At 37.5% G+C, this 288,358-nt stretch overlaps 6 protein-coding genes and 1 long non-coding RNA gene across 13 annotated transcripts; 3 read left to right on the forward strand and 4 right to left on the reverse strand.

Annotated features, from left to right (window-relative positions):
• The first annotated feature begins 19,484 nt into the window (after positions 1 to 19,484).
• On the forward strand, positions 19,485 to 59,219 carry GLDC (glycine decarboxylase). The gene is made up of 25 exons (XM_066338848.1): positions 19,485 to 19,691; positions 19,792 to 19,870; positions 29,706 to 29,841; positions 33,671 to 33,835; positions 36,726 to 36,803; positions 37,348 to 37,495; positions 37,738 to 37,934; positions 39,137 to 39,233; positions 40,244 to 40,349; positions 41,406 to 41,545; positions 42,289 to 42,369; positions 42,929 to 43,026; positions 43,497 to 43,581; positions 43,672 to 43,713; positions 46,452 to 46,594; positions 47,434 to 47,509; positions 50,520 to 50,645; positions 51,356 to 51,505; positions 51,969 to 52,081; positions 52,712 to 52,853; positions 54,183 to 54,294; positions 55,521 to 55,616; positions 56,690 to 56,862; positions 57,520 to 57,600; positions 58,582 to 59,219. Exons 1-25 carry the CDS (start codon positions 19,485 to 19,487, stop codon positions 58,723 to 58,725), a joined length of 3,015 nt encoding a protein of 1,004 aa, XP_066194945.1. The 3' UTR covers positions 58,726 to 59,219.
• Positions 59,220 to 61,847: 2,628 nt separating this feature from the next.
• Positions 61,848 to 141,784, reverse strand: UHRF2 (ubiquitin like with PHD and ring finger domains 2). 2 transcript variants are annotated; one of them, XM_066338850.1, is made up of 16 exons: positions 141,216 to 141,784; positions 128,031 to 128,273; positions 122,002 to 122,264; positions 109,841 to 110,059; positions 92,823 to 92,932; positions 84,063 to 84,249; positions 81,036 to 81,159; positions 80,531 to 80,638; positions 76,910 to 77,014; positions 68,810 to 68,916; positions 67,009 to 67,171; positions 66,349 to 66,486; positions 65,408 to 65,531; positions 64,848 to 65,008; positions 63,978 to 64,076; positions 61,848 to 62,475 (listed from the first exon to the last, which is right to left on the reverse strand). In XM_066338850.1, the coding sequence occupies exons 1-16, from the start codon at positions 141,366 to 141,368 to the stop codon at positions 62,329 to 62,331; spliced, it is 2,451 nt and encodes an 816-aa protein (XP_066194947.1). In that variant the 5' UTR covers positions 141,369 to 141,784; the 3' UTR covers positions 61,848 to 62,328. The 2 variants fall into 2 exon arrangements, with proteins under 2 accessions (XP_066194947.1, XP_066194946.1); XM_066338849.1 differs by having other exon boundaries at positions 64,848 to 65,011.
• Positions 141,785 to 163,339: 21,555 nt separating this feature from the next.
• Positions 163,340 to 180,905, reverse strand: LOC136374571 (uncharacterized). Of its 4 annotated transcripts, XM_066339970.1 has the most exons (8): positions 180,768 to 180,905; positions 177,581 to 177,754; positions 175,639 to 175,761; positions 173,594 to 173,665; positions 172,551 to 172,571; positions 171,164 to 171,252; positions 169,546 to 169,638; positions 163,340 to 165,305 (listed from the first exon to the last, which is right to left on the reverse strand). In XM_066339970.1, the coding sequence occupies exons 2-8, from the start codon at positions 177,693 to 177,695 to the stop codon at positions 165,117 to 165,119; spliced, it is 702 nt and encodes a 233-aa protein (XP_066196067.1). In that variant the 5' UTR covers positions 177,696 to 177,754; positions 180,768 to 180,905; the 3' UTR covers positions 163,340 to 165,116. The 4 variants fall into 4 exon arrangements, with proteins under 4 accessions (XP_066196067.1, XP_066196070.1, XP_066196068.1 ...); XM_066339973.1 differs by lacking the exon at positions 175,639 to 175,761; XM_066339971.1 differs by lacking the exon at positions 172,551 to 172,571.
• On the forward strand, positions 175,342 to 188,309 carry LOC136374573 (uncharacterized). The gene is made up of 6 exons (XR_010745924.1): positions 175,342 to 175,610; positions 177,475 to 177,569; positions 179,098 to 179,181; positions 180,796 to 181,376; positions 182,684 to 182,797; positions 183,476 to 188,309. It is a non-coding gene; the product is annotated as an uncharacterized lncRNA (long non-coding RNA).
• A 5,511-nt stretch (positions 188,310 to 193,820) lies between these two features.
• Positions 193,821 to 245,046, forward strand: BRD10 (bromodomain containing 10). Of its 3 annotated transcripts, XM_066339966.1 has the most exons (8): positions 193,821 to 194,572; positions 196,739 to 196,939; positions 203,582 to 205,011; positions 211,096 to 211,172; positions 216,498 to 216,587; positions 228,412 to 228,527; positions 234,859 to 235,046; positions 237,183 to 245,046. In XM_066339966.1, exons 1-8 carry the CDS (start codon positions 193,836 to 193,838, stop codon positions 240,782 to 240,784), a joined length of 6,441 nt encoding a protein of 2,146 aa, XP_066196063.1. In that variant the 5' UTR covers positions 193,821 to 193,835; the 3' UTR covers positions 240,785 to 245,046. The 3 variants fall into 3 exon arrangements, with proteins under 3 accessions (XP_066196063.1, XP_066196064.1, XP_066196065.1); XM_066339967.1 differs by lacking the exon at positions 216,498 to 216,587; XM_066339968.1 differs by lacking the exons at positions 193,821 to 194,572; positions 196,739 to 196,939 and adding an exon at positions 202,803 to 202,932.
• A 7,238-nt stretch (positions 245,047 to 252,284) lies between these two features.
• Positions 252,285 to 258,801, reverse strand: MLANA (melan-A). Its single transcript, XM_066339974.1, has 4 exons — positions 258,728 to 258,801; positions 256,130 to 256,226; positions 253,956 to 254,057; positions 252,285 to 252,997 (listed from the first exon to the last, which is right to left on the reverse strand). Exons 1-4 carry the CDS (start codon positions 258,799 to 258,801, stop codon positions 252,929 to 252,931), a joined length of 342 nt encoding a protein of 113 aa, XP_066196071.1. The 3' UTR covers positions 252,285 to 252,928.
• Positions 258,802 to 266,400: 7,599 nt separating this feature from the next.
• LOC136374271 (monocarboxylate transporter 13-like) lies at positions 266,401 to 275,826 on the reverse strand. Its single transcript, XM_066339571.1, is given in 6 exon segments — positions 266,401 to 266,434; positions 267,178 to 267,262; positions 267,265 to 267,375; positions 269,178 to 269,984; positions 271,072 to 271,215; positions 274,914 to 275,826. Coding segments are annotated over 6 exon segments (1,383 nt in total). The 5' UTR covers positions 275,116 to 275,826.
• Positions 275,827 to 288,358: the final 12,532 nt, after the last annotated feature.

Below are 288,358 nucleotides of genomic sequence, written 5' to 3' on the forward strand. Positions count from 1 at the left end.
CAGATCAGCTGAGCAGTCAAAGATTCATTATTTGGTGACACTAGATTTTTCTTTGGTCATGTTCTTGCTGCCAGATTTATGCAAATGTAGTTCTGATTTCCAGTAGTACTGGACAGATGGTCAAGAGTCTTAATTGTACTGTAGTGTGAAAGGGATAAAAAATTAACAATACATAATTGGGTCACATTGTCTCCTCTGTGCCAATGAACATGTCTTCTTTTAAATACACTGTTTTCTGACCTATATTTAATAGTGTTATAGATAAAAATTTTCACATTATCTGTCCACTTAGTCTGCACTACCTATGTGACTTTAATGGGCTTCTGTAGTTTTACATTAATAAAAGACAATTCCATGATAATATGAGCCTGCAAACAAGTGGCATTTAACCATTACTTTCCTTTTTCTGCATTTGTGAAATTTGAGGGCTGAACTGAAAAATATAGATTATGTCCCTTTCTAAAGGCCTCATCCGGAAATGTATTCTGTACTTTCTTGCTGAGCAGGTAAGTATTAGAGGGGTTTTTTCCTGTTGTCTTGAAGAGTATGTGTCTCTGCCCAAGAAAGGCAGTGAAGGATCAGAGAGGAAACAGTAGACAGAAACTGAGTAAGTAGTGGCTCAAAGATACCACAGAAAGGGCTGAAAGTCCGATTTAGTCTGCAAGACTCCTCAAAGTAATTTGAAACCATGAAAATAAATTGCTAGTATGAACTACTTTGGCAACTTTTTCCAATCGAAAGAAGATTAATGTGGGCTCTGCCACAAGTTGACTAACAAGAAAAGTCAACCACAAGGGAAGTCTGCTGCGCCCACGTTCATAGGTGGAAATTAGGAAAGCCTCTTTAAAAAAAAACTTTAAATGCATTACATCCATCACCTGCAGTGTTTGTTCTTTGTCTTTTTTGTCTTTAATACCCCTTTATGTGATAATACAGAAAGTATTTGGAATAGCTCTACCTGCATAAAAAAAGTATAAAGGAAAAAAGTAACCAAGTGTATAAAATCCAAAATATTGCATCAGAAGACTATTCTCTAGAACTTCAAACTTCTTCAGAAAGAGGAAATCTAATGCAAATTTTACTAACTGAAAGTTTCCACACTTTTAATTTTCACTTAAATTCTACATTGTAGGGAGATATGCAAAAGCTTAGCATTTGTAGAGGAAAAGAGTACAAAGCTAGTATAAATGTTAAGTAAAAAATTTAGCCAGCTACAGGTTACATAGTTAGACTCTTCTAGTAAATAAGTTGTCATTTGTCAGTAGTCATAATGAACATGAAATGTATGAATCCTACATTTGAAGTTTTAACAATTCATCATTTTGAGTGTTAATGTAACTAAATACTGAAATAATTTTTGACTTGATTTTCATTTGATAGTCCACAATTTGCTTGTTATATTTTTAGTATGAAAGTATATACACTTCTTTAAAAGGTGGGTTTTTTTAAATTTTTTATTAAATTCAAAGCACTAATGCTGTCAAGGTTCTGAGAAACAACATGAATTCAGAACCTTTAAAGGTCTTGGAATGTATCAGCCAAGAAACAAGATTAGTACATTCTTGGTCTCACACATTATTTGATTTGATGTAGCCATTGTTGTCATTAGATACAGCTATTGATCCCATTAATAGTATTGTGATAAAACCTACAACATCAGAGCACCAGAGGAAGTCCAAAAATATTCTTAAGTCACCTGACACTTAACTGATTTTTTAATGTTTTTTTTTTCTAGCTGTAAAACAGTGAAGAGTAGCATTTGATGTACTGGAATCAGACAAAGATTAAAGCAGCAAAATTTCTGATGTGTGCAAACTAGTATCCTCATCTTGGATGATGATGATCTTGACTCTTAAAAATGCCCAAAGTGACTCTGGTAAATGGAAAATACTAAAATCAGTGATCTTAACTGCAGGATGATAAATATGACTTAAATTTCTGAAGAGAAATGCATCCAGTAGAAAAGTATATTGTAAATAATTTTCTTTTAAAGGTGTATGAACACTCCAGAAAAACTTTTTTCTAGTATTTCTGTTCTCTCGTGTTGGTTGCTTTTGCTTATTCTATTTCAGTATATGCATATATCTATTCCATATATTACTTTCAATCACATTACTCTTCATTGCTGTGTTGACTCCCAATTCTCATAAGAGATAAAGAACTCTCATATGCAAGGTTAGTAGGATTTTAGTGAAAACTGTAAACTGAAATGTGGGACATAGTTTTGGGGTGTTTCTTGGTTTTCTTCCTACTATGCAATGGCAGAATTAATCTGCTGAACATTGACCTGATATATATCAATATATAACATTTTCAAAGAGCAAATTCTTGGGGTTTTTCCCCTACTCTGTTGTTTAAGGCATAAAGGAACTTTTCAACATCTGTCTACTGCAATAACAACAATTTAAGAGACAATAGTCCATGGTTTTCAACTTAAATTATATCAGTGATGGCACCAATCCAGAGGTCATCCAAGAAAAGATAAACAGCCAGGAAGTTCTGCAAAAATTAAAGTCTTTCATCAGCTCAACTCTCTTACATTTCTATTTTAGAGCTTAGATCTGAATTCCTATTTGCAACTCAGTGAGATAAACTCAAAACAGAAGAGTAGTCCCTCTGTCACAGATATAAATAAAGATGCTGGTAAAATGTTGGATTTCTTTTGGAATCACACGCTGAGAAGGTGAACTTTTTGAGAAGATGAACTTAAAAGCAAAATATCTGACCATTTTCTGTGCAATACTCATGTGACTTCACTCAGCTTGGGAATATTTGTGTTCATAAAAGACAGTCCAAGGATAATGACAGAAAGAAGATGAATACTGAAACACAACACAGCATTGGGGAGGTGGGGAAGGGTATTTTATTAGGGCTTGCATAGCTGGCATTGCTTCTAATTTCTTTTAACCAGATCAAAATCTTAGGATATTATAGAAATACTTAGAAAATCAAAATCTCAAATTAGAGCTTCAGTTAAAAAAAGACAGCTGACTATGCAGGTTTTTGAAAGCGGATACTGCCAAATTAGTGTTACTGTGTTCATGCTTTTTATTTGATTTTTTAAATAAGTAAATTGTTGTGTTATATATATAATAGTATATATTATGTATTATGTTACTAATTGAATGTAAATATATAATAAATAATACAATATTTGTTATATATATATGTATTTAAAAACCACTCACATATATATGTTATTTCTCAAAGCCTTTTGCTATGATCAATATTCTTAACCAGCTGAAACACAGCTACCAGGCATTTTATTCTTTTTGTGTGTCCGTTATCCATTTCAGGGTGTTCTTCCAAGTATTGCAAAGTACAGATTTGAAATTCAATGTTGTCACTTAATTCTTTTGTGAGTTGTGGCACCAGCTAATAGTTATTTTTCAATTTTTGGTGTGATCTGTGCACAGATCACTTTGTTCAATCATTATGCCTGAAATAAAGAATGGCTGTTAACAGAAAAGTCAAAGGGATTGAGTCAAATTGTTTTTCCACAGACATCCATGCACTTGATTGGCATCACTGATATTAAAATGATTAGCAAAAAGGAAAAAATTACCCATTGTTTTACTCAGTGATAAAGTCTTTACAAATATGAGAACTAAAGCTACATCAGACAGGCACAGAATGAACGGAAGAGTACATGACCCAGACAGATGCTTGAATGCACTTGGTGGGATATTACAGTATAAAAAAAATAGGGAAGGAAACAGTGAGCTACAGAGAAGCAAACAATATTACTAGGGGTGACAGACGTAGGAAACATAAGTACTTGGTATTGCAGTACATGTTCTAACATACCCTTTCAGCCCCAGACTGAGCAGTATTAATCTGGGGGAAGAAGATGAGGAAGAAACTGTACATGTCACTTAACTGTAGCAATGGTGAAGTAAAACAGTCAGAATAAATCAACAAGATTACTAACACAGACACGCATGTCCCAATCTTGGGCTGCACCTAGATACAGGGCTTTCCAAGACATATGTTGATAATGAAACACAGCGCATTTCGAAGGCACTGCGATATAAAAGTTGAGGTTTTTCACAGTGTACAGTGTCATTGTGTCATTTTTTGCTGTCTGCTACTAAATGTGGTGGACAGTGGGTGGTATTTATGTTGAATTAGTGTATTTCTCCGCTAGGTCAATCCAACAACTTCCTCCTACTGAGAAGAGATTGTGTTTTTTCCACTCACATCCACACAGACACACAACCACACACACTTGCTTCTATCTTTTATTCTGCATCAGCTCTGAAAGTTGCTAGACCCCATATCTGAGCAGTCTTACCTTATTAATCAAATGATTAAATATATGTCTATAACTTTCTGATAAACTGAGATACTGTATCAATACACAGAAGGGACCTTTCACATCTGTCAAAGGGACCTTTAACATATTTGATGCACAGATGTGTTAAAAAAAGCACTTGGCAACTGGTGTTAGTTGAAGAGTATATGACATCTCACATTTTCAGTTCAAGCTCTCAGCAGTTACACAGTTCTAATTGTTCACTGGTTGTCATCTGCATCCTCTTATTAATACAGCTTCTTGTTTGTCTCATAAACTCTTTTTATGGAGTTTAAAAATCAATTTTAAAGGGCACCTTTTTGAGTAATTTCTATTCCAGGTAGAGTAGTTAAACTGCCTGGGCAATATGGGAGTGTAGTGGTTTGAAAGTAAAATGAGTGAGAGGCTCCAAGTCAGAAATACAATTTAATGAGAAGAAAACGGAAAAAAGGTAAAATAAAATAAATGCAATAATACAAAAAAGACCACTGACAAAATCAGAATACAACCTGAGCAGGGTGATGGAAGCAGTCCAGGTGAGGTGGTCTTCCTGAAGCAGTGATCTCGTAGAAAGGTCTGGTAGCTTTGGTTCTCTGGGAATCCAGTGGGTGAGGGCTGCCTGTTCTGTCCCAAATCTCAGCTTATATCCAGTGAGAATGCTTGGCTCCTGCCCCTGGGCAGAGCATCTCACAATGGGATGATGAGTCATGCAGGAGGTCCTTGATGGCCCATTAAAGAGAGATAGCTCCTGGAGGGAGTTTTCTATGAGTCATGGGCAAGGCATCGATGGGCCATTAACAGAAGGCACCTCAGAGGGAAGGGGGCCTGGGAAGAGCACTGCTCCAACAATTGGATTCATCAGTTCTGAAGACAGAATACTTTGTGCACATCCTATACTACAGCCCAGGACAGGGAGAAATATGGTTGTCTCATCCTACCACAACTGGGTAAAAGGAGGGTAAGTGGGCTATGCCTCTCTGCTTTCCAGTTTAAAAGGCATTCTGGGAATTCACACATTTACAAGGAGTACTGCTAACAGTATCCAGCTGTAGATGGAAATGGTTTTTATGAGTGGCTGTGAATATCACATCTACCCTGACATCCTACAACCACAGAATTTTTAGTCTCCGAATCAAATTGCTGTAAACACTCTGATGCAATTAGTGGCATCTATGCAAATATCTTGGTAAGTCAAAGGGAAAAAGAGGAAAAAAAAAAAAGACAGGCAAACAGATAGCATTCTGACAGGGCATGAATAATATTGAGTATACTGTGTAAGACTTTGTAAGATTTAAACAAATGGTTCCAGGACCTTGCCCTAGCATTTCCCCTCCTCCAAGGTGAAATGAGATACAGGTTAGGTCTGACAGCTACAGCAACCAGCTCTTATGAATATCACTATTGGACGCTCATCAGATTTACAGTAGTCATCACACTACAGTAATTGGCAGTGGAAGAGCAAATGGAAAGATGTGTAATTTACAGTTTATGAACTTGTGAAAGAGTCTGCTTGAGTCTGTTAGCATGAACCTACCTGATATATTTCTCTTACTTTTTGGTAGAAGTAATCTTTCAAAAATTTTTCTTTGAATGACCCCTGCTTATTTTCATACACTTATATGAAAAATTTCCAGGTTGATTTACAGATGGTTTTACAAGAAAAGGTATCCAAGTGATTGAGGTCCTTAGGATCTGGCAAAATAAAAACTCCCATATGAGGAAGTTCATATTTCCATTCCAGGCAAAACTACACTAAAAGACACTTCAGGAAGTTCAGGTTACTACTTTTTATAAGCTTTTCAACAAATGGAAGTCCAAACACTAAGACTGCAATTTCCATAAGTATTATGTAGGGTTTTAACAGCTTGTTGGTGCTGCTTCTCTCTTTCTCTCACTTTGAGACACTCCAACCACATACAACACCTTTTGTTAGCTTATTTAACACACAAACAAAGTAGAAATCTAATCGAGAAAAAGAATAGTTTCTTGCATGACTAGCAAGATGGAATGATACATCATCCAAGGAATGCAGAGGACACTCAAAAATGGGAGCAGGAGAAGAGAGAGAAAAAAAGAGCAGGAAGGGTAAAATTTCTTATTTCTTGACAAGTGAGTGAAATACTGCAGTGCTAGGGATAAGACTATTCATATCCTATCAACAATTTACAGTTAAATTCAAAAAATTTAATGGTAAATAATATATCAATTTAATATTATCGTACAGTAGGATACTGTTAAAAAAAAGCTAGCTTTCCAGAACAATAGGATACTAGTGAAATTTAATACTACAAGTAGCAGAAAGGAAAATAGTAACCATAACTACTCTTGCTTATTATATGAAGGACATTTTTAAAAATCAAATATAGTTATTTCTATAGAGACCTGTGTCCATTAGAATCCATGCCTATGATTTTGAAAAAAAGAAGATGAAATGTAAATTAAGAGTGCATGGTTGTGCTTGGTGACATCTCAGACCAGTGTTTCTACCTTCGAGGGGGAAGCAAATAGATAATAGTTATTAATCATAGGAAATACCAGAGCAAGAGGAAGGCTGTTTATCCTGATTCCAGCCAGGATGAGGTTAATTTCTACAGCAGCCAGGACGGAGCATGGCTAGCACCAGATGCTTATTCTATACCACCTCACCAATGGCTGGGGTGAGAGAAAGGGAGTGTCTTTGGGTAGAAGGAGCTCCTTCTGGGTCATGTAAGTGTGGCGGAGCTGTTTCTGTGTGAATTGTTGCCTCTTTTTTTGTGCCCTCTGCCTTTAGTACTGCTGCTGTCAGTGTTTGTTTTCTTGCATCATAGCTGCTTCCAGTAAATTGTTCTTATCTCAGCCTTTTGTACCTCCAGTTCTTCTCTCCAACACACTGCAAGGAAGGGGAAAGGGAAAGCAGGGGAGTGAGTGAGTGATACACGGTTTCAGAAGCACTAAATTGGAGAATACCATTTGTAAACCAAGATGCTACTCTGGAAAAAAGACATTGAAGGAAAAAAAAAGCAAACAGGAACAGTAGAGCAGAACAAAACAAAAACAACAACAACAAAAAAATTTAAAAAGGCAGGAAAAGAATAGGTGTTAAAACCAAAAAATGACATAACTGAGATAAGGATTATTATAACTGGTGAAAGTGAGACTCCCTGAAATTCACTGATATATTAATTTTCCCAGATTAAATATGGACAGCAAGTTTTGGAAGAATTTGATTTCTAGGGTCCTGCCTTCTTACACACAGTCTGGCTGCTTATTGCAAGCCTGAATTGAATTTGGAAGATGGAACACCAATCTGCTATTCCTTCATGAAAACACTAAGTGTAGGAAGATGCTGCCATTGCAGCAAGTATCTCTATTGCCTTTTGGGCAGAGTAGATGCCAAAAATGAAAAAGTATTCCAATTTTCTTTTCTTTGCAGTGTCCTTCCTGTTGTCCTGAGTAGAAATGCAGATAAATTCCATTCTTGCCTGGTTTAATTTTTTATCTCTTTCATTTGTAACTCATAGAAATTTTTAATTTTTGTCTTGCCCTATTTTTTTTCTTTTTCTTTTTTTGTCATCTGAAGCTTGACAAAGTATAGTCAAAGCCATTTTTATCTGATGCATGTTCTGACAAAAAGTATGATTACTGATAGAAAAAAATCCCCACTTAGGAAAAAATTATAAAGGTTTGACCTTGCATGGTTAGACAACTGTATACCTTCTTAGCAGCCTCTACTGAGCTGTGAGAAGTTGGAATCAATTTCTTTTCCTTTTTTTTTTTTTTTTTTTCTCTAGCAGCAATCCTTGGACTGCTTAACTGATTTTTCAAGCTAAAGCAATGTGAAACAATATAACCATGAATATCACAGAAGAATATAAAGATAGAAAAACATTAGAAACAAGTTGCACTTAGCACATTAGACCATTATGGGAATGGAGAGACTCAACTTCTTATTTTTTATCTATAGAAAAAATGGTGGTAGCTATCTACAAAGAGAAAAATATTATATTCCATATAATATAAAAAAGCAGCCCTAGTGCAAGCTCTAGTTAATATGGGAGTGAAATGACTATTAGAATATGAATTACTGGAAAAGCATCTGAACTATGGAAGAAAGGATGGTAATGATTTCAGTTTCAGAAATTTTGTGAAGTAGAGAGATAAAATAAAGGCACTTCTCTAATAAATAGAAATATTTCTACTCTCTGCCTATTGCATATTTATTTAACTAAAAATGGAGTCATTTGATAGTCCAAGATAATCCAAAAGCACAAAATATTGGCCACATTTCAGAACAGAATTGACCAAGTTTGGAAGATGGTCAGCATTAAAATAGTGCCTTTCATTGTGGTTATTTCTAAGAACAGATATGAAACAAATGTTTGTTGCACTATTCATTGTTCTTTTTAAAACTGACATGTTATCCATTATAGCTTTGTGGATTATTTATTTCTTCCTCTAAGTCAATACAAAGTGACAGATTTAACATTTTGTACTTTCAGAAGCCCAAGCACACACTGATAATATTTACTTAGGAGGGAAGCTGGCCGATCCCCTCTCATCTAAAGCCTCACTTTCTCCATCCAAATGTCTTTTCCATGGTCCTTTATCTCGCCAAGCTCTCTAAAACTGGCAAAGGGGAACACTGTGATTTATTGGAAGGCAAGGATTTTGAAGAGAGTGAGGATTTACTCAAGTAAAGTTTACCAGAAGTAGTTCACAACCCAACATGTCCTGCTTCTGAATCCTCTGTCAGAGCAAGTTCACCAGCTTCTGCGGGGCAGAAGAGCATGCAGTGAAATATGAGTGGGTGGTTGAGGGGTGGGAGTAGGAACAGACATAGACACTGGGGGACAGGCATGGGAGGACACAATGGAGATTAGATTTTACATTAACTTTTTACTTGATAAGGGTTTGTGATAAATTCCCTTTTAAGTACAATCGCATGACTGTTGGCCTCTAGAGGGTCCTCCTTAAGAAATGGAATATGAAGAATCTTATTAATGAGAACAGGAAAAAATACCCTTTTTATATTACTTGATACCAAGTAATTTACTTCATATTTTATTGAGAAGCCAAGAAAATAATTTGGCAAATGGCTCAAGGTACCCAGAAGGAAAGTTGTGACTCTTTTTTGTCTGCATAGTCTTCTGAACAAGGCTGAAACTTCGGACAAGCAAAATTATTTTACCAGGAAATAGAACCCTTAAAGCTGTGATTTTTAGACTGTTTTAGGTAAACAGGCTGCTGGAAATTATCCAGTTTTTCAACAGACTGTGATTGACCATTTAATTGTTTTGTTCACAAATATTGCTATTCACATACATTTTCATATACATCAAAATTGCAAGAGCCTTATACTTCTTTACATTCTCTTACTTCTTTACATTCTCTTACTGCATTTATTTTGCATGTCTTTGTCCAGTGTCCATTTCTTCTGTTATTTCCTGCTAAGTAATTGCTGAAATGTTCAGGCTAATTTATAAACACATGTTCTTAGAGAAACATGACACATATTCCTTAGTACTGGTCATTAATTGAAAATGTAAGGTAGTAAATTTTCAGGTTTTATAATCTGCTTCTGAGTAATGGGTGACCTGAGTTGAATTATTCACTTATTTCATTTATGACTGAATGGGTTAATGAGACATGAACAGGAGAGCAAAATGATTCTATTATTTCGATTTCAATGCCACTACTGCTTTTTATTACTTTAGGTGTTTCTGAGTACTAAGTCCCATTTAAGAGTGCACATTGCTTACTTTGATTAAGAATTGCTTAGAGAAGGAGGTAAAGACTGTATTAGCTAGTACTCGTTGCTCAGTGTTTTCCATTTCTGGACCAATGAGTCTAGACTGTTTCTTTGGAAAGACATATTTCTTTCTTTTAACTTTGTTCCAGCTTTGATGTTGATCCACAGAATAAAAAACTTCTGTTGAAACAGTAAAGAGAGTTATGTGATTTTATTTCTGGAAGCTCATTATAATTATGTAGCAGAGGTTATGTTTTAAAAAGCAGCTGTTATTCAGACAAGGAAGTATGATTGTGATCTTACCTTCTGCAAAATTTTCAGAGGCTGTATTTGTAATTCATGGAAACCTTAATCATGTAAAAAACAAATGTGATTTGATTCTATTACTTATTTCAACTTTTTTAAAAGATTACCAAAGAAAGAGTTGCATAATGCTATTTTGCAATTGGTAAACATAAGCACAGAGATGATGCATTTTAAATATTTGCACTCAGGCAGGCTAATATATTAGCACTGTTAGAAGACAGTAATCTCTAATGTTCTCATATGACAGTAGTAAATTAACAGGCTATCCTTAATAAATTTGGTGTACATAGGAAAATTAAGATAGATGAATCCATGAATAACAGGTATAGAGTGTTATAAAAGCAAATGTAATATGCAACTATACCATTTTCAGAAGCTAGAGCTATGGAAACTCCAAATTCCTGTTACTTTTGTTCTTCTATTACTCAACATTTTGCCATGCCATCCTTTGGGAGAATGGCTATAATGAGAACATTATATGAGACAGTGTGTTCTTTCTTTATCATAATTACGTTTGAAAAGCAGCAAACAAATTGTTAGTAGCATCTGAGAATTCTCTGCTTCCCTCATAATTGTATATGGCCACACTAGTTTAATTACAGATAATGACCTGTCGGATATCTTTATGTCCAAATCAACTGAAACAATGAAAATAATGAAATTAAGATTTAGGATTTCCTCCTAGGATTTCCTAGGTTTCATCCAGTCTCTGGACACATGCATTAGAATATATTTTTAGAATATTTAAGATTGCTGTTTTCTCCCTACAACACATACCTTATTTAGTAAATAGGTAGATATTTGACTATTTTTTCAGCATTACACTTCCTGTTACTCCTGACTCACTCTCAGTTTTTTCTCTTATTCTTCAACACTGGTCAGTCCAGTTGCAGTTTCTATTCTGACCGACTGCTTATTCCATCACCCTTCTTCCACATAAACCCTATTGACAATGACTAGCATTTCCTCTCAGTCTGTCAAGTAGATATCCCAAGCTGTATTTTTCATTTTCTTGTTGCAGTCTGCCTTCCCAATTGCTCCCCAAAGTCTGAGCATTTTTCCTTCTCCACCTTAGTCAGGATATTGCCATACAATGCTGCACTAAAACCCAAAACTCTGGATTAGTTGAAGCTCATTATCATGCTTAAATCCTGTATGAAATTTAAACATTATCATGTTTAAATCCAAAGAATGCTAATGCAGCACTGCACTGAATCAACATTAATGCCTGCTCTGTGGCTGGGGCTGCAGAATCACGGCTGTACAAATCATATGCAATCCCTGGGGGACCAATAAGTGAATGGCAGGTCATGGTCAGGTAAACCATGCTTACTGTACTTGGGATGTTTACAGGAAGTATGGCTGCATCCTAAAATGTCCTTAGTAAGTGTGTGTGAACCAGTCCTTTTAATAAGCTTATATTGTAGCCATGTTTGATAGTTTTTATTTTCTTTTTTTTTCTTAACAGGAACACCAAAAAGATGTCTAATACCACAACCAGGACATTGCAACATCTTACTCTTTTTCTAAGTTACATGTTAACTAAGATATTATGTAATATTAAAGCATTTATTCAGTTTCCATTTCAGAGACAGATTCTTCAGTGCTTGTTCCATCTTGATCTACGTTTAAGGGTTCATGTAGATATGTTCATTAGCAGTTTGAAAAATATCAGATACTCTACCCAACTGCAAATGATCAAGAAGATAGCTGAACCAATCTTTGCAGCTTCTAGTTTGCTATCAGAAGAATCAGTCCCATTTCTTTCACTCCCCTATCCTCACCATGCAGTGCCACTTCCTACCTTGTACTGTCTGTGATATTCATCTCCTGTGATCCTTTGGTAGGCTAGCAAAATTTATTCACACAAGAAAATCACCACAGTTTTTAGGATGGACACAATATAATGAAATCTTATGTTGATTCATTCAGAAACTTCATCTGCATTTATATGGACAAATCTATGTATATGTAGGTATAGTCAGACTCTGATCAAACACAGGGGTAGGCCACCTAGAGCCTGATTTTTCTGTATGTTTTGATGGAATCAACTTGTGGCATTTGCAGAACAGAATAATCCCTTAAAATGATAGATCATTACAGCTTAGAAAGCAACAGCTTTCTTTAAACAGATTAGGACTCAGAAACTCCCCAAAAACGGAAGTTCCCCTAAGGAACTGCAGGATTTCTTCTTGAATCTTTTGCTTTGAGATACAAAGATGAAAGAGATTTGCCCTATTGGAGCTTCTGTGATTTATAGAGAGGAATTAATAAACTTTTACCTCAAACAGAGACAAGGAAAATGACTTTGTAATTGATTTCTTCCTACTAGGGGATCTTGTTCAAACCCTGAAGGATGAGCAGCTGTGACCCAGACTTGCATCAGGAGGAGGATTTAAAATCAGTGATTTTCAAGATGAGTGATGGCTTCATTAGTATCTGTTGGACTGATAATCTAGATAGACATCTAGGATTTGAGACTTTTTGAAAGAAAAGTTTTTGTTGAAGCTGTCATCTCAGCAGCTTGTATAGGTGTGCCAGCTGAAGAAAAAAACAAAGATAATATTTCCATTTCTATTCTAAAAATTGCAAAATCAAATTATATGTGTATACAAAATCTAGTCTTCTGAAAAAACAAGTCTCAAACTTTTATACTTCCTGAATTTGCAAAATCTGCATATTTTGTTCCATTATACCTTTAGCTCCTAGATAAGAAAAAGAGAGGTCAGATGTTTCTTTCCCAAAGAGTATCTCAGTACCTTGTCATCATGATACACTATTAGGGTCAGCAGTATACAGGTCTCTCTGGGCCAGGGAGAACTTTTTTATTGCCTAATAAAACTAGATTAGGCAAGAGAACTTCTTGCAATGCAACTTCTATTACATAGGTGTTCGTAATAGATAACCCCTCCTGGTATATTTACATAGACATTTCTCTTATCATATAGCCATATTCAGTGTATAAAAGCCAATGGAGACAAGTAATGTGATAAAAGGGTTAACTTATCCAGTATTAAGTAACTGAATTTGCATTCAAGGTCTATCAAGCCTACCTTTGAACCAACTTTAAAAAGAGCAAATGACAAAAAGAAATACTACTAAATCATGTACACAGCAGCAAATAATTCTGCCTTTGTAAGAAATGCAGCGCAGATCCTCCTGGCCTTCTTTGGAAGGTTTACAGAGGACATTAGTGGGCATTTGTAAGGATTGACAGTGATAACAAGGGGAAAAAAACATATATTTGATTGTAATCCGTGCTTTTAGGAATGAGAGGTGTTTGCCATAGACTTGCCATAGACTAAGCAGCAGCTGCCCTGCTTGGCTGTGTGTCATGGAGGTTCAGTTAGTCACAGCATGAGACAGCAAGGTGGCAGATGGAGATCAAACAGTGATGACTGGAGTTAAAGTTCTTTATCTCTTCTGTGGATATCTCCAACTCCAAATATAAAAGAAGGTGAAGTATGAAAAAGGTTTAAAAGAAGCTTAAAAGATTGAAGGATTAAGTGATTTTTTTTATTATTATTTTTTTTCCAGAGGACTGGATTATTAAGGGCCTTTAAAATAATTTAAAAGCCTGTGGGAAAAGCCAGCCTACAGAGAGTCCCTACCTGACCTTGTGATTGTTACAGAAGAAAGTCCAGACACCAAGTGCACCTCTAGAATCTACTGGCCTTGACCAGGCTCAGCCAGGGCATGCACAAACTGCTTGTGAGCCCAACCATTTCACCACAGTCCTAGACCCTCAGCTCTCTGCTATATACCAGTCTTCAGCCTAGTCTGGCCCTGCTATCTGGGCAGACCTCAAGCCTACATGGCAGCTAGTTTTCCTCCTGCATGTAGCCCTCAGATGTCCATTGCCCACTGTCTTTAGTCCTCTCTGCTGCACGGATTTCAGATTCAAGATGAAACTTGGTCTATTGTCCTACCTGTAGTCTCATCTCCTTTTGCTCTTGCCTGGACCTGGTTCTATCTGGGCCTGGTTGCCTGAGACTATCTATGCATCCTACTACCAACACCTGGCTCACCCTGCTATGACTATATCTGTGGCACCATGCCCTGGAGTCACTCTTTACTCCTGGGACACCTAGTTGGAGGGAAAAGCAGGACTGTCGTGCTCTCTGAGAGAGGAAATGCAGAAAACAAATTAATACCTAGTACCTTAAAAACCTTCTGACACTTGCTTTCTTCAGCATTTGTCCACACATTAAATGGAGTTGGAAGGGCTTTACTCCAAATTTAATATTCATGGATAGGAATATACTTACATGTGTATTCAGTGAATATCCCCAGTCTGGTGGAGTCCCTACTGACTGGAAAAGAGGAAGGATAATCATTTGTGAAAAAATGAAAATAAGGAACACCCAGGGAGCTACACACTAGTCAGTGTCATCTCAGTGCCCAGCAAGATCGTGGAGCAGATCTTCATGGAAGCCATGCTAAGGCACACAGAGCACAGGGAGTTGATTGATGACAGCCAGTGTGGCTTCACTAAGGGCAAATTGTGCCTGAGAAGTTTGGAGGCTTCTATGACAGGATTATAGCATTGGTGGATGATGGAGGAACAAGTAACACCATTTACCTGGACTTGTGCAAAGCATTTGACACTGTCCCACACAACATCCTTGTCTCTGAACTGGAGAGACATGGATTTGATGGATGAATCACTCAGTGGGTAAGGAATTGGCTGGATGGTTGCACTCAAAAGAATTGTGGCCAGTTCCTCAATGTCCAAGCAGAGACCAGTGATGATAACACCAATCTGTGTGTCAACACGCTGGAGGGCAGGGATGCCATCCACAGCAACCTGAACAGGCTTCAGAGGTGTGCCTGTGTAAACCTCTGGAAGTTCAACAAGGCCAAGTGTGAGATCCTGCACCTGAATCAGGGAAATCTCAAGCATAAATACTGTCTGGGCAGAGATGGATTGGGAGTTGCCCTGAAGAGAATGATTTGAGGGTGTTGGTGGACAAGAAGCTGCATTGTTATTCATGTAAGACTATTCAAATCTTATTTTAAACAAAGAATCATATTACAGATTAAATAATTTCCAGAAGAGAAAAACATCTGTTTTAGAAATGTCTCAAATTAAAAGGCAGCAGTACAGTACAAACCCATTTACAATTTATAGTACAAACCCAGAGCAGGAACAAGCATGGAGATTGTAATGTAAACTGCTAAAAACTTTCTTTCTGTTGAGGAATTTCTACAGAACAAATCTTGCATCAGGATAGAAGACAGCATATATTGGACTAAGTCTGTACTGATACATTTTTTTCTTTTGCTTTATTTATTGAAACATTATGAGTGCTTTTCACTACTTTAAGGAATTGTAGATAAAGGAAGAAAGGATTATAATATGACTGCTTTGGAAGAATTATCTGTTACGCTTATTCCATTAAGAGTTTGCATGGGTTCAGTGATCAGCTGAACAAATTTGGGAAAAAAGTACATCGAGGACTACTAAATGCAGAAATCCCAGGATGGTAACTGAAATACTGCAGATTGGTATCAGTACGTCTTTTTTTCTAGTCTTGTGCATCTCCTTAGGTAGCTGTTACTGGCCAGTATCAGAAATTGGTTATTATCACAGATAACACTGTAATCTGACCTGATCTCTATGTTCTGTGGTACAGTGGTGCAGAGGGCCATCGGCAGGCATAGATTTTCCTCTGTGAGTTATAGGAGGGAACTGGAGTGAATCTTAGAAGGATAAATCACCATTTTCTTATTTTGATAATTCATTGTTTTAAAGAGCACAGAAGGATAGTTCCACCACCCATGAACCTTGCAGTATTAGAACTGCAATAGATCTTTTGGCTAAATCACAACTGGAGTCAAGACATTCAAAGAAATTAAAAATATCAGTGTTAAAAAGAGTACATACAACATGTCTGTTTAATTTAAATTATAAAGGACATTCCTTTTTAAGTCTTGTGCTTTATCTAGCAAAAGTGATGTCCCAAAAAGCTACATAGTAGATCACATGGTCAGCTCATCAGGAAAAGACATATGCAGCTCTGAGCTTTGTGCAAATAGCTGAAATAACAGCAAGATGCAGTTTCCCAAACCTTTCCTCTCTTCCAAGAAACCTCCTTCCTTCTGCTGATATACATCACAGAATCACAGAATCACAGAACATGTAGGTTGGAAGACACCTTCAAGATCATCGAGTCCTACCCAGCCCTAACACCTCAACTAGACCATGGCACTGAGTGCCACATCCAGTCTTTTTTTAAAGACACCCAGGGATGGTGACTCCACCACCTCCCCCAGCAGACTATTCCAGTATTTAATCACTCTTTCCATGAAAAACTTCTTCCTACTATCTAACCTATATTTCTCTTGATGCAGCCTGAGACTGTGTCCTCTCATTCTGCCAGCTCCTGTCTGCAGAAAGAGACCAACCCCCACCTGACTACAGCCACCCTTCAGGCAGTTGTACAGAGTGATAAGGTCACCTCTGAGTCTCCTTTTCTCCAGGCTAAACAACTTCCTCAGCCGTTCTTCATATCACTTGTTTTCCAAGCCCCTCACCAGCCTTGTTGCCTCCTCTGGATGGGCTCAAGCATCTCAACCTCCTTCCTAAACTGAGGGCCCAGAACTGGACACAGCACTGGAGGTGTGGCCTCACCAGTGCCCAGTACAGGGGAAGAATGACCTCCCTGCTGCTGCTGGCCACACCATTCCTGATCCAGGCCAGGAGCCATTGGCCTTCCTGGCCACCAGGGCACACTGCTGGCTCCTGTTCAGCTGCTGTCCCCAGTACCCCCAGGTCCCTTTCTGCCTGAGCACTGTCCAGCCACACTGTCCCCAGCCTATAACACTGCAGGGGGTTATTGTGGCCAAAGTGCAGGACTTGGCACTTGGACTGATGTAACTTCATCTTACTGGACTCTGCCATCCATCCAACTGTTCAGGTCTCTCTGCAGAGCCCTCCTACCTTCCAACATATGGACACACACTCCCAGCTTAGTGTCATCTGCAAATTTACTAATGAAAGATTCAATATCCTCATCCATGTCATCAAATAAATATTGAACAGGACTGGCCCCAGCACAGACCTCTGAGGGACACCACTGGTGACTGGATGCCAGCTGGAAACAGCACCCTTCACCTCCACTCTCTGGGCCCAGCCATCCAACCAGAAGCCATGAAGAAAACAGCGCTTTTTTTGGCTATGTGTTTTGAAGTGATACATTTATTCAAAGCTACAAGACTAGCTGACTCTTCTTGAATTGATATCAAAGCACTAGTCACCTTTGATATCCAAGCGCCACCTTCTATTGCATCTCTTGTTCAAGATTCCTATTTTGCCAGTTAAGGCAATAAATAATAGTTTTCAAGAGGCTGCTAAAGAACTGTCTAGCTGATTAAGCACATAAACCAGGCTTGTATCTCTACCACAGTGATTACACATAGCCCATGCTAAACCAAAGTCTTTGCTGAAGTTCTGAATAGAAAAGCATTATCCATAGGATGACTTAACAAACCACTTCAGAGGTGGTGCTTTCCAAGGTAAAGTGGGCATGCCTTGACATTAGTGTGTGGTTCACTGGCACATCTCTCCATCTTCCTGCTCCAATCCATAGTTTTCAAGCTGAACTAAAACTGGGGTTAGCTGTGGAAAATGAAGAAATATGGACAGAAAATGTATTGTTTAGGATGCTTCTCTATTTCCTTAGACTTCGCTTCCTAAAGCACTACTGACAGCTATAAAACTCCAACCTCACACTGAAGAAAAAATTCTGTCAAAGTTAGCATTTTGAGTGAGCTGACTGTAATGTCATAGTTTGTGTGAAATATCATCCTGATGCTGCCTGCTGGAGAAAAGGGATAAATTTTTAAAAACACTTATTACTTGAACAAAGTTGGAAAGAATATTTGAACACAATCTGCTTTTAAAAGGAATTATGTAGGTACAAAATCATAACAGGAATTATTTTGTTACTATCATGGTTTTAATATATTTTTCTAGTATTTCTATCTCACTCGTGATTTCAAGATAAAACCCACAGCAAAGTTTTAATTTCCTTCATGCTACTATCATATTTGTAAAGAAGCAAAATATACATCTAGAGGAGAAAAGCAACACATATTTACATTTTAATAGCAATCAGTTAAGGTCAGTATTGGATTTATATTACAAGCCCTTGCAGCAAACAGCTTTGTTGTTTAAAGCAAGCTTCATCTCACTTATTGGGAGTCTCTGATTCTGAAACCAGGGAATCAAATCATTACTCCGAATACTGGCGTAAATTTATGAGGGCCTTTCCCTTTATAATAGAGTATTTATTATAACTCAGATTACATCAGAGAAGTAATTTCATGTTTACTACAGGAATTGAGAGCTTGCATTAATTTGTGATCTTTGGTGCAAAGTAAATTTACTTTTAGGTTCTGAAGTAGTGATCAGTTGTCTTACTAAATTCAGAAGGCAGTAGATCTGTGATGCAATTAAGAAAAAATTAATGAACATCTTGGAAATTTTTTCTTTCATTGTTATTTTATTTAAATGTTGATTCAAATACATATCAGTGTGACAACTCTGGGGTTAGTTCTAGAAGATGAAGAAATGTGGGTTCATCTGTTTATAAATAAAGATACAAGTCTGCAACTATACTAGTATCATCCTAAGAGAGACACAGAACTGATGGATGGGGGAAAGTAACTTCCTCTCTGCTCCCCAAGGCTAACATCACCTAAAGTTAAAGTAGTAATGATGTTCACACGCACAGACACACAGACACATACAGACATGCCCCGGTAACAGCTGTGTTGCTCATCCTAAAGCTCGCCACTCGAGTGCAAGAACGGAATCAAGTCCACGCTCTGCTAAAGAAACACAGAAACTTTTTTGTCCTATCAGAGAAAGGCTTTTGTGAAAGAAAACCCTCTCTCCTGGGAAAATGTCCTCCGGGCTGTGCCCGTGAGCCGGGGGCAGAGCCGGGTCAGCCCGGCGGGGGATGCTCGGCGCGGCCCGGCGGGGGTCAGGGCCGGGGGCGGGCGGGCAGGTGGCGGCGGGCGGGGCGAGCGCGGCGCCGCCCCCGGGCCCCATTGGCGCGGGCTGTGGGGGCCGCGCCGCGCCGCCCCCCACACAAGTGCGAGCGCCCGACGGCGGGGTTGAGCCGTGCCGTGCCGTGCCGTGCCGTGGGCATGCAGAGCTGCGGGCGCTGGTGGGGGCGGCTGGCGGCCCGCGGGGCGCCGCACCTGCGGGCGGCGGCGGGGCAGCTGCGCTGGGGCGGCGGGGAGGCGGCGCGGTGCATCGAGCAGCTCCTGCCGCGGCATGATGACTTCTCCCGCCGGCACATCGGGCCCCGGGAGCAGGAGAAGCGGGAGATGCTGCGAACCGTGGGGGTGCAGGTAGGCGCCGTGCGGGACCGGGGCGGCGCGGCCGGAGCGTCCCGGTACGGGCTGTGCCGCCCCGGGGGAGCTAACCACGGCGTGCGGGCGCTTCTTGCAGAGCGTCGAGGAGCTGATGGACAAAACCATCCCGGCTAGCATCCGCCTCCGGAGGCCGCTGAGGATGGAGGACCACGTCTGTAAGTGACCACATGGCCCGGGGTGCTCTCGGGCTCCCCGCGGCCCCTTCCGGCCGCCGGGGTGCCCGGGGAAGTGGGGGGGACTTGGGGTGCGCACCCCGTACCCCTGATGTCCCCGCCCATACGTCTGTTCTTACCGCCCAAGTAGAAGCGAAGGTTAGGGCTTACCACGGGCGCTTCATTCTTCTCGGACCAACTCCGTAGAGTAATTTGGTTGCTGCGTTTATTTATTCCTCTTGGAAATCGGTAGGAAAATACGTGTAGCACACGGGGGCTGCTCGAAAACCCGAGTTGGAGCTCAAATGCACCATTGATTTCACTTTGTCCCAAGAGCCTGATGTGAAGGGAAAAGTGTGACTAAAAATCGTCCCCTTGGTGTGGATTGACTGTAGCTACAAATAGGCCGCTGTCTTTTGATAGTTCTTACGTATCTCCAGGATTTCTTTGTTTTTCCTCCCCCTAACCCACCTTTCCCCCCTCACTTCCCCCCCACCCCACCCCCCCCTTCCGCCAAATAGTAACCTGCATGTTTTAATAACGTGAAAAATATCCGTCTCCGTATTATGGATACACAGTAGACTAATGGCCAGAATTTTAAATCTGTCTAATTGGGTGTTATGGGTAAAGCTGCAGGAATACTAAACATCCGAGTCAGCTATTGTAGCACTACAGTAACTCAGCAAATTGCTGTAGAAAACTTGATGTGATTTCATGAGGTTTTAGATAGTAACATTTTTAAGAGTTAGCAAGCACAGTACAAAATTTCTACCTGCATAACTGCATTTTTGAGCGATATCTGTGGACATGATGCTAGAAGTCCTGTAAGTGAAAGAAACACTTAAAAAACCTCAATGCTAAACAATTACACTAAAACTAACAAAGCTCAACGGCCATTCAGATATTAGATCCAGTTACAGCAGTATTAACTTCATTTTTGTGTCATAATCCTTTGCGTGATTTTTAGAAAACTTGATTTCTCTTGCTGGTATTTTCTCATTGCTCATCCATGTGCTGTAATTTGAGTGTAAACTTCAGGCCTGCAGCTCTGGTGAGGTTCCTGGCCAGTTCAATCTGGTTACTCTGGGATGACATCACGCGTGAGAGGCAGCACCACAGTGAACAGCCAGGAAAACTAGACCCTGAAAAGAGAGATTCTAGCCAGGAAGGGTACAACGGGGACTGATTTTTAGAGTTTCTACCTCTAAAATGTTTTATTAGTACAATAGTATTTCAGTCTTTGGTAACTTTCCATCTTATTAAAATGGGGAGAGGCAAAATTTAACAACCTTCTTGTGTCTGTACAACTGCTGAAAGTACTGCTTGGCATATTTCCCTATGGTTAATGTGTTTTTATCAAGGTACTCCCTGACTAAGAAGTGATTTTCATGGACCTCAAAGAAAAGAACTTTTTAGATTATTATGTATTTATGTCAGTAGAAGGAGTGAAATGCAGTTTGTCACTAATAATTATGTCTTAGAAGGCTCTCTAATTTTTTTTAATCATTCGTTTTCATTATTAGTTATTGTGATACTCTTACAAAATTTTACTTCACCAAAACACACATAAAAGTGATACAGCATAGTGGCCATTAAAATACATATGCATTATTGAAAACTAACCTGGTGATGTCAGCTTAAGTCACAATCTTGATGCAGTGCTCAAATGCTGATTTTCGTGGTAATTTTGAGTGAATGTCTCCTATACAGTGGTGCATTAGTTGATGTTCTGTTGTAGGCAAGTTCTCACTGTGCAACAGGACCTCATTAGCTAACAGTGTATTTAGTTCACTGGCATTTTGCTCCACTTGCTATGCTGTTCTTGTTCCCTTAGAGTAAACTTTGAAAGAATGTGACTGTGATGCAGAGACTCACATTGCACAGCATGCAACAGTGAGTTTTCAAAAGAGATGCTTGCATGAGGTACAGGAAACTGGTTTTTTTCTGTACAGGACTGCATTTTTCTTCTGAAGCCAGTGTGCTGGACTGACTTTTACAATTTAATGTGTAGTTGTTTGTCACTAGTTTTCCCCTGCACTAGTAACAGAAAATTCCACAGCTTTTAAAAGAAAAGTTAAAAGCCTCAGCTTAAAATTGTGCAATGTCATATTGAACATCTTGTACCCAGGACATTGTAATCTGAGTGAAGCTTGCTTCCTTTTTAATGTACCATTAGAAAGAACACTTTCCAGTCACCAGGATGGTATTTCTTATGTGAGGATGGGGCATATACCTTTTACTAAAGGGAAATAGCAAAATTGAGAAGTGTCATGAAAACTGTATTTGATTTTAATTTAAACATTTGTTTTTATTTGCATGAATGCTCTCACTATCTAACTCACACATGGAAAGAGAGAACAGAACAAGGCAACAAAAAGCATATCATTCAATGAACTTCAGCCTTTGTAAAATTAATAATGCAAATACAGCAATTTCCACTTGTCTTTATAACTCAAAATGTAATCATAGTGACTTCACAAATTAGAGTGCAGCTGAACAAATGAGCTGTGCTAGAGTTCCTCCTTTATACTAACAAACACAGCTGAATTTACATTGAAGTCTCACTCAAGTCAATCCTTACAGATAGACATTCAATTCAAAAAAAACACATACCCACCATAAAAAGCATGTCTGTGTATCATAGGTCTCTGCAGTTACATTTGGGTGTTTTGGAAAACTTTGATAGCTGTAGGCCTCATCTCAGGTGTGCATATTTGATGTGTACCTTTGATACATAGTCTTCAAGTTTTGATTTGGTGTGTGTCACTAGAAAAGATTATATTACAAGTCCTTCCATTGATAATCTCACAAGTTGTCTAAAAGAAGGAAAATTAATCAAATTTATGTGTATGCAATAGCAGCAAAAAAAAAGAGAAAAAGGAGGCTCCTGTGAAAGTGGAGCTTGTATTAAAGAGCTTATTTATATGGCCTTGCATATTCCACTGATGATAGGTAAAACCTCTGATTACAGTAGAAGCACACTTCTTTTGTACCTGTGTTGTCTTAACTGGACATTTTAGCACAGACTGCTCTTCAGTGAAACAATGAAGCTTCATTAGTACTCTGAAGGACATAACATACATAGAGGGATAAAGTCTTTAACCTTACTTAACTGGACATCTTCTGAGTTTAGGCAGGCTCTGCAGAGGGATCTGGACAGGCTGGATCATGGGCTGAGCCCAGTGGTGTGAGGTTCAAGAAGGCCCAGTGCTGGGTCCTGCCCTTGGGTCACAACAACCCCAGGCAATGCCAGAGGCTGGGGCAGAGTGGCTGAAAAGCCGCCCACAGGAAAAGGACCTGGGGTGCTGTGACAGTGACTGAACATGAGCCAGGGTGTGCCCAGGTGGCCAAGAAGGGCAATGACATCCTGGTCTGTACCAGCAATAGTGTGGCCAGCAGGACCAGGGCAGGGATTGTCCCCCTGTACTCGGCAATCAGGCTGTGAGGCCACAGCTTGAATCATGTGTTGTTTCAGTACCCTCACTGCAGGAATGACACAGAGGTGCTGGAGGGTGTGCAGAGAAGGTCTGCAAAGCTGGTGAAGGTTCTGGAGCACCAGTCCTGTGAGGAGCAGCTGAGGGAGCTGGGGGCGTTTAGTCTGGAGAAAAGAGACTCAGGGGGTACCTTATTGTTCTCTACAACTGCCTGAAAGGAGGGTGTAGACAGGTGGGGTTTGGCCTCTTCTCCCAGCTAAGAAGTGACAGGACAAGAAGAAATGGCCTCAAGCTGTGCCAGGGAAGGTCCAGCTTGAACATCAGTAACAATTTCTTCACTAGGATGGTCAGGCATTGGAATAGGCTGTGCAGGGAGAACTACCATTCCTGGAGGTGTTCAAGGAACAACTGGACATGACACTTAGTGCCATGGTTTACATGACAAGGTGGTAATCAGTCAGAGGTTGGAGTTGATTAACTGGGAGGTGTTTTTCAACCTAAATGATCCCATGATCTGTTGTCCTTAAGTCTGAATCACTAGCCATTCTTGTAAATGCCAAGTTTTGCTGGTACAAGTACATTTATACTCTAAATGCTTTTTCAATGATTGTTATCTGTATTAGCAGATCAATGAATGTTATCTGTATTAGCAGATTTCTTTTTGTACTGCCATTGTCAGTGATGGAGGAGAAATGGACTGTAGCTTGGGCTAAGAGGTTTTGGAAATAAATCCTTTCTTTGATATGAAAGATGATAGGACTATCTATGTCCATTTTGTGACAAAAGAAAAAAAAAGCCGTTTTACAAGTGACTGTTGCCATGAGCCCGCTGACTGTGTTGTAAAACCTCCTGAATATGCCACTGAATTCCACTAGGGGTGAAAGAGCAAAATTTCTGATTTCAGCCAACAGTAAATTTTAGTCCTGTACATCAACTAATTGTGGAAGAGGGGCTTTTTTTACAGTCAGATTTTTTTGCAGATACAGTTAAGGAAAAACATAATTTTGCCATGTAACTTCTACTCAGTCAATATTTACAAGAAGGCTGGACATCTGTTTGATACATAATTGGGATCAGCTGGTATTACAAAGCTTTATTCCTAGGATTACAGTAAAAAAACCTTGAACAATCAGCTTTTCTTTAGGTATTGAAGGAACTTGAGCATATATGTCATGATTGACCCATTTTAAGTACATATTGTCTTATAAAAGAGCAATCCTCTTTATTTTATCTCTACAAACCTACTGTCTATGTCAGTCCCTGCAATGCTGCCATGCTATGTCCGTTTTTATATGGAATGGGCACATCTTGTGCATATGTTTGTATTTCTGCTTTTTAGTTCAGGATTTGAATTTTTTCAAAGGTAGAATTAAAATATACTTCTGGGACCACCACCACATTTTTTTTTCTAACATTACCAGGTACATTCTCAAATTTTAGGATTTACCAACATTAGTTTCTAAAATCTTAAGAATGCAGTTGGATCTCCAGTCTAAATTTTATTAGAAGCAGTACCGTTCAGAAGCAGTTACATTGTAATAAACATTATTTGTGTCTCCAAATTAACATCTCTTTTTGCATTGAGTCTTCTTTAATAGGATTTTATATTTTAAATGCCAGTTAAAAATTAATTCTGGGTGACTTTATGATCATCTCCTAATGTCAGTCAGATTTTTAGAGTAGTTTCAGGTTAAATTTCTCACAAATCAGTCATTTCAGGTTCCCTGCTGCTGGCATCCACACAGTATGATTCAGATGCCTGTGGCAGGGGTAATTGTTACGCTCCAGAAGTGTTGCCACACTTAGTGCAGAATCTGCATTGCCACCCACAGCACTTCGTTCCTCATGCACTTTCAGGCTGCTGCTCTTTTTTTCACAGGCAGCATCCCTTGTGGGTAGAACAGGGAAAGGCATCTTGTTTTAGTCAGCTTGCCCCTGCTTTTGGCTCCTGGCCTGATCAGGTTGTGTGTGCTGCCCAGGCTGGCTGGGTGAGTGCAGGTAGCCTGAGTGAAAGGGGGGGGAAGGAGCAGGGCACCATGGCTTTCTGCCCATATCTTGAAGTTATGGACATAACAGCTGGAACATGCACTTGTGCTGTCCTACAGCATTATTACTATGTGTCTGACAGTACTTTGGAACTAGTTGTTTTCAATTTAATCTGGTTTTGAGGTTTTATTTAAGAGATTGAATTAATTACTTAAGTAAGAGAAATAAATTAATTCCCCTGTTAGCAGCTGTTCTAAGGATGTTGCTTCCTTGATCCTAGGGGCTAGATTTGTTTTTAGGATCTGATATAAGGTAAATAAAATATATCAGACAAATAGTAACTTTCTTTTTGTATTGCATGGTTCGAGTGGTATAACTTGAACTTCTCCTTTTGTGTTTTCTCCACTCTCCTTCTCTAGTACCATGTTTTGCAGATACTAAGTTCAAGGCAACTCTATTGTGCAAACTGCAAAAACAATAGCAAAAATAACAGTGTATTATTTTGTGATCTGGAAATTCAGTCCCTCTTACTGTTTTTGTGATACATTCTGCTTTTGCTACGTGTAGATGCAGCAATCTGGAAGTGTCTTTGCAGAACCTCTCAGACCCTCAGTATGTTTTCTCCTGTTATAACACAGGAGTGCAGCAAGAGCAGTGAACCTTATTCTGAGTATTATCTTTGATCTAATATTTTGATTCTAATGAGTTGATGAGGGGAATAAAGATCAACTGCAGTGACTTAGCTGGCAAATTTTTTTTGCTGAACAAGGTTCTTAAAGGACTTTTATTGTACACCCAATAAAATGACTTCATGATAAAGGCATTTCAATCACTTTTTCTTAGAACACTGGAAACAAACAGCTGAATGTGAGGGTGGCTGGAGTCCAACCATTACTTAACTATAGTAAATTTTTCTTTCTGATTTTATTTCCCCATTTTGCATATTGCTTCTTACTCTCATTGCTGAGAGAAGTAAAAAATGTCTCAAGCTGTGTTTTTCGAACCATGTAATTAAAATTTTTAGGAATCCTATGTGTTTTATAGTTTTAAAGAAATTAATAAATATTTAGAATAATCCAACATTTCCATTACATATGCTTCAAGTTATATACTTTATATAGCAGAAAAGGTCTGTTATTTTCAGAGTATGGTGACAGTCCTGGGGACCAAAATGGAAATGTAGCAACTTCATTATGTATTTGAAATTTTTTTTTAAGCATACATAAGATAACTCTTGTGTTTCACATTCATCTGCCTTTGTATTAGCACAAAATGATAGATAAAGGGCTAGACCACTTTCACAAATAACATTATGGGAATACACTGTTGAAACCTAGGCTTAACAGAGTGGGAAATAAGGCTACTGACAGAGACAGAGGAGTGGTGGAGACCCAGGTCAGTCTCCAGCCCCTGCCCAAAGCTCTGCTGTGGACTCAGAGCAGATTGCTCAGGGCTTCACCCAGTCAGAGCATGAAACTCCAAGAGGTGGAGACCCTGCTCCACTGCTGGACTGTCCTCATGGGCCCAACTCTCCTCATCTCCAGCCTGAGCCTGCAGCTCTCCTGCTATGCATGCACTGCTGTTAAGAGCCTGGCTACATCTCCTCCATCCCCTCCTATTGGTGATGGGGTACTGCTAAGAATAGTTTGTTTCATTGCCTTACTCTCTGGTGTCTTTGGACTCAAACATATGTATTAGTTTCTCTCACCATTACCTTTATCAGTCTTATTTGAATTCAGAATCCTGTCAGTGTAAAGTAAACACTGCATTAATGAAATCTTCATGGATTTATGTTTGGTCATAAGTAAGCCAGTCTAATAGGTAAATCAGGAGCTATTGACTTCCCTTATTCAGGACTGCAGTTATATTTATGAACTGTCTTCCTAAAGATGTACTGTGTTGAAGTACTTCAAGGCAGTTGAAGGCAAAGGGTAAGAAGTCTTTATCCCTGGTCTCTTCAAAGAGGCAGGCCAAATGTGAGAGATATATATTTGAGCTGTACTGCTGCCATTGCCCTTACAGTGACCAAAGGAACAGGCTAAGTAAGGTGAAGCAGGAGTGGAAGGAAGGCTCTCCAGTATTTTGCCACCCTGGTTAAAATTAGCTGTGTAACTGTCTTCACAGGTAGCTGATTAAAATGTGATAATTAAAATTATATTCAGTCTTGGAACCTCTCAGTGTAGTTATTCTAGATGGAGTGTGGTTCTGCTGTTAAGCACAATCTCTACCTAAGGTGCTTAGAGCCTCTCAAGGCTTTTGGCTTTGTCCTTCAATCAGTTTGGAAGCAGGTTTATTTTAGAGATCTCCAGCACAAGCTAAGTGGCTTCATGTAGTTGTTGTTAGCTGCAATTGCAGAAAAATAACTCCAGAAGAAAAGCCCAGTTGGGCAAACAAAGGATATGTTATCTGTCACGTTGTGCAGTATTTGTGGTATGTGTTTATTACAGAAACCGCACTCAGTGCATTTTTGTGTGTGACACTGAGCTAGCAAGCAAGTTAAATAATAGCCAACTTCTACCTTCAACTGCAATATGGAACTAAACAAGGAAATTTATCACCACTTCCAAGAAATCATTGATGTTTGAATTATGCAAGAGTGCAAGCCTCTGTCTGAAATCAAAACCAAACTGTCTTTCATCAGACTTTGCAAGTGGTAGAGGAAGACCTCTATAATAGGCCTCTTTTTAGTGTTAGAGTTCACTTAAACAAACAACTGCATCTGTCTTGGTATGAACTGTGTAGAAAGAATTCTGGGGAGTGGAGTTTTTCACTACACTTTATAAACTTTGGCCTGGACATTGCTGAGTTCAAGCCTAATAAGCATGTAACAAGTTTCCAGGAAAAAAAATACTGTTTAATGAAATTAAGAAATCAGTCCTCATACATTAGATCTAATGGTAACACTGAGTAAAAGGCAGAGAAGTAGTGAACTTTGAAAAGATAATTGAACATCAGTAAAAAAATCCCTGTGAAAGGTGTGATGTGACTGTGGAAGAAATTAATTGAAAACCTGGAGATTTTGGAAAAAAAAAATCTTCATTAAATGCAATAGTAGCAACTTGAGTAAAAGGAAAAAAAAACCCAAGTTTTGAGATCAAAGCTGAAGTTCTAATATCCTTCTTTGTGATTGCACTAGAAATTAATTCAAAACTTAGATAATTATTTGCCCCCACATTCTAGAAAATTAACTACTCTAACTTGATCTCTCTTGCTAGAGTAACTTATAGAGAGAAAATCGATTTTTGAGGCATCCAGAGCCCAAGGTATTCTAATTCTGTGATTTGTAGCATTATATTACAAAGTGTCATTTTCAAGTTGCGGTGCAGAGGGAACAGAACTTGGTATATCTGTCCCATTACAGCAATCTCTGAGGTCAGATTTGGAGGAAGAATTAAAAACCATCTGTTCCTCTCACCCAGGAGGATTGGTGTCCAGTTCTGCCCAAGTCTGTTAGGTTGGGCTGACCTACCTATCCGTGTGGTCTTAAGGCAATCTACTGACCATCTTTCTGCACCCTCAGCTACTAGTGTCCTTTTAAAATACTACTCTTTGGCAGATGTTTGTAGTGTTATTCATTGACCTCTAGGAACAGGTTGTCTCACTGTGATTTTTGCACAGCTTTCAGAAAACTGAGAAGCAAGACCAAAGATTAAACTGTGGCTGGGGGAGAGTGGGAGTGCAAATGCTTTCATTCTGTATACTTCAAAATAATTCTTTCATAATATATTCAAATTAGATTGGCAGGCTCATTTGAAAGTAAAACTCTCATTCGGAATGTCTTAAACTAGAAATTCTCTTATTAACTTTCTTTTAAAATAAACTGGTGAAGCATGCTAAAATTAAGTTAAAAGAGCTGTTGTAGTTTATCAGCAGTTTAGGGAAAATGTGAGAAAATAAATTTCTGTGATACTAAGAAATTATTCCTGGGTGCTTGGTGTAAGCCCTGTTTGTGCAAGTATGACTCCAACACGAACACTAAATGACAGCTATGGATGGCACTGGCTTCTTTCTACCAATGTAGATTCTGCAAGATTCAGCTACTAAAAAAGGTGTCCTGAGGTACTTTTTAATGCATATGCAAGATGAGTCTCTTCTGGGTTGAACATACATTGTATTAGCACAAAAAATCTCCTTCTGCCTACAGCTGTTTCTCTCAGTATTCTTTCCGTGGGCTTTGGAATCTTGTCGTTATTCAGGTGTTGCAGTTTCCAGCGTTCTGGCAGAATTTAAACTTTCCTAGAATATTTTACAGGTTATTACTTCATCTTTGCAGTTCTTGACTTGCACTTTATTACGCTACTGTTTATACTTGCACCACCAATATTTTTTTTTTTCACACTGAGGTAGAAGACATTCAGTTAAAACCTGTTGCTGTTATATGTAGCTGGAGCATTCTGACGTAATTTCCTTCCAATCAGGTGAAAATGAAATCCTTGAAACTCTATACAATATTGCAAGCAAGAACAAGATATGGCGATCCTATATAGGCATGGGTTATTACAACTGCTCAGTGCCTCAGCCCATCGCACGCAACTTGTTGGAGAATGCAGGATGGTAATGTACCACATTTTATTGTTAAATTAATAGGTGTAAGTATACATTTGTTCCTCAAATTTTTTATTTTTTTTTTAAATGAGGCCTTCATATATTTGGTAATGATGTGTATCCTAATGTGTAGAAACTACGTTATCCATGCTAAATTTTAGAAGTTGCTTTTTCCGTAAAATATGCTACTGGTTTTTGTCTTCTGTTTACAGCTCCCGTATATTATGAACTTATACAAGATTACATGTTTGCTTTAAGGAAATATGCGTTCTTACCTTCTTAATAAAAGTAATTCTTTCCTAACTTTTGTCTAAATTGAAAACAGCTCCCTCCTCCACTGGTGTACGCAATTTGGGTGGAGGTAGTTAAATACTATGCAATACTATGATGATGATTTTCTGATGAGGAAGTAAGAAATTTCTAAGGAAGCAGAAAATTCTAAAGTCTGTTCTCCTAGTATTTTTTTTTTTTTTTTTTTTTTAACCAGAGACTTCAAGGATTTGAGTATTTACCCGTAAAGTGAGTTCTTGTTTTCTCTGATCAAATAATTCTCTGGTGAACAGAATGACCTTGAACTATCATAATAAGATAATTTATATGTGAAAAGGCTGAGGATGTTGTACTTGGTTCTGAACATCCAGTTGACTTTTTGGTTTCTAAAGAAAAAAACAAAGTCAGAAATGATGCAACAGGAAAAGCTAAATTTCATGTGGAATCTCACTTTCCAAGAGATAGAATGTCACCCTGCATTTTCTCATTTAGTTTACAAGTTCCTCAATCACTAGGATCCTTCTTTTATACTGTATTAAAATGATAACTGTTGTCTTTTAAATACTGATTTTACTAAAATAAAAATTACTCAGTAGTAAAGTTTTATCTTTTTTTTTTTTATATAGAACCCAAACAACAAAAAACCCACAACCAACCAAAGGATCATATTACTGAGTGCAAAAAGTCATTGTTACTTAGTTGTTATGTATTTTTTATACTTTGGGTTGCCACAAATGGGTCTACATATCTGTAGACCTCTAAGTCTTAGCTATTTTTAGATTTTTTGGCTCTATTTACATCACTGGTGGAAAAGGTACAGTGTTTGAAGTCAAGGAATCGATGAAGTACATCTATGCAAAGTTTTATTTGGCCTTATCCTTCTTCATTTCTTGCGACATATGCAATCTAAATATTTCAGTACAGAACCAGGAAACAAATTATCAGTTAATAGAAGCAAAAACTAGAACAGTTAGAAAGTAGGTGGAACAAAAGGAAATGTGTACTTTTCAATCCTAAAGTTATGTAGTGTTAATGAAACCACTGAGAGAGTCTGTCCAGAAATCTCATCTTGCACTGTGCAGTGAAGTCAAACTGATGGCTGAAAGCTAAACTTTTAGGTGGCTAAAGTGAAGGCTAAAATGTTTGTTGAAGAGAAAGTATATATGTGTGCTGCATGTATGCTAAAACAACTATACAGGCTTTATGGAAGCTGTTTAAGAAATCAGACTTCTTACTTCTGCTGAGTGTGTAACACTTTCCATGCTGACACACTTCACGTTGCAACTCCAAGGGAAATACTGCAAGTTCAGGCTTACTGCTTCTGATCTATTCTGTCTCCCTTACATAACTTGTGTTTGCTTTGCTTGGCATTAGTTAGAGCAACTAAAAGTCTCCCAACGTTCAACTTACTTGATTCCTTTACCCCCAGACATTAAAGGACAAACCTGTGCCAAAGATGCCTGCAGTCTTCACATCTCTAGTGTAAATTATCAAACTTGTTAGTTAGTAACACTCCGAATGTAATGAAAGCATTGCATTCTGAAAATAACTGCATACTGTGCTATAATTTCTTTTAGAGAATTTGCTTTTAAATTACTTTAAAAAGTTACTTACCATGTCCTATAGATTCAGGCAGAACACAGAATGCAGACTAAAGCCAGATACTTTATTTGAAGGAATTGTGGAGAAGTAGAATCAATTAAAATATGTAGATGCTTAAAAGATGCCAAATAACCCTTTTAAAAGAAGTGTTTAATTAAGTGTGCTTATGTTATAAGAGGTGTCTTTATTTGTAGCACTGTTAAGGCTTCCTAGTAGTTTGTGGCAGCACTGGAATTCAAGATTTCTTGGTTGATTTTTTTCCATCTTTCTGAAATTGTTTTATTTTAGTTCAGCTGTGCTGACCATTCAAAACCATAACATCAAAATCATAAGGAATAATAAGGCTTCATTAATTTTGTGTTGTAATATAGTGTATTTTCCCAGCTGTGTGAAGCAGGAGTTCTCTAATGCATTTCAATTAATCACAATGTTCTAATTCTTGTTAGTGTAATTCTAGTTCCTTCTGCAAGTTAAAATATAAAAAACAGCCCTTAAGTGAAATAAAAGGAGGAAACACAATTGTAAAACTTTGGGTACAGAGGAATTTCTTCTACTAATTAATAAAAGTCATTGCTCATGCAAAGGTGTTTGTAATAATTCTTTATATTGGTGGGAACTGAGTGGGCAGAGCAGAACAGAAATCTTAATTCTCCCAGACTGGAAGTTTATCTGGCAGGCTGAACACTGGGTTTAGCTGCTGTGGAGAACAAAATATCCCTGCTATTGTGATATAGCAAGGTTGCATGAAGCCTGGGGCATGGTCTCGTTTGTGACCTGTATGGCTATATGATGATAATTAGTTTAGTGCTAGAACTGGCAAAAAAAATGAGAAAAAAAGTCCAGGTTTTGGAAAGTCATCAATATTTATGTACTCTATACCTAGCTCTTGCTTTCTGTTACTGTACTAAATAGTGTGTGTGTGAATAATTCAAGCAGATCCTTCATTTAATTAGACTGTAAATACATTAGCATTATATATTGCATTTTGAGTTCACATACTTGTTATGTCCTTCTAGCTTTTGCATTCTCTTCAGGACTATTTTCTTACTTTCTCTCTCACCTTACTATTTTGTTGCTTCTCTCATCTTTCTCATTACCAAGTTCTCCAATTTGGTTTTATTTTAAATCTTTGGGTTTTACCTTCTGTTGACTTTACATGACTTGAGCTTCCAAATACTGGAGACTTCTGGAAAGCTTATACCTTCACTTCATTTTTCAAAATTCTAACACTTACTGCTGCCCTTTTAGGGAAACAAAATGCTGTTTTCTTCCATCACTAGGAAACAGAGGCCACAAGTGTTTGCACTTACCACTTGTCCCTGGCTGCTACTCTAAATTCAGTCTGGCGTAAAGTCTGTCCTGGTCTGCTGTGTAATCCAGTGCCCAAATTTCCAGCAGTGAGGGGAGAATGTGACCTCTGTTTTTTGCTTTTCATTCCTGGACCCATGCTGCTTTGTTTTCCAGACTGTTATAATAGAGCATTTCCCTTAGATTCTTGTGTTTTTTGAAAGAGTTGCTTATATTGCCCCTACTCTTTGGTTCACCAAATGAAAAGAGATAAAACCCGTATCAGTCTGCCTTCTCTCCACTACCATATATGGAAACTGTCATTTCACAAGAAGTTGTGTACTTCCTCTTGAAAGTGTGAAGAAGACTTGACAAGTAAAGGTCTTCAGAAACAGTATTGAAAAATCATAGCAATATCTAGATATGATTGAACAAAACATTCAATAGGAACTTGATGGGACTTGATTTAATTCTTCCATGCTCAGCATCTACTTACTCTGTCACTTCTCCATAATGCCCTCATACCTCAATGTCTAATAATTGTATTCTAACAAGTTTCCATATTAATGAATTACACTTTACTATTTTTTTCTGTGATACTGTTCAGTTTTATATTGCCATAACTTTGTTAAACATTTATTTTCCTAGACCCAAACTCAGAACTTTTTTTTTGTTACAGGGTTACCCAGTATACTCCTTACCAGCCTGAGGTGTCCCAGGGCAGGCTGGAGAGTCTCCTAAATTACCAGACTATGGTGTGTGATATCACAGGAATGGATGTGGCTAATGCATCTTTGCTGGATGAAGGGACAGCTGCTGCAGAAGCCATGCAATTATGTCACAGGTACTGTGTTTAAATGTATGGTTAAATCACACAGGAAGTAATTTTGGAATTTGGAGGCATATATCCCCCTGCAGTCAATGGGTTGAAGTTGAGTGTGGCCTTCTCACTGGGTGCAGTTCACTGAACAACTAGAATCCATGTTTCCATGCCCCTAGAGAAGTTCGTAGCACTGATGTAAATGTTTAACTCAGACATTTAAGGCCTTCAGAAAACTAAGGATGTAGCAGAAATCCTGGAGAAAGGAAGACTCACCCCTGTTGGAGGAAGGTTGGGCTAGAGAACTCTTAAGCAAACTGGACTTACACAGGTCCTGATGTGCTACAGAGGGAGCTGAGGGAGCCTCCTGATACCAATATAAGGCCACCCTTGATTGTCTCTGAACAGCAACAGTGACTGGGAGACGTGCCTCAGCAGTGGAGCAAAGCAAATTACACTCCTTTCTCCAGGAGGGGAGGAATCAAGACTCGGGGAACTACCAACCAGTCAGCTTCAGCTCCATCCCTCAGTGATAATGGAACAACTGCTAGTCCTGGGAACAATTTCCAGACATGTGAAGGACAAGAAAGGGATAAGGAGTCACGAACATGAATTAACACAGGGGGTGGTCATGTTTGACCAATGTGATGACTTTCTACAGCTGAGTGACTGGCGTGGGAGGGGAAGGCAGTGGGTCTCCTTTAAATCTCCAGAGAGAAACCAAAACTTATGGGCTGGATGAAGTGGGAGAGAGACAGATGAAAAACTGTCTGAATATCGGCCCAGGGTGTGCTTGTCAGTGACATGAACTCTAGGTGGAGGACAGTAATTATAAGCCAGGGGCAACACTAATCCAATTAGTGATCTGCATGATGGGGCGGACTGTACCCTCAGCAAACTTGCTGGTGATGCAAAACTTGGAGGATCAGCAGATAGACCGATGAGTCATGGTGCCTTCCAGAGGGATTTGGGCAGGCTGGAGAAAAAGGGGGTGACAGGAACCTTGTGATGGTCAGCAAAGGGAAATGCAAAGTCTTGCAGCTGGGGGAGAAGCAGCCCTAGGCATATGGGCTGCATAGTGGTGTCTGGCAGGCTAGAAAGCAGCTTTGCTGAAAAGGCCTTTGTGGGGTTTGGGTGACATCAGGTTGAACACAATTGAACACAGTCCAGCAGTGTGTACTTACTTGTGGCCAGGAGGCCAACAATCTCCCCAGCTGCACTGGAAGGACGAGTTCTGCCAGAAGGCCAGGGAGGGATCCCTCTCTCTCAACGTGATGAGTCCACATCCCACCAGGCTGTGCCCACCTCCCCAGTATGACAGAGACATGGACATACTGGAAAGGGTCTAGTTGCCCCACCTAGGGTACCAGCCCAGCTACAGGCACCCAGACACACACCTTCCACTGATACCACCAGAGACATAAGGGCCCCTACTGGTTGGTGGGCTGCTCCAGTTGCTGGTACTCCATTCTGCTCATTCCAGTCATTTCAGTTGCCATACTATGGAAATGTGGATCCATTGTGATCTGGCTCCAATGGCACTCAGACACACAAACGTACACACACACAGAATGCAGAATCCCCTTACCATGAAAGAAATCAGAAAGGCATTTAACAAGAAAGAACAGACTTCACTAATTAGGTGCAAGAGCTTCAGTAATCAACTATTTATATGTGAGTGTCCCAGTTTACCCCCTTACTCCCCTATTTTGCTACGCTTGTTGCTCACAGAATCACTGTATTATTTTCCCCCTAAACATCTGTAGTAAGATATGTTTGCAATCCCCATATAGTCTTCTCAGGCATCCCATAATGTCTGCTTGCCAAATGGGGGGTTGGCCCCCAGATAGTGTGCCTGTTTGGATGGATTAATTAATTAATTAGAGTTCCCACCTGCTTGGTGGCCTCTTTGCCTGTGGAAATGGGTCTCTGTTGGGCTGATTTTCCCTGAGAAGCACATGGGAGCAGCAGGGACAAATTGTTATTTGGACTCCCTCACCTGCCATTGCTTCTCTGTGGGGGATGCACAGGACCTTTAATCACATAATCTAACAGACTGTGGCCTGAGTCTTGCATCCACGAAAGTTGAAGATGTGTGTTATCTTTTTCCATCAGTGATTAAAAGAAGCTTTAAAAAATGATGGAGTACATAATTCTAAGTTGCTAAAAATGAAGCTGTTACTGGTATATCCAAATCTACTTTCAGGAATGCCTGTGGTAGGACTATGTGAAAGGGATTTGCAAATCAAATGAAATAGGAGAAATGATTGAAGGTCACTGCAGAACAGTGTATCAGGAAGGTGATTACACAGCAGAGACTGTGTAAGACTGTGTAATCATTGTTTTGTATGGGTAAAATAGTTTTCTAGCTATTTACTAGTTCAAGGTCTCAGTGTGATATAAAATTCTGCTTACCAGAGAAAACTAGGGAACTAAATTTCCAGAAGTATAGAATGGTTTAGGTTGGAAGGGACCTTAAAGATCACCTAGTTCTATCACCACTGCTATCGGCAGGGACCCATCTTCTTCATCTCTCTTTACCTACTTGAATGGCTCATGATTTTTTTCAGGACAACACTGAAATATCTGTACTAAAAACTGCAGCTGTATTCCTTTAAAAGACTGTGTGTGGAGCTATTCCCATGGCTTTTGAAATTAGCTCCCTGTTCTGTTTCATAATCTGTTTCAAATTTTGTCTTGTATAATTCTCATTTGAGTGTCTGAAATGAAGTTTCTTCATGTCAATGTGCCAGAAACATCATTCAATTTTACACTTAATCTGGTTATAATAACCAATGTTTTCAACTGCCTTTTTACAGAGGGAAACTCACTTCTAGAAAATCAGCTAATTTATTTCCATGGAAAACAATATATTATTGATGTGTAAACCCTCTTTTTCTTTTTTTTTTTACAGACACAACAAAAGGAGAAAATTCTATGTGGATGCCCGATGCCACCCTCAAACTATAGCAGTGGTCCAAACTAGAGCAAAGTAATGTTTTCCTCCATTTTCCACCATATATTTTCCCTTACACATTTTCCATCTCTGCCTTTTTGCCATATACCTAACATTTCTGGCCTGTGCTTTCTTTGCAAACTAAAAGCAGGAGTCTGTTATCATTTGGCATTACTTCTAGTTCAAATACAACTACGAAGAGATTAAAGCTGTTTGAAAAGAGACTAAACATGTGATAAAAAGAAAATATTTAATTTTTCCTTTAAATTGTTGCACAGCTCTATACATGTGACTGTTCAATTCAGTCTGGTCTTTTTTTCTTTTACTAGGAAGCAAGTATCTGAAGCATTCTCCATTTGCTTTGCTCTGTATATATCATGGTGGTATCGAATGTAATTCTTCTTCAGTGCTATATACCATGATGCAAAACTTTCTCGATGTTTAGTGCTGCAAAGATGTTCAACTCTCTGAATGTTAAAGAAAAGAGTCATATATGAGTCCATGAAAACATCTTATTAAGTATCAGTCCAATATTGGAAGTGATTTGAATATTTTGCCTTCTGCATGTTTTTGTTTCCAGTTATACGGGTGTTATTACTGAGCTGAAATTACCCCATGAGATGGATTTCAGTGGAAAGGATATCAGTGGAGTGTTATTTCAGTATCCAGACACTGAGGGGAAGATTGAAGACTTCTCTGAACTTGTTGAAAGAGCTCATCAGAATGGGGTAAAGTAAATTCCATTGGTCACACACATATCAAGCTAACACTTCAAACAACCATATTCATGGAAACTTAGTGTTAATGAGATACCATCTCAGCTACATGGAATTGATAACCTTTACAACCATTTCACTTGAGCTCCATGCAAGTAATGTGGAACTGTTTGAAATTAAATTTAAAAATCTAGCTCTGTAAACACCATTCCTTCAGAAGAGAGGCTGACTTCTTTGTGCATTTCTGTTCTCAGACTCTCGCCTGCTGTGCTACTGACCTTCTGGCCCTCTGTATTCTGAAGCCTCCTGGAGAGTTTGGGGTAGATGTTGTCCTGGGTAACTCCCAGAGGTTTGGTGTCCCGCTGTGCTATGGGGGACCCCACGCAGCATTCTTTGCTGTCAAGGAAAATCTAGTAAGAATGATGCCGGGCAGAATGGTGGGTGTCACAAGGTAAGGGGTCCCTCTGCCTTTTAAGTGAAGATTGAAGTCATAGTCTTAGAATCTTTAACGTTGGAAAGACCTCCAAGATCATCAAGTCCAACTATCAACCTACCACAATACTCACCACTCAACCATGTCCTCTAGTGCCATATCCACACATTTTTTGAACACTTCCAGGGATGGCGATGCTGTCACTTCCCTGGGCAACCTGTTCCAATGCTTTAGAACCCTTTCTTTGAAAATCTTTTACCTGAAATCCAATCTAAAGTCTCCCCCTCAGAAATCCTAGTAATACATAAGAAACCATAAAAAAACCCACTATGACCATCTTGTCTAGTCCTTTTGAACAACAGGTGACCATGGTTTTATATCAAGCACCCTTTTTATTGAAAATGATGTGACTAAAAGTTGCCTTCAGTTTTGAGGAAGCACACTTCAAGAATTCCATTTGTATGGGACTGTCTATATATCTTGTGGCATTGTGAGATGAAGAGATAACCAAAAACAGAGTGCTTTCATTGTGATGGCAGGAGGCTTTGCAAGCTAACTTACTCCACATGTTCTGTATTGTTAGACCTTTTTCTCTTAAAAATCTTAAAAAACATAAATGGAAAGAAGTATAAAATTCAGTGAACCTCCAAAATAATACAGAAGGAACTTAATCTAGTTCGAATTTTAGTTATGCTTAAACAAAGCAGAGAAATAATATGCTTCTAATAGTTGCTGATGGTGATGTATTACGCATTTTGACAAGACATCTAACTAGTAATAATTGAAAGGCAAAGTAATTTTCACTAGGGAGATTGCATATCTTTGGCACAGAGGCTATCCAGAAGTACTTCAGTAACCAAAATAACTAAAACATTCACAGTAATCAGTGAGTTTAGTAATATTCAATTTATATTATTTTTCAGTTAAAATAGCTGCAGTAATCTATGTCATTTTACGGCAAATACCAAATTCTCCTGTAGTTCCCTTAGCATTTCACTGTGTGCTCTACTTGACCAGCCATGATATAAACAAAAATCTAGAGGTGCTTTAGTCTTGCTGTGTTTGGTATTGCAACTGTCGTGATTTATGCTTTATTCTCTCCTGCACCCTTCTCTCTGTGAGGATAGATGAGCAGTTTCAGGTTAGCATGCATAAAGCCCTGTGTCGTAAATAACTGTAATTTTAAAGTAACAGAAGCAACATTTTCACTTGTGACTTAGAGATGCAAGTGGGAAGGAAGTGTACCGGCTTGCTTTGCAAACACGAGAGCAGCATATCAGGAGGGATAAAGCTACCAGCAACATCTGCACAGCACAGGTAACTTATACTTTATTTTCAGTGCTAGAGAGGAACAACTGAGCAGTGAGTCACCTTTACTTTAGAGAGATTTTAGTAGAAAAATGAAGGACATAGAAATATTCTGGTGTTTGTTAATTTCTTTTGAGTCCTTTGAATAATGGGGTCCGCTTGAAAAGAAAGTTTTACTATCTGTTTCCTTTCTGTAGTCCTGAATTCTTTCAGTGTCATGAATCTGTCTATCTTGTAGCTTGAACACTGCTGAGTAGTGCTGTGTTTGTTATAAGCAAGACAGAACTCATCATAAAGTAGAAGGAAATTCCAATTTCTGAAATTTCCAACTCAAGGCAGAAGAAGTAAAGCATTAAATTATAAAATTAATTATTCATACTGTCACAACTTATATTTTTGTGTATGTGATTTGATGCGAGAATGTTACATCTCTAAAGCAGTATCTTTACAGGAAAAATACCATGATTAAGTAAGTTTCCAAAATAGTTATCTTTAGCATACTTCCACAGACCTCCAGCCAGACAGGGTCATAACTTTCTTTTTGCTCCAATCGTTTCCTTCCTCCTGGTCTTAATGTTATGACACAGATTTTGAGGCGAGATTATTACTATTGACACAAGTTTAATTACTTACTATACCGGTATTCAGGGGATACTCTTCTTTTGTTTTTTTGTTTTGTTTTTTTTTTTTTTTTTTACTGATCCTAAACAATGTGTTCCTGCGAGACTAGCTTGACTTTAAAGTCTTCAAATGTCTTTGTTGCAGTAGTTGAATTTAAGTACATGTTAATTGCTAAGACAGTTACATTTCAAACAGCATTGAATTCATAATCATTCCTTACAGCTTCATCAAAATGTTTTACCTTTCCCTCCTTTTATTTTGTAGACAATACATAAGCAGCTATAACATCAGCTGAGGAGTTGGGGTTGTCTCTAGGTGCTAAAGAAACATTCCACTAAACTTACATGAAGTAGTCTTTGCTAACAATAGCAATGTCCTAAACTGTATTTGGATTCTAGGCTCTTCTGGCTAATATGTCAGCCATGTTTGGTGTATACCATGGGTCTGATGGACTAAGGCACATTGCAAGACGGGTACACAATGCTGCTCTAATATTGGCTGAAGGTGCGTACGTAATGTTTACAGAAACTGTGAAAAAATCCTTACCCCTTAAATAATATATTCAAAGTAATTTTACAGGGCAGGGGCAGAGGTGTCCATCTGATGTGTATTCTCTCAACTTGACAGAGGCCATTTTAAAACAAAATTCACAGCTGAATTTTTTGTGCAGTTCTGGTGATGACATCCAAGAATTAGATGTCTGTGTGATAAGAACTTGCAGGCATTGCTTTTATTTTCTCGGGAAACTAATAGAAGTCTACAGTGTGAGTCTCTAGATGATACTGTTGAACAGCTGTTTGCCAGCATCTGCTTCTTTTGATGGACCATCCTAGTTTACACAGGGAAATCTGCACAGAGTATTAATAACATAGCAAAGGAAGGTAATAAATTATATTAAAACAATAGAAACATTTTAGTTAAATTGGGTGGAGTATCATACTTTCTACAAACATTGAAATTCCAAAGCTTAACAGCTGAAGAAAAGCACAGAATCTGTAGCAGAAAATAATGATTGCATCTAGACTATGTGGTCTGGTACTTTTCACTGATAAGACTACCACTGCTGTCAGAAGGAGCTATATAAAACTGGAATGTTTGGAACCAAGGGATTTCTGTAAGAAACATCCATACTTTATTTTCCCAGTTTAGCCAGAAGGCCTCTTGCTACTGCAAAAACCCCTAAGACTCTAAACTTTGTTATGGCAAGCTCTGTGATAGTTCATATCCATTAATATCTTTCCGATCTTGCTTTGTTCTTATTGCATTTATAAACCAACTCTGCTGCTGTATATATGTCAGATTTGATGTATCCCTATATTTGATGTATTCCCTAGACTCAATCTGCGTTATTAATTAGGTTGGAATCTGATTTAGTTGCATATCATACACAGTGACATTTCACTGAAAAGATGGTGATTTTGCTGCTTTTTAAACAAGGAATGTATTTTGCTTTATTATGTAAGAGCATTTACTTATGAGATACATAATATTGTTCTGCAACTACCACCTGAGCAAACAATACAGTGTGCATATAATAGCATTAATTACTGTTTTTTGTAGGTCTCAGGCGAGCTGGTCACAAACTACATCATGATCTGTTTTTTGATACCTTGACGATCACGTGTGGATGCTCAGTCAAAGAGGTTTTGAGCAGGGCAGCTCTTAGAAAGATAAATTTTCGGATTTATAATGATGGCAGAGTAAGCAACTTTCTAAACCCTTGATAAATTCAGAAATTTTGTGGTATGACATTTTCTTCATTAAGTTTCTAATCATTACATGTGCTAAACAGAACAGAATTATTTAAGATCTTGTAATTTGTTCAGATATATCAATCAATTATAAAGATTATATAAAGAATGAACTTGTTAAGTGACACACTGAACTTCCAGAAATAATGATTGTGTTTTCATTTTATGCCAATTAAAAGGATTATCTATTTTCTTCATGTAAATAGGCCACTAAGGGGTAGAGTGGAGAGACTCTAAAATTTAATGATGAAATACAAGGTGACATCCAGAATTCAGGTCCTATGGCAGTGTTTGAAGGCAGACTATTTTGGTTGGCACTAAGGAGTCTTCGCAAAGTGTAGTATGTTCTGTAAATTGGAATAGCGGTAAGGGGTGTCAGAGGAAAAATGGGCTATTTTCACATTAAGTAGAAAACACTTAGAAATGCTAGAAAAGAGGTCATGAGTCTCAGAGTTTCTGGGACATCTGTCTTGGATGGCTTAGGAGAGTAAAGGAGGGACCTGGAAAATATTAGGTAAATAAAATAAATTTATATATCATAAATACCTATAAATATGTATACATACATATGGTTGGGTAAATTGATTTTTTTTTCCCTCTTGTGTTTCTGGAAAGTTTTTCTTGACCAAAATGAATGTACTGTGCTTCTAGAATAAACAGCTTTGAGTAATTACTGGTGCTTTTATCTATAGCTTGGAGTCTCACTTGATGAAACTGTAAATGAGAAAGATCTAGATGACATATTATGGATTTTTGGTTGCGAGTCTTCTTCTGTAAGTACATAATAGGTCATGGGGATTAAATTATCTGAATATTTCCAGAGTTTAATGGAAATCAAAACTAGTCTCGTATAGTGGGTTTCTATATGATGACCATTTGTTAAATATTAAGAAATTCAGATGCTCTCTTAAATAAAGAAGTAGTGTTAAATAAAACATTCACATAATGCTGTTTTCTGGTTGCAACACTTAGTTTTTTTCATCATCTTGGACACCTTGTATTTAGAGTATTAATTCTACTGTGATGTTTAGGACATAGAGTCAGTTACTTCTTTCTCACTGGTATTTTTTGTTGTATGTCATTAGCATTTAGCAGCAATACCTACAAGATAAGGACTACGGAGACATTAAAACTACCCAGTTTTAATTAATTAATATAATGCTGTTGTCATGCTAGGTATATACAGATACATATGATATTAAGGGGGGGGTTTACCTTAAAAGCTGACTAAATCCTGAGGTAAATGGGTAGCAAAAGCTAGTTCTAATGGAAGTTGACCACAAACAAAGAAGTTACCATGAAAATATTTGACTCTGTTTCTTTTCGTTGAAGGAGCTAATTGCTGAGGGTATGGGTGAGGAAACCAAAGGCATCCTTAGCACCCCATTTAAAAGAACTTCCAAATTCTTGACGCACCAGGTTTTCAACAGGTTTGTGAATGTATGTTTGATATTTTTAGGGAATCTGAAATAATCTCCTTTCAAAACCAGCACTGGAATCAGTTGAGGACAGTTTTGTGCCTAGATTCATACAGTGACTTGTTACTTTTAAATAAGGTATTTAGTAGCATTTTTAGTTATCTGTCTCATTTTAAATGAGCAGAGCAATACTCATGACCACTGAGGGAATGAGTTTTTCCATTAATCTGTTGCATTGTACAAGCTACTATTTGGTGACATGGTATCAATATATTCCATATTTACTGATAGTGTTACTAAGATAATAATAAGCACTTTTAATCTCTTGCTGTTAGCAAGCCTAAAGTGCCAGTTTGGAATTAACTACTTAGTGTATATTAATAACTATCCTCAGTGTTACTTCTTTTTTTTGTGTTGTTTTCCTGTGTGGCAGCTGGTATAGCTAATTTGCTTGCCCTAACACTGTGTTTTGTGTTCTCCAGCTATCACTCTGAGACAAATATTGTGCGGTACATGAAAAGATTAGAAAACAAAGACATTTCCCTTGTTCACAGTATGATTCCCTTGGTAGGTATTTACCCAAAAGACAAAAACATTATGTACTTACCTACATGTTTATGAATTTCAATAAATACTGATGTATGTTTGTATTTCTAGGGGTCCTGCACAATGAAGCTCAATAGTTCAGCTGAACTCACAGTAAGTTGCAATAATACTGTCTCACTTGATATCCACATGAATGAACTATCTAGCTAGTGTTATTCTAGAGAAATAAAGGCTGTTTTTGGACTAATACTCCAGCTGAGAAGGCAGTCTCAGGGGTTGCTAAAGTCACCCTCTCCCTTTTCCACTAAGAAAATGTACTGAAAAAACACAAGTAGGATTGCAACAACAGTAGGAGAGTGTGTGGTCTTGAAGACTCCATTTTGAAAAAAATTATGAAAATGATTTTTGGGATTAGGTATCACAGTCCTGTTCCCTCAAGCAATATTACATTATCTAATTTTTGTCTGCTTTACAGATCTTAAAATCAAATCCTCAGAAACATGGTAAGAATCAGGTGGGGCTGACAATTCATGCTTCTTTTTCAGTTTGCAATTTCTTAGGATAATTCCCTTTTCTACAGCCAAACAGTCCCCAGATATCTTCATTTTTCTAGCTGATAGCAAATGAAGCAGAGCTTTAGCTAGGCTGTTTGATTACCAAATAAATTTTTGACTTGGAATGAGCTTCCTTTGCTCTCTTCCTGTTGTCTTCTCACTTTCGTCTTTCACTGGTTTCCTTTGTCCCCTTTCTCTCACTGCTTTCTCTCTCTCCCTTTGCTGTTTTATGTCTCGTATATTTCCTTTAAGTAAAACCGATAATGTTCCAGACAACTCCTCTTTGTTTATCTTGTGATCCCACAGCTCTGTGTAAGGGTAGGTGAACTTAAGTTGTAGGAGAATTTAAGGATTTTTAAGCATATTCTTAATGTTAAAAAATGGTTACTGAAAATCATAGAATCATTTATGTTGGAAAACACCTTTTAGATTAGGTCCAGCTATTAACCTGGCACTGCTGAATCCATCACTAAACCACGTTCCTGATCACCATATCTACATATCTTATAAACACTTCCAGGGGTGCTGACTTCGGAAATTATTTAGGCAACCCGTTCAGATGCTTGTTAACCCCTTCTGTAAATACATTCTTCTTTATATCCAGTCTTAACCTCTTGTCTCACCAGTTACTACCTGGGAAGCGACCAACCTCCACGTGGCTACACCCTCCTTTCAGTTGTAGAGAAGTGGACAGGGTGGTCCCCGAGACTCCTTTTTCCAGCCTAAACACCCCCAGCTCCCTCAGCTGCTCCTCACAGGATTTGTAATCCTATGAGAACTCCTTGAGGCCACCTTGGTGAGCCTTCTCCAGCTTTGTAGCCTTTCCCTGAACATGCTCCAGAACCTCAGTTTCTCTCATGTGGTGAGGGGCCCAGAACTGAACACAGGATTTGAGGTGTGGCCTCATCAGTGATGAGTACAGGGGGACAATCCCTGCCATGGTCCTGCTGGCCACACTATTGCTGTGCCAGGATGCCATTGCCTTTTTTGGCCACCTGGGCACACCCTGGCTCATATTCAGCTGCTGTCACCAGCATGCCCAGATCTTTCCAGGCATTCTGCCTCCAGTCTGCAGCTCTGCCTGGGGTTGTTGTGTCCCAAGGGTACAGAAATGCCAGTAAAAATGTGATATCCCACTCCTAAGAAGAAGGCAGCACCCAAGATTTGCGGGTGCTTATGGTCAAAAAGGCATGACCAAAATCAGAGAGTCCACAAAAGAAACTTACAGAGTTGTATTAGTAAATACACACTTGGCATGGAACTTGGTGTAAATTAGTCCCTTATCGTTTAGCATAAACCCATGGGGGTGTGTTTTGAATAAGGGGCAGATGGAAGGGAGGAGAGAGGGGGAGAGAAAGAGTGGAAGAAATTTAGAAAAATAGAAAGATCACCAATCTTGACTCCAGTTTTGATCCAGCTGATGGTGTGTCCAGAATCCTAGGCGCACATGCACTAAAGCTTCTACCTTTTTATAGACAAGTTTTCTTGACCCTGGAGATAATTAATTTGCATAGAAAGCAAGAAACTTATCATGCATAGTCCATGCACAGTTCTTCTATGCCTTTCTGGAAATTGGTCAGAGGGCTTTGGGGGTCTTTGGTGATCTTGATTCCTCCCACTGGATCAACCTTTGGTGAAGAGTCCATGCTCTCTTCTCAACCTCATTGCTGCACTTGTGCTGTACTATATTGTGCTTATATCCAAAAGCCAGTACAGGGACTGTTGTCCCAGGAAAGGGCTGTTCTACCTCCATGTGGTCCCCTTCTCCCCTTGCATCCTGTTCTTTCTTGCCCTTTGACACAGCATGCTCTTATCAACAATCAACAATCCTGCAGCTGGCTCCACAGCTGTCTGTCCATCAGTGTTGGAGACATACACATTAGCCCCTTATCTTGTAGGCTTTTCACCATCTCATGGCTTAAACATCAACATGGACTTGGTGATCTGTTGAGAAGGGAAAAAAGAGCAAGGGAGAAAAGGGCAGATGCATTCTATAAGCTACTTCTAAGCTTTGGGTGTCACCTCTTTATAATACCCCAAACCCTTTTGTGTAATCTGATTACCAAAATAAAGAACTAAAGTGTTAACATTAAATCAGCTAGCATTAGACCTTACTGAACCTCACATGACTGGTCTTGGCCTCATCAATCCAGCCTATCCGGATGCCTCTGCAGAGCCTTCCAAGCCTTTAGCAGATCAACATACATGATGTTTGATACTTAACTGACCACAAGAAAACTTTCCTTCACAGAGCTGAACAACAGAACAGAGTTGTCTGTGGAGTATTTTTTACAGCACTCTATATTTGCTTGTTTACAGTTTGTTTTGTTTTCACAGCCTATTACATGGAGAGAATTTGCCAACATCCACCCTTTCGTTCCTCTGGATCAAGCTCAAGGATATCAGCAGCTTTTCAAGGATTTAGAGAAGGACCTATGTGAGATTACAGGCTATGACAAAATTTCTTTCCAGCCGAATAGGTAGGAACTTCTTTTCTGAGCATTTGACCTTGAGACATGATTCCAAAAACTTACCTCCAAAGAAAATGTACAAGCCAAAAATGGAAGAGTTTTCTAAAATCAAATTTGTCTTGAATGCAAGATTATGAAATGACTAAGTTGTTGAGTTTTTTAAAAACAGTGGTATCTTATTTTGTCTCATGTCTTCTGAAAGTTTAATGATTTGGTAATTTTAATTTTTTTAGTATTTCTTCCTATGAACTGAAAATAAAGATTTGGAATAGGAATATAAGATGTATGAGCTGCCAGGTGTTTAATTGTTGAAACTGGTAGTTAGTGCACTAGGTTTGGTTGAAGAATGCCTAAGATCTGTGTGCTTGCTGAAATTAATAAAGCAGCATTTAATGAGTCCTGCTGCAGCCTGTTTATGTCCACTAGCAGTTTTGATACAAAATGAACAGTCAGAACTTACTCTACACTTAGGCTGTCGCTGAAAGACCTTTTATGTTTCATTATATACACTTTGCTGTGCATTTCAATGTTAGTTTGCCCCTCTGTAATCAAGTACAGAGGCCTCTGCTAGGTGCAGAAATGTGGATCAACTTAGTCACCAGAAGGATTTAACACTGTAGTATAAACACATAAAATGGCATAACCTTTGTCATCAACTCTTCTCATTTACATCTAGCTCTTAATTTAAGCACGTCCATTTGTAATTTTATCTATGGAATGTGCTCCTTTTAATTTGCTGACACTTGCCTGAAGTCATTGATAAGGGTTAGGGCTGTACAGTTTTGAAGTTCTGTCAGGGATGTGGCACTTCCTGGTTTGTGTAACAGTGTTTGTGTTCTTCTTTGCAGTGGAGCCCAAGGAGAGTATGCAGGCCTGGCTGCGATCAAAGCTTATTTAAATGCCAAAGGAGAACGTCATAGAACCGTAGGTGTCAATACTCCTGTGGGGAAGAGTGTTGGGTGGGAAGTGGAGGTTTGAGTCAGCAGCTGAGAGTCACCTAGAGAGAAACTGGATAGTGTATTGTCACTTCTGATAGGCTTTCTGTATTCCTTTCTTCCCGCATGAATCCTTGGTAAAATCTTAGCAGTTTTTACAGACAGTGGAAATGAGACAGGGCCACACCCTGGAAGGGTGATTGTATTCAGTTTGGCTACCATGGACTTAACTTTCTCCACGTGAATTGCAGAGGAAGCAGTGTTCATCACAAGGTTCTCTTGGCAAATGGTGAACAGTGCTTTCACAGTGCCAAGGCTTTCTCTCTATGCCACTGCCATGTCCTGACCCTGTCCTTTCCCAGCAGGGAGGCTGGGTGTTGGCAGGGGGCTGGGAGAGACACAGCTGGGACAGCTGACCCTGCCTGACCAAGGGGATGTTGGTGCCTTATAATAGAATGCTCAACAACAAAAGCACACGGAAAAGAGGGCAAAGCAGGGAAGGTCATCCTTATGCATTTTAATTCCCAAGCAACAATTGTACATGCCATGTGGCCAGCCATGGGAAGCTGGGAAACCAGGAAGGAAGGAACAAAACTGAGATAGATATGTTTACAATTTCATGTAACACCCTTTCACTCTTGTAAGATGATGAACAGTGCTTCTGTGTTCACAGTTGACGTATCGTGTTAATTTGAGGTTTATTTATTATATCCTTATCCATCCTCATTACTAGCTGGATTCCAGTTGTTTATCCATCCTTCTCAAAAAAGCCATTTTATAACTTTGGTTGTCTTTAGAGCTTCTATGTTCCTTTTACTTTTTTCTCTTATTACCTTTCTGTTTTTTGATGCAGTGGCTTTCTTTCCCACCAAACTGCAAGATCTTTCAGCTGCAATAGGTTCAAAGCTAAAGATCACAGTTTTGGATTGTTAAGATCTGTTTTCTTCTTTCGTTTTTGATCTGTCTGCCCCCAGTATACATATACTGCTTTGAATGCTGCCCCTCCGTACTTCGGTCCTTTTCTGAACTCTGCCATCAGTTCTTTTAGTGATCTGAAGTTATATTAGTAGGATATTTGGCATTTCACTATGTGTCTCCATTATAAACTCAATTATGAGTAATTTCAAATGTTGGAGAACCAGCACAGATATTTATAAGATTCTATTAGGATAACATTTCCATACAGCAAAAACTGACTTTTCTTTTCTTAAACATGTATTCATAAAATATTTATCCATATGTACCTTCCCACTTAATCCACTGGAAGCTAGTTCAGGAACATTTTTTTGGACCACATCAAAAACTTGGAAATCTGAGATTACTTAGGTCTTCTACTTTCACACACCCATAGAGTTGGCTTTAAACAGTAGGAAAAATGTCCTTAGTGCAATAGCATACATATTCTTTGAACTTGATTTTATCCTCAGCTTTGGGACTCATTTGCCTTCTCAAAATGGAAGCATCGCTGTCCTGTCCTCCTGGGAACTATAGCCTCTGTATGAGGAAACCACCGTAAATTGAATGTATTGACTTCTTCTCTCTTTGTTTCTTTTTTGCATCCAGATCACATTAAACTTATGAAAAGGCAATCACTTTTTACAGTTACAAACTTTGTACTGTGGGTAGTTCTACTCAGTGGGAAGTGAAATTAGGTTAAAATTTTATTCCTTGGAGAATTTCTTTTGATTGTCTATTTATCATCTGCCGTTTCTCTTATTCTGTGCAAGATCCTCGGACTTCTCTCTGTATCTGTGTGTCCTACTGTCTGAAAATACCCAGAGGTGAACTGAACAGGAGTGCCTTGGGGCTACTTGCACTTTACTCACACTTCACAGATTTCAAGTATTACAGGAAAATCATGGTACTTTTGGCAAAGAGTAAAAAGGGAAAAAAAAAAAAAAAAAAGCCCACAAAATGTTGGTCTTTCAACTGAAGTGCTTTTTTCTCCTGGGCTGGAGAAAGTAGTTAAGCCAGCAACTCGAGGTTCTTGTAGCTGTCTGTGTTTGGATTTGGTGCCCTCTTTGGGGAAAAAAGGATGGACATGAACTGACAGCGATCCCTGCTTTTTTTGTGTGATTGGTTATGTTTGCACCCAGCAAGCCTTGGTGGCCATCTGGAGCCACTTCACATTTCATCTGTGAGGGTAAGATGGCTACAGATGTGGCAGTTCTTCCTGGCACAGGCCCTTGGGATGCTGGTGTTTCTGGTCTTTTGAAGTATTCACATTTGTCTCAGCATCCCTGTGGATCATAGAGTTCCATGAGCCACTATGCAGTTTCTCAGGAAAATAAAGTAGAAAATTATGTGGATTTGGTGGTGGTGGTTGTTGTTTTGGTTTATTTGTGAGAAATATTTATTGTCTTTAAAAAGGATGGAATTCCTAAAAAAGTCTGGAAATATTCTGACACATGCACCATTTTCCTACGACCAACATGAGACTACATTTATTTAAGTAGAAGTGCTTCTCTTTTTTTTCTTTTAAAGTTAACTGTACAGAGCATAAAAGCAGCTCTGAATTTCTCATCTATAGACAAAATATTTTGGTGTAAATTTTTGTTATGAATAAAATACAGAAGAAAAGGCTTTGGAAGCCAGAAAAGATTGTAGTGGAAATTTGGAATTAGGTAGTTTTTCCTTTCAAGTCATTGTACATATGGAGACTAATAACTGTAAAAAAAAGTTAGTGTTTTAAAAAAAGGTGGGGTAAGGCAAACAGGTTTTGAATGTGAGTATCTGAAATAATACTCTAGAATTGCATCCCTAAATATGATTATGCAGCAAATGAAACTTCGGTAATGAGTATTTAAATGCTGATACCTGAATGGATTTTCTTAAAAAATTTACTTGCATTGTTCAGCAGACGAGGCAATTTGCTGGTACCATCAAGATTTCTTTTCAAAGCTTTGATAATGAATTGTAGCTGAGTGTAGATAATAAAGCATTAAGATTTTTTTTTTAACTAGTTATGCTTTAGGCTCTATTTTTCTTTCTCATCCAAGGTTTGCCTTATTCCTAAATCTGCTCATGGTACTAATCCAGCAAGTGCACAAATGGCAGGGATGAAGATTCAGCCAATTGAAGTGGATAAAAATGGGAGCATTGATATTTCTCATTTAAAAGCAATGGTGAGTATTTAATTATCTTTGATTTTCAAGGAACACTTCTTTTCTGAAGATAATAGTGTTGGCAGCTGAATCATATTTTTCTACAAGAGAAAATAGAGCAATAATAGTGAATATGTGCTTTGAAAGGATACATAATTTTTTTTTTCTCTTTTGTTTTTTTGCTCACTCAGACACTAATCATGTGACACTTGTGAGATTTCTTTTAATTTGAGATCTCTGGTGCGGGATTTGCTCAAAGAGTCTTTCTACACAGTAGACTCTTCTATAGGCGCTTTTGGTCCACAGCTAGTACTGGAAATGAACAAGTCATGTTCATGAATGTGAAGCATTTGAAACTGCATTTCTGCCTTCTTTTAGCAAAGTTCAGTCCATCTCTGCTGGGGAAGGTGTTGCTAGGCAACTACTTTTTTTCTCATTTTTTAAGTATATTGGCTGCAGGTGAATCTTGCAATGCAAGGGACACAGGACATATTTCTACATTTGAACAAAGTTTTATGGTAGTCGTAGAACTCTACTGCTGAAAGTAGGGGGAATGGTCATTATTTCAAATTAACTTGAAGGCCAGATGTTTCATTTGGTTGTCTGAAGGTCCCAGAAGTGAGTATTATATATACATATGTTTATGACTTTAATTGTATTTTTTTAATAAAACCTTGAGAAGCTTTAGGAGCCTCAGTGACCTTTTTTTTCTCTCCCCTCCCTTACACCAGGTGGACAAGCACAAGGAGAACTTGGCAGCCATCATGATCACATACCCTTCCACCAACGGTGTGTTTGAAGAGGAGATTGGAGATGTTTGTGACCTCATTCACAAACATGGAGGCCAAGTTTACTTAGATGGAGCAAATATGAATGCTCAGGTACCAAATCTAGGCAGATTTATTACTACTGGGAGTCCTTGGAATAAAAATAGCACAGTAGCACTCAGTTCAGACTGTAACACAGCTTCCATGCAGGATGGTACAGTGTTTGGGGGAGGATGTGAGACTTCCAGAAACAGTAATAAAAATTAGGTGGTGAAAATAATTCTCTTGTATTTGATTTTCCCCTGAAATGTGTCACAAGATTTATGAGTTTTTCACTGAAATTGCTTTAGTCTGCCTACCCTTTATCAAAGACGTTCTTTACAGATGTAATTAAGAATTCCTAAAACAAAATATTATTTGCATCAAGTGTTTGCTCATGATGCATCATGATAAAGAAAAACATAAAAACGTACACCATGTTTTTCAACTGGTGCTGAAAAACTGTTCTCTTTGCATTCAGTAATAGGTATTAAATGGCATATGAAGAATGTTTTGAAGCAGAGTATTCCCTTTACAGGTTGGTCTGTGTCGTCCTGGAGATTATGGCTCTGATGTCTCTCACTTAAATCTTCACAAAACCTTTTGCATTCCCCATGGAGGAGGAGGACCTGGAATGGGACCAATTGGAGTGTGGGTATCTCTGTATTAGCCTTTCTCTTAAAAAAATAAATTATATATATATATATAATATATATATTATATATATATATATTCACATTCAAGTGAATCTTGGTTGGGTGTTCACTTCAGTATAGAGTTGTGGATGGGAGAGGTGTTATGTTGGTTGCAAGCATCTGTCCTTTGCCAGCACAGTCATGTACTGATCTCATGAATGGTGGTGTTCACTTGTATGCCCAAACCCTGGTTCCCATGCTGGCCTTCCAGTGTGTGTGGTAAACCTCATTCAGCAATCTGTTTCCTGTGGACTTTGAGGGCTGGTAATACTACATATAGCCCAGAACATAAAGTGCTACACAAGCTGTGTCAATCTATCCTATTTCCTTAAAGGAAGATAATCTTACTTGTTTAAAAAAGTGATTTTCATTTGGATGCCTCTATTAATATCTTGTAATAGGTTGAAAACTGAGTGCCATCCTCCACTGGCACCAGTTGTGTTAATGATCTTTTGTAGAAGGCATAGATTAGACTTCCTAGAGGACTGTTTGGAAGCCAAGTGAAGAGAAACTACTGCTGAAACTGTCCAGATATGGTAACACGGGATGACATATTTAAGCTCTAAAATCAATGTTTTTGTTTTAGGAAGAAACACTTGGCTCCCTACTTGCCTACCCACCCTGTGATCAAAATACAGCTGGATAAGGATGCATGTCCTTTGGGTACTGTCAGTGCTGCACCTTGGGGTTCAAGTGCTATATTGCCAATTTCCTGGGTGTATATCAAGGTGTGTAGACTTTCATAAGGAGTATCAGCTGAGATTCTGTTTCTCTTTCAAGTCCAGTGTCCACTGGAATCACATGAACAGGTTTAAGAGCAAGTCATTGTAAGATGTTTGCACAGACTGAAATGCGGTGAAATTAAGTGACTACAGTACAGTCATAGGTTATTTACACCCATCAAGCCTACTTGTTTTATACTAGGACAATGTTGCCACAAGAAAGGACGTCAGGACAACTGCTGTATCTAAATCTACCTCTTGTCTGTAATAGATCTTGAGATAAGTGGACACCAATCAGAAAACTGCAGTCAGGCTTCCATGTTCTGACATTGAAGTTTTCGTGTTTAAAAGCTGCTTGGTAATTAATTACTTTTCCCGCAAGAGTATTTTTAATTGCATGATTCAGTATTGTTATACTTGACATCTACGTAACATTCAACTTTATGATATTCTGAATTCTAGAGGATTTTACAGGGTTCAAAAACTGAACTTAGTTTTGGTTTTACAAGTGAGACAGCTTGATCCTGATATATGTAATTTGTTAATCCCTTGCAATTTAATAATAATCCAGCAAATATTTGGGTACATGTATGGAAATATTTAGCCAACAGAGATGACTGTAGATTCATATTCTGTTTGATAGAAGGGCGTGCTGGGACTCTGGAACTACGTTTAATGCTTCCAGCGTGAGCTGAGAAGAGTGAACCTAGGGGCAGTGTCATTCAGAGTACGTTGTTGCCAGTTTGATCTCTAACCATGGAAACTTCCTCTGCTGGGGAAACCAGCTCTCCTGGAATTCAAGATGAGCAAATATGAACGGGTGCAGTTTCCATTTTCAGCTTTGGGTAAAAATCACTTGTGATTCTGAGCTGGTTCCCATTACAGAATATTTAATGCATCAGAAACTTTTAAGGGGAGCTCTTTCCTCAAAGTGCAAAGTGCCACCTATTTACATTGTCCCACTTAAAGTTGTCTGGGCAGTCTTGCTGTGAGATGGAGACAGGCAGCCTGTGCCTTTTGACATTTTTTGAGTTCTCACTCTTTTTCTATTTAGTTCAAAGCTTCTCAGTTTGAGGAAAGTTTGGGTCATGCACTTGTGGACTTCAAGTTAAACCTTTTAGGTAGCAGACATTGTCATAAACACATACACCAAAGTTGCCCTCAGTAAATATCCAGTGCTTTTCCCATGAGTGTTATGTGGAAAAGTGTAACGGCAGAGTGACTGCCTTAGAAATAGCCAAGTGTATTGAGGTGCTGCTCTTCGTCATGCAGAAGCACACTTTGCTTGTTTTGGACCTGCTTTAGATCTGTTTCTTCATGTTATTTTTCTTTCAGACAATGGGAGCAAAGGGTCTGAAGCACGCCTCTGAGATTGCTATACTAAATGCAAATTATATGGCAAAGAGGCTAGAGAAGCACTACAAAATCCTTTTCAGAGGAGCAAGAGGCAAGTACTGGACAAATTTTTTTTTTCTACTAGGCTTTTTTTTTGCCTCATGTAGAAGTTGGCTTGCAACATGGTTGTTTTGTTGTTTTTTTTCATGCTATGTGACCACTGATTTCAAACTTCTCTTGATGTTGTTCACAAGGAGAGAAATAACGTGCCACACTTCTGTGGAGGTATTGCAATGATACTTGGAAGTAGAAGAAAAGTAGTATCTGTTTGTAATTAGAAAAAATTATGCCAAAAGATAGAGTGAACCATTACATTGTTCTCCTTGAAATTTGATGGCAGATTATTGAACATTAGAAAAAACAACCAAGCTGAGATGTCCAAATCTCCATAACCAATAATGCGACCATTTATGAACTGGAAGTAATTTTTGGGCCTGTACTTCCCCTTGCACATTTCCTCTGAAAAAAAAATCCCACCAAGTTTCCCTTATTTCTGCTCATTTTTCACTTTTGTGAGATGAGATAGAATTCCCTTGGCAATGCATGATATTTTAGCTACATTCTCGTTCCCTCTTTTGGCTCTCCAGTCTTGCAACAGGAAAGAAGTAATGAAGAAGATATGAAAAAATTATTTTAGTAGTAAAGTAACTATCAGAGAATTTATTTTGCTTGTTTAAGCTGAACACCATTGAAGAGCATTTGAGTACAATAAATATAGTCTTTAAAATATGTATCTTAAATTTAATGATGGACACCTTGGTTAAACCTGCAAGTTCTACTTTCATAGAAGTAAATAAAAATTGCAAATTTTGAAGGTTTTAACAATGTAATGGAAGGTTCTCCAGAATCATGGATATAAATACAGACAATTTTTGTCTTTAGCCTCTCTACAATACTAGATGTGAGCTTTGCTCTGGCATAAGATAAAACTGATTATCTTAATTAATTAAAGATAGGCTAAGACCCAAATGGTGTTGGGCCATTGACAAATTATTTTTTTCAGAGAACTTGTAAACTGTAGGAGCTGCTTTGATCGTTCATTCCTAGTTCTGATCTTGTAAGTGAGGCCCCTTCTTAATGTGGTGTCGTACTCAAAGAGCCATTCTTCAGAAACTGAGTTGTATGTCTCTTACCTAAAAAGTTTTCAGATTTGAGGTTTTGCCCAAGTGGATATTTTTGAGTTTGTCTTTTTGCCATGTTCTCCACAAAACCAATCAGAACAGTCAGCTTGGTAAATTCCATTGTTCTCCTACTAAGTAAAGAGGTTTTCATTTACAGGTTTTGTGGCCCATGAATTCATTTTGGATACAAGACCTTTCAAAAAAACAGCAAATATTGAAGCTGTAGATCTTGCTAAAAGGCTTCAGGATTATGGTAAGTCAAATGTATAGTCTTAAAAATAGCAGTGCAAGTGAAAATTTTCTAAATCTCTTCTAAAGGGAGACACAAACATTCTAGTTCTGTGCTTATGGATAGTGAATCTGTCACAATTATTTCAGGCTTTCTCATGTTCTTTAACAGCTTGGAGGGATATTTGCATATACTGAGTTTTAGTAGGTACTTCTGACTCTGCTGCTACTTCACAGTTTTGTAAACTGCCCCATCAAATTATTGATTGCATGGCTCTCAACTGTCAGGAGCAAGCAGGTTGGAGCCAAAAGCCTAATAAGATTCCAACAAAGCAAAACAAAACAGGAAATTAAAAAAAAAAAAAAAAAAAAAACAAAAAAAAAAAAAAAAAAAAACAACACCCAACAAAACAAAAAAAAAAAAAACAAAAAAAAAAACAAAAACAAAAAAAAAAAAAACAAAAAAAAAAAAAAGAGAGAGGAAAAAAACCCCCACTTTTGAAGTAGGATTATGGAATTTGGACAGTTCCATCCTGATATAGTTCCATCCTGATATGCAGTTTATGTTCTTAAGGATCTGATTGTGGATGCCTTTTGGCTGCCAGACAAAAGGACCCATTGAACTACTTGATCCTATGGAACTGAGCTTCTAATGAATATGCATGAAAGTTGTTAAAACCTAAACCAGTAGTTGAATACTTCTTCGGTGAAATACTAAAACCCCACCCTTCCTGCTCTTTGTAAGTCAGCCTTAAATATTGTTTAGATAGAATTTTCACTTTAAATCACTTTAAATAGAATTTTCAGTACGTATAGAGGTGAGTGAAATTATTCAAGTTCCTTTTTAATAAACTGTTTCATTAAATCAGTGTGTAGCTCTATTGTAAATAATACAATGGTGTTACCCTTCAGTGCTAAAAACAAAGATACTTGAAAAGTCTATCTTACCTGTTAAAGTACAGTGCCAACACTACCAGTGAGTTCAATCCTGTATAGATTTTTGTACAGAAAGGACTGAATTTGTGAATCCACTGATAGTTAATGCATGTGTTATCTCTTACCCTATTGTCAGTGACTGATTTCTGCTATTGTCACCAGGTTTTCATGCTCCAACCATGTCTTGGCCAGTGGCAGGGACACTTATGATTGAACCTACAGAGTCTGAAGACAAAGCAGAGCTGGATAGATTTTGTGATGCAATGATCAGTATTCGGCAGGAAATTGCTGAAATAGAGGAGGGCAGGATGGATCCCCAAATTAACCCACTAAAGGTGAGATGGCATGTAGAGCAAAATACTGGTATCAGCCTAACCCCTGAGACTGCAGAAGCCCACTTGCTGGTCTTTCAGTACTCTCCAAAGTAACAGGGCACAACAGTGAATATAAGACTTTCTTGAGAAACCTTCAACTTTTTCAAAACTTGAATTTTGACTTTTTCAAGTGAGAAGTCAGGCCTCTGCTGAGAGGAGAGCAGAGAAAGTTATTTCTTCAAGCATTTGATTTATATTTCAAGGCCATCTCAAAGCAACAAGGGAGAGATGCTTATTTCACTGGCTTAAGTTGGAAAGTGGAATGATCTTAATATTAATAATAAAGTAAAGATTGAATTAATTATTTTAGCAATGCAGCACAGGACTGCTATCAGCTCAAGTTCTGTTCAACTCTTTTAATGCTGTACTGACTTTTAAGTTTAGTGAAAAGCCAAAAGCATATTCAAGCCTTGGGAAGCATCTTTAGGCAAGCTGAAAAAAAAATCCAAATACTGACTTGCCTCCTGGTTTAAATTTGCCTTTTTTCCTGCAGATAAACAGTGTTCTCTAGACAGTAATTATTTACATGTGGTAATGTGAACTTGAAGGAGGCTTCACACTGATAGGTTCAACTGAATTCAGTCATTTCTTGTTCTCAATATGTCGTGTTTCTTGTAGATGTCACCACATACTCTGAACTGTGTCACTTCTTCCAAGTGGGATCGTCCTTACTCCAGAGAAGTGGCAGCATTCCCACTGGTGAGTACATAATGGAAACTTCATTGGGTGCCAATACATAAATATGCTTTGTGCTCTGTAGTTTCTTAGTCATTTAGAGATGAAATAATGTTGTAAGAATGAAAACTTCAGAGCCATTTTATTGTTGCTCAGTTTTTATGTGTGTGAGCTCTACCACAGTTTCATTAGTTTAGTTTTTAAATAGAAGGAAAGAAGATGTCAAAAAAAAAAAAGTCTCTATATATAGGTGCAGACTTGGATTTCTGAATCCTAGCACTTCAACACTGAATATTCATTCCTATTGGAAACAGCCTGTTCAGTTCTGACATACTGCACCAAAGGCACCCAAAACAGAGTCCTACATGCTGACATCCAAAGCTTTGCTCAAAAGAACTTGCATAAGGTGTGACCAGATGCCCCAAGGTCAGCATGCAGAAAGCAACACCTGCTACAAATAAAGGTCAGATTGGAGCTGGACTCTGATATCAGACTTCTTAATTGCTTTCATAGTCACAGCAGCTAAATGTATGTGTAACCAACCTTTCTGCTCTGAAACTTAATTGCAAGTATTTTAGTGAAATGTACTGTTTCAAATAGTAAGAATTCAACTACACCACCATTCCACTTTCCTTCAAGTATTATATTGTAACTATATTGAACAGCACAGCAGTGTCCTCTGCTTTTCCTTTATTCCTATCTGAAAGCGAGCTCTTCAAAGGATAATAAAGTTTTCTTTCATATCATGAAAACTGTTTCTTTGCAAGCATGTGTTAAGAGGATATGACTATACTTTTTTGAAAATCTAACCATTCATTTAACTGTCACTTCTATTATAATGCTTGTTAACTAACAGGGACTGCAAATAGATTTGAAGGATTACTTCACCTAAAAAAATCCACTTTTACAGCACTTGTAATTCTTTGAGTTCTTAATGTCTATTATAATTTTGTAGCTTTATTTGGTGGAAAAATGAAGACGGTTGGGTTCTTTTATCTCTCTTAGCCATTTGTGAAGCCTGAAAGCAAGTTTTGGCCTACGATTGCTCGCATTGATGATATATATGGAGATCAACATCTGGTTTGTACCTGCCCTCCAATGGAAGCCTATGAATCTCCGTTTTCTGAACAGAAGAGAGCATCTTCCTAAGGCTGTTTCCAGCTACCTGCATTTTTGACTCCATCAGAATGGCCCTTTCCTGATTTCCTGGGGATATTTATACTGTGTATATTTTGAATAATCACCATGTTTGTTTATTGAACCACTGCTCAGTTAAAATGTAAATACAATCACTATGTTAAGTGTAAACAAAATGTGATTGTTCCACAGTAGTTGATGTTGGAAGTTGCCTTGATTCAACATTTCCCCTGTTTTGTGCTAAAGTTTTAGCAATTAACACCCAATTTGCAAAGTGGCATGGAATATACAGTTAAAAAAGTAGAAAAGATACAGATACATAAGGCAATACTAACAAATATTAACTGCAGAAGTAATTGTTTATATTTTGTAAAAAAAATTATGAAGTAGATTTTTTAATTTACTTCACATATTACCACTAACTAGCATTGCTAGTGCTAATATTTCATACTGATTTTTTTACCTATCAGTGTTAGTAGCCTAATAAAATTGGTCAGAATTTTAAATGTTGTCATGTTTTTGATTTAAACTTTTCAGCTGAATTTGTCCAACAGAGCAGTATGAAATTATGGAGCTCAAGTGTTGATTTGTGACAATTGCCACAGCAGCAATAAACTCACACAAAGGGAAATACTGACAGACATTAATAGTTAAATAAATCTCTGATTTTTTTTAATGAGCCAGAATGATCCATTTTACCAAGCAGTAACAAACTTAATCTTGTTCTATATCTCATCATTTTTTTTCTTAGTAGTTCAATCTAATCCTCTCTTATTCTGGAGAAGGCATAAAAGACCACTGTGAACTGCTTATTAGTATGACTTAAATTTTGGGTAAAAAATGTTCTCTTTCCATAGTTTCTCAACTCTCTCTCTGGCACTTTTTTTATACAGCACTCAGTTTGCCCTACTTTATCTACAGCTTGTGGAAAAACTGATTCACAGCTTAAGCTGTGGACACCAACAGCACTGACAGCAGAGCCCTCCTGCAACCACAGTGCCACGTTAAGCCACTCAGTAGCCAGAGCTCAGACCTTAAACAGGAGCCTTTTCCAGCATTTTCCAAACCAGGTTTACATGAAACCAGTCCTCCCACTAGTTACACAGTCAGACCTCTGTGCTATAAGCACATTTGAAAGGAACCTGCCCAGGTCTGTTCAGAGCTGTTTGATGTTCATGGGCACCCCTGAAGGGACCAACTCATTCAGCCACACAAAGCAGTTTTGGTGATTAGGAAACTCAGCAACACCAAGACTACAGAAAGGGACCACATAGTTTTACACCTTACAACCACCCACTACTCAAACTCTTCTTGAAGATCTAGATGCACACTTAGTCTGGGAACTCTGAAGTGACAAAAAAGAGGCTGGTGTTCACAGCAATATTTTAAGTACTGTAAATTTTCTGTCTTTTACAGTGAAAGTTTTGGGACTGCAACATTTTCATTATACACCTTATGATTTCAGTGGGGGGCTTTACACAAGGAGACTGCAGATGATAAGAGACAGGAATGTCTTTCATTAAAGAAAAGTCAGGCCAGAGACCAGTTTTTATCTGAACAGCTGTACCTACATCCTAAATCACCTTAATACAGAGTGATGAAAATCAGAATTTTCTTACTCTAGAATTCATTACTGAAAAGATTGTCTTTCATGTAATAGCTAGCTATTGATAAAGTACTAAGGATGCAAAAAAAAATGAAAAGTGACTGCAGACTTAAAATGTGAAGAAAGGACAGTCTTTCTCTGTTGCCAATCTAATTCCCCAGTCTTGAAAAGCTACTTTAATGTTTGTTAAAAGCAGTTTCACATTGCTTGATTATGTCACTGAAAGAATATATTAAAAACTGGTTTACATATTTTTGTATAAAGCAGATAACTTCCCACTGTTGACCTCAAACTGACAAAATTTATCTTGTGAATTACTTGCTAGAATCTGTCCAATGGGAAAAAAGCATTAGAACACTATGCAGTACTCAGCTAAAAGGTTGAAGGCCACAAGTCTTCTCTTGAGCTTACTGCACAGATGCAATGGCTGTTACGAAGGTGAAATCACATTGTTCTCTCCAGAAAATACTGAGCTACCTGTAGCACTGTAGGCCACAGGCTGTCATTTCAACCTCAGTGCCTAGAGAGGGTATCTGAGTCACCCACCTGACAAACCACCATGCAGAAATGACACAGCTCCCATCCCAGCTGTGCCAACAACCCTGCGTGACAGGCAGGGCTCCCTCCCACTCTGGCACATGGACAGAGCACTGCTACAGGCTGTGGCTAAGTCCATGGGCATCAATATCGCCACTGGATCTTGGTTTGGAGTTTTTCAGCCTTTTTCAACATTCTTTTAATTGAGAAGTGAGTTAAGAAATATAAAGCCTCACACCTGAAAAATAAGGCCACCTAAAGAAAGCATTTAGTAATCTGAAAAATACATTCTGTAAAAATCTTATTTATCCACTTAATTAAGTGGATATTATAAAAACAAAACTAGCAAATTTTCTGAATCATAAAATATTTAATAAGGTATATTTGGGGGAGGGGGGGAGGGAATATATTGTATATAAAATTTCAGATCACAATATGAAGCGATTTGAACCCTCTCCAAGCTGGCACTGCCTTTAATGCTGTGTAGATGTATTGCCACTGATACAAGACCTACTAAAAGCATACAGTTTAACTAATACAGAAGTGGCTTTTTTAATATGAACTAGTTTTCACACAACTAGAGTGTCTTGAATACCCTCTTTAAGTGCAAAAAACACAGATCACTTTACACTAATGCAGCAACAATGCATTCATATTGTTCTCATTAGTCATTAGTAGTCAACTTGCATAAGATACAAGAAAAGCACAATGAAGCTCACAAAAATAGACTAAAAATCAGCCCGTTCTTGCAAAAAAATACAGCATAAGAGAAGAAAAAGACAAAAAAGGGATTATGCACACCACAGAATTTGCTGTTTAATCCAAATGGCTTAAGTGCTGAATCTGTTTCTTTTTCCTGGTTTTTCGTGGGTTTTTCTTTTGGTTTGGGTGGGGTTTTTTTGTGGGTTTTTTGTGGGTTTTTTTTTTGTTTTTTTGTTTTTGTTTTGCTTTGTTTTGGTTTTTTTGGTTGGTTGGTTGGTTGGTTGGTTGGGTTTGGTTTTGTTTTGTTTCTTTTTGTAAATCAAACCACATGGACCAGGCACAACTAATATTCAGGAGGCAGTGTGTAGCTAAAAAAATCACTAAATTTTTTTCATCCCCAACATTGTTTCATTGTTTGACACAATTTGCTTTCCTCTGTCCTGAGGTAGTTACAAAAAAAACAAATCATAAATTAAGCATCAGCTAGGCCAGTAAGAGCTGAGGCTTTTCTTTTTATTTTTCCTTTTTTTTTTCTTCTTTAAAAGCTATCTATTAACTGGCCAAAACTACCCTTGATGTTAAAAGACAGCTGAGAATTATTTCTCACAACACCAAGAAATGGCTATGAGGGGAAAAGGGCTAGCTGCTTCAAAACATGACAGTATATTGAGTCCCCATCAAGCTGGCTGGTCCACTGCTGAATTTTCTATGTTTATCCCCCTTTACTGTCTATAAAGTCACTGTGAGAAGTATGGAAGGGTCTGAGCACATCATCGTCCTTTACTGTAACCCGGAAAGAACTGGTCCAGCAGTGTCTGCAGGATCTTGTTGGGAGCCATGGAGTAGCCCTTCCCCAGGTCATGACGGCAGGCAGGGCAGGTGAACACTTCGGCCCTGAAGGAGCGCTGTAAACAGCTCTAGGACATACAAAGACAGAGAAGTAAATTGCAACAACTTTCTTTTAGAGTGACAGCTTAACCAGCAAAAAAGTAAGGAATCACTGTAAATCAAAGGCACAATCTGCTTACTACCAGAAAAAAGGAAGTCTTTTCCAAGCCCTCTGGTGCCTGACTCCATCCATGACTAAGATGTCCTAGCAAATGAACTCTTCTCTGTGCTGGGATGCAAAACACTGTGCTTGGGAGGAATTAAATCACTACTAAGGTTTTCCTTTCATTTCCACTAGTGCCGTCCTGTAAGTCACAGTCAATCTTCAGCTTCCTTATAGCTTCACAGATTGCTACATTTCTCCAAACCTTTATTATCAAGAGGAAGGTGAACATACCAGGTGTACTGTTTATGTAGCAATCTCCATCTACCTCACCTGGATTGATTCAGTTTAGCCATACGGATACATGTAGGATAATACAATCTAATACATTAATATCCGTGCTGTCATCCTTACTACACTACTGCAGACCAATGAGCATCTTCAAGTTTTTTAGGGCAGATCTGTGTCCAAACAGCAGCAGCAGCTTACTATCAAACTATTCCTTACAACTTTAACTGGATGTTATATTGATATTGCTCTTTCTGGGTTTGTTGCCATTCAGCTTTCTCTTCTTTCTTTTCTCATGGTTTTCCAGTCTCCACAATCCTAAACATTAATTCCACAATTATGTCTTATGTTTTTCAAAGAGACATAATTATTCCATGTGTGCAGGCCACACATAACAACACCCAGTGATTTTCACTGGAGTGATATCTTCTAGAACAGCAACCTTGTATTACCAAATACTGTACTAGGATGGTAATACCTTGAGTCCTTTCAAGGCCTCAGGAAGAAATACTAGGTATGGCAGGCACTGTTCAAATATGTACAATTCAGTGCATGATTCTGTACACACCAGTGCTATAAAAATCTCTCTAGTCCAGATTTGATTCAAGGCTCCTTACATTATCTCCAGCTGACCAAGATTTTGACACACATGAGTAATGTGCTGACACCTATGGCATCTCCTACCAAATATGAACAATGCCAAGACTAACATAATTTTCTCTAAATGAGCCCAAATAATTTTCCAGGGTATTTACCCTCCACCTTTCACAACTCTTAATAGAGAGTTATAAAATTTAAAAATCTGGTTTTATTTCTTAACCATGTAAAATTAGATCACTGATATGCCAAAATCTAACCTGTGGACCTAACCAATTCCTAGCACACCTCCCCTGATCACAGAGGCATGACACTCATGGTAAACTTCATTTATTATGTCTATCAGGAACTATAAGAAATATACTTCCACTTTTTATTACACAAAATTAAGGTGTTTACAAAGCAAACACTGAATGGAAACTTGCTGCCTGTTTTTGCTCAGAATGTTATGGAATTACTATTTTTTCTGAAATGCTTTATGCCTTTGGTGACTGGTGTCTCAAAGCCAAGAAAACAGCCCAGAGCAAGGCAGTTAATTCTTACTTTACAGACGTTGTGGAGGCACTCTGTTGTCACCGGCTGGTAAACCAGCTCCTGGCAGCAGACACACATAAAGGATTGTTCCAGTTTCTTCAGAAAATTCTGATGTCGGAAAAGGAATAAAAGAGACAAACTCTATTACAGTTCTCAAAAATGCCACTTACTACATAAAGACGATGTACCTCCAGAAGTTCTTAAGTCCTTCATATATGTGAGCACAGCTTTCTAGAAGTAATCAGGAAGCAGGTTAAATTAATTAGTTAATTAGAAGAGCAGGGAAATTAATGGGTTCATTTCCCTGCTCTTCTACAAATTCAAGAATCGTATAATCAGAGAGTGGTTTGGGTTGGAAGGGACATTAAACAAGATCTATTTCAATCCCAGTCCCATGGGCAGGGATCTTCCACTAGACCAGGCTGCTCAGTGCCCCATCCAGCCTGGCCTTGAATGCTGGGGATGGGACATACGTCTCTGGGGAACCTGTCACAAAATTATTTTCTGTCTAAACAAAACGTATTGATTAAACCATCTTTCTTCATGTCTGATTCCTGACATTAGCAGAACATAAAAATACATTTATTATAGCAGAGAAAACACGCTCTCTTCAAAAATGAAAATAGATAAAAATCCACTTTTAACTTCAGGATGGCTTTTGAGCAAGAAAGGTCTCTAGAGGCATTACCTGTCCCTCAAGAATAAATTGCACAACCAAGACTTATATTCTTGAAATACAAGTCCTACAAATAAAAGTAATGCTAGACAGTCTATATTTAGCAAAAATTCTAAAGTGAGGTTTTAAGAGGGATTCAAGATTTCTCCTAATAATATAAAGAAAATGCAAATAAAAACTATGCATGTGATAAACAAACATACTGGTCCTTCCTTAAGAGAAGCAAGTACTTCATCCCACAGCTTCTGGTTCATGCAGTCTTCTCTAATCAGCCATTGCTGCTCTTGGGTCAGCTGGAAAGCTTCTCCTTTCCCTCCATCTCCCATCCTCATGGCTTTGGGTGTATTTGTAGGTTCCTCTGTACCTGCTTAAGGTGACCATCAGACACAGTAACAACAGTGTTAGTCAGAAATAATAGAAGGGAAAGACTCTAGAAGGAAACATGGATTAATATGGATTACATGCATGAAATGCAGCAAGAAAATCCCTACTCCAACTCATACTTTCCAGCATTGTTTTGGATTGTAGCACACAGCTGCATAGCAGAATGTTCATTTTTTTTGCAGAGCTTAAGAGCAAAAAACACAGTAGGAGCAATAAAAGGGATTAAGACCTCTACACTACTACTTAACTAAAGAGTATGTGCTTATCAATTTACATTAGTATTCCAAACAGCTTCCCACTTCCACAAAGATTTCATGGCTTAGAAATAGTAACACGACAGACTTTGCTGACGAATGCTTAAAAAGTAGAAAAAAAATACCATTATCAATTGTCCTTTTCTGGTTTCCATTACTTTGGCTGGTCGGCTCCTGTTTCACAGTTTGCTTTTTAACCTTATCTTTCTTCTCCTTACTAGCCATGGCCTCCAAATAACCTTCTGGATACTAAAATTAAAAAATACAGATTTAAAACAAAAATCACTGGCATACAGGCATAACCAAATACCAAAAGGAGTAACTTCTAAAAGACTTTAGATCTCTGTATGACTACATAGTAAAATTATTACAAAAAAAAGTTTAAGTCCTATATGATAGAGAAAACATTCAAATGAGTACCTATCATTAAGAAAGCACAGTCAAATTGAAGAACCTAATCCACACTCAGTTGTATTAAACACTGTATCTGTACCTGTGTATTTATAAACTATATAAATCAGGGAGACGATGGTATGCTGTAAAATACACCATTGCATTGTCAAGAATTAGTATTAATTCTTTCTATCTTTTCATTTTTCATGGATTCTGCAATGCCATGGGTCATTTTCATGGGTCAGCCTATATCTGTGCCTAAAATATACTATGTATACAAACTACTCAGTCTCATAAGGATAAAAATATATTAAAAAGCACTTTTTTTTTTTTTTTTTTTTTGGTTTCTCAGACAGATTCTAGTCACTTGTAGAAAAACTTGTTCCAACCTAAGAATCACAAAACTGGACACAAATTCTGATTTTCCAATCCATATAGACAAACCAATTTACTGCTAGGGCAGAAAGCTTCATTCACAGTTCCTTCTGCTATGTCACTATTACATGATTCTTTCAATAATCTGCAGTGGTTTTTAGTATCAAAAGCTACACAGTGAAGTACAAGAAAAAAGGGACCTTTAATTTAACTGATTTCTTCCTCTGTAATTTGTTTACTGGAACAAGTAAAAAAACAAGAAAAAGAATAAAAACAACTGTTGAGTCTTGATGCCAACCTGTACACTTAGACCCAGCTTCTTTGACCGCTCCATTCCTTCTGAAGTCCAAGGTGCAGGCTCAACATCATCTCTCCTCAGAAGATAGCGCCAAACTAAAAACCCACATTTTCCAATTTCTGGCCAGTATTTTACGACCTAAAGAACAAAATAAAATTACTGCCATTATTCTATCACAAGTCAAACACCATACTTTAATTGCTCAAAAAGAAATTACAAGACTGATTTTTTACATTATTACTATTATATACAGAAGTTCTTCCCTCAGCTGTGCAGTTTTTGTATTTCTTATAAATACAGTGGTCTTAAAAGTGGTCTGACACTTCTTTGTTTCAGAAACTAAGGTCTTTAAACAAACAAAAGGCTAGGTTGCAGCTGGAAAGACTGAAGAAATAATTAAATAATCTGATTTCAGGGATGAATTTACTCAAAAAGCAACTTACATATTCAATCATATATCCTATTACTTATTATGTTCTATTATCACTGCTCTGCAAAATTTCGTTTTGGTTCATTTTGCAGAACAAACTAAAGCTAAAAAGTATAGTAAAGTAAAAAGAACTATCTCTTGCAAGTAACAATGAAGAATTTGCAGACTAACACATATGAGACTTTTTAAAACAGATTAAGAGAAATTTTATGTTGTAGATATTGGAATACCTTGTAAATGCCATCATATCTGTTGCCTTCCTCTGGGGCATATTTGCTGATCCGCCGTCCTTTTGAACTGCGCACTACTCTAACTGGTTTACCAGCTCTCCAGTTCTTTGACTCTGCTCCATTTTTGTCATCCAGTGGGGCATCACAGTTAAGGGCCAATGCCCTAGAAAGACATTTAAATTCTTCATAAGCTAGACTGCTTCACCCGAAGTTTTTATTTAAAACGTCACAGAGTTTTGAGAATTAATTATTAACATAATTATTAACATAATTACTAACATAATTAAGTCATATGTGTTTCTCCTTTCTAATTTTGTTTTATCAAGCAGCATAGACTTTTCAGTATGTTTTTTAGCAGAATTAATGGAAAGAATGAGATTCACACTAAAATGCATGCTAAGAAAAAAGTTGGGAACACTAAATATGTTGTATAGATGCCAGATGAAAACTTATACGAAACAGTATTTCTACTACCACACCCTGACTTGAAAGAATTGAAAACCCTTCAGAATCAACCACAACACAAATGATGGATCTCAAAACAGAAGAAATAATACGGGTTATAAACAGACATGGTACAAGAATTGAACCCATATTGTAGAAAACAGTTAAGAGACAGGTGAACTATGCCAACATTGAAAATGCTTCCCATACAAAAACAAAACTTGTAAAACTATCTGGAGAAGCAAAACCAATACAGATTCAACCATGTAGAATCATCATAATCTTCTGAATCAAAGTGCTTGAGAATTTGTACCAGGAACTTGTACCTTAGTAAATGTGAGCAGCACATTGTTACTCTAGGCACACTAATGCCTTCACAGCTAAGTAGTTTTGCCTGTGGATCTCTCATTTGCTAAGAGCAGAGAAATGCTGACACTAAGGGGTCCAGCTTTTAATTCTGTGTCCCAAAACAACTTAGAACAACTTGTTCACTAAATATGCTTATAAAGCTATTGTTTAAACCTACTTCCATCTTCCCTCCTTGTTCTTGTTCATTTTCACATCACATGCCCCCTTCCCACCCCCTTTCTCAGCAGCCAAGTTAGGCTTGTCCTCTTTCTCCTCTAGACAGCTTGAAAGAATCCCTCTCCAGCCTGTCTGAGAGGAGCAGAACATCTAAACGCAGACCTGGCAAATGAAAATTCTCAGTGACTCTCAGCATCCCACAGGTGCTCAGAGGTCAGTTGCATAACAGATTATGCTCTTAGAACAAGAAAAGGATGGAGTACTCTTTGTTCAGGCCAGCTTTTGGAGGATGGAAAAACTCTGCAGGCAGATGTCTAATTCCTCCCCTGGCTCTATTTTCCCTTTCAACCCTAATTCCTTGTTTTTCATAGAAAAATATGATGGAAGAAAGGGCTAGCAAAATAGAAAATATTTCTTTTATCATGGGAAAATGAACATGCTTGCTTCCTTTTACATATATAACTGATTTACCTATAAGAGCAGAAACTTCATAAAAAAAGAAACACCCAGAATTCTGCTCAAGAGTTTTGACAAATTTCTCATTTAATAAAACAGATTCCTCTGAGAGTGACTGTAGAACAATTTCAACCAGAGGCATAACTGCAAGCTGCAGCAATAATACAGAAATGTATTTCACTGAGGTGTGTGTTCCTTTAAAGCTACAAAACATAAGGCTTGATAAAATGCCTCTTAGAAGGAACAGGCATTGCTATTTATGAACACAGCATGTACAGAAAAGAAAAAATACAGCAAAACATTAGTTTTAAATTAAAGCACTACAACTACAAGTCCTTGTTTTGGAATACTTTTTAATTTTACCTTCAAAACTTACCTATTCATGTGTGTTAATGTCTGATCAAATGAATGTTCTCCAATTCTTTTATTGCCAGAAAGATCTCTACCTCCACTCCCAGTGTAAGTGAACTCATCTCCTCGATCCTGTGCAAGAAGATTATCCTTTGGTTTAACGCTCTAAAGTAAAGTAACTCAATTAAAAAAAAAAAAAAAAAAAAAAAAAAAAAGGAAAAAAAAAAAAAAAGAAAGAAAAAAAAGCAACTTCATTTGTTCTATTTACTCAGAGAAAAACTGTAATCCAGGGCATGAAAGACATGTTTTCAATTTCATTATTTCCATCCTATAGCAGCTGCACCAGTACAAAACTACTGGTCTAGAAGAAACCAAAAATTCTGACTGAAAAAATGCCGGCCTTAAATATTACTATTAATGCACTATTAATATACTACTAATACTATTTTTGCATTTTTTATAAATGTATTTTGAGAAAAAATCAGAGGAAAGGAACATATTTTAGCAAATAGCTACTTGCTCTTGAGCTTTCATTGAGTTTACAAGAGTATCATGTTTGTAAAATACAGAATAATTACCTTGGATGGATCATGTCAGTCACTTCAGCTTGTGCAAGGATCTCAGTGCTACTAAGTACATACAGTGCTGTTTTATGTACAAAGCAGGTGCTTTAATGAAATAGTAATCTCAGCTCTTCTGAATCAGTAAGATTTTAAAATAATTTAGATTCATAATTTGTAAGATAAAATACATATGTACCTATGTAGAATTTTCATGAAATTGAAGGCAGGTTGACAAAATCTTTTACCAGGAACTGTGAAAACTATAAAAATCTAAATACACTCAAGTAAAGCCTGTATTTCTACTTCCTGTAAAGTTCGTAACAGAATTTCTTATTACTCCTGAGAAATTAATGTATTTCCAGAAATGCATAAATATACAGACTACATATATAGCTAACATGTTATTTCTTTGGAGTTGTATATTTTGAAGAAATCATATAGCAATTTAATAGGAAAATAATGTTTAAATGAATTTTTATAGCAAAATTCTGAACATCTATGCAGTAATAAAATTCAGTCAATTTCTTACCACTAATAAAAGTCTGACATTATTTAGGATCCAGTGCAAGACTGTTACATATATTTCATGACTGACAACAGCAGAAAAAGAGAAAGTTAGAAAGAGAAACACTGGTTGAACAAGGCCATAGATAAATTACAAAAATTAGGTTAATTTTATTTTGTGTAGGGAAAACCTAGCAGAAATTCAGCTGCAGTTATCTGCACATAATAAAATACAAGTGTTATGAAGTTTAAAAGTATACTCAAAACCTGACAAAGACATGTAACATATAAACTCTGGTGTATACTTTCTTAAAACAGTCTACTTACTCGACTAAATAAATCTCTAAAACCCAACAGAAACAGAATGTAGTTCTATTAAAGACAGTATATGAAACAACTTTAAAAGACCAACGTGACAAGAACCATTTACTAAGAAAGGATGTAAAATAAATAGTAAAAAATAAGAGATCACAGGCTTAGAATTATTCACAGAGTATGTTTCATTTTTCTGTGATTGTCAAGGCAAACATAATGCACAGATCACGCAAGGATGACCCTGATAATAATATGAACAACGATGCATTTGCTTCATGCATCACAATCAAACAAATTGCATTTTGGCAATGAATAAGAAGACTGTGACAAGTCAGAAAAATGGGAAAACATATCTTGAAAGGTCGTGAATCCAGAATGGCCTGGGTTTTCTAATAAAGAAAGAAACAGGCACGTGTTCATGATGTGGCAGGGTGAGGAGGACTGTTAAGACAGTTTTTAATATAAAAGCAGAACTAAACCAAAACCAGAAGGTGATTTTTTTCCCTCTTCTTAGAACATAGTTTTGAGATAAATACTGATATAACATATCTGTAAGAATGTGAAAAAATATATGAAAGACATTACTTCATATGAAAGCAAGATCGGGAAAATTATTTATAAGACAGGACAAGTTCGTGACAAACTTTCATTTATCAGCTACCAGGTTGTTCATAAATCTTCACAAGAAGAAAATATGGAATAGACTTTTTTTTTTTTTTTTTTTTTTTTTTTTTTTTTTTTTTTTTTTTTGGCATAACAGAAAAACATAAATCAAGGACAAATTGCTATAGACTTAAGCCAAAAAAACTTCAAGAGACAATGCAGAAATGCAATAGTATTCCTACTTGCACCCACTTCTATGGAAAATGGGTTAAATGTAAATGGTCTAAAACCAAAAAACTTCCAGCATCTTCAGAGAAAGACTGAGTGGTTCTCTGGTGGTAGTCTAACCACAGGAAAACTGAAAACACTGTGCTTGAAGAGATACTATAGATAGAAGGCCTATGCATCCATCCTCACCTCCTAAGCATATCCCACACTTAATGGGTTACATTTGCTTCTCCTAAATTATATAACTGCTCTATGCATAAATAAACAACTGGAAATCCAGGGGAAGGAAAATGGAGGATAAAAGGAAAAATTATGGTGAAGTTACAAGGATCTTTCAACATTCTCCAACATAAGGAAGACTCACTGCTGCTTTATTTTCTAGATGAACTATACTTCCTTTTTTCATATCATTCATAGTTAAAAACAAAACAAAAAACAAACAAACAAACAAAAAAGGATTTCAGGGAACAAAGACACAGTTTTTAGAATCAAAGGAAAATGTCAGAGATAGAGATCTTGCCACTGATCTGAGATGGATGAAGAGAAATTTGAGGACATTTGAACCTCTGATATAACAGCAACTCTCAAACAGGAGAGAAATAAAAATCTAAAAAAATCCTAAGTGCTTGTAGAGAATGAAAATAAAAAATAGCAAGAATAAGTGATACACAGACTCAGTGTCTAAAGAGAGGAATAAATGTGGATATGAATGTGCCTATGACAAGCAGGAGTGACATAGGGACACTGTTACTCCAAAGGTACTGGGAGACCTACCTACTTTCATAGGGCTTATGGTGTTTTACTTTTAAAGTGAAGTACAACAGGAATATTTACAACTTATTATTTGGGATTATTGGAGAACAATGACTCATCAAAAACAACTTCTCAACAACTTTGAGTTCTATCTGTAGATAATACAGGAACTTTTAACCACCTCCAACAACTTTTAACTGAGAGCTAGTAAGAGACTGGTAAAGCTATTTTTGTCTGAAGAGGATCAGAAAGCAGAATTGAAGACAATGGTTCAATGCTTAAAGAAAACATATGGCAAAAGGAATTACTGATGTCTGTATGTTCTTCGTGAACAAACAAAACAACTGTCAAAAAGCCTATCCAAAGGGTCTTATTTTTTCCCTTCTCTTCTTCCTACATTCTCCCCATTTTCTTACCTTAAAATACATAATTCTGCCATTTCTCTTCTGCTTTCCACAGCTTAATTCCACTTCCTTGAACCACAACTGTCTTTCAACAGCTAGTAAGTACTTTGTTATTCTGTCTTCTCTTAATGCCTTCTGTATGGCCCTTTTTCTTACGCTGTATCCATAAAGTTATTTCTTAACCATCCTGTTTGTAAAGTTTGATCACATTATTGAGCAAATGAACTTCAGCCAGAGTAGCACTGACCCAGTATCTCATACTGAGGCACATGAGTGGAAGACAAGCCTGAAGTTCTAGTACTACAAGCCAGTCAGTCTCAGACAGCCAGTACAAGCAGTCAGTCAGTTGGATTAAATCATACTCCCCTATCCAACGTTGTTACATAATCAGTTGTAAGTCTAATAGAGAAATAATGTAGAATGAAGAAAGTAAGATTTTGAATTCTACTGAATCATTTGACCACATTATTTCTATGGGTTACTTTTATACACCAGCTGACAGGGACATTAGCTACTTCAAGTTACTAGAATATCAGCTATCTCAAGAGAGCTCACAATTATTTTCTTTCTCCATTAACACCTCTGCTATTATGCTTAGATTTCAAAGTTTGGCTCCAACAGATAATGTAAAAATTGTATTTATCAGTAATAGGCTATTACAAACACAATCAGATTTTCTAGATGAGTTCCAACCTTCAGTTTGAACACCCAAAAAATGTCTTATTTGCTTTCTTGATACAAGAAATTCCCAAATATCATCACTTCATCAATCCCTCATCAGTTTGACCTCAGTAAAATGTAATTAATAAAAGGTGAGTTTGATTATATGATAAAGTAAAATTAAAAAAAAGCCTTTTAAAATGAAGTTATTAAATCCAAGTAAATTATTAACTATCAAGCAATTACATTTGAGAGCATTGTCTTTCCCCAGTAGTAGGGATATCTGAAACTGAATCATGTAATCATTCATCTCTATTAAACTCTGTATCCCTAAAGAGCTGACTGAATTGGCCTATCTGCCCATTGTGTGATTTTGATAATTTCATAGTTTAACACTGCAGTGAGACATGCCAATTGAAAAGGAAGGGCTAAAGTACAAATTTCATTTGTAAATCAGTAAGAATCCCTTGCATTAAGTGCAGAGCCTGAATATATCACAGTTATTCTTGGTGAGTCTTCTCCACAGCTGCCCCTGAAAGCAAGAACCTGGCAGTTCCATAGCACATTCCACCACAATGAAAACATTTCACCATTTTAGTGTTCACTAATCTACATGTCTGAACAGTAAGAAAGACAGCTTCAAAGCAGGAAACAGCAGAAGGTGGCTAACTGGTGGAAGCAGGGCAACATTTTAAAAGATTGAAGTCCTAGTTAACTACTGTAAGTAAATTCCTTTCTGAGGTTTTTCTTACTCCTTTCCATGTAATATCCAAAAATGGTAGATTTCCAAGCCTTTAACTGAACATTATTATGTAAATAATGCAGGCTACCCAGTATGGACTAACTGTCTTTTGTTCCATTAAAAATCTGTCCCGACTTCAAACCAGGTTCACTAAAGACAGAGTCTTTATGGGTCAATGACACTTTCCTGTAGTAGGAGTTTACTTAGGAGATACTACAGCTTTTAGAGGCAGTATTTTAAAATTAAGTTATCTTTGGCTGTCAGCTGGAGATCCAAAATTTATTGGTTTTTTGAGGGAAAAAAATCCTGTAATCTGCGTAGCTAATTTAATTAGCCTACTATAATTCTAGTTAAGGCAATGCATTTTAAATCTAAAAGACATTAATTTCATATTAGACATTCATTTCATTAAGTGGATTGTGAATGCTGCATTCCAGGCACTGAATGGGTTTGGTATAAAATATCAACAAATTTAAACAATGAGTATATTGCGTGGGGTCCTTTTTGAGTCATTACAGTCACTATCTTTTGTAGTCTCAGAATGTTTTACAAGAGTACGTCACTGCTCACACCAGGTATTATTCTCCAAGAGACTGGAGAATTTCCTATATGATCCTATGTGCAATAATGTTTACAGAAGAAACAATTTTTGTTTGGATTAAACTAGAGCACACCACACAATTAATTTACCATCTTTCCAATGCTACCTCAACCCAGCAGAAACATAATTCTCGAAACTTTTGAATAAACAGCAGTTTCAACTTGATACATAAAAACAATGACAAAAAATAAGAGAGCACATTTTCAACACAAAAGTTAGACTTCTTCAGCTGCTTGATTTGATGAACAGACAAATCAGAATACATTCATCATGAACACTGTGCTTGCACAATGAGTTCTTATGTCCAGTATCTAGTGTGTAAATGTTAATCTGTTCTAAAATAATTCTTAGATTAAAAACTACTGAAAGACTTCTCAATTTCTTCTGCTAGTGCTCCTATTATGGTTATCATCAAAACAATACCAGGAGATCAGCAACATTAACATATTCAAAATAGAAGTTAACTATAGGTAAGAAATGTAACTTGCTACTAGAATTCAAAGTAACCTGTTTTCAGGCGAGAGATTAATATGCAAATATTTTATGTGCATGTAATTAGAAATGAGGATAAAACATCATGTGCAAAACAATTTTGCCCAATGCTCATTTTGTAAGCTATGATTGTACCTGTTCTCAATCTTGAGGGTAGATCTGACAGAATTGATAAAACTTGTTATTAATGAATACTCCAATATATCCAGAACATCTGAACTTCAACAGAGCTGGAGACAATTCTGGGTCTTTAGGATTATAAATTTCTAAAGGTATGGCATAAAAATGTCATCTGAAAGCTAGACAATGAACTCTGTTTCTTGCAGTGTGTTTTCATGATTACTTTACCCCAATGTGGTTTTGTTGATTTAAAGCAATGAAAAGTGCATTAATGCCACATATCATCACGGTACATAAATAGTAAATAAAGTTTATGAGCAGTATAATACTTCTCCAAAATGAATTTATTTCTCAATTTTATAAAAGCTTACACACAAGCATCATTGTTGCACCACTGAAATTCAAGTAAAAGTTATTTCTTGGTTTTGGTACTCATACAATAAAATGAACAGATGTGAGCAGAGGTTTTTATGTGTATATTTTATATAAAATAAATAAATTTCACATCTCAAATTAATTAGATACTCTACTTAGGATGTTTATAAGTACAGAACTCAATTTTTCTGTGCGTATTCTTACAGGAGCTTCATCTTTTACAAAAAAGATTTTCAAAAAACCAGGGAAAATGGAAGTATATTGGAAGATAAAATCTGGCGCATGAAAGAAGAAGAGAAAAAAAACTAACTTCAATAATGTAACTGGTAAAAAAATCCTTGGTATTATTAGTTTACAAAACAGAAAAAATCTGACATTCATATAAGTTTTAGGTATTTTCTACAACTTTTCTCTCCTAATATGCCTTTTCAAAAGTATTGATGTCTTTTAGACTATGGTGGTACTCAGATGCCTACAAAACCTCATAGTCACAACATCACTTATGTGAATAGAAAAAGCATGCAAAGGTTCCAATTAGGTTTATTAAATATTTTGAATTGAATAATTACCATCTCAGAAATAAGGGGACATCTGTATCCTCAAAAAAAAAAAAAAAAAAAAAAAAAAAAAAAAAAAAAAAAAAAAAAAGATGAGTCTGCAACATCCCAGCATAGCAGATACACTACTGTGAAACAGTGTTCTTAGGGCCTGAGAGTCCGGGCTGAGATTGACACTAAGGACACTATTTCCAAACATCAAGTATCTCCTCATCCACTTGTTCAAATAGAAACACACACTTCTTCAGAGGCAATACACTGCAGCTGCAGCTGCAGCAGCAGCTGGTAGATGCTGTTGGCAAAGAATATAGTATATTCTGATGTTGTTTCATTCATATGCTTTTTTTTTCTTCTTCTTCTTCAATGCCCTTTTCCTTGTGATTGACAGCTTTGCTCATTTTTAAAAAACAGGTTGCTTACTGTGTTATCCTTCACCTGATCCATGATTCAAAATTCCACCTGATGGACTGGAACTGCAGGAAGGGATGTACCTTGTGTAAACATTATCTAATTGAAGAAAACAGTAATCTCTTCATAAATAAATGTTGGTCAACACCATGAGATGAAAATTTAAAGCTTTTGTTTAGCAGCATAACTGCTTTTGTTGCTCTACTTAGATGTTAACACTAAAATAGGATTTTTTCCCAGCACCTTTAGGGATCACAGTACAAGATTCTGAGACTTTGCTAAGAAGTTCTGAAAGTGGTCATTAGGAGGAGCCAAGAAACTTCAGAACTTCATAGTATCAAATAACGCACATCTTTTATTCTTGCTTCATTATAATAAACGTATCATATATTTAGAAATACTGTTTGGAATGTAATTGAACTGTGACAAAAGCAGAACATAAAACATAATATTTGCACATAATTATACTATCAGATTTTGGTATTTTTACACTCAATTTTTACACTCAATTTAGACTTCAAAATATACTGAACTGTAACGACCCTAAGCAATGTAAAATCGAGTGGTAACCGACATTTTGCTTTAATGTAAATCTGTGCTTAAGCTTTCTTTAAGACTTGGTAAGGTTTTTTGCTTTGAAATACTAAGAACTACTTAATTTATCAGTAGTAGCTCTTTTTTTTCCACAGTCATATCTCTCTAAACATTAGTTTTAGATTAAACTATAACTCTATATTTACAAACATTGATCCATTTGTTGCATTAGAACAGCAAGACCATTGCTTGCATGAATGACATACCACTTCATCTTCAAAGCCCCCAGCTAGTACGAGTGAATAAGCTCCATCATTACTGCGTCCATGGATTCCACCAACATGGGGCCTGTGAACACCTGCTTCGCTCACCTGCAAACAGAAAAAATCCAGTTTACAGCAATTTTTTTAAAGATCCAGTCACCTACAACCACTTTTAACAATCAATTTTCTTATATATTAAAAGTACAGAGGTTTAAATTAAAATACTAAAAGTACAGAGGTTTCTGTGTCAACAGTTAATGCAAGACTGCTATTAAAGGTGTGAATTTCATTGTTTGTTCAGGAAGAAAAGTTAAAAGTAAGAACACCTAGAAAACCAGCAGGATAGTAGGACAGTGGTGACAGTGGTGGTAAGTATATACTTTCTTCTTCAGGGAAAATCTCCAAGATTTTTCCCATAAGCAGTACCTAAGACTGTACTCACTGCTATAGTCCACTTGCACAGTCATTTAGAACAATTCAAAGGAGAAAGAGATCTACCAGTTTGGTAAAACTTTGCAATTTTTAACCAAGGAAGGTCCCAGGGTAAAGATCATTTTGTCAGAGACTTTTAAGGTAACACACTGTAAATGTAACCAGTGGAGAGGAATATTATCAGACTGCCCAAGGAAACAGAAGAAGCCATTGCAATGCCATATGGATCACAGACTAGTTCTCCGACCAGGATAACTCTCTGGTAATAAATGTTCAAGTAATCTGCAACCTGAACTGAAAGCTGCAGCTGTAGCATAATCTGGCAACATCATTGAAGTCTGCTGGAGCACCTTTCCCATAAAAATTTATTTAATAAGGGTTTCAAAGTACTTAGCAGTGTGATTACTAGAAAAGCCCACAAAAAACATTTATAAATAAAAAGAAACTATATATTAAATTATGCATTTTCTCAGTATGTTATGCAAAAAAGTATGTTGGTAGAATGAAGGCTTCCAACATAAAATCCATTATACTACTTCTTTCTACATTCATGTCTTCTTCCAGACTTTGATTTTGTCTGTTTTTCTCATTCTGCTTCTTGCAATCTTGAATTCCTGTTCCCAACCTAGGGTTCTAAGCAACTTTCCTGGAAGTCCATATTTTTCTGCTATAGACTTGAAATTACATCACACAATGTATCAAAGATCCAGCTAGTCAAAAATGCACTTTTTAACAAAAGACTGGAGCTTTGCACAGTATGAAAACTATGCAATGACACAATAATACTTCCTTGAACAATTTCTTGGGATCCAGCTGTCTCTGGCTGACTTCCTATTCTGTTGTAAACTTTTGGATTCATATTATTGAAGAGACAGAAGAGTTCACAATAGTACCACTTGTCATACAAACTACTTTCACTTTGGAGTGGAAAGTTGACTTCTTTCATGACCATTTTACAAAATTTGACATTACAGAAGTATGTATATTGGTCCCACTTTTTTATATTGTACATCATTTTGTAGTCATCTACACCCAACAAAACTTCCAGCATTTTCCAGATGAATGAAAACCATTCTATTCCTTTAATTGTCCTGGTTGCTGTTCATAATAATGTATTTTATTTTCCTGAGCCTTCATTTCATGATAATTTGGTATTTGATTTATTTATCTGTTCACTATTAAATGATATATTTTTCAAAATTAGCTAATAGACTATCTTTGCTAAATAACAAGAAGAATAAGTAGCTGAAAGCCAATTACAAATTACAACTTAGAATTCTTCCCAGCCCCATGTTTCCTATCTGCAACAACTTAGCACTCTCACTTAATTTCATCACTACTTGCCGATTTTACTAGACCATTTAAGAGTATGCTGAGCAAAAAGTCCCCACTATTGCGTTCCTCTTTCCTGTTGTATCAAAGTTCCTTTAATTCATTCCTCCCTCCCTTCTTTTCATTTTCAGGTTTTGTCAATTAAATTTAGGTTTCTGGTGAGCGATTCACCCCAAAGATGAACACTGATAAATAATTCATGCCAAAGATACTCTTCAGATACTCTCTCCAGAAGTAATGTTTAGTCAGTTTCCTTCTAGGAAAAAGAGAGTTTGTGTCATAAAAAACCTATGCAAATCAAAAATAAAACAGTATTTTAAATTCTCATATAATATTGAAATTCTCATAGATTTGCTGAGACAATGTCATTTTGTCGTAAAAAAGATGAGTTCATATGAGAAACAAAAGTGTAATTTAACTTTCTATGTATAAAGCATTACAAATATTTTTTTAAAATCACAAAGTGTTACATTTGTACCCAAAATAAATTAATTATACATGAATGGTAAATGTCTTTTGATATTTAGTTCATATATGTATATACACACACACACACATATATATATACACACACTATATATACACTATATATATAAGAAATTTTTGATGGATTTTCTGATGAAAGCAGCACGCTAATTCTGTTTCTTATTCCTACTTGAAATACTTGAAAAGCATTAACTTTTGTCTTACCAATAGCATTCCTAACAAAAGGTAAACTAGGAATTCCAATTATTATTGAAGCAGTGAAAATGAAAATTGATTTTGATACTTCGAGTTTGCCTAAGTGATTTCAGAAAGTTTTCTTACTTATTAGACTTTACATAATCTGGCAACCCAACAAAAAGAAGGCAAGTGATGAAAAGTTCATAAAATAAATCAGAAGAGGCTTTTGATTTTTGGCTTGTCTCTCCTCAAGCAGTTTAAAAATCCTGATTTTATTCTTCTAAATATGACAGAAAACATTCTGTTCCAATCATTTACACATGCATGAGAATTTTGACAGACAGAAAGACAACCAATTTAGAAAACAAAGAAATATGTATTTTTGTGACCAAAAAAAAAAAAAAAAAAATCAGGCTGGAGCAAAAGGGACGAAGTTTGTAGCTTGCTGGACACTATAAAACCAGAAAAAAAAATCAGTACTGGCACAAAATGCAGCTGTCCCATCCTCCCTGCTTTTTTTTTCCTGTCCTGTTGAGTATTGGCTAGGTGCTTACATAACCGAAATGTAAAACAGACTGGGAAAATTAGCCCCCAATCGATATAAATCAAATAATCACATGGGATTATTTTTCTGCCTGTTTTTTACCAACCGAGTTTACCAAAGAGCCTAAGGAATACTTGAAACAGAAAATGAGATGGTTCAAAAAAACACCAAAAGCTGAATATACAGCGAATTTCAGTTGCAGTACAGGCTTACACTGGTTTAAGCTGTTCATCAGCCTAGAAGCAGATTTGGACATCCATTACACATGGACCAAAGACACCTACAGTCAATTCACAGTGATAACACATAACATTTTCAAAATCTCCAGTCTACACCCCATGCATGGGATGATCAGTTCATGTGAAGAAAACTCTTAAAAAAATACTTAACTCTATTCACTAAGTATCCCACTTAAAATTTTAATGTGTGAAATATGTTTAAATTAATTACAACACTCTTTACTAAGTTGTATGCAAAAAAGTTGTATTAAAAAGTTGTATGGTACTATCAGCATCACTTCCAATATGGAATCATAATATATTTGCGTTAGTCCTGGTGAAATGGCAATTGTCAACTGAAATTTATTTTAGTGCCCAACCCATTCATTATTATTCCTACTTCCTTCAACTACAGCTAATACTGAAACAACATACCTGAACTCTGAATTTCCAGGTTGTCCCAACAGGAACACCAGGTATAGGCCCATAATGATTTGAAGGAACAATAGTGCATTCCTTAGTGCGACCAACACAGGCCATGCCCTAAAAATACATCAGACAAAAGTAATCAGATAAATGAATTACAATATTAAGACTATTTGTAAATTCAATGCAGAGATCATTAAATCTGTCTATTATAACAAACACATACTTCAAAATGTGTTAACAATTGTTAAAAAGAATGTTAAATTAAGCAATATGTCGTTATGGGTTCGGGAGGGGAGTTGGGGGTTGGTTTTTTTGTTTGTTTTTACCTCTAGCCACCTTAATAATCTTTCCACTGCTTTAACTGCCAGTAGACAGCAGGCAGGATTAAACATTGTCTTGTTGTCTGTGCAACCCAGTACTGAATTTTGTGTAGTGCATATGTAAGCAACATTATAGATGTAGCACATACATGAACAATCAGTGTAACAGCTATTTCTAAAACACACTCTACCTTTCCCCAGTCTCTCTGGCTTTCAGTACTGGCAGATGGCATCTTTGCTTTCTTTTTACTCTGTTTGAGTTTTTCTCCAGCCTTTACAACTTCATTAGAATCATTTTTGCAGGAAGGACAATACCTAAAAAAAGTTTTAGTAAATTCTCAATTAACTTCATAATACTGGCAACACATTTCTTGCAGCCAAAATAGTGTCCATTTGTTTATTTTGACTGAATGTTTCAAGCTAGCAAGTATATACCAGTCTTAAACAGCTGAAGCCTATGGCTTAAAAAATGAACTCAATAAGAACAAATACTGTCAACTTTTGTAAAAAAAAAGCTTTTCAGTATCTTTAAAGGTAGAGTGCTAGTTGCAAAACATGTAACTATTTTTTCTCACATGATATATGAGAGGTCCCCATATCTCCTATATTCTCTCTTCAATTAGTCCTCCTTCAATTACATCATATAAATAAGATAGCTGAGATTAGAGTATGCTGCTAACCAGTACTCATGGTCTGTTTCTGTGTACTGTGCAGTCTACCCTTATTTTTTGCTGATAGTGCAACAAATTTCACTGCAGATTGCTGAATGTCAAACAGAGCCAAGGTATGATATAATGTGTATGGAGAAACACACAAACACACACTCATTCACTCATTCCCTTCTGCAACACTGAAGCCACTTGGAATATAATGCTGAGGCTCACTCCAACTAACACAAATCCATTGTGGTAGGAAAGCAGAGATACTAATATACACTGACTACAGCAGAGAGAAAAGGAGTACAGTGATCATTCTGCTATTCCTGAAAACTTTCTTATCCCAGTCCAGGAACAACAATACAAATGCATATCCATGTTTCTGACTGCCATAGCTGGATTTGGCCCATACACCATTAGAAGAGGAAACCTGATCTACACTAACATCGATAACCTCATTCTGGTAACAACTATTGCTACTACTAGTACTGCTACTATTTTGGATTTATCAAGTTTTTTACGTGGATATGAATAGAAGAATTAATGATTAAGGTCCACAGGAATAGATTTCGCTGTCTCAAAAAAGGTGTTGAACCATTAAAACAACAAAGCCATGTAAATTAAAAAGTAATAATGTAAGACACTGAAATTGTGTGACACTATGACTTTGATGGGTATTACAGCTGCTTACAGAAAAAGCATGTAAGACCAATTAAAAGAACAAATGTGACATAATGCAAATTCACTAGGTGAAGTCAAATGGTGAATTCCATGTTTTACCCTAATATTGTTTACTGAATCTTGTAGGGAATACAGAGTGACTTAATCTCCACAAGATAAACTTATCCTTTCCCAAACCCTTAAGGCTTAACCCCTGAAGACAGTTTGCCAGATTTCACACTCCAAAACCACAAAATAGAAATATTTCCAATTCTAAAGCAAACTGTCCCTAAATTAAGAATCAGACAACCACAACTCTTTGTTAGTATGTAAGAAGGGAGGACATAAACTTCTTTGGTAGGAGATGCTGCTTTGCCTGGTGCAAATGTACTTCTACATAATGACAAGCATTAAGACAGTACAGAGCTGGTGACACATCCCAAAACTAGCTCACATAAGCCAGGTCCATAACTGTACCTCTACCACCTCTACTGTGACTTCATCCACAGATGCAGCTATCTACTTACATATATAGACCTTAAGACTCCTAGTCTTAGTTACACTGTGAACAAAAACAAGCTAAACACCTTGACAGTCATTTTCCAATGAATTTTAACTATATGAATTAAACTTCTAGAAATTCATAATTTGGAGAATGGACCAAAACTGGCTCTGGGAAGGAGCAGGTGTTTGTGATCAAAAAGGTCACCGTGACCTAGCCATGGGCACTCACAGCCCAGAAAGCCAACCGTCATCCTGGGCTGCATCCAAAGCAGCGTTGGCAGCAGATCAAGGGAGGTGATTCCACCCCTCTACTCTGGTCTTGTGAAACCCCACTTGCAGTGCTGCATCCAGCTCTGGGGCACCCAACACAAGAAAGATGTGGACCTGTTGGCAAGAGCCCAGAGGAGGGCCACCAAGCTGATCAGAGGGCTGGAGCACTTCTGCTATGAAGAAGACAGGTGGAGAGTTGGGGCTGTTCAGTCTGGAGAAAAGGCTTCAGGAAGACCTTACAGCACCTTCTAGCTGGTTTAGATATTAGTAAGGAATTCTTTCCTGTGAGGATAGTTGCCCCAGAAAACAGGCAGACCATCAGGCACTAACCAATTAACATTAAGGAATCCAGTAAGGTGTAGGAGATCGAGTCATTAATTTACAGAGAATGTTAAAACTTCCAAAAGATTTACACAGATTGCATAAAAAATAGAATCACAAGGTTCATACAGATTCCATGTAATGTATTCATAGACATCTTAGATCTTTAATGAAGTCTATGGAAAACTTTATTAAAATAAAGGGATTTTTTTACTTGTTTATAAAGGATTAGCATCTCAAGTAAGTCATAGACAGGTGACAAATATGAACAGTGTAAACTGTAGACAGCTAATAATGAAATAAGAGTAATTATATAAGAAATGAAGAGTAGCAATGTGTTGGTCCTCCCACAGCATGAAAAATGAATGTAGTAGAGGCAATGAAGAGCACAGGGGCAGCAGCAGGGACAGAGGATGAAGGGGCAGAGAAGCGTGAGCATAAGAAAATTGCTCAAGCAGAGAAGCTTTTAAAAAATGAAAAAGCTGAGGAACAATAAATATCAACAAATACAATCAGATCAGGTAATGTCACAGAAGATCATATTAATCATAATGAATAAAATGAACATATTCATAAATTCATATTCATTGAAATTTCATAAACGCTGTTAAAGCTTACTACTAATTCGTTGTGAATGATTTAAAATAATTATCTTGACAGAAAACATAAGCCTTTTGTAGATGGATGAAAACACCCCAGAATTTAAAAACATCTTCAGTATTTTCTCTCATGAGGTGCAAATATCAAAAAGGTACCATGTACAACACAATGTCAATATAGGTAAGTAAATCATCCTTGTATATTTACCAGTCTTCATCTTCTGGTATCTTGCTTAAGGGAGGGTTCAGGCAGTATATATGATAAGCCATATTACATTCATCACACAGGAGTTGCATGTGAGCATCCTGTTTGCCACCACACAAGTAACACGAACAAAACCGGCACTCCTTATCTGGATCAGCCCTACAGTGCTTGCATTCAGGGCCACTTTTTCCTGTCAAAAACAAAAAAGGTCAATTGCCATGTATCTCAGGAAAGTGCATTAGTGTATCTAAAGGAATTATTTCTGAACATGAATACTGCTCTCTTGAAAGCGCTTTTTTTCTTACAATGAAGTATTTATCTAGGCTTAACAAGATTTCTTCTGCTGTATAAATAAGCCATAAAAAACATGACTAATCATCAACATCTCTTTATTTTCTCCTACTCCCAAGATGTACCTATACATTCTCCCTAAAGATGGAGCTTTGCTATCTTTTGAAGCTGTAAAGCTTACAAGCTAACCTTGTACGTTAGCTTGGCTAACATAAGCAATTAAAGTAAATATTTCTTTAAGAATTTATTATTGAACAGAAATATGAGGTAGATCCTTGATGTATCCAGAGGAGTTCTGGATACATTTTTCCTAAGTATACCGACAAGGAAATTAATGACTAAGAATTTGCAGAAATCCAAGGCCCTTTCTACTGAAGTATGCCCTCCCAACTGAATAGACTTTACAGAGAAATTGATTCATGCACTTTTAAGTTTTACACAGTGTAAATCTCTGTGGAAAGAAATTCCAGACTTAAAGTTTTATAAGAAAGGGGCACTGGAATGCCAAGTATTGTGCTGTATATGCAGTCTTTCTGGAGGACCTTTTATCTTCAAAGGCAGAAACAACTAGATTTAGAGTGGGAAGAGGATGGAGTTTTGATTCATGAAGAGTCAGCTGCTGATGAATTAAAAATTGACTGGGGAATACCTGAGAAATGCCTCAGAAGAACTAGAGCTTTTTCATCGAAAATGCCGACACATTTGATAGCTCTGCTGAAATGTTTATACACTAGCATACACTAGTGGGTGAAATCAGAAGAATTGGAAGTGACTGCAAATGGAAAGCTATAATCTAATCACAAACACTAAAACTTGGTGGGACAAATCACAAGACTAGAGTACTCCAACTGACAGCTACAAACTGTTCAGAAGGGACAGGCAAGAAAGGAGGGCCAGGCAATTAGTTCTCTCTATGGACTTGATTGCATAAACCCATCTTTGAAAAACAGCAATGAACCTAGAATGTCAAGACCTAGAAAATCAGAGGACAAGCCAACAAAAGAAATCTCATGGTTAGTGTTTATTACCCACCACTCAATTGAGGGGACCCTGTTGACAAAACCTTCTTACTTCACCTGCAGGAAGCTTCACTCTGGCAGGTTCTAACCCAGCTGCAGGGACTTGTCAGGACAGTCCTTGACATCTGCTGGAAGATATAAACAATCCAGGAGACTCCTGGAGCGCATTAAGGATAATTTCTTACCCCAGGTGACAAAGAAGTACTTCACCTGTTGCTTACTGACACAGATTAACTAACTAGAGAGGTCAGGATCAGTGGCAGCCTGGGCTGAAGTGTTCATGCCCTGGTGGAATTTGTGATCTCAAGGGTTATGGGCCAAAGAAAGGTTAAAGACAGCACTCTGAATTTTAGGAGCCTGAACTTTCAGTTCTTCGAGGAATTAGGATGGGGCCCTCCAGAAATCTACACTCAGGTAAAAAGGAGCAGAATAGAACTGTCAGATCTTTGAGGACAGTTTTCTTAGAGCCCAAGATCTCTCAATTTCCACAGTGAGGATTCAGGCAAGGAAGGCAGGAGACCAGCACCGCTCAGTAAAGACCTCCTGGACAAAGTGAAATACAAGGAGGAAAAGCACTGGATGTGGAATCCGGGACAGGTATCCTGGGAAGAAAAGAGAAATGCTGTCTGGTTGTGGAGGGACAGGATTAGGAAATTAGGAAAGGTAAGGTGTAGTTGGAGCTGAATTTGCCAAGATACACAAAGAATAGTAAAAATGGCTTCTATAGGCATGTTGGTCAGAAATGGAAGATTAAAGAAAATGTACACACACAGCCCCATCCTCTCCTCTGTCCCCCCAAATGGATCAGAACTAATGAGAGCCAAGATGGAGAAGGTTGAGGTATGCAGCAATTTTGTTTGCCTCAGTGTACATTAGCAATCACTCTTCCCACATCTCTCAAGTCCCTGAACCCCAAGAGAGAAAACGGGGAATTAAAGTAACTCCTGGTGTAAGAGCAGATCAGGTTCAAGATCATCTGAACATAGGCAAGACCATGGGACCCAAGGATATGCATCCCAGCGTCCTGAGAGAATTTAGTGTAGTTGTTAAGCCAGTCTCCATCATTTGTAAAACGTCACAGCAGTCACATCATGTCTGAAAATCCACGACAGTCAGGGTAAGTTCTCAGCGACTAGAGAAAAAGGAGTATTTCAACCTTTTTTAAAAAGGGTAAAAAGCAGGAACCCAGGAAGTATTGACTAGCCAGCCTCATCTCAGTGCCCAGTAAGATTATAGAGCAGAGACTTCTGGAAGACATGTCAAAATGTGGAAGACAGAGGGATAGTTAAAGACATGCAAAATGGCTTCACCAAGGACAAACAGTGCCTGATTGGCACAATGTTCCTCCACCGTGGACAGAATGCATCAACTGTCAAAGGAGAACTGGAGATGTCATTTATCTGTCTGTAAGGCTTTTGATTTGGACCTTCACAAAATTCTTAACATAAAATCATAGAATTACAGAATATCATGAGGGGGTAGGGATCCACAAGAATCACTCACGTCCTGGCCCTGCAGAGGACATCCCAAGAATCCCTCCATGTGAGAGACATTGTCCAAAAGCTCCTTGAATCCCCGCCAGGCTTGGTGTTGTGACCACTTCCTTGGGAAGCCTGTTCAAGTGTCCAAGCATCCTCTGGGTGAAGAACCTTTACTGATATCCAAACTAAACCTCTCCTGACAAAGCTGCAGGTCATTCCTTCAGGTCCTGTCACTGGTCACCACAGAGAAGACATTGGTGTCTGCCCTTCCTCTTCCCCTCAGGAGCAAGTTGTAGACTGTGATGACTACCCTCAGTCTCATCTTCTCCAGGCTAAACAACCAGGCAATCTCAGCTGTTCCTTGTAAGGCTTCCCTTCAAGACCTTTCACCATCTTTGTGGCCCTCCTCTGTGACACTCTCTAGCTTTATAGCTGTCTTACATTCTTGCTGCTAAAATGAAGAGAGATGGGTTTGATGAATGAAATGTTAAATAGTTAAGGACTTAATCGGATGACCACATTCAAAGAGACAACAGTCTATATATCCAACGGTTCAATATAAAAGTGAAAAACATTAAGGAATGGTGTTCTTCAAGGGTCATATTGGGAACATTATAATTTTCTATCTACATCAACGACATACCCATTGGAATTGAGTGCACCCTCAATAAGACTGTAGATGATACGAAACTGAGCAGTGCAGTTCATCACAAAATCATAGAATCAATAAAGTTTGAAAATACCTTTAAGATCATCAAGTCTAACTAGCAACTGAGCACCACCATCATGATCAGCATTAAACCACATCCTCAAGCGCTATATCCACTCACCTTTAGAATGCTACCAGGGGGATGGTGATGTTACCACTTCACTGGGGAACTTGGTCTAATGCTGGACAACCCCTTCCATGAAGAAGTTTTTCCTAATATCTAATCAATACTCTCAGGCACAGGGTATGAAGGTCCTTCTTGGAGTGAGGAGCTCAGAACTGAACAAACGATTAAGGTGTGGCCTCACCAGTGCCCAGTACAGGGGGACAATCCCTGCCCTGGTCCTGCTGGCCACACTATTGCTGGTACAGACCAGGATGTCATTGCCCTTCTTGGCCACCTGGGCACACCCTGGCTCATGTTCAGTCACTGTCACAGCACCCCAGGTCCTTTTCCTGTGGGCAGCTTTCCAGCCACTCTGCCCCAGCCTGTGGCACTGCCTGGGGTTGTTGTGACCCAAGGGCAGGACCCAGCACTGGGCCTTGTTGAACCTCACACCACTGGGCTCAGCCCATGATCCAGCCTGTCCAGATCCCTCTGCAGAGCCTTCCTGCCCTCCAGCAGACCAGCACTCCCATCCAGCTTGGTGTCATCAGCAAAATGACTGAGCACTCAATCCCCTCATCCAGATGATCCATGAAGAACATAAAACAGAACAGGCTCCAGTAGTGAGCCCTGGGGAACACCACTGGTGACTGGCCACCAGCTGGATGTAACTCCATCCACCACCAACCTCAGGGCCCCACCACAAAGCCAGGTATTTTTACCCTATGAACAGCGTGCCTGTCTGAGCCACAGGCAGAGAGGTTTTCCAGAAGAATGCTGTGGGAAACAGTATCAAAGGCTTTACTAAAGTCCATCTAGACAATATCCACAACCTTTCACTCAATCACTAGGTGGGTTCACCCTGTCACAGAAGGAGAACAAGCTTAACCTGCCTTTCACAAAGCCCTGCTGGCTGGGCCTGATCCCCTGGCTGTCCTGCACAGAATGCATGAAGACACTTGGGTTGATCTGCTCTGTGACCTTCCCCAGCACTGAGGTCAGGCTGACAGGCCTGTAGTTCCCTGAATACTCCTTCCAACCACTGTTAGGACAGGTCCAGAGGAGGGCCATGAAAATGATCAGAGGGCTGGAACAACTCTCCTATGAAGAAAGGCTGAGACAGATGGATTTGTTCAGCCTGGGCAAGATTAGGCTTTAGGGTTACCTTTTTTATTGGCCTTTCAATACTCAAAGGAGGTTTATAAAAAAGATGGAAAGATTTTTTTAACCAAGACCAGTAATGACAAGCAGCAACAATAATGGCAACAAGCAACAGTTTTAAATTTAAAGAAACATGATTTAGACTGGGTATAAAGAAGAAATTTTTTACTGTGAGGGTGATGAGACACTGGCACAGATTACCCTGAAAAGGTGTGGATGCCCCATCCCTGGAACCTTTCAAAGTCAGGTTGAATGGGGCTTTGAGCAACCTGTTTTTATGCAAAGTATCCCTGCCCATGGCAGGCAGGTTGGACGAGAAGATCTTTAAAGGTTCCTTCCATCTAAAATTGTTCTATGATAAGAAAACAACGCTGTTTGAATCATTGTTTTTAAGCTAAAAAAACTAAAACTGAAGAATATAAAAGAATTAGCAAAGAGGGAAGATCACCAGCTGCAGATAGAAGGTTTTGTGAGATGTACTAATTGGAAAATCTGAGAAACAAACATGTAAAGCTACCAGCAGTGACTATTTTGCAAAGTCTTAAAGGCAAAGGTACACTTAAATATATACTTGTAAAAAAACTCCAAAATCTATGAGAATATTGCTTCTAGTAAACTGTAGCCTAGAAGACTTATCATGATGTTATCCAAATGGAGGTATGATTGAGACTTCTTTCACAAGGTTCATTTGAAAAGAAAGGAAAAATTGTTTGAGTGCTGTTGAACAAACCTGAGGGTTTTCCAGCACAACTACATTAAACTCACAATCTGTGCAAAGTGTCAATACCAATTCAAGTCAGATAAGAAATCCCAGATAACTGTTAACTCCTTTGAAAAATTTCAGAAGTGATGACTGGGCACTCCCTATGGAAATCCAATAGTCTACCTCATCCAATAAAAAATACACAATTTGAAATGACATATTTTTCTTTATCTCTGAGCACCTCACATTGTTTAGGCCTATGTAATTTAGTGGTTTCAGTTACAAAACCAGTTTCTTGGGTAAAAGAAAGACTTTCATTTTTCACATTTCTGTTTTAATCATGTTGTAATTCATATGCACTAACTATAGCTGCACTATAGCTGGTCATGATGACTGTTCACCTCAACCAAAGATGCAGAGTTTAGTTGCATAAATAATTTCATATTATATATATTTTTTTTTTTTTCAGAAGGAGTTAGCACAAGTTTAGGTTCTGATGGAAGTAATATATGTTGATACCTAGGTCTTCTCTGCATGTTACCTATAAATATTTGTAACATATTTATAAATATGTTGCTTCTTAGATTTTTTTTTATTTCTAATAGAATTTTCTAATAGCCTTACCCTTACTCCTTTCCTCAGTTGTAGAATTTTATTTTCATTAATTAATTAGAAAATTGCTATTTTTAATTGTAATTGCTAAATAAATATTGACATCAATTTACACATACAAAACCTAATTATTATGTGACCATGCTCAAGAAATAATATTTTCATTCTGCAGAGAAAACCTACACTGTTTATCTGATGAAGATTATTTCCACAGAAGGCATTCTATCTTTTGACAAAGTCATGGACAGTAGTTTAATATGGACAAAAATACAGTCAGTGCATTTGCTGACTGTGCTTACAACAATCTCATAAAATATTTAAGGCCAAATAATGATTGTATTAATATTGTAATAAAATTCTGCATCTCTCCATAGTACATAAGCTAAGGGAGCTGCGTGTTTATAGATAGGTGTGTATGTATTTAACTTTTTTTAATACACAGTACAAATGGGGTTGTGAGTACAGTCCAAATGGTGGTAACACTGGTGGCTACACTGGTGGTTATAGCATACAGCTCAACTGATGTACACCTGAACAAAGGCAAAACAACTGACCTGGCTGGAAAACCACAATCACATGAACAGGGTTGTATGGTGAATGTTTGCTTCAGGAAAAAGAGCAATTCAAGAAATAAGGCTGAATTCCCAGATCAATTCATTTTTCATGATTAGGCTTTAAAATATTATATTTATGAATTATATTTATTTATGAGGGTTATAAACAATATGCTGAAATTAATAAGAGTGGGACCAGGAACAAAATTAAATAAAACATACAGAGAGATGCAAATCTTTACACAGGTATCAATATTTGGGTAGTTTAAGCAAAGAGGTTACAAATAAAGAAACAACTATTGACATTGGAGGGAAGGAGCACTAACAAAGGCCTTGACTCTGGAACAATTAGAGTGGCAATCAGTGCACAAAGTACAGATTGGTAAGGCCACCCCTCAAATCCTGTGTTCAGCTTCAGATCTCTCATTCCAAGAAGGACATTGAGGTGCTGGAAAGTGTCCAGAGTAGGACAGTGAAGCTCGTTAAGGCTCTGGAGCACAATTCCTATAAGGAGCAGCTCAAGCAGCTGGGGTTGTTTACCCTGGAGAAAGAAGGCTCAGGTGGCCTGAGACCTTAATTGCTCTCTGCAGCTACCTGAGTTTGTAGCCAGGTGAGGGTCAGTCAAAAGGACAAGAGGAAATGCCCTGAAGTTGGGCTAGGGGAGATTTAGATTGGTCATTAGGAAAATCTCTTCACAGAAAGAATAGTCAAGCACTGGAAGAGGTTGCCCAGTGAAGTTATAGAATTACCATCCCTGGAAGTGTTCCAAAAACATGCAGATGTGGCACTTAGGGACATGGTTTAGTGGAGGACTTGATGGTCTTAAGGGTCTTTTGCTATCTAAATGATTTTATGATGAGTAAATATTCATGTCAGATCAAATAGCACCATTGTAGACAATTTTATATAGTCAGCAATACAGTAGTCACTCATTTCCTTGACACATAATTTTAAAAATTAATTCACAACACAGTAGCTGCTGGGAAGATCTAAATGAATTGCAATAATTTTTTATGACATTTAAAACATTGCATACTTGCAAAATAAATAGTATATAAACACAAACCAGTATTTGTAGATATTCAATTTTCTCACACTGCTATCTTTATAAATCAAAACACGCTTTAAGATATTGCAAAGATCTTTTAATGTGACCAACAAAAAATGAAACAGAGAGGATCATTTTCTTTTAGTAATCTAAGGGAAGTAATTCTCAAATAATGAAAATTAATAATGAGTTGAGAAATCAACACTTTTAAGAATACCACAGGGAATGTTATTTTCTCCTCTGAAAAACAGTGATTTTTTTCTTTTTAGACAACAAATAAACATTAATCAGACTCATTGTTGAGCACTGAGAGCCACCTACAAAGGTTCTGAAAAATTGCATAGAGTCAGGAATCTAATACATAATTATATCTAATACCTACTTGTAGACCTGTAGTTCAGTTTTCAGTGGTGTTATCACAGACACTCAGCACTCCTAACTTTAATATATTTTCAAACTTAAGATAAAATGTCACTACTTTTTAGATAAACTGCTACTAACTTCTTATTGTGATTGTGGGGAGGTTAAGGAGGTCTGACAGCAACTTTTTTTAGAATGTCATGCAGGGTCAACTAATCCAAATATAAATTATCTCTTCTTTTTTCATGGTACAAGTAGCTTTAGTGCAAAGTTCCCTGTCTTTTTTTTTCCCCTGACATAATGACAGAGTTAAAGTATATTACTACCAACTAATTCTATTTTTGGCATTTATTAATTTATTAAAAGCTTAAATTACATGTCAGTTACAACAGCAGTTTTGGTGGCCTGAACAACCTCCCTAGAAACTTAAATGAGATTGCAAATTTATTCTGCATTGTTCCTTTAGAGCATTATCAGCTATTTCCCTTTTTCACCATTTGTGACTGATAGCACTAAAGCTGTTACTAGCTTCTGAATATGTCAAGCAATACAGCCATCTTATAGTAACTATGCTTTTAGAACAGAAATCTAAAAATTATTCAATGCAATTACTTTCCTGAACACAAACCAGTTATTACTACCACCTCTGCATGCTGATATTTTCTAAAGAAACATCACTCAATTTGTACTTATATTCAAATAATTTTAAAAGTGCATACTTTTGAAATCTCCATCCCCAAATGTCAATGGATAGGCTCCCGGCTTTTCAATCTTGTACATTTCCTCTATAAAAAGGATTTTACAATCATTTATTGTGTCTTCTGGACCTCTGAAAAACAAAAAGAATAAAAAGTACGTTCAACTTATTTCCTTAGACCTAAGTTCTGTACTTTTTGAATCTGAAGCAACAAGATAAAGATAAGTAGCCTTTTTTTAATCACTGATAGCATCCTTTATTTCAATTCCCACACAAAAATCAGTCTAACACTGTAACTTCTAAGAAAAAAATAAAACACATATTTAGGGCTTGCTTAAAGAAAAGACTACTCCATTATCCTCAGACTGTCTGGCACTTCAGTATGTCTTTATTGATAAATATCCAATACAGCTTAATTCCACTTCTAAAACCTCTAAATGTTTTTATTGGCCAAACACAGCAGACCAGACAAAACCATATCCTCTGGAACACATAATCTCAAACATTATCATGAAAGTATAATATCACAAACAAACCAGAAATGTGACCAATAAGACGGAATAATAGTTGGAACCCACAGAGCAAGAAAAGCAGCAGAAAATTTCAAAAGCCCTTCTATGACTTTTAATTGTTTATCAACTCCGGAAAGCCACACACAATACTGTACTGGATTATATACTATAAATAGTCCTGCTAATGTCAATTTTCAGTGCAAAATCTCAGTGATTAATAGTAACAAATACTTCAAGACTCCAAAACAATAGTGCCACAAGACAGACAAGAAAATAATTAGAAAATATTAAATGTAAAGGTTTTCACCTACTCTAATAAAAATACATTTGTATCTACACAGACTATAATTCAGATAGAAATGTATCTAGGAAAAAATGGCCATAATGACACCAACCGTTGTTTTTCCTTCCTCTTTAGGATGATAGTGTGCTCTCTTCAACTGCCTGTTCTCTTACCACTTTCAATTAGCTACATGATCTAGAGTAAACAGGAATTTTCACTATAATAAAACACTGATGGATATATGTAAGAACCTATCACAGAGGTGACTTGAACACACTTTTGAAGTCAGGTGGCAAATCCCTATAAAAAGGTATAATCTGCAAAACAAAAATAGACTATAGACAGATATGGAAACAAGATATTAGATTCATATTCAATAAGGATAACTGCAACAACAAACATCTCCAGAAACATCAGGCTTCAGTCTAGAATCTGTGGTTATCTGCTCTCACCTGCTCTCTCTGCTCTTCACCTGCTTTCACCACTTTCTTTGTGCTGACTACCAGTTCTTGGACTCTGACAAATGATGAGCTAACTAAGGCTGAAAAAAACTAAGCCAGGGAAAAAAACACAGTCAACAAATCACTTTTTCATGGTCCTGAACACTGCAGTATTTAGGTCTCCATGGAACTGCGGTTGAGAGGACTCTGTCAGTGTCTTGATTGACTCTAAATGCCCTTTAATCGTACCAACAGCTGCTTACTCAGGCATCTGTATTTATTTTCACCTTTTTCTTTCCCAGCAGTTTTGGGAGGAAAAGCATTCACCATTGTTGGTCACATGCATAAACAGCAAATGCTAGCAAATTTCAAATATTTAGGCTATTTGAACAGAATATACAAATGCTGTATCAATGCAAATACATCCACCAGATAAAGAACTGTTTGCTTTCCTGATCAGGAAGATAATGTGTTTAGAATTAACTTCATTTGCACCCTAAGAGGATAGTACTTTAAAGCAGTTCTGGCCACTGTGAGTAATACCTCTTAGGTTTAGCATGCAAAGACACTTTTAATTATCCATAATACTGAGCAATTCACAATCACAAAGGCACATTACATTAAAATACAGAAAGGACAAAATGTAAACATAATCTTTGGCAGGAAAACTGAATCAATAAATTCTTCAAAGCACAGATATTTCCCAGGTTATTTCATGGACTTTGGAGAGTCTTTTATTAACTGTCCCATATTTCTTGTTATCCCTAAATTATTTAAAGTTAATAACAACCCACACCTCTTCGACATTCTTTAATGCCATAAATCAGTGTTAGAACTTTTCTTACTTGCAACACTGCTTGACTGCCTATCCAGTGTTATTCCTCTGACTTATTTCTAACAGAACTCAAAGTAGTGAATCTAATTTAAAACAAAAATACAGAATCATGAGTTCTTTCACACAGTCAATATGAAATTTTATACTTAATGTAGCAGCTACAAATGACCGATATTCTCAAATTCTAGTAAATTTCAGACAAATTTAAGCATATTTTTTCACTGATTTTTGCATCCTGCAAGCCTTAAATGTGTGGGTAGTCTATAACCACTATCCCTAGTATGAGCAAAACTGCATCTAGGAAAAACACACATTTCCTCTCCTCTCTCTACAGTGTGTTATTGCTTAGAGCTACTTAACTTACCTTTCCTCTCACCCTTGCCTTTTCCCCAGAAAACTAAAACACAGCTGTTAAAAAAATACTTTCCATTATCTGTATTCTTTACATACAGTCTGTGGTCAAGAAGGAAGGTGGCAAAACACCATACAGCTTTACTCAGAAATCTAGACACTTGCTATTCATACCTTTGGAAAACAAGCCAAACTTGACTTCAGTAGAACATTAATTATGAGTAAATTCTTAACGGTGCCAATTTGAACTATAAAATTCCTTTTAACTACAATGATTATCACATTGTTTCCTTAAAAGATACTATAAAAAGACTTACAAGCTGGTTCAATGATACAAGTGTTCCAAATGGTAACAGCAAAGTTTTTGTTAAGTATGCAGAAGCAGACTTTTATCAACTTTATTACAAAGTATCACCTAAAAAAAAGTTATTTCCACCTCAAAACATTGAAGCGCAATATACTTTTTTAGTTTAGCTATCTAAACAGAAAACTCCTCTAATTAATACTGTAAACTGCAGAACTTTTGACATAATCAAAAAATAATTAGTACAACTGTATGGCATGTTTTTCCTCTCATAGTGCTGCAATAGTACTGACTAGCAATACTATTCCTTATATCTAGGCAGTACTTATTAAATGGATGGAATTAATAATTTCTCTATTACATACATTAGATCATGGTAGACATTCCTTCTCTTTTTGCCCTGTATTTTTCCTTTGGGATAAGGACACTTAGAAAGCAACTTTCAGGCTAATTCTTTCCTTTGAACAAGAGGAAACATTTTATTTTCTGCTGAGTTACATAAGTAAGCAAATACTATCAAACAATAATACAAAGCTGGTAGGTTCCAACAAATGTCACAGCTGCATATCTGGAACTACAGAGGAAGATCAACTAACATTGTGAAAATGATGGTTAATAATAAATGGTTAAGCCTTACCAAAGCTTAAAAAATCTGCTCAGCTAGTTGCTCATAAAAGAATTATTCTTCTGCCACAGTACACATTCTGTGCTTTAATAATTTTCACATAATTTTAAAATTATGGTCACCTAACAAAGCCGTGGCTATATTATGTTGTCAAAAGTATAACCTTTCTTCATTTCTTCATCCTACCATATCAAAAATGAGGTTATGCAATATGTATAGTAAATGGGGTATTTGTATTTCAAGTAAGAACTTTAAATTTGCTGAAAGAATTAAATACCAAAACAAAGCCAGATTCTTCAACACAGTAGAATTCCCAATGCAAGCCTCCCTTTGAGAAAGGCTAGCCAAAGCCAGAGAGAAACTGAACTTTCTTTTATCTGCACTTTCCGGACAGACATTTCTTTTTTTATATAACCTTCAGATAACAAAACACTTCTAGATATTCAAAATCACAGTTGACTAGATGTATGACAAGTGGGTATTATCCTGGATATTTCAAAGGTCAGCTTCATATAAAATAAAAGCTTTCTGGACAGTTACCATGCTTAGAGAACTTTATCAGTTCTTATAGTCTGAAAGATTCAGTGACAATTGTCAGATCTCCCTCTGGAAATTTCTAGGTTTATCACTTTATCACACTGAAATTGAAAGTACAGTATTTTAACACACACTTAAGTCAAAATAAAATGTTGAATAAAAATTGGGGGAAAATACTAGAAAAATACACACAACGTTTATATTCATACTAAGAATAATTATGGAAAGTGTCTAATGATATTTAGGTCCCCTAAGAGCAAAACCGTTCTCATACTGTCATGCTTACCAAAAGCAACTATTCACAGTCAGTCTCTATGGTCCAGGTCAGTGGAGAAACAGCCATGATCAGAATAAAACCTAACAGAATATAATGTTGGCTATGCTTTCCAAATATACAAATTCACTTAACAAACAATATACAAATCAAAACAAAACCAGATTTACTACCACTTTCTGTATCTATCCTTTCATATGCAACACTTTGTTTACATGCCTTACATCAATCAGCCTTTATTCAGCTTCTGTAAAATTTACAGCCAACAACTCTTTCTGTTCTGCATTAACAAATGCATGTTATGCATTAGTTATATAACTTTTTTAAAAAAATCACAATCTTGCAATACTATCATTCAAAATGCTTGTTAAAACTCTTAATATTATCTCCTTAGAAGCAGTTGACTGGAGATTTGATTTTTAACAGGCTTGCTTCAAAGGTGACTTCAAAATCTTCCCACATTTAGACAGCATGTTACATTCATAATCTGACCAAATTCTGCTAGGTTGTACTGAATTACACAGTTGTTCTTTTACTTTTTATTGCACACAAACAACAAAGCAGAGAGTATTTATTTACAAGACTTTTCTCAGAATATTCCATACACATTCGTTTAATCATTAAAATAAAAACACAGTTACAAAATGAAATAACATTGGCTCTACTTTTAATTCAACTTTTCATTTATTACACAAGCACTGTAAAGACAAAGACACATGACAACTTCCAGACTACGCAAAGATTTTATTACTCTCTTTCTATTACACTAGTATTTAAACAACAGCAAAAAAAAAATTAAATTAACATTTTCTAGGCTATATTAAGGACCATATTCTAATATGAATATTTAATGCCTTTAAAAATGAAATATACATGCTCCCAATTCTAGAAATTCATACTTTGGACATACAAGTCAGGCAGGATATTGCTTTTTCTAATATCAGCAGTAGGTGTGATGCTTGATGCATTTACAAAGCCATATACTACAGTTCATGACGTCAGATTCTGAAAGCAGAGACATGGACACAGAGACTCTTTTCTCCTTAGGCTGGGAGCTGTAGGTGGGTGGACCAAACTCTACCTGGGGAAAGAACTGGCCTGAGAGAACAGCCAGCAACAATGTCAGAGGCTCATGACTCTGCGCACATTCCTGCTCCGTGCCACAGACCACACAGAGGTGAGGAGCCTGCGGACAGCCGTGGTCCCGCGTGCCCCAAACCCAGTCCTGCTCATGGTGCTGCAGGAATGCCCCTGTCCCATCGGAGAGCGGACTCCACCACCACCACCCCAGCTGCTCCCTTCCTGTAGTCAGGATTGAGTCTGTGACTGGCACTATCACAAATTCTCAGTAAGCACCTACAGCTTCCAAATCAAAGTTCAAACACAAAGATGTTAACACCTGAATGTGTTCCATCAAGAACCGGGTAAAAAAGGAGGTCAATGACCCAAAAAGGTAATACACTAAAGTCTTAATACACGAAAAACAATGATACAAGAGCTGCGCTTGGCATCACAGTGGATGGTGTAACCTCAGTCAGCTTTTCTATGTGTTTGCAGACTGAACTGCAGTGCACAGAAACAATGTCAAGAGTTTGTTCAAGACATCATTCCAAGGATTTGGGCTAGTCAACTAGTTCCTTCATGCTAGGAAGAAGCAAAAATACAAACAGGTGTAAGAGGTTAAACATGCCTATCCAGATTTTAAGTAGTGAGTAAATGCAGCAGACACTTATTGTGAGCTAAGACAGAGTTACAGGAGACCCATCTGTGAACCCTGCCAGACCTCAACTCAAAAACAAAGACATGAGAATAAGTACCTCCCTCCATAACAAACTCACAGAGATACTGTGAGGATGAAAAGACTTTCGAAAAAACAAAGAATAGAAAAGAAAGAGCCCTGAAAATACAGAAACATATTAACCACTCTGGAAAAACCAAACAAAATACAAACCAAAAAATCAAAAACAACCAACCAAAAATCCACAACCCCAAAACCACAAATTCCCCAAATACCCCCAAAACCTAAGTAAATAAATCAACAACAAGCTCCCAAAATGTAAGGTGCTTTAAAACAAACCAACCAACCAAAATCAAACAAAACCAACTAATCACAAAAAGAAACAAACAAAAACCCCACAACAAAAAAATGGGGTGGGGGGGGAAACGTGAAAACTTCTAAAGGTATCCACCTTCAGATATCATAAGAGAATACAACGGCACAGAACCACAGAATCACAACCACATTTCCAAAGAATGGTCATAGCAAACCAAAAGCAAGGAGAACTGCTTGTAAAGAAGGACAAACTCATACTTCTAATCTAGAAAGTTTGTAATGAATTTATTATGATGGCTTGAATGTATATGCAGTATTACTATAATGAAAAAAACTTTGTATCCAGGGATTCTCCTGCTTAGAACATTCACCAAAAATTCATGAAAGTCAGAAAATCCTAAAGAGAAAAAAAGATCCTAACTAATTTGGCATTTAGAGGGCAGCTGCTTATTTTGGAATATCTTCATCCCTTTCATTGCCTCTCTTTAGAAAAATTACAGGAAATGCTTCTACCATGATTTCCAATTTTATTAGTGCATGATATTAAATCCTCCATTTAACTGTTCAATGGCCATTACATAATGGTAATACAGCCTTTCCAGGTCTTACATGTTTGGAATCTCTGATAATCCTGTAATTATTAATTTTTATATTGATAAATCCAAATACCCACAGACTTCTGGGTTTAACTGTTGGAGAGATTCCCCAACAAACAAGTGAGAAAAGCACACTCTGGTGCCTCCCTGAAACACCTATACACTAATGCATGGACAATGAACAAAGGAGATTACACAGGTTTGTGTCATTAATGCAGCTCCATGACAACACTGGGAACATGAAGACATGGTAGGATAGTTCACGTGACTGAAACGCCGTGACTAATCAGTAAGGGCTCTTCAGGAAGAAGAGGATAGGAAGACGACTAAGAGCAGTTGTCCCTTATATGACGACAGATCAGGAACCAGTCAAGAGCTTACAGGTCAAGGTTAACAGACAGAACATTAGTGATGCTGTAATAGGTGCCTGCTAGAAGGAGTAAATACTTAAATAAATGAAATAAATAGTTAAATAAATAAAAACTCCTTCAGACAACTGGAAAGTTTCATGTTTATAGGCATGTAAACATGATATTATAAACATAATAAACATATTCTCGTGGGGAATAGGGGAACTTGATGTACCATGGCATCTGCCAGAAAGTCAACAAAGCAGAACACGACCAATACAGAGAATTTCTCAAGTGCAGTGGCAACAACTTCCTGATCATGGAGATGCAAATTTTTAGACCTGATACATACAAACAGCGAAGAACTTGCCATGGGACATTTAAGTTTGTCTGCAATGATGATGAGATGATGGGAGTTCAGAATCCTTAGAGAAGGGGTAAAGTACAAGACAACCGTGGAGAAGACAGGAGAATGTAATCTCTGAAGAGACCTACCTGGAAAAATCCTACAAGATACCCTGTAGAGAAAGGACCAATAAAGCTAGTTGATATTTAAGGATCATCCCAAGCTCAAAATGGTCTATCACCATGTGCATGACATCAAAGGCAACATGAAGCCTGCAGAAATGAATGAGCTTAGATATAAAAAGGAAATGTGTAGGACGTGGAAGCTGGATGGCTGGTCTGGGGCAGGAAGAGGAATCTTATTGTGTAGGCATAGGGTTGGGAAAGCCACGGTGTACCTTGATTTGAATTTGGGGAGTAAAATTTTGCAACAGGAAAGGAAAACTAGAGAAAAAGTGGGGCCAAGGCTAAATATAGCAGGGCCTCTGATGACAATAAACACAGGAAATCCAAAGTACTCAGCACTTTCTTTGCCTTAAGTATTTACTACTAAGACCAGTTTAGGAATCTGAGGTCCCCAAGAGTAAAAGGAAAGGACAAAGCAAGGAAGACTCAGCCTCAGTGGAAGATTAGGTAATAGAGCATTTACACAGGCCATACAGAAGTCTGTTGGCTCCAACAGGTCATAATCATGAGCACTGAGGGAGTTGCCTGATGTTCGGATGAGTGTACTCTTAATCCTGTTACAGAAAGGTGATTACACCTTCCTGTTAAGACAGCAAATATCACACCTATCTTCAAGAGGGAATGTTGATAACAGACTGAGCAGCCTCAACTCAATCCCTGGCAAAGTGAGTATTAGTTGCTTCTCCTACCACTTAGAGCTGGACAGAAAATTTCATTATGTTCAAAAAAGAAAAATTGAAGTCCTGCACAGAGGACTACCAGTACCCACTGAGTGTCTCCACTTGACTGAAGAGCAGCTTGGTAGAGAGAGGAACATAAAAAAACAAACTGACCATAAATCAGTTATGTGCCCTTGCAAGCAAAGAAGGTCCACAGCTTCTTCGACTGTATGAGCAGCAACACCAGCAGGTAGAGGAAAGGCAAATGTCAGTCATGACTCAGCATTAGTTAGGCCAGGTGTAGGCTCCCTGGAGAACACAGACAGGAATTTACAGGAGTAGTTCCAGAAAAAGGATAAAAAAATTATTAATAAGCTTGATCTAGAACATCTTTAATACAGGAGTGTTTATAGTCTAGAGAATAGAAGGGTTGTGTGAGGATGGCTCTTACATATGTGTATAAAGAGTCTTACATATGTGTATAAAGAGTACAGACTCCTCTAACTAGTCCACTGGCAGGATAAGAGGTAAGAGGTACAAACACAAGAAAAATGAACTTCGTGTGGCAAGAGTAAATTTTCTTTTTACAGTGGACTGTTCAGAAAGCTTGTCAAATATCCACCCATAACATCATTAAAACCCCAACTACACTTAGACCTAGACAAAATGCTCTGGCTGATCCTGCTTGAACAATCTCAAGTGCCTCTTTCCATCTTGAAAGTTTCTTAAACACATAAATATGTTTCAACACCACTCCTTTTTTTCCATTTTCATAATGCTTTGCCTAATATTGTGTTCACCACTATTTCCTACCCACCCACACCCACCTGCTCACTCACCACTTGTCTTTTTGCACTTAAATTTGTTTTCTTCTGTTCTTCCTCTTCTGTTCAGACTTACTTTCCTCAGTAGGAAGAAACTGAACTTCAAAACACTTCTAAATATCACCCCGCTAAAAAGCAAGTCAAAAGATTGTGTGGTTCCAAGTCTGCATGTTTATTAGAGAGAGGACGCTTACAAATACTTAAGATATAGCTCTGGAAAACCAAATAAAACCCCTAAGATCCAAGTCAACCCATTCTTCACCTTCCAAATACACTTCTATCTTACAGTAACAGTTAGAACACCTAAACATTTGAAATTTTAACATTTTTTACTTATGCTTTTTTCTGTTGTTGTTAAAGCAACGCGTGTTTTAACACACAATTAATTGAAATATTAAGCTTTTAGATGCAATCCAAATAATCAATTTTCTGCATCTCTGCTGAAATTCAGTGCATTTTATGTATCTCTTTTGTCCATTTAGATGAGGGGGGTGTGTTTAGAGGAGAGTAGAATAGTAGGTGAGTAGAATATTCTCGATGCAGTTTAATTAGTGCTTAGTAACGGAGAGTAAATCACTTTCCCCAGTATTCTACTTATCCTTTTTATACAGCCCAAATGCTATAATCTTTATTCCACACTGCTGGCTCATATTAACCTACCAAGATCCACAGATCCTTCTCATTAGAGCTACCTCTCAGTCACTACTGCTTCAAGGGGCTGTGCTTCCCCAGGTGGAAGAAAACTCTGCATTTATCCACCTCGACTTTCATGAACCTCCTGCCACCCATTCCTAGTCTGCTTGTTCAGGTCCCTCTGATTGGCAGTACTACCCCTGAATTTCCATCAATTTACTGTGTCTGCAAACTTGGCAAGAGTCCACTGTATTGCCACAAGATACAGTACAGTACAGTTTGCAGGATATATCCCTGCAGGATATATCCCTGCGGTTCCTTGCCGTCATCACTGTGCAACTTAGTAACCATTATCCTCTGAGCCAAATCATTCAATGTTTTCTTTTTCTAAACCTACCTGGTTGTCCATCCTACCAGTTTACAACCAGAATCACCAGACTGGGACAGGATATTATGGGACACATACACACTGAATTAAATTACAACTTTTGCTCTACCCCTGGCCACAGAGAAAATAATTTTATCACAGAAGGCAAATGAGGTTGTGGGGCACAATTTGCTCTTGGGAAAAAAAAATCATTCTGGCTCTTCCTAATCATCACCATTTCACCAGTACTTCATGAGAACTGTCCCCATTTTTTTCCAAAGACCGAAATAAAGCTGCCCCTCTTTTAAAACAGATGCAGTATTTGTCTTTCTCCAGTTGTCAGGGACAAAAAGTGGTATTAAAAGTCAAATGTCTGTTAACACAAGCTGTGCATTTAACCAGGTTTTGATCCACAGAATTTGCTTGGTCCTTTTCCTTGGGATGTTTTGCCCTCCAAAGTTTTACACTTTTCACCAGCAGGACTGTAAAAGATCTTAAGTAATTGGGTCACTTACTCTCTGGCTCTTTCAGTAAGGCAGACTTGGTTTGCCACTAAAATTCTGGAATTTCAAACAACAGTATATTCACAGTCCAAAAGGCTCAACACGAATTACAAGCTTCTAGCCTATTTGCCTTCCATTTTGGGAAACTAACCCGAAACAATCAGTTTCCCCATACTGCTAGTTAAAATCAGGCAATACACAGGGAAATGGCACAAAGGACAAATCAGTTGCTTTTTATGTTCTCTTTTTAAGAATCAGGAAAAGAGAAGTATGCACATAAAATATTTGTTCTGTATCAGAAAAGAATTAGGGACAACAAATCTTACAATAGTAATCCTTCAAATCCTTTCTATTCAAGGGAATCTCCTGAAGCTTTGTCCTCTTTAAGGTAGAACAACGAAGCATACAGGTAAAGTGTGAAGGAATAGCTATAATCTGCACAGAACATGTCTGTCAGTGAGTGTTTGCAAAATGCAAACTTCTGTTGAAAGGGAAAGGAGAAAGAAACAAGAAAAAATATCTGTACTGAGTCAGCCAAATACTTCTCAAAATGTACTCTTTCATTGAATCATAGAATGGTTGGGTTGAAAGGGACTGTAAAGATCTAGTTCCAATCCCTGGTCAGGGTAAGGGACACTTTTCAGTAGACCAGGCTCCTCAGAGTTCCATCTAACCTGGCCTTGAACACTAACAGAGATGGGATATCCACAGCTTCCCTGAGCAGCCTGTTTCTATGCCTCACTACCCTTGTAATACAAGTATCTACTTTAAACCTAATCTTTCAATTTGAAGCCACTGCCCCCTTGCCCTGTCACTACATCCTCTCGTAAAAAGTCTCTCTGGCATTTTTGAAGGCTCCCTTCAGGAACTGGAAGGCTGAAAAAAAGGTCACCCCAAAGACTTCTCATCTCCAGGTCAAACAACACCAATTCTCCCAGCCTTTCCTAACAGAAGAGGTGCTCCATTCCCCTCAGCTATCTTGGTGGCCTCCTCTGGACTTGTTCCAATAGGTCCATTGTCCTTCCACTGTCCTTCCTGTCCTCTGCCAGGAACCTCAGAGATTGATGCAGCACTGCAGGTTGGGTATCACCAGAACAGAGCAGAGGAGCAGAATCCCCTCCCTGTCCCTGCTGCCCACACTGCTTTGGATGCAGCCCAGGACACACTTGGCTTTCTGGGCTGTGAGTGCCCATGGCTGCGTCATGTCCAGCCTCTCCTCTACTAGCAACCCCAAGGCCTTCTCAGCAGGGCTGCTCTCCATAAGCTCATCCCCAGCCTGTATCAACACCAAGGGTTTGACGCCATAGTTTGCTGAATCAAAGTATTGTATCTCATAAAGATCTTGCAAAGAGGACAAGTACTACAGTGAATGAATATAGGATTCACTCTGCTCATGCATTCCATATGAGTTCTTCTCAGTCAGATACTGTCATTCTGTTTCACATTTGACAGAAACAATAACATCCTGAATAACAACCTTTCTCTAGAACCCACGCTGTCCCAATATCTCCTGGGTATTTTGTCCTATACACCTTAATCATTAACAGGACACACTTCACACTACTCCAAAGTCCCTTTAATAATATTTTGTCCTTGTGTCTGTTGTATCTTTTAATTCTTGACTTCTCCTCAAAACTGAAACAGCAACTGAAGAAAGGTTAAAAACCTAATCCGGAATTTAAAAGTGAACAGTTTTATTTCCAGTAAACTTCCAAGTTCAAGCAGAGAATTATACTCACACACCACTTCAGCTAACCTGAGGTCTTTGTCCAACAGGGAGAAATAAGTAGTGTGCAAAATATTCAGGTTGTCGTTCTTGTTATGAGTTGTGAGATTATTCCCTAAGGAATAAGAAGAGGAATTTCTAGCTCTGAGACTGGGAAAAGCAGTACAAAGAAATGCTTAAAAAGTTCTAGGCATTATCTCAACAGATTCATCATCAAAAATTCCAGCAGGCTTCTTGGCCACTCAGAGTCTGTCTTGACTTGAAACAGTCCTGTTGATTCAAGATGAGTTCTCTTCTTTAAAGGAGGTGACCAGCTCCACTGAGGCAACAAAGGAGGAACGTGGAAGACACAAATTCACCTTTTTACTAGTTTTGCTGCCTAGAAGAAACATACCACTTTCACACCTGTGCAAAAAAGCTGCAGGTAAGGTCTTCAGCAATTAAAATTCTTATTACTAGGACACTTGCTAATACAGTGTGAAAGTTATTTGAGAAAATAGGTCCAAGTAAATATTGTTAATATTTCACACAGCATCAAAACAATTTCCTCCCAGATCAACCAGAAAAAGTCAAAGACACTACAATAAAAGAAATAAACCAGGATGTTACTTTGGGTAGAAAATGATGCAACCATTAATAAGACATAAACCACATTGATGAAAATTCCAGACCTAAAGAAGAAGCACTATGAGAACTGTACTATTTGGCATCTACCAAATTATGACAACAATTCTGACATGATGATGATCACAACATATACTGAGAGTAACAGGAAGCATGGTACTGTTATCTTCCAAAGTGTCAAAACAACTACAAATAACTTTCTTTTTAACTAGACAGAAATTGACAGAAGTACAAGAATTCTTGAAATTATAAACAAAAAAACCCCATGGACAGTTTGTTTCACTCACTATTACAGAATACTTCACTATTCTGTAAAGTGATTCATTTCTGTGCCTTTGTGAAGCTGTAAAAACAAATATACGTATGATTTTTAAAAAATCAGAAGTTACGTGTAAACGGAAAATTTTGTCCAAAAGAATAATACGAAGAAGTTAAAAATCAAATCTGTACAGGTAGCATAAAAATCATACTGCATTCTGAGAATAAAACATGCTAGATATGAATAAAAGGAGTAGTAAGACAATAAATATGAATGCATAACATTAAAAAAAAAGGCAACCAACCAACCAACCAAAAACAACAACAAAAACAAAGAGGAAGACAAACACCAGATCTGGCAGGTTACAAAAATTACAGTAAGAATATTTTAAAATTAAGAGAAAGTAATCCACAAAAAAAAAAATCCTTTTTGGGAGCAGGAATGCTCATATAAAAACCTGCAGAACTTAAAGATGACAAATGTGAACATGAAAATTTAGGACTGTTCTATTACATTCTTCTACAGCTGCATAGGTGAAGACATCTAACATTCACACATCTAAGGAAGAAAATTATGTTCACTCTGCACAATTTATATCTACATTCTTATCCATTTCCAAAACCTTAAGCAAAATTCGAGTCTTGGTATTACAGTCCTTGCTAAACTCAGACTTTCAAGGGCTTACTGAAGAAAACTATGGTCGAATTTGGTTTCTACCTTCAATTATAGGAAGGAGCAAATGCAGAGCATAGTTTGATCTGTTTTGGTTTTATTTGGTATGGTAAATTTAAATATATCTGCTGGCTCCAAGATTAAATTGTGAACAGTCAGCCTCAGAGACAACAAATCATATTATTCAGAATTACAAAAAAGTGTTGTCAAGGAATAGAACAGTCTCCCCAAAGATAAAAACAGAGGATATCTAAAACCAGAGATGCAGCACCGTGCCAGTTATAATCAGTTCAGAGGTACCACAGCTACTCTGAAATAAGAATCTTACATTCAGAGATGTTGAACTGCATGCACAGACACACAGTCATGAGAAACCTTAAGTCCTATTCCATGGCCAAAGCACTGCTGTTTCCCTAGCATTGCATCTGAGACACAGAAAATCTTGTTCAATATGTTTTAGACATCCTACAATCAAAAAATTTCAGATGCAATGGAATACTATAGAAATAAGAATTAATAATAAGAGGCTAATTACTCTGCATAATGATGTTTGCCTCCCCTGTTCAGTCTCATCCTCAATTTGGTAATATTTGCTATTTTCATTTTGGTTATGACTAAGACATAAGTAACAGCAACACCAAACTAACACACGTGTCAAAAGGTGTACCAAAAAGAAGCATTCATCATATGTTCTACTAGCTTTAAAACATGACCACAAACAGCATATTCTTGTTATTTCCTGTGATTTTGCCAACAGCTTCATCAAATCTTCGTCAAAAGCAACCAAGATCAATAAATCAAACCTTCAAATATGGCATACAAAATTGTCTTATACAAAGTTTCTTTGAATATACTACCACAAAGGAAAAAAAGTCCAAGCAATGAATACATCCAATGCAACCCTAAGACCTCTGCCTCCCTTTACTCGCCTGCTAAGGTTCTTCTTAAGTAGCACACAACAAAACTAGTCATTAGAATACAATCAGTTAACCACTAACATATCATCCTAAAAAACAAAAAATAAATTTCACTTTTATTTGAGACAAATAGTTAGTGCTAACAATGCTAAGAACCCATAATCGCGTATCAGTATTATAGAAATTTATTAATTATATTATTCTAGATTAAAATAATAACAACTGCATTATAATTCTAAAATAAATATATTTTATATTATTTATATTATGTATTAATAAACAATGAAACACTGAGGTTGCTTTTTAATTTGCAAATCAACATGCCTGAAAGCGGTTACTTTTGCATGCTCCTTACACAGATTCATGAATACTAGGAGATTTGTCTTGTTCTCTTACTACAAATTGAGAGGACTAAGTTGGGTAGTACAGGTCGTATAAAATTATTCTTTGATAAATTTTAAAAATGGCAGGGCTCAGTTAATAGTACTGCAACAAGTTAATTACTACATATACAATCTATCAACATTTAAAGGAAACCAGAGTTCTTAATTAGGAAGAAATTTCTCTGAAATATGATTCCATCTGAAAAATAAGACTTAAATTAATGATCTTAGAATAGGTATTTGTCAACTGTGTTGTTTTCCTCCCAACTCCTTTCAGAGGACAGTAAGTCTAAGTATCATGGGGAACCCTATTGTATCTGCCACAGTATTGACAGTATTTGAATTTTGCATCTTCTAGTTTGAAGCCTAACTACCAGTTTAATTAGATACAGAAAAGGCTCCCCTATAGAGTTCTGACCAGAATTTTTAATTAGCCACCAGGTGCTTCCTTTTGCAATATAAAACATATTCTGATAATCCCATTTTTAATAGACGAGGAAAACTCTGAAAAAAATCCACATAGGCAACAGTTTAAAAAAAATTATTAACAGACATTTGAACTTCATGTAAACTACTGTCTGGACAGTTCTATTTGTAGAAGGTCATGAAACCCATCACTGACTCACCAAATGCCACCAGGTCTAAATGCCCTACAGTGAAAATTTGCATCTCTCCATTGATACCATCCTTCATTCCTTATTCTCTTCTCTCGTTCAAATTAATAATTCAAAATATCTACTCATTCTTTTTCTAGCTTTGTATTTCGGGTTTGGGGATTTTTGTTTTGCCTACAAAACAAGTCCATGTGACTGCTCTACTTAATAAAAGATGACTATAGTGCACTGAGATTGTCTAATAAAACTCCTGTAATTCTAAAATTAAAACCCACCCCCAAAACACTTTCATTTACCTGCATGTGTTACCAAGCCAATGTGTTTGCTACTACCTAGTACTAGGTAAGATTGCAGTTTTACACAAAATAGTGAATTAAACCTGATTCACAAAGACTTCTGTGTGTCTCTCCCAAGTAACCACGTCCCACACTAAGTCTTCCTGTAGATACAACATTCTCTTTTCCTGTAAAGAAAACTACAAGGCACAATAGTAGTCCAGTTAATTTTCAGGAATACACTCCCAGAACAATAACACTCATGAATAAATATGGGACATGCCAACATTAAATGAATTACTCGTCATCTCTTCATCCATAAGAAGGCAAGTAACACAGCTTACTGACAGCAGTATATTAAGGATATATTCAGAAAACACTGTTTCTAAAGAACTGTACAGAAGTCTTAAAATTAAATAGTAAAACAAAGCAAAGATATTCAGGTAATCTCAGTCACAATGAACACTTGCAGTTCCCACAGCTCCAGTTTACTTATCAGAGGTTATAATACTACATAGTATTTTATTCTTTAAAAAATTATTTAGCCAGTTCAGAGACTTATTCAAACTCTAAGAGATGACTCATACTCAGTGAGACCTAGGGGTGCCCATCTAAAAAATTACTGGAACACGCTCTGATCAATCTGAATCACACATAATACATCAAAAACCTTATGGCTGCCTCCAGCAATCTCAGGGAAAATAAAAATTCTGACTTATAGTTAAGTCTGCACATTGTAAAAACCATGCACTGCAATTTCGTAATTCACACAGCTGTGGAATCAAAGTATGACATTAAAATTAATCTAGTGGTGACTAATAGATAAAAAAACCAAACCGAACAGACTTCATATAATATGTAGAGATTTTCTGAGTTGGTCAAGCAAATCTTACCCCAGCAGAATTTTAGCATGAACCTCTTTGTTAGTCCTTGAGATTTCTCTCAAAGAGGTAATTTCTGCATCAAACCAAAATCCTCTTTCTTCTGGTGTCTCAACATTGTAGTTAACCATCACCACATCACCCACTTTGAGCTCACTCCACTTCAGAATGGTTCTTGCTCGGGGTCGAAGATTAACTGTGTCCATTTCTATTATGCCATTTTCTGGGTACCTTGAAAAGCAAAACCAATAACACCAACGATTATGACTCCTGCAACAGTAAAAAGAAAGTCACAGATAACTTTTTTCAGAAGTAAAAATTTTAAAATGTTCTTTAGGTACATAAAACTATACAATCTGATCTAATATCCCTTTCAAAATATAGCTTTCCTTTAAATACAGACTAAGAATTTGTCTCATCTCAGATGGGACAAATAGCCTCCATGAGTTCTCTCTCTCTGTCTCCAAAAAAAAAAAAATTAAGTAAATCTATATGCACTTCTCTATAATTAAGTGTTATTTGACAGTACTCTAACTACAATCCCAATGCAGGAAGGCAACCTTTCCAAATTTGTGACGCTTTTAATTTTAACACTACATTTTTTTAATATTCCTATGAATGAGGGAACTATTACTTGATACTAGAACCTGTATTTGCACATGTGCTGGAAAAATAGCAGAATATAGACATGATCAAAACACAAATTGCAAAAAAAAGCCATCCTGTAACAAAAAGTTAAAATATGCTAAACTGAAGTTCCTCTCTCATACTGTGTGTAGGCAGATAAAAATCTCCTATCACTTAGCTACTACTATATGAGTTCACAGAACAAATTTAACAGAGAAAATGAAATCAGTCTATTGCAAATGAACAGTTGCTATTAAATTATTCATTTTCCCTTCTTAACAAACAGTGCTGAGGATGATGTATCTTAAATTATATTTTCATCATGTAATTAATGGCACTTTAGCAAAAGCACTCACAGTTAAATTAATATACCTTTATCAAACAGCACTGTTAAACATTAATGGCAAAATCTACTCTTACTAATAAAAGTATGGCTCTACCACTTTACATGCTGCCCCCTTTAGTGAACAAAAGTATTTCAAGGTCTTAGGAAAACTGCACATTGCGGTTCACTACAGAAGAAATACTAAACTACTGTTATTAAGAGCATGACAGATAGACTATAGGCTGAAATCAGGATGTCTACTCCTCAACACTTGACTGCAGGCCCACCAATGAAACTGGACACATTTTAAACAAGTTCATCTTGCTTTGTTTTATGCCTTCTATTAAATCTAACACACCAGTATGCAACTACTGATGTGGGGGGCTGGAGGACAGAGGTGATCTATAGTTTTGTTTAAAGAAGCATGAACTGCAGCAGTTTAAGAGTGGGTGTACTTTCAGGATAAACTAATTGCCAAGTAAAAGAACACATATCTAACTACTAAAATAAAGTTAAATACAAAGCCTGTTTTTGCACCAACATTTTTAGATCCTAATGAAAAAATTCTATACAACAGAAGTTACATCATATGGAGACAGGTACTTGGGATCAAGTCATTATCAAGACAGTAGGTTCGGTTCATATGATCTAACTCCCCACATTTCCTAAGGCTTTTTTTCCCATGTTGTTTCCAAATTCGGTGCATACTGAAAAGTCAACATTGGAGGGTTTGCTTTTATGTCATGAAACCTTCACCTAAAGGAATTACCATAACATTCTGCTACATTAATTATTAATATTTTAACTGTAATATGCACAAAATACATGATTGATTCACCTGGAGGTAATAAGACAAAGCAAAAAACAGTGATAGAGATCATGCCTGCTTTATTGAGTGCCTAAATAATAACATCACATTATTGTACAACAGTCTACTGAATTCTTAAGACAGCTATGTTTGACGTCTTAATCAGTGCCTATGTTTTACAGTAAACCTTTCCTAAAGTTTGTAGAAGACAGCAAGTATAATATAGTAAATAAAGACTTAGTTTACTTGAACTCTGAAACCAAAATAGTGCTTAAACATGAGGAAACTAGAGAAGATAGATCAAAAATAGACATCATTTGTGTATATAGTGAAATAGTCAAGTAAGAAATACATATGGGATCATAAAAATAACCGTTTTAGAAGTTCCCTTGTCACTATTGAAAATAAATCAAAATATCTGATTTACAAGAGTTGACATTCACAGAAACTTAACCTTGATCCGAAAAATTTATTCACTTCTGAAAGTAAAATGTCTTTAGCTTCTGTTTTTCTTGGGCAAGCTTTGGACAAATGTTCTGCCCTAAATTCAGATTGATATTATCTTTCTCACCTCAATGCAACTCAGAACAGATCCTTCCTATTGTACCGATGAGGAATTTCAAAGATTGTCATCGTAAACAATGTCTCCACCATTGTTCTTGGAAATACTCATGAAAAAACTGACTAGAACAAGACCGCCTACCAAAAGACACCCCCAAAATCCCCTTTTATAAACAGAAACTGTTTTTCAAAGAAAGAAAAGGAAGGCTGACTTCCTTTCAGCAGACTGAGTGTATTTGTCTTCTAATCAGCTGGTCAGAAAAACAAGCTTACAAACTTCAGAAAAAAAACCAAATGAGATTTCTTTTGCCACATTTTACCTTTCTTATGCAAAGGGTTACAGATACTGAATGTTTTTACTGCTGTGCCTTCACACACAGGGATATGTTTTCATGGTTGCTGGTGAAAGCTACCAGGTATTTAACCCTTCACATTACTTCGTAAGTGAATCTCAAGCAGAACAGCAGCAGCAGTATTTGCCACAAGTTTTTGAGCTAGGATAAAACTTGAAAAGTTGAACTCTGTATGTTATGCTCAGTACCACTACTCATTATTATTCTAATAAGTAAAGAGTACTTTCACAGTGAACTTGTTCCCTCAAATGTGTCTAATGCCACAATTTATTTGAATAGGGGAAAAAATCATGCTCACATTAGAAAATTCTACTACCTCACAATTATTTTCCTGAAGTTTATGATGCCATTTGTAAAAATCACACATTAATTTAAAATCTAATCTCTTAAATATGCAATAATAATATTAAAGCATAGAATCGCAAGATACAAGTATGTGGACTTACGTAGACAAACCGAAATACAGAGAACAAATATGGTATTTTAACCTCAAGAATTAACGGAAGATTAATTCTTGCCCATTGTGGGAAGCTTTAATTAAGGCTTACTGTGAAACATGAACATATGCTGAAAGTGTTTTCCCATTTATTGAGTTACTTTTAAAATCCTGAGATCACAGTCAAGAGAAAGCAAACATTTTCACAGCAATGATTTAATTAGGCTAGCATAAATTTGCTACAGTTGAAATAAAGATTATATTGAATAATTAAACCTTTAAATTGAAAACAGCTGTGGACAGTTTCTTGGTTTTCCATGGTTTTAGGATATTTGGTAACTAATACTGAAAGAAAGAGCTGTAACAGCAAGCATAATCATAAATGTAATGCATATTGCACACCATAGGATGCCTCTATTTACCTCTGATTTAATTCTTCCCTGTAGTATTTCTAACACTAGCATAGCAAGGATTTCTTGAGATTTCCTATCTGTGTAGACAGTCTCCATAGCAAAGAATTATTCATGAAGCAAAAATTCCAGTATTTCTTGGCCATGATCCGATGGTTGGATGTGGTTCCTAAAAATGCTCAAATGTTAGGACACGTAATAGTTCCATGTCAGAATAAACCCAAGCCTGTGCAATTTATTGAGACCTTGCAACATATCCTCTAACACTTTTCCCAGCTGTTACTAGAACAACTAGAACTGGAAAGATAAAATTCTGGGAACAAAAGAAAAGACTTCCCTATCCACTCTCTATACTAGTACAGTGATGAATGTTAGAGCAAATGCACAATTTAATATTATTTAAAAATTATTTTCCAATATTAATAAAATGGAAGTATAATTTATTTTCTCTATCAAAAAATTCAGAAAAGAGTCATTCCAGCCCTGGGATGAAGGAATGGAAGGGCAAAACCAAAAAAGAAAGAGAAAGGAATGAACTCTTGGAAGAGGCAAATCCAAGTAAGGACGTAAAACTGGATAAAAACGTGATTGATACAGCCTTCTCTCTTATAACTTGAGGAAATAACCAGCCCAGTTTTGCTACAGCGTTTGAGAAAGCCAACACAGTGTTCCACAAAGCACTACACTAGAAGACCATGTAAGCCACAATTATGAATGGGAAAAAAAAAATCACTGGGGTTGTCCAGCTGTCCACTTCCAAAAAAACAGTAAGTCTGAAAATTTGTTATTACAAGAAAAGCAAGTAATATATTTCAAAAGACAGACTGGAAGGCATACTGAATATCAGTAATGACAAAAATCAGTCACATGGAACATAAACAAGATTTTGAGAGCCTTACCTAACAACTAATAATTACAGAATCATGCAGCTAAAACACTAAGGAACCATATTAATAGCCTGAAGAGAACCATCTTACTTTCCTAATTACTTTAATTCTGAATTTCAAGAAAAAGTAACTTCTAGTCTTACATGACTGTGCTGTGTGGACAACACGGATACTCTGATGGGAGACAACCTGGAAATAAGAGTATCAAAACTGAAGTTCAGAAGTGTAAGAAATACACAGAATATTCAATGTTCAATACAATATTGTTGTATTACAAGTTTAAGTAATGTGAATATAGCGAAAACCAGGTTTACTTCACTAGATAGCAGACAAGACTTACAGCTAATTCAAGATAAACAAATAAGTAGTAAAATTCAATCTTATTCTCACTGATCACACCATTTTTTCAGCCAAGAATCAGTTTTAAACAAAAAAATTTAACTGTTATTATTTTAGTTGTTCTCTCAAACATGTACTAGGACAGTAAAGCTTCCCTCCCTTAGCTCAAATCCTTTCTAAAGAGATATAAGAAACACCTAGATTGTCTCCTCAAACTATTTCCTTTTCAGTTTACACAAGGTGTCTACATCGTTAGAAATCAAAGTCCTACACTTAACGCCTGTTGTCAAAGCCTTCCCTATAATACACACAAATACTCTGACATTATAAAACACAGCATATGCAGTCAGAAACCCACTGCAAATGGGACAAATAACCTTACAAGGAACAGACTTCTTGAAATGAAGTGCAGCAGTGTGCAGCTATGCCCATAAGATGCTTTCAGGTCTGAATGATTCTCGTGGTACACTTTCTAGTGCGGATATACGGAAAACAGACATCTGACACACCATCTCTTTTATTACTTTAGCATTGCCTAATAATCTATATAATGTAAAAAATTTGAATGAGAAAACAAACTAATCACTGATATTAGGAACTGGAAAACAAAATTACCTAGCTAGGAGAGGAGTTCCAAGTAGTCACTCAGACTAATTATAAAGCAGGTTTGTAACTGACGTAAAGTCAGAAAAAACATGTGTTACCCTTAGGAACAGATTATCTAAACATACTACTTATCAGACAATATAGCTTTTATTCCTCTTCCTCTTCCGAAATTCTAAATTCTCCAACATATACGAAAGGAAGTGCTATAATAAAACTACAGTCCATTGCTCCCATAATTTTGTCATGTTTCTAGCCATTAACTTCATGTCCTTCAAAAATAATCTGTCTTCTCATTTCAGTGTCTGAAACTTGAGTCAGGAATCTGACAACATGCATCCTCCTGATTTGCACTCTTTCCTGTTTGATGCACATAAAGAAAAAAGTCAAATAACTCAGCTAAACATTTACAAGGGTTAACTGAAAATAGAGCATGCAAAGGAATGTATCTTGGCATTTCTTCAACTGTTTGTATCACGCACTGTCACTAATGCTGCACAAAGCAGCTACCTCTTAAATAAGAAGGGAATCTTTCCTATATCCAGGCCCACAGGGCAAATTTATTTGACTGATGAATGATAAAACCCAGTAACATTCACCTAGTAAACACCGTTTTTTAGATATATTAGGAAACAACAGTACTTCATTGTACAGTCACATAACCACAAAATTCAATGCAACTTCACTACCAGATGTACACAGCTGGAAAGCAAAGTAAAAGAAGTAGGGGCTACCTCATCTGAGAATGGCTCAATGTCCTTTGGTCTCGAAAAATCAATTTATCAGTAGAGTGATATGCGAATTCACATATCTACTCAATCCCAGCCTACTACCTGTATCTGAAATTTTTGTATTAAAAACATTCAGAAAATAATTAAGCAAGTCTTATCTTCAAACCATTCCTTGAGAAAGTAATAGCAAGTTTAATATTATTTTTCTCTTGATGATCTCTTCAGCTGCAGACAACACTTTCAAGTAGAAAGTGGGTTTTTTTGACCAGGCAGTACTTAGAGCTCTTCTCATCACCTCAGAATAGTCTGTGTTCTCTAGCTATAAGACTGTGTCTTGCATATTGCTTCATCCACACAGGAAGAGTACTTTTTTCATCTCTGTGGCAACACAGTGAAATCCTCATTTTCTTAATGTGTGTGTCTGTACACCTTTAAAATCCAAGGGCATCCCTCCACAGCTCACATTAAGCAAGAAGTAAACAGAGGCAACTAGTTCCCTGGAAGAAATAACCACAGTGTACTTTATGGCATATGATGCAGATACTACCTCATGGTTTAAAATAAAATTTTCTGATTGTTATAAAACCCTGAGGGGAATATCATGAGCCGAAACTACCTACACTTGAGTCATACTTAATCTGTACTTGCATATAAATTGTCATACTGAAATTTCTCATGCTGCAGAAACATCCAGCCTTCTCTCCTGGCTTCTACTGAGAGCATTCTTAAATGAAAAGACTTTATTACAAATGACTGAAACAAGAAAAGAAAAAAACATTACTTGATTGTAATCCAATTACTTAGGGTAAATCCCTAAGTCATCCTGCTGCTTTGGAAGCAGGAAGCAGCTTCCTTGCTGCTTTGAGGAGCTAATGATCAGGAAGCTAATACTTGGAGAAAGAGAACTGCCTCCCTGAAACTTAAGTACACTATAACCAGTGTTACACCAGTAACAAATATGAGATATAATAAGTTAAGAGGAAATGCTGATACGACACAGCATGGTAGGCATGTCCTTATGGTGCCACTCAGCTACTGAAATGTCCTGTTTATGATTTGGAAGTGATTATTAAGCAAGCTGTGGCGGAGATCAACTACAGTTTTCAGTTAACTTTAGGATCTCAGCATGTGCTGAGATTCCTCGTAAGTCCTTTTAAATCAGGATCTGGCTTATGTTCAAGACAGGTTTATTTCTCCTGTATTTGAAATCAGTTGCTGGGAGCAGAAAAAAGAAATGTATGATAGTACTGTATGAAACCTGATATCAAATCCTGGACTTCTAAGTGTTTAACAGCTCCTTATGATACCCACAAATGCAAACCTGAAATGGAAATACAGGGAATAAAGTCTAAGTGGAGGAAATACACTGACAAAAACAGGAACACACCTTCAAAACTGATGCCACCAGGGAAAAACTTGCATTCAGAAATTGAAAGATGAACTGTCACACAGAAGTTACATAGCCACAAATAGATGCCAAGAAATTTGATACTGCCTGAAGGTCAGCATTGGTAAAACAAGTATTTTGGCCTCTTACTCACTGGTGAAATTAGGGCTCTCAAACACATACAAGTTTTTTAAACCTTTGCACTTATCAAGAATTGCAACTCCAGTTCAATCTGAAACTGAGTTCTGTTCCTCCAAATGGCTCTATGTTTTCTCTCTGCAGAAATATGTGGGTCTCATAACTATTGCAGCAATTTAGTTAAATACTAGACACATAGTTGGGGTGGGGCATGGTGGTGGAAGAAGTGGGAGAAAACCGCTACAGAAACAAGTCACCAGTGCTGTTACCTACAAAATCACAGAGGAATACCTTCTATCTGTGGCAGTCACAGCTAGTAGGATGGCTCTGTTTACCTAAAAGATAGTTACCCCTTTGAGATTACTATAATTAATTCTTGCCCAGACAGGGTAATTTTCCTAAACTGTACTCCTTGCAAAAAGAGCTCTGTCATATTTTTCCTTTCACATTCACTGTAACTATACTACTTAAATAAGAAATGGAAAAAGGAACAACAAAACACTGAGCCCCTCAGAGAAGAAACACTTCTATGAAATTTAAAGCTGCATAACAAAGCATTTAGGTTTTGTACAGGACTTGTGATATGTAAATCTAGCAGCACTGCTGCTAAAGCCAGCTTTCTCACTCAAGAAAAGGACAAGTCCTGCTTCACCCTTTATAAAAAACTTCTCTATGAGAACATACTGATCTAGTGGGTGGAGTACACCAATTCAATGCATTACAGGTGACCTGTCCCTCAACTGTACCTTTGTGGTGATTTTTTTCGCAAACTGGAAAGATGTAACAGACAGAAAAGCATCACTTATGATTTGAGAAGTTGCGCACCTGTGCCCAACTCTGACATTGTTGTGGTTTTGGTTTTAATTTTTTGGTTAATGCATTATTTATGTTGTAGTTTTATGCTTGTTAAATTTTGTTTGTTAATTGGTAGATAGGATTTTAGGAGAAAGAGGTGAAACAGGCATAATTTAAAAGTAAAAACAGATTTTATTAATATACACTAAGAAAAGAGAGAGAAAAAAAGGAGATATTTAAACATTTTTTTCTTTACTTTGAATTGTTTATTTTCTTACTTAACACAGACAGAAAACTATGATTTTTAGTCAGTTGCTTCTATTTAAATATAATTTTGTATTACTTTGGGAGAGGAGTTTCTTTAGAATTTATGGAGACACACACCACAAGAAAACGTCTGGTGGTTCTTAATGTTACAAATTTGTAACTGCTCGGAATTTTGTAGATTTTGTGCAGTCTCACCTATATAACAGTTTTTTAAGCTGCTTATGGGTTTCTGCATGTTTGGGGTATTATTGCAAGAATGTTTTTGTAGTATAAAATAAGGAATTTTTTTAATCTCTAAAACTGCCTCTATTTCAAAAGAAATAGACTTTCGGAGCTGGGAACATATTTCATTTAAATTTTTTAATTAAATTTTATGTATATTAAAACACACAACTCTTTGGCTAGAATTTGCATTTTCTCAAGCACTATTATGATATTATAAAAACAGGGGTTTTTTTATAATTCATATTCAGAGAAGTTTGGTCAAAAATGTTTACTTTTTAAATTTTATTTTTAATAGTCCTTTTTAGGTTTTTTACTGACTTGGTCTTAATGCTGGTTTTTTTATATTTTAAATCACTTTGTTTTTTATGGAGGAAGGAAAAGAGTTAATATTTTTGCTCAGAGTTTTTTTTCTTTTCTTCAGCTGACTTTTGGAACTTCAAGGCCGCAGGTGATGGTGGTGGGAGGAAGGGGGAGAGAGTGAGTATGCTTAGGAATGCTGATGGACGACCCTCCTTCACTTCTGGTTAAATCTAAAGCAACTCAAACTTGGATCAGCTCCCTGGAGCTCTGGAGAAAAGTTCTCAAAAGTCTCTTCTCCCTTGGACCAGAGGCTCCAGCAGCCAAGCTCAGAGCATGGCCACCATGGCCCCTGAGGCAGGGCCGGCACTGCCGATCTGCAATCCTCCTCCTCTCCCCATCGGAGGAGCCGAGGGAGAGGGGACACTGCTGGGGGACAGAGGGGACACTGCCAGACTGAGCAGCTCTACCACAGGCAGGGTCTCCCCGAGGCCTGGCCAGGCCTGGCCCAAGGGGGCCCAGCCCAAACTTCTGACTTTTACGAGGTGATGTTAGCCGGAAAAGGAAAGGGCAAGCCACTTAAAACCTTTAATTTAGGACCATGTTTTCAGAGACATACACAATATTCTTATTTTTCAGCCAAGCTGTTAATCTATGTAATAACTTCTTTAAAAAAACAAAAGCTTATTATATTCATGCTAAATTACTACAGACTATAAATAGTCCTTCAATGCATTTAAGTAATTTTGATGGCACCATGCTTACGTCTTCCATTTGTAAGTAATTTTTACTGTATTCAGGTAATGGAGAGTGTTTTTGTGTCATGTAATAATATCTGTTGTAGGAAAGAAGAGGCAGAAACTACGTCACCCATGAGAGCCATTATCTATCAGAAATAAAAAGAGAACTTCTCCAAAACAACACTGCAAGTATAAACTAGATAGTGCCAAGTACATCTGGCAGCAAAATGCTTAATCCAAACCTGAAAAAAACAAAACACCCACACACAAGTAACTGTGCAGGGCACAGTACTCACAATAAGATACGAAGGTTGAAGAACAGGAGTGAAGATATAAATTAACCTATTTCTGTAGCAGAGAACTGTGTGTCAAAGCACACTACTGTCTTCCTACTTACCATCAAGCAAAGAAGTGGCAGAATACAAGTGTTGTCTACAGACATCAGAGGTAAACACTAACGTATGAAAACAAAGTGGCAGAAGCACAAATGTAGTTACAATAAGAATGTGCATGTTGGATAACACTAAAAGAAAAAAAGTGACACCCCAAAAGAATCGTATCAGGAAAATCCACCAAAAACTTTATCACTCATAAATGTACAAGTCACACTTTCCAATAATTTTTCTTTCCAAAAGCTCTAACTTCAAATATCTTAGACTGATCAGCTTAAATGTGATAATCTTGCCACATCATGCTTTTGTGCCTTACTTAATTTTGTTGTCTAAGTGTATACAGCTCTATACCTAACCACCTTATAGGAGTAAAAAGACTATGTCCACTTGCTGAAAGGGAAGTACACATTAACTGAGGTCAACCTTTTAATTTCATAAGACTATATACCAAAGAAAAATCAGAACTGTTGTGAAACTTTTTCTACTTCTATACTCTCAGCTGATAAAAAATAAGAGCATCTACAAAACAAAACCATAATTTCAGTGCAACATTTACAAACACTTTCTCAGTAATGTTTGCACATTGCTGACTTACATATATCCAAAATAATGTAAAATGAAATATTATTAAAGACAGGCCTTTGAAATCACACCACCAAAGACATTAATTTCAAGGAAAAATATTTTTGTTTTGGTCATAATGGTTGACTATGTTATTTTCAAATATCTTTTGCAATATTCACTGAAGTATTTGCATTTCTACTTCCATCATTTTAATTCTCTAACATTTTAAGTAAAATGCTTAAAGTCACAGATAAAGAATCCAAACTTAGCAGAGAGTCAAAAAAGTGCATTAAGTTATATTTATTACTAGTACAATGAACAAAAAGTGCTCTCTGTAACTCAGATGCAGAGTTACATATTAAAATACGTTAAGTAGAAATAGTTCTCTAAAAAAAAGTGTCTTGGAAATCTACATTTAGTTAATATTTAATATACTTTGCATCCTTCTACCTCAATCTTAGATTGCACAGACTACAGTATTTTTACTAATCTCAGTATCAAAAATTAAAAATTCTCAATTTTTAAAAAACTTTATTTGTTTAGAAGCTTAACTTACTGCTTTAACACATTATTACCAAAAAAATTCAGAACAATTTCTCAAGCAAATGAAGTGGTGCCAAGCCTGCTCATAAATACAAAATCCTTTCAAACTCAAGGTTTCCCACCTACACATTGCAGGCTCTAGAACACTAGAGAAGAGACAGAAAACCCCCAAACTAACTTGAGAAGCCCTACCCTTAATGCCCTCTCTTCAGTTCAGGATAAGTTTCAAGTCCTCAGTCATGAAGTTTTCAGTAACAAATCTCTACGGTAAGTGCTGAACTGAAATTCTGTGCACCATTACTTTATTTGGAATAAAATAAATCCAAATTAAGTAACAAAAATTTGCTTCAATGGGAGCTCTCCTTTAGCTCTATTTAAAGAAATTCCATATACACAGGAAATAATTTTTAAAAACTTTTAAAAAATCCTTGAAAAAACAACAGTAAATTTTTGACTATATGGCTTCTTTTTCTTATGTAGAAAGGATGTATATTCATATATAGAAAGGATATTCTTATAAGGAGAAGACATTAATATTTCCCAAGTATTTAGGCATGAAAAATACCATTATTGCCAATGGATTTTCCATACCCAACAGAAAAGTGTTATGTTTTTTTAGTATTTTTTTCTTGGTTGCAATATTGAACTTGCTTTCTTTGATTCCAAGCTTCTTCAAGAAATTCTTGGTTTATACAAACCAAATAGCAATATGTGATGTCCTCAAAATAGTATCAGGAGCACTTACTCATCATACTTGATATGATAAATAGCTTCTTCATCAGTGTCCATACAGTCTGAATAAGATGTGGAAGGTGTACTGTCCAAATTATTTGTATTTTCTCTAGAATGATCTTGATTTAAGTTTCCATTAGTCCTTTTGTAAGTGTTACCACTCTTCCCTTGAGCTTTACTATTCTTATGTCCCTTTGTTCCTCGGGTAACATTTTCTATATGAGCTTCAAACCAGGCTCCAATGTTGATATCACGGGCATCCACCAATTCATTTATCTAAAAGAAAAATTCAATAATGAATTCATTACTATTTTGGAAAATACCAATTAAGACAAAAATAAATAAGACAACTTACTATGCTACTGCTTAACTTGGTTATCAGTAAAACAATCAACTATAATAACTAGCTGCAACTTAAAGTAATATGCTTTCATAAATACTTCTATTTGCACTTTCAGTATTTTATCATTGTTCATTAAAATCTAGCATAAATATAATTTATATGTAATTTTAAAAAGTAACACTAACTTTTTTTTCCCTTCAATCTGAAAATTAGCTTGAGCTCTTTCATTATCCTTTCCTCTTGTTTCACCAGCTGTTCTTTATGGCTATGAGAAGCACACACAGTACTAAAACACTAGCTCAAAACCAAAGGGCTTACAGACCTTTCTGAGCCTTCAACATGGAATTATTATTTAATTTCTAGCTTTGTGTCTTGCAAGATTTTTTTAATCATTAAAGACTCAAGGACATACAGGAAATATTCTAACAAGGTTGCCACCACAGTCAGCCACAAAATTGTGACTGCAAGAAATTAAACTTATCTCCAGAATTTCTCCCTCCTGTACTTAGAGTATTACTGGTATTAAGCAACCAAACCATTTACTATTCTAAATCATGTATTTTCTCACGTGTTAAGATAATAAACCAATACCCCTTTAATAATACTGAGAACATTGATAGAAAAGATTTAAAAACCACTTCAACAGTACACTAACTATAAAAAAATTATTACAATGAAACTGCAGATAAAAAAAATCATTAATTGTCAATATGAGACACATGCAGATATGCATATACATAAATATAGTTTAAGCTACAGTTTTTGTCAGCTACCAACATCATGCCAGACAGATACTTACTCTCACACATTCCAAAACCTAATTTCTAAGATTTGAATAATCTTACTGTATTTTCATAGGAGCAAAACTCAGTATAGTATTTAGAGTGAAGTAATCCTTCGGTATCTGAAAGCACAACTGACAGCAGTTTGAGCTAACAAGTTCATCCCATTAAAGGAATACTTCCTGTTTTACTCCTGCCATTCCTCTTCTTCAGATAGCTTCCCAAACTTAATATTTTGTTCTTCCGCATATGTAAAATATCAATGCGTGTTTTTATTTTTACTTTATTAGAATCTATAGTATTTTAAGTACAGCTTATTACCAGGATGACAAATTCAGCCACAAGATAAACAAATCAGAGAGTAACAGCCTTTTTTAAAATCTATAAATGTATTTTAAATATTAACAGTGCATTCTGGCACTTCCAGAAGAAACCTTCATGAAGGCATCCCTATGCAATCTTACATGTTTTAACTAGTTGCGGCTCAAAGTGGTGCTTTACTTCCTCTTCTCCAAAATACAGCAGAATGAGATATGCACTATTAAGGATTCCCCATCTGCTGCTATTTCTTGCAACCAGTTATGGAAGCGCCAAATAAGCTATGTTAGCTAAGTCAAAATCCATCATATCCAGATCCAGAACTCAAAAAATTGAAAAATAATAATAAAACAATACATCAATGCAAACTCCCTTAATCACTCCTCAATAATACATGTACACGTAATTTGATGTGAATAATTGCACAACATATTTCCCACACTTGCAAAGAGTAAGAGCAAATAATTAGTACCATAAACTTCTGAGGAGCATAGTACAATTATTTCTTGTGAGTGATATTTGGTTTAAGAACTGTTTCATGAGTAGCTATTTGTGAACAGTATTAAACAAACACTGATTTTAATTACAAATTTCATTTGTGTAGTTTTTATTCCAAGCTAGTGTTCTTGGCTAGAATGTTTTTACTGCAGTGTTTTTCAAAAGAAAAACTGACCCTGTAAGAATCAGAAAATGAAACACACACATGCTTCTGAATTAGACTTGTTTTTTTCTAACATCATTCCTGCATGCCCAAACCACTGTTACTGTAACTGCTCTATTGCACCTCATCCTGTTATGCCTCTTTTTGAAAACTGCTTAGCCAAGGTAGTGTTGTTCACTCATGCCAAGTTCATCATTGGATGGCCTCCCAGTTCTTAAACCAGACACCACTAACAATTCTTAGAAACAAGGAACAAGAGCCATACATAAATCCATCCACTACTTGTCCTTCAGAGTCCATGGAACTGTATCAGATGTCAGGTACAACTGGTATATAAACAAGATAAAATATTCTGGTTTACATAACATACAATGACCACACAGAGGAACTCTGTTTAAATTACTAGTGTAACCTAACAATACTTTAATTATTATTAACTTTTATTTCCAATAAAAATGCTACCATTAATTTTTATAGCTTTTTTTAATTGCAGGTTCCATACCAACTAACTTTCCCTCTGGAAACTGAAATGAGAAAGAGAGAGCAGGACACAGAGGTTCGTATTGTCTACAGCATGGACTAAGTAACAGGTATCTTGTTGAGTGTAGTTCTGGATGAAGATCCAGTAAGGACAAGGATTTTGCTCAGAGTAATTTAACAAAACATTTCTTCTAGTAAGTAAACTCTTTCTTATTGTCTGACAGTGAAATGCAATATCACTAAATATATCCCCCTATTTAGCCACCTAATGTACCTTAGTTTATTAGGTCCTAGGCTTTTTTACTGACTTCTACTAAATAAGTTTACAACCTTTGAACTACAATACGGGGTAAAAATACATTCTTCTAAGCTTTCAAACACTGTAAATAGAAATTCTCTGTACACACTCATACTAGTACTAGGTCCTAGCAAACATTGGAATTACTATATCATTAATTTTTCCTTAGACATACTTATTCCAGCTGGTGGATGGGGTCCGCCGCTTGAGACCCAGAGAGCCACAGCCACCCCAAAGGATGTCTCGCTAGAAACAGCTCCTTGGGGGGTCAGGGCACTCCTCAGCTGGACAGAGGGGCTTCTCAGCAGCGGGCAGAGCAGTGATTTTTCAGCTCAGTGATTTCAGCTTTCAGTGATTTCAGCTCAGTGCTCTCAGCTCATGCCCTTGTGAGTTAGCCCCTCTTTTAGCCGGCCGTAGTGAGAGAGAGAGAGGTCTCGTATGGAATTTCCGCAGGTGGTACTTTATTGTAATGGTACCAGCAAAAGGAATCCAGGGACGAGGAACCTTTGCCGACCAGAGGAAACCCAGGGGTTTTTACAGGACACCAGAGTGGGAAGAAAAAGGTACAAAACCAATCAATTGTAACAAATCTACATAAAATTCCGAAGGGGCTTGTGGGTCTCCGGACAGGTCGCCGTAGCTAAGAGGTTTGTCTTTGTCTTAGGAGCTCTGGATGAAGTGGCGAAATTCTTCCTTGACTCCTCAGCTTGGCTCCCTCCAGAGCAAAGCAGCTGGGGCTCCGCCCACTCCCACACATACTGAAAACACATTGTTGACTGAGAAAGTAATCACAAGTAATGAAGGAGAAAGTGCTAGGTCTCTGCAATGAGACACCACAAAAAATTCAGCTGATTTGACAAAATAGGTTTCCTTGAGTATGCTTGCCGATAACACCACTCTCTGTTATATCTTCTGATTTAATCCTGAACAAAACAGCTAAGAGATTACTTGATATTTAACATATCAAAATGTAACACCGTTAAAAAATAAACATTTTAGTACTCTTTTCCTCAGATCAGTGTATCTCCTGTGTTCTCCCATCTCTCCATCATTCTCCCCATCCTTTCTCATATTAACTTTTACACTCACTGATTAATTGTAAAGCTTCAGAACTGAAGAACTGGAGTTCTTCCTATTGTAATAAATGGACATAAAAGAAAATGGAAGCACACAAGCTTGTGTCTCCATATTCAAGCTACCAATTTGTGACACCCTGATTCCTCAGAGAATGAACAGAATTCTAACTGATATTGCCTTGTATATATGCGCAGCAGCCTGTGTTGCATTAAGGCTACAGAAATCTGGCAGAGAATAAACCCCCTGGTGTTCCAGCTGGTCTTCAGAGATCAGAGGGCTGGGTGCCACTGGCCTTGATTTCTGGTTAATTCAGCACTAGGTCCGATTGTGCTCAGTAACATCCACAATCCAGACTCACCAATAGTGCTGTTTATTGAAGCAACAGGAGGTGGGTTCAGGACTGCCAGTGAGCAATGCACTAACTACAGAGTGCTAATATGGGTCATTACAGAAAGTAAGAGATCTGTTAGCACTATAAATACCTATATTCATTTATGTTAATACTCATATATGCTAATAAATATCTATATATATTAATACATATTCAGCTATAATAAATATTCCTAAATATTAATAAATATTCATGTGTGCATGAATAAATATTCCTGGGTCTGCTCCAATGCAACTGGGAGGTACAAAGCCCACCTAAATCTGCCCTTTCTGGAGAGGAGGAGAGACACATTCCATCAATCTATCCCAAGCAAGCAGAGGTGTTTTCTCCCCTCTGTCTTTTGACCCCAAAATAACCCTTCTATATTACAATTTTTGGTCCTACCCAAAAGGAAAAATTTCATGTTACAGGAGGGGTTGTGGTGACTGTAGACTTACTACAGACTGTAGACTGACTTTCTTACAAAAGAAAATCCTCTTTTCATCTGCATTCCTAAGTGTGTGAAAATTACTATCAAACAGGACTTAATGGAGATCTTAGTAACTTCAGGTCAAAATTTACAGTTGATTCAAAAGATGAAATAAATAACTGGGTCCATCTGCTGAGGTGGCAGTAAAAGCTCTTTAATTGATAGTCTTTGTATACATCCTTTTGTCTATAAAGAAAACAGACTTTTAGTAAGGCTTGTCGTACATGGTGAAAGGGGAGTGAGGATAATGGCTGATGCAGGTGATCCTCTGTACCCCACTGAAACAAAACAGGGCCATGTGGCCTCTGCTTCACTCCAGACATCACTCCATCCTTAGACCTTGCATGGGACAGAGAGGGGCCCAGCTCATGGTTTTCTCAGCTAGATCTGTCAATTCTTCAAGGACTGAAGGCAACACTGTAGCAAGTCTGCCCATTTACAGCAACCTCAATCTTCTTTTCCTTCTCTGTAACTGTCAACATCTTCCAGCAAAAAAATTACTGTTATGGCTATGTCTTATCTAAGAGAAACACCCAAAGAGATGGTGAAATGCTATCATTCCCTACAGACAGATATACATAGATATATTCATATACATACATTCTACTAAATATTCAATAAACTAGCAATCTGTAAACTACCCCTTTTCTGTTTAATTTAAACTTCTGGTACAATGATGTAATCCTTCATGACAATACCGAAAAGTTCAACAAGGTACAAAATCAAATTCATACTAGTTAAGCAATTCCTACATTAAAAAAGGTATCATTACGTAACATATAGCTTAAAGAAATTGTGTATTTCCACAATTTGTCTAGTCTAATGTAGGACTAAAACATTCTGACTAAAACAATTATTTGGCTAGCTTGAAGGAAAAAAAGGGGAAAAGCTACACTTCTAAGACATTTTCTTTATTAACTTCTTTTGTCCACAAAAAAGTATTTGTTTCAAAGCTACTCTAAACTTTTTCAAGAATGTGTTTTGAAGAACACAGTGTATCAGAGTTTGAGAACTCTCCTGAGAAGTGAGCTTGGTACAAGGGACATGCTCATGAATCTCCAAGAGTCAGTTTAAATTATGTGAATTTCACTTAAGCCAAATTGGGAAATTAAATTATTAAAAAAAGCCATGAGGATACACTCTTTGATACAGTAAAACAATACTTTTCTAAAAATAAAATTAAATCCACAGGAGTGAGGCAAGCTTTTAAAGTTTGTACATACCTTGTACAGTCCAATGCCAGGATCGATGAGAAACGAGCGAGATGATGTAGATGGCTGACTGGGTGATCCACTGTTTGTTTTTTTTACTTTGTTCTTGCAGTTGGAAACAGCAGAGGGATTGACTTCTCCATCCTGATCTGTCACAGATGCAGTGGTAGGAGCTTCAGAATCAGAACGTATCAAAAGCTGAACTATGTCATTTAGTCCAACATTGTAGTCAAATAAAGTGTGTCCATCTTCTAGCTGTCAAAAAGAAATGTATACTTGTAAAACTCTACCTTAAGGTAGCTAAGTAGTTTTTATATCTTCTGTTTATAGACAACAACTGCACAGACCAGAAGAGGCAAGCCATATCTTACTGATCAACAAAAAACTATGTTTTGAGTACATGGAAAAACAAACTCCTCAAGTTAACTTCATTCATAACTTCATTAAATGAAAATCAGTGGAAGGCCTAAAACTAGAAACAGACATCACACACTGATGTCACCTGCCTAAGTTCGAGCTAAGAAATACCACAAATGACAAGCTGTGCACTAGGAAGTTCGTGAAGCAGCACTGCTTTGCTCAGTTAAACACCCTTAATGACCTAGAGCATCTCTGAAGCAGAGATTTGATTCACCTGGAAGTATAATGGAATTGCTCTGAAATAACAAAATTAGTATTAGTTACACTTTAATTCACACTGCAATGGGAGAAAACATGCATGACTACAAACTCATGTCTTTCATAACTATTCTAGCAACAAAATGTTATCTATACTGTTTTCAAGAATAGGTGTTATTTTCAACACCAGTTGATGTCTCATAAATATCTTCAAACAGAACGGCTTTCATGAGCTTAGGGGCAGTATCCATACAACAAGAAAAAGGGATCAAGAAGGAACAGAAAAGAAAAAAAAAGAGAACCTCTCCAGTTTCTCAGTAATAGTTTTCTCTAACATTCAATCAATCTCAGGATAGACAAACTGGAATCCAAATTTCTTTCTCCATCCCCTCTGCTTTTTCAAAACAGCTCTAAAGAGCAGGGGATAATTATGAACAGAAACTGAGAGTCAAGAAATAAACCAGTTCTTCTTCCATTAATTTAAAATTTTGCACAAAAAATTAACTCTCCTTACTGCGGAAGACTACTGTGCCCCTAGCTGGGACCTGTAAACATGGTTTATTTACTTATTCATGGTTTATTTATTTATTCATGGTTTGAGTCAAAGCAATTGAAGCTGACACAGCTGTATGATAAATAGTTACAGCAAAGTACTCCAGCTGCCCATTTTCTAATGAGTTCAACACACAGCACAAAACCATACTGAATATTTTCATGCTGTAACTATTAAAGCAATTCAAGTCAAAGCAGAAATCTCCAGTAACTGTGATAGTCCAGCCAACTACCAAAACCACCTCATATGCCTGGGCCTTAGAGCTTCATACAGAGAAGCAAGCTGCTTAAATAACCTTTCCTGTCCCACCATGTCATAAGTTCCTACACTTTTGACAACTCTTTCACAAAGGGCATAGAAGTGTTCTTGCAGCCCCTACAACAGTCCAGATTTGGGGGCTTTTCACACTACAAGCATTTTCACTGTTAATAAGCTTAAAGCATTATTCTTATATTCAAAGTACAAGAAAACTCAAAACAAAGGCAAATAACAATACTGCAACACACTGGAGGGGATATCCACATTGCTACTACTTCTAGGCCACATTTAAGATTAAATGTGATTTTTCTTGGCTCCAAAATGGTTAAAAAGTTCAGCAGTACATCTGCAAAACAGACCAATTCTGAAATAATGAATAAACTGGATGTTACTGGAGACACATAAATTCTCAATTTTTCTGTTCCAGCTGGACTGTACAAGCTGTGGCAGAGATTACAGTGTAGTCCCTGGAATCCTGCAGTGTGAAAAAATCTTTTGAAAAAAGCTAATGTCCTGGAGAAAAAATTTATAACTTTGTTCCTAGTAGACCAAAGATATGTAAGCAACATGCAGATGAGAGCTTTGCTCTCCTGTTTTTCCTGTTCTCTCAGGTGCTGTGCAGGCTGACAGAAGAACATTTTGAGGTACTTCAGTTTAAAATTTTAAGTTAATTCAGTGAAGATGTAAATCTGAAAACCCTGAATTATCTACAACAGCAACGTAGATGTCCTGTGTCTGGTCTTCACAGTCTATTCTTCAGTTATGACGCCAGATTAAGTTACATTATTGATCCACAACTAAGTCCTCCCTATTAGCATGAAAGGTAAAAAAACCTTCAACTTTAAAAAAAAAGAGGGGAAAAAATGAATTTGTTCAGGAATGGTTATATTTAACATACATAGAAACAAAGGCATAACAGGGCTAGGCCTTGACTAAGAAGCTGTCTTCCCTAACACTAACAATGCACGCGCATACACACACCATCATGCCCAGAGTACCTATTCCTGTACAACAGTAAGAGAAGTCTCCTCTCTGTAAGCATTCAAAGCCTACCTGGACACATTCCTACTAACCTGTTCAAAGTTGCCCTGCCTTGGAGGGTGTGGGTTGGACCAGACAATCTCCAGAGGTCCCTTCCCACCCTCAAAAAATATTCTGTCATTTTGTGAACTCAGCTTTGATGAACATGAACTAAATGGCCAGCCAAATAAACTGATGACTGCAAAGTTGCTTAATCTACAGAATAAATGTATAAAAAATACACTATTAAATGACTGAGAAAGTGGTTGGATGGTGGCATCAAGAGAGTAGTGCTCAATGGCTCAAAATCCAAATGTTATTCAATTAATCTTCATTAATGATGCCAACAAGCTGAGTGGTGCAGTTAACACACCTGAAGGATGGGATGTCCAGAGGGATCTGGACTGGCTGAAAGGTAGGTCCATGGGAATCTCCTGAGGTATAATAAGACCAAGAGCAAGGTGCAGCACCTAGGTCAGAGCAATACCCCCAGTCTCAGCACAATGAACAGATCACAGCAGCCCTGTGGAGAAGGACTCAGGGGTGCTGATGAAGGAGAGGCTGGACACAACCCAGGCATGGGCACTCACAGCCCAGAAAGCCAAACATGTCCTGGGCTGCATCCAAAGCAGTGTGGGCAGCAGGGCCAGGGAGGGGATTCTGCCCCCCTGCTCCACTCTGTTGAGACCCCACCTGCTGCATCAGCTCTGGGGTCCCCAGCACAGGAAGGACCTGGAACTGTTGGAGTAAGTCCAGAGCAGACCAAAAACATGATTGGAGGGATGGAGATGGAGCACCTCTCCTATGAGGAAACTGAGATTTTTCAGACTGGAGAAGAGAAGGCTTAAGGGTCACGTAACTGAGACCTTCCAGTTCCAAAGGGAGCCTACAAGAAAGATGGAGAGGAATTTTTCACAAGGGCATGTAGAACCAAAACAAAAGGCAATGGCTTCAAATCTGAAAGAGAACAGGTTCATATTAGATATTAGGAAGAGATTCTTTTCAGTTAGGGTGGTGAGACACTGGAATAGGTTACCCAAAGAAGCTGTGGACGCCCCATTCCTGGATCTGCTCAGGGAGAAGTGGGAGTGGGCTTTAAGCAGTCTAGTCTGTGGAAAGTGTCCCTGCCCATGGCAGGGCATTTGGAATGAGAGATGGTCTTTACATTCCATTTGAACCCAAACCATTCTATGTTCTGCCAAAGTGATTGTTTTTCCCCATTTTTTTATCATTTATACTCTTTGCAGGAATATTTTATGACACCAGATTATTCTGTACCTAGTGAAGTCACACTTAAGTCTCAAAGCATAGTAACAGATGGAAGACTACCATAAAGCACACTTCACATGAGGCAGGTTATAATGTCTGGCAACCTGATAGGCAACATAAGAGCTCCTGTATGAGCAAGAGTATCTTCCTGAGTACAAGCAACTGTATACGTTTAAACCAAGTCGATATAGTGCAACAGTGTCTGCTTCTCAAAACAAAGTAGAGTACCACAGAACCTCAACCTGTAGAGTCAATTACATGCTTTTTGACTTGTAAGAACTGGTATGTGAATCTGCCTGGCATTACTTCATGGCTGACAGCTGCAATCCTTGGAGTAACAAAGCTGGAACACAGCGTTTAAAGAAATCCATTTCACACAGGACAGCAGAACTATATTATGGTTTTTCTTAAATTACAATAGACAATTTTACCCCATTTTGCTGCATAAAGTCACTAAGAAAATTCCCTAAAAACATGTTTGCCTGGACAGTGCATTAAAAGAATAGAAAGAAACATTACATGTTCAATAAACATTTAAGGCCACTTTTCATTCACAAGTTTACATATGCAAATGAGAAACAAAACTAAACACACAAGTATCAGATAATCTCCTTCAACTCTGCTATGATTTCTTAACAGGTCATTAGAACATGTACTAGAGAAAAAATAACTGAACAGGCTATTTCATTTACAAAAAGTAACTAGCTTTTTAAAGACTGGCATGCTTCAAAAGCCTTTAAGGCCTCGTTAACATATTCTGAAAAAAAATGCAACAAAAGAGCAACTAGCTTTACTGCACCTAACACTCTATCACTATTCTAAATACTTGTAAGTTGATAAATAGATTACATCTTTCAAATGTATTTTCATCATCCTGTTTTACAGACACTAATTCAAAATAATCCTAGAGACAGTTTTTATAAATACTTAAACATAATATAGCACTGTGCTCACATTACTAAACAAGAGCAGCCACAGCAATGCAATACTGGAATTGATACCTACCTACTATCACTGTTAGAAGAACTTGAAACATCAAGCCACAAATTACTTTAAAAGCATGTAGAAGCTGCACTTACATGAACATGAATAATCATGAAGAGTGTGGTATGATACAGCATTACTTGGGTAAAAAATTGTGCCTGACAATTAATTTATCAATTACAATCGCATTAACTACAAGTCCCAGCAGAAGGACAGCTCCTTATGGCTTCTACAGCACGTAGAGACCACCCAAGAAAGCATGTAATCATTTTTAAATCTTTATGTGTGATCCAGGGACAAGAGGGTGACCTTCATCCAGCCATTCCACTTGACAGTCAAAATCTTCAATCATTTATGAAAGTGTCCTTTTAAGCATCTTCTGAGGTTTTCTTTACCAAGAAATATCCCTGTATCTAGCAATACAGATAAAATAAACTATAATGAATGCAGATGAGCTCTTTAATTAACAAAATTCAACAAAAAGTTAAGCGACATCAGCCTTATTCTGCACAGGCATTACATGCACCTGGCAAATTTAACAAGAAATAAGTAAGGGTAAAGATCTTCAAGCTCAAGTTCAGTAAAAAACCTTGGTTAAGAGTTTGTTAAAAGTTATCCAGAGGGTATTAGTCTGATGAAATCAAGAACCTGTAACTTCCAGGTGAGTACTTACTGAAAGAAAGCAAAGTGGACTTCAGAACTTCCTGTATTTTCCATCTTAAGATTGATGTACAAACCTAATTTTTCCTGCCTGAAGAAGGCTGTTGGAATTAAATTCCACAGAAGCATTCAAACATATCTCTAACCAGCACCTAGTAACTGAAAACTCAGCTCAATTGAAACTCAGCTTTTTAGCATGTAATAGTGAATTTGGGGCAATAGGACTGGCTCAGGAAAGAAACAATTCAATAACCTTTAGTAGCCAACCCTGGGCCCTTAGTTTATGGACTTCAGCCATTCTCAGAGTGTGCTCAGTTTGCCTATATTTTCAAAGCTCAAATGTTTGCCTACATTTTCTCCACCTGGATTCTATTAACAATGCTAACGGAGTCTGGTATCTTAAATACATGTATTAACCCCATTCATAGCAGTAGGCACATGGTCAGGTTTTTACAGTAACTGTGTAGTGAAACTGTTTCACATGGAAGTACAGTTGTCTCAGCTACAACAGAAACAAAAGCTAAATAAAGAGGAAATCTAGTAGCCAACCCCTTAAGAAAGTTACTGACTTTATAGATTTAATATAGGCTGTCTTCAAATGTATGCAACTTCAAGAGATCCACTTCTTCCTGAAGCAACTGTAGTTTTTTAATAGTATGTGTTACAGGTTCCATACAGTCTGCTCTGTCAAAAAAATATTTTGTCTGGTGATCATTCTACTAAAACATTCTATATTCTTCTGACACATGGGGCAGTTTTGATGCCATCAGTGATGTTTTTTATACACGTATCAGTAACTGTTGAATGTCCAAGATATTTCCAGCCCTGAACAACAAAACTCCTCAAACAATGGAATATATTAAGAGGATAAGAAAGCAAAAGAAAGCAAACATCTTTAAGCTGAGACTGCACACCTACAAGGTTTACAGGCTCCTTCTCACATGTCTACAGCAGACCAGTTCTGAAGTGTGGCCTTGGACTCTCTTCACATTTAACTGAGGTTTTAACATATATACTCTGCAGTCATAAACACACTCTTCTTACTGGCTTTACTGTGGTACTCCCGCAAGTTTTCTCCTAACTCTCCCCTCCTTATTGCTGTCAGTATTTTTAGCAGAGATCCTAATACAAACCAAATAGCTACACCTACTAATCTTACACAAAAACAAACTACAATACAGATTTACTTTCCTAAATAGGAAATAACTTCTTTCATGCTTGAAACAAAATACCAAAGAAACCATGGGTCACCCTCAGAAATAAAAAAAGAAACTCTAGTTCAGATTTGCATTTCATGACTTGCTGTCAAAAAACAAATGCAAAAGACAGAGCATTCCCTCATTTCAAGGAGAATTTACTTGTCAATTAAAAATATTTTAAAAATATAAAATTATTGCTCTTCCTCTGCTCTCTCTTTAGAGAAATCCAAAAGTAGCTGAATTATCTGGACAACCAACTCTGACAGGCTCTAGACCCATATTCTTCCAAAACAGAATACAGACCACAACATTTCATAACACAGTAACCAAAGAAGTTATTAGTGTCTGGAGAGTATGGTCCAAATTAGACTCAGTTCTGTCAATTTTTTGCCCAAAGATTCACATTTCAAAGCAGCCTACAAGAACATTTGAAGATGTGATGACACTAAAAATCCCAGCAAGGTCACACCAACTATACAGAATCTTGTTGCTGACATAGTCTGCAATTACACATGAATCTCAGCATAAACATAATGATAAATGTTTATCATTAGCCATCTTCGTTCTCAATCAACAAGACTAGCTTTCTCTGAGAAGACACTGACACTTTTCCTCTGTACCTAAAACTAAGAACAAAAGCCTACATTCTCCAATAAACAAGAGGGTTTTACAACTTTTCTAAAAAACTATTTGCAGAGTGTATAGGTGGAACCAACATATTTTACCTTTTGGTCTGAAATAAATACAATCCGAAATAGATTCCAGTGTACAAGATTAGTACAAACACAAAAACAGCTAAAACTTAAGCACTGCAAGAAAAGACTTCTTGATTTTACCAGAGAATCACAGTGAAGGCAGCTATGTTCAGCCTCAACTAATTGACTTCAGAGGGTTCAAGTCTGCACCTTTTCCGAGTCAAACTTTTTGAAAAGCAGTTCACATTTTGAAGATTATTTATTCCTTTGCTACAGAGATATATTAAAAAAAAAAAAAAGTTAGATGTGGTAGTTTCTTCTTGGATGCAACTCTAAAAACCCCTTAAAGGAACATTTGCTCATTAACTTCTAGCTAGAAGTTAGAGCAGCAAGGTTTCTCTTCTTTTGCCATTCTAAGGAGCCTTTTAATTAAGTAAATAAAAGTTCATGGTGTCTTCTGGATGCTCTTTGGGATTATTTGATACTGTCATAAAAAAATAAAAAAAGGCAAGCATGTCAAAATATAAAGCTGCATAGAGATCCTCAGCAGCACGGAAAGAATAATCCATGCTGATTAGATGAGAAGGGTCAAGTACCTCCTGTATGATGGTATAGGCTTCTATAGTAAAGGCAACTGAAGTTCAGCAACAGTGGTGCCAGCGAGAGCAAATGGCTATCTGCAGCTTGTGAGGACACCTGTAATGAAGAACTGGTTATTATCTCAAGTTTCCATAATCAAAACAAAAATCTAAAAACCACACCAAAACCCCCATTAATCAACTACATTTTTACATAATTTTACAGTTAAATTATTAATAACAGAGATTTAATTAATAGCTTTTAAAGAAGAGAATCCTCTCATAACTTCCATCTGTATTATTGTTATCAACATTTGACTACATATTATCATGAAAAATCCTCATCATGTAGTTGTCAGTCTAGATCTTCCAGGAGGTGTATTCTGCATTTAGGGGTTTGTGGAGTTCTCTATAATAATAAAAAATACTAATTTTCTAAGAGCTTCCAGATTAATTTTAAAAAGTACATGTGCTAAACTATCCTAACTAAATTACGTGAATTAAATTATCTGTCACAAACCTGTGACTCACAAGTGTGCAGTGTAACCCTTAGGGATGTCCTGCGCAGGATGAAGAGTTGGATTCAATGATCCCTCAGGGTTCCTTCCAATTCAGTGTATTCTGTGATTCTGGGAGTAAATATACATACCATAAAATACAGCCCTAAAGTTGGCTGCAATTTCTTAGAGGTTACATAATGCTCCTTCAGGTTCCTAATACTTAAATAATGTATACTAAACGGTATGAAGTATTCTGTTTCACCTATGCTTCTTTGCTTTGCCTTCAGTTTGTTTAGGTGCTTTAAATAATAAAGACAATCATACCCAAGAATAGCAAATTGCATTAATAGCTTTACAGTAACAATTTAACAAGAGATGATTACAGTACTCTTCTGCAATCACATAATAAAAACTCACTCACAGACCTACCAAACATAGTATCAGGTAAGTTTTGAGTATAAACCATGAATTCACTATGTTGGGAATTTTGGCAAGCAGTCTGATCATATACGACCTGAAGACTCCAGATGACTCTCCTCACATCACACCACAGAGCTATTTGTCACCAGCTTCATCAAAGAATAACAATTCTTTTCTAAGGTTTCTTCAATTCGTTTCTCTAAAATAAAAGACTTAACTGCTCCAGTTGAAGATTTCTCACCCCAGATTTCTGCCTGAAGCAGACAGGGTTTGGAGAGCTTCAGCTGAAAATGTTTACAATTTTCTAAGCAAAATAAAGCTGGGAAGAGTCTGTGCTAAGAAACTCAATTGTTCTATGAATAGGCTTAGCACTCCCATTCCTGAGGGAAACATGTCACAAGTATTGCTTTTCTAGCCTTCGGGAAATTAACCCAAGTTGTAACTATTGAGAAGGAATTAAACATACAGTATACAAACCTGAAGTTTGGAAGCTTAAACTCACATGAGATTCCACCCACTACTGGCTGTGCCAGCCCAGGTCATCCAGAAGCTAGAAGTCTCATATAATAAAGGCACGGCCTATTGCCAGATTTTTTCCTGTGTGTTTTACTGAAGCTACTTTACCACAAACATGTTCTCATGCAAAGCTAAAGCTGCTCCACTTCCCTTATCCCTCTATTGTTTCAGTTAAATTTTACAGAAACAAAACCCTAAATACTTGGACATTACAGTGTGAGTCAGACAAACTAGTATTTAAATATTCAACTTGCACCGTTAAGTAACATGATGCATACTACCATACTTCTTAGTGCACAAAAGCAGAGCTGAATTTCTTCTAGTGAAGTAGGCCTGATTCGCAGCAATCTCCACCTCAGGCAAATAAATAGCTTCAATGTTCTCACCTCCTCCTGCTGACTTCAGTTTCCCATGAAACAGGTTAGGAGTGGTTTCCTCACCAACAAGATTAATGGCTTTGAAAGTCATTTCAGTCACAGACTCCTACATATATTGGCAAAGAAACCTTTGGGCTCCAGAGTCTTTCCCCTCCTACTTTGTTAAGCATTATGGACAAAACACTGAGATAATGGGTTTTTTTAATAGCAGTCATTTACAAATTTTCACCAAATTCAAATTCCAAGAGGGTGGGATGGGATGATGAGAGAAGCCAACAAAAGATATTTAGTTCTTATCTTTCACAAACAGTAGATACTGCTGAAATACAAGAGTGTACATCTTTAGTTATATACAAAACATAAGTAGGTATTAACACTCTTACAGTCTTACTGCAAACCTTAAGCTCCCTGGTATGTTTTCAAATGTAAACTTCTATGTATTTTTACTGCTCTATTCTTCCAGCATTATATTAACTGAAAGAAACCAGAAATCCCACAATGACTGTAACTTGGTTCTACAGAAAATCTGCTCTGGTAGGTCAAAATGCCAAGATATCTCCTTCACTTTCATGAATAAACTGAGAATTTCTATTCTCAAGAACATATGCTTTCCAATTAGGAGAGAGAATATGCTACTGGAAATCAGATTGTCATCTGGCTTTTCTGAATTTATATAAGCATGAGTTTACTGATAGTTAACATATAACACAGAAAAATATTAGATATTAATATTCTGTAGTGGGGCAAGGTTAAAGTATGTTTTATTCCAGCATAAGAAAATATCTGTGGCCCTATAGGAAAATCCTTCAAGATAATGATCCACCATCTTCAAGAAGGAAAGCAAGAGACATCACTGCAGGTTTCTGTGTTCAGTAGACTTTCCTGGCTAACTGCAGAGTTAAGAATAAAAAAACCTTTCTCTGAAAGTTCCACCTCAATCTAGAATATGCCTTGATTTCTGTGGCTATTAGAGTCATTCAGCTCTGCAGAAATATGGAGCCCCAGAGAGCACAGGATATCCTGTACATGTTATAGATTAATACTATTTTGGTCAATTTTCAGTGTCACATGTGAATGGTAGGTCCTTTTGGTAGTAAAAGAAAATATTCAAACCTATTCAAGAAAGTAGTGCTACTCCTGGCATTTATAACGAAAAAAAACCCAACACAACAGTAATACAAAGCACTACATTAATGACAACACTAGGTTTCCTAGTGTTCTAGGATATTTTAACCCTTAAAAACAGATGTGAGAAATAATGACCACTTAAGTTCTTGCATTTGTCTTTGAAGCTCAGACAACAGCAAACTACAGTATAGCAAATTAACTACATTAACTGGACAAAGATACTCCTTAAAAACTGCAAAATAATAGCTCCAACTCAAAATCTTAGTTGAAATTATTCTCTATTGCAAGCTAAGAACACGATGCTGTTGAAATTCTGCCCATAAACAATGACTCACTTAGGTTTCTACATCCTTATAACCTCATATATCTCCCATTTTTAGAAGGACATTACTTAGCCAGGCCTCCCACCACTTGCAAGATCCAACGATTTCTAGAAGTTCCCAGAGAGACTACAGTAAGCAGTTTCAGTAGCAGAATCACAGTTCTACTAGCAGACTGTACAGAATTAGCCATAGTGAGCACTAACCAGACAAAATAAGAAAAGGATTTTGCCTAGATAATATTTTTTACAACACATACAGCAATATTCAGGGGTTTTTTTCAGTTTTCACTTCAGTACAGCGCTATTCCTTCATCTTACATTTAACTAGAATGGCTTTTTTTTTATCCTTAATATTGTTATAAATATTATTTTATCACATCCCTAAGGAACCAAGTTATTTAGTTTCATGTTCTCAATATTCAGTTTTACTTGTGCAAAAGCAAGTCTTCTGACCTTTTTTCTTATGAACAGCATGGAAACAGAAAAGCAACACACAACCAAGAAGTAAACTTCGGAATTAATTACAGTAATTATAAGAAAATTAACATTTATGGGGAGTGAAACTATAAAAAACAATTCTCTAGCTCTTCACTGAACACGATCCCAACTGTGTCCTAAACTGGCTATACTAAGTACCAAACTCACAAATGCCTCACATGGAGGCAGCTTCAGCTATATTTCACTATCCCATTTTCTCAAGCAAGACATCTGTTAACTAAAATGTTCACACTAATTCATCTGGCCACTGTCAGACTACACAGAAAAGCAAAACTCATTACATGCTCATCTTTCCTGCTTCTCAGATAAAGAATTTGGGGTAAAAACTCGGGTTTGTCCCACATAAACATCCATACGCAAAGAAGTGTGGTAGCACAGAACAAAGCTAAGCAGGTTACACAACTCCAAGATTCACGTTCCTTGATTTGGCTTCTTCAGAAAAACACATATTTGAATATAGTGTTCCTTAGAGACCACAAATGCTCACTGTCACCAATCTGTAGAACACAAAAATCTAGTCATTTGCTATTGGTTCAAAATCTAGGCTTAGCATCTAGCCACTAATGCTTGCCTCCTGGTTAGCACTTGAATTTCTATCTTTTAAGTCTTCTCCATGTATTTGTAAAGGTACACACTTTATCTCTTTTGAGGCAGAAATTTCACTGTCCTGCATTACTCAGCTTAGGTGAACGCTTCAACACTCATCTGCTGTAAGAAGGTGCATCTTCGGAGTCACTTTCCCTGAAATGTACCACATATTCGGTGCCTTTCGCGTCAAGCAACAGCTATGCTTCGCTTTCACTACTCGAGCACTGCGCCAGCCTCGTAGTTTACGTAACGCGGCATCAAAGGTTACACCCATCAGCGAAGTTATGGCCTGAGGCGACCTATTCGGAACAAGATCTTTTCATCACCCTAGGGGAGGCGAGGTATTACCTCACGGAACACTTCCAGCCACTCCTCCTGCCATAGCGGCTTCCCGTGGCGGGGATGAAGTGCCTCGCTGGACTGCCAGCAGAAACCCTCATTCCGCCCGAGACACGCCGGGATTCACAAGTCGAGGACACCGCGGCATCACAACTTCTCTGCCCGCGCCAATTAACCCCGCGCCGCCGCCTCTCCCCAGCCCCGCCACGGGCGGACCCGGGGCGGCGTTTTCCCTGGAAACCGCCCGGTCGGCCCGCCTGCCGCCCTGCCCGGCTGCGGCGGGGCGGAGGAGAGCGGGGTAGCTCCCCCGCATCCATCCGGCTACCCTGTCACTTGGGCAGGACGAAGGCGGAAGCCAAAGGAGGAGCCTCCCACCGCTCAGGTGGGAAAACAAACACACAAAGAAGGGGTCTCACCAGGACCCGGAGGGGGGTGAGGGGTTTTTTACTCCCCGGGATTTTTACTTCATCGGGGAAAACGGGGGTCCCGGAGCATTCTGTCAGGGCGGGCTTCCCACTGCCCTCCCTTCCCCCCAGACCCACGAGTAAACAAAAGCAGGAGCTCATAGAACGGCACATGGGTGGAGACGGGGACCCCTGAGCCGCACAAAGAGAAAGGCCCGGAATTAGGGGCGACCCCCTGGGATCCGCCTGGATAGGGGAGTTCCCGCCTCACCTGTTTGCCCCGGTAGAAGAGCCGCTGGCGGTCGGGGCTCACGCGGAAGGTCTCCTCGATCTTCTCCCGCAGGCACTCGATCTTGGTGAGGCGGCTCAGGTCGTCGATGGTCTGGGTCTCCGTGCCGTCGATGGTGCGGACCTGGATCCACATGGTGTGCGCCCTCCCGCCCGCTCGGCCAGCCGCGGGCAAAGAAGAGGAGACCCGGGCAGGGGGTAGAAACGTGCTCCGCTCCGCGGGTGAGCGCCTGCGGCGTGAGAGGTGCAGGGGAGGGGTTCGGAGGCTCCTCCGCTCTTTGTTCGGCCCGACGGGGCAGGAATTTCAAACCCCGAGGAACGGGCGCGACCCTCCCGCCCGCAATCCGGGCCGCCCGTCCCGCTCGGCGGGGCGCGGGAGAGGGAAGGGGAGCCGAGCAGATCCCACGGCGCTCCCCGATCCCGCCGAGACAGGACGAGTCGCAGCGGGTTCCGGCTGGCCGGCGGCGGGCAGGGCTACGGGGACGCGCCGGGAGCCATCGCCCGGCCCGGGCACTGTTTACCGGGGAGCGCCGCCGCGCTCACATGGAGGTCACGGCGCCAACGCCGATCTCGCGAGAGCGCCCGGCCGCGGCCGTGCAGACAACACGGGGGGGCGGGGGCAGGGGGGAGCGAGGCGGGCACGCGGCGGCACCACGCCCCCTCCTGCCGCGCGCTCCGGTCGGCCGGCAGCCCCGCCCGCTCCGGGCGCGAGGCCTGGGCGGGGAGGGGGTGGCGCGCGCCGGAGGCGCGGCGGCTGTGGCCTCTACGGCGGCCGCGCGGCGCCGAGGGCTGTGAGGGGCTGGGCCCGGGCAGCGCCCCAGCGTCTACGGGCAACCGGCGGCAGCGCTTCCCGGAATGTAAAGCCTTGACAAAGCTACGTGTCATCGTACCCCAAAGATAGAGATTAATCCTGCCGGTGGATGGAAATACCGGGCGAGAATAAGAGAAAGCAATCTTCCTTTACACTGGGCATCTGGTGTGCATTCGGCTCTCTGTATTTTTCTGCATTGGGTAATTCTACAAATTATCACCCGGGAAATCTGGAGTTACATAGCTGTTGTGGGGTAGCCCTCTTGGGCAGCTGGGCCCCACACATTCCTTTCGTCACTCTGTCACAAGAAGGTGGAGAACAAAGAAAGAAGGCTAAAAGTGAGAAAATGGGAATCTAAATAGCAACAGTTTAATAGGTGAAAACAAAAAGCTATGCGCACAAAGCAAAATGAGGACGTATTTCAGTACTTAAAATTGACAAGCATGTGTGCATTTATCCATTTCTATAAAATCAGGGGTTTCTCATGTTTTGAAGGTTGCTTAGGAAGACAATCACCTTAACTCCTAATACCCTGCACTTTCTCCTTCTTATTCTATCACTGCTGGGCATCACACCAAGTGGTCTGGGATGTCACCAGCCTTCCCCAGTGGGTCCCTTCCTAGGTGGTGAGCTCCGCCAGCCTACTCACTGGCAGTGTTCCAAATATGGGTTCTTCTGTCTCTTGTGTAAGAAGCTGATCCATAGGAGATACTTGTGTATTTCATGGTTGTGCAGAGATGAACCCACAAAACCAGCTACAGTCAAGCTGCAAATTTCTGCTTTCATAACACCGAAGTATGAGCATATCTAATTTCTGACTACATGCCTGTTTAATAACTGTTGAACTCAAAGAAGGGAAATTTAGGTTAGACATTTAGAATAAATTCTTTACTGTGGGGGTGATGAGGCAGAACAGGCTGCCCAGAGAAGTTGTGTATATTCCTTCCCTGGAAGTGTTTGAGGCCAGGTTGGATAGGCCATTGAGAAACTTGGTCTAGTGGAGGTGCCCTTGCCCATCACAGGGAGATTGAAACTAGGTGGTTTTTTAAGTCCCTTCTGAACCAAAACATTTTATGATTCTACAATCTTTTTCCAATTTCAGTGTTAAGATAGGATGCATTTTAAATTTATTGCTCATGTTCAGTGTATGAGGAACTTCAACTGGAGTTAGGTAGCCTAAGCTTTTGAGGCATGGTTTTCATACAACAATGAGCTAAATTAATCTAAAGGACATGGGCTTAGCTGATTTTGCTAGCTTGAGTAAAATTTATGATATACTGCCAGACACAATTTCCTACTTGTCTGAGTCTTTATGGTATTTGTTTTTCTCAGTTTTTCACTCTGCAAAATCTTTTCCTGAAATCATTCATCATTCATGATTCTCCCCTTTGAGACTTAAGTTTCTCAATCTGTATATGAGACCATTTGAGTCTCGTTTGTTTTATAAAAAAAAATCTTGTCTTGTTTTCTCTCAAGTTCCAGGAGATTTTCCCACACCAGCAAGTCCCACTTTATCTTTTCTCTTTTAGTTATGGTAGCACCCCTCTTACTGTTCTTCATATTAATGAAACTTGAGAATCATTTAGCCCTGATACTAGCCATCATCATTATTGTGCATGTTCTAGAAAGTACATTTTTACATGCTTCCATATGTATATGAGTACACTTAAGACACAATAACCAATAAGTTCCACTAGTAAAAGGATAAATAATCAACACAATTGTTTCAACTATCCTTTATTTGGTATGCTTTTTACCATATGAGTCACTTAAAGAGTGTGGTCACTCATTGCCACCCCTGCTCCTGAGATCAAAAGGACACCACATTCAGGCTAAAAAGAACAACTTCCAGGTCACAGTTCAGATCCATCTGATCTATCTCTTTCTTTGGTCTAGACAGTTCCTTTTTGAATTCTTCACCAAAAACAGCCTTTGATGGCATAAATGCATTGTTGCCTGTGACATTTGCCAAGATACACAAATAAACTCTGTGGTTGCATATCAAAAACCATCTGAAGGGTAGAGCCGCATATGCCTTTGCAGAGCTGACCTCTTCTGTTATATTACAGAATATAACAGCCTGAGGGCACCAGGAAGCTGGTGAGGGTTTTGTAGCTGTTTGTGCCATTTACAAACCTTGTGCACCTCTTTGCTTAGGAAGATCTCTTCACTTTCATCCATACTTCAGGGAAGCTTCCTTTAGTTCTCAACTTAGGCTGGAGAATTTGGCTGAGAAGAACCTTCTGAAACTCAACAAAGGCAAATGCAGAGTCCTGAACCTGCACCACCGCAGGCTAGCCTCTGACCTTCTGGAAAGTATCTCTGAGAAGGAGCTGGGGATCCTGCTGAACAGTTTTTACCAAAAATTGGTAAAAAATAAAAACTCCTTAATGCCATTGTAGCATTAAGAAACAGGCATTCTTGATTCAGCCAGATGCACAAAGGGTTGTGTCCTGTGAAATATTGTGCAAGCTGAGTACAGAAAAAGCTCCTGTTTTGCATAAGATTCATTGATTTTCCCAGAATAAACATTCATATGATAATAATTTCCCTACAATAGTTAATATATGTTCCTTCCCCTTTACACTTTTGTTCTTCTGTCCTGGGGGTCTCTTTGGTGGTCCCTGGTGGTCACTGACCCTGAAGTCATACCTGACCCCCCAGTGAACTGGTAAAAAGTTGGCACAACTGTCTGGTTGCTTTCCAGTTCCTAGAGAATAAGTATTGTGCAGTTCCATAGGCCAATGGTTTTTGAAGAATAAACATTGTATTAATGCACCAGGTACAAATGATTTTTCATCTGGCAACCTTCCCACTCTTTGAGGCTTGTGATATTTGTCTTCCCTTCAAGCCTTAATAAGCCCCACCTTTCTTTTTTACTAACATCATATAAGTTCCATGTGTTGCGTGAGAAACCATGTTTTTTCAGCAGCTTAAAGCAAGTATCATAATCACAATTATTAGTATGATCACAATTATACTTTGCAAAAGCAAGGCCCACCAACTAGTCAGAGAAAATCTAAGTCCCTTAAATATGTTTATTCAATCAGTTACTTTCTAATCCTGCCCTTAATTCTCTTCTAGATGTAGCAATATTGTCCTCTCTAACTTATCATCTGGTTAAACAGTCACATTTGGAATGTGAACACAAGTATTGTTGTTTAAATTCAAGCAAGCACATACTTCATGTAACAGTAATAGATCTAATGCCAATTTGTTTTGTATGGCCATTTTAGCTGTGGCTTGCAACTGCCATTTTAGCAAACCCGAAGTGAGTTGCATTTGCTAAAGTTTCCATTTGTAGAGTCAAATTGTGTATGGCTAGTCTATTCCTAAAGGCAGATAATTGAAGAGTAAAGTTAGAATCTCAAGTCCATCTCACTGTAGTCTGCATACTGCAGTGTTTCCAAGGTTCATCATGTTTAACTTCTCCCCCATAGCTGGGTTCCCAATGGTGACTCCTTCCACAAGGAACATAATGTTAGTGTTCCTAATGTCCACTATGCTCTTGATTCCACTAATGGTAAATGTGTGGTCAAAATGCCATTACTTCCTACCTATGCTGTGGGTCCTAAGGATTTTATGATGTCCTGCTGACAGTCTGTATTTCTCCAAGTCTCACTGTTTGTTAGGTGAGACCAGGCGTTATTAAGAAAGGGAGAATAATTTCTACAAACACATCCCAGTCTTAAAGCCTGGGCCACAGACATGAGCTGCTCTACCTCAGGGGTCCTACTGATGCAAGCAGATATTTGAGTGCAATTACACTTTTCCTCTCTATTTCCCAAAGTGTTTCCTGAAGTTTCAGTTCCATTATCTTATACTTTAATTGTGGAGGTACAATTACCTGCTCACATGAGGTTACCAATCAGCTGCTGGGATTTTGCATAACTTTTAATGATAGAGCTAGCTACCCATCCTGATTACTATAATTTGGGGTTTGTTCTAGGACTTACAATTTTTTGCTAGGTATTTTTCAGCTACCTCTTTGGCTGTTTTGTCAGCTAATTGATTCCCTGCATTAACTGGGGAGTTTCCAAGCTGGTTGATGGGCTCCAAAATGCATTGTAGCCATTCCTTTTGACTTTTCCACACTCTGTAGTAGTTAATTAATTTCTTTTTTATACTTATAGAGGAGACCCTTGTGCCTGTAACAATCCCCTTTCCTTGCATATGGCTCCATGGGCATGCATTATTCAAAAACTATATTTTGAATTAGTCCATATGTTTACCCTTTGCCAGCACTAAGTGTAAAGCCATTAGTTCTGTATTTTGTACTGATTTGTTCTTAAGTAAAGCGTGGACTTCTCTTACCTGGATCAAGGTTACCATTGCACACCCAGCTGCTCATCTTCCATTTCATACTATGCTGCTCCCACCAGTGCATAGTTCCAGTTCCAGGTCCTGGTTAGGATCACTGTTGGGGTCCAGTCTTAGGTTCAACATTGTCCTACTCCAGTAAGGCAACTTGGTAATTTAGTGTCCTGCTAAGAAGATTCATAGATCTTGTACAGTTTTTGGCTCCAGTGCCTGACAAATAACTTAATTTTGGCTGCTTCCTAAGGTTTTTGGCCACTTTTTCCTTGCAACCTAACAAAACCTAGTTATATTACTGCTTTGCTTTTTTGCCCTGTTTATGCCATTTTCTCTGATATCCTGTATCCAGATGGTGTAAGAAATTTAACAGACTTATAATAGCCCCAAGGCACTTCCTTCAGTATTGGTTGCTGGCAGAATATCTATACACATTGTAGTAAAATTCTGTTCAGATTTTCTTTTTCCAACTTTCCACTTTCTTTTGCCAGCTGATTGCCAGATATAGTGGGGCTGTTTTGAAGCCCTCGGATAGCTGAATCCATGTTAGCTGAACCTTCCACCCAGGGTTTGGATTCTCCCACTCAAAATCAAACAACTCTCCAGCTTTGATCATCCAGGCATCTCATTTGCCCATTCCAATGGGGTTACAGCATTCTCTGCTTCCTCTGGTATTTCTTCTACTTCAATGGATTCTTGTAACATAAAAATCTTTATCTTGATGGCTTTGATTCAGGTATTTGAATTTGTATTTCCTCATTCAGGAAATTTTCCCTATAAATCTCTCCTCAACAAGGGAATTTGGCTTATACAAAAATTGATGTGTCCCCCACTCTTTTCTTAATTTAAATGGTAACAGTTGTAGAAAAAAAGATCTGTTCTCTTTCCTTCCTCTCACACCTACAACACTTTCCAAAGTTTTGTTTTCAAACTAAGTTTTCCTCTTCATGTATTCAGTACCAAGTAAGGTGTTCCTATATCAATTTTTAAAAATTACCTGTTCATTCTCCAGGAATAATATTACCAGGGCCTCAACTGAGGATGATTCCCTGGTCCCCTTCAGGGGAGTTCTTCATTTACAGTCATGAGCTTACTGATTTGAAGAGCTAGGTTTAGGTTTCCTGTCTCATTTGCCCTGGCCTGGGTGCACTCCCTTTTTCTATGTCCCATTTCTCTACAAACTGCTGAAGTATAATTCAGCCACCAATTATTACAATACTCAATTGCTTCCAAGTGAGCAGGGGTTTTGAGCCAATGTCTGATGAAAAACAAACATTGTGTTAATCCACTAGGTGCAAATGGTTTTTCATCTGTCAGCACAACAAGCTGTCCATGAGCCAGCAGTGTGCCCTTGTGGCCAAAAAGGCCAGTGCCATCCTGGGGTGCATTAGGAAGAGCATTCCCAGCAGGCTGAGGGAGGTGGTCCTGCTCTTCTGCTAAGCCCTGACAAAGCTGCATCAGAAGCTGTGACCAGTTCTGAGCTCCTCTGTAGAGGAGTGACATGGAGCTCCTGGAGCAGGTCCAGTGGAGGGTAACTAAGATGATTAAGGGACTGGAGCAACTCTTTCATGATGAAAGGTTGAAAGAGCTATTTATAGCTCTGGTATATTTAGCCTGGAAGAGACAACAAAAAGGAGACATCATCAGTGTCTGTAAGTATCTTGAAGGGGAGGTGCCAAGAAGATGGAGCCAGGCTCTTCTCAGTGATGCCAAGGAATAGAACAAGAGATAATGTGCAGGAACTGATGCACAGAAAGTTCTGTCTAAATATGAGGAAGACCTTCCATACTGTGTGATAGACCCCTCACTAGAGAAGATTGCCAAGAGAGGTTTTGGAGTCTCCCTCACTGGAAGTATTCAAGAACCATCTGGACGCACTCCTGTGCTGTGTACTGTAGGATAGTCTACTTGAGCAGGGAGGTTGGACCAGATGTCCCACTGTGGTCCCTTCCAGCCTGACCCATTCTCTGCTTCTGTAAAGGGCTCAAAACCTTGATGTGCTGCCAGTTTGATCGGGCATTGTTTTATTGTCACCAGGTCTGCTCCTGGTTTGAGTTCTACTTTTAAGTGGAGTCATGGTGTTTTCTTTAGCTGGTTTCTTTGAATCTCATACAAGAGGGATTACCACATTAAATATTGCCTCTTGGGTGTCATTGTCAGGTTCTTCTGAGGTCTGAGTCATTAGTAAACAGGTTCAACCTTCCATGACTTTTCTTGTGGATTGTATAGCTATACAGAGTTTTCAAAAAAAAGTTACTTGAGCATTTAACTTGCATGAATAAATCTCATCCTAACAAGGGAAGAGGACATTCTGGCATATATAGAAACTAATTAATCAGTTTAGTATCTCTCTTTGTACACTTTATCAGTTGTAGGAGTGGCTGCAAAGCTCTTCTTTCTATTGTCCCAGCAACTGGTATTTTTACTTTGTGTAGCTGATGCTTACAGATAATTATTACTAAACATGGGACTCCTCTACAAATCAAATATCTCTTGCTTAATTCCCTGGTTTTACTGGAACTAGGGTATCTGCTGGAGATGTCTTGATATTTTCCCCCAGTCATCTTTACTCATTGTCAAAATATCCTCTAATATCACAACAATTACATCTTCTAATTAACCCTTCCTGCCTATAAATAATGCAAGGGTTTAGGGCAAAGGCAGCACAGAAGCCTCTTTCAGACTGCTGCCTAATTGCACTTGTTTGACCTTTTCTAATACCATTTTCTTTTCTTCCATAGTACAAAGGTATTCAATATAGCTTACATATTCCCTCCATTAGAATTATAAGTCAGCTCTGTAATTTCCAAAACTTCCTTCAAGATTCTCTTGATAGGAACCAAAGATCATCTGCAGGTCAACAAATATGAAGTGTTAAAAGAGACACATGTAAAAGACTGGCAGACCCTCTGCTTCCATTGATTGATTGAAAGTGACTGTTTCACTGGCTGGGAATGAGTCTGACCCAAGTCTGGCCCACAACAGGACTAAAATCTTCACCACCACTCATACCCTTTTTATTCTGATATATATCCTCTTTATCCATCTCTGCCCCAACGTTATATGTGATGGAAAGGTGGGAACTAATGCTCACACATTTCAGTTCCTCCCCTCCACAACACAGTTTATGATTTTCTTCCTCAATACATGTCATCAGCATATCCCATCCTATTTTACACTTTGCAGAATATAATCCAGAGGGCTACAGGAGAGGAAAAAAAAGCAAATTATTTAGAAAGCAACAATGTCCTCTTTGGGCAATGGTTGTGTTAATGAGAAAATCAGGTAATGCTGAAGGGCAAACTGAGTGAGTAGCACAGTATGTATGGGGCTGACATAGTGCAAAAATTAATAGACTTATTACAGCGAGAAAAGGAATTGAGAATAAGAAAGTAAAGCATGGGAGAAGTGAGCAAAGTCCAAAGATGTAGTGTTGGAGGCAAACTCAAGAAATTAGTGACAAAAAAGCATAGAGTTGTATAGAAAGAAAAATTGGACATGTATTTCAGTTGGTAGAGGTATTTTATGAGATAAGACAAAGCTAGCTTTCTTAGAAAACTATAGAACAAGAGTGGAAAATAAAATTGAAACTTAAATAAATTGAGAATGACGCAATAATAAGAATGATTTTGTTTTAAAGTTGAGTTCTTTTATGATGGAGTGTTCAAAAGAAAACCATTATGCAATGTTTTTGGTTTTTGAGATAAAATAGTCAAATGTTTAAAATTATGGGATGAAATGCGGGAACTATTAGATTGGGACCTTTGCATACGTAGGAATTTTCATAGTTTTCCATGGGTAGGTTACTTAAGCATGAAAATGGTCACTTGAGATTATGTTTGTACTGGTATTTGAAATGCTGCCTGAATTCTTAAAAACACTGTAGATAGTTTTGCAAATTTTATTTTTGCCAGTAGGAGACCTCTGTAATGACTTAATGTGGATAAAGTAATGGTGATAGCAGAGGATGCAAGCAATTAACTTGACAAAGAGACAAATGTGCAGGACGTGTGAGGAGGAAGTGGAAGAATGGAAGCATCTTACCCAGCACAGAAAGTAGAAAGAAGCAACTGGAAGAGGGAAATACATGCCACAGTTTTAAGAAGGACCTATGAAAGGGGAGCAGTCAGCCAAAAAGGAAAAGAAAGGAAAATTTTTTAAGAACTTATTTTCTGAACAGTCTTGTAATGACTTGCAGGCAATGTACTAACCTGTGTGGATGTTTCACTATTATCAGATGTGTTGGTGTGTCTTCTGGGAATGAGGAAGAGAAGAAGGAAACTGAAATCGTCCTTCTACTGAGCTTATCAGAAATGTGTCACTTAACTCCCATGAAGTCAATGTGACTGTTTCAGCATGGAAAGAAGAGAGAAAACCAAGATGGCTGAATTCATTAGCCTAATTTAAACTTGATGAAAAGAACAAAAGCAAATTAATTATAATTGTTACAGATGAGGCAGAGTGCATAATCATGGTATCTTATATGTAGAGTTTACTGTGCTTTCCATCCTGTCAGGAGAGTTATGAAAGACAGAAAAGTTGTGACAGTAAGAGTTCATAACATAAATATTTCTATTTGGTTATAATGGGAACAGAACTGCCAACAACTCTGCCTCATTAAAAATGGTATCTGTAGCAATGTTTCTTCTGCCACAAGGATTGAAGCTCAAGTTGTTAGCACAAGTGTCGGCTCTATGACAGCTGGAATGAGAAGTTTACACTAAGCAGCCTAAGAGTTAAAGGCAACAAAGCAGTGAGTGTTTTTTACCTTCATTATTAGCTAGAAGTTATTTTTATTTACAGTGATACGAGTCCCTGTGCTGAGGACCATACAACTTGAAGCATGTGCTGCCAGTTTACATTGTACTTGTTCATGGAGTGGTGTTTTAAAGCTAAGGGAAGTAAAATAAGCCTTAAATTTACTTTCTACTGTCTGTTTTTATATATTTGCATACCATTTTTTCTGTGAAAAAGGTAAAAAGAAGTAAGGAGACTACATCATTCTAATAAGCCCCTTCCAGAACTGATTCAGAAGTTCATATTGTTTCTTCATGTACCTCTGCTGTTTGATAGGTAACATCAATGCTAAATGATTCTCAAATTTCATTAATATGAAGAATAGTAGGAGGGGTACTACCATAATTACAAGAGAAAAGATACAGTGGGACTTGCTGGCGTGGGACAATCCCCAGGAATTTGAGAGAAAACAAGAGGAGATGGTTTATGATAAAACAAATGAGGCTCAAATGGTTTCACAAACAGCAAAGGAGGTTGTAGGCAGGTGGAGATCACTTTCTTCTCACAGGTAATAAGTGACAGGGTAGAAGAAAATAGCCTAGGATTACACCAAGGGAGGCTTAGATTGGATATTGGAAATGCATGGATGTGACAATTAGGGGCATGATTCAGAGGTAAACCTGGCAGTGCTAGGATAACAGTTCGACTTGATAATTTTAGAGGTCCTTTCCAACCTAAATGATTCTGTAACCTTAGTTCACCAACTGAAGTAATTTCAAATTCCAGTTATTCTTCAAACTCAATACAATGGTATCATGTTTCACCAAACACAGCAATTCTTGTGGACCAAGTATGACTGTACAACAGTGTCTCATCAGCAAAAACAACAGTATTAACCCTAATTTTTAAAACAGCTCCCAGTAAAACAGCGCTAAGGCTAGCTCATCATTCCTAAAGCTTATTCCCAGATTAATATAACCATAATCCTAGTACATCAAAATCTGCAAGTGCAAAGACTAGAAATAGCATGTCAGGACATTGTTTCAGGCATAAACCTAGGTGCAATGACATATCTCCATAATTTATAAGTATTAGTATGGATTACAGCAGTCTATTTATAGGTCTTTCACTAGCTCAACAATGCCAGCTAATTCTTCCTGAAATGCTAGCTCAGCAGAGCCATCTTCCTGCCTGATCTAGCCTTTCATCCATAGCAGATCCAGCCTTTACTGTAGAATGTCATCCTTTGCTGCTTTTCCAAACTGAAATGCTAACCTCATGTTACTGTCTAATTAAAGACAAATGCTTCTTTTGTGTCTGTTAACCTGGGAAGTAAAAGTTCTGGGTTTGCTATTGTGTTAGTATGTATGTTGACCTCTGAAAATTAGTAAAAAACCCTCTACCTGCTTGACCCCATGAAAAAACAAGAATAAAGTTGGTACTTCTCAAACAAGGTTTTCAATAGTTGCTTAAAAATATGGAAGGGACAAATAGGAAAAATATTTCAAGTAATTATATCTTAATTACAGAAATACTTACTTATAAAGGCTGAAGCAACTAGTCATCAATTAAGGAACACATGCATGCCAAATTTTATGGGATTTTATTTGCAAAATACATGAAGTTTGATCTGCTGAAAATGTATTAATTTATAAAAGTGTATCTTTTCTTATATAGTAATCTGATTATTAATTTAATGTCAGAGAGAAAAGTATTTCAAAGTTGAAACTGTGTGTACCAAGGACAGAATTTGTTTTTCTTCTCAACATCATAAGCTCCAGAAAATAGAAGCAAAGGAGCTAGAATATCATTCATAATCAAATTGTCACTGCAGTATATTGCTAAGTATGAGAAAATAATAATCAAAATCAAGATGATGCATACTAAAAATTACTAGGTATTGCAAATATGTAAGTAATATAAGGTCAATTGAAATTACACTATACCTATTCTTATATGTTTCTGCAGATTCATAAAACCATAGAATAATTGGAAGGAACAATTAAAGGTAATTTTAATCCAGTTTTTCCACTTGTAATGGGCAGGGACACCTTCCACTAGACCAGATTGCTCAGGGCCTCATCCAGCCTGGCCTTAAACACTTCCAAGGATGGGGCATCTACAGCTTTTCTGGGCAACCTGTTCCAGTGTCTCACCATTCTCATAATGAAAAAATTCTTCCTTATATCCAGTCTGAATCTACCCTCCTTTAAACCATTACCTCTTGTCCTCTTGCTACAGCCTGTGCTATGAAGTTTGTGCCCAGTTTTCTTGTAGGCCCCCTTTAAATATTTAAGGTCCCAATAACATGTCCTTGGAGCTTTCTCTACCCAAGGCTGAGCAACATTAACTCTCTCAGCCCATCTTCATGAGACAAATGCTCCAGCTCTCTGGTCATCTTGGTGGCCTCCTCTGGGACTTGCTCCAACAGTACCATGACCTTCCTGTGCTGGGGACCTCAGAGGTGGATGCAGCACTGCAGGTGGGGTCTCACCAGAGCAGAGCAGAGCAGAGGGGCAGAATCCACTCCCTGGCCCTGCTGCTCATGCTGCTTTGGATGCAGGCCAAGACATACTTGGCTTTCTGAGCTGCAAGTGCTCATTGCTGGGTCATGTCCAGACTCTCATCTACCAGCATCTGCAAGTCCTTAGCAGGGCTGCTTTCACTCTCTTCACCCAATCCAGCCTGTGTTGGTACAGGAGGCTGCCCCAACCCAGATACATGACCTTGTGTTTGAACTTGTTGAGTATCATGATGCTTTTGTGGGCCCATTTCTTAAGTCTGTCAAAGTTCTTCTGTATGGCATCCTTTCTCAGGTTTGTCAACTGTACCACTCAGCTTGGTGTTGTCAATAAACTTGCTGAGACTGCACTCAATCCTTTCCTCTATGTCAGAGATAAAGTTATGAAACAGTAGTGATCCCAGTAAGGATCCTTGAGGGACACTACTTGTCACTGATGTCCATTTGGACATTGATCACTATTCTCTGGATGAGATCCCCCAGTCAGTTCCTTATGAAATGAACATCCGTCCATCAAACCATTTATTTCCACTTTAGAGGGAAGGCTGTTGTAGGGGCACCATGTAAAAGACCTTACAGAAGTTCAAACACGTTTTATCCGTAGCTCTTCCCTTTCCACTGATGGAGGCACTCCATCGTGAGAGACTTATACATTGTTCTGTCAAGGCTTATCCTTGTTGAAGCAGTGCTGATTTTCTCAAATCACCTCCCTGTCCTCCATGTGCCTTAGCACAGCTTCTAGGAGGATCTGTTCCATGATCTTCCCAGGCACAGAGCTGATAGTGACAGGCAGACCCTTCCCAGTGTCCTCCTTTCTACCCTTTTAAAAATCGGTGCAATGTCTCCTTTTTTCCAGTCACTTAGGACTTCACTTGACTGCCATGACTGTTCAAGTATTACAAATAGTAGTTTGGCTGCTACATCAGCCAGTTTCTTCGGGTCTCTAGGATGCATCTCATCTGGTCCCAGAGACCTATGTACATTCAGGTTCCTCAGGTGGTCACAAGCACCTGATACTCTCTTACAGTTGGAGAGGGTTTTCTTCCCCATTCCCTCCTTTGTGGTCCATCCACTCAATGTGTGTGAAGAGAGATTGCCAGAGAGAACTGAGGCAAAAAGTTAATTGAGCATTTCAGTTTGTTGAGCCTTCTACTGATCTGTTTTTACAACTTTTTTCATTGGGGGTGGGGTTTACACTTTTTTTACTTTTTCTTTCGCTTCTGGCTGACATGCCTTCTGAAGTATTTATTTTTCTTTGTGTATCTTGCCAAGTTCAGGGCTGGGTCTTTCTTGGCTGTAGCTACAAATACTGCTTAGCTAAACATTTACATTTTATTAAGTTGTAAAGGAGATTACAATTTTACCCCTTGAAAGTTATATTGTGATTTCATCGAGTACTTTCTGGTGGCAACAGGATTTATCTTTCTAGAAATATTTCTATGCCTGAATATCTGTCAGAGGAGGGACTCATGAACTATGTGCAACCCAAAACAGTAATGAACAAGAAATTTTTAAATGGTTCACATTTGCTCCTCATTACACATAAACTGCAGAACATTCTTGTCCCAGGTTATCCTAGGGACGGGATAGAAAATAGCCTTTTAAGAAAGAGGACTTTCTTGTGCCAACAGTTTATTGGAATCTCTGAACAACACAAAATTTTCTGGTTAAACAGTTAGACTTTTACAATGATGGGTAGGGTAAGTGAGAGTAATCTCAGCACAGTTCAATACCTAGCATTTGTGGTGTCAAATGTAGACCTCTGAGTGAAACATTTAAGCTAATTGCATATCATGTGCCAAAATTAGATACCCAAGAAGTACATTCAAAACTCAACATGATGAGTAGGGGGCTATTTAAAGTCAATATGTACAATCTGTATCTGTCTTGATCTTTGATCTAGGACAGAAACACTAAGGGAAGTCTTAAATTCTGTTTTACAACTAATAGCAGCAGCTCAAAATAGCTAGTTCTGTGGTAGAGTTCTGAGCATCTATGTGTCCAGTGTGGTATAAAACTATCAACCTCTGTAAACCATGACAGTCAACCTTAATTTCTTGGTGGGGTTGCGGGGGGGGGGAAGTATTTATATCTCCACACACTTACATATCTGTTCTGTTCAACATACACAGAATGAATGACATGTACTACATATCAGATAGAAACTGTAATGTAAGGAAACAGTTAAGACTGAAAAATAGAGTAAAGGCTGAATGCTATATGACCGTACAATATTGAGTAAAAACATTCTTGGACATCAGTGGAATTTTATATGAGTAAGGGTTTAAGATGGTTTCTCAAGAGAATGAATCTGTGACTGGTGACAGAATTATCTCCGTTGTTTTCATGATGTCTTTATCTTAAAATGTTTTTTAGTTATCTGCATTTAAGGGGATTAACAAAGAGAAAAAAATGAAGAATTAAGTAATTTCTTACTTCTCTATGGGATATAGACTAGAAATCTCAAACATCTATAGGATTTTATTTAAAAATATTCAGAAATCTTATCATTCACATTGTTGTTTTTTTCACATAATGGGCTTTGCAATAAAATCTTTCAGAATATTGCTAAAAGTGTGACCAAATGGCAAAACAGAGAAACAAATAGGGCTTTAGCTTTTCAACACAAGATGCAGACTTGAGTTATATTTTATCTTTAATAACTGAAGGCTCTGGCATGTGTTAACATGTGGAGATCATACAGTTGCAAATGTTACCATCTACTCCAGAACTATTACAGCAGAAAAATTCAGTATAATCAGCTCTCTGATAAATCACATCTTGCAAATATTTAGGTCTGATTAAAGAAATGACAATTTTTTTGTAGGATCGACTTGCTGATAAAAGTAATGTAAATCATCAGTTGTAAACTCAAATTCCTGCAGGAACCAGAGTACTCAGACACTTCTCCTTTATATTCTTCTTGATTCTCCCAAGCTGAACATTTTCAACACTCCTTTAATTCTTAGGTTTTTTTTTTTTTTCTGTTGCCTTTACAAGATTTCTGAGGAGGATGGATTACTAAGTCTTAGGATGACTATGTCCGGGTCTTTCTGGGGTGCATTATAAGAGGACGAAAGAATCCAGTCCAATTTCGGTTTTAATTTTTTATTTGTTTATTTATTTATTTTAAATTTTTTCTAGTATATTTTCTGGATTTGGTTTTTGGGGGGGTTGGGTTGGCTTGTTTTGGTTTTTTTAAGCCATTGTTTATAATATTTCAACCATCTTTTACAGACACATATTAACAACCAATCTTCTCTAGGTACCTGTTGTTTGATGTTTTGGGAGGACACCTTGCACCTGCAATTCCACAGACTGATAGTGGAGATGCTTTTTCATTTACTGTAAGCAGCTTCCTAAGGCAGTGGAACTCACCAAAGGCAGTTGCAATGTGGGAATACAGTGAATGCTCAAAGAAGTACAAACCCTGATAGTGGTAAGGGAGCCATCCAATGGGCTCTAGTGAGGTACGCAGCTGTGAGAAATTTCTACTAACTAGTCACTGAGGAGTTTCTGTCTTTTTCATGGCAAGATGTTGAGTGAGTGTTGTGCTTTTGTCCAAAACCTGTTTGTACTATTAAATGCTAAGTCCTTTACTTTATGTCTTAGTTGTGGAGAACCAATTTTCCCTGAAACTAAGAATTTCTGAAAATGAGGGTGTGGAGCTGCACTTTCTAAATACTCATCTAATTAAGCTGTGAACACCAAGCTCTGGGGCTTTTTTCAGTTTATATAATGGAAAGGGAAATATATAATAATGAATAAGGTTGGAAGACATTACATGCATTTTTTACTTTCTATTTTAAATACAGTTTAATCCTAATGGTTTTGATACTCAGTGTGTGATATTTTAACTGAATTTTAAAAGTTTTCAAATTCTCATTAAAGATTTCTTAAGATTCTTTTAAAAGATTCTTATTGTTCATTTTTGGATGATTTTTCTATGATTTGTTCACTTACCAGAATAAACTAAAAAGCAATGGAAATTATGACTTCTAATGCTTACAGCAGCCCAAGATCTGCAATCCAGAAAATTTTACATTATAGCTCAAGGAGTAAGTAGAAATCACCACTCCTTTCTAAGCTTGGAGAAAAAGTTAATTGAAAGAAAAACTAATTTTTATTTTTATTGCAAATAATCTAGCACATAGTAGCTTTTTCCCTATAATTTTTACTTGAACTTGAACTTGATCAGCAATCGATCTTCAGTAAAAACACTTGACTTTGTTCCTTAAGACAAATAATGTCTTAAGTAGTTGTAATGTGAGATATAATCATGAAGTCTGAAAAAGATGCAGCTGAACAACTATCAAGTGAAAAAGTAAGAAGAACTCACCACAATACCAGAGATGGTTTTCAAACTTTTATTCCTCCCTGTATGTTGTGATACTCTGAGGTATGCTTTCCATCTGATCACCATTCAAAAGTCATTTAGTACAGAATTGTTTGCTGAAGTTCATCTGACATAACTGTAAGTATAATTTATTAAGTAAGCCTGTTCTTAACTTTTTGGTCTCAGGCAACCCCTAGAACACTGAGAGTTTTTATTAACATTTTAATAAATGATAAGCAAATCAAATTTTAGATTATCTTTATTAGTAGACTAGGTATGTGTGCAACCCCTCCTGAATTTAGCTATGTTATAGTATCAAATAATCAATGTAGTTCCATAATGACCAAAAAATATATTGCAATCTATTAATAAAATACAATATTCTTGTCTTACAAATACAATATGAAATGTAAGTTATACTACTTGTTACTTAACTGTCTATTTGATACAAAATTTGAGATCTTTCAGGATGTTTTAATCACTCTTTTAAATTTATTTGTTTTACTACTGTGTCTGAAAGCCCATAAGTCTCTATTAAGCCTGAAACAAATGCACATACAAATTTGGGAACTACATATGCAGTAGCTGCAGTAGCTCAGGATGTAATTTCTTAATGCTGTAGTATGCAAAGGATGCTTCTGGCTAACAGCATTGCAAAGTTCTACATAATTTTTGTCAACCATTTCTTCCTGTGAGTTTTGCCATGTTCATCTATGCAAATTTGCCTGTTGAAACAATTAAATCCCTGCTAAAATTTGTCTTCTTCAGCTTTGGCTGAAAACCACTCAGAATTCTGTAAAATTATTGCAATCATGGGGTTTTTTTGCTGCTTCCAGTTGATTCTTGGACTATTTTGTAAGAACTCTTTTATTTTGTGAAAATGTTTTTCTATTTGTTACATTCAAAATACAGTTATTTTATATTTCAGAGAAAGAAAGTGGATTAGAGAATTCTTTGTATAATTATGCTGGTACTAATAATTCATTTCTATTGAGAATTAAAGCAATTGAAAAGAATATATTTCAGGAGAAACCCTCATTTTTCAGATTTTTACAGACTTGTAACTTGGGGATGGTTGAGCTGGTAAGTGAGCAGGTGCTGTTCTTAAATGCAGTTTGTTTCCTATTCTTTACATAACCTCCCCAATTCATGCTGCTGTTTGAAAAAAAGGCTTTTAGACCTTTTATAGTATACTGCATGACACATTTCCTGATAATTCAAAACAGATGTAGAATAGTTTCTTCTTTTCCATGGTGATTTTGTACCTTGACCTCGTTCCTTTCTGGTTTTCTGTTTCTATTGGTGGTTTGTTTGGTGGTGGGATTTTTTTTGTTGTTGTTGTGGTGGGTTTGTTTTGTTTGTCTTTTGGGGTTTTTTTGGGGGGGGAGGGGGGTTGGGGAGGAGGCAGAGGGAGGGAGGTGAAGGGGGGAAAGTAGCTTTGGCTTATGAGAATACAGTTTCTTGCCAATGCTGGGCTATTTTGTATGTTGAGGGAGGAAAGATCAACAAATAGACCATCTGTATTGATTTCCAAGAGAACTGAGAGGAAGCAAGTAATCCAAAACATATTCTTCGGGAATCTCTTTTCAAAGATCAGGGGGAGGTGATAAGCTCTGCCTTTAAAGTATAATAATGATTTTTTTAAATGACAATTTAATAACATTAAGTACTGAAACTGATAAACAAACCATGACTGTTCTGACATGGACAATATTTCGTTATTATATTTTTACTGCTAGAAATACACCAGAATGTTATATGATTCACAGCTACCATATGAGCAGCTACACTGTAAGAACTAGACTGCTAGGTGAGAATGTAAAGCAATTCCTTCTCTAGCATCTACAGCAGAAAGGGTCTTTCTATCTTGAAGCTGCGTGAGAATAAAATGCAAACAGTGAAAAGCAGGCAAACTTGAGGCAACATCTGCTTGCTCATAAAAATATCGTAGCATGCCCTGCTATGAAGACTACAGGATTGAAGCCCAAGTGGTACGCACTTCAGTGCAAAGCTGAGTGCACTGTCACTTAGGCTTGCAGAAAGTTTATAATAAGAATATGGTGTAATGTATTTCTAAATTGTCATTTCAAAGCAATCAAAGACTTAAGTGTGTTTTGAGTGATCAAGAGGAAAGCTGTGTAAAGTTGAACTCATTTTTCTGATCTTTCCTACTTATTAGAAATTACTGTGACAGACTTAGGACAATTATATGTAGCTTAAATGCTAAAATTATAGCAAAACCATAGTTAAATATGTGTAATAAGACAAAGTGCATTGATCAACTAGTTGTTTTATAATAAGCCTATTTTTTGAGTGTTTTTTAAGGAAAATTGTGTCATGGCCTTGAACACATCAGCAGGTTCTAACTGCCATGAGAGGCTTGTAACCATCTTTCTCTGTATGGCCCCGGTGTAAATACTTCCTCTCATTGAGTGATTGACTGCTTTTATTTAAGGCCAAATCACTTTCCCTTGTGGAGAACACAACCCTGGCTGCTTGCTGACATGTTTATTTGCTGTTTCTTACTCCAAATGTCTGTAATTAGTCCCTCAAAAATGTATCTCAACTTTTTAATAAAAATAAAAGTAATTTCCCAACATTTCTTGTGTATATTTCACAGTCAGGTTAACCCAAATAAACTGATTAAATTTTCTTATGTATATTCAGCCATGTGCCTTGAGGTGAAATCAACATGGTTTTTTTTTCTTTTATATTGTTCATCTGTGTATTTGTGTAGGTTCTATTGAATCCTTTCACTTTTTGGATTAAATGCTCTGTGATTTCCAAGGCACAGAAGCTTCCTTTGAATCATAGGATCACAATATATTTTATATTGGAAAGAACTGCTGGAGGTCATTTTGTCAAACCACCTATTCAAAGAGGCTTACCTTCAGCATTAGGTGAGGTTGCACAGAGACCTGTTCTACTGAATTTAGAAAAATTCAGAAGATTAATACTTTGTAATCACAAAACCTGCTCCAATTCCTGTATAACCTCTGGTTTTCTTTTTATTTACAGGCAGTGAAAATTCATAACTTATGACTGCTGCCTATTGTTCTTCTGATGTACATCTCTAAGGAAAGTTTGGTTCCATCTTCTCTGCAATCCCCCAGCAGGTAGGTGAAGGGTTTCTTCTACTCTCCAGTGTAAACAAAAATGGCTGTCCTAGCTCTTCCTTCTCAGGTACTCCATCCTCCTCACTTTCTCATGCCTGTGCTCAGCCTTGTTCCAATATATGTTGGAAAGCCCAAAATGTAACACAGTGCTGCTGTATCATGGATGGATTGATGAGCTCCACTTGTAACAGATGTAGCAATGTATTTGTCTAGACCAGTAATTTAATAAAGTTTCATAGTAAATGTGACAATGGTTTAATCAGATTGGATGGCAAGGAGCTCTTAAGTGTTTACTGCATGAAGAAAAGGGTCAGGCAGAACTGTTGGAGACTTTTCTGTTGAGTCATGAGATTCAGAAAGGACCCCATTGCTTTTTAAACTTCTTTCATGAGGGGAGCTCACATGCAGCTGCATCCAGACTAAGTCTCACACTTGAGATGGCTCTTGACAAGGGCACAATCAATCCTTATTATTAATCCATATTGCTGAGGTAGGATTTCAAAATTTAGGACCCTACTGTTCACTTTCCAAGGACATGTTACAAGGAATCTCTTGGCCTTGAGGAGTGACCTTGAGAGGTGTCTCTGCTCAAGGGAGATCCTGCAGGCTGCTGTCCCATGGGAGAGATCAACGAGCCTTGTGCTGTCCTTTGTTTGTGGAGGAGGACGGTTGACTTAACACCAGCTGTATTTGGGGTTGGCATGTGTTCAACTAGCCCTTGCCTGTTGAACAAGAATTACAGTCCTTGGCTGCTGAGCAAGAGTTATGGCCCTGAATTATTGTATCTGTCAGTCAGATGCACCACAAACATCACTGGTGGCCATTGCTTGAGCAGAAATAGGGGAAGTGGGATCACACCATCACATGCAGACATAGCCTTGAAAATGCCAAATAAAGGGGAGACTTTTCTTTCCTTGACCTGCTAGTCTGCACCCTTTAGTCATTCCAGGCACAGGAGATCTAGGCTCTGTGTACTCTGGAAATTAATGTTGAGGTTTGGAAAAAGTAATATATTTCTTGTTTTCAGCTAATGAGAACTTTTCACAGCTTGCTGATGTAATGAAATGTGGATAGCAGTTTACAACAGACCACGAGATGGTGCTAGAGATGGACGACTTCAAGGAGCTGTACAGTAGCAGTCACGGTGTCTTGTTTCTGGGCTCCAGTTAGCCCATGTACTTGACCAGAAACAATGAAGGGAGGGGCTGGTGGAGAATTTTCTTCGCTCTTGCTTCGTCTCTTTGTATAAACAGGGAATATGAGGAGTCACATTTAAAGCACACAAACTTTATGTGTGGGGTTTAAATGGGGGGAAATGGGGTCGCACCATCACATGCAGATATAGCCTTGAAAATGCCAAATAAAGGCAAGAAAAATCACAATTTCTACTTCCAGTTTCTAGTTCTTTTGACTCCCTATAATGAAGGGAGTGTATTTAACACAGAGTTCACAGTTACTGTAGTTCTTCTCACAGGTTCTATTGTAGAAAGTCACAAATATGGTCAAAACACCAGAAGTTATATATGAAGAATAGTTGTATTACATTGGTCTAAGCAAACAAAATGCAGTACTTTCTTTAAGGCACAGTAGAAATACAAGAAGGGCAGAAATACAAGAAGAAATACAAGAAGAGCAAAATATCTATATTATTATTTTAATAATTATCACATCTGTTAAATGAAAGTTAAAGAATATCATTGTTGGTTTTGACAGCAAAATACTAGTATTTCATATTCAGATGTTGAACACATTGGATTTTTTTTATTGTAAAGTATTAGAAACTACATTTTTCTAAAAGACTAACTGGCTTTCATTTTCTATTTTAAAATAACATTTCTATATTATTTCCACCTAACATAATAAAAATTATCTGCCACTCAAAAAACACTTTGATGGGAATTGGAAAATGTCAGTTTGAAGGGATTTTATGATTAAAATAAGATTCCAGCAAAGATTAGGATAGAGAATTTTTAAACTTTCTTTACTATGTACATTTAGAGTTACCAAATTGTCTGATTTTACTGTATTTATGAGAAAAAAAGTCAAATGGTGTTATTATCTTAGATATGAAGTTCCAAGATTTTACAAAGTTACCACTGCTGTTTTCCATAAGGGCTTATTTTCCCTTGAATTTAAAAAACAATTAAGATGGCAGATGGTTTATAGTACAAAAGTCTGCATATAACCATAATTTAAATTTTAACTATAAAACATATTCAAACACTTTAATTTTAAAATGTTAACATTTTAACATTTTTAAGGTAAATATTACTTTTGTGGTAATGTCAGCAATGCTGATTTCATTAATATGCTTTGTACAAGCTTTATGGTGACTTGTCATCTTTTTGTCAACTTGCCATCTAGCCCATTTTGTAATTTAGTGAGATGATTACACAACCAATAATAAATGTATGACTATGAAGTGTTAGTGTATCAGATAGTGAAACTAATGTACTTACTACATGACTGAATCTATTTCTTGTGCAACATCTTAAGTAGTGCTGAAATAACTTGATTCTAGTGTAATAAATGCTGAAAATAATATCTAGAGTTTGGGGGTTTTTTTCTTCGTGCTAACTTTATTGAACTCTTGGCAGGTCCAGAAGTTGTAGGTATTATTTAAAAAAAAATACTTAAAAGCTCTGTTTAATGAGCATTATAACCAGCATAAAGATTTTCGGTATTTGAAGAATGCAACAAGCAAGCTGTGAAATCTTTTAAGGTCTCATAGACCTTTGGCATTTAGTTTACAGCAGAAAATTGCCTTATTTCAATGTGCATTGGTATGATTGACTGACTGACATTAGGATTTCTGTTTCAGGTGTGCATTGTTTATTATAATTACACAGGCCTATTCTTGCAAATGTTGTGTTATCTTGTAGGCTGTTTTGTTGCAACTAGGCAGCAGTCTCTTGGTATAGGTGTATCATGTCTATAATTTATACACATACAGTCTCAAATTACTTGTATCACAGAAAATTGCCACTAAATCAGAGTGGAATTCCATGTACAGCAATGAAGAACAAGATCTTTAACACCTAGTGATCCTGGTAAAGTTCAGGTTGTTTTCTCATGTATTTCAAATAGATTATGCTTTGCAGTGTATGGTCTATGGACATTTATGTGTTAGCATCTTCCATTTGACACTGACAGACCCTGTTGCTCAAAGGTAGTTATGTCTCCTCCAGTGTACCCCACATAAACACTTAGTGTTTATTTTGTTCAGTAATTTTGAACATTATTATTTTTCTGACATTCTTCACTCTGCTTTGCAATTGAGTAATTGGATTTCCCTCTGTGACTCAGAAGTGGAAGCCAATATGTCAGAGCAATTTTCTGCTGTGTTTGCAGGCATCTGTTATGGCCCAATGTGATTATATATATTATGGTTCAATGTGTCTCCCTGCCTGTGCCTGCTCAGTGTGCCTCTGACACTCTGTGTACATTTGCTTAGAGAGCTGCCATGCTGGAGAGATGCTGAAATTGCATGGACTACATGGGCTGGCTTGGAGCTACAGGTGCAGAGACATCTTTTAACTTCCAGCATCTTCCCTTATTCTCAGACTCAAGACACTTTTTCTATCTCTTTTTCCAAGTCAATCAGTCAGGGTATGCACATATGCATTTAACAACTTCTAAAAGTTTTCTTGTCACATTCAGGTGAGCTTGTAAGAGACAGTTTTTAAAAAGTAAAATGTTTACCACATGGAGAGCTAATGGCACATTTTATGATCATATTCATATATGTTCCTTATTGTTGCTATCTTTGAAGTATCCCCTGTATATTTTCCCACACCAGAATATTTTGTTTCCTTAAAAACATAATTCTGTAGGTAGGACACAGAGACTCACATACTAAGTGACTGAGTTAGTATGTTTTTCAGCTTGGCCTTCCTCTTTTGCTATTGAATGTACAGAAATTAAGGACATTGGTGACTTAGAAATTATGAAAATGTTAGAATTTAGCTCAAACAGAAATTAGTTGATCTCAAACTTCTTCATCTTCTTAGGAGCTATATGGGCACTTAGGCCACTGAAAGGTAGACAAGTTATTTTTCCTGTAAATATGACACCCTGAAGTAAAAATTTTTGTCCTCATTGGGCTCTTTGTTTTCCAGCTTGCGAATATCAAGTGAATCGTCATTCACATACAGATAGTAACTTCTATCTTCGTAGCATTGGAACTGGACTGAATCTCCTTGGTAATGCATGATGAAAAAGTTATTATCTTCACTCAGCTGTGAAAATACACAAAGTGAAATACACATTATATTTCTAATACCATTCTATAATGTTAAGTGGGACAAAAATTCACCTTTGTTGTTGGTTTGTTATATTTTATGCTTGTTATGCTTTTGTGGCTTTGTCCAGTGACTCATATTTAGCAATTTTAAAATAAATCTTAGGCAACAACTTACCATTTTTTAATAGATTCTGTGATAACTATGAATAAAATAATACCCATCTCCCTCAAAGGACTGAGTAATACTAAAGACTCAGATGCATTCCATTGCTTCACAAAAACACCAGTACGGTTTCCCCAGTGCCATTACGATAACTTAGGTTTTTCATCTGGTTATTTTCTCACCTTAGGCTTACCCTGTCAACTACCACTACGATAAAATGTCAATCTCCAGTTTTTCTTGCCTCTTTTGAAGTAAAATTAGAATGTTACAGTAGAAATTACTCTTAAACAACTAGCCTATTACCTGTGGCTTTTCTGTGTATATCTAGTTTGCAATGCACCTGTTTTTAAAAGATCCATCTCTGGAGCAATAGGCATTGGCTAAAGAGCTCCTCTGTGTGTGTGTGTGTGTGTGTGTATGTATTTGGGCTCAGTAGGCACCTCAGGGTGAGGATGGAGAAATAGTTACAAAAAAACATCATGGCAGAGACAGGAAGAGTATGTGCTGAAATCTGCAGAAACTGGTAAACTTGGGGCACCAAAGGGCTGCTGAAGCTGCCTGTGGTCTCCAGCATTCCTCCAGCCCCTACCACAGGTCATGTAATCCACATCACATCCAAGGGCCCAGCGGCTGCTACATCTGGACAAATATTACATGGCAGTGTATGTGAACACAGGTGCTGAAACCAGGACCCCTGGTTGTGACTGTGCACAGCTGCTTGAAAACCACTAGGTTGTGAGTACAAGCCCCTGATTCTGCCTGTGTGCACTGAGCAAAGGAGTAACAGAATAAAGTGTGAATAGTTATCTGATGCTATTAGTTAGACATTAAGTAATAGAAGGTTGAGATTCATGTATCTCCCAACTCAACATCCTGCCAGGGAGCAGGGAATTTATAGTATCTTTTAGGAAAGATTGAACATATCATAATGAAATTATTTAAACTTTCCTTTTGTTCCATAACTCTGACTAATCTGGTGTATTATCATTGATTAAGCAGACTTCTAGAAGTAAACTGAATGCTTGAGGAAAAACAAGAGCATATTTAAGGGTACCAGCTCACTGCAGATTGCAGCATTGACAATAATCACCTTTTGACAGAAGGAGCAATGTGTCCTTTCAGCCCATAGAACAACAGGAGATGTAAAGAAGATGTCCTGCAGTTATTGCAGAGTACCTCAAGGAAACTTGAGGATACACTTTCTGTTATCAGCAAAGCTATAATAGGAGGCAGCTAGAATATTCTGTCCTGATCAAATCAATGTAACAACAGTGTATCTGCAGCTTCAATCCAAAAAGTCTGTTAAAAAAATACTATTAAGAAAGTTGAAGAAAATTTGTCTTTGGGAAACAAATACCTTCTAAGGATTCAGAATGGTAAAAAAGTAAACATAAAAGGAGTAAGAAAGAATGGTTTTCTTTCTTGGTGAAAGAAAACCAGTAGAAGCAAGGAGAAAGATCCATATGTACAATGCAGAAATTCATGCTAGAGTGTGACAGCTATAGATGAGCTATAGCTGTCACACAGTGGGATTTTGTAAAGCAAATATTAGATGATTGTAAAAGCAGATTAAGATCCAGAAATTTAAAAATACCTGCTGTACCTGCATGAAATGATGAAAAAGTAGATGGAAAACTGTTAGAGGAAAATGACTTGGAGAATGAAATTATGTGACTGGAAGAAGGAAGAAGAACTCCGAATAAAAGCATAATAAAACACAATTAGGACTGGGAGGTGCAGCAGGTCATTAAAGAACAATGTTTTGCAAAAAATCACGGCAGATGTTATTTTCTGTTATGACCTGTAAAGAAGGATAGTGAGGAAACCTGGAGAATGTGGTGGACTACTGCCAGATAAAATTTCTCCTGAGGACAGTTTCTACAGTAGCAGTCAAGATAGTTTGCAAGTTCCAAGAAAAAAGCCACTAATTTTTAGTTACAATCTGATAATTTGTTTTCCATTACATTGAATGAAGAACCAATTAGCTTAGGTTTCACATTTAATGACACAAATAACTCCTAAGCAATAAATAAATATGTGTTGCCTTTTTGAACTAATCCCCAAGAAGAATCAGAGGTTATTGTACTCTTACTTACTGTAATTTAAAAAAGGGATTTTATTGCTATTACAACATAATTAATTTTTAATTAAATTTAATAAAAGATATTTCAATTAATATTGATTGTGAATGGCTTAGTTACAGAAATGAAGGTTTACAAGACTGTATGCAACTCTTCCTGGAATAACAATAGGGTCCACAGAGTCTCACATTTCTGCTAATTCTAGTGGCAGTCTTCAAATAGAAGGAAAATGCCTGTCTTTAAGATTTACAATTCAAAGCTAGCAGATTAAATATCACATTGCAGCCCTGTGCAGCTTTTTCATTATCCATGAGAAGTATTTCTCCATCTCAGTGCACTACTCCCACGCTTTCTCATCCTAAGGACAATGCAGGCATTATTCATCACACTAGAAATTATTTACTGATCGGTACACTCATTTTAGAACATTTATTAAGAATCTCATGATTCAGACTTGCCTACGATTTTGCCTCTTTGCCCAACTGGATGTGGTTCAAGTGCAGGCTTCTGATTTCTCCTCATACAAATTAGTAACTTTTTTTGTTCTATTTCAGGGTATCAGCAAGAAACCATGGTGAGCAGATCACTATCTCTCTTGTTAGGTAATGAATGGGTTCCCAGAAAGAAGTTTTCATTTTAACAATGTTTAAAGACCCAAAGTGATATATAGATCTCTACAGGCAATTGTAGACATCTTTCCATATGTCTCCCAAAACTTGCAGGCATAAAGACGCTAAGTCTCTGTAAACAGTCCCACAGAAATGGTGTGTATTTTATGATTTAAAAAGTGTATTAAATTTGCAGGATTCAATATGACTGTGATAGTTTACAGCATACAAGGGGGGGATTAAAAGTTGAGTTAAAAATTTCCTAAGCTTTATTGCTTTCTCCTTCTGTGTAGAGCCAAGGAATATTAGTGGCAGATAAGTAACTCAGCAGAACTTAAACTGAAGGACCCACTAGATTTTCCATGCCCAGGATGCAGGACATTTTTTCATTAATTATTAGTACAGTAGCTCATACCTTTTGAAAATCATTTCAGATAGATTTCAGTTTACCAGGATTGGTAATTCAATACTTTCTGATTTAGGAGAAAGGTTAGCATTTTAGAAAATTTAGGCCAGGAAATTCAGGTTTTCAGGGTTTCACAATCCCTCTTATGAAGTTCTGAAACTGACTGGGTCTAGGTAGCTCTAATTTTGCCTATTGAAATTGGAAAGATTGTCTTTTCAGCTGAATAATAAACCCACAGGGCTACAATCCTAATAAAAATTATTACTAGTTAAATTTCCTTAGTTTTGCATTTTCTCTAGGTTATAATGTCTATTATCCTGGAGTTTAGGTATCACAAAGAGCAGCTAATTTCCTTTATGTGCCTACTATGTTTTATCGTCTGTCTAGAGAAGAGCCAACAAAACCAAGCTTTAGTCACAGAAACACGTAAAGAAACCACCCAGCTATCTGTATTTCTGTTCACAATGCATTACTACTGATTTATAATCATCTGAAGAAATTCATAAGAAATTCAGTCTGAAAATATGACAGGGTTTTATTACTTCCCAGAAGTTTATGACTGATGGATTCATTAGTTCCTAAAACGTCATAACTTTTGTAATCTAATCCTTCTAGATCTTCTGATATACTCATCCAGATTTTCTCCATCTTGCCTTAGAATTTGTACCAAATAAAATCTGCTTTTTATCTCCCTCCATTTTGTATAAACATAATAATACAGGAAACATATCCACCTTTCACATTTTAATTGAAAGTCAAATATTTTGCCTGGAGATTGAAGAATGTGGTCATAAATACAAGTCAAGGGAAAATTTCTTTCCTTTTTCTGAGAAAAATGCAAAAAATCAGCTGAAAATAAGTAAGCAATTTGTCAATTAATGAGTAACAGGATGAATTTAGCTGCCCTTTCTACACACCTGTATTTGCTTACACAGTCTCACACACAGGTTTTTAGTTTTTTGATCATGATTGTATACCTGTTTAAAGTCAGGATCTTCATGGGTGCATGTTTTCATATTGCATCTCTCCACTGAAGGATAATCTGGCTCTGAACAGGATGCTTTTAAGACCTGTGTTTACAACACATGGATTTGTTAATTTTGTAATTCAATTTGGTAATTTTTTCTTCATATTTTGCTTTTTAAACCCATCAAATATGGCTTTAATTCTAAAGAAAACTCTTTTTTAAAAGAAGTTCATTAATTATTACAGTCAGATAATTTTAAATTAATAAATACATAAATTCTTGAAAAACTTCCATTAATTCCTCCTTTATTATTTGCAATGCAAAATTAATTGGGTTGAAAGCAAATACTCAAGACAGTCCTTCGAAGTGTGTAATGCCCAGGTTCAATTTAGAAATGCAGCCTGGATTGAACCATATTGTACCAGCGCACCAAAACTTTATTCGGGATAAGAAGCCTTCTCCATATGAGAATCCAGGCTGAGATTAAGGAAATTATTTGTATTGTGCTAGAAAAAAAAAGGTCCATGATCTTTCCAAGATTTTTACATATTTGGTAGACAGCAAGTATGTCTTACTTCATCTCCAGATAAGAACTGCTTTCAGTTATGGCAAGAAACAAAATCTGGTATGATGTGGGATTTTAAATTTTACATTGGAAAGTAAAATCCATTAAGACTCAACACTCAGTTCTTATCCTGATTTGGTGGAACACCTTTCAAACAATTGATTTATGAAAAGGCAACCTCTGAACCAGAAAAATTCTTTTAAAATAGTTGCTGTTTCAGGGGCAGAAATGAAAATACCTTTCTGTGAGTAATAGGGTGTAAATATAATTGATATATCTTACAACATATTTCCCTAGAAAAATTCAGGAAATGGATTTTATGGAGGGTAATTTGTGAGTTAAAAACAAATTTAAAGCATCCAAGACTTTTTGAGGAAGCATTTGGTGTTTTACATCATCGTGCATGGCTGACATTGGATGAAGGGTTATTCTTTATCTCAACATACCTGTGTAAACAGAGCTTCTTGGAACTTTGCTCTCTTTTAGATGATAAATTGCAACATAGCATTCTTCCTCAGACAGATTTTAGTGACGGTTATAATCCGTCACTGGGGAAGACTAACCTTCCCTTCTCTTCCTATCAGAAACAAACCTTCACAAGACTGGAGAAGATGGGAATGCTTAGACACCAGATGGTAAATGTTTAAAACAGCATGTTCAGCTGTGTTTTCTTTTCATCACATTCCTTATCTTGTGGTGAGGGTTCATTGGAAGAAAATAATTTCCATCTTAAACTCATCTCTTTCCAAGGCAAGATTCTTGCTTTTTACTCCCCTCTTATTTTCCTGCATGTTTTCTGGCTAAGAAGCTCCTCTTCCTCCACAGAGAATAGACCCATATATCCCTGATGGTCTTCTAGAGGTAGTAGTCAACTACCCAACCCAAAAATTTTTTGCAATAACGTTGTCTGAGCATTTCCCAAGAAAGAATAAAGGGACACACTGGGAAACTATGAAATGTGGAAGGTGGTAAGTAAAGAGAATTCGAAAAGATCTGTGGGGGAAATTATCTTATAGTAAGAGAGAGCACCCACAAGTTATAAAGAAAATAAACAACTTCTTACCTTCAGAGAGAGATGCTTCTTACCCTTGCACAATAGGACAAATTCATTAAGCTTTGATCTCTGTGTGAGGAGCACCAAATTTTTAGAATCTGTTTACACAGACGAGAATACTGTAATAATCAGTTAATAAGATGAAGAAGAGCTGAATATACTCTACGAAGAGAAAAGTTTGTTTATAGGCACAGGAATAGAAATAAATACAATCATTCTTGATACCATTCTCTTTTCTAAAATATTTAAAACCTGTGACTCTGTGAGACTTTAAATTTATATATATATATATAGTTTATTTCTCTATTTTTATTGTCAATGTATGATATATCAGTTATACATTATTACATGTCATATGAACTACAAAGGCATATGTAGTAGTAGATAATGTGTAGTAAACATGTTTGTGGAATACACCTGACTATGTATATGTCAATATGGAAAATGTAGCATTTTTTTCCTTTCTATTTTCTGCGTGGATCTAGATCAAAATCCTTCTACTATCATAATTGTGGATGCACTGGACTAATTTAATTTTTGAGCTAATACTGTTTTTTCAGCGGCAGGAATTAAGACAATATCAATAATAATGAGATATTCTTCAGCCTGATAAACTGACAATGTTTGTTGTTACCTTGTGGTACTTCAAGGCATACCAAAAAAATTAAATCAATTAAGGCACTCTTTGCCAGCTGATACAGCATGCAAGACCATTATCTAGCAAAACCCATTACATTAATGACTACTCAGTGATGCTATACCTATCTGACTGACTTGCAAACTTACTTCAAAAAAATAACACTTGTGTTTTTAGAAGTATCTCAAGTGTACCATTTAAGACAAAAAATATAAAAGAAAGTGGCCGTTGAACTATATGTTTAACACTGCAGCTACTGAACACAAATTTAAATACACTGGATTATTATGCATTAACACTTGCAGTTAAGGAGTTTGTATTTTTTTTACACACTGCCAAAGGCATTTTTAGCCTCTGAAGAGTGTTCAGAATTAGTAGAACATCACTAGCATGAATACAAGTTGTATTCATTCAACTTGACTAATTTTAGCTATTGTTGGCCCTGATTTTAGTTGCCTTAACTTTTCTTGACTGTAATGCTTTTGTATTATTCTTCTGAAGGAATTTTTTCTGAGACAGCTATAGCATGAAAATAGCATTAAAATCTGTGTTTAAAATTAGGAAAACTCTGTAGCCTAAACTGAGTATGCTTTATTCAGTTTACGTGAGTATTCAGATAAATATAGTAGACTGTAGGTCTACAGTTCTGTCATTTTTATTACTTTTTGTGACATCGCCTTAGATTGCCTCAGCTGCAATTGTCCGATTTCAGTTATAGCATTTAAGAGACACATGAACAGGCAAGAGACAGTTTCTTACCTAAGTCAAGAGTGTTCTCTCCTGAAAGTAAGAGTGACAACAAAAGAGGCATGCAGGGGTCCATTGAGTTGAGCAGCGACATTCATCAACATTATTTACATCCTAACTATCCTTGTCTTTCTCCATCTCTAGTGTTTATTGTGACTTGCTTATACATTGTTTAGTCCGAGTAAGTTCAAAGGAGCCCAGCTTTCTCTAGCACCTCTAAAAGATCAGGCAGCCAGAGAAAGGCAAGGAAAGTACGGAACCTTTCGGTGACTTTTTTTCAGTGATACTTCTGCTCTCTGATGGTTTTTGAATTAATTACTGTGTGTCTCTAGTCACTAAAACCTTACCCTAGTCTAAGGGGCAAATTTAAAATTCATGCAAAGAAAATTAAATAACTTCTTGCTTGGGATATCCCTAAAATGCTAAGCTTTGGGATTTGGGAGTGTATCAGTATTTTTATACTGTTCCCTAGAAATCCTCATTTGTCCGTTCTTCAAGGTGCAGTACTGGATCAGATGGATATTTGTTCTCATTGGTTACAGCAACCCCTGATGACTGGAATTAGAGTGCATTCTTTCTTCTACTGTAATACCTGAACTAATTGTATCTTTGATTTTCACAATCATTTCTCAAGTGTACAATATGAAAGTTCCAAAAATGTGCCTCCTCTTTCTTCATATTAATTTCTTTTTGGTTTTCCTCTCCTGCTAAAGTATCTTTGCTAGATAAGACTCATACGTCAGCAATGGAACACCCACACTTTCTAAAAAAAAATATTTGTATGTTCCAGTTTATATACAGTATATTCCCTTACATACATTTGTGTTCTGTCCAAGCCTCTACTGCTAATTTGCAAATTTTGTAACTTTGAAGATTTCTTCTTATGGAACACACAAAGGCTCTTTTAGTTTTAGACCTGTCTGGTAACCTGAGCTAAATGAAGAATCCGATAAAATAGTTACTTCTAACATCAAGTCTATGTGTAAAACAGTACTACCTTCTTTTCCTACTCTCAAATGAATGCTTGAAACCAGACCCTAAGAAAGAGATGATACCTTTTTTCCCCACAAGAGGCTTATCAGTAACTGCTGCTTCATTCCTTGTGAACACGCTTAACCACGCAATATCTAAAATAGAAAGTATTTAACGAATATGTGGAATTAGAGAGCTACATTCCTCAGCTTTAAAAAGAATACAAACAATTTAAAGAATTGTTTTGAACCATAATCTGAGTGTGTCATAGCAACAGATACCAGATTTATTTTCTTGAGGTTATCTGAATTCATTCAACCCTGGAAGGCTGTACATTTAGACTTACAAACAGGTACACTGAAGTCTGAACACTGGGCCTAAAAAGTGTATTGATTGCTGAATTATCTTTTGCAACAGAGAATGCACATGAGAAACAAGAGGTTGGTGACCAGCTGTAAAACCTAGTATGCTATTAAAGAGGAGCCTGCAGTGCTTTGGCAGTGAGAGTGAGTACTCTAAAGCGTATAGGATTGGAAGGCAATACATAACAGTAGCAGATGGTTTCTGGCTTTTCAAACATCAGCCTGAATCACACAGCTAGTCAGCTGGTGAAAAACATCACCTACTTCAGATAAAAATGTCACAAACATCCCGGTTACAACTAATATTATAATATTATGTTGCTTTAACTGCATCATGAATATATGTCTGTAGTGCTTGTGTGCACAGTAATATTACACATTAATTTTTTTTATTTGTATTAATTTTTTTTGTTTGTCTGTTTGTTTGTTTGTTTGTCTGCTAGGAATATCACTATCTTCTATATCAGGCTTGCCAAACTTTGTATCTGTTCACAAACTGCTTCTATTGTATACCTATAAAGGTTTTGGTTCTGTTCATAAATTAACAATAATAATTGCCTGAGTGACTTCAAAATTTAATAGTGTTATCAAGGAAAAGATACTGAAAAAGATGTAAAACACACTTAAGTACCTTATAAATGTAGCTGTTGTTATTCTCAATTTAATAGAATGAAAGTTTTAGTAATTTGATTGCTGACTTAAAGATTGCAACTTTTTCCTCCATTTTGGTTAAAAATACATTTTATTGAGGTTCTTTCCCCTGCTTTCACATCCCTGGAAATCGTACCATCCTAGAATAATTGCATCTTTCTAGAATAATTGTATTTGATATTATTTAACTCTTCTCTACCAATATTATATCCTCTAACAAGTCTTTGCATGATGATAGTTATGATAACATCTTTGTTGTCAAATACAGAAGCCAATTTTGAGACAAAAGAGTTCAATGAAAAATAAAATAACACCACGAATTCCAAAATATCCTCCATTTTGCATTTATTCTTGCATTTTGCATTTGTTCTTGAGAATGACCTTTCCTTTCTCTCTTTTTAGAGCTAAGTGTCTAGAGTTCCCACTAAGTCAAATGAGCGTGAACAATATAACCTTATCATTAAAATATATCTACTATAAATCAGGATAGAAGTTTTCTTGTATCATTATTAATATTCATACAGATCCAATAGATTGTTATGTCTACAGAGATCAGTATCATAGAATCATTTAGGTTGGAAAAGACCCTTATGATCATTGAAGACAGCCATAATCTGACACTGCCAAGTACACCATGCCCCTAATCAACACATCCAAACACCCATATCCCTACAGGTGTGGAGATACAAACACTTTCCCGGGCAGGCTGTTCCAAAGCTTGGCAGCATTTGCAATAGAGAATTTTTTCTTAATATTTAATCTAAAGCTCTCCTGGCACAACGCAAGGCCATTTCCTCTCATACTGACTGCCTCTTGTTACCCAGGAGGATAGATTGACCCCCACGTGGACACACCCTCCTGTCAGGCAGCTGTAGAGAGTGATAAGTTCCCTCCTGAGCCTCTTTTCCTTCAATCTAAACACCCCCAGCTACCTCAGCTGCTCCTCATAGGACTCGTGCTCTAAACCTTCCCCAGCTCAATTGTCCTTCTCTGGACTCACACCAGCACTTCAATGTCTTTCTTGTACTGAGGGGCCTAGGGACACATGACATATTTGAAAGTGTCCTCAGTACTACTCATACAGTTGGTGAGTTTTGGTACATAAATAACACTACCTTCATGGGATTGTGAATCCTTGGTAGATATTTCATGATGACCATCTTCATCTATGTCAAAATGCACTGTTTTCGAATCTTCAGTTAGTATATAACATTTCACTGTTTTTCGCAGGCTAAGCACTAATAAAAAATGAGTTATAATTATTTTACTATCAAGAGAGAAATTCCATTAGAAAAATATCAAGTGCATTTTTTAAAACAATCTTTACTTCATAATCTATGTATATTTGAACTATGAGCAGTATAGCAAACGTGTACTAAAAGTTACCCAGTGGGCTTTATCAGCTGTCCTGAGGGCTTGATGTTGGTGTGAGGGAGGAAAATATTTATTGCTTAGAAGGTTATGTCAGTGAGCAGAAAAAATGTATCTCAGCCTTTCAGAGAGATAACATGGGAAAACTTTAGTTTGACAAAATAGCTTCCAAACTGAGAGCCTGAGGAATAGTACAAGAAAGAGGGATGGTGGACAGCATGCAGATAGCTGTGTTGAAAAAGATTAAAGACTAATGGGGACAGGATGAATCTGAATTGGGAGAGTGGGTCCACATTTGCTGTTGGCTGGTGAATGAGTAGACTTAGAGTAGCCAGTGGAGTTCTGTGGGAAGCTTGAGCTGAAGCAGGTTGTTCACAGAAGTCTTTGAGTGGAGAGACATGAAAAATAATGTTTATAGACTAGTTTCCTGTATTTCATAGGTAAGTAGTTGCCTGTTTCCCAATTTTGCATTTTGAATATTGGATCTGGGTATAAACAGGACTTTTAGGTTAGAGTTCTTATGGCTACCTAAAATAGCAGCATTTAGTTTAGAGATCAGACATCTCGTACTGAAAATAAAACAAAAAACCCACGTCTTTCTGGATAAAAAGAAGAGAAATTGTTCCCTTTTATTCCTGTGCAACTGTGTTGCTCTGGATGTCAGAAGGATGTGTGTCCAGACACTTGGATGTGAGACACCTCCAGAATAATACTATGAGGCACAATTATGATTATGTTCAGCTGAATATTGTTTTAGTGGGCGAGGTTTGATACTTTTGAATGCAGTTAAGACATTCCTGAGATCACACAGACCTCCAGGGTATACTGCAAGATAAAAAATTCTGTCTTTGCCAGAATAACTAGACAAGCAAAACAACAGGATACACAGAATGCATCAGAAGTGACATAATGTTTTAGGAATGCTTGACTTCAGTGAAAACTTTATTACTTATTCTATGAGAGACCTTCTCTGAAACATTTGTATTTAGGCAAATATTTTGCATTGTTTCCAAGAAGCTTTCTTTCCACCCTGTTTAGGCTGAGAAGAAACTTTGCACACACAGTGAAAGAGAAGAATGATGCACATTCTGACAGCCCGAGTCACACCCTCCAGAATTGGCAGGTTCTGTGTTGGACCTTTGATTACATGCATAGCTCATTTATGGTTGGACAAAAGTTTTCCCTTCAAAGGCAGCTGGCAGTCAGGCTTCCAGAAAAAAAAAAAAAAAAGATGGGTTGTTCTAAAAAGCAACAGGACAAAAACTAGAATAGTAATACAGAAAGCCTTTTAAAAATTTTATATTGAACTAGCTGTAGTGTAAGAATTCTACTTATAACTAGAATTACAAGAACAGTGTACAGTACAAGAACTAGTACAGTGCCCAAACTGAAATAGTTGGCAGATCCACTTACATTATTAATTCTTTTCCAGGGAGGTACATTTGTACATTAGGAATTACTGGTCTGAACATGGTGGTGTGAGAAAAAAAATGTTAGTATTTAAGGAGTATTTCTGTTCTGGTTATTTTAAAGTTAGCTTTTGGGGTCTATTTTTCAACAAATATTTTTATTTTTGACAGAATTATAGAAAAGCTGTTTCACATGCTGAATTTGGTTGGATTTTGCCTTGGATTGGAATATTCTTTTCAAGATTACAATCATACCTGTCACTCAGGTAAGAGTTACCTGGCTTTCCAGGAGATGTTCTCATATTCGTAAGCAGAAATTGCTTCTCCACCTTGGACTGCCTTCCATGGACAGGTATTTGATACGGCTTTATACGGCCTGAGCGAAGCAGCATTGCAGAGGCACTGAAGGAATACTGATGACAATAATCTCAGTTGACTTACTTTTCAAGTCCTAAAGTAGGAGTTAGAATTTGTCACAAGACTTTGTGTTTCCCTTGAGAAACAAGTTTTCAAATACAGTTTTGATAAATGACAGATAATGCAAGTAGATAAACTCAATAAATGTTTGACTGTAATGCGTGACCCAAGCCTTTGTCTTACAAAGCAAAACCAATGGGTTTCCAGTAATGGTAAATCAGTTAACTATCTAAACTTCCAATAACATGCACACTAACATGCATAATACCTGTTAAGCTGTGTTAAAGGAATATGTATTGAAAGACTTTCCCTTAGATAAGATATAAGCAGTGTTTGTGGCTTCAGTTTTTGTTTGTCATAGGAAGATAGCTACACTATGCTAACTGAATTGGAAAATCACATTAATTTTGTGAATTCAGTCTAAGATACTTGTCAAAGTTTCCATAAGTGATTGAAAATGATGCTACCTTCAAAACAGTAAAATCTGACTCGCAGAGGTATATGTAGGTATATTGCAATCTTAAACCAAGTTTCAGGAAATCTTGCCTTAGAAATGAGGACTGGAATTTGGAAATTTGAGGAATATATTATAATTGTTACAGAATATCAGTTAGGTCAAGTACCTGAAGGAGAGGTTGATGTCTAAGAATGTTAACTACTTTGATGGTGAAACCAGTCAGGCATCTACTAAGGTATCCTGAAGCTGCAAGTTAAATTACTGCATTGCAAAAAGCTAAGGACCTTACTTTGGTTTAAAGAAAGGAAAACTTAAATTCTGAAGTCGACATGCTCTCCTGAAGTCACTTGTTTATGACAAGTGTTTACGGGAAGTGCAGACTAAAGAGAGCAATGCACTTCAATTCTGTCCGGTGTCCTGGTGAATGAAACAAGTGAAGAGGGGTACAATTTTAGCCCCATGTGGCTTTGCACAGAATATCTAAATATCTGTCAGACCAGAGAGATCATGGCCCTGACACAAGTGTAATGGCTTGTAAATTGACCTAAGAAAGGGTAGGGCAGTTTTTTTTTCTGGTTTGGTTCACTTCCCTGATGCAAAGCTTCATATTAATTTTTTACATGAAATGAAAGACTTTTGGTCCTGGCAATTCTCTTGTTACTAGACTAAAGGGGATAACTAAGGCTCTTATTCACTCTCTTCAGCTTTAGTTGCAACAACGTTCAGTTAGATCACTGAAAAGCGAAACACTATGGGATTGCTCTTCCTTGTTAATTGGGCTCATATCATGAGTGATAACTTGCAGTCAGAGGTAAAAAGAAAAAGAGGTAGAAAGAGTCTTCCTCATCTTGCTGAAACTGCTCTATCACTGAACATTCATTCATGAGCAAATGAAAATCCTCTTTATATTTTTCCACGAGGAACCTGGACTCTGGAAACTTCCACCTGAATTGGGCTCTGTGATGTGTGTGGACAGTAATACCACCTTGTGGATCAAGAGAGAGGCAAGTCTCTAGGTGTTCATTAATGAAGGATGAAGACTTTGCTAGGTCTATGAGGCTCAGAACCAGACAATCACTTACTCAAATTTTCTACTGAAAACAAGTGTAATTCTAGTTTGGTTGCTTGTGATAAGAAGTTCTACAGATCCAAATTCTGGATTTTGATCTGTGTTCAAGTCTTGCACCTGCATTACTTACACCCACAATGGTAAGAAAAGGAGAATGTTCACAAGACAGGATTCTGAAGGATTCCTGAAGAAGGCAGGCCATCTCAAAGACATTTTCGGAAATATATCTAGGATGTGGATAAATTCTTAAGCAACTTTCTATGATGAATGATGGACAGGTAACCTTGAGTTATGAAGGACTGCAATGAAGTTTAATTATTTTGTCTTGTTTAAACAAATAGAAAATAGGACAGTCTATGGTAGACTGCTGCTCTCCAGAAGCCAGTTAATTGTTCCCCAGAACAACTAAAGCTCCGTACAATAAATAAAGCAACCTTTCACACCTTGAATTGCCTCATATATTGAGACTGAGTGACATATAAATACTCCCATTTCAATAAACCTTTCCTGTCATTACATATTCTTACATACATGTCACCTCTGCCCTCATTTTTAGTCATAGTTTTTTATGCTGTATATATCTCCCTATGTTGATTTCTTTATTTTAATGTCTTTCATACCTATTCTTTCAGTTCTTTTCACTCTTCTGTAAGGTATACATTGAAGAGGACTAGGAAGATTTGTATATTGTTCTTGGCTGCAAACCTGTCAACCACTGTTTTGGAAACTAGGATCTGATGTTTCATTTTGCATCTAAACTAAGTATAAGAGAATTAAAGCTCTTTAAACTGTTGGGACTAGGAGCAGTCTAACTACTCCTAATAAACTGATGAGTATGTTCGTGGCCAATGACAACAAGATCACACTAAAAGCAGAGGAAATCTGATTTTTTTCCAACTACATAGATTATATGAATTCATCGATATGAAAACAGCAAAGAAAATCTGTTATACAGTCTCTTTGCTCCTGTTGTGATCTTGTTTGTTCTTAGCCATCATTCTTCTTCCTAACCCCAAGACACATATGACCATGAAATTAAATGAAATCAAATTCAGTACATGAAAGCAACATTTAGAATTTTGGAGTTCATTCATACAGTGATATGTCCCAAATATTATTTCATACTGTGTTGATAAATTCATAAGAAGATATGTCTAAGATCTTTACAGGGTCAGAACTGCTTTAGTTGAGTGTACTGGGTCACAACTGTCAGTCCTGCTAGCAAAGATAGTAATTCCTCCAAGTTTATTCCAATTTAATAGTGGATTGAAAAGAATTTTTGGCATCCTATAGCTAAGAAAAATGAGGTTATAGTCTCTTTCAAATCACACTTTACAAAATCTATCATCTAAACTAGATGCAGGAATACACAAAAAATGCACATAAACTAGATGAAGAGATTTCTTAAGAAAATTTTAAAGTGAACTGAAAAAAATCTCTATTTCATAGAATCACAACAAACAGTCTGATAATATAATCTTAAATTATTTAACCCTGCTGTAATCTATCATTCTTGCTTACCTTATTTTGTGTGGTTTGTCTCTCCCAGGATACTTCTACTGAACAGAATGAAAGAAGCAGCTCTGTTACAGCCAATTTATTGCCTGAAAAGAGGGCAGGAAGCCAAACCTCTGAATAAAACAAAAGGCTGACGTGGACTTAATCTTCTAGATCTCTACATACTCATATTTATCAACATTCCAATGGTTCTAACTTTTACTGGAATTACAAGAGGATTTAAAATTGTAGGAACAAACTTTTAAATATCTGCTTCTGTAAGATGCCACAGAAGCTTTTCTGCCTAGAACTGCATGCAAATTTTAAGTCACTAATTTTGTGTATTCTATTCCTATATTTTATGTCACTAATATTGTATTTGTTATCTGTCATTCTTCCAGGGCTGAGTCACATGCAGATACTGCGTTTATACCAATATAGGCATATTAAAAGTAGGAATGTAGCCTCTGTTTCAGAGAGCTCCGGACAAACTTACTGCTTAAACATTTACCCAGCTATCAAATAGGCTTTGTCTGCATTGCATCAATGGGAATACTTGGACTGCCTGTGACATGAGTGGACTGGTAAAAACGGATGTGATACATTGTTTTGCCCATGAAGCCCTGGTAATATGTAGGTTATATAGCTCCCTATTCATATTATTTAACTTTTAAAAAATTAGTTAGGTTTGCATTTTATAGGAGTTAATTGCACTTACAATTTACCTCACTGCAATTATAAAAATCCCCTAAAAGCAATTACATTGACTTTTTTTGCCATAGTTTCTTAAAATCAAGGAGCTACTGCCTTTATCTAGAGATTGTTCACTGTGTAAAGAAAGTTCTGCATTTTACCTGTGTTTGGTTTAGGAAATATAATTTTCTAGTTTTCTAAGGTCTCACCAGACACTGGTAATGTATCAAGTCAACAGAAAGACTTCATTAAAACATGTATTTAGTGACAAAGCAATGTGATACTTTGAAATCTCAAGTCTTTGTCTATTACCCAAACAGTCTGCAAAATGTGGGGAAGTTTCTAAATGGCATGCTGTAAGGTTGTCCTTTCGGTACACAATTGTCATAATTTTGTGTGAGATAGAGTTAATGTTCATGCTGGTATATGGTATAATGCTGTGGTTTAGATTTAGCGTGAGAATAATATTGATAACACACTGATGGGTAAAGTGTTAAGCATTAAGACAAGGACTTTTCTGTTAAGCATTAAGACAAAGCTTTTTCTCACATCACACCACCAGTGAGGAGGCTGGCATACATGAGTAGCTGGGAGAAGACAGAGGTGATTCCTCACAGTGTCTGACTGAAGGGATATTCCATACTATATGGAGCCAAAGCTCAGTAATATCAGCTAAAGCTAAAGCTGGCTGAGGGCTGCTGCATGGAAACTGGCTGTGTATCAGCTAGCAGGTGGCTAGCATCTGCATTGTGCATTACTTGTTTTGTATATTCTAATTTTTTAACAATAGTAAGTTTTGTTTTCCCTCCTGTGTCTGGCCTATTAAGATGTCTTTATCTCAATGGGTGAATTTTATGGGTTTTTTTCCCCTGATTCTCTTACCGATCCTGGGGTGGGGACAGAGAAGCAAGCAAGTGGTTTGTATGGTGTTTAGCTGCCTTCTGGGTTAAACCACAACAGTCCCTTTCGGCACCCAAACCATGGGGTGTGAAGGGTTAAGATAACCACTGTTCTGACATGTTAAAACAAATTTGTTATAAGCAATTAGTTGCATTGTTTTAATAATTGCTGGTAACAGTGTTGATTTATTTGATCCCAATGTTGTTGTGTGTTCTAGTAGTTGCATTATGTAACACCTTATTTGCTGTGAGTGTTCCCCTTTGTGATTTTTCAGCTCTGGGTTAAGATTGCAATGTTGTTGTGCTTTGTAACATGGAGTTTTGATATCATAAGATTCCTGTTGACAGGACTGAGGCAGCATGTGCTCCCAGCATCACAGCTGCACAGAGTGACACCTAACTATTCCTCCAAGGGCCCATCCCTGAGAATGACACCTCCACCATCCTTCACTTCTCCTCCAGGTGAGTTACAACAGCTCTTGGAAACCATCCTCAGGGTGTCCAGACCAGCACCTTTGCATTGCTATGATGCATTAATGTGTCTCAGGTCTCATGTAAGTTTACACAACTAAGTAAGAACATCACCCAGAGATCTACCCTAAGGCTGGATAGTTATGAGTGGCCTGGAGTGTGTGAGGGGATGGGCAAATTCCTGGGACAGTGGCAACATGTGTCTTTTTGGAGTGCAGCTACAGCTACAGATCTCAGCCTCTCCAGTGGAGAAACTGCTTGAGAAGAATTCAGGCAGCAGTGAAGCTCACACATCCACACACATTACAGGCTAGCTCAGCAGAGAGGCAGAAGGCTCCCAGCCCCAGATTAATTCCAGCAGGTGTTTATTCCATGTTCTGATGGTGGAATCTGGAGGCCAAAAGAGAGCAATCGTGTGGTTTCTTTCAGTTATATGGTGTCTCAGGTTCTTGGATGGTACAGCGGGAGAAGGGCAGGGGGCAAGTGACCATAGGGAAGACAAAAACTGGACACCAGGCCCCATAGCCATTGGGGAAAACAGGTAAAGGGGATACCATCGGGAAGTGATGGACTTGCAAAATCCAGAGAGAAGATTGCACAATGTTTGCAAGGAACCATGGTGGAGAAGCTTTTGTTACACCTGAGAAGGGTATATCTTTGCTTTTCCAGTGCAAGGCAGCTGGAAATCCTTTTAAGGGCACAAGACACTCCACAGGCACCTTCCAGAAGAAGTTTGGAACTTCACTTCACTTTTGGAACTTCCAGGTGAAGTTTTGGAATTTCACCTCTGAAAATGTGTGGAATCCAGAAAAATTTATTAAAATATTTGGAAAAGATTAGCTGACAAATTACTGACAAAACACAAGTTACTGCAATGTACTGGGGCCTGGTCTGGGCTGACTGAGCTCTGTTCAACAGAACTCAGTGCTTGCTGCAGGGAGGGAAAATCTCTGAGACTGAAAGCAAAGTGACAGAGTCCATGGCTGAACCAGAGAACCAGCCTGTGCCAGTATTACCTGTCCTTGTATGCAAGGAGAAACACTGGAAGCCAAAGTGGACACATTTAGTAAGGTATGAAGGAGCTGCCTCTAAGAGAGATCAGGTAGCACACTACTCCAAAACACGGCTATCACAAAAAGAAGACAAGGAAGATAGGTAGCTCAGTAGGCCTAGGACATGTTGGGCCATTGAGGAAGAGATGCAACATACAAATGGGTTTGTGAATGAGGGATCCACTCATTCCTTCATGGGCATTATCCCATACCATGCACCATATCTCCGGCCCTGAAGGTATACTAGGACAGAAGAAGCCTGAACCCATGGGCTAATTTTACTCAATGGACATTTTAGAGGGGTGACCCATAGACTAAGGGAATGATATCTGTGTGTACATATGAAAAGAGAGGGGAGGATGCATTGGGAAGATTGGAACCTGGGCATGACATAAATAATACAGAATAAAAGGTGGATATTGCTCTGGTTTTACTGGGGACAGAGATAATTTTTGCCCTAGCTGGTATAGAACTGAGTGATGGATTGAGGATAAGAATAATGTTGATTACACACGGATGTTTTAGCTTTTACTAAATGGTGTTTACACTAACTCAAGGAACTTTCAGGTCCTCCCACTGCTACACCAGTGAGCAATTTGGGGCACAAGAAGCTGGAGGAGACACAGGGGGAGGATGGTGGTGGAAGGTGAGCCCGCAGCTGGTTAGCTACCTTCCAGATTAAACCATAACAAGGACAAAGGCAATGAAAAATGTATTACGTGGGAAAAGCATTTTAATTTGTTTTAATACAGTTGTTCAGCTGCTATATTGAGTCAGGAATTGATGCTGCTGCTGCAGCTGCATTTTTTTAGTAAGGTGCAGATGGATACAGACTGTAAAACATAGACTGCATATTCACATGAGCCATGCCTGCACGCTGCACATGTACCTGGGCCAGGAAGTAAAATTCCAGGTTTAAATATGCCATACCTATAGCCATAGCACAGAACAACCTCTTATTTTAAAGGAGCAACTGTAAGGACATCATAATGTGCTATATCAACACTACTTTTGAGGAGCTAAATACAATATACACCATCAGCCACACACCACACAAAAAAGCTAATTGTAATTGATACAATCTCGGTAAATTAAGCCATAGAAATATTGAGGATGCAACTACATTACAGCTGAACTTCCACCTCAACCTTTACAATTTATTTTCAACTTTATTGTTTTATTGGTTTCATCGGCAATAACAGCACCACCAGCAGAAAAACCCAAAGATGACTTTGTGATGAAAAATATCAAGTTACCATGTTAGAGGTGAAAGAAAGGAGGATACTTATCTGGACAACCCTGCACACTTTTCTTCTAGGTTCGTCACTAGGAAACATTTTCCATTCTCTGTCTCTTTCCAACACTGCCTGCCTGACTGCTGCTTCCTGGCACCTATGTCTCCCTTTCCCTTTCTGAGTCTCACACTCTTTCTTTGCTTGCTTGCTTGCTTTTCTTCTCCAAGCTTCACCATGATAGTTAATGTATTTCATTGGTCATGGACCCCTCTTCATAACTGTATCCCCATGGTTACAACAGTAAGTTCAGTCCATTACAGGATAGGTTTTTGAAATTCTCTTCTACTTCAAATTAATATATAATACTAAATTAGCTTGAAAGGTGACAACCTCTAGAGAGAAAAACATCAATGAAATTACTAACAAAAAACTTCATGTGTAACTATTGGCATGGAAACAACGAAGAAAAACAGCTGCCTAGGACTTGTTTTGGGTTTTTTTTGGTTTTAGATATTCATCTGCAAAAAGTAAATATTTGCAGAAAAGAGAAGAAGGAAAGGTTTCCTGGTACCACATGCTACAGCATGAATCATTTCGAGCATACAATAAATACTAGCAATTTTATCAGCCATTTAATTTGCCAACAATTTACGGGAGATCTAATTCAAAATCTCTCAAGCTGGAAAAAGACTGGAACACAGCCAATGGACTGTACCACACAAAAAGATCATATACTTGTAATTTGGACTCCAGCATACAGTCAGATTTACACCGGGGGAAAGGTTGTTTACAAGTAGTAATAGCGTGAAGAAAGCCTTTTCTAAACATTTTCAATGAAAGTGATGGAAAACATTAAAACAGATTGTGCAAGGTAGGAATTTCAGATTTTTGAGATTTCAGCTCAAAAAAACTTGCTCTAGTTTTGGGTACAGAGTTTCTATTCTAAAGTTCAGAATATATATTAACATTTGTATGAGAATTTCTTGTTTTTTCTTCACACTGAGGCCTTTCTTCCCAAAGGCATAAAAAACCAACCCAAATATATTTAGCAGTAATATATATTCTAACTGGCAGAAACTGACATGGTAATCTATCAATGCATTTTTTTCTTGGAAACTCTTGGGGTTTTTTTAATATTCTAAGAACATTATAACATGAGCATTTAACTTCCAACTTTATCTTCCTTCACATCCTGTTAACATGGCATGCCAAAGACATATATAGGACTAAACAGGGCCCACTGTAGCCTATCTATTACTTCCAGTACTTCCAAACTGTCATTAAATAATTCTGTTCTATGTGCAATGAAGACCTCTACTACTGAAAAGAGTGGGGAGTTATTTAAACTTTCATGTGTTTCTGTTTACAACAGAAGACTTATGACATAGTAATCTCTATGGTGACCACTGCTGAAAAATCTACAGTTTTTAAAAGTTTGTTTTTAAAAACATATACACAAAAGTGAAGAGTCGTACATATAAATGAAAACTATATCTGCTTCAATGCTAAATCACTATTTTTTAACATTTCTCTAAGCCTAGGGTTCTTACCTAGGGTTCTTACCCTAGACTTAGAGAAAAGTTACTGTAAATATTTTTTACTCATTAAGGGTTATATGATTTTTGGTGTTTCTCGGCATAAGAGAAGGATGATGCCTCTTGAAGTTGCGATGGCAAAAGATGTCTTCCCTTCATTTGCTGGGGGGACACAGGACCACGAAAGGCATTCAGCAAAAGGGTTCCACTGGACAGCAATATATTGAAGCCATACAGGGAGTGGTGGAGGTCACTTGTTGTTTCCAGTCTGGAGAAGAGGAGACTGAGGAGGCACCTCACTGCAGTTACAACTTCCTCATAAGAGGAGGATGAGGGACAGGCATTGGTCTCTTCGCTGTGATAGGACCAGTTACAGGACCCAAGGGAATGGCCTGAAGTTATGTCAGGGGAGATTTAGGCCAGATATAAGGAAAAGATTCTTCACCCAAAGGGTGGTTGGGCATTGGAGAAGGCTCCTCGAGGTGGCCACTGCACCAGTCTGACAGAGCTCGTGAAGCACTTGGGCAATGCTCTCAGGCATATGGAGTGTCTCTTGGGATGTCGTGAGCAGAGACAGGAGTTGCAGTGAATGATTCTTGTGAGTCCCTTCCAACTCAGGATGGTCTATAATTGTAACACCCTGGGGTGCTATAAGCCATGTACATTAACTGCAAATAGAGGAAAATATAGAGGCTGCCAGGATATCTTCTTGGACTACAGTAGTTTGTCTTTATTGCATGCAAACATTTTGTGGAGCCTCCAACCTTGAAGGTACTCAAACTCCAACTAAATGGGGTCCTGAGCAAGGTGTTCTGTTTGCCTCCACTTAGGGCATGGAGGCATGGTGGCAACAGAAAAACAGAGATCTGTTTCAACCTCAATTATACTGTGATTCTGTGAAATCAATATTATGAAAATATGGGGTTTGTATTGATTAATTAATTACTCCAGCTTTTCTGTATCTCCTGTTTTGAAACAATTGTATTTTCTCTTTTTTAATGTAAAATAAAACCAGATATATAGATGAGATGTGGCTGAATGAGACTAAAGACTGTTACATTTTAACCAAATCTTGCTGATAGATTCCTGTAACTTTTGTGACAACACTTCAGAACAAGAGTCAATGTATGTAAAAATAATAGTTTTAATTTATACTTTTCAAATATTGTCCAGTCTTTCCACTGTTCCTCATCAATGGACTGGTATAGCAGCATATAAAAGTTGTCTTGAAGTGTGCTCTTTGTCCAAGTGTATCTTTGTGTAAGGCGACTACGTATTGCCACAGATTCCTTTCTTTCACGCCATCCACCAGGAAAAGTGACATACAACACATACTGTAGAATTGTTGATATCATGAACATATTTGGAGGAGTTCTCTTTTCCCCTTCAGAAGCAGACATTCATATCTGTGTGACTACAGTTTTAGCCCTTGCCCATGATTTGTCTTCTGAGATACTGTATAACACAGTCTTTACAGCTAATGATTATAAATGAACTGAATGGACAGTGAATGGAACAAATGTTTTAGTCATCTAAACATTGACTCTCTGTGCATTTAAATCTCTGCACCTATTTGTTCTCAAGATCTCTCTTTCCTATGAAAATTATATCTTTGTATTTTGCTCCACTCTCAAGCATTGGGAAAGGAAATAATTGTCATTTCTATAATACCACAAAAATGAAGCGGGAAAAAAAAAAAAAAGCTTCAGGTCTGCAATTAGATACGATAAAGTGTAATTGCAAAATCTTTCATGTAAATAAATATTAGGTCAGTATGAAGCAATTTCTGTTGCCTTTCCGGTGTTGCACAATTACAGAGAGCAGAGTAAAAATTAACAGTGTTAGTGTTGGAGATTACTTAATTCCTGCTTCAAATTTTCTAAGGGACTGAGGCATATATAATTGTGTTGTCCATCTGTCCTCTCTGGCCACTTTTTAATCTTCTGGATAATTTTGACTAAGTTTGGCAAGGGTGTTGAAGGAGGAAGCCTAGTTGAAAAAAAGACACACTTTTTCAAGTTCTGTGAACATCAGCAGTTTAACAGTAGACAGACTGACAAACATTGCTAAATTAAATACTGCAGCCTGGTCTCATCAGTTATCCTTCCAGCTTGGCTAAGGACCTTGTTATCAGCCTGTATCTACTGGATGTCCAGCTGTCAGGTGTAAATGGCAACCAACAAGGGATCTGAACTCTGGAGTTTATTACAGAACCAAAGAGATTAGATGTTTTACCCTACTTGATTATCTGGCACAATCATCCCCTCATGTCACATTCCTACCTCTCAACCCGTGTCCTCTGCAGGAAGGTCTCTGCTGGTGGTCTGACATGCTTGGGCAGGAAATCATGTTGATTCCTGCTGTGCCACTTCCCTCAGCAGACAGATGCATTAGACAGTGGTCAACATCCCTGGGCATCCTACAGCATTCCTCTCCATACAGTTCTTATGCAGTGGACTCCAAAAGCCATCTGGAATCAAGATAAAACCCTCTGAATGTACTCTGTTGCTTTATTCTTTATATAGCTCTAAAAGGACATCACAAAATTTTGGATCACAACATTTCATGTTAATTTAAAAAAATACTTAATTATGGTCTTTGTTAGAGAACAAATTTTTGATGCATTGTGATGAATTGTAAAATCTTAATTCTGCTTCAAGTAGCTAAGAATTACTTTTTTTAAGGAGAACTGTACATTTTCACTACTATATGCTGCAGAAGCTTGAACACAGAACAGTTTACAGCTTTGATGACTCAAAAAAGGAGGAATGTCTTTAAAGTGTAGAACTCAAGGACAGTTTCTTTGTTTTCTGTCTGTTTATATTCTAATTTGCCATGAGGACATCACCGGCACCAAAAAGTAGTGCTGTATCCTTAAAGGCAGAAAGGGAGAAAGATGCATGTAAAGGTGGAACATGAGAGAGGATGAAAAAGATGAGCAGAATAAGTCATCTGAGGCATTTCAAAGATTGATTATTTTCTTTGCACTACAGAGCCCCTGTTTCCTTCCCAATAATTTTTTGCATCCCATAAAAGGAAACTTCAGATTTTATCTGGAAACTCGCAGGTCAGACGTGCAAATGAAAAGCACATTGACAGAGTTTTCTAGAGTCTGGTGTTCATTTAATTTACCATTACTATATGTAAGCAGAAGGAGCATGTAACTGCTTGAGCATACAGTTTAAATGGCTCTGGTGGCAATGGTAATCCAGTCACCTCACAGTAGGGTGCCAAGGACCCTTATTGTGGGCTGTATTCTATGTCACCATGGAGGTTATCAGTAGCAGAAACCTGTACTTTGGACCCCTGGCTTTAGTGTATGAAATAGAAGAAGCAGAATGAAGGAAAATGAGAGCCACTCAGTCACTTTTTATGACACTGCCAGGAGAAGAAGAAAATGATATGCTGAGTATGTTATATATTAAAAAAATATTTTTTTCTGATTTGTGAAGTGTAACCTAAAGTTCATGGTGGAAGGTACTTTTTTAATCCTCCTTTACTACTCCTGAAGCAGAGAATGTGATTTCAAGGTACAGGAATCCAGGTCTTCACAGAAAGAGTCAGTTTTACTTCTTTTCCTAAATATTCTTTCCAGCTGCTACAGAAACCGTCCTTCCTTTTTCATTTTACACTCTCTAATCAGCAGCTCTGACCTGCTAGAAAATTATCCTCCTAATATGTGCCTAGTGCCCTAATATGAATACTATAATTGTGAATCATAATAAATGATTCTTTGAGGGTGGTAATGCCTTCTTTTACAAAAATGCTATAGTTCTCTTGTCTATAGGATAGAAGACAACTAGAGGGCCTTTGGATTTAAAAACTTAAGACTAAAATATTTTTTTGTATATATTTTACACATTTTCTGAAAATTATATATAAGTCTCTAAAAATGCACATATAAACTCTTGTTAGATGTAGAAAATGGCCAACAGTAACTCAGGGATTTAAAACAGCTGGGGTTTGTTTAGCTATTCATCATCCTAATCTATATAATATTTGTAACTTCTTTGTAGTTTAATAACACTGATTTTATATTGAAAGGAAATAAAAAGTAAAAGTATTGGTGTGGATATATGATAAAAAACTTATACCCAAATCAAGGTTCAGGAAGAGGCTAGTAAGTTGTTATTGGGTGTCTGTAGAAATTGCAGGTACTTTCATGGTCAGGCCGAGATACTCTCCTTACTTTAGATCCTGAATGTGACCTCCATGACCTGCTAATGCTCCATCACACAAAAATCACAACAGAGGTGAAGGACACTGGTCATGTCTGACAGTTGCCTCTTTTCCTTTGCTAGATCATCCCATCCTTTGTAAACTGTATATGGAAGATTACTCTTTCCCAAGCCTATCTCACATTTTGTCCTCACGGTATATATATCTTTATCCACTGACATTTGCACTGTTCTGTACCCACCTAAGATACTGGGGATAATACTATAATGACAAAATTCCTTCCTGTCTTTGTGATGACATGAAAGCAGAGGCACTAATTTAGTGTGATATTCTTTGAGAAGATCATGCATCTCCACACTTGCAACTATTTTTTATTATGAAAATATATGTAAATCTCTATCATGCTATTTTACAAAAATTGTATATCCAATTCAGATGTATGGAGAAAAATGGTAAGAATACGTATCAGCTCTATTTGTTCCAAAAAGTTGAGGGTTTTTTTCCCTGATATGTGAGTCATAGCTCCTATTAATACTGAATATGGAAAACGAAACACCATTGTTACAGGTTTTTCAAAATGTTTCTTTCTGTTTCAGCAGTTCGACCCTGATTACATTGGGATGGGAGCGGCACTTCTAATTTAAGGCAGGAACGCTCCATGGCATTTATTCAACAGCGCACTCATGTGGCAAGACTCAGGAAGACTCAGGAATAAGACCCCGATAATGTATCAGAATTCCTTGAATACAATGTATTTTTCTCATTACATAAGAATATACAAAAAAAGTTCTTATACATCCATGCAATGATGTTTCCCAGTATGATCCTTTTTAAAAAATATTTTTCAACGTACTTTTATAGCATGCATAGAAAAAATTTCCTCTTTCAAATATTTTAGCGATACAAGCCAGACCCCCCAAGAAAGGATTTTATCTTGTTTTGTCGTATGAGGGTCCTTCTTCGCTGAAATTTAATTTCAGAGTGTAAATTTGATATCTTAATTTCTGTCATCACCATAAAATTTCAATTTTTGACAGGAGATCTGAATATAGCTGAGATGTTATCACACCGAAGTCTCTGAACATATCTTGTGGCTTCTCAGCCAATGAATTGTATGCAGAATTATGACTACAAGTTCTCGTATTTTCAAAGCAAGGTCACATATATAGCAAGAAGCAAAACTTCTATTAAGCTACCAGGTATGGTTGCAGAGAGTATAAATGAGCCAGAAAGTGAGTGCTGCAGGCCAGACATCTAACATGCACAAAACTTCTAAAAGAGCTGCCAGCCTCAACTAGTTTCAGTTAAGTTATGCTAGAAATTCCCACTGTTACTTGAATGGTTGTTTTCTTCAGTTATGTTTTTCATACAGTTGATTTAATCACCACTCATGTTGCTGGAATCCCTCCACCACTCCTGTCCCTCTGATGATGATCCTTCACCTTCAGTTTGGAGTGGGACTTAGACAAGATGAACACTATTCCTGAGATCAGTTATTCAAGAAAACATAACACAGCATTCCCTCTGTTTTGCAACAGGGCACACTGGTCCTTATGGCTCTAGTACAAGAAAGACATTCAGACTCTGCAAGGTATCGTTTCAATTTTTTAGAGCTAACTAACATCATGAGGAAAAAGAGAACTGATATGCTACAGCATTTCAGATCCCACAAACCATGAGCAGTGCAGCATAAACGGGTCTGTAACAAGGGTGCATCACAAAGTCTGTGGAAGGGTAATCCTGTTGTGATCATTCCAGCTTTAAGAGGATTTCCTTAAAAGAGAACTACTTTTTTCATCATTTCTACTGTCAGGAGAGGATGCATAAGGACTTCTGGCTGCAGCTTTAGATAGAGGCAAGATCATATAGACACCAGTACAGTGTGGGAGCTGCCCACAGCTGCTCTAACAGTGTGCTGCTTGAATTCATCCTGAGGCCATGGGATACACACAGCACAAAGCAGACCTGAAGGCCGCCCCGTGTACCCCGTGGCTACACTTGGGTATAACTATTGCATGGATCGCTAGAGTCTCAATGCACAATGATCCTTCCAAGCAGGTTCACCTTCCTGCAGTGTGGAGGCATTTATTCCCATTAAGAGAATTCCTTTGCGAGCGAGGTCTCTGGAGGGATCTCTGAAGAACAAGATTGCCCCCATAGACGTAGAGGTCTTTTTTCTTGCTCCTTTACATTCATTCTCTCCCCTGCTCTCTCAGCAGGCTGCCCTCAGCTTTTCATATAGTTAGGAATGTGAAGAGGGTAAGAGCAAAACCACACACAGAGGCGAGTCTCCAGGTGCTTTGCAGCACTCTGGATGCAATTACAACTGTCTGATGCCTGGGCAATGTCCCTTAGGAGTTCGTAGAGGGGTGAGCAAGACCGGAGGGAACGTGAGGGCAAACGTGAAAGGACTACAAGTACACCCCAGGCCAGGATAGCGTCGTTAGTAGCAGCCTCCTCTCATAAGGCTTCAACTCCTAAGGCAAATCGGGCAAAACCGAGTGTAGAACTGCTGCCTCGCTTCGGCGGCTGAACACCTGTGGTGGCACACCTCTGACACGAGACGACAGCCCCGTTACGTGGCGGAAATCTCTCAGCTGCCGCAACACAGCAGCAGAGCTCTGCACGACCCACGCACTGGGCCGCGGCCGCCCGCACCGCGGGAAAGCGGAAGGAACGGCCCCGCCCGCCCGTGAGGGGCCACTGCCCCCGCCCGCCCCGCCCCCGCCGCGAGGCCCCGCTCCACAGCGCGCGCACCAGCGGCCGCCTCTGCGCCCTCTGATGACGTTAAGACCACCTGGCGCCCGACGTCGTGGAGGGCGCATGCGCACTGAGGTGAGAGCCTCGGAGGTCGGGGTGCCGCGCCCCCTCCCTCCCCTCCGCTCCGCTCCTGCTGCGGCGCGCGCCGCCTGTTACCCAACGGACGCCGCGCGGGGCCGGCACGCGCCGCCTGCCCGTCGGGAGCGCGCACGCGGCGCGGAGGGAGGGCCCGGCCGGCGCGGCAGGAAGGGCGCACGCAGGGGGCGCGATGCGCCGGTGCCGCCGGCGGCGGGCGGGGGAGAAGGGGGCGGGCCCTGAGGGCGAGGGCGCGTTCCCTGGGCGGGCGGGGCCGCGCGCCAGCCTAGTCGATGCCTCCCCGCCGGCAGCCGCGTCCCGCCCCCCGGCCCGGCGGGGCGCTGAGCGGCGTCTGGGCGTGCAGGTGAGCTCGGTACGGATGCGGCGGCCGGGCGATGCGCAGCGCCGCAGTCCCCGGCAGATGCCGGAGAACGGGCCCGGCGCGGGAGACATGGAGTCCAGCGAGGACCTCTCGGCGGATCGGCCCTCGGCACTTGGGAGTAGGATTGCGGAGCCTGAGAAGGAGGTAGATGATGAGGGAGGGAAGACTGCCTGGCAGCAGAGCCTGAATCCCGAGCTGCAGCAGGGATACCGCATCCTGCGCGAGTTCCTGCTGGAGAAGTACCGGCCTCTGACGGCGCCGTTCCTGAAGCCCCTCGCCGATCAGGCGTCTTTCGGGGAAGAAGGCGCTGGCTCCCTCCTGGGGCGTAAGAGCAGCCAGTCCTTGCAGCAGTTGCCAGCTGGAATATGGCTATTGAAAATGGAAGAGAAATTTTCTAGTGGGCAGTACACAGGGATAGCAGATTTCGTGTGTGACTTCCGGCTCATGCTGGAGACTTGTTATCGTCTGCACGGGGTGGATCACTGGCTCTCCAAACAGGCCCAGAAGCTGGAGATGATGCTGGAACAGAAGTTGGCGCTGCTATCCCGGTAGGTGCAGAAAACTATAGGGGCCGTGCCGCCGTGTTCTATACATAAAGTAGAATAGGAGGGTGTGTTTCTTTACGTAAAATTTCCATTGAAAGAAAACAGCCACCAAACAAAACCCCACAGCAAAAAGAACATTGAAACTTTCAATGCTTTCGTGCATATTAACGTTTCCTACTGGGAACTATTCAAATCTTAATTCAAAACGCTTTGAAAATTCCAAACCTCAAAATGCCAACTAGAGCACAGCATTTCCTGGCTAAGATTTTCCTTCTGAAAGAAGCCTTTTGTGAACGTGGAGGGAGGGACACTTGTTTACACAAGATGTCAAATGCTTCTTTCTTTATTTTATTCTGTCGTAAAACTGTCTAAACTATGTATGAATATTTGGCTCTTAGAAATTGTTATTTTTACAATCTGTGAAATTTTTACTGCCTTTAAAATACGTAGGAAGAAAATATTAAGTCATAGCTACGTGCTTTGAAACGGTGTATTTTTTGATAATTATAAATGGAGAGACAATGCTTGCCATGCTATAGTCTTTAATGGCAAAATGGAAATCGCGGTAAGTTGAAATGTAAATCTCTGGCAGGAACTTTCTTATCAGCCAAAGCAGCTAAAACATAGAAAGCTCTCGAACTGTGCAGTAGAAAGCCCAGATTAAATCACAACTGATTGAAGGCTTTCTCGTGGGCTTGTCATAGGCATTGTTCTGTCATTATCAGAAAACCGTGGTGGCTTCTTACAGTGAAAAGCCCGCCGGTCTTCTGAATGACAGTATTCTGCATATAAAAACCAAGAGGTGTTTTTGGTGAAGGGTGAAGGTGAAGAAGGAACAGTGCTGGGAAATACGTAAAGCTGTATTTGTCGATCAGCTTTAAGTTTGCTAGCGACGCACAGCATGAACTTCTGCAAGCTGGTGAGAGCTTAGGAAAAAACTTCAGGAGGGTGGTGCAGAAGTCACCTGAAAGCAGAGGGGAATGTATTCAGTGCTGCTGAATAAACAGTATATTTGAAACTGTTTCTGTGTAACGACAGTTTTAGGACAGTGGGGCAACAGAGGAAAAGGAGATAAACGTAGTGGGGGATGAATGTTCCTAGTTTGCTTGAGTAAAATCTGATTTAAAAAAAAACACCAAAATTCCTGGTGTAATAGAGTTACTGCTGGCAGATAAATAACCAAATGCAACTTGGAAGATTTTATGTTTTCAAAGAGAAATATAGGTATTTACTAAAAAATAAATTCTGTTGCTCTTGTCATTCTTCCATTCAGTGAACAGTCTTTTTCAGATAAACATTAGGAAATACTGAACTTTCTAAAGATAATTCTGCCTCAATATGTAGTAAATATGTCTTGTATTAGCTCTTCAGAGATTTGTAAAGATCTTTCCATTATGTCTATGTGCACTAGCTTAGCAGAAGTTTCTAGGAACTGTAAGTAAGTGTAAAGGATTATGGAACCTAGAGGTCTCCAAGTTCTTTTACTATTTTTAATTAGACAAATTTGTTTGAAGTGTTTAACATAATGCAATTTGTAAAATTAAATTGAAGAACTACTTCTTGGAACAACTGTTCTTTCATCATTACATAGCAGTGTTTAGATCAATGATCCCCTTCAAGTGATTCAAGGGAATCAATCAGTTTTGATTGTATTATGCCTGGATACAAATTTGCAGGGTTTCATCTTTCAGTTTTTGTAGTTTTAAATAGGGTGAAACTAGTGTTTAACATGTGCTTCCCCAGCCTAAACCAACTAATACACCTTTCGTCCCACCACCCAGCCCCCTATTTTTAGATATCAGCTTAAAAGGATACTTTCTTATCTTAGATATTGTGGAAGTTTTTTCTTTCCAAATACTTAAGATTATGGATAATAATTATATATTAATGGATTAAGATAAAGGATTTAATCTCCAAATAATATTTGCTAATTTATGGTAAAGATACAGTTTTTAAAGTTTTACAGTTTTTGTGTGAAAACATAGGTCATATTAGTGTGTTGGGTTTAAGATTTCATAAAAGAATTTTCAAAGTGGAAAAAAATGGAAGGTGAAAAACTAACTTTTTTTCCTGAGTAAACGTGCTCCATCCATGCTTGGTAGGCTAGGCATTGAGGTGCCACTGGTACAGAAGTTTATAGTTGTGAATTGGCTTGCGTTTTTCTTCTAGGCATTTAAGAGAGAAAACATCATTAGCTGTGACATCTAGAGGATGCTATGGGCAGGAGGATGAGAAAACAACAGCATGCATTTCTACAAGACGTCGTTCCACGCCTCGCAATTTAGTAGGTTTGTCAACAGGCGTGTTTGAGTCTGTGATGGTTCAGGTTCTCAGACAAGAGGAGCAACAGAGAGCAAAAGAGGAAAAGAGGTAAGAAAAACTGTTTTGTTTTAGTTTTAAATAGTGTCTGCCTAGTTTTCTAAAGTGCTAGCTCCTCATGGCTTTTTTAGGTAAATAAATGTTCAGGAGCTCTTGGGGTTTTAAGTTCATGACTACAATAGACTGCTTTCACAAAGCAAAAAATTAGTACCACTTTCTTGAAAAATTACTGAGGTTATTTTAGTTTTGGATTAAATTACAGCTGCTTTTATTTTAGTGTAGCAAAACTTCTAATATTAACTAAAAGCATCCACAGTGATTTTCTGGTAGTGCGCTATGGTTTATCATGTGTATCATTGGACAGTTATTCATGCAATAATTAGATTAAAAACTACCAGAATGCTTAACTGCAGTCTAATTCCATGATCTTCTGTTACTGCTTCTCTCACTGACAGCCAGAACCAAATTATCTCTGCCAGTGCATCTGCTGTTACCTCACTGATGTGGCATTTCAGCTTGTCAGTCAGGTAACAATTTTAGATTGTGCATGTAAATAACTGAGATTTTGTGTCTTAAATTTAAGATCCATATAATTCCAGGCAGTGTTCAATGTTAATATGTTTCACTTTGAGGAAAATGGAGCTTTTAAGTTTGTTTACTTTAACAGTAATTTGAGTGACTGTGTCTAACCCTGGTGCACAATAGTAAGACAGTATTTGCTTCAGGAAGCAAAATATTTCTAGCTTTTTTTCAAAGTTCACAGCTTTGTAGACTTTTCCCATATGTAACCAGCTCACTTTTAATTTTGCAGGTAATCTTAATTTTCAGCAGATTTGAAGCTATATGGCTTAGTGAATTGTTAGACAACAGTACTTTTTTCTAATCTAATTTCTTTCTTCTAATCCACTAATTTTCTAACACTAATCTTCTAATAACACTTAGTTTAAAAAAAAAAAAAAAAAACCAAACCAAAGGCGCAAAGATCACTAGGGTTTTGCTCAGCTCTGTGATCTAGACCTCAGAACTTGATACAGCGTTATGAAAAAAGACATTTGGATAGGATTTTAATTCATTGGTAGAGTCCGTAGAATAGTTTTCCAAGCAAGATAAAAATTACACTTTCATACACCTGTTTTAAGTACATTGCTGCAAAACTGTAGTAATTAACTGTTAAATCCATGTATCTGGATATACTCAAAAGTTCCAGATCCTGGGCAAAAGATGGTTGTTTCTACAGAATGTTCCATGATACAGAAAAAGATCACCACTAGCTTGCTTCTTTAACCCTAAAATTTTGAACTGTACCACTTATTAAGAAGCAGTGAAAACCTGTCAGTAGATAGCTGGTTTAATATTTCTTTGACTCTGCTTCAGATGTCTTCTCTTAGTTTTATTTCTTAATCAACACTGTGTTTTCAAAGTAATTTGGACCTCTCTCTACCAATTGTTTCCCAGCTCATCAAAAATTTTCCAAAAGTACCTTTTTTGAGCACTTTTGTGAAAAGAGCTTCGAAATTGGAAGGCCTGTAAGGTTAGTTGCACATTTCCAGTGAAGATCGCATCTTTCAATATATATAAATTTTTGAAATGTTGCACATCTAAATGGGCATAGTTCCAACATTATTTTTATTTAAAAATGTATCGCAACTTTCCAAACTTGCTTTGGCTTATTGCTAAAGTATATATTATGTTATTAAGAAAAGAAAATGGTTGTTCTGCTATGTCTTTTTGTTTTCTTTAGAAATCTAATGCACTGAGGTTGGCACAGAAGAAGTACTTTCTAAACAATATGGAACATTGCAGGTGTGGGTATTTTAGCTGGAGAGTACAGTGCTGGCTAATCAGTTGTGTTTGGATAGGCAGCATCTGCTCTTCACCCAACTTTAGCATGAGTTATCAGGAACACAAATAAGGGCTCAGTTTCTAGACATCTGTGGGTGACTCATTGTGCTTGTAGTTGTAATTTATGCGTGTAGCTATAAATTATCTTAGTGTACAATGTCTTAAGAGTTGCATGCTTTAAATCCCAGAAAAGTAAGACTGCAAATGCGAGGGCCTTTCTATAAAACTTAGCCTCATATCTAAAGAAATTGCCTGTTGAAGTCCAAGTTTATATATAATTCTTTGCTTTAGAAATTTTGATACTATCATAATATACATAATACACATATTCTCGTCTTATGATGAGAATTAAATAAAACTAAAATTGAATTTAAAATAGTCAAACATATAAATAGTCATGTCTATTGTACAGAAATAAAAATGAAATACGAATTAAATTAGTAGATTAAATCCTTAAGATATTTTTTGATTAATTCTTTCCCACAAAATCCTTGAAATAGATTTTGCAAGCTTTTTTCAACTGCATATTTTGGAAGAAAATTCTAAAGTGGGATTTTTATCTTCTCTTCTGTAGTTAACTTCAGGGAAATCCTACTCCAAATCTTTTAGTTACTTTTGTTTTATAGGTATCCTTTGTTGAGAATTCTCTTTTTGTTGTAATTTATCCATTCACTTTCCTTTATGTAGTGGTTTATAACTTTCCCCAAGTGACACATTCATAATAGTAGACTGATCGTGTAAAAACTGACAAGATATTGTTGCAAAGCTGATTTCATAATTTTACAATTAATGGTTTTTGTACAGCAGCAAATGCACTTCACTCCACCAAAGTACCTACATGACAATATCTGATTTACTTTTGTCAGTCTTGTTTGTAAGCATTCCTTTAGTTCAATTGTTGTGATTATCAGAACATTGTCTATCTTCTTCAAATTATTAATTACACTTCTGTGAGTTTCTACTCAGCTGCTTGGTTACATGCTAAGTAAGTAACAAATCAACTGATTTATATATTGGTTAACAATAAGTAGTTGTGGAATTATTTTATAGTTGGAAATTATTAATTTGTTAATTAGATACTGAAATATAAAGGTAGATTCCTACTGAAATTTTTTAAATCACAAGGGAGTGGCAGGTAAACTGGTCAGTTTCAGTGGAAATTAAGTATCTGTATGGCTTTGATTTGTTGAAAATTATGTAGGCATTTACAGAACTGTCTTTCGTATCTGAAGACATGATCCTGGGATAAGTTTCAGGCATTCATTAAAACACGTAAAGAATTGCATTCTGGCTGCAAGTTAGTAATTTAGTTAAGGAAATTGTGGAATAAGGTATACTTATACAATCAACTTTGGTTTTTATGAGGATGTTAGCATGGAATTAACTGGATCCAATGGAAAAATATAGAATATATAATGATATAAGATATTTGAGATACAGAAATAAGGTTATTTGGGCATCTCCAAATTTAATATCTTCTGACTATTAAATCTTGGCTTAATTTAGAATAATATGTGATTTTGCTAATCTGTATGTAACTTTCTGTTTTATTTTTTTTAAAAGAAAGTTTGTAGAAACAAGTTATTGTGAATTAAAACAGTTCTCTGTGTCTTGTCATCAAGAGTTCCAGTGCCTGACCTTTCACCTGTGAATCAACAGTGAAGTAGGTTAGATGTGGTAACTGGGAAAACAAAATAAAATTTAGTCTTTGTCTCCTCTCCCCACCAAGAAATCTCCTGTTGTAAACAAGAAGGAATTTGCTGGTGGTATGTGTCTGCTGCCTTAAATTAATGGAGGAAATTAAAATAAGAGTAGGGAGTTATGTCTGGACTCTGTTTTAGGTGTTATCTCTTCTTGAGTGACATGTTTTCTGAGTTTTAACTTCAGATACCACTCAAGAGCTGCAAAACAACTGTTGTAGATGTGGTCTAGAAATATGGCTGTTGTTAGCCTAGAAAAATCAGCTTCACCTTAGAATAGTTTTGTTACTACTGTAAGTCCAATACATGTATGCAAATACATTCCTTGTAAATGTCAATAAAAGTATGAAAAAACAGGGGTTTTACAGTTGCAGTCATTATGAAAGCCAAATATGTATGTCCTGAGAATTTCTCAGTATAAGGATATTTGTGCCACTAAAATATGAGATGTCTCTCTATTACCTCCCTCTCCTTCTCTCTTCCTTCACCCTTGCTCCATTGCCCTATGTTCTATTCTCTCTTTACTTTCCTTTATCCTCTCAAAAGGAAACACCCCAGGAGAAAGCTATGCCCTCCAAAGAATGCTAGCAGGAAGACCTCAATAATAAAGATGTCAAAGTGTGCTATTATTTACATTTTTTCTTGAATGTCTGCTGAGAATGGGTTGACAACAGGTACTGTGATAAAACAACAGCTTAAAAACAAGGCAGACTTTTTACAAGTGAAACAACTTAGTTTTCTTTTAAAAAGAACCATTTAAAAATGATATAATAATAGTAATTTTATCTAGACAGAGGTATTGTATTTATTTTGATAATTCTACCTTGATTTAAATTGTTACTTGGTAAAAAGTTGAAACTGCTTGCAAAGATGATATTTTTGGATCATCTACAGTTTTGTTTTTCATTAAATGATACTGAAATGCTATTGCTTCTATATATGTTCCATTTCACCATGTACTCACTATTTAGTCTTGTTGCCATATGTTAATAGAGTTCACACCTTTTGGAGGCAGGAGGTTATTAGGAAGTATGCTTTACATGTAGGACGAATAAGGAAGTGGGATCCAAGAGTGCTATGAAGTTTGTGTTTCAGACCACTTTTGCTTAATATCATTTCTTACTCTGCCTCACTTGGACATTAGTTATTTTTGTTTCTTATTTTCAGCTATTTTTATTTATTGTATCAATGCAATATTAGCACATTCAAATAGAATATAAATCAGAATAAAAATAATGCCCACTTTACACGTGCAAGTAGTGTTGTTGAATTTAATGGTTTATTCACCAAGAATGGCTAATAGAAGTTTGTGCTGAAAGATGGGATTTTGTATTTATATTCCATTCTTTATATTCTTATTCTATTCTTCTTAAGTTAAGGCTGCATCAGGAAACTGAGGTTAAGAATTTACAGACCTGTTTGCTTTTACCTTTTGTATTTTACATGAGTCTGTCCTTCTGTACTTATTAGATATACAAATAGCAAGCATGCATGTATGTGGTATTAAAAATCTCTGTTCAAATTATGGTAGCAAGTCACTGAACATTTAACTTTATTAGAGAAGATAAAGTATTCAGTAGAGTCTTACTGTATTTTATGTTATTATGCATACACAGGGCACATTTCTCCTGATACTAAAATGTGGACAAAGCTACGTTTGTTGCATTTTTTACATTGTTAAGGTAGCTAGTCAATAGTTAATGCTTGAAATACATGCCTTTCAAGCTAGAAGCCAGTATCAGCTTCATGTTGTCAGAAGAAGCACTTTAATTTATCATTTTTTTTTTGCTGAGTTTGGAAAGCATTGATGCTTTGAATGGATATATGGCATTTATTTGCTGCTTGTTTATGAAGAAATAAAATTAGAGATTCTCAATTTGGAAATAAGGATGTGTAAATTGCAGTAGCAGGTCACATTTGTGTTAGAGGCAGGTGATAGTTTTCACCAGTGATAGAAACTTCAGAGAAAAAGATAAAAGAAACTTAGGATAAGCTCTGAAAAACTTCTCTATAAGTATAGTGAAATCCTAATCCTGTCTTTGGGAATGTGCTTGTGCCTTCAGGCAAATGTTAGTCTACTAGTGTTAAAAAAAGCAGTGTTAAAGAAAGTTTCCTTCTGTTGGTAACTTTTGATATTTGTATGATTCATGCAGGTGTCCAGTTTCCTACTTTGGAAATAAATTGACATATCTTGTATCTTAGATGGTAAGCTACATGTAATTAATTATCTGAAATGGAAGCATTTCTTTTGCTGACATGTGCTGCCCTTAAATTTCATGATGAATTTGCAGATACAAGCAAATAGAAGTTCTTAGTCTGTCATATGAGCTTTACAGGCTGCTGTCGTGTTTCCTCTTGCTAGTGTTATGTGTGGACTCCTAGATAACTCAGAAGCTCTTACAGGTCTCTGGTTACTGATAACCTCTTTCTCCGAATGCATGTTATTTCTGCTCTATCCTGTTTTTTTAGATAGGGGGACCAGAACTGAATACATTTTTCCAGGTGAGGGCAAACCTGAAATTAAATCTTACCAACATTTTATTTTTGGTATTATTTTCCTTCACATTCTTTGTGTGGCCTGATACTTGTTTCTTTTTTGACCACCATTGCAAACTAGTAACACATCTTTGGGTGGCAGGGAAAATGGCTGTTAATTGAGCACTTAGCAATTAGGCATGTATACTTGTGTGCTGAGGAAGGTGGCTTGTACTTGTGTACAGTGGAGGTGACATAAGTGACAGGGCAACCATTTGAAAACAAGATTTACCTGAAATTTTTTCAGATTTTTATATGGATAGTTTGTTGGCAATACTTAATTCTGATTAAAAGGGATTGAGGAAGGAAATATATTTTTTTATTACCTGAAAATCTAAATAATTCAAACTATTGATATACGCCAGTCTTTTTTCTTATCTTTTTCCCTTTTTTAGACTAGTGGTGATAGAGAAAAACTACAGTAATTTTCCATCTTGGTTGATGAGTTCTGCACTGCAAAGTAAGATGAACTGAAGTAAAAATTTAAAAGTTTTATTATGCTTTTTATAACTTCAAGATAAGTGTGTTTGACATACTGTAGTTCTGATTTATTTTTTCTCTCTCATTTCTTTTTGTTCGCGCAATATCTGAATTTTCATGAAATTTCTTTTAATAGGCAGAGAGATCAAGAAAGAAAAGAAGCAGAAGAAACTAGTCAGAAAGAAATAGAAGAATGGGAAAAATCACTTTTAGCTCAAGCAGCACCTACAAGGATGGAGACAATGTGGGAGATTCCAGCTATTGGTCATTTTCTTTGCTTAGCACAACAGATTTTAAATTTACCTGAAATAGTATTCTATGAATTGGAACGTTGTCTTCTGATGCCTCAGTGTAATGTTTTTTTATCTAAAATAATGACTTCTTTGTTAAGTCCTCCTCATCGCAGACCTACAATACATCGCAGGCCTACATTTTCCTACCGGACTTGGGAAGCAGCACTCAGAAAGAAAGTGCAACACTGGTATACTGTTGTGGGGCAGACTGACAATCCTAATGGTGCTGCAGAAAAACTTGGATTGTGTCCCCAGTTTTTCAAAGTCCTTGGAGAAGTTAATCCCTTGGAGGAAAAACCCTTTCATGAGCTACCATTCTACCAAAAAGTATGGCTGCTAAAAGGTCTCTGTGACTTTGTATATGAAACACAAAAGGATGTTCAGGATGCAGTGCTAGGTCAGCCTATCCATGAATGCAGAGAAGTAATTCTTGGTTATGACTGCTTGGAAAATGCTTATGTTCACTTTCCACAGTTCTGTGGTGCAGATGTTCGAATTTACAAACAAAAACCTTTTCAAGCTCCTGAATTCCCATCTCTTCCCATCAAAGTTAAAAAAGTGCCACGTATTAAATCAGAAAGAATAAAACATGAATATGGAAGCAAAAGCAATGGGGAGGTCAGTTCTGCTGGGAGAGAACTGCTGTGTCGTTCCAAGACAGAAGGAGAGAAAAGTATGGACATTGTTATCTGTCCAGAAGAAAGAACACGTTTAGGTAGCTTTAGAGTCACTACAGAGGATATGAAGATTGACTGTGAAATAAAAGCCTCAAGAGTTTGTGACATCAAAAACCCTAGTTGTTATAAAGAGAACTTCAGGACTAGGATTAATTCAGAAGATATTGTTGATATGGGTGGACACCCTAGTTCAGAAGAAATAACAGATGTGGCGAATGGACTAGATTGCACTGAAACGGCTAGAGTAAGAGCTGAGCTGAGTCCATTCAAGGAGAACACACTGAAAGCTTGCCAAATGCATGTCAACGGCACTTATAATGAAAGCCAAGGCAGAAGTTACCATGAATCTGCTAAAGAAACAGTGCTAGAGACCTTACTGCAAAATAATAAGAAACTAAATAAGATGCTGGCAAAAAAGAAGAAAAAGAAAAAAAAGAAGTTGAAGGATATTCTAAATGAAAATCTGCAGAGAAAACTTGATGACTTGCAAAGAAAGCGTGAGATTCATCCTCATCCATTCAAATCATATAAATCTGAAATCCAGAACAAGTTGTTTATAATTAAAAAGAAAGCAAAACATAAGAAGCACAAGTCTGGTAAGCTGACCTTTTTACTTACAGTAAAAATTAGGAGGATTCAATTTTTTTTAAGTTATTTTCTTAGTTGATAACTCCACATTTTATTTTGTGAAAAAGGAGAGCCTTATTACATTAGACAATTTGGTTATTAATGCTGGAGTCAAAGTTACCTACCCGATAACACAAGCATATAAAACGTCAACTGATTAAACTGTGATTCATTTGCAGAATGTATCTTTAGAGAATGTAATTAATTGGAAGAGTTAATTTGTTGCAAATCATCTTCAGGACAATGAATGTGACTGCTTATCATCAGAGTGTCACTTGAGGGTGTTTTATGGTGTTTTACATTATAGCAAATAATGTTTTGGAAATGTTTCTTCCTTTTCTGGTAATATTGCCTTATCCAAATTATGAGGAAACACAGTAATTACATGAGATGATGAATCTAAAGTCATTCATAGTAAAACTGTGCAGTCCTAGGTCACCAAAGAGTACTGCTTTGACCGTGGGCCTGAGTTCAGCTGATGATATTTTTACAGAAAATTGGGCGGTATCTAGTGAAGTGTTTCATATAGATGATATACAACCCAGATTTCAGTTAACTCACTGGAGAATTTCAATGGTATTTGCAAACAGTAAAGTTAGAAAAACCTTAAGTCAGTTTAAATTGTTCAGGTAGCTGTAGTATTTTTGATGTCACATAAAGCAACATAAAAGCTTAATCGTTTTGAGTCTTGGGCTAAGCTATTTGTGCTAGATTTTAGCAGACTCCTTCAAGTATTTTATTTTTTGAAGTGACAGGCTGCTTTTCAGAACAGTGTAGACCAACAGATAAATACTGAATTTCATCTGAAAAGCAGAAAGCCAACACCAAGAATCTGCTGACAAAAAATATATTCTAGAGGTTAAGAAGGTAGTGAAGGCCTGATGGCAGTGCATGTAGCTAGAAGTCAAAATTTAAAGCTAAGAAAACAAGTAATATTTAGATCCTAAATATTTGCACCTAACACCCAATGAACTATCTTACTATTTAAATCACAAATTCCTCCTTCCAAAATATTTCACTGTCCCCACATCTAAACAGAATTTTTAAGAGTTGCAGTTGAAGTTCATATATGTAGTATTCAGGGAAACAAATGAATTTTACATTTGCCTTTATGACTGCTAGCTTTCCAAATATGTCACTGTTTTCAGTCTTATTAAAACCAAGCAAACCAAATAACAACCCAAATGGCAAACAAGGACTCCAGTTTGGGGAACTGTTGTCCTTTATCTCCTGATATGTTTTGGGGCATTTCCCATCTTTTTCTAACTACTTCGTTTGACCTTGCTGGAGAAAATTGTGCAATAACTTTACAGCATTGCAAGAAAGCGCTTTTCTTCTTATGATTGTTAAACGTCCATTGGTCCTGTAGCTGCTAGGCTGAAATGGATAGGATTGGATTCAATTTGTGCTTGTTGTTTTGTAATGTTTCCTAATGTTTAAGGCTAAGTAGTATTTCTTAAAGATTGTCTGAAATTAAATCTTCTGTTTAAAGTTTCCCTTACAATGTAGAGCAGAAAAAGTGATTTAGTTAAGCTTGTTCTGAGTAACAAAGACATCTGATTTAAATCAGATCCTAGCCATAATAGCTAGGATCAGCACACAACTTTGCAATGCCTTTTAAAAGTACAGAAAGTAAAGAGAACATCAGGAGTGTAAAAGTGAGTACCTTTCATTACTTTTTAACAAAATTATTTTTTCCTGCTATTGGTTCTTTTAGGCAGCTAAATGTAACTGAGTCACAGTTTGTGTTTCTATTGGGATGATCTGCATGTTCCTGACTTGCTGTTGCTGTGGTACCCATAGTGAATATAGACTGGTCATACAGTTTTTCCATATGAAAACTTTACAGAAATATTGTGAGCAGAACTTACTGGAGAATAAAGCTGTGTTATGACCTTTACTATAGTGGCAGAGTTTTCTTAGAATTTATGAAAAGGCGTGACCACTTTGCTCAATCTATGTTTTTGAAACAAGGTGATGGTTATGATTGTGGCAGTGTTCTGTGTCACTATGACTGGGGGAGTAGTACTGAATGTAATGGAAAGACAGAGTCAGTGCTGTTCTGTAAACCACTGCATGCTATGCATTCACTTTTGCATGTTATTTTCTTACTGGAGCTAGATAAGTTTCAGTGCAAGGCATAGTGCAAGAGCATGAGAATCCTACAATTGCATGTTTGAAACAGGGATTAGATGAAATTCAGACATCTGAAGGGGTTGAGAAAACATCTGTAGGGTTGAGAAAATAGAAGGGACCAGAGGCTGCTTGAAATACCTGTGATGTGCCTGAGGCAGAGTGAAGTAAGTGTAAATTGAATCTCTTTTTATTCCCATTAGTATAGAAAACACCAATACAGCACACAACTTTGGAAGAACCTTGGATGTAAATTCTGTACCATATACTCATGCTCTGCAAAATTCATGGTAGTCTACCTGCTTGAAGTCCATTTTACTATATATTTTATTTCTTTATTGTACCATTACATTTTGCATATGAAGTCAAGCATTGACTGTGAAAAAAATGAATTTAACAGCCTGGCAGCAATTTTGAAAGGCCTGGTTTACTGTTCTTGGGAGTTTAATCCTCAGAAGACTTCTGGAGACTTTCCTCTTCAGTGAAAACTTTGTCATGTTGTCTAGCCTATAGATAAAGGAACAGCTTGCTGTTCATATTCAGAACAATAAGTGAGGTATTCCAGCAAGTAACAATGAACTCCATGCATTAAGCTTTATTGCCACTGTCTTCAGAAACATGTAGCACTGAGGGTTTGTAGGATTTTGGACATTGTTCTGTAAATCAGCAGTATTAATACACTTGTTCAGACTGACTTAGCTCATTTGATTGAATAAAAGTATGTCAATATGGAAACTTCAAAACTCTATAATAATGCTTCGTTTTCCAGATTGTATCATATTATATTTTTTAAAAGAAGAGCTGTTAGTAGGTACAGGATAGAAGAGTAGGAGATTAGAAAGAAATAGATTATGTACGGTAGTTGCCAAATCTTCGAAATACATTAAGTGTGTCTTAGAAATTTATTAACAAAAATATCCAGGGCCTGTTATTTAATTTAAGAACACTGCAGTTGCTGCTAGAATGTAGTGAAGAAACAGAAATTATTGCAGTTTTAGGGCGGGGCTAACTTAGCTGTATTCTATCATGACAAATACTGCTGAGTTAGTGTTTGATAATTAAAACATCTGTTGCCCCATCTGGGATAATGAGACTCTGCTCAAATACCAGAGTTCATAATAAAAGGTTATACTATATCTGTAAAAATGTTCCTGTTTTCAAATCACATTGACTCCAATGTAGAAAAAGTTATAAATAGGTTGTATTGTTCTTGCAGAAGTAATTTACAAGTGTCAAGAACATTTCTGGGGCTTAGTGTTTTATTAGTCTCATTTTTATGCCAGAAGTAGTACTAGAAGAGATTTGAATTGTCTCTTTGTTTCCCCTTCTTCACCCTTGATGGCAAGACCAACTTGAGATGGCTTATGTTTTAGTTGCATCTAATCTCCCTAATGGGTTTTTTGGATGCTCATAATTAATGTTCAAGTTTTAGTTGTTGTGTTACTTTGTTAATTGCTTGTGTATCTATTCACTGACAGTATCAGTAGAATTAGTTTTGGCTTGAAAGGAAAACCTAGGGCAGTCAGATTTCTCCTGGATCTACTGAACTTAAGTTTAACATCGAATAATTTTTACAGAGCTGGCTAAGGAGGTCTTGGTTAAGAAAATGCTGACTTATCAACTCTTTACCCCTGTTGCGGGTGAGATGCCTCATAGTCTCTTCCACTCTGAACTGAAACCAAACTGAGATGTAGAGCCTTTTGGAAAAGGCTGTGTGGAGATATAATTACTAATTTTGGCACATTAAATTGTTAGTGAATGTAAAGTTACACTGGAATATCTTTAAATGTGGGCAGGAAGCAGGCGATGTTGAATTGAGTAGGTGAACTAAGCAGATTATGTGTATGAGATTCTTAATTATAACCAGACTTCTTTTTGAGTCAGTTTGTCAACAAAGCTTCTAGGTGTCTATTTTAGTTCATTCAATGAACAATATTGTTTTCAGTAGTAGCATGCAGCTGTATTCCTAAAGTGTATAATAAAAATGCTGACTTTTTTTCCCATTATCAGAATGTTTGGGTTATTGTTCTAATGAACAAGCTTCACTGTTTTATCACATGTTCTCTAGTGTGAAATATGGTGGGGGTTTTTTTGATAATTGAGGTAGTTGAGGCCTCTTTAAATTTTTAAATATGTTTGGTATGGGTAGTTTCTAGGTTGTTTTATTGATTTTAATATGGTTTGATTTTATGTGGTGTAGCAACGTGGGATTTAGATGGTAGTTGCTGCTACCTAATTCCCAATAAGCATCTCTTTTGGAAAGGGTGCTTGGGTAGGCATTCAGGCAAGCAGTCAAATCCATACAACAAACACACCATGGCTAGCTCCGTGAGGGCCTTTCATACAAAAGGCAAGAAGGGCTTTTTGTGTGATAAATTCCAGCAAGGGTTTTTTCAACATGCTGAAGGGAATCGGGGACAAAAGACCCGGACCCTGTGGTGCTCAGTGGTGAAGTAGGGGTCAGGAAACAATGGTCTGAGGGCACAGGGGCTGGGCAAAGGGCAGTGCCCTCTAGGGGACGCGGGGACAGGCCACCAGGGATACCACAACCAATGGGGAAACAGGAGAAACCATGAGAACTGGGGACACATGGTTAGAGCGAAACTGGGGTAGATCTCATAGTGTTGCAAGACACCATGGGAGAAGACTTTTCTTTCAGCCTAGGCATGGAGACTCTATGGTGTATTCTTCCAGGGCAAGACCCTGGGGATTCCCCTGGGTGGGGCTCAAAGGTTTCCACAATGTGGAGTTTCAGGTCTATGTTCTTCAAGCCCTGTGCCTTGTCCCATAAGTGTGTTTATTTCAGAGTCAAGTAAGATGTTCAGGAAACTCACAGTGTAATAAACTGGAAATAGGCATAGGCATCTATGAATATTTGTATGTACATATGCATTTGCACACGCATAAAGCATCTGTAAGGAAGAAGGTTAAGTGGAATTTTTGCCAATATATTGATTAATATAAATATCTAATCTGCCTGTGTTTGTATTATTACCAAGTGCCTGCAGTCATGCTAGTTGACAACAAACTGCACATCAGATGATTATTTTCTTCAGGCTCTTTTTTTGTTTGAGGTTTTTAATTATTGTTTAGGACTCCTGAATGGGAACAAGTGATAATGTTAGAGTGATGGTTTTGGCCTGAGTGAACAAGTTAAATGTGATCTTGTTTAAATTTACTATATGACTGTAGAAATAACCATATAAGAAACCTTGCTGTCTTGCTTGGTGACATAACTACTTGATTTGAGAAGTGTGTATGATTTGTGAACTCTTACACTATTCGCAGTAAGCACTTGCCTTACCTTCACAGAGATTTTTTGTTAGATCTGTTTGTATACAGCTGCATGTGAAGTACGTTATAGGCAGTTGTTTGCCTTCTAAGAATGCTAGGTATTGCCACAGGCAGAAAAAACAAATTAATCTAATTTCCCTGGTAGATTCAGTATGTTCAGTTAGGGATTTCTAGATACTGCTTGTGTTTTGAGGGTATCTTTTTACTATTAGATACAGAGATCCCAGATGCTAATGTGTGATCTTTTAGAGTGTAAGAGAAACAAATCTTGCAGGTAAGATTCTATATTTCTTATGTTTGTGTCTTAAGTACTGGATTTCACTTCTTTCGGAAGAGTAGTAGCAATGTTACTTTTATTGCTTAGATTTTTAGGTGGTGTATTATTGAAATTGTAGTAGGCTTTTTCTTCTTTTTTTTTCCTTCCAGTCCACACAGGAGACTGCAGTACACAGATACTTGTTCAGTGTTTGCTTCTGCTGAGCCTAGGTCTGATTAATCATGTTTACATGTCTTACTGAAAACCATCTGTTAGTTGCAGTTTAACTTACAAGTCTCTATGTAATTTGGTTTTATTAATAAAGTGCGATGAACAGCATTATGAAGCTTTTCTCTTTTAATCTTACAAGGAAAAAAATCACTATCTAAAAAAGCAATCACGAAGAAGAGGAAAGGTGTCAGAAAATCCACCATACCAGAATTTCAGGTAAATTATTTTAATTTTTATTTTAAGCACTTGAAATCTGAATGTCTATGACATAAGTCCTTTCGTTTCTTGGAAATTCAGTATGTTTGGACATACTGAATTAAAGATATTAAAAGCTTCTTCTGCTTTTAAAGGCTTAAACTGATATTTTTGAAAGTACATTTCATCTTCTCTTGGTAGAAAATATTTTGCCATTTTTAGGATGTCCACATTGAACACTGTTTTCAGTATTGTTTATGATCCCAGATATATTTGTCACAGAATAAAACCTGTAAAAACTAGGACTTGTTAGAGACATTTTTAAGGTAGATATAATTGTCTGGGTTAAAACGATGTGGTTTTGTACGAAGTGTGACAATGTGGTTCTTGAATTGAAGTCTGGCTTGGTTAACTGAAGGACTTGAAAAAATTTATAGACAACTGTGTTTATCCTGCTTGCAACTGTTATTCCTTACCAGCATCTTATTTCTAGGCCTCTAGAACATAGCCTCATAGGCTGTAGAAAGAAACAAGAGTATTAATTATGCTAATATAGTTTTATGGTGCTGTAATAGAAGTGTTACAGTACTTCAATTCTAAGTTGCTGTCTATATATGCAAGGCTGCTTGGATTGGAGTTCTCCTTTGGCTATCTTGTTTTTTGTTTTTTTTTTCCCTTCAGAAAGCAATTTGTGAAAGTTTGGCCAGCAGGCTCGCATTGAATCGTGACTGTTTTGTAATACCTTCACCCTGAATCATTCTGTCACGATCATGTGCTTCAGATGAAGCTGGTAGAATTTCTTGTGTTAAAATTGGGTAGTAACAGTCAATGTTGAGAGACGACTGATATTTAAGTTTACACTGACTTTGTCTATATTGTAACGGTGGTGAGTAAAATGTTTCCTAACAGCTCCAAAAAACAGGGTGTGTGTCTAATATTTTTTTTACAAGCATTATCTGCATGCAATGGATATGTACAGTTAGTTTAGAAATAATTCCTTAAATAATTAATCGCATTTAAGTAGTATGTCTAAAATTTAGCCCAACCTTTTAGCTTTAGTAGATAAAATATATGTGTGTCTATCTAAGTGTATATTTATAGTCTGTAAAACCTTATGTTAAAATGTAACAAGACACTTCTGGCTTTTTTGATCAAAGCTAGGACTAATATCTGTTTCAGGTGAGGCTCAGGCTGATTAGTATTGGGCAGTTTATTCTTATTGGAGAGCTTTCTAACAACTTAACAACTTTTTAACAACTTAACCTGACTGTTTCAGGAGGCATGACTGTTAGAAGAATTTGCAAATATTAAACCTTTTATATTTTGAATAATACTAAGACTCTTGGAGTCTAGTAATGTATGCTTCCATATACTCTTGCCCACATACACAAATGGCCAGAATTTATGAAATTATATAACCAGTTGGAGATACAAATATAGTTTTTAAATATTTGGTAAAAAAGCTTAGAGCTTGTTCCCTCTGAGATATGCTGGGAGGGCAAAACCACAATAATTTTGCTTTTCTTGTCTACACATTAGTTCTTTTGGAGTGAAAGTTAATAAATTAAGAAGTATAATATGTTTCATGTGCCTACAGCCTACAAGTGTAAAAAAAGCCCAAACCCAACCAGAAGGCACTTTAGTTTATAAGATTAGGTTCTGTACTTAAGTATAGATCTTTTGAAAATCATGATTTGGCTTTAAAGCTGAGTAAATTTGTATTAATAAGACTTTTAGTATGTGCAGTGACACAAATCAAAATAAATTATTAACAAAAATTCAGTAGGTAATAGTGCTACTTAATCTAGCATTTAGAATGCCATTTTTATAAATATAGCTCAAGGCTGTTTAAAAAAAAAAAAACAAAAACAAAAACAAAAAAAAACAAAAAAAACACCCCTGCAAACAAAAAAAAATAAACTCAAATGAAAAGCAAATGCAAATTAAATTATTTTTACTAAGTAAAAATGCACAAAAAACAAGTCCTGGTTTTAGTATTTTGAAAATTACTGGAGAAGTAGGTTTACAGCTTCATAGATTATGATTTTAGTTGTCTGTTGCTTGTTTTTCTTGCTTATTATTGTTACTGAGTTCCAAGCTTCATATTACTATTGCTCGTTAACATTTTAAAGAAATTAACAGTAATTATAGTGCTGTTCAGAAGGGACACTAGTGTGTTTTCGATTTTTTTCCCAGTTACAGGGTACATTTAGGTTTGGTAACCAGTGCTTCTCTCAGTCTTCTCTCCTTTCACCTCATGTACATTCACACACATAGCTGTATAGACTTACATGTATGATAATTAAGGAGGAAAGGAACATTCATGCTCTGTTCCAGTGTGTCTTTAACAATTTCTCTTTTTTCAGCTATGGTCTATATTAAATGCAGATCTCAAAAGGGGGCTATCTGAACATTTTCCACATGTAGATGTCGGTGATAAAAGAGCAACTTCATAGGAAATACAATTATAAATAGCAATCATTACACAAATAACTTAAAATAAAGTGTGACACCCTGTTGAAGTAAGTAAAAATTCTACAAAAAGTTTGCCTAAAGTTAAGGGGGCAAGGAAAGGGGATCAGTGATCGGGAGTAACACACTAGGTTTGTATTCATCAGATCCACAGATTATATATGGTTCTATGATGTTAAAGAATTCATTTAAAAGTTGATTACAGGGTCTTTGAGAGATTACTGAGATCTGAGATTGTATCATAACATGACAGTCGAACACTGAATTTGAAATTTTACTTTATACCTGAAGCTTCCACTATATACAATTGAAAAATGGGATACTTATTGCCTATGAAAAATAAGTTCCTCTTAGTAGTAAGTACTGTGCCAGATGTGTGCCTTTGTTGTAGTTAACATGTACACAAGTAATGAGATTACAGTAATGTAAATGTTTACAGCCTGGATCTTTAAGCCACTATGTAGTGTTCTAGAGAATAGGAGCTTATATTTCACTCTCTGATAATTCAAAATGGAAACATTTTTTCACTTCAAATTATTTTCCTGATGGTGGGTGATTAGAAGGCATGTTCTTCAGGAGCCATATGTGAAACTACCAGTTTCAAAATGTGACCAAATTATTAGAGTGTAACGTTAATACCTTTTTTTTTTGCCTTCATGTTAACTTACCTATTGAAATATACAAAACAAGTTGGAAGGCAATGTTGTTTGCAGGAAACTGAATCACTAAGTTACACCAATTACCAATCATGAGCAAAGAACACTGAAATATAAATAAGAATCTCATTGGGAAACATAGCATCAAGAGTCCATATCAAAATACATGAACTACACTACACTTCATTGTTTTCATCACTGTTCTTTTCACCCTTCCTTCAAAATGCTAGCTTTATTCTCTAAGATAGGAAATGTTAACCATATGAGAGAATTTTTAGAATTAGCTTTTTCCCAGTCAGTGTGCATCTTTATTTCCTCATCTCAAATCATACTGTGAATGAAAAAACCAAAGTTTTTTCTTGAACTATTTTATAGTGCTTTTCAGTACAGTATTGGAGTATTTGAAATTCTAAACTAATTTTGACTGTGAATTCTCCCAGCTGCTGTTCTCTTTTTAACCAGTAGGTAATTGACACATAGTTATGACCCTCAAATGTACATCTCATCTGACGAAAATTGTGTCTTAGGGATTTGGTTAGTCTTGGCTGTCACCCCCAGCCCCAAGGCAATTAAACTTTATTTATTGGCATTGTTTTTCCCATTGATGTAGTTTGGATTTGTGTTATAGGAGAAAACAGAAAGCAACAATAGAATTTAGTAACTGAATTGTTATGTGTATAGTCAGAAATGGATTATAATTGTGTAGGGAAAAAACCTTTATCCATGCCTTTATTGACTTTTTGTCAAGGACTTTGTGATGAACTTTTTTGCTTAATAGTACAGTGTCATAGATTTCTTCACAAGCCAGACACAGCCAGTATTTGGCTTCAGTTTATATTTTAGGTATTTGGGACTCCTGTAAGGGCAGGACATGCAGTTTGAATCTAATAGAGTTACCCATAGTGATTCTGTTTTCACAGAGATATTTTTCACAAGTGAATTTTGCATACACTGCCTGTGGCAAGACACTGCCAATTTCTGTACTAATTTGCTATTCTAAACCTGATAAATGTGAAAACTGTAAACTTTGATTAAAGTCACTCCATTTCCTCAATGCTTCAAATGTACACAATGTTATGAAAATAATGGCATGTGTGCACTAAAGGTTTCTTGCTAAAATTTATTTTGCCAAAAGAATTAATTCACTGTTTTAATAGTGACTAGCAAAGGTGCTTTTTAAAAACGAAAAATTAAAACCCCACATGAATTCTAAGTAAAAATATATTGTTATATATTACTGATTTGGGAAAATACTTAACACTTGTTTGATAAAAACATTTTAAAATGTGAGGATGAGTTTTGTATGGGGTTTTAAAATTTGATTTTCTGAAATTATTGCACCATGTTTTCAGTAAAAAGAAAACATGTCCATCTAAGGGTGTTCAAAAGGAGCAAGTCTTAATATAAGTTAACCCAAAAGAACCTAACATCTTAATAATTTCTAATTTTTTAAGTTTAATTTTTTACTCTTGTCTTAGATGATGGTAAGACAAAATATACAAATCACCTTTGCCTGACAATTTTTTCAAGAAAATAGCATTTATCTTCTGAAAGGAAGAGATGTAAAAAGCTGATTCTAAAGGCAAGAATAAGAGGAATACAATACATTGAGTAGGTATAGTTACTAGATGATTAGTTGCCTTAGAATCATCAAGATTGGAAGAGACCTTTGAGATCATCCAGTCCAGTCACCCACCCAGCACTGCCACTGTCACCCCAAAACCTCTAAACCACATCAGCAGATCCAGATGCCTCTTGAACATATCCAGGGTTGGAATACTCTGTGTAAGCATATAAAGTTATGTTCAGGAAAAGTTGAAATGAGTGTAATATGTTATAAACATAGCTTACTACAAAGTCAGTACACTTATTTTGCCTGGAAATTGATCTACTCAGAGCTGTTCTAAAGTCATCCTTGTAATTGAGACAAATTTGGTAGTTGTCATTCACAGAAATTTTAAGAAAATTACTAGATTTGGAAATGGAAGCTTATGGCTTGTCTGAAGAATGACAATATTTTCTACTTAGATTTTGTTTCTCTCAACATGTCCTGGTTTTTTGTTTGTTTGGGGTTTTTTTTAAGCTTAAAAATACTATAAGAAAATAAAAATCAAATTGTAACACTAAGTAATGATGTGCTTTTAAATTTTATTGAATTTCACTGTACATTTTCGAAGTCCCACATCACCAAGTGTTTGTGTTCATTTGTTTTTTTTAGCTTATTTGCACTAATCTTGATGAACTCAGGGAATTAATCACAAAGATTGAGAATGAACTCAAAGATCTGGAGGACGTTAAAAAGAAATCGGTATGTGACATTAAAAGCTTTCTCTTGTGTGGATATGAAACAGTATCAGTTACTTGCTGAGGCCTGTCAACTGAAGTTTTTTATGCTGTTCAGTAACTGCGTGAAACCTCCTAAGGTTGATTGATACCTAGGGATTGTAATCTTTATCTTTTCTGTGTTATGCTCTGTTCTGAATGCTTTTATGGTAAGTGAATTTAGTACCTGTGTTAGCACTTCTGTTTGAATGAGTAGTTCATCACCATTAAACATGTGACTGTTCTGCTATGAGGACAAGACCTTACCAACAGATAATTACAGGATGGAATTCTCATGTCTGCCTGTTCAGTTTTGATCAGAACTTCTAGTGAGCGAGAATTCTTAATTCCTCTTTTTATATGCTTTATTAAAATTTACTGTGTTAAATATTTATTGAAGGAATTTGTACCAGCAAGCATGCTGTCTGGCTGTTGATATCAGATTGAGATACAAATTTTAGCAATATGAGTCTGTGCAACTGAAAACCTCAAAGGAATAACAGACAAGAGAATCCAGCATGTCTGGCCTTTTGTAGGACGCAGTGATTCTTATTAAGATGGTGGATGGGTTTAAATACATGGATAGTACTCCTTTAAACAGCCCTCTACAGTGAACTTTTACTGTTTTTTTATTGTAATTCTGTTTATTGAACTTTCGGTAGGCACTGCTATGGTGGTATTTCTATGAAGAAGAAGTAGTTGAAAGTGTTGATTTTTCTGTTAGAAATCAGGCTGCTTTTAATTCAAGTGAAAATTTATAGTCTCATGAAGAATCAATATATTCTTAAGTTATTTAAATAAGGGAGAGAGCTGTGGTAGAAGAGAGACAAAATAAATTAGGATTCTGAGAGACAAGTATCAGTACAGATAATTAGCATAATAATTGTTAATGTAGGCAAAGGAATAATACCAGCCTAATCCTGAAATTATGTTGTAGTTGCTAAATTGCAAACTGGTTTTATCATAAGAATACCAAGAGGTTATCAGAAAGGCTATGTCAGCAATAGGATAAAAAGCCAAAATTTGGAGTATGCTACTGGAGCATAACAGTAATCTCAGTATAGGTGAGACCTTCAGTCTGCTAGTAAAACTGTAGGAACAGGACTTCTTCAAGGGTAGACAAATGCTAAATATGTCATAATTGCACTTCAAACTGAAATCTGATAATGTCATTATGTAAGTAAGTTGCATGACTTCAGCAGGAATACTATGTTTAGTTCTAATTGCACCATCTTAAAAAACGCAAGCAGTTAAGTACAGGGGAATTAAGATACAATTCATTCAGCATTCAGAAGTTGTGAGGTAAGGATAATCTTTTGTTGTGCTTTTGTAGACTTATCAAATCATGATTTTGTGTCTCTAAAAATTTGTGCTGTTAGAAAATTTATGTAAAGAAAAAGGGTGAGGATTAATTGCTGAAGAAATGGTTATGAGGAAAGAGTAAAGTGATTACTGATTACTGAGTAAACAGTATCAGTAAAGAGATACTGATTTTGAAAAATATATTTATGAGGGAAATGTCATAGTTGCCTTTTAAACATACAAATAGAAAAGTGTTAAATTAAGTGAATAATCATAAATTTGAACTTGTGAAAATGAGGTTTTGTTTTGTAAGGAAAGTCATTAGGATTTAATTCTTGAAGTCTAACACCATCAGTTACATCTGATATCTGAAAAACTGGAGAAAATGCAGACTTTCATTCTTCAGCTCTAACCAAATGACAGTGGCAGTTTCAGAAGCATCCAGAATTGAGTTTGTCCAGTTTTTCTGAAGTGCATCTGTTAAGTAAAACAATCTTCTAATTTGATAACAGAAATTCTACCTAATGTGAAAGTTTATTTTAATAAGATGGCAATTACATGTTGTTCATGGACTTTCTTGTTTTAACTGAAAAATGATTGATGTCCTTACTACTTCATGGTAATTTAATATTGATTTTTGTTTGCAATAATGACCTGGGTGAAGCCATTCTTCACAGCTAACCTCCTTGGTAATTTCGGTTGTAGTAGTTGCTGGCACACGATACTGGGAAAAGCCTTCAAGGCAAGCTTTACTTTTGTGTTAAATACTAACATGTTTTAGAAGTACAGCTTATTTAACTTCAAATTAAGACTTTCAGGTATAAATTTTTCTTAACTGCAACTTCCCTTTTGTTGCCTTGAAGACCATTCCAGAGTACATAAAAGCAATTCCTTCTCCAGAACTTTGACGTAATGGAGAGATAGGAAAGAGCCTGAGCCACAAGACCTTTTTAGTATGAATAAATTTACACTGTTTTCTCCAATATTTTTGTAGGTAGTTGTACTGGTTGTACATAGTACTTTTCACAGCATCAACTTTAGACAACAAATGACGTGACATATTTTTGTTTGGCAAGTTAAAATTAGAATAGGGTTATGTAAATGAAAGTAATGGTTAATTTTACATTTGGGCATTTCTACAAGTTTCTTTTTTAACAATGAAATAATAAACCCATTGGAAAGTATTTTCACCGTTTGATTAAAACTGTTTGGTTATCTACTCTTGTACACCTGTATTGTCTTTTGAATTAGCTAGGAGTAGTATTTCATTATTAAATTTCACCTCAGTTGTTTGTTTTTGAAGAATTCAACTCTGTGCTTGAACTCTAGACACAGGTTTAAGGCAACACTGCAATTTCACATATGCTTTCAATTGACATAAGCCAAAACTACTGCCAAATAAATAGTTTGTGCTCTCTGTGTCTCTGGAAGCTTCTGTTTTCTGTGCCATCCCATGCGAGAGGCTAGCGAAATTCTTTGTTTCATTGCATGGCGAGAGTTAGACTGTGATAAACCTAATTACTTATTTCTGCTGGTGAATTACTTGTAAGCCAGACTAGTTTTCTAATTCAGTTTACCGTGGAGTTGCACAAATACCTATGCTTGTATTCTGCTACGGGTTGTGAGTAAGATCATTGTAAGAACAGAAATGTCCATCTACAAAATGTGCAAGAGAAAGTGGGACTGATGTTGACAGAAAAAGCACCTTTGTGCAGCCAGTGAAGTTGTATGTGGTGTTACCATTGGGGTGCTCTAAAAAGTCTATTCTTTCAGCTACTGAACAATTTCTCTCCTTACGACATATTACATACTGAGAGGGAGGAGAGAAATTAGTGAGATTTGCTATTGTTTAAGCTGGAAATAACAAAATGTGAAAGGTGCAGAAAGAAGACTTAAAGGACTTAAAGTTGAATGCTTGTGCACTGCTTAGTGAAACGCTGCTACTGTAAGGAACATCTAACCTAGAATTTCTTCTAGCTCTTATACATTGCTTAGGACATGTGAAGCTGCATCCTTTAATTTTAAAAACTGGAGTAAAGGTTGAATTGATAGAAAAATCCCAGAATTTACAGCAATGAAAATTAGATACTAGTAGAAATTAGGTCTCTTTTGTTGCTAATACTTACATAGCTAAGGTGTGGGTGACATTACAAGTAGTCAGTAAACAATTATGAACCTGAAGTAGAAGAATATACTGGCTAAAAAATCTATTGATATTTTACTGCATTTTAAACTCTTGGGGTTTTTGGGGGGATTTTTTGTTTTTTTAGACTATATATATAATAATGCATGCCTTTCCATTGAATGTGAACTCCTAGAATTTTTCTATAACTAGCAAATTGACCAAGATATGCATAGTAGCTTAATTCCACACTTGCAGAGGTATTGCTGAAAAAATAATTTTGACAAACACACATGATGGGGAAGCATTTTGCTAGTATATTTAGGGTCATATAAAGACTTCTTCTAATATATTGAGATTTCTTTTATGACAAGAGGCAGTAAAGTAATGCATTTGGTCAGATCGATACACTGGATAACAATTATCAGTCTCTGGCACTTTGGATCCCACTTTTCCCTAGGTGTTCCTTGTCTGGTCAAATCAGTGGGACTTGGAGTGTGAATGGAAATCTTCTTACTGCCTTTCAGATAACCCACCTCTCATGTGAAATGATGTAGTTGTCTGTGTGAAATTATTAATTAAGCTGCTTAGTTGATCAGTTGTATGTACTTAACTGTTGCATATCATAGCAGAAATTTATTTTTACATTTTTTTATTTTTCAAACCCTTCTTGACATTGACCCCTTGACATACTATCAAAGTAACAGGACTGCAAGTACTTGCATATAATAATGAACTTAGGGCTTTTTTGCAGATGCTAGCTGAATTTGCAGTAGCATGATTGGGGTTTTTAACATGAACATGGGAAGATTTCTTATTTAGACTTTATTTATCCATATCTGATGGATAAATGCATGGCTCTCTAGGGGGTGAGAAGGGAGACTAGAGCCCAGGATTCCCACAGTTAAGCTGAAAAGGTTAAAACAAATAATGGGCAGTACCTTCCTGAGGAGACTTCATCAACCCTAGAGAGAGAAAAAAAAGTCCGACAAAGATTAAAGGAAGGATTAGTCAAAGGACACCAGCCAAGGTAACAGCTAATTATGGTTTGTATTGTTTGCAGAAGTATGTAACACCCTGATGTTCTTGACTTCATAGCCAAAAAAGTAAAATCCTCGCTTTTAAAAGGTTTTGTGTTCTGCTGTTGTTCGTGGAGCTGATAATGAGATCATCCCAGGAGACTGAATGCCTTTGTCTGTCTTTGGAAATTTGTTTTAGGCAAGTGAGTCAAAAGGCCTGAAAGCAAACTGAGGTTTTCTGGAGCATTAAGTCACCTGCAAAAGTATGTATTTCGGTGTACACCTGAAAATTTAAAGTGAAAACCCCACTGTTTTAGGTCAGAAATCGTTAGAATACTTCTGTCTTCAGATGGAAGTTCATTTGTAGGGCTGTTCAAAGGAATGTATTGCTCCAGGGTGGAACATACTTCTCTTGTGTGCTTTTTATGCGATTCCAAATAAGCTGCTGTTAAATTTGTTCATGAGGTGTAAGTATCCAACCTAGGAGACTACTTTCTGAAGTTTTTCATTTATTTGCTACATTTTATTTTTAAAATATGTTAATACATGGAAAAATAATGCAAAATTGTTAATTTTATAAGTCTATAAAATATTCTCTCTGTGTTCACTGAAGAAATAGGACGCGTTATCACATTTGAAAATGTTTGGCAGGGAAACCGTGTTTATACAAGAATCTACAGGGACTTCAAAAGAACTTCCCTTCAGCAGAAACTCATGTAACCATCAAAAATAGTTTAGGGCTCTTACTAATATTTTAGTCATTCAGACCTTAACTTTGCAAACAGTGAAGTGGAAAAACCTACTGTGTCTTCTCATTTGTGGCCTATGGAGACATTTTTATCATTGGGTTAGATCCTATTCAGTTTTTATTCAGAAGCTGACTTCTTCTCCCCGTTCCTGCCTGCTCTTATCCTGACCACTTCCTCCCTCCCCAGTGAAATATGTGCCATGCTCGAGACTTTTTCATGTAAAGGGTTTTCAGTTTTATACTTGTTTTCATCAGCATCACTGTATTTAAGAAATGTACACACACAGAGAAAAAGCTGTGATCTGAGAAATTTGTGTATGCACACCCATTTGCAGGTTTAAACTGCAGGTGAAGTGAGCTACAATAAAAGAGATACCAATAAATACTAGGGTTTGATGATATTAGTAGACACAGTTCAAGTCCTGCAGCTGAAACATTTTATTTTAATTTAGGCCTAGTTTCTCTTCTCTTCTAGTATATGTCTTCATCTATACAGTAACTAACCTACTCTCTTTTTATGTCCTTATCCTGAACATTTGATTTGTGATTTAGTCACTTCCAAATACTGTTATTGCTTCTCTGTGTCTTGCTTGCATCTCTTGGAAACATTAATCTGAGCCCAAAATACTGAATTTTGAGAAATTTACACATTTTCATCCATGCAGCTTCTTGCACTTCTGAGGACAGATTGAAGATGTGGAGCATTTGTATGCATATTAATTCATTATATGAATTAATAAGGCCAATTCTAGGCTTTGATTTTTGAAATCTTCTCCACAGTATTTGTCTTCTCTGGTATTTTTAACTTTGGCGTATCTCACTGGCATTCAATATTTTTGTCATAGTCTTCAGTTTTTCTTAGCTTCTCCAGCTTTCTGCCTTTCTTATCTACTTTTTTTCACCATTGTTTTCTCTTGATCTTTTATGCCTTTCTGTGTGTGACTGACTAAACCTCCAATAAATGTATTTTATTGGAGAAGCGTTTTTAAACCACTTTTGCCACACACCTTTCTACAGTTCCAAATGTGAAAGTGTGGGTTCTGCATCAGAGGTGGATGTATACCCCATACATTTTTGTCGCAGAAATACTACTATGTATTCAGAACACTTCACAATGCTTTGAATTTCAGTCAGTTAGTATTTCGTTCTGAATAAATAATTCAAGGCATTCCTGTCAGCACACAGTACTAGCAAAACAGCTGCTTTTAAGATGCTCATCTGAAGAATACAGAAACACTTGCATGGCCAGACTTAAGAAGATAAAGATACTCAGATATATGAGAGGGAGTTAAGTAAGATCTTAACAACTTAAAAGACACTGAATTTTGTAAATAGTTTTAAGATACTACATACATCGAATTTCTTTGTAATTTGCAGAAGTGTAAGTTAGTTAGGAACTTTGAAGTTCTTCTAATGGAGGAGTAAAATATGACAAATCAGTGCTGGATACTTTCACTATTCAGAGTTGAACAGTAAGTTCATACTGATTATAAACTTTCTCTTATATTTTTGAGGTTTATATTTTTTATAGATATTTATATATTTTTTAAAAAATGTGGTATATTGATCAACACAGTGATGATTGTGTAGTAATTTTGCCTAAAGAAAATTAGAACATGTGGCTAAACATCTGAATAAAACCCATTTCATAATAATTAATTAAATCATTAGATAAAGACAGTCTTGGTAGCAAGAAATTTATTGCACTTTGTTTTGGTGTTGTTTTTTGGTTTGTTTTACTTTATTTGCTTGTAGTAGAAAAAAGACAGTATGAAATCATTTTAGGATATAACTTGGTGTGATCAGGTATCTAGGTCATGGAGCTGTGTACTGGAGTCAAGACTTTCCATTAGTTGCTGGTAAATGCTCAATGATAAAATTGAATGAGAGATGTCATAGGTGAATTTGGTTTATAATTTACTACAAGTGATTCTTCCTGACTGTGCTTAATCCCAGTCTTCAAAGAATATCAGAGGTTTGGTTAGCTGTTGATATATATTTATAATTTCAGAATGATGTTGCTGAAAGTAAAATACAAGATACTGACTTTCAGGAACTTTCACTGTAGAAGAGAACTCCAAGCATTTTCAAAATTAAAGCCTTTCAATAATAGATGAGTTTGCATAGTATGAATATGTGATCTTGTCATGCATTCTTATTTAGTCAAAATTGGAAGTAAGTGTCTGAAATTGTATTATTTGCCCCATAAATTAGTTATTAAGAGCATTCACCATAAATCCATATATGATTTGAAAAAGTTATTGATCTCTTTTCTTTAGGTATCTGTTGTCCAAAGCAGCTGGAGATCACCAACTCCCTCTCTGTGTAACATCACTAGAAAAGGCTAGACTGGTGATGTCACACATACCACAGAACCCCGCAGCAGAATGGAGCAGGCCTATTAAGGGTAAGTTTTCTCCTTCCACCACCACCCCTTTTCAACAATATTGCATGGTTTTATAAGATTACCAATTTTCTTTACTTTATGTCCCTGGGATATTAAGTAAAGATTACAGAAAATCTTATAAAACTGCATAATATTGTGGTGTTGTGTGTGTGTGTTTATTTAAAAGCAAAACAAAAACTCCTATAAAAAGTTTAGTCCTTACCCGGTGTATCAATATCCTGGCTCCAGTCTGCTTTGGGGTTCCATGATAAGTATGCCAGAATAGTGTATGTTGGAGCATCGATCACAGAGAGTGGAGTCAGCATTTCCTGGCTGCTCTGGATGTCAGAAACCTTGTTTTAAAAGGTAAGTTTGCAGTTGAATGTGTCGAATGTCTCTCTGTATTTATGTGGAAATATTCAGCCCATTTCTAAAATGTGTTTTTATTGTGTTTGGATTTTTTAAATTTACTTATAACTTGACATAGCCCAAAGTTGCATTTTATACTTCTTTGTCCAGTCCTTTTTTTCCTGTGTTATTTTCCTGTGTTAATACTTTTATTGTGTTTCCAGAAAAAAAAGTGTCTTACCTGTCACTACTTGGAACAAGATGGTAACTAAACTCTGTTTAATATCATTCTCAGTGATCTGCACAAGGGCATCAAGGGACACCCTCAGTCAGTTCACAGACAGCACCAAGCTGGGTGGGAGTGTTGGTCTGCTGGAGGGCAGGAAGGCTCTGCAGAGGGATCTGGACAGGCTGGATCATGGGCTGAGCGCAGTGGTGTGAGGTTCAAGAAGGCCCAGTGCTGGGTCCTGCCCTTGAGTCACAACAACCCCAAGCAATGCCAGAGGCTGGGGCAGAGTGGCTGGAAAGCTGCCCACAGGAAAAGGACCTGGGGTGCTGTGACAGTGACTGAACATGAGCCAGGGTGTGCCCAGGTGGCCAAGAAGGACAATGACATCCTGGTCTGTACCAGCAATAGTGTGGCCAGCAGGACCAGGGCAGGGATTGTCCCCCTGTACTGGGCACTGGTGAGGCCACAGCTCAAATTCTGTGTTCTGTTCTGGGTTCCTCACTACAAGAAAGATATTTTGGTGCTGAAGTGCGACCAGAGAAGGGCAATGGAGCTGGTGAAGTGTCCAAAACATAAATCTTGTATGAAGCAGCTGAGGAAGCTGGGGGTGTTTAGCCTGAAGAAAAGGAGGCTCAGGGAAGACCACAGCTGCTGAAAGGAGTGTATAGCCAGGTGGGCCTCTTCTCAGGGAACAAGTGCTATATGTTTCTGGTTAACATATACCTTTGGAGATCCATCCTGAACCTCCTAAGCTTCAGTTTGTAGCTGATCTCTTATAATATATAATTTGGTATTTCTGAGAATTTACAACACAGACACTTGTGAAAACAAGTTTATTATCTATAGAAATTAGTAGGCAGCTATGTAGTAGGGAGTTAAGTCATAGTTAAATCACTTATTGATTTGCCTATCCCTCCCCCAAATAAAAGACATACACAAGAGTGTGTTGGAGAATCAAACTGCATATGAGAAGAAATGCTGAATTTTGTAGTGATGGGTTGTATAAATTTTTAAATATCTCTGTTTACTATTTATTATTTAAGGAATAATAACATCTAGCATTTATGCGTTTGCACAGAAAACCAACTGAATCGCCATAATTTAAGAGATAAGGATTTTTTTTTTTATTACAGTCTTTTTTGGCTTATACTTGTTCTATCCTGACTACTTCTGAGTAAAAAAGTTTCTTCTCCTGGTTAAAATTTGTTCATGCTTCTATTAACAGGTTTATTGTCAATTCCAAAATCCCACTAAGAAAAATAGGTAATTGGGATAAAGTGAAATAATTAACCTGTGTTTTTAAAAATTATGTTACTATAAAATTTTCATTAAAATTACTTGGAACTATGGTTCCTCTTTGCCTGTTTCTCCACCCTGTTGAAGTTCTTCTGAAGGGTTGCACAGCTCTCTGGGGTATTGGCCACTTCTTCCAGCTTTGTGTCATGGGTGAACTAGTTGAGGAGGCATCTGCCCCTTCATCCAAGTCACTGATGAACAAGTTAAACAATACTGGATCAATACAGAACCCTTGGGGACACTGCTAGAGACAGGCCTCCAACTAGAGCTAGCAGTGGAATTAGGGGGCAGGAATTGGCTAGCTTTTTATGCTTGTTTTTGTAAGCAGAGAGAAAAATAACATACTTGTTTTTCTGTGAAGTAGTAATGAAGTCAGTAAAGTCTCGAAGTTTGTTTTTGACAAAATAATGTACATGTGCTGGCTGCATAATATTTGCCACTTCAGATTTATTCAGTGGTCAGCTGATATTTATCTTTCTCATAAATACTCCTTTTTTCCACTTAAGCCTGGGTCTTAGCCTTATTTAATGACAAATTAATAATTTCTTGAGTTTTTTACTTTGTAGTGATTTTTGATATATTTAAATTTTCATTTTCACACATTTCTTTGCTTTATCAACTGCATGTACAGCATTTCTATTTTACAATAGAAGTAGCATTGTTTATTTTTGCCATTTGATTTTTGTTTTGAGACAATGCACTAATACTCTGTAGTATATAAATACATTATTTTAAAACAGTCTGCAAAATGTTTTGTGTATCTTACAAGAAAAATAAATCTGCATGTAATATTCTTTTGTATGTTAACAATTAATTCTGTTTATTGCTTATATTAAGAGATGATACCAAATGCCCTGGTAGGCTACAGTACGCACAAGGTCTGTTTTTTGTTGTAGTGATTAGTGACATGTTCTATGCATGTGATTGGCCGCAAGTGAAAGAAATTATAATACAGTTTACTGGCTTGTGTGTGTTCAACACTAATCTTTATGTGGTAATGTTGCACAATGCTCCTACTTAAAATCTTTGCTTTGTTTTGTTATGTAACATGTAAATGATTATCCATGAAATAATAGATACCGGGTCTTCAAACAAGCATTCATCCTGAGTGATCTTGGTGCTCATTGGAGAGATCTGCTGAAATGTGTAGAGAGAAATTGTTCAAAGTTCTTAGGAAGATCATTTTTGTAGACTGCTGAAATGTAGCTGTGACAAGATTTATCCAGATTTTCCTGCCTTGTGTTTCTTGGTGTGCTAGACCACAGGAAGCTGTGAAGAATTGTGCACTGTGAAGAAGCATGTGCACTATCAAAAGCTAAATATGTATATGATATAAGTAAGTTCCCAAGTCTTGCTTCTTTTTCTTGCAGAACCATATCTCTTTACTGTTTTACATATTCTCTGACCAGTCAAGAGCTAAAATCTTCATTTACATAAAATGTACAGAGTTAGTAGAGTGGCAGAAGTACTATACCACATCTCTTTTATAACAGTTTCATATATATGTATTGTTCAGTCTTTTATGCAATGAACTACACAATAAAGTTTTGGGAAGAAAGGTGTACAAGGGCTATCTGTAAGTGTTAAGGGGTGTGTTCTGCAGTGCCATGGCCAGCATGGTTGTCATTTCCCAATATCTTCTCTCCTTATTCAGACTTTCTAGATTTATGAAAACATGAATATAAGATTCCATATATCAGTTTTGAAAATAAAGCATTTTAATTATTTGTTTGAATTAAAAGCTTAAAGGATTTTATGTTGGAAAAGTGGTCTTTGCTGCATAGTCTCTTTCTTAATAAAAGACGAATTTGTTAAACTTCTCTTTTAATTTTTTTTTCTAGGATTTTAAATAAAATGTTATGGAAAAACAGTGAGATTTTATCCATGAAAATTGTAGTAAGGTTCCTTTTGCAAATAATAATGTTATAATTTATACCACTTTTCTTAAATGAGATTATGGTGAGACTGTCTGGAAAACTTAACTCAGAAAAGTATATATACGTGGTTGATTTCCCTGACCTGAGTGGATTGCTACCTATGTTAGTTACTCATTTAAGTAATTTTAAACACGTGGTGTATTTGTAGAATCCTGTTTCAGTTTTAATTTTGACGTATAAAAAGTGTGTGTCCTTGCAGTATTACTTTTCCAACCAGGACATTTTCCATCTGTAGTATTAAAAGAAAAGTAATAATCTCCTACATAGGTTAAGGTTAGGTGTAACTCTGAAAATTTATAATCTTTTCTTCCAGTTGTTTTCCTCATATGCTATATCAGTGTACCAAGATTATTGTAGTACTAATACAGTCTAACAAGATTTAGGTCTAATGTAATGATAAATAAATGGAATTTATGTTTTCAGGGAAGATGGTACCACCGGAAGCAAGCAGTAAAGGAATTGCATGGTACATTGTTACGACTGCTTAATGAACTGTTACCATGGGAACCAAAGCTAATTAAAGCATTTCAAAGAAACAGGTAATTACCTGCTCTTTTTTTAACAGTGGTGCATGTGATGAAAACCAGAACAAAATTCACCTTTTAAAAACTGATCAGTAAGTTGTGTTCTTAAATAAATAAAATAGTTAGAGGAGTGAGGCACTAGCAATACTTTAGTTGGAAGAATTATCTTATATTCCAGAATTATTGTCTTCAGAAAAATTTGAGCTTAACCTTCTTGTGGTTTTTTCCTCTAAAACATTCTAGAATCATTAAGCATGCTGACCAGTACTGTATCACAATATGGCTAGGTTTTGTATTGCTGTTTATTTGGTTAAGAAATGCTGAAAACCTTTCTCTAGAGAAGTATACCAGGGCTTCTTAGCATACTCTGACTATTTACTATATAAAGCTACCTAAATTAACCATTAATGAGATCTCCACAGAGAAATTCTTGAAGCATTGTTTTGAGGTCTTTGTAACCCAGTAAATTAGAAATGCATCTGCAAAGAAGTATGTCAGAGGAATATTAGTGAAGTAATGACATGTTTAAATCTAATGAAGTGCAAGTATTAGTAACAGTGAAGGTGCTACCCTGATTATAAATCATGGAGAGATTAGATACTGTCTTGAAGCTCAGTGCCATTCTTGCCTCTTAACTGTACAGCTGTTGCTATAATTGTACCTTAGTTTTGCCCTGTAGACAGTTAAAAAGCAAGGAATGATTAGAGAACCTAACACTTGTGACAAAGGATAGGAAAAGAGGCTGCTTCTTCAATGTAGAGTGTGAAGGAAGCAAGTTATGCTGTTGTGTGGTACAGAGCTAATGCTGAAAAAAATGTTTAAAAAACCACAACAACGTAACACCAAAGACATTAAATTGGTTCCTCAGTAGCTCATTTTGTGCATATCATGCAGGAATTAAAATTCTTATTTGGAAGTTTGAGATACTGTTGAATATTTTGCTTTAAATAATGGACCCAAGTACAAGTTTTGAGATTTTTCTATTCCTTTCTATTCTCATTCCTGTTCATTTTCCTTAGCTGTTGATATTTTCCTGTCTTTCTCAATTCAGAATCCTTCTGGAAGCATGGCAGATAGTATTACTGTCAGGAAGAATTGCATTTTCCAGTACGTGAAATTTACAATATTATCCTTTTTGTAAATTCTATGGTGGAATGGTTTGGGGCACCTTTTGTAGATCAGGTTCCTCAAAACTCCATCCAATCTGGCCTTCCAGGGATGGGGCTTCAACAACTTCTCTGCACGACCTGTTCCAGTGCCTCACCACGGTTGCACTTCAGAATTTCTTCCCAATTTCTAATCTAAACCTAGTGTCTTTCACTTTGAAGCCATTGCCCCTTGTCCTGTCACTACAAGTTCTTTTACAACTCTCTCTCCCCAGCTTTTTTGAAGGCTCTCTTCAGGTACTGGAAAGCTTCAATTAGATCTCCTGAAGCTGCCTGTTTTCCAGTCTGACCAACCCCTTTCAGTCTTTCTGCACAGGAGAGGTGTTCCACCCTCTGATCATCTTGGTGGCTTCCTCTGGACTTACTCCAACAGTTCCAGGTCCTTCCTGTGTTGGGGACCCCAGAGCTGATGCAGCAGGTGGGGTCTCAACAGAGTGGGGCAGGGGGACAGAATCCCCTCCCTGGCCCTGCTGCCCACACTGCTTTGGATGCAGCCCAGGACACGTTTGGCTTTCTGGGCTGTGAGTGCCCATGCCTGGGTTGTGTCCAGCCTCTCCTCCACCAGCACCCCTGAGTCCTTCTCCACAGGGCTGCTGTGATCTGTTCATCCCCACACTGTGCTGAGACTGGGGGTATTGCCCCAACCCAGGTGCTGCACCTTGCGCTTGGTCTTGTTAAAACACATGAGGTTTTCCCATGGACCCATTTCTCAAGCTTGCCCAGGTCACTCTGGTTGGCATCCCATCCTCTAGGTGTATCAGCTGCACCACTCAGCCTGGTGTTATCTGCAAACTTGCTGAAAGTGCCCTCAATCCCTCTGTCAATGTCTTTAGTGATGATGTTAGATAACTCTGGTCGTGTATGGATCCCTGAGGGACACCACTGGCCCCTGATGTCCATCAGGATTTTGTGCCATTGACCACTAGTCTCTGGATGCCACTGTCCAATCAATTTTGTATCTATCTAATAGTCTGCTTATCAAATCACAATCTCTCTAATTTAAGGGACAAAGATGTTGTGGAGGAACCATGTCAAAGGCTGTACAGAAGTCCAGATAAATGACAATTGTAGCTGTTCCCCTGTCCACTGATACAGTCATCCATCCTAGGCCATCCTAGAAGGCCTCTGAATTTGTCGGGTAGGACTTGCCCTTAGTGCAGCTGTGCTGGCTGTCCCAAATCACCTCCCTGTGCCTAGAAGCACAGCTTCTAAGAGTGTCAGTTTTGTGATCTTCCCAGGCACAGAGGTGAGACTGACAGGTCAATAGTTCCCAGGGTCCTCCTTTCAACCTTTTTTTAAATGGGTACAATGTTTTGCTTTTTCTTGCCACCTGGGACTTCATCTGACTGCCAAGATTTTTTCAAATATGGAGAGTGGCTTGGCGAATACGTCAGCCAATTCTTTCTCTTCTGTTCATTTGTGTTCTTCAGGTGATTGTGAACCTGATCTTTACTTAGAGTGGGAGGGACTTTATTCTCCCAGTCCCTGTCCTGCTGTCCATACACTCAAGAGGTTTGGGAAGAAATGTTGCCCTTGAAGGCTGAGGCAAAAAGCTGTTGAGTGCCTCAGCCTTCTCCTTAATCATTGTTACCAGTTTTCCACCCTTATTTATCAGAGGGGGTCACCTTCTTAGGCCTTTCTATTGTAGTTAACATGCCGTTGGACATTGTTCCTGTTACTCTTTGTGTCCTTTGCCGAATTCAATTCCGGTTTTGCCTTGGACTTCCTCACCCTGACCCTGCACAACCAAGCTTGATCTCTTCAAGATCTCTTCAAGCTCTTCCTGGGCCACCAATCCTAGCTTCAGCTGCCTGTCTATTTGCTTCTTTTCCTTCAGTCTGACCAGCAATTCCCTACTCAGCCCTGCTGTTCCCTTGCCTTCCTTGCCCAATTTCTTGACCTGGAGGTTGGCAGTTCTTGCACTCAGGAGGACATCCTTAAAGATCTGCCGTCTCAGTTCCACTCCCTTGTCCCTGAGGGAAGTCTCCCAGTGGATCTCACTGGCTATTTCCTTGAAGAGCTGGAAGTCTGCTTTCCTAAAGTTCAGGGGCCTAACTTTGTTCCTTGCCTGGCCCATATCCCTCAGGACTTCAAATTCCACCAGTGCGTGATCACTGCAGCCCAGACTATCTTGATGTTCAAGATCAGCTCCCTTACACTGGTGCCCATCAGATACAGGACTGTACACCTCTGGAGGGCTGCTGTCTATTCCTTTGCTCCAGAAGGTATCCCTCATGCTTTCCAAGAGTCTCCTGGCTTGCCTGCAGCTTGCTATGCTGTTTTCCCAGCAGATTTTGGTATGGCTGAAGTGCCCCAGCAGGGCAAGAGTCTGTGAGCATGATGCTGCCTGTAGCTGGAGCAAGAAGTCTTCATCCATAGGGTCCCTTTGATCAGGGGTCTGTACTTAAAACCATCCACAAGGTTCCCTTTGTTGCCTCGGTGCCTGATTCTTACACACAGGCTTTTGACTTCCACATGGCTGTTCTTCAGAGACAGCTCTTCACAGTTAGTCTACCTCCTGATGTGAGGGTGGCTCCCCTGCCTCTCTCTTTCCTGACCTGTCTCTTCTGGAGAGCCTGTAGCCGTCACACTCCAATCACATCCCACCAAATTTCAGTGATGGCAAGAAGACCATAACTTTCTAGCAGCACAGTGGCTTCCAGCTTCTGTTTGTTGCCAGTGCTGTATCAGTGTGGTTACAGAACACAGAACTGTCGTGCGAAATGTGTTAAATGGTATATATGAGCTATGACTGATAGGAGTAAATTAAAGTCTGGAACAGGGTAGTTGAGATCTTATGTGTGTGCGTGCTGGTAGCTAGAGAAGCATGCACTTGGAGTGCTAGATAACTTCCAAAATTAATGAAATTCAGCTCTTGTTTTTAATATGTATGTTTTAGCCTGTAACACTAGTTTATTCAGCAAGGAAAGCCTGAGTATTTCCATGACATAACTGGGCATACACACAGCATAGCAGGGACCAGGTCCATCTGAAGAACAGTGTTTACAAATCATGGGGAGGAAAGAAAGATGGGTGAGGGGGTTCTATGTCACTGTCTTGGTCTGATTCATTTTGTAGTGGCTAGGCAGCTGTTTAGCACCATTGATAGTGGTGAGGAAGGGTGTCATGTAAAAGGGAAAAAGCAGTTGAGAAAAATTTGCTTACAGTGATGTCAACATCAATTCCCCCATAAGTATCATGGCAGTTGCTCTGTCTAGGGTATCTCAGTGAGGTGCTAACATCTACTTATTGAATAACAGTGTTTAACTTCTAAGCTATGAAGGGCTGGGCAGCGCTTCTTCCTCCAGATGCCTCAGTATGGAATAAGAGTCTGGAGTTTTCCTTCCCTACTTTGTTATTGTCCTTAAGTAGTAGGAGCAGACTTTATGATCAAAATTCTTTTCTTTCCCTTCTGAAGGATTCTCTGGTCTTTTCAAGATTATGGTAGAGTATAATATTGAATTGTATTTGAATAGCAGCAGGGTTTAAAATGGAAAGTTACTTGTGCCCACTGATTACAGTTGTTCACTGGCCTCACAGCAGAAGTCCCTCAAAAGAAAAATGGAAATTACATCCAGAAACTTTAGTACAGTAGTAGTTCCCTGGTGTGCTCCTGTAGTTCTTCCACACCTAAACTTCAAGCTCAAAATCCTGATGACAGAGTTGAAGTATTGTCCACACTGCATCTTCCAACAGGCTTCAATATCTGCTCTAGTGACAGTGTCAAAGCTGGGAGTGAACAACTAGATCCCACACTTAGCAGCCCCACCTGGCCATTCGTCTGTGCTGCGTTGTCCATGGGCCCAGAATCCCCATTTCAGGTTATTTTGCCCTCAATCTTCGCTGCAGGTGACAGTTTCCAGCTCAACTGTAGCAGTAACCGTGCTTGGACATGGATCCTACTCATCTGGACTGACCCTTAAGACTGACCTTCTACCTGCGCCATAACTGTGGAGCTGCCCAGAAATCACTTAACTGGGTCAGCAGTCATTGCACCTGGTCCTGATCTTGAACTTGGAATTGACTTCCCAGTTTGGTCTCAGCCATCACTGCACTTCGTCTTGATCTTAAATTTGAAATTAACTTTCCAGTTTGATGTCAGACATGCCTCAGCACCAGGAACTTGCTTGTTATCTAGGCTCTTGGTTGAAGTTACAATCCTTAGGCCTGCCCTGCTGCCTCATCTGGGGGGGTTTATATAGGTTTATTTTGCTGACTGGCAAGGCTCATGTCCTACCAGCTGTGACACCATTCTTGGCTCCTCCCTCTCCATGTCATAGAGAGCAGCTGGCATGGCTGCATTTAATGCAAACAACTGTTATATTAATGCAAAACAATGAGTAAATTCAAGATCTTATTGTTACTGTCATAAGGGTTAGGTCCAGAATAGTCTAGATTCTATTCCATACAAGGTGTTAATTGCTCTGATCTATTTATTCATTTGCTAAATAATCCTTCTGGTCACTGTGTTGGTTACCACCGGCTGAATCCTGAAGTTTAATGTATTTGTACACTAAAATAGCCACTAAATCCCATCTAAACAATGGTTTAGAAGAAGGGACAATAAAAACATGTACAGGTTAGCAGTATCAAGGTAAGTGGATGTGTTTCTGAATGGTGTTGAAATGAGTGAAGTGATTTTGTATTTCTGTCATATGCACATTCTTTAGTGGAATGTGAACCTATGGAAATCATAGCAGTGCCTGTTCTAATGGGCCAGAGATAAGAAAGTGTTCTTAAGGAGAAAGTTACATTACAATATCATAGCTGAGCTGAGATCAAAGGCATGATGTGTTTAAGATAAATGAGATTTACTTAATTCTCTTCTTGGGGCTGCCATCAAAGTAAGGAGTAGACTTTTTACAGTTAATACTCAAGTCCATACAGGTATATTTGTCACATGAAAGAGAAAGGAGGAAAAGGAATATGGATGCAGTAAAATGGTGATGTCTTTTTGCTATTGTTAGAGGACTTAAATAGAATTCAGTTTTGGTAAAGTTAAGGGACATTGCTGTCATTTCACATTTTCTGTTTTTGAGACTTGCAGACAGGGCTACACTGTAATTATTTGAAGGGCACAGGAAATAAGTCTACACCAACTTTTAGTTTGGCAGCAAAAGAAACAAAATTCATGTTTAAAAGTGTGGTTTGTTAGTAAAGTTAGTTTTGTTATTTTTAAGGTCTAGATTGAAGAAGGACTATGATGACTTTAAAAGACATCCAGACCATGATAAATTTACCAGAGAATTGTGGAGTAATGATGAAAGTGAAGTTGATTCTGGCAAAGAATCTTTTGCAGTAGTATGCGGTAAATCATCAGAGTCTGCAGAACATATAGAAGTTCCCAAAAAAGATCTCTCAGACAATGGTAAGCATTTACTGGAATTCATAGCCTGAACTTGATTCAGGAGCTGAATCGAGTTGATTTGGGAACCTAAGTTTTCCATGTGAGCTTATGTCCTACTTCTTACCTTTAGTCTACCACTGTGATAGTATGAAAATAGCTTGTGGTGCATATCTGTTAGATACAGATTTGAAGAGGGAGACATGACCAAGATGAAAATTCCACTTTATTTAAGTGTTTGCTATTTTTTATGCCTTAACTATATCTGTGATAAAATAGTAGATCTGTGTGGAATTTACTTTTATGGTGGGTTGACCTTGACTGGCTACCAGATGCCCACCCAAACCCTGTCACCCTCCGTTCCTTAAGAGGCTAGAGAGAGAAAATATGGAAAAGCTTACTGGTCAACATACAGACAAGGAAGATCACTCACCAGTTACTGTAAGAGTCAAAACAGACTCCCTTGAGGAGAACTAATTTAATTTGTTGTCGATTAAAAATAGAGTAGAATGGTGCAAAACAAATACAAAACCTAAGCCCCTCCCTTTCTCATGTCCACCTTCTTCCAAGGCTCCATCTTCATTTCCAATTCTTCCACCTCCTCCCTTGTCAAATGGCTAAAATAGGATAGAATCTGGGGCTTGAAGTCAATTCGAAACAGACCCTTCTACTCCTTCCTCATCCCTGCTTCAGCGTGGGGTCCCCACTATGGAATATAGTGTTTCACAAACTGCACCATTGTGGGTCCTCTCCACAGGCTAGAGTTTTTCAGTGTAAGACTGTACTAGTGTAGATCTCCCATAAGCCACAGTTCTGTCAGGAACCTGCTCCAGGATGGGCTCTTCATGGGCTGCAGCTTCTTCAAGGCATTCTACTCACCTGCTGTAGAATGGGGTCCTCAAACATCTACAATGTACTTACTGTTCCAGCATGGTTCTCCATGGGAGCAGGTAAACCTGTTTGATCAGGGGTCCTACTGGGTTAGAGTGGAATCCATTTCAGTGCCTGGAGCACCTCTTACCCCTCCTCCTTTGCTGACCTTGGTTTCTACAGGATTGTATCTCTGTGTTTTTTCCTCAGTCCGCTCTGTCACACACTTTGGCAAAGCATTGTCCATGAGACAGCTTGGCTGACTGGCTTAGCCATGTCCTGCAGTGAATTTGTTTTGGAGCCAGCTGTGTCTGCCATAAGACAGTTCTTAGTCTCTCCTCAGGGAGGACTCCCTGCAGCCCTGTGCAATGAAAACCTCAGTGCATGGCCCTTCTGTCTACCTGGCCCTCCTGCATGCATCCTCTGCCCTCTTACTGCTTCATGCATCCTGTGCTCACTGGCTAGTCCAGCTTGTTGCTCAGCATGAAACATGGCATTCACATCTTTGTCGCACAGGCATCCCCCACTCACCTGTTAGGCCAGCCCAGAACTCCAGGCCCTCCTGCTCACCATATAGTCTAGCGTGAAGTTTATCAGTGAATACACACACACTAAATTTGGGGAGGATACAGACACTCACCCCCCAGCACCTGGCACCAGGCCCACAGACTTCTTGCAGCTGTCCTTTAAACTCCCCTTACCTATACACATTGATTTATGGGTTTGTATAGCTGTACCAATTCCCTCACCCCTCCTGGTTCCATCTCCAGGATCTCCCCTGGTTTCTAATCATATTAGATTCAGAAAGTTGATTTTCCTGCAAGAGGCCTCTGCAGTTCCCTGATAGCCCATCAGTGGGTGTGATTGGTGGTTTTTTCTTGACATTGTCTCCATTTTTGTTTGGTTAGATCTGTCTCTCTGTATTTTTTTCCCTGGCTTTTCCCTTTTTCCCCTCAAGATCACCTTGCTGGAATATACATTTTCATGCTCTCACATACTGTTATCAATTAATCTGTTTGATCAGGTTTGGTTTTCCTCACTGTCCCCCGTTGCTGGTCAGCTTCCAGTCCCTGTATGTTCTTGTTTATTACTTCCTCTGTTCCTTATTACGCCCATTTTGTATTGCAAAGGTCCTTGACCGGATGCCCTTAAAAAATTAGACATTTCCTTCCACTTACCTTTACTCTTGCAAACTAGTGTAATGCCTTTAGCAAGACATTGTAAAACTGTTTTATAGGGGTATCAGTTGCAAACATGTAAAACACAGTTTCTGTTTTAATATCCTTGCAGATGAAATGAAACTATTAGAGATGAATTTACCTGCAGGAAAAAACAAAATTCTGAAAAAAGAATCAGCTTCTAAAGAGATACAGAAGACACTGCCCAAATGCATTAAACGACAGTTCAAGCAAAATAGTTGTCTGGATCAAAGCACTAATGAGCTTTCACCAAGGAAGAAAGCTAAACTGAGCACTAATGAGGCTGTGGTCCAAAGTTCAGAAAGTAGCCTGCAGTTGGATAGTTGCTTGACTGAGCTGAAACAATTTGAAGGGTCAACTCTAGAGTTGCTTTCCTTGACAGATCCTGCAACATCAGTATCAAACTTTCTGAAAGGGACCAAACCCATCCAGGCCTTGCTTGCCAAGAATACTGGGAACAAAGTGACCTTAACAAATCAACTGTTGCCTCCTGCAGGCATGAACGTGTCTACTTCTGAAAAGTCTGTTTTACCAGCTTTGGAATCATCACTAATCAAACCAGCATTGCCCTGCCAGGCCACTTCAAAGCCTCCTTTACAAATGGTATATAAAATGCCAAATGGCCACTGTGTACCATTAGAGGTTCCCAACAGCTCAGTGAAAATTCAAATGCAGGCTATGATTGACCCTAAAAATGGAGAAAAAGTCATGCAACAAGTTCTTCTTTTACCTAAGAATTTTCTTCTTCAGCAGAAGGAAGAAAAAATTGTGTCCAAGGATATTCAGTCATTACAACAAAAATCATTTGAGACACACTGTACATCTTTACCAAAAACGTCAAATGTCAGTGTTTCTTTAACACCTGTTCTGGTAACAGGTCCTGCAAATGCCACTCAGTCACCCACTACAGTTTTTTGCAAGAATACTACCCACTCATCACTAGTGACTCGTCCCACAAACACTACACAACCATTGTCTAATGTAACTTCAGCAGATAACTTATCACCAATAATTAAGGTAAGCCAAAGTGAAAATGACAAAATCAAGACTACAGTTTCAACTGTTACATTGCCTGGGTCTTTGGCGTCACCTACTACAGCTAGCCAATCCTTGACAGCAGCAACAGCATTAAGTGCATCTACAAACACTGATTCTGTCTCTCACAGTCTTGCATCACAGCAGCAAACTGGCTCCCTTGAAACTAAGCAAGAGCTAAAGACAGTGTGCGTAAGAGAATCACAATCTATTCTGGTCACAACACGAGGTGGAAACACTGGAATTGTTAAAGTGCAAACAAACCCAGACCAGATTTCACCTAGTAGTTTATGTCCTAGTTCAGTTTTCACTTACACATCTCAACTTCAGGCCTTTCTTGTGCCAAAAACCACAGCAGTATCATGCCCAGGTCTTCCATCTGTAGCAGCAGCCACATCTTGTCTCCCATGTATTGGACAATCATCTCCTTCTGGATTTGCCCCATCAACAGCTTCTCCTGTTAACATTCCAGCTTTCCCTGCTGATTTTACCCAGGCAATGGAGAAAAATACGAAATGCACACTACAGCAGCCGGCTGTTCAGGACTCTACATGTCAAGTAAGAGAGAGCTCTAGCCATGTGTGTTCTTTATCCTCCATTCCATTAGCTAGCAATTTGGTGTCTGCAACTCCAAACAGCCCTGTTAGTTTGGCTAACACTGGTCAAAGTAATATTGTCAAAACTCCAAATTCTTCTGTGCAGCATCAAGGGGATACTAAAGAGAAAACAAATTCTGTTACAGCATCTGAGTCAAATTCTGCAACAAATGGAGACTTAATCAGTGGTACTCCGGTCAAGAATTTTACATTAATCACAAATCCACCAATTTTATCTCCTTCTGGGGCATCAGGCGTTAGTATTATACCCTGTCCAGCATCCACTGCTGTTAACACTCAGAAGCTGGTTTTCTTTAACACACAAATTGCCAATGGCCCATCAACCACCAGTCTAGTTGCAGAGTCATTGAAACAGAACCTTCCTTCTTCCCTAACTAAAACCTTTGTTAATGCCACAGAGCAAGCACAGTTGGTTTTGGTCCCATCTACAGTAGGAGCACCAGTAAGAATAAACTCATCACCAACTATTGCTCAAGTAAAAGATGTGAAAATTGGGCTAAATATAGGTCAGGCCATTGTAAATACTAAAGGCAGTGCACAGGAGGCCCTACCAGTTAATGCATTGCACTCTGGCATTTCTAAAGGAGAAGACAGAAAGAGGACGGCCTTGGCCCCATCCTTGACAAGTAGTACTGTAGTTCCTGTTCCAAATTTTGCTGTGTCAGCAAATGAATCTATATATATTGCAACAAAAGCTGAAAATGCCTTTACAAAAAAAATAGCAAATGCACAAGTAGAATCTGTTACAGTAACATCAAATAGAACTTCCTCTGGGGCACAGCCTACTGTCTTGATTGGTGGCAATGATCCCTCAAGAATAAGGCCAGTTGTGTGTAATCAACTTTGTACATCAAATGTTGGAAGTACTGTGGGTATGTCAACTGTGAAAACAGGACATCTTGCTTCATCTGTGCTGATTTCAACACAGCCAACAGTATCTCCACAAAACTTAGCATCTGCTCTGCAATTTCCAGTCATTAGCTTGCCTGGACCTGCAGCCACCCCCTCCAAGGTGTTACATACAGTTCCTCAGTTGGCAGCAGTTCCATCTTCTCTTCCAGTACTAAAAAGACAGTTGCCCACACTGGTTCAGTTTCAGTCATCAAGAATTTCAGCTGCTGTGTCAAGTCATGCAGATATTCACAAACCTCAGACTGTGTTGCCCCCTCCATCACCAAATACAGGTGAAGTAATTAGTTTTCCCAATCTTTCTGCCCTACAATGCCAGCAGGTGCCTCCCAGAACAGAAAAACAAAGTCATGATTATGCTTGTGCTTCTACCATTCAGATGTCGGAAGCTTCACCCCCTGTAATAAGCAAAACAGGAGGAGTTCCGCTGAGTGAACCTTCTACTCAACAGAAAATAGTCATTAACACTTGTATGCCTTTGGCACCTGGAACTCAGATAATGATTAATGGTACTCGTTTTGTTGTTCCACTACAAGGCCTTGGAGCTGGCAGCCATGTTCTTCTTCTCTCCTGTAATACAAAACGGACTCCTTTAACAATTAACCATGGCCAAGAGCCTCAAGGTATACCAGCTGTTAATCCAATAACCTCAAAAATCATCCTAGCACCCAGTCATTCATTAAGTTGGCAAATACCAAAGCATCCTTTGAAAAGCTCTACAAAAATTGTGAACTCTTTTGGAGCCACAGATGCTTTACCAATCGTACATGCAACACCCCAGATATTTAGTACTCCAGCTAGCTCATGTACTCCACTGTCTGCAGTAGCTCTGTCTGTGTCTTCAGTGACAAAGTCTCCCATTAATGTAGCTACATCTGCTGTTTCTGCTGTTCATCCTCCAAATTCTCATTTACCAAGCAACGCATCAGTGTTTCAGCTAGACAGTTCTATCAAAAAACTGTTGGTCAGTCCAGAGGGAGCCATACTGAATACTCTAAATACTTCAGCACCAGAAGTTCCTTCCCTGTCTTCATCACTGCTTCCTGTTGTTTCCACAAGCAGAAATCCTACCACGGTCTTCCCTGCATCTCAGTCATCTTGCCTTGATAAACCTGACAAAGCTGCATTCTGAATTTACTGCAAATGAGCCACTTTGAAATTCTGGGGCATTCTTCAAGCTTTGGAAGTTGTAACTATTGAATAATTTCTTACAATGTTTTAAACAATTGATTTGCTTAATATTAACAAGGTTACAGTTCTTACCTGTTTAAATGTGGGGATTTGGAGAAAGAAAAATTTTAGTTTGTCAGAAGTTTTCAGAGAGTTCTCTAGTAAAAGTCTCAGAAATGACCAGTGAATTCATTAAACTGAATTCAAGTTTGGAGATATCTCGCCTTTTGCACATGTTCCATCTTACACTATGGACTGTTTGCCAGTGTGTTTATGACAGTATATATATCTCCTTTTTATTTGTCAAATTTATTTTTGGCTTGTTTCTTTAAAAAAAATATGCATTGTAAAAATGCAATCTATAGTATAGAATTGTACATATTCCTGAACTCCTAAAAACCTGTACTAAACAATATGTACAAAGAACTATGCTGTCTTATTTATGTTTTGTTTACATAATGTATAGTTTTTAAAGTATTTTAGTAACTTTGGACCAGTGTACTGTTTAGCAACAATGCAGAAGAATCTGCATGTAATAAATCAAGTTGCTGTACTGCATTGTGTTGGCAGTAGTTAAAAATACGTGTAACTGTTACACCATGGGAGAATACATACATACATACACACATACGTACCTATATACAGAGAGATATATATCTATATCTTTTGGTGTATGGTAGAATGAAATTATTTAATCTCTTCTGTTCTTCTCTGTTTTTAAATTTCATGTGATTTGGAAGGAAGGCCTCCTTATTGTTCCTCATTATATAGGGCAGGATAACCCATACTTCATGCATTCTTAATGGTTTGGTTATGTTGCCTAAATAACTTCAGTGAAATGGTAAGACTACAAATGGTTTCCTAGACAGCAGTCTAAGTCACACTGGTTGCTGTTAAGGGCTGCCATGCTTTGTCTTAAAGCTAAAAGATCTGTTGAATAATTAATTTTTCCGTGTTTTACAGCCTTGTATGTGTTTTCACATATCTGGTAACTGTAACAAGGTCACTCGTTAATCTTCTGTCTAGCCATAACAACTACCCACTTTTTTCACTGGTCATGCTTTCTATATTTTTTTCTTTAGCATATAAGTGGTCTATCTGGAAGGAGATTGCTAAAACATCATACAAGATTAAAAGAAGCTTTATTAGTACTTTGAATGGGGATAATTCACATATTGCATAAAAATTCCCTTTTTATACAGTGTTTTCAGTATTTATTGGCTTAGTTTCAGCATTTGATCTGATAAAACCTTTGGGTTATTTTCTGCAGATCTGCTGAGTTCACAACTGCCTACTGCATTGCTCATGGAGATAAGTTTTTGATATCTTTTGTGATTTTGCATATAGAGAAAGGGTGCCCATCTTATCTTATGGAAGATGATGATTTTAGTATTGTTGTCTTCATATATGTTGGATTTTTTGTGAAGTTAGTTGGTTTGATTTTTTTTAGAAACTAGAAGGGAAGATTTCAGAAGAGCTTATAAATGATAGTTGCCTTGTAAATAACTATGACTTCAAAGGGGATAAAAGCTTACATATCTGTATTTAGCAGTGTTTGTAAACTGAGCTTCATAAAAATGAAGGTTCAACCTTTGCTCTTCATCCTGTTGAATTTTCTACTTCCCTTACCCTTTTGCTGTACACAGTTATGCAGTTCAGATGTTGAGTTGAAGAACAGGACCACATCTTACTGCCTCTGTCAGCTGCCCTTTAAATTGTTCTGAAAAGTAGCCTGATAGCTATTTAGCTGAAGTTCTGGGAAAGTAGGGGGAAGAAAGGCTTCCATAGGGACCTTTCCTTTTGCACTAATTAAAAAAATTGCATTGGGAAATTGCATCTTTCTGGATCAGAAATTTCCATCATATCTCAGGGCTGGGAAAGATGGAAGCTGTCAGTTTTGCAGTAAAAGAAGGTTTGTTTAGATTGAGGAAAAGGTACCTGCTACAATTTTCCTGCTTCTCATTAAAAGTGGTCTGTTACTTATTTTGAAGACACCTAGTAGTAAGGGTGTCTGCTTGCCCTCGTAGAGTTTAGAGGACTAAGAATTTTCAAGTCTAACTGCATTTTACATTTGAATGCTGCAGGTGACTTTTCCAACAGAGGGAGATGGCAGAGGATGGCAGTTTCTTCATGGGCATTTTACGTACCCAAAACCCATATATACCAGCAACTCCTTTTATATCCGTTTCACTGGTTGAACCTTGGGACTCACTTTTCTCAATTTTTCTCTTTTCTTAACAATAATTGTTTTTTCCCTTTTTCTAATTTATATTTACTATAGAGTTGCTTACATTGTTTGGAAAGCTCAAGACTAAGTTCTAGTATTGAAGTTGTTTGTGACTGAGAAAAAAATTCTTGCATGGCATTTTTCTGTGTGCTAATGTAATAGAAAGATTTATGCTATAATTGATTCTAATAAAGAGCAAAGTTAGAAAAACTGAACTTAGGAACTCAGGACTCAAGTAACTTGCCTGAATGATTTCCAAGAAATTTTCTGAAATAATATGGCAATATTTTATTATTTTAATAAATATTTTATAATTTGGCAGACATAAACTTTACAACATGAATCGTTTGATTCAGTTTGATTACACTTTTCATGGATTTTAATTCTCAGACATATGTTCACATTCCAAATCTTTCTGGAGAAAGACCTGAGACTACTATGTAATGGTAAAACCAAATTTTAGTAATTTTTGTGAATAAAATTCCTATTCCCAATGCTCTTCTCCAGTAGTATGAAGAGTCAGTCAGAGATAAGGGGTTTTTGTCCAAATTAATATAAATACCCATTGATAATTTGCTATGTACCTTTTGTTGTTTACCAAATGTATAGAGCTACCAGTAGCACAAAAAGAACTGTAAAAAAGTAGATTATATTCACAGACACAGTGAAAAAGCTGAACTGCCTGCATCCCAACTTGAAGCTAAAAAAACATTTAATGAAACATATAAACATAGATAAATAAATCTGCCTTTTAAGAAAACACATTCAAATTTTCATTGTAAAATGCAATGCTCTTTTGGATGCCCTCTGATAATTGTATACGAGTATTCATACACTATATTAGATTACGTTACAACATTTTAGGTTTACTAATGACTTTGAATATTCTCAATGACATCCTTTTATTTACCTGAATGGACATGTTCTGCACAATAGTTTTGATTTGCTGTGAGTAGAAAATGACATTAATATTGCTTCACAGTTCAAACCCCGGTGTGTGTGCTGCCATTTTCTCATAGGGATTCTGCCACACTAGAAGGAATAAAATTTGACAAGTCTTCAGGGTCATAGAAGTATCTATTCAAACCAACTGTTTCTGTCAAGTTATTTAAACCTGTGCTAATTCCACTGCGTGACATAACAAAGGGTTTAATATGAAAAGGGAAGCAAAAATTATCCTGGTAAGTGAGCGAAGAGAAACTAATTCGTCTCATGGGAGTAGGTCAGAAAATTACTAAAAGGTAGCATTTGCAGGGCATCCATAGCTGCCATGGTGTGTGTAGTTTATTGGCTGGTTTTGCTTATACTTTGTGTAGTGCGGAACTTTAGTTGCCCAAATTAATGTTAAAGTAAATTAATAATTTTTATTGAAGCATGAATATTTGTTATGCTTAAGGACTGTTTCCTTTAAATAGAATGGCCAGAGATGCTTACAAGAACTTAAACTCATTTGGACTGCTCCCTGTAAGCTGCACCTCAAATGTGTTTACTGACTCGAAATAATAGGAAAAATAAGATTAATAATGCTGCATCAGAGTTAAGGTCCATCTATCCTATTATGATGGCCATCGATCCCAGCACTGCCTAGTCTCTTGAAATACTCAACAGTAGCATTCCAAAAGACTACAATAACAGGCCTGAATACTCTTTTAGTATCCACTAATCTGTGATCCAGAGTCTTCCTCATACAGCTGTGATTTTTTTTCGATTTAATAGCTTTCAGTGTATTTCTCTTGGTGAAATACACTAATCCCTTCAAGAATTCATGGGCATGTAAACAGACTATTACCATTCACAACATCCAGTGTTAAAGAATTTGTAAATAAATATTTTTAGTTTCCAAACCTGGCACCTGCTAGTTTCATTTGATGCAAATAATATTTATATTGTATGATACAATAAGCCTTTGCTCTTTGCTGTTTTTCCAGTTGGCCTAGGTAGACCTTTGCCATGTTGGTTGTCTCTTTTTCTAGAATAAAGAGAATTTGTGAATTCAATTATTTCTTTCATGGAAGTAATCAGTTGCTGTCATTGCTGTGTAAACCTTTTCAATTTTACTATATTCTTGAGATGTAGTATCAGAATAGTGCATGTTCTAAAGGTCCTATGAGCTATTCAGCTGTGTATTGATGATTTTTATTTCAATGTTTGTGGGGTGGTGTCTGACTATATTTAGCCTCGTACTAACTTTTTCATAGAAATATCAATTGTGAATCAACTTCAGATCAGTGTCAATTCAATTCATCCTATATATCTATACCACTTGGAGAATATTGAGAATATTGTAGCTGTAAACACATGATCTTTAACCAGGTTATTGAAACTACTGCAAATCTGGCACTCTCTGTTCCTATTTTTGCTTCGTTTATATCTCTTGAAGATGTAAAAGGACAAACTGTTGTAACGATTTTCAATGTGAGGCATTTTAAATCTCATTGGTTTTGTGCATAGGTTACAGGATAAACTCTGTATATGGTCATTTTATACAGATTGGCATCCAGGTAATGAATTTTTAGTTGTTGAATAAGCCACTTTATAAATGTGACACAGAGCAACGTTGTTTTTAAAAAATTTCTTGAAACTACAGTGGCATAAAAACAAATTTTAAAGTCTTGATAAATCTTTGTGTATTTTCTTATTTTCTCAAAATATGGAATTATCTGGTCAGTAATCACACCTGAATGTCTTGAGGAAGCTTGGAAACCAGGATATTTCATTGTTTCATTTGTGACTGGTCCAGAAGTTCTTCAGAAAGTTGGTGTTCTTACAGTATCTTTTATTCCCATCTCAGCTGAACTAAACACATTAAATGAAAATGGTATGTAATGCAAAGAAAATCTAATTAATTACCTATAATATTTCTTGAAATTATGAAGATCTGTTAAAATGTGTATAAATGTGATTTCCCACCTTTTGCAGATGAAGACAATGAAGTTCTGAGTTCTCATAGCAACATGGAAGAACTGGGAATAGAATCCTTGGTCCCTGACTCCTTCCAACATCCCATCCATAACTAAAGGTTAGACACCTAGATTACTGCTTTATCTTCCCCTATTCTCACTTTTTATGATGAAAAAAATATTTGGAAAATGCAATTATTTTCAAGAATGTGAGGAGCATTGACAAATAGCATTTATAAAAATTAAATAGCAAAGAGAAGAAAGATAGTAAAGAAACAACTGATTTTTGTGATTGTCTTCAGGCTTTAGAACTTCGCTTGTCCATGCCAATGTCATAAAAATAAGACAATATACTTATTTAATTAGTTGTTCATATTGATTCCATCTCAAGTGTAAATACACAAGAATGAATAAACAAGTATAAAATCAGACTATTTTGGCTGACAATATGTTATTGCCATCAGGTACCAGCATATAGATTGAGAGCTGTCCTTGTAACATGCTGTTATTTGTAGAGTCATTGCTCATTCTTTTTTTTTAATCACATGCAGCAGTGAAATTGAATAAAAGAGATGAATTAGTGACTGGGTATTACTGTGTAGCCACAGGCTGCCTTCCTTATAATAAAGGAAGAGTAGTATCATGATTGATTCCATTTAAACAATATGAAAAGCAGGTATTTTTAGTATTATAATAAATTCTAGCTACTGGGAAGGAGGAATTGCTTGTATCTGTTTTTAAAAAACATGGACAATTCATATTAGCAACACACCAATACTAAAATTACCGCAGTTTGTTTGAGGCTTGTCTGGACAGTACTTCAGCTACATGTTATGCCTTCAAAATATTGTTCTTGCAAGTAGAGTGCTTTTTGCAATGTAATCATAGAAGAACAAAAAGTGGGAGAGGCCTGTCTGAAGTATTTGCCTCCTCCATGGCCTAAGAAACTGATGGAAAACAAATACATTTTTTTAAAAAAGAGCCTATGTCTGAAAGTTAATTTCTTACTTAGGCACATGAAATGCAAGTGATGCTGGTGCAATAGTCCTGTCCATGTACATGGACTTAGTGTTTCACTCACTGTAGTGGCCAGTAGAGAATGCTTAGTAGAAAGAATTAAGAAATAGATCAAGTATAAGCTAATTTTCCCAGTATGTATACAGAGCCTTCAACAGTAATTCCAGGAGAATTATGTGAGCTCAGCGTGAGCTTGTCTGTGATGTGAAAGGGCAGATTTTGCAGTCTAAGAATCAGGTACTGGAAAAATGTGAGCAGTAATTCAGGGACTCAAAGTGAAAAAAACTGATATAAATGCAAAAACCTGCTTCTCCATTATAAGAGGTGGTAGAAAAGGTGCATGAATCCTGTTAAATAGCAGAAGGTTTGAATGAGGAGTTGACTGAAATCGTTGCTGGACCCAAAATCCAGGAAGTGAAGATCATGTGGACTGCATATCCTGGGTATTATGAATGTAATCAAGACAAGGTCCTTAAATCTGTGTAGATACCAAAAATGTTCAGGCTGAGTTTCCTGGAGATAGAGAAATAGTAGTAATTTATAGCAAGGTAGACATCTGACACCTGAATCCTTGCAATGATTTCTCTACAGGGAATATTCACACTTAGCATATGCTTTTTTTGTTTAAATGCAAATCCTGAAGCAGTTCTAAGGTTTTTCTTTTTTATGGCATCCAGATGACAATCCTAAAGTTCCTCCTGCAAACAACTGCAGAATCAAATCTAGCACTGAGCTATGTGTAAAAACGGCCACTCTTTTGGTCCAGAGTGTCAGAAGCAATGAGGTGTACATGGTGCTAGGAGAAATAGAAATCAATTAGTTTTGCCAAGGTGAGTGGGAAAGGACAAATTGATAGAACTTGGAAGATGACACCTTGTTGTAATAATAAGAAAATTATTCTTAAAAAAAAATTAGTCAGATCTTTCTCCTTATATCTACAAGATGATGCTAAGGTAAATGAAAAAAAAAAAAAAAAAAAAAAAGAACTGTGAAGAAGGAAGGCTGCTTTTCTGTGAATGCGGAGAACATAGCAAACGTGCAGCAGAGAATTCTGTTTCTCCCACCCCAAGATGGAAGCTGGTGGAGTTGAAAAGACTTTACAAAATTAGTATTGAAAGACTGAAGTATTTATATTAGTCCATCACTCTGTTTTGTACTGGTTTGAACTTATGTGATGTAAGCTGCAAATAAAACATGTGGTCCAAACATCTAATTGAAGCTATACTCCAATGGTTTGGAAATGTGAAGGCACATGTGCTGTTTAAGCATTGTTCAGGTTTTCACCCATGTGAATCCACCAAGACTGGAGTTTGCAGCTATCCCATGGGAAGAGCTTTCTGGGGAAACAAGAGAAGGCAATAACTGTAACATTTCATGTCAATAATATTTGTGACATTTAATGTCAATAGTGTTGCCACAGTGGATTATACATTCTGCGTTTTTTTTTCTAGTTAAATACGGCCCAGGTAGTATCTGGTTCTTTTTTTGCTGAATAAATGTCATAGAATCACAGAAGCAGAGTATGGGTCAGGTTGGAAGGGACCACAGCAGGTCACCAGGTCCAGTCTCCCTGCTCAAGCAGGATCACCCCAGAGCACATTGCACAGCATTGCATCCAGATGGTTCTTGAATATTTCCAGTGATGGAGACTCCACAACCTCTCTGGGCAATCAGTTCTAGTGTGAGAGATGGCATCCAGTGGGATTTGAGACATAGTTCATGGTGGATAAGAATGAGACGGATGAGCCTTTCTTCTTCATATTGCTGTGAGTACAAGGCAGTTAGGAACTCCACTACCTCCAAAAATGTAGTCTTTTTTATTGGCCCAAGAGTAAAATCTACATGGACAAAACATCTAGAAGAGCTACATTTTGGCAGCAAGGTAAGCAATAGTTCAGTCTGTTCATTAGAAATCTAAGGCTGCTGCCTTTGAGCCAAGGACTTTTTGCATAAAGGAAGTTAAGCAAAAATTTGAGGTTCTCTAAGGATGCAAAATATGGAGGGTCAATTCCAAAAAGGGCACAGGTGCTGAATTTTAACTGGCAGCTTATATGGGATGAATAGGTAATACCTGTAGATAACTTTTTAAACTTTATATTGTTGCTGGTTTACCTTTATTACCACATGTAAAGTTCAGTGTAGATCTGTGTCCACACAGGAAATTTTCAAGACCTTTTCAGCTCTAATGGGAAGTAAAATATGTTTAATGACATGACATGAACACACAATAACCTTTCAACCTTGTTACACAGTTTAATATGCAGTCAACACAAAAGTACAATTGCATAAATGCTACTTCTCCAAAGACAAAAAAACCTCATTAGCCTTTTCCTTTACATAAGAAGTGAAAATAAGTTTGTTTTTAAAGGCAGAAAGTGTACTCTTATGTCATGTGAATACATGGACTTAACACCAATAAAGTAATGGATATTCTATCAATATTAGACATAAACATGAATCAAAGTATTTCACTGAAAAATTATAAGCAATATGGCTAATATTAATACAGTATTTATGGCCAAGATAATATACTTACATCCCCATCTGTAGCAGGTGTTAAGCCAAAACATTGCTGAGGTGAATACCACTAGATTCTCCTAGCAACCAGCTGCAAACGCCAGTCATTTACACTAGACTGGTAAGACTCTAAAAAAGCAAGTGCTTCCTGTGGAAAGTTTGTGGTACTTTCTTTTATGATAACCCTCTGACATGTATAGACTATACTCTTTGGCTCTTGGTTCAAGAGACTGTTTTGCTACCTCGTGCAGTATGCCGGGAAGATTGAACTCATTAGGACCTGCTGCATTTTACCTTTGTTCAGTAGCTTTGAAGGCTACGTTGCAGCTTGTTACTGCATTAAAAAGTTGATGATCCAACAGCATCATACCAAACACAGACAGTGTAACTGCTATTGCCATTCTAATTTACCAATCTGACCAAAATACACTGCATTAGCAAGGGGTCTGTTTTTGAAGTATTTGTTGCATCTATGTAAGGGTTCCATGCATAGCTGTGGAGAAGCTCCTGAGATCCTCTTGTACAGGTAAGCTTTAGTAACAGTGTGTCTGCTGCTCTGATAGTGCAGATAAGCAGCAAGCAGAGCTTTAATTCTTCAGCTATGACCAGCCATCTCTTATCAGCATCCTGGGAAAAAACTCAAATTGCCTGTGAATTTGTTCATTAGCTTTTTGTGATGGAAGAAAATGAAGCACAAATATCATGTTTGTTAAAAATTATAGTTGAAATACAAGGCATCTGATAGCAGCCTGATTGGAAAGGGGGTAAAAACCAGATGAGCAGAAGGTCTTTGCCTTTTTTATCCTCTCTGTTACATACACAACCAAACTAAAGAAACTATGAATCTAAATTTTGGTGATCAGTTGCTGCTCTGGGGTGATATAACTGTCTAATCAGAAAGACTTTCCAAGAAGGTTGAACACCCTATACCATGTTCTCCATGTATGGGAGTTGAAACATTTCTGTGCATTTCTCTTTAAATGAAGAGATGTCCTGGAATGTTTTAACTAGTCTTTGATAAAGTGTAGTGTTACTGAGTGTAATACAGAAAGTACCAGTTATTCAATCATGCAAGATTTAGCAATTACAGATCTCTTGTTTTCGAGGTCTGACCTGTCCTGTATCAGTTGTTTTTATTTTTAGTGTGTCAGCAGCCAGACTCTGCAATGTACCATCACTGGTATAGAGCCAGATTTGGAAAATGGAATTTAGAATGGCAGTGAGCATGAGTGATGAAGTTTAGAACTATTTGAGTGCTCTGTGAAGCTCTATTTCATGCTGTTATTTTAATCCACCTTAATCTGAGACCATTGTCTAACTGTGTCTATAAATCAAAAATACTCCACCAGGAGGAAAAAGGAGAGGACTTTGTGAAAACTAAGGATAGGTTTCCAATAGGGCTTATTTATCCTTATGTATCTATAAATTATCTATCCTATGTATCCTTATGTATCTATAAATTCAGTTCAACGTTTAATTGTTCCAGTTCTGGCTCCTGAGGAGTTTTAATAATTTGGCCATACATAGTTCCACAAAGAAATTAATATTTCTACTTAATGAGTGTTAACTTCCTCATGAGCTTTTGCAATATCCGGTAATGTATTTCATTTTTACACTACTAAAAATGTGTGCAATCAAGTAAAGCTTTTTGAAATCGAAGCACTTCACTTCTTCATAATAAATAACCTCTTTTTTTTTAATTGATTTTTATCTCAGACATGAGAAAATGACTGTGTATGTCAGTTCTATTCCACTGTAGCACTACACAGTCTTTTGAAAGGATGTTGCCCTAGAGGAGAAAAATGCAGAGTGCTGAGTTGCTAAAGATATCATCCTCAAGCTTTAGCTTATCAGTCGTGCAAGAAACTCAGTCAGCCATTGTGTTCTACATCTCTAGCGCTTACTAGCTATAAGATGGCATTTTTTTATGTTTTCCTGTGTATTCCTCTTCCTGTTGCTGAATAATTCCACAGTTTTTTCCTGACAGGCAGATACTGGAAATGACACAGGGAAGACAGCTTTTTAGGATAAAATATATCTCTAAGTTTCTAAATAAATATATCAACTAAATTTATAAAAATGTATGGATGGGTTATAACCTTTCACAGCAATTACTGATACTTATTACCCTCCAAAAATTTTACTAATATATATAAAATTTGTATCAAGTATTATATAAATATTTTTATTACAAAAGAAACTTTTTTTTAAACCTATTTTATTATTTATCAACATATGTGGAGTTTATGTTAGGCAAGTAACTGTGCCTTCTGTTGAAACCTTTTTTTTTAAGATGTTTTTATTTGGATATTTGGTGACAAAGAACTGAATTCTTTACTAACAGTGGTTAATAATTGCTTCATGAAATGTTTTCTTCTGTAACTGCTTTTGGTTTTAATGAATGTTGTACTGTTTTAGCTGCCTCCTGCTGTGAGATATCAGGCCTTGTGTATAAATTTATTCATCTGCATATAATCTTAAGTAATAATCTGGCAAGAAAGCAATAACAAAAAGGCTGAGTAAACAATAACTACATGTTCTGGCAAGCTGGGAAACATTAACATCCAGGAGTCTTCTGTCTTCTGTGTTCTTCAATAAGCATGTTTCTTTCATGCATTTACTTATACAGTTTCATCATATTAGAAAGAAATTACATGTAAATCTTTATATTTACAAAGTTCTTTTGTTCTCTCACATGTCTGCCACAAGAAAATGATGTCATTATATCCATTCACAGTATGAAGTAGTATGGACTCCAAGCAGAAACTCCTAGATTGCCTAGATCATATTTCATAAGGAATTAATTCATTACAGGTACATAAACAAGTGATATGAGGTATAATTGTGTTGTAAAACATAGTCACTTTTTGGAAGTTAGTTTTAAAACTGCTGGTGTGGAAAACAATCTGTAAGAGGACATATAGTCAAATGGTTCATTTTGTGACAAGATTCTTTTACACCACACTCTAAGGAATGGCTGGGGGGGGGTTGTTTTAGTTTTTTGGTGTGTTTTTTTGGTTTGTGGTTTTTGTTGTTATTGTTTTTATTGGGCTTCTGGGTTTTTAAATCATGTTTTAAAGAAAGGGAAACTAAATGAGGAAAGTGAAAACAAAGGCGCCGTTACATTTTACTCTGATTCATACTGAATAGTGTGTGATTATAGATCTGTGTAGACCTATGAAGGATTCAAGATAACCAGACCATAATGTATTAATCTGACCACAAGACGTGAAAAGCTTAAAACAAAAGCACATTCAGATTTATTAAGGCATTTCAAGGACCAGTTCTGTAAATTAAGCAGGAATACGTCTCAGCAACTGCTAATGAAAACATGTTGTTTTCTTTTGTATGATTTTAGCTTTAAGAAAGTTAAGCATATACAGGAAATAAAGAGCGAACATGAAGAAATAGAATCAGTATGTTTAGGGTTTCAAATTTCATGTTGTCATGGTGAATAAGGTGGTGGTAACTGATCTGTTGCAATTTTGTAATAAGCTGGTGGAGCATCAGGTACCTATGGTAAGGAAAATCAGTGTGAAAGATCAAAAAAAAAATCCCAGTTAATTTAAAAGAAAAATGACAAGAGAATGATGTTAAAAAGGCAGCAAGCTATTTACCACCATATTAGATACAGTTCTACGACTTAAAGAAGCTGAATTTCTTCATTGTGTCTATTGTTTAAGGTTACTTTTTTGGTATATGTTTTCTGATTTTGCATCAGATTCACTTTATTGCTATTTCTTATCCAAAGAGAGAATTTTTGGTGTTATAAAGGCAGGAATATTTTTCTGATATATATGGGGTGTTTTTAGCTTGATAATTCAGACACATATTGAAGCTTTTCTTTAAGAGTCTTGATGCAGGAATGGTGTCTTATTTCTAAAGGTAAAAATTTGAGTAGCTTATTTAAAATTGTTCGAAGTTAGCCTCTTCTCAATTCTAAAGCAATTTAAACACACCCATTTATATATACTTATCACTTAATTTACCTTTTTGGAAACTGAAAGTTTAAATGTTCATCTTTCTATAATGATTAGAAGACCTATTATGTTGATATTTTATAATGTTCCCTGATAATGCTTGTGAGAGTATAGTATACCAGACACAATCCATTTGTTGTCCGTCAGAATGGTAGAAAATCAATTAGGGAGATGTTTGGGGTTTTTCAGTATATTTCAGCATTCAAGTGTTGCATCATTCTAATAGATTGCAAAATGATCATACAATTTAAGGATAAATGTAAATTGAAGACAATAACTTTTAAAATAAGCATTCTAAATAGTAGATTTAATTTTTTTTAATTTCTCACAGTACATTTTTTTTCAAATACTATTTTCTAAGTTGATACTGAGGCATTGAAGACTCAAAGTATGAGAGAATACGCCGAGGGAGAAATCATAAAGTGCTTGTTTAACAATATTGTCACCCCTTGTCTTACTCAGTTTTAAGTGAGATTTTGGGTTGCAACTTACCACAGAATTAAAGTCTCTGTAGTCCTGCAGAGCCATTTTGGAGTCTGGTATTTCTCCTCCACCGACCACGTTTTGTATTGTGCTCATACTAGAGCTTTTGCTCTGTGACAGATGATAAAGAAATATGGGGAAAGTGACAGGAAGAAGAGACTGTGTGAAGCTGGAGCAAAATTTGACAGCACAATATACAGAATGTATTAGAATCTGGGACACAATGCAGGTAAGAAAGATACCTTACCTAACACTTTTTGCTGTCTCTGCTGATACATATGCTCTCCCTCTTGGTAATCCACTTACATTGCCAGAAAAATAAGTATCACATTTTTTAGGTCCCAGATTGATGTAGGAACTTAGACCTTATCTACCCAAATGCCTCCTCTTCTTTATGCCACCCATTTCTTTCTTAGTTCCCAGCCTTTTTGTTTTCGATTGTACACTTTCTGTACCAGTTGTCCCCTAGCCAAAAATACCCTAAGAAAAATATGATTTTCAAAACCAGAAAGTAGCAGTCTGTGAAGAGAAGGAATTAAAAAACAGATTATGTTTTATACAAAGCAGGAATTTGGTTTGAATTTTGAAGGGATTTTTTAAGTATTACCTTCACCTTTGCAACATTTCACTATGAAAGTTTGGGTTTTAAATATTCTGCCAGTTGATATGTGTATTGGATAGATAAACTGTATACTTGGATAGAAAGAGAATGGGACAAAGTTACCGGAAACAGCAAGGAAATGGATTTGCTGACTTTGATGAGAGCTTTGCTGGGTTTTTTAGTCCCAAATAGTTACTTTACATATTCTTCATAATATTAGGATAAAATATACTGTAAAACATATATTTGGATAAAGATTTGTTCTGGTTTCAGCTGGAGTAGAGTTCATTTTCTTTTAAACAGCTGGTGCAGTGCTTTGTTTTGGATTCATTATGAGACTAATGCTGATAACACAGTGATGATTTGGTTTTGTTCAGAAGCTCTTGCTCTAGGTCAAGGACTTATCAGTGACTCATGCTCTGCCACAGAGCGGGTGCACAAGAAACTGGGACTGCTCATGGCTGGGACGCCTAACCTGGACTAGCCAAAGGGATATTCCACACCCTGAGTGTATTTATATACACTCAGTATATAAATAACAGATTTGGTTGGGAGGGGCTGATTGCTGCTCAGGAACAAGATGGACATCAGTTGGGGGTGGTGAGAAACAGTATTGGGCATGACTAGTTCCTTTGCGGGTTTACTGCTCTCTTTCTCTCATTTTCATTATTATGATTAGTAGTAGTAGATAGTTGATCATATTTTGTTTCAATTTTTCAGCTGCTATTATCTCAACCTGTAAAGTTCACCTGTTCTTTCCAGTTCTCCTCCACACCAAGGTGGCGGTGGGAAGTAAGCAAGTGTCTACATAATTAATTAATGCTTTATTGCTTTAATTGCTGTCTGAGGTTAAACCATAAGAAGCTTTCTCTTTAAAGAATTAAAAAATACCTCCCTTTCATAGGAGAGGGAGCAAAACTTCAAAAATAAAGCTTTGGTACTTCTAACAACAGATGTTAGAAGAAGGATTCTACCTTTTTAAAAAATATTTTCAAAGAAGACACAGATGAAAATATTTTTTAAGTAGTCTTAAGAAAACAAATCTCAAACCCATCCCACTTTTTTTTGGTAAATCTTAAAACTGCAAGTGAAATTTTATATGGATGAATCACACATCACCCATATGTGAGCATATTTACCTACTTGTAACAGTTATTCTCTGCTTCCTAGATTTACTCGAATCATATCTGCCATTATTTAGGGGTAAATCTTATGATTTATTGAATCATAAATGTGAATGTATTACGTTTATTTAAATGAAGAGACAAAGAACATCTCTTTGTTTTGTGTAAATATAAACAGAATGCTTCCCACAAATATTTTTTTTATTGATGTGTTGTGCAAAATTGGGCAACTAGTTTCCTGTCCCTTTGCTTCTGGTTCCTCTTGCCCCTTTGACTGGCAAGATCTTCAGGGCAAGTTGTGTTTCATATTGTGTGGTTTGTCTGCGACATGTCAGTGTAAATACTGCTTGAGATAATGGTGTCCTGTTACTGATTTGATGTTTTCTGCTTTAATGTAATGCAAATCAAGGAAATACGTTGTCAAAATAATAGCATGGAGAAAATGATCTGCTGCTTACCCGCAGACTTTTGTAGCCACTGCGTCTTTTGTAATACCAGCAGCCAAAGGCAAGTAAAATTGCCAGCACCAAAATGAAAAGTCCAATACCCAGAGCTCTGTTGGGAAAGCAAAACAAAATAATTTGCACCACAACTAGATGGATCCTGCTGTGAGCAGGACTGTTATACCAAAAGTTTGTGTCAGTGTCCTTTTATCAGAGGAAGGCATAGAGCAGAACTTACCTCAGAAAATAGTCAAGTATCAATAACTTCAGCCAGTTTCTGTAGATGTAGCTATTAGCTAATTTCTCTACAAAGTTTTTAAATATTTTAAATATATATTTCTTTGAAAATAATTATAATTATCTACCAATGACTACTGTTTCCTAAAACATACCTGTTTGTAAATATAGCAAATCACAGCATTGTGATATTGCAATTGAATGTGAAATAAATTAAATGCCACATCTGCAATAATGCAGCTCATGTTTATTTGCTAAATTTCTCTAGGCAGCAAGTATTTGAAATGTATCCTAATTGCATCATATTGCAACAACTTCTAATGACAGAAGTGGTTTTTTTTGATACATAAAACACATTACAACCTTAAAACATGACTAAGAAACTTTGAATTATTCATAAAGAGCTCTATAAGGATTTAGTTCTTGCATAATATACTAGGCGCAGTATTGATGTGTCACTGGGTCATTGTAGGGAAAATATGCTTTGCAAACTGTGCTGTAAAACATCCTTCCCACTGCTCAATAGGGACTTGGCAGAAGCAGCACAGTTCCCCTCTATGTCAAAAAGCAAGCTGACAAAGTAATTTCAAATTCTCTAGTCACAAAACCCCTTCCTTTAGGGTTAATATCCTCCCTGTTGAGAGATATCAAATCCATTTCCCTCCCCCTTTTTTTCTTTTGTTCTTTGCTTGTTCAGAAGCAGAAGAATATATGAAATTATTAAAGGGAAAAGAGTATGGGGAAAAAATTACTATGAGAATCAGGATAAACCCATTCCAACATACTTCTGTAGATCTTAGGCCTAGTTGCTTTGCAGCAATTACCCCAGGCTTTTTCATTTGGACTGAGTAGTGGTGCTGTGTGACTTACCAGAGAGTTTTTATATCTATTTGCTGTCATTTTCATAACCTCAAGTTTCATGAAGGAGTATTTTCTTGTGAATTAGAAAGCTTGAAAGGATGCAAGCAGATTTGTGTGGCACAACAGGCTGCTTTTTTATCTGAACTTCCTGTGTGCTATTTGAAACATGAAGCCCCTTGGAGACAAAGGGATTTTCTTTTCCCATGTACATGGATCTTGTAAGTTGCTACCACCCCTTGAAGACTTTGTGTGGCCTGCAGGCCTGTTTAACCCAAGAACAGTGCTCACAGCAGTCACTTTCTGATAGAGGCAAAGTTGTGAGATGGCTCCACTGGTTTTGCTACTCTCGCCAGCACAGTTCCAACTTGGAGGGACTACTTCTCCAGGCAGCTGGTGCCCTCTCTACATTTTTAGACTTTCTGTTTGTCACATGCTGTGTTGCTTTAGATGTCTATTAGCCTGTATGCCCCCAGAACGTATGTCAGTTCTAGAGCTGGTACTTGTGACTGCACGTTCATTGTCAAACTCCTTCCCTAACCATTCAGAGGCTAGTATGGAAAGTGTGTATGTTATTTCTAGCAATTCCAGTTAAAGCTGAAGTTGTGCTGCTAGGAATCTGGGCTAATATCTAGAACATTTCTGGTATTGGAAGGAGAGTGTCACTTTTGCATGTCTAGAAAAACTACTTACAGGTGCAGCCACTAGAACTCACAGCATAAAGGTGAGCATAGCAAGTTTCAAGTGCTGAAACACGACTAGCCAGCTTTTTTTTCTTTTTTTTTTTAATTTTATTTTTAAGAGCTGCACTGATTTGGATGGACTATTAGAGAGCTTTCCCCTTTATTTATTCTTTTTGCCAGAGCTGATGAAGAACCAAGTATCTTGCAGTAGAAGTTGTTTGCAACAAGTCATTAAGTTTGGGGCCCAGTGAGCCAGTACCAGTAGCGTAATTTGGATTAGACATACAGATATCCCAAGCACACTGGAATTACTTGTCTTATGTAATAAAACATCACCAGTTGGATGGTGTCTCCCATAATCCCAGACCAAACATATTTTATTGTAATTCAAAGACAAACAATTTGGGAGTCACATTTGCATGGCATTGATGTCTTTCAGTCTTTTTAAACCATTTTTCTGGGAGCAGAGAATGAGACAACATCCCTTGGAGCTTCCCAAGATATGTTTGTGAATCTAGAGATTTAGAATACAGATCACCTTACAACAGCCTCAAAAGTAAATTTTAAATAAGCCTCAATAAACCTGGTAAAGGCTAAAGACTTGTGATCATATGATTTAACTCTAGATTCTTGAATTATGCAATTCTGATTTTTCTGAACATTGAGGGCTCTCTAAGATTGCACTGTGACAAGCATTAGCGAGAACTATAAGATAGTTAAAAGGCACTCCATCTATGTACAACAGTGACTCTTTTTGATACAATTTTCTTTTTTTCTTTCAATGCAAATTCTTTCACCAGCTTACATGCTAACATAGGTTTTGATTTATGCTTACTCTTCTGCTGCAAAATAGATGTGTCCTTTGCCTCTGAAATAGTTGCCATCCAGGTGGTTATATCTTCTGGGCATTTTGTGAGGTTGGTCCTGCTCAAACCTATATGGTAGAAACACAGTGTGTCAGTGTGTTAAATAATTTGTTACCTTTAAAGCATAATATTTTTGGCTTCTTTGTTTTAACAGGAGCACTTTAGAGAGGCAGGATAATCTGACATCTCCAGAATCAAGTAGATCCATATACACATGCAACTGTCCCAGTTTAAGGTAAAGCTCAAAACCACAACTACAGTCTACGTGTTAGTATCACCACTGATATCAGGATGTTTGCAACTGAGTAACAGAGTTTGGAGAATTTGATCTGCTCTGTTTAGGTACCAAGGGATGGCAAACTTCTGAAGCAAGATCTAGAATATAGAAAAAAATTACCTGGACAAGAAAAACTATTGAGAAGAAAAACTAATATTGTTCTTACAGGTAATTGTTTTTTTATTCAGTTATTCCCTGTAAACACTCAGAGGACAGATTTTCAGTCACTGGAGACTCTCAGAGATCTGTTGAATTTCAGATGGGAATACTGATTTATGTCTGCTGACAATCTAAACTCCAGTGTGTAGGGAATCCGTATTACAATCTTTATTGCCAGTCTTAAGGTGATAATCATAGTTGTCTGAACAGTTAAAAATCTAATCCATGAAATATAGTGAAGAAGAAATTCACACGTAATCATGTTTCTGTCATGTGAAGAGCACAACAGATCCTACTTGATAGTATCCCACTAACTACCTCCCCTATACAGATAAATTATAAAACACAATGACTTTACTGAACAGTATTCTTGCCAAGGAAAGAAAACATTTTGAGTTTAGAGACAGTCAAGCCTCTTCTAAAGCATAATTTTTAAACAAAGCTAAAAATTTTGTGTAAAACAAACAAAAAAAAATAAATCTTACCTCCTTGAGATGTGTATTCTGTCTGTTAACTGAAGGCATATGAGCTTTCTTTGACTTGGTCTGGTTTTTTCTCCTTTGATCTGTCCTCTTATGACTATCACGAGTTTAAATTCCTTTCAGTACAGCTTCTGAATGCATTAATTAGCATGAAAGGGGCAAGGAAACAACTTCTCGTTTTCTTCTGCATCCTTCCCTCTTAAAAAGCAGCAGAAAAATCTGTTGTTTCTTGATTAATTACATGTGTTCTGAGAGACAGCCCAATACCTTTTTACCTGTCCAAGTTTCTAAAGTGGGCAGACACTTTCTAGATGCAAACATGTTTTGATCTAAATCTGCCGATTTTGTTACAGAGGACTGGAATTTTTGCATGTATTTGCTGTAGCTTTTTTTATGCACCATTTTAACACTCTGAAAACTAGTATATGTGGACCAAAACTCATTACCTTGTGACATAAGTGTCTTGATTAAGTTAAATACAGTTTAATTCTATACTGAGAAGCAAATGCTGCAACAAAAAGAGGGTCTGTCCCATGGGCTGCAGAACTAATGAAGCCTGGCCTTTGCCTGTGCTAACACTGTAGTAATTCAATTTACAAGGTCAGGTGAGAAATGGCAGTCTCTGATTGATTCAGAAGCCTGGATATGTGATACACCAGCAGTTAGTTACTGCCAAAAGAGCAAGGACATAAAAGAACCATGTTCTTCTGCTTCTCCTAATGAATTCATTTGTGCTAGTGAATCATTAATCTGAGCCTCTCTGTCCTTCTACAGATTTTTTTAATTTTGAAGGATTAAGCGCTTTTAAGTTTGCATTTGTCTTTGAAACTGTGCACTAGGCTCTAAATATGGTGAAAATGGCTGAGAGACTCAAAATAAAATAGAAAAGAACAGATAATGTGAGTGACCAGCATCCATTTCTTTAGGAAGTTAGATGAAAAGAATTAACACTGGTATTTTTTAGCTAGTGGGGAGGTGCTTTTGTATTTTTCCTAATTATGGTAAAAATCTGACCTGTCTTTATATATTTTTCCATTGTAGTGCCTAGTGACTGGGCCAGAGGCAGTGAGCACAGACTGAAACACAGGCTGGCCTCTGAACATCTTGAAAACCCTTTTTTCTGTGAGGGTGACTGGGCACTGGCACAGATATCTCAGAGAGTTTGTCGAGTCTCCCCTATTGGAGATCTGCAAAAGCCATCTGGACACAGTCAGTCGTGGATAACCAGCTCCAAGTGGCTCTGCTGTAGCAGGGGATTAGACCACAGGACCTCCAGAGGTGGCCTCCAAACTCAGTCGTTCTGTGATTAGTGCCAGAAGGATCTAGTTGGCTTTGCTATACCCATTAAATTTTGAAGCAACACAGTTTTTGCAGAGGGGAGAATAAAGGGTACAGGAAGAATGAACAGTGAGGAGCATAAACTTGCTAATTTGGGCAAGTTAACCCAGGTGAACTCAACAGGAATTTCAAAGGTGAAAGAGGTGCAGGGGAGTTTCTGTAAATATCATGTGTGTAAAACTGTAAGGGGACACTCTCACAGTCTGTCAAGTTCCTAAGAAGCATGCCAGCCCTTGTGCACTCTAAAATAGTTGTAAAGTTCATTATCAAGTCATGTGTGTTCCTTTACAAAAGCTTCATGTCTGGAAGAGGATGATAACTGAAGGGCACTGCTTGATCTTGTGAGAATCAAAACACTAATAAAGGAAATCCATGTGATTGCTTCGTGTAGCAAAAACCAGTCTCTGACCCTTACTTGGCTCAAGTGAGCTGTAGGGTAAAATGTCAACTGCTTGAATATTATGTGTTCTGAATGAATCTCTTGTTAGCAGTTTAGCAAGGAAGGGATAAAACCAACAACTTTGTCATGAATCTGTGGTGCCATCTGGAATGTAAATGCAGAATGCTGCTATTGAGGGGTTAGATGGATGAGGGGGTGAAACACCACATCCTGCTTCTGATATCAAACTTTTTACAAAATCTTATTTCTCTGATGTAGTGCTGATAACTCTATCAGTGTAAAGTCACTGGAATTGACATGGATTGCAAAAGTGTTACCTTTTCAAAGGCAACTTTTCAGAAGAAGAGGATGGAAGAGGTGTGCTTTGGAGAAACCCCAAAGTAACCCAGTTTTTTTTCTGATAGCCAAACCTGTGGCAAATCCAGGACACTCTGATGAATCTTGGTGAAAGATCGAAAATGCATTCTTCTGGTGTAACTGAAAATAACAGGCCTGACCTTTGAAAAAGAATAGCTGTTTGTTGTTTTTGTGCTGTTGACACTATGATTCCATCTTTCTAAGACATGATCCTGGGATTTTCATTAATTAACTTCTTTTAATTAATAATTATTTTTCTCTGACATTTGAGGCTTCCTGTAGCACACAGAGCAAAAAAAACCCCACAATTACCTTGACACCTGATTTAGTAAAGACTTTAGTTTTGAGCTTTGTGGGAAATTCAGTATAAACTCACAGGTATTTCACTGCTAAATCTGTTACCATTACATCCCTTTCAGTTCATTCATAAATATATTCATCCTGAAAGCCTGGTTCATGACACAATCTTCCTCCTCAAGTAATTTCCAAAATGAGGCTGTGATCCTTACTGTCAGACCCACCTCCCTCTGCTGCATCTCGGAATCTTAGAGTAAAGAAGGAATGGTAGTCTTAATCCTGTAGAAGCTGTGCCAAAAGGATGCCATGATTACAGTGGTGTTTTTGTTATTCCATGTTTTTGTTACTTTTTTTGCACTTTTTGTTACTACCATGTTTTTCTAAAGAAAAATGTTTGAACAGCTTTCTGGCAGTTTTCCTTTGCTTCTACTTTGTCTGCAGTAAACTGGAGGTTCTGAGCCCAGGGAAGTGTTCAGATTTGTGAGACTTTTCTTCATTAGATGCAGGATGATCAACCATAGGTGAAAAACTTTTGGATGCAGTTGGGTGCCATCAAGGTGAGGTTGAGTTATGACTTCCCAGGCATGTAATTTCAGGAGGCCATACTTGGATTCAAGAGAATGGCATTGCTTTCTACAGCTCCCAATCCTGTTTCCACCAGTAATTTGCTAACTGTTTTGGTGTGAGAAACTCCTTACAGGTGGGCTACTGATTTAGGCCTCTGAATCCATCTCTTGAAGGAAATTAGTATAGTCAACACTGACTACTTTCTTAGAACTTGGATCAAATGAGTCCTTTTGAATAGGTTGCTCAGGGAGGTGGTAGAGTCACCATCCCTAAAGATGTTTTAGATGTTTTATGGGACCTGGCACTGGGTGATGTGGTTTGGATTTAGAGGTGGCAGTGGCAGTGCTGGGTGGATGGCGGGACTTGACTTTAAAGGTCTTTTCCAACTTTGGTGATTCTATGATTCTAAGTAATCTGTAGTAATAGTCCAGTGAAATTTAACTTGAAATATTTTACTTCAGCTGCAGCTAAAGTAAAAGCAGTTCCAAAACGAATACAAACACTGAGTACTTGAGCTCTGGACATAAGGGTAGCAGACTTCAGGCTCCTCAAGGAATCAGTCAGTAAAGGTAGCCTGGGAAAATGCCTCCACTTGTCTGTCAGTTCTGGTCACATTTTAAACAGCCCTCTAAGGGCACAGAAGGATGCAATTCCCAAATGTCAGAAGTTGAGCAGGTGAGGCAGAAGATGGCTTGGCTGAGCAGGAATCTTCTTTGGGAGGTAGAGGCAAAAAAAAGAAGGTGTAGGCCCAGCAGAAGAAAGGTCAGGTGACGTGGGAGGAATACAGGATGCTGCTCACCACTGGAGGGACAAAATTTGAGTAGCCAAAGCTTAACTGGAGTTGAAGATGACCACTACTGAGGGGTACAACAAAAAGAGCTTTTTCAAATATATTAGTGGCAAAAGGTAGTGTAGAAATAACATCAGCCTGTTACAGGATGAGGACAGTCACTTCACAAATGGACATGGACAAGGCAGGGATGTTTAATGCTTTCTTTGCCTCGACTTTCAACATCAGTAAGGCACTAAGGAGGGCCCACTGCCCGGAGCTGGAGGACCATGGCTATGAGAATGATCAGCTCCCAGATGACCCTGAACTTGTGCAAAATGTCCAGCACTCAGCTGAATAACATATCATGTGATGGGTGGTCAAGTGGCTGATGGGTCAGTTGATCACTCATTACAGTGAACGGGGTGACATCAGACTGGGGACCTATTACTAGTGAGATTCCACAGGGCTCCATCTCAGGGCTGGTGCTCTTCAACATCTTCATAAATTACTTAGGCAAATTGCAGGTCACCAAAGAATGAAGTTTAACAAGGGGAGGTGTCAGATTCTGGACCTCAGATTGGACAGCCCTGGATGTGTATACAGACTGGGGAATGAGGCTGAAGACCAACACTGCAGGAAGGGACCTGGGGATCCTGGTCAGTGGTAAGTTGAACATGAGCCAGCAGTGCCCTGGAACCAGGAGAGGCATCCCTGTCCTGGGGACATCAGGCCCAGCATGGCCAGCTGGGCAAAGGGAGGGGATTGTCCTGCTCTGCTCTGAGCTGGGGCAGCCTCACCTCCAGTGCTGGGGGCAGGTTTGGGGTGCCACAGTATAAGAGAGACATAAAACTGTTGCCCAAAGGAGGGCAATGAAGATAATGAAGGGTCTGGAGGAGAAGCCATCCTCAGCAGTCAGTCAGTTGTTCAGCTTGGCAGTGAGGAGACTGAGGGGAGATCTCATTGTGGTCTTCAGCATCCTCATGAGGGGAAGAGGAGGGGCATACAGTGATCTCCTCTCTATGGTGACCAGTGACCGGACCAGAGAAAAGGCCTGAACTTGTGTCAGAGGAGGTTTAGGTTGGATATCACAAAAATGTTCTTCACCTGGAAGGTGGCTGGGCACTGGAAGAGGCTCCCCAGGGAAGTGGTCAGAGCACTAAGCCTGACAGAGTTCAAGAAGCATTTGGAGAACACCCTCAGGCACATGATGTGACTCTTGGGAGGATCAGGAGTTGGAACTTTGATGATCCTGACTGAGCCTTTCCAATTCAGTATATCCCACAACTGATTCTATGACTTCGACTTCTTTTGTGCCATTAAACAGATACATAGCAACAAGATGACAGTGTCCAAGTGATTAATACTATTTAGTGCCTTTAGGAAAGGAAACTAAAGTATGACTAAAGATCCTGTTCAGACTGGTGGGAACCAGGGGAAATCTCTCAGCCCTGACAGAGCCAGTTCTGAGCTCAGATTGGGCTGTTCAGGACTTCACCCAGTCAGCCCTGAAAGCCCCAAGGGGCAGACCATGTCCTTGCTGCTGGGCTGTCCTCATGGCTTCAGCCTGAGCTTCTTGTGTTTCAGCTTTGCTACTGCCTCACCCTCATACCATGCACTGCTGTAAACAGCCCAGCTGCATCTCCTCTATTCCTCCTGTTGGTGCCCCCAGAGCTGCTGCTCCCCCTGGCTGAACCAGCCCTGGTTCTTCACCCTGGCTGTAGCCTCTCAGTGATCCTGTTGAATTCAGTCATCTTTGTCAACTTCTTTCCTGTGCTTGTGGCTCCAAAGTGTACACACAACCATGGAGCAGAGGGGAATAATCACCTCCCTTGACCTACTCCTTGTGCCCCTGTTCTTCCAGCACAGTATGCCACTGAGTGCCTTCTTTACTGCCCATGTCAAACATCAGGACATGTCAAAATAAACTGGTGACAGGGCTTGTAAATACAGAATTTTAACAGAATGCCAGAGGTGGAAACTGCATCTGTTAAACATTTCCCCATTCTTCCCACCTTCAGCAATACCACTTTCATTTTATAAAATGAAGAGTTATTTTAAGTAGTGGAACATTGCAAAAGACTGAAGAATAAAACTCCTAGAAAAATGCAGATTTTTCAATTGATAAGTTTGAAAAGCATTTCAGAGCCTTACTACAAGACTTTGCACACACAGGTATGTTCCTTCCAATATGTGTTTTTCAATCAAGCCCTTACAGGTAGCTGATTTATTAATGGTTCAGCTGATTCCCTCTAAGTTAAATTAATTTTTAAAATACTTATTCTTATGAGGCAGTAAGTAATTATTTCAGATGAGAGATTTACATAAATGTGGCTTCACAGAGAAAGTGTTTCAATGGTGAAAATTTCTGAAGTTTTAGGTAGGGCAGATATGATTTTCATATTAGTTCCAAGGCTTTAAAGTGCTGTGTTTTTCCTTTCAGTATTTCTTTCTAAATGTTATTCAGCCTTTTCTCCCTTAAATTCTGTCTTCCTCATACAAAGTAAAATTACAAAAACACAGTTGTTTGGATACTCTTTTTTATTCTTATAAATAGAGTGTTTAGTCAATGTATTTGCCTTAGGATAATTGGAATGTAGGACTGGAGCAGGTCTCAGGAAGTCATCTAGTCTATCCTATACTCTGAAGCACATATATTTAGATCCTTGATCGTGTGTTACCTATTCTCTGATATCTCAGTGTTTTCAAATTCTCCCCATAGCCTGAATTGTATTTTAATAGGCTACAATGAAGCTTTTTCCCTGTTACATTACTGCCTTTCTGTGAATTATATCAATTACCAGTTGTCTTAACAAGGAAAGGAATTAATCATATTTTTGTTATCTCAGCTCATTATGGCTTTGAAGACTGTTCTCATACCCTGTAAAAATTTATATCTTCTGAACTTCATCTCTTATACTTTTTCCTTGGACTGTTTTCTTAATTTTCCCATTTATGTTCCACTGAATTCTTTGCAACTAACATACATCTTCCAGCTAAAGCCTTGCAAGCATCATTATCTCCTCTATGCTACCGTAACACAGAAAGACGTTTACTATTTTTAATACAGGGTTGCATTTGGGATTCTTACTCAGTTTGAAGTCCACTGTAGTCTTTGTTCTTCCTCTAATATTCATTAATCCTTTTCATTTTGTGTGAGTGTATTTTGCTTTTTACTTCTGATCTTTAGGACTGCATTTCTCTCTACCATATTCTATTACTCATATAACTTTTACCCTTTATCAGGTTTATTTATTTATCTTATTCAAGCATTGCTCTGTAGAGTACCTGCAAACCCTTTAGCTCAAAACTGTATTCATTTACTTGTGCTTTCAGGTCCAACTTGTTTACTGAAAATACTGGGCACTGCTTCCCCAAGTAAACATTTGTGAGCTGATGCCTCTTTTTCAGTGATAGTTGTAGTCTGCATTTGGGAGTAGAGTTTCCATCTGCTGCACACATGCTTCATGGCAATTTAATTTAGACCATGGTTTCTCTAGTTTATTTAGCATGACTTTGTGGGACTCTGCTGGAGACTTGCATAGTAAAAATGCAACTTCAATATCAAAATAATATGGTAATGGTTACTGCTCTAGCTTGCATGTAAATTAATTACTTTCTTTCTTTTGTTTCAAACATTCCTACCCAAAACTTATATTCTTTTGTAAATACTAATAATAGTGAGTCTGGCAAAAAAAAATCACACTTCCATATGTCTTGAAATGCTGTCAGAGGTCTCATGTAGTCACACCACTACATTGTGCTCTCAATACCTTCTGGTTTGATGTTTCAGGATTTCGAGGGAAGGGTAGGGTAATGTTGACATTTCTGGTTTAGTTCTAATCTTGCTTCTTCTTTTTTTCTCTGTTGAAGTTGATCTAAAACAATTAAAAGTCCAGCTGATAGGACAAGAGTAGCCCCTGCCATGTAGAAGGCTGCTCTGTAATCTCCAGCCATGTCCACAATCAGACCTGGAGAGAAACAAATGACAGCAGTGTGATTGATGGAAAACAGGCTAATGTAAATTAGCTCAGTAGTGTGAGTATGTCCTCTTACAAAGGTGGTGTGCTGGCTACATACTTTTCTTGCAGATTTCTACATCATGAGCATGTGGAACATCACCCCACTATAGCATTTTTCAATTTGAAACACAACTGGCATCTCATTGATTTTTAAATGGGAATTGCTAGTGAAACAATATATTACACAGTTTGAAGCACCTTCCAATCTAAAGTGTGCAGACAGTGCAGGTACTGGCAGAAAAAAAAGACAGACTGTGAAGCTGTGTATATGAGTAGCTCAATGTTCTGTGGTATAGCTGTCAGCAGTTGCTGTAATTTGGGCCATAACTACAGCACAAGTGAGTTTAGAGCAGGAAAGCAGATTCATCTGCTGGAGATAGAGTTGGAGAATTTGTCTAATGCATTGTGGGTTTCTGGTTCGTCATCTTAAAAAGAGTCACAGATGTTAACAAAAAGACCTTGGTTTTCAGGGAGCTTTAAGCCAACCAAAACATGTAATGCCATTGTGTATTATACTGAAAAATCTCCAGTAGTAGCACTGCAGCAGTGTGTCAGCTGCCCTGTGGGTATGACGGGACATTCCTTTGTGGGCTGATGAAGGTTGCTTGCTTGTGGAAAGCTTGTCCATGTTTAGGGTATTCCCTAGCCCACATTCTAAACTAAGATCAGCCCTATATAGGCACAGGAACCATGAATTTGAAGTCTTTTAGATTTTACACTCAGAAGGAAAGGAGAGCTTGAGAGGCACTTAGGCTTCCCTGCTCTTCCATACCTTCTTTGTAGTTTACTAAATATACAAAAAAGGGCCACACTGATTCCCAGATAATCAGTACTAGTGATCAGCCACTATAAACTGTATTTTATTCAGATCTTTCCAACACATCTTCGATTCTGTTCTGTCTCAATCCCTTTGCAAATCTTCCTGGTTCTTGTATTTTCAAAAGTGAATGAAAATGTTCCAGTATTCAGTCTGATTAATTTGCAACCTATTAGTGATGTCATTACCACAAAAGTAACTTGTAATACATGAACAATGGTCTTTGGATGAGGACTCAGATCTGCATTGTACAAGTCACACTGGTCAATTTTTTTTGCCATATCACTTTTTAAAGTCTCTACAGCTTGCAGTTCATTTGTCTTGCATTTTTCCAAGATGACTATATCTCGTTGCCAGCCCATAAATCCATGTGCTGTCACATTGTCTGCTCTCTCTTCCCACTGTTCTTAAGCACTGCCTTCCCTATTTATTATACTAGTTGGCTCAAATGCTGTCTAAAACCATTAGGCGTTTCTCTGAAAATTTCCTTGAGGTTTGCATAGCCTAATGTTTCAGGTTGTTCAATTTGAACTTCTGTAGAAACCCTCCCAACAATACAAGCATTTCTGCAACATCACTAGTCTCAAATTTCAGTTTCTTCTCTGAAAGCGTGTGTCTGCTGTTTGTCCCAGAGGCACACTTTCTTAGCAAGTTAGTTGGCATTATGTGGGATTCGGGAAGCAGGACCACCATGTGAACCCTGCCTTCATACCTCCCTTCTTGTTGGAAAGGTATCTTTAAAACCACACCGAAGAGAAGGAGTAAGGTATTTTGGACAGGACTTAAACTGACTATTTGGTTTTATGTACTTCTTGGTTCAGCTACCCCTGAGCTAAAAACGGGGGAAATTTGAGTGCAGATCCAGATCTTTTCAGTATGTATTACCATTTCCCTTTATTTTTGTAAACTGTATTTGGCAGTTGTCTTAACTTACCTGCAAGAGGAGGCCCCACAAAACCTCCAGTGCTTCGAATGAGCATGAAAAGCCCTAGAGCACTGTCAAATTCTGGCATGCCTACAACATCTACCAGCACTGTAATGTGAATGGCGACTGTTGTACCAAAGAAGAATCCATAGAAGCCAGTGAATAGTGCCAAGGAAAGGTAATTGTTAGCCAGTGGCAACAGCATCAGGGAAGTACTGATCAGTGTAATCGTCATTGCCAGCAAATGAATGGTTTTGGTAACATGGAGGTTGGCATACCAGCCACACAGCAATCTGCCTCCAAAGTCCACCATAGCCAAAATGGATAGGAGGGATGCAGTCCATGATTCATCTATTCCCAGGCTGTAGCTAAGTGGAACTAAAAATAATGGAGGAACAAAAAAGCTCATAGCAGCTAATATACCAAAAATGGCATAAAGTACAAATTCTGTTCGCCTCACAAGCATCCAGTTGAAGGTTTTGTGCATGATGGGAGATGTATCTTCTTTGTCTCTCCTGGATGCACCATTGCCAGGTGGTGTTTCAGTTTCATAGTGGTTGGCCTCAAGGAGGCAGCTGTTCTCCAGGGGTCGCATCAGTACTCCACAGACACAAATATTAAGTTGGATGCCACCTATGATCAAGAGGGAACCTTCCCATCCATATTGACTAATCAACCACTGGAAAAATGGCCCAAACATGAATGCAAAGGCACATTCTCCAGCACTGGCAATAGCATTGGCCAAAGCCCTTTTCTTGGAGAAATAGTGGCTCACAATGCTAATGGCTGGTGTCCACGAAAAAGAAATACCAAGACCTGAAAAATACCAATACAAATAGCACCGGTTAGACACTATTGAGATATGCTGTGAAGGTGGAAATTAAAGCAGTCAATGCTTCTACATTTGCAGGTCAAAAAGTGTCAGGAGGAAAACATTTTTTGCCTAGAAGAAGCCTGAGCTTAGCTTGAGTAGATATAAGGGTATATTTGTGACATTCTATTCTGTGAGTTGTATATGTTCAAGTGAAAAAGCAGAACATGAAGCATATTGGTTTCACAGCTTTGTCAGTATATGAGAAATCACATGGTTATGGGGTTGAAGCTAGACAGATCTCAGTGTCCATGCTGTCTACTAGGTCAGACCAGCAGATTAAGCTGAGCTGTGTTCAGGGTAGACAGTGAGGCAGGACATGAATGAAGCTGGTTTATTGCCTCTGTTTGCTCTTCATTTTCTTGCTTGACTGCTTTGAGCAAATTTAAAACCTGCACTAACTTAGAGTTATTTTGATGGCTCCCTAGACTCTTTGGCAGCCCAGGACTGCCAAAGGGCCCAAATTCCAGACATTTTCTCAGGCATCCAGTGCAGAATTCAGAATGGTTTATTTTATTCCCTGCTAGCATTGCTTCCTGTTCCAGGAAAATCTGCTAGCTTCCTGTTCCAGGAAAATTGTTGGAGACAATTTTCTGGCCTGGTTTTTCCTGGAGTAAAGGAAAGGATTAAAATTAAATGAAAGCCTTGGACTCTGTTCAAAACATAAGATAACTTGGTAGAAATTATAGAATTTGAGATCTCCATGTCTTTTTACTTCAGCACCCTTTATGAAGATTTTTTTTAACTTTCACAAAGCTCTTATCTCTGAGTGAAAAATAAAACAATTTTCCACTTGCATATAATTTGCAGTGTAGATTACCGGCATCTAAATATTTGTCTCCTTTGTCGTTGCAGCCTTCCTGTACAAATTCTTATTTCCAGAGTGGGACAGAAGGGAAATCACTTTTAAAGAGCATTGCTTGTTCTGGCTGCTCATAAAGTCAAAATAGATACCAGATTTTAAAACTCCTACCACTAGCACCCTCAAATAAGTTGCTGGTGGAAGAAAGCCATAAAGCCATAAATTCATACCCTGTAGAAAGCCAGTCGTTACATACATCCAGACCATGCTGAGTCCAAAAAATCCCAGTGCCATTCCTGAAAAAGCCAGAAGTCCTCCAGTGATCACAACGGTCCGATGGGTATATTGTACACACAGTGAACTGGCAACAGGGGCTGGATCAGCAGAAAAATCAGAGAAAGAAAAACACATTAGGAACATTAATCTGATCAACATGGCCAAATAAATAAAACATTTTAGGAGTACTACCCTTAAAATGCTTAACACAAACAGCCTTAATTCTGCTGGATGGGGTAGGAGGTCAATCAAAATTTGAAAACTGTATCCTTGCTAACAGAGAAATGACTGTCCCTGAGGTACAGATTTGAAAATACAGTCAACATATGTGGACTCTTTTAAAGGGAAAGAGCATTAGAGTGCCTTCCTTGTAGTAGGACAGTTCTACCAATTTTCATATAAGGATACAACTGCCAACAGGACAGAACCCCATGGACTGTTTTAGCAGAAAGTGAAAGTTCAGCCACAGAATCTATAGATTCAGCTATAAAAATTGTACTATTGAGAATGTGTTATTGATGCCGCTGGCATGAAAACTTTCTGGAGAAAACTAACTTTGGTTTTCTAGAATTTTGCAAAAATCAACTCTTAATGGAATTTTAAAAGTTTATAAAGGACAAAAAATTAGAGGTTTTTTGGTAATAATTTTAAAGAAAATTGGCAATTCATTTCTAAAATCTTTATTTAGTGGTACAGTTTCTCTAAATAGAGTGCAGGGGCTCTTCAACACAAGGGCAAAGGTGCAGATGTGATGGTACAGCAGCTGGTTTGGCCTCTAGTCACTGTCTGGAAACACCTGAATTGTCAGGGATATTTCTGCTTGATTAAGGATCCGTTTTATTGCCTGGCTGTTTTTTCCATCAGCATTGCAGAGTCGAGGTCAAGGCCATAGGATTTCTTTAAACAGCCACAACCACTAGAGGGTTCCCAAGGACCGCCTGGCATGAACCAGCTCCCTACATCTGTTAAATACCCTTGGAACTGGAGTTAGTGCATAAAACTGAATTCAGTTAGCCAGGACCATCATTCTAAGTTGAAACAAGTAGGAAGAAAATTATTAAGAGAGAGCAGCCAGCAAGGAAGGTTTTGTAGTAGTTTGTAGGGGCAAGCTGTAAATTCACCTGTGTTAAGATCAGAATTAAGAGAATTTGGTAGCTAGGATGAGTGAAATTAACCTGACAGAGTATTAGTTATTGCAAAATCTGCAGAATATACATTGTCTGACAGCAGACAGACCTGGCAGGAATTATACAAACCTCAAATGTCTCATCAGCTTTTACAGCAAAAATCTGATAATTTTATATGCATGTAAAAATTATACTGAAATTTGGTCATTATCTTAAGATGTAGTCGATGAGACATGACAAAGTACATTGAGTTGGTGAATCATACAATATGATGAAAAAATGAAGAGAAAAGTAGACACGGGTTGACACCCATGAAAGTTCTTGAAGACAAGAAAAAGATCTGCAGCTGAAGCAGAAGTATTACCAAATCTCAAATTTTAAATACTAAATAAGGAGAATAAACAGGTAGAAATTAAACATGGGGTAGCAAGAGAAAGAAAGAAGCTAGCCACAGAACTGGAAATGGGTAAAATAGCTTGGCTCCAGAGTCTGAAAGGACAAAGGCAACACACAGAAAATGTACAAGCAATAGGAAGGGATGACAACCAGAGTGCAAAGAGGAGGGTGTTGGGAGATGTACATCAGTACCAAGAGAAGGCTGGTGAAGGTGATAGGGAGGATCCTTGCTGTGGTAAACTGAACAGCCTGTTGCAAGTGCAGACTGTGGGAATGGAAGCACATGCTCTCCTTCAACACAAGAAACAGACCTGCTGTTGAAAGGATCCAAATAGGAAATAATAATAATTCAGTGATCATCCTTCATACTGAGCCAAATGACACTTAAGGTGTCCCAGAGATACATTAAGAAAGACTATGGTTTATTGCCTGGTTTATTGCCTCTGTTTGCTCTTCATTTTCTTGCTCGACTGCTTTGAGCAAACTTGAAACCTGCACTAACTTAGAGTTAAAACCTGCACTAACTTAGAGCCCGGCCAGGAAACATGCTCAAAGAGCTGGAGGCTCTGGTGGTCTTCATCAGGAAGTCTTGTGGCCCCTATAAATGAAGCAAGGCAGAAGATGAGGACAATTATGTATTGACTTGAGACATTTATAAACTACTATACAGAGGGGGTTTGGAATGTTTGACCACCAAGCTTTATTCACTGAAAGAGGATTATTTTCAAAGGATTTCAAAGGATGAAAAACAATTTCTGTTGAAAATTGTAGCTGGCCTCACACCTGGCTAGGCAAATATATTTTTGCTGGTTTATACTGGATCTTATTGTCTCATATGCTCTATTCCTTGATACATTCCTATACAATGTAAATCTATGTTATAACAAAAAAAAAACCCCAAACTAAAACAGGAGTGTTAAGTTTTTGTCTCCTTTGCTGGCTTTTTCTTCTCATGAAGTTTAAATGCCTGAATGACAAAATAGTATCAACAATATGTCAGTGATATGTCTAATTTGTAAACCAAATGTATAGATTACCATTTATTCATTTCTGTGGTCTGTGAAGCAGGTTTTTCAAATTTTTTTGTTTCAGTTAATTATATCTGTCACTGCAAAGCAGCCATCAAGGATAGAAGTTTATAAAACTGATAAAATCTTTTCAACTCATGACTTATTTATCTTTTTACTTTGACTTTGGGTTACTCTTTTTTCATTCTGAATACATTTTTCCAAGGAAGATCAGTTGCTCTTGATGTTTGGAAGTACTGTAGTTCCAAGCAATAATACTGATAGGTGTGGACCGAGTAGGATACATGTAATTATATAATGTCTACGCAATGAAGTGTCTTCAGAAACAAAATTATGATAGCATTTATTATGTAAGGCTATTTATCTATTGCAACCATATATCTCTATGAGAATATGCAGAGCAGACTTCACAAATTCTGTACAGTTCAAGCCTGCCCATGTTTGGAATCCTCACATCATGTGAAGGATCATGCAGATTACAAGGGCACCAAGGACTCTCTTAAACAACTAAGCTGAGTAAAACAGTATGTTTCCTATTTTCCCCTCCTTCATTTAGTGTGATGTGATATTTGATCTGTTCCGATTGCTCACTGCCTTTGACTTGGATAGTTCACTCACTCTTCCTCTACTCTCTGCTTGCATGTTCATGTCTTTATTGAGCTCTCTGTGAGTGAATAGATTTTTTTTTTTAACTCTATGAGTCTTCTGGTAGATCAATAACTTAGAATCATACTAAAAGGAGTAAAGAACACACAGAATTGGTAATACATGTGAAGGTAAAAAGAAGTGGGAAAAAGCAGGACTGAGAATCATTTTGGTAGCAAATGGCTTACCTGATAGATGGGGTCACAGTCCTTGTATTTTGAAGTGCTTTGAAAAAGTGAAAGTCACTCTGAGATCAGTGAACTTGCACACAAATGGGTTTAAGAGCTTGATTCAACAAGCTCTGTGGCTATTAGAATTAACTCTAATGAGTTTAACTCAAAGCCTGTAGCAAAACTTAATCATGAGTTTAGGTGCACGATTTTTTTCAGGCAATCAATTCCTGTGTCTATAGAGTTCTGTCAATCCATATCTGAGGGAGAAAATGCCAATTTTCTGAACATTTTCTGTAGTTTCTGTAGAGACAGAAGAAGGAAGTCTAGACCTTACATATTTCTGGGTTTGGTTTTTTTAAGGAAGATTTCCAAACTTGCTTGAGTAGTTAACATTAAAATAAACTGCTAGAGGAGTACTACCACCTACCTCCTAAATGAAAGACAGCAATGGTTACTGATGTGATCCAGGAAGTGGTGCTTGCAAGTTCATCAAAGTGCTTCTGGATTTCAACAAAGAACAGACCAAAAGTCTTGAGGACAGCAACAGAGAGGCCCATCACCGTGAAGGCTGACACTACCACAACCCAACCATAGCCACCATCTGGTGGACTGCTGTCCTTAGCCTGCATCTTTTCCAATTCTTAGATCTTCTCTGGGTTTTGGGTTGGTTTTTTCTTTTTCTTTTTTTTTTTCTGGAGTGGTAGTGATGGTGATGAGATTTTTTTAGCAGATCTGCAGATTGGTAGAAGGCCCATTGTTAAAAATTAATTAAAATATTCTAGAAATGGCTTACACAAGTAATTACCAAGTTAAAATACAACATTCATTACAGTGGTTTGACGGAAAATATTACCTAGGGAACAGATGCCCCAAGAGACAGAAGACTGAAATTTTAAAAAATTCAACTACAGAGTTAAGAAAACAAAAGAGGCATGCAGATGTGAACAAAGGAGAGAAGACAATGGGAAAATATTTAGACATGAAGATTTTCAAAGATAGAAGAATTTTAGCGTCATCAACATTTTAGCATTTATAAGTATTAATAGTTCCTGCAATGCTAAACATTTTTGCCAAAATGATGCACTTCTATCCTTGTGAAGATTTATTCATAGGCAAGAATATCTTATTAAACCCCAAACTGAAAAAGTATATTTCCCCTTAAAAGTTTTGTGATAACCATGAACTAATCATGCAGTGCACAGAGGACATAGGATCTGGCTGTAGGGAGAGAAACATTCGTACATTTGTCTGGTTTCTTCATAGATACTAAATTCTGAGCAGAGATATTGTACAAGATGCAGAATATCAAAAAATACGTCAGGAGGAGAATAGGAACTTGAGATAGGTGAGGATATACTATACTTAAAATTATTTACCCTTTGTACAGCTGGCATAAAATGAGCTGCATGAGGGAATCTATACCACTTGAAATTATCCAGTACAAAGAAGCAGTCACTAGACCTGTGATTTGCTTCATTGAGGTACATGGTCTCAGGAGGATCTGAATCACTGCAGCAGTGTGGGGTAAAGAAGCCATCAGAGCCTTGTAGGGATCAGAAGCAAAATCATTCTACTGTCACATGTCTGGACTGACATGGCACTGGACACATGTGCATGTCTTTAAAAATAATCTCAGAACAGCCACAAGAGAGGGAGATACTGCCTTGTTTTGAGGTCTGTATGAAAGGATCAGGTTTTCATTCCCATAGTTGCTGTGTGACCTTAAGCAAGTTGTTAGATCTTGCTGTGCCTGTTTTCTCAGTTGTCAAATGCAGCTAATACTTTCAAATGTCATAAATTTTGTGAAGTTGGAAGCATTAATACTTGAATTAGTGCTCAGTTTACTATTAGAAAATACAGAAAATATATCAAGCTGTAGCCATGTCTTCTGACAATGCTGAGTTCAAGTAGCATGGTCATAATTTTCTTTGAGGCCTAGAAGAACATGAAAAGGACACAACACTCAAGCTAAATAAGCCTGCCTAGGCAGAGTGATACTGATATTTCTGCATTCTGCATGGACATGCCTGGGCAAGTGATTATGATTTGTGCCACAAGACAGATAGAAGAAATCCTGCTACCTACCAGGCAATACTGAGAGTAAAACAGGCATGATAAAACCTGCATGACACCACCCAGCACCCTTCACTTTCATTAGGCAAACTCTGTCCCAGCAGGAGTACAAATTGGGCCTTACTGCTCACAAAACTTAAATGAACAGCATGTTTCATTCTGACAAATACATCTTTTATGTCACAGCTCAGGATTCAGCCTTCAGTTGCTTTTAATGATCACAGTGTTACATGTAACTCCAAAATGAAATTAATATTTCAGTTGCATTATTAATTAACGAGGTAGTTCTTTTTCAGCAACCCTATGGATATGAAAGCAGTGCAGCGACATTCTGTAGGGAATGCCTGAACAGGGTAGAAGAAAGCATAGATATTACAATAAGGGAACATGTTTCTGACACCATGCTTTGCTTTCTTTCTCCTTCACTTGGAAGAGAAAGTTTATTATAAGATGATGTCATTGCATACACTCTAAACTGAAAAAACCCACATAGGATCTCATTTTGCTCTTAGCTATTCAGTAATGGTAAACAGTAGGATATCAATATCTTCACTTACTCACTTTTGTCCCTGGAGCTAATCCTTTAAATAAAAAGGAGGAAAGACCTGTAGGGAAACTGCTTCTTCTGTTGTGCCTGGCCATACACAAGATCCCTCAAAAATGTAAAGCTGTGCCTGGAAGCATAAGCATTCTGCCTAGCATCCTACTGACTCACACCTCCAAGATTTCTCATCTTGGAGATGAAAACAGGTCTCAAAACAGATGAGAACAGAATCTCGCAGTTGGAACAGATGTCCTGTAAGAGAGAGACTTAAATCAGGAAAGCCTGTGCTTGTTGTGTGCATCAGCAAGAGCAGACAAGGGCAAGAGCTCTGTTAGTAGTGTTATCATGCTCATGGCAAATTTTGCCAGCAGTAACATGCACGAAAGAGTGCAACTTTTATCTCTGCACCTGGATAGCTACAAAGGCACTTTCTGAGGCACCAGGGCTGCTCCTCTATTCATGCTGTACAAGTTCTCCAAGCTATTTCTGCTTTGATTCATGCCAATGATTCAAAAAGCTTATCAGACAATAATAAAAATAAATTATAAAATACATATCTCATTACTTGCATTTTAGGGTGCCACATAAACTTGTGAAGACAGATACTTGTTCTACTTGGTTATCTTGTGCTCCATGTTCTAGTTTACTTTTTACAAAAGAGCAAATGAGTTGAATACATTTGCTGCACATTGCAAAACAACTTTGTGGTGGAATCAAGAAAAAACGGTTGTTAGTATGAATACTAAACTTCTTGTTTTCATGCCGCTCATACTTAAAACTCCCCAGGTAAGTGTATTCACTCTCTTTGAATGGAGGCTGAGTGGGCTCCTTGTGAGATGGTGATACTTTACTGATATAAGCTCCCCAAGGAGGCAAAAAAGGGCACATATTAAGTTTTTCAACACTTAGGTAAAGAAATGTGACTTGGTAATGGCTGTTTGGTTTGGATTTCCAGTATAGATATTGTACTATTACCTTGGATTTTGACTTACCAAAAAACAAAAACAAACCCAAAACAAAACAAACAAACAAAATCCCCAAACAAACAAAACCACACACACACACAAAAACCAAAAACCAAAAAAACCCACAACAACAACAAAAAACCCCAACATACTTAATATACATGGACACAAAACTACTTTTACCAAAGGCTGAAACCTTGACACAGGAACTATGAAAAACTAAATACAAAGTAGATCTTTAATAAATTAACAGCAGATTAAATAATATAGTCCTGTTTTATTGGTTGTATTAGAAGAAAGATGGAAAGGAAAACAATTGTAATCTATGCTGAAACTTCCTCCATACATGTGCCTTGGTACACAGGCAAGGAATAGGCACCATGTCACACTCATCAGATTGTGATTTTGATCTGACACTCAGACTGACTCTGCTGATGCTCACCTGTCACTAGAGCTTCAACTACAATAGAGTCATACCAGAGTCATACTAGAGTCATACTAGAGTCATACCAGTTACTGCTTCTCAGACACAAATTTAGGAGGAACTCTTTATTAAATTTTCCTTTCTAACTTCATAACGTCATTTTAGAAGGAGTCAGTCTAATGTGTATGATTTATAGCACTTTATCTACAAAGCATATTAGAATGGAAAAGGGGATGAATGCTCTGAGCAATTTTGTTAGAAGTAACAAAAATCAAGTATAGCATCAAGAAATTACCTTATTCAGATAGCCAAGGTTTGTATGGGATATGAAGGTCTTCCTTCATCTTCCAGTTTTATGTAAATTCTTGAGTTGTGCTGCAAACCACCAGGTCATCTTTCTCATCTGAACTACTATCTGGTTAGCTGAACAAACCAATTTGTCTCCTTCAGGATGTGTAAGCATCGGATTTTATAAGAATCCCCTCCTCCCCTCCTCAAAAGTCATTTGACTCCACCTACACTCAGAAAAACAAACTTCTGTCCTGACTAGATTATCAGAGAAACAAAATCAGGAATGGGTGGAGGAAACTTGGAGGAGGAATGCAAATTTTGTTATTTATCTGCACTATACTTACAGTGGCCTCAGACTGCTGTCCATGTTTTCTACTGAACTCTACTATTGGACCAACCAGAAAGTTCAGATGCATCAGCTGACTTCAAACTCCCATGTTCTGGGGCATATACTGCAAATGTTTATTCAATTTTGAATTAATTTGTGGCTTCCATATGATTGTGTTGTTGGGCAGATGTTGGCTACAGTGAGCATCACATAGCCTGCAGCAACTACAGAAGTTACAGGAAGCTTGAGTGTGCTCTCCTGAGCATGATACATGCATATCTGAACCTTTCACCACACCAGAGCAGTCCTTTACTTGTGTGATTTAAAACCCCACAGTTTAATACTTCTGGTTGCTGTAAAACTTCTTTCTCCCAGCTCTCACTGGTGGTTAATTGTAACTTATTTCCTTTCCTACCAATTTGCCTTGCACTTGTGGTAGCCATACTGCTATTGTAATTATTGGGGGGGGGGGGGGGCAGGATTGGTTGTTGCAGCAGCTTGTTGCTTTCTGTAATATTTTTATTTACATGTTCATATACCTACTTCATGACTTGATCAGTAATCTGTGTAGTTTGTGTGTGCTAAGGGGAAGTGTAAATATGCAGTTGACCTGCATAACTAAGAAACATATATTTCATATTTTTGGCATATTTGAATGGGAAGCCAGCAAATTTGTGATGTGACATTCTAATTTTCTTTTGCTGGGAAGATTCTCTAGAGCTGTTTTAGGGCTGGAGAAGACAAAATCATGGCAAAGGAAAATAATGGGGTAGTTTTTGAACTGGAATTAGTGTGCAGTCTTGATAGAAAAGTTGCTACTACTCCTACTTCACCTTCTTGCTACCACATGGGTTTTCATGCAGTGTACTAGACTGGTGAACTGACCCTGCTGGTCATTTCATTGGGGCAGTTTCCCAGTTTGGAAAAATTAATTGTGTGCTTTTACAATGGAGAAGGCAGAGAAAAAGTAGCCTGGAATAAAACTTGGCAGATAAGCTTGCTTAATCCAGAGGAGAAATTCACGTGGTGGTTATATACAATTAGTGTACTCACATGCCCTGTTAGCCAGCCAAATTCTGATCCATGATGTTGCCGGACACAGGGGTGGTACTGATTTGCCTATAGTTCCTACAATGTTCCTTATTGCTTCTCTAAAAACTGCAGTTTTGCTTCCCCCTTTGTCAGTTATTGACAGCCATGACTTACTTCTCAAATGTGACATCATGGCTCAGCCACTTCTGCCCATTCTCTCAGAACCTACAGCTCATCTGGATCAGCCTCCTAGTGTTTATGCCTGACTTCCTCATTGTTGGGATGCTTGGAATAGGTGGGCCTTGAATATTATATTACAGTCGCGGGAGTTCAAGTCTATAGACAAAATAAAGAAGTCTGGAATATTTCAGTGGTCAGTCCATCAGATTATTTTTAACATAATATTCACTGAAATTACTGCAGATTATGTGCAAAGGAATTATATTGTCATGGCCTGTCATGACTCTTGTCTTAAAACCAGAATGGCCTTAGCAGTAATACACTGAACATTCATTTTCTATCATCCTTTCTATTAAATACATTTAGTCTTTACTCATACCATTTAATTTGGGTTATCCAGAACTACTACTATGCATTACTACCATAGTAGATTTTGCTCATCTGATTAGGCTAAAATATTTTTACTATTTTCTGTCAATATATGGATACTTTATGCTATACCCATGTACAGTACTTTTCCTTTATCATCTATTGGTTTCTCCACATGTTAAATTTACAAATAAAATATAAGTATCTCTTATTTCTACCTAAGAAATAAGAAAAAGATTGTAGACCGCACTTCTGTTAAACTGTGTACGTTATTTCTTGTTCAACACTTAAGCATCTTGGAAAACTCTTAGGAGAACTTCCAGGGTTCCATTCATACACTGGAGGTAAAGAAGTTTATTCCAGGTGGCAAGAAGAGTCACTTCTGTTCAGATCTAGTTTGTCAGCTCAGCTTTCACTAATTCCAAGGGCTAGCTTCCACTTTAAGTGCTTAAGTAAGCACAAAATATGTTCACAGGTAGACTGTTCCATGAAACATTTGGTGTAGAGTGAAATGAGACTCTCCTGGAACATCTGTACTTCAGCTAATAACAGTGATTCATGATTAGGAAGAGATTATGTTTAAATGCTGTCCAGTCAAGTAATAAAGAAATATTTAACCATTTAGGAGTTAGTGTGTCTTGGCTTTTATTACTAGGCTCATAGAATGAAATCAGCAATAGTTTAAACAGAGGCTGAATATACATGTATTTCTAAAATGCCTTTTTCTCATATTGTTACAACTGAAAGTAGTGATTGTGTTCTCTGCTGCTGAAAATAATTTCAGTTCCACTGATTTCAAAATTACTTCACCTCTTTCACCACCAGAGAACTTCTTCAGTGATTTCTTGTCAGTAGCCACTCTTCACATGAGGCACCAACTGACAGTAGACACACAACTGATGCCAAAAATGGTGGCAAGCATCAGCACTTGATTTTTCCCCAGTACAACCTTTTATACTCTTTTCCTTCACATGCATAACACCTGTGTGCCCTTTTACTCTTTTGTGATTGGTGAATACACATCAGCACTCCACACTTCTTCTCCTTCAATGCTGGTCACCTGCCATACACAGCTGTAACCCATTAGGCATGAGGCTTGCCCACAGCCCCATTCCTAATGTCCCATAGTCTATTCCCCCACAATTTCTCTATGGGAATAGGGCTGTCTTTGAAGAAGATACAACATACCTACCTACTCCTTCTTTATTGTTATTATTGTAGTATATTTAAAATCTGGGAAACAAGTCTCTGAAATGCAGTTCTTACTGAAATAAACTGCACAAATGTAGAAAGCCAGTCTGACATAAATACACATGGATCCTGGCGAAGTCTCCTTTTAGTTAGCTGTGATGGATGCAAAGGCAGAGAGCTTATGAAACCATGCCTTCTGCATTCATCAGTCCTTGGTGGTGATCATGCTTGTCCCTCTACTTGGAACTATCTGCTCTTATCACATACATCCTCTTTTTTTTTTTTTTTTTTTTTTTTTTTTTCCTGACCAAAGCCTTCTGACAGCATTGATAAACAGATAGTTAGCCAAGATAAAACATTAGCAGGTCGTATGATCCATTAGCTAAGAGACTATTGACTGAAGTGACTGAATTGAAATGACTATGTTTGATCTGTGGTGTTAAGTGATTACTAATGTAATATGGGTAGCCTGAACACAAATATTCGGAGGACTGTGTCCAGAAGAGATAGCATATGAAAGGATTGGAAAACTATTATGTAAGAGATAAACAGGCTGACATCACTGCCAAAATAGCTGACATGGGATGCTAAATGAACCTAGGTAAGAAATGTGGATGAGTGTTGAGGCACTTAAGGTCTTGAAGCAAAAAAGAGAATTTAATCTTGAGGTAATAAGAGAAGAAGAACCAGGGTGGCGATTCAGTTGCATAAAGTTAGGATGACAAAGGAGGTGTGTTTTGTGGAGATAGGATAGCTGGCAGTGATAACTGGCAGATATCAGGGGGGCTAAATAGCAGAAAGAAATAGCAAATAGGAAAATGAGTTGATTAGGTTTTGTCAGAAACTGTCAGACTGTAAAAAGTGAGCTATTTAATAGAAAAAGGAAGAGTAAGTGGCTTGGTTTTGGACTGGGTTCTGGTTATCCTATTACCAGTTTAACAAATTCTTATTAGTTTAAGATTGACTGAAGTTTTACAGGTTGGGAGCAAATGAAGAAAAAGCCTTCTGTCCTGAAATTACAGCCAGGTGTGCTGATTGCTCCCCTCCCCAGGGCAACATCAATCCCTGGCCTCCCTTTATAATAAAGGGAATGCTCGACCTTGGAAAGGGGGATAGAGTAGCTACAGGGAAGAGGGTAATATAGAGCCTGAACTGGCTGCAAGTGGAGGGTATATTTATCTGAACAAAGGTTGTTTGTTTTGTTTTTGAACAAGCAATAATTATTTCATTTTCTCTGTGTAATTCTTGGTTGTGATTATAGGTTCCATTACAAAATTATAGGGTAAGAAGGAGAGGGGGCACATGAAATGAGTACTGCTAAACAGGAAAGAGGGAAATGCACAGCTTAAGCTTATCAAAACAAAATAGCTAAGCACAGTGCTGATGCAAAGAAGTCTCTCTGTGCCCTATCAATCTAGTATCTGTGGGTGGCTTCTTCCACTTCCTGTTCTGAAAAGAGTGACCAGGGTTTAATCATTCTGCTTTAATTATAGCATGAAGGTGAAAATGCCCAATTATTGGGTATGTTTGGAGTGTCAATGAGGCATTTTCTGTCCTCATACCTTAGGGGAGAGATGGATGTGTTTGGCTAAATCAGCCCAGGTTGGTGTCTGGGAAGGATTTTTACAAGAATTCAGCTGAGAGCACAGACATAAGCTTATTAGACTTCTTGTGCTGTTTTCTTAAACTAGCCTGTGATACACTGTCCTATCCATGGCTAGGTGCTGTATTGTGGAGTTATGATAAAGTGAGGAAATCGAGTCCAAGTAGAAGTGCCAATTTTCTTGACAGCATGAAGTGTACCTGTATAGGAGAGTTTTCAGGATGAACAGCTGCTTGTATTGAACTGAATAAAAGGCTACACAAGGCTGCTTTGTATTTCTCTTAGGATGGATTCTTGCACTGAGGTTCTTAAAATATTCTTCCTAGTTTCATTTTTAAGACTAGGATGGCAACAGATAATGAAGAAGAATGTGTGTTGACTCAGAGCAATACTGAATGCTTACAAAGTTTGCAATGCAAACATTTGCAATACACAGAGTGAGAACCAGGCCACAGTTAGGGGACAGGAACTGCACTGTTGGTTGTAGTGCTCAGAAAACCCACTTTGAAGACAGGGCAGAAAATTGATTTAATATGAGCTTCTAGTTACAACACTGTGGTTACAGGAGTGAGGTAACTGCTGGACATATGGTTGAAGGGATGTGTGGTTTGGATGGTTGGATCTGTGCCTGAGAGAAGAATAAAGAAGATCCAGCTCCATTGTGACAAGAAGGCTCAGTGGTCCAACACCACCTTCTGTGCAGGGAAGCAAGATTTTTCCAAGCCCACATGTGTCACTAAGGAAAGGCTGACATAATAGGCCCTGGAAACTCAGAATGTAAAATCTGATTCTTCTTCCTCACTGAGTCTTCCTGCTGGGCCAAAATTTCATTGAAAGCTGGTCTATCAGAGAAGCTGTGGGACAATAAGTGGATGGCTGGAACATGCTGCATTGATAGAACCAGATTCCCAAGACAGATGGACAGAACTGTCACCTCAAAGCTGTGGCAACATGCTTATATTAAAGCAAATAAACATCTCTGCCTCTCTGCAGAGTTGTAATGATTTTCCCTTCATATGTGTCACTGGTGTAGGTGCTGCAATACCACTTCTTTTGGTTTAGCAATGCAGGAAAATTACTAGAAAACTTGAAATTATCAGAATGGTTAGCAGGAGGATGAAAGGGCTGGAAAATCAACAGTTTATAAAACTTAAGCTTGAAGATGACTGCAAGAGGGATCTTGATCATGATGTAATAATACCTACACTGGACTAGAAACCTTGAAACAAAAAGGATTTTCAATTAATTGGTCAATGATGATAGAAGACTCAATGGACAGAAAATAGAAGCTAAGAAATTAATATCACAAGTAAGTTATATTTGAATAAGTAAGGTGACAATGGGAACAACTTACCTATTATTTCATCACTGTTAATTTTTAATCAAAATTGAATGCTTTTCTGAAGATAGTGTTCTAGTTCTCTTACCCTAAATAGCTGATGATTGCCTTAGCATATAAAACATTAATATCATACTTTCCTGTTAAGCAAGAATGCTAACCTGCTAGAACTTACCTTGCTTTTGTTACTAAAATAGAAACAAATCCAAGCCATAGTTCTCATCAATAAGGAATTGTCTTTTTACTTTTTCTGCTTAAAACAAGTTTTACAAGTATAATTAATGCATGGTGAACATGGGATTTTCCTCTTTTGTGAGCTGACAAAATGAACCAGACTGGATGGCAAGATATTAGGTTAAACACGAGTCTTCTTGACATAAAGTCAAACTGAATTTATGCAGAATAATTTGATTGGAAATTAGATCCAATTATCTTAAATTGGTCATTCAAGACTAACAGAGCAATAAAGGGCACTGTGTTTGCTGATGTACTTGATCCTGATATTACAGTCATGTCAAAACATGTAAGCACTCTAATTCCAACCTAATTCATACTGCACAGTGCCCTCCCAAATACTGTGCTCAGAACAGATGATAAAAGGGCTGTCGATCTTTCAAACATACAAAGTCTTTCTAATCTAAGCAGAAAATTACTTCTGAATTTTGAATTAACAGAATTTTTAAAGTTGTTTTGGTGAGTAAGAGTATGATTGTCACCAAAATCAGTAGTCAAGACTTATTCTTAATAGGATGTGGCTTAATTTTCAAATATTGCAGAAAGAATAAAAGGCAGAAGACCATTAAGAAAACAAGGAAGTTTTTCTACAGTTCCAATCTTCATGTATGCCTAGAGCTAAAAGATATAAATGATGTGTAGCTGCTGTTTCTCAATCATTATATGATCTGAAGCATTAGGCTGGAGAAATAGGAGCTAAAAATAATGTAGGCATTGTAAAACTGACATGAAGCAAAATACGTTGCTGGAGAGCTGACGCTGGTGTACATCACAACGACACAAAGACTTCGACTTCAGGAGGCTGAAAATGACTCCTTTATTCCTGAGATATGTTTCTCCTTTTATGCTTCTACACAGCCCAATTTGATTGGTGAAAAGAAGACAAACTTCTTGAATCACATCAGTCAGACCAGAGGGACATCAAGAAGTCCCTCCTAGGGAGAGTATGTAAACAAATTTGCCCTTACAAAAACACGTCTCTTGTTTACAGATTCCCTGGGAAAGGAATTTCAGAAAACCAAACATCTCAGGCACAAACCAGGGCTACAGAGAGCACCTGTCCCTGCATAAAGCTGCTTAGGTGAGTCTTTTAGGAGTGGTGGCCCCCAGTACTTTAACACCGATGATACTGTCCATGAAATCAAAATAAGAGATGAAAGTCTGTATTTGACTCCTTGATTGCCTTCTCTATATGTAAGAATTTCAAAGGAGAATTAGAGACCTACACTCAATATCAAGCCCGTGTTTCTTTAAAACCATATTTTCTTAGGTATATTAATAATACTACCTTAACATCATACAGGTTATTAATATGACATTGTCAAAGGGCAGTTTCAATTTCATGATATACTGGGGGATCACATTTGGGTTTTTGTTTTGTTTTGTTATTTGTTTTGCATGCCTTTCAGTGGAAAAAATCTGCACTGGTGTTTTTGAGAAAAAATTATATTGGAATTTTTCACAGCAGTTTCTAAGGTAAAATCTACTTTTGAGAACCTAACCTGTAGGTATGTTTGTCTGCATGTGAAAAGAGAGGTAACATAGGTGAGACAAAAGCAGAAAAGAAAAAAAACTGAACAAAACTCAATAAACCAAGCCTCTCAGCCTAGAACAATGTTACTGAGTTGTAGTGTAATCTGGAATTGTACATAATAAATTGTCATCAATAATCTTGTCTGTACCGAGAATGCAGTGAGAAAACTTGCTATGCCTGAGTATGGAAATTTCCTCAAGAACGTGGAGTGTGCAGAGAGCATAGTCATCATCTTTCAGTACACCACTTTCTTCAGACTTTTTAATTCCAAAGAGTATTGCAAATTCTATCAGTTTTCATTTGGCAACAAGGGCAGGATAGAAAGCAGCAGTGTTCAGTGTTTATCTGCGCCACTAGATTTATTGAAACTGCAATTTCTTTAGATCATCACATGCGGCGGTGCCTGTGTCGCCTGTCCGGCCAGCCCTGGCACCACAGCAACACAGTGGTTCTTGGCTTGCCGGGAGTGCAGCTTGGCTATGGCAAAGGAAATGAAAGGAGGGACTCTCGAGGGGTAAATCCAACCGAGTTTATTGGAGCCTCCGGACGTGGAGTCCTCGCCTCGGGACACCAGCCTCAGAGAGACCCCGAGCCCCTCTGTGCTGTGAGTTTTAACAGGGGGTGTGACACAGGGGAGGGTTCAATCAGGGACCAATGGGGTACAGTAAGGGTCTTAACATAATAGACATGTGCAACAACCATACAAGACACAATGGGAGGGGGAAGCCTGGATCCTGCCCAATCACTCGACGCCTTTCCTGGAACTTTCTGGACACAGGGAGAGGCCCCAGAGTGACAGACAGGACCAGAAGGTTATATAACCAATGATTGACATAAAACCGAACATGGGGTAAACCATACAGGGGGAAACATAGGGGGTTACAGAACGAACCATTATGGAAAAATCTCATTGAACAGATCATAAACAGAAACATGAACAAAATACACCACCACAATCACACATTTTGTTTCCAGAATGCATCACAAAACAGCAAAAAATAAGTATCTTTTAGGATATTTTAAAAAACGGTGAAGAACACTGGAAAGCAGTATGATTAACATAAGGAAAATGACCACAAAGAGGTCTGTCATTTAAAGATGGCGTGAGAGCAGGCAGAAGTGTTCTGTCCCCAGGAGAACCATGTGGAGTGCTCCATGAGTGAGGGTCCTCATCACTGCTCGGGCCCCATCCTCGTGGGTGCTCTCCTTGGCATGATACACTGGAAGCCACTATTCACTAGCACCTCCTGATGCTACTGCTCTGCACCCCAGCCTCCCTGAGCTCCAGTCTGGGCACTGCTACAGCTATGAAATGCTAAAGATATAATGCAGTAGAGGAAACGCAGGAAGCCCTGCAAGAACCACCAGTGCTATTTCTTCATGGTTTTTAGGGTTAGGGTTAGTTACCATTAGGGTTGTGGCACTTTGCTGCTCCCCTATATGGCAGCACTGTTACTTCTGTGAACTTTCCTTTCTGTTTTACCGAAAACAAAACCAACCAAGCAACCAACCAAACAACTAAAAGAAGCAGGAAACCAGGGAAAGCCTTGCAAACCTTTGCAAGTGGGAAAAACGAGATTCACTTTTTGGTAGATTTTAAGAAATAGGTTTTAATAAAAAGATAAGACAAGTAGGAGATAAGGAAAAAAGCAAAGTACAGCCAGACGGGTGACTTGGCATTTAGCCAAGTCCACAAATTGCTATTTCACAGGCTTTCTTTAAATACCCTTTGTATTGTATCAGTTGAATATTCATATTTTTCCAT

The sequence above is a fragment of the Sylvia atricapilla genome, chromosome Z, assembly GCF_009819655.1.
Source record: "Sylvia atricapilla isolate bSylAtr1 chromosome Z, bSylAtr1.pri, whole genome shotgun sequence".
NCBI lineage: Eukaryota > Metazoa > Chordata > Aves > Passeriformes > Sylviidae > Sylvia > Sylvia atricapilla.

Coding starts and splice junctions, on each gene's coding strand:
- GLDC (XM_066338848.1), top strand. CDS start 19,485: ATGCAGAGCTGCGGGCGCTGGTGGGGGCGGCTGGCGGCCCGCGGGGCG. Junction 51,506..51,968: donor GAGCAAATATGAATGCTCAG/GTACCAAATCTA, acceptor TTCCCTTTACAG/GTTGGTCTGTGTCGTCCTGG. Junction 57,601..58,581: donor AAGTGGCAGCATTCCCACTG/GTGAGTACATAA, acceptor TATCTCTCTTAG/CCATTTGTGAAGCCTGAAAG.
- UHRF2 (XM_066338849.1), bottom strand. CDS start 141,368: ATGTGGATCCAGGTCCGCACCATCGACGGCACGGAGACCCAGACCATC. Junction 110,060..122,001: donor TATCATATCAAGTATGATGA/GTAAGTGCTCCT, acceptor TTGCTTTTCAAG/GTACCCAGAAAATGGCATAA. Junction 84,250..92,822: donor TGGGGATGGAGATTTCAAAA/GTATGCACTTTT, acceptor TGTTTTTGACAG/GAAAAAGTGGCCCTGAATGC.
- LOC136374571 (XM_066339970.1), bottom strand. CDS start 177,695: ATGCTGCTTCGCTCAGGCCGTATAAAGCCGTATCAAATACCTGTCCAT. Junction 173,666..175,638: donor GGATTCACAATCCCATGAAG/GTAGTGTTATTT, acceptor TTTCTATTTTAG/ATATTGCGTGGTTAAGCGTG. Junction 169,639..171,163: donor AGAAGCATCTCTCTCTGAAG/GTAAGAAGTTGT, acceptor TTGTAAACACAG/GTCTTAAAAGCATCCTGTTC.
- BRD10 (XM_066339966.1), top strand. CDS start 193,836: ATGCGCCGGTGCCGCCGGCGGCGGGCGGGGGAGAAGGGGGCGGGCCCT. Junction 196,940..203,581: donor AGAGCAAAAGAGGAAAAGAG/GTAAGAAAAACT, acceptor TTCTTTTAATAG/GCAGAGAGATCAAGAAAGAA. Junction 205,012..211,095: donor ACATAAGAAGCACAAGTCTG/GTAAGCTGACCT, acceptor TAATCTTACAAG/GAAAAAAATCACTATCTAAA.
- MLANA (XM_066339974.1), bottom strand. CDS start 258,801: ATGCCCAGAAGATATAACCACCTGGATGGCAACTATTTCAGAGGCAAA. Junction 254,058..256,129: donor GTGGCTACAAAAGTCTGCGG/GTAAGCAGCAGA, acceptor CATCTGTCACAG/AGCAAAAGCTCTAGTATGAG. Junction 252,998..253,955: donor ACAGAGACTTTAATTCTGTG/GTAAGTTGCAAC, acceptor TCCTTACCATAG/GTACCTGATGCTCCACCAGC.